The 243,793-nt window shown below is 37.6% G+C and overlaps 1 protein-coding gene across 3 annotated transcripts; it reads right to left on the bottom strand.

Annotated features, from left to right (window-relative positions):
- Positions 1-14,122: 14,122 nt before the first annotated feature.
- On the bottom strand, positions 14,123-184,691 carry LOC145692810 (uncharacterized). 3 transcript variants are annotated; one of them, XM_081768306.1, is made up of 16 exons: positions 142,649-143,564; positions 113,725-113,833; positions 107,774-107,957; positions 105,908-105,968; positions 101,200-101,702; positions 90,336-99,064; positions 84,132-84,238; positions 78,817-80,079; positions 76,225-76,348; positions 72,452-72,582; positions 68,909-69,055; positions 63,440-66,009; positions 30,118-30,253; positions 26,541-26,868; positions 21,694-21,799; positions 14,123-17,502 (listed from the first exon to the last, which is right to left on the bottom strand). In XM_081768306.1, the coding sequence occupies exons 2-16, from the start codon at positions 113,804-113,806 to the stop codon at positions 15,360-15,362; spliced, it is 16,614 nt and encodes a 5,537-aa protein (XP_081624432.1). In that variant the 5' UTR covers positions 113,807-113,833; positions 142,649-143,564; the 3' UTR covers positions 14,123-15,359. The 3 variants fall into 3 exon arrangements, with proteins under 3 accessions (XP_081624432.1, XP_081624431.1, XP_081624430.1); XM_081768305.1 differs by lacking the exon at positions 142,649-143,564 and adding an exon at positions 184,534-184,691 and having other exon boundaries at positions 14,124-17,502; positions 26,532-26,868; XM_081768304.1 differs by having other exon boundaries at positions 14,124-17,502; positions 26,532-26,868; positions 142,649-143,562.
- Positions 184,692-243,793: the final 59,102 nt, after the last annotated feature.

The raw sequence follows: 243,793 nt of genomic DNA, 5'->3' as shown, positions 1-243,793 counted from the left end.
GGCCCGCATACAAATGGTAGCTGAAGTCATCGCTAATGGTAGTGTTACCATTGATCTCAGAACCGCGAAAACTATGGATTTGACACTAATATCGGTCACTTCCTACTACTTTTACATGTCCTGGTAAACGCCCCCCTGAGACCTCCTGGTTCGAATTTTGAGAAAAACGCATCGGCTTGATCTGGAGCCTGGACCAAGGTACCCGTGACCAAATTTTGGTAACTTTCGGTCCACTCGTATGGTTCCCAGGCCATACAAAGACAGACAGACAGACACATAAACTCTTTATTTTATTTACATTAGACTATTATTATTATTATTATTATTATTATTATTATTATTATTATTATTATTATTATTATTATACTATTTCGGGTTTATTCTTTTGTTTTAAGCGTTCCGACTATTGACTCAAGTCTCTTTAAAGCACTGCTCTAGTCCCTGAATTCAGAGGAATATTCAAGAAATTACAGCCAGATAATTATAAAATATATAAAGTACGGTATATTTATCATATATCACATCATGAATTCTCTCTTGCTTTGCGTAGCAAAATATTTAATAAATATATAGCAAAAGACTGTATTGTTTAAATATTGATAGTGTATATTTCAATTTTGGGTCACCACAAATTTATAGAAGCTCATTTGTCCAGTGCTACCCGGACATCTCCCAATCTTCTATTACATAGAAAAATAATAATTTATATTGATTTCGACACTTCGGTAGTATTGGTCGTTTTCAATTAATTTTACATGTCATCTTTCCCCATATATTGTATGTAGAGGTTTGGTTAATTACTCCAGATGTACTGGGCCAGAACACAACCACATACACAAACACACTCCACACACACACAAAACCACACGCTCCCATATTATAGCAGCCACTTTCTGCTCTTTCCTGGCAACACTTGCTTCCTCCCCCAACACCCATCCGGCATTTTGCCGCGTATATGTGAAGAGCTTCATTGCTTGTAATGTCCCGCTTGGCTATACACGGCGATTTGCCGCGCCGGATTCTAGCAGGGAGATCCGGCTGTTTTTGCTCGCCGGATGAATGTCCGGCGATCGCCGCACATATGTGAAGAGCTTCATTGCTTGCAATGTCTTTCTACCTCGTCCGGCAATTCGCCGGATAATGTAAAAGGGACATTAAAAGATAGATCCGTTCTGTTCAAACAACTTGAGTAAACTGGAAAATGACCAGGTGCTCAAACAACAGGCAAGAGGAAGAGCGGAAAATGACCGCTTCTTTTTCTTCTTCTTTTACGCGCCTATTTATATGCTAGGTGTATGGGCCAACTTACGGACCGAAATTTACGACATCATTTTACGCACCGAAATTACGCGCTGAAAATACGCTAGTGTATGTTTGGCTTTACAGTAGGAGAGTAATTATGACAGATTCACAAATAAAAGAATACCTTTACAGTTGAGTGAAGAAGAGAGTGAGGAGATAGAAACAAAGTGATCTAGTGGAGAGGTGCTGAGAGCATAAGAAAGGTCAACAAATAGATGATTAGGATGGGAGCGGATGTGTTGTTGAGCACTTGTCTGCATCGCGCATATCCTCTCCTTTCCACCTAACTCTATACGACCTCTTTCTTTCTCTTTTCTGCATCTCTTACCTGTTTCCTGGTCACAGGTTTCGGGACATTTTGGTCATCAACCCTTTTCTTTCTGCCTGTATTCCCTCCTGTATCATTTGTATCTACATACATGCGCAATTCCCCCATCCCGGACTGTTGCAAAAGAATGTTTACAATATATTCTGGGAATTTGTGTCTTAATACATGTCTGCATATAAACATATTTTATAGAAGTTTAAAAAAGTGACATTTTTTAGTTGAACGTCAAACGTTTACGTCCTTTAGAATAAAGCAGGTGGGTTATTCAGAAAAGTGAATGGTTGTGAAATTAATTTCTGATCTTTCGTATCACGAATGGAAGCCGGGACCGCATGCACTTAAAGCACACGTGTTAGCCACTTTTTAAAATTTTATTTCATTTAATTTTTAATTTCACCCAAGCGGGATAATCGGCACTATTGACATCTGTTAACGTTATGGCGTTACAGGATTATTTGTATTATTTAAAGGAATTTTCTTATTTTTTTAAAATTCCCCTTGTTTTAATTTATCGCATTTATGTTCAGAATGAATTATTGAGTTAATTTGTTGTTATTATTACAATTATTATTAGAACTGCCCTCATAAGTTATATCTGTACGAAAGCTACTATATGCGCGTTCAGACAAGAATTCTGGAAGCAGAATTCTTCGTTATTATTTTTAAAAGAAAAAGATATAAAAAAGTTTGTATACAAAAGTTTCCTGTTGTTAACATAGAGACAGATTTTTAAAGATATGTAATTGGATAATTTAAAATGAAATGAAATCTTTGAGTTTTACGTCCCACGGTTATGCCGGTTAGGCTAAAGGAGACGGTGATTATGAGAAATGAATGAAATGGTGGAATGAAGAAAGTGGGAGGAAGCGGGAGAACCCCGAGAAAACGGTGTTTGTCCACCACAAAGTTCACTTGGCGGGAGCATGGTTTGGATAATTTATTTACATATATACAGTGCAAAATATAGAATAACGTTGTAATTCTCACAACTAATGTTTAAATTTGTGTTATTTGATGTGGAAATGTATAGCAAAATGCAGGAATAACTAAAAGTTATCCTGTCTTCGATCCTCCGGATCGAAATTTCTTCAAAGTGGAAAATACATCTGTTACCTTTTATATATATAGTAACCATATGTTTAGCCAGATAATTACATATATTTTCAAGTATGTCAGTTAAGTTGGTATACTTACGTACCGCGGGTCTCATGCCGTCATGTTGTAGGTGATGTGTGACATGTAAAAATTTGCTCACATAGTTTTGAAGTTATACTGACGAGGAACGGCTGCTTCAACACGTATGGTAATTTTGACACTACGTTTAATGTTTCTAGGAAGAAATGTTAAGTTTGTGCTGGTTTAGTAACATAACTGAAAACAGTATAAAGGAAAGATGATAATAAAACAGATGAAAGTCAAAGTTGTACCATCTTTATTTGTATATTTACAGACCACAATTTACATTACTTCACGCTTGATTTGTCCGAATCTCACACAATAAACCGAATTTACAAAGCACTTCCACATCAACATACATTTGCACAATAAAGCTAGGCAAATACTAACGTGTTTTCCCGTGCGTATTTTACGTCCGTAAATTTCCGACCGAAATGTCTATCCGCATTTTGGCCCTTACACCTAGCGTAAAAATACGTGCGTAAAGAAAAGAAGAAAAATTAGCGGTCGCTTTCCAGTTTCCTCTTTCTAGTTGTTTGAACGGGTAGTTATTTTCCAACGTACTCAAGTTGTTTGAACAGGATAGATCGATCTAAAGCCATGCTTTTAAATACAGGTGCTGTAAACATTATGCTATTAAGAAAACGAAAACACATAAGGAATCGTACATAGAAAGATGTTAATTAAGAGCTAACAATTAAGATAACTTAACCGGTGGTTTTCATTTGATAATCAGACAAAAGTGTCTAGGATAAGCGCAGATTATAATTACACATGAGACTGGATTTCAGACAGGTCTAGTGCCTAGGTGATGTCTGCCACGCAGGAAGTCCCGGGTTCGATTCCCAGTGGGAGAAATTTTAAGTTTAAGCGCATTGTGGTGGTTCGGATCCCATCTCAAACTGTAGGTCCAAGTTATATATAGTCTCGGTGCTGGAAAGAAACGCTAAACACTAATAATTAACTAATTCGATAGATGCTTCAAGGATCAAAGATTTATAGAGGATTTTAGATTGGCGTTCAGCACCCATAGAATTTTTCGCTGGAATTTATTTCGAAATTTATCCACTCTGATGCCGATCGATGCAGGGGAGAACATGATTGTCACTTTAATTGAACTTCATCAATGAATATCACTATTTAATTGCACGAATCACTCTTAAAACGGTAGTTACAATCAATCCAAACCCACTTTCCCTCTACTGTTTGTATCAGGCGCATACGCAGCAATTTCTTTCTAGAGCGGGGATCCAATTTCAATTTGAGGATAAAGAATTTTAAAATTTGTAAAATCGCCCCTAAAATTAGACTAAATTTACAGAATTTTTTTGGGGGGGGGAAGAGGGGAGTCCGGACCACCAGAACTTATCGCTTGTGTATGTCTCTGGTTTGTATTTTATTGGTTAAACTAGCTGAAATGCCCGTCCTTCGAACGGGGAGATCAGGTTTATAAAAATATTTGAACTTCCAACTACCCTAACAATATACATTTCAATAATTGATTACACGGTTCATTCCGACTATACATGTCATCCCCCATGTGACCCCGAAGGGTTGATAGGGGTTTCTTAGCCATATTTGGACGGAAACGCCATCGGAAGTCACCATTCATCTCCACAACCCCGAAAACCATGGATTCGAAACAAATATCGCTAATTTTCGAGTATTTGTACTTCATTCCCCCTGTGACCCCCTTAGGGATGGTAAGGGTATCTGACCTCCACTGGGACTGAAACACTATCGGGACTGTCACCATTCATCTCCGTGACCCCAAAAACTAAGAATTCGACACTAATACCAGTCATTTTCGATTATTTGCATAAGTCATCCCCCTGTGACCCTCTTGTGAATGATAGGGTATCTCACCCCTACAACATTTTTTCCTGGTTATAAGTAATATGTGTACCAAGTTTCGTTAAAATTGCTCCGGGCGTTCCAGAGTTATGCTAGACAATATATAGATACATACAGACACCTACATACATTATTTTTTACATATCATCCTCCTGTGACCCTCCTAGGGATGAAAGGGGTATCTTTCGCCCATAGTGTTTGTTTTGAAGTAATACGTGTACCAAGTTTGGTTGAAATTGCTCCAGGCGTTCGAGAGTTATGCTCGAACATACATACATACACTAATACATACATACATATATCCTATTATATATATATAATAGAAGGTTTGGGTCCCCATTTATCGGGATTCCTATACCCGCTTATTGTTAGTACTGATGATATGCCTAGATTTAACGTTGGCTACACAGTCGAACACAAACAAATTGTAGGCAATATCAATTTTGAAAATGCACTTGGAGAGTTTCTAAGCAAACAAATTATTATATTGAGTGCTTGAACTCACCTTGAATAAATTTAACTGTGGCGTGAACAGCTGATAGCGTAGTAACCCAATAACGTGCTTGGGACAATTCGTATTGTATGCATTCTGTTTATAATATAATAGATTTGATCATTATAATATGCTCATCTGGCAACCCTTAGCTTATAAGTCGATTTTGTATAAGTCTTCACGATTGTGGTATAAGATAAGCTAGAGAGAACAATACCGTGGCAAACAACACGTAATAGCAATTTGAAATTTTACATGGTTTAGGAGATGTGATAATGAATGTTAATGTTGGCAATACTGCTAAAAGTCGTGAAATTAGGAGAATATGTAGTAATCACGACTCCCAAAAACTGTTGGTCAAGTGTCAAAAGTACGAAAACAAACAACGATCGTTTTAAAAATTTCTCGCAACTACGTCATTTTAAGAAGTATTGTCAACTGTAACAAGTATAGTGTAATGTCCAAGAGGTCGGGCACCCGAAAAATATAACTTCACTGCAGAAAGGGGGCAATCATTCCAGCAAATAACAAGAACATTCATTTTTAACAGTTATAAATTCATCAAAATTAACATATAAAAACAAACAAATTATCTCATTGCGTTAGAGCATGTACGATTTATTGAACTTTTACATCATGTCTCTCCGGTCTTCATAAAATAACCAACTTTTTTTTTTAACATATACTAAGTAAACGTTAATGTTATTTTAAATGGTTACCTCGTTCAAATCCTCAAATATCTGAGCGATGATTTGATTACTTTCTATTAATTACTTTTAGTTTGTTGCTTGATATTCATAAATACTTTCTTTCTGTATGCTTTTTACTAGACTATCCAGTTATTTGATGATAATACAAACAGAGTTCGGTGTTTTCCGTTTGGCAGATTTGTCAATTGGCAGATTTGGTCATTGGCAGATTTGGTAATTGGCAGATTTGGTCATTGGCAGATTTGGTAATTGGCAGATTTGTCAATTGGCTGATTTGTCCATTTTCACGATTGGCGCATATGGTCATTTTCGCGTTTGGCAGATTTGGTAATTGGCAGATTTGGTAATTGGCAGATTTGGTAATTGGCGGATTTGTCAATTGGCAGATTTGTCCATTCTCGTCATTGGCGCATTTAGTCATTTTCGCGTTTGGCAGATTTGGTATTGGCAGATTTGGTAATTGGCAGATTTGGTAATTGGCAGATTTGGTAATTGGCAGATTTGGTAATTGGCGGATTTGTCCATTGGCTGATTTGTCCATTTTCACAATTGGCGCATTTGGTCATTTTCGCGTTTGGCGCATTTGGTAATTGGCAGATTTGGTAATTGGCGGATTTGTCCGGGTCCCGTAGAAAGTCGAGACTTGCTCCATCTTCTTTCATTTAATAACTATTTTCAAACGATGCGCTACTTAATCCCTCTTGCTATTTGAAACTTTTTAGTTGGACTACACTTGGGTCCCTGTGGGGGCCTTGGGACGAGACGTTTTAACTTAAATCGTTGTACTTCGAAAATAATGCCACACTTTCTTTCCTGTTTTCACACTTGTCTCACCGTTTCTGATTTGTAGGGGTGACAATGGACTTTTCAATTAAGTTTTAGTTTACATTTTGACCCAGTCGAGACTTGCTCCATTTTCTTTGATTTAAAACAGCTTTCAAACGATGTGCTACTTAACCCCCCTTGCCGTTTGAAAATTTTGAGTTTGACCTCATCTGGGATCCGCGGGGCACCCTGGGGGGAAATTTTTTTATCCCAAAAAGTGTGTCCTTGAAAATGATGGGATACGTGTTCGTCGAGCTTTCCATTTACCTAATCGTTTCCGAACAAATGACCCGGTTCAAACTATTCTGCCAGCTTTGTAGCTTTTACATTACAAAAGCGTGTATGTTGTAACTCACGACATTCCGCCCGGCGGCACGTACAACTTTGGGATTCGTCTAGTTATAATATGTCAAATGCAAACACAATTGTCTCGTTCGGATCTCAGCGGAGCCACTTTGTGACCCTTCCTTGTAACCTGTTTCGGTTTAGTGAACTGATTCGTTATGTGTTGGGTTGCGCTGAATCCAGGAATGACAACCGTTTTGTCCTGGGACGTCTAGGTTTCGAACAAACGGGTGATCATTGTTGAATAAAAATATGAACACAAATATGCGATTTACAGAAACACCATTAACAGCGTGACACAAATTAATGTACAGAAACCCGCACACACGTGAAGACATACCACCCTCAATCAAATTGCTTGTGAAATCGTCTTTTTTAAAAGGTCAAACTTTGGAGCTTGTCCTTTTGTAGGTGGCTGCCGGAAGATCCCTAAACATCCAGCAGTAGTCTGCCATCATCGTAACACTCCAGTTCACCTGATACCGTCGTTCTATGATGGAAACGCTTCCCCTGCTCTTCACTCATTGCTCCCACATTGTCAGGAAAGTAGTCGAGGTGGGAGTTGAGAAAATGGACTTTTAAGCTCATGGAACAACCAAGCTTTCGGAACGCGTGCAACATTTTCCCACCATTTCCTTTTACTGTAGGTTCTTTCGGTTTCTCGAAAACGTTTTGATGGCCACAGTAAAGGCAACCCAAGCCTCTTTTTGAGTTGGAATCATTGAACTGATGAAGTCTTTATCGGATATGAGTTTTCTAATATCAGGGCCAACAAAATCTTGCGTACTCGAGTATTTGAGCAACAGACAATGTAGCCAGAACTACTTACCAACGTTTTACAAATCTAAGATGTAATCTTACTAAATTCATTTTATTAACAATTTATTGTTTTTAGTCTTTCTTTGTAATCTCGTACTCTCATTCATGACACATTACGATATGTGTCAGTGGTCCTTATCCGGACCAAAATACATGTAATCTTCCATGTTCATTTTTATTTTCGTGCGATGCAATTGCAATTTAGCGATTTCCTGTTACCTGTTTGACCACGTTACATTTCGATTGTGAAAAAAGTTGACACCCCAGGAAGAAACAGGGGTCATTTTCGACTTCGGTGCACCCAGAAGCATAAAAATCAGCTAAACGTATGCAAACAGCTTTTCGGTTGCAGACCTGTGTAATTACTATACTTTCCACAAACGAATGCCGTTTCTTTGGCGAACTTTTTATTTTACTATTTTCAGGCGCCTATAATATCTCCATTACGATTTCTTACCACCCTTTCCCTTAGTAACTTCCGATTACATTTGATATCTTCCGAAAGACAATTTCAAGACAAACAATAATCATAAGGAATATAGTTTCGCCACCTGTGAAATGGAAGTCACAATTTCAATAATTAGCGATGAAAATGTCGTATTTGGACAACCTTTTGAAAATAATGGAAGTTTCCCACCAACCATGTTTCGATATACTTTGGATATGTTAATTATGATACTTTTTACAAACACGTGTCGTTGCTTTCATTTGGGTACTAGCAGGAGTAAAAGTAAGGGGGAACGCCGTTACCTCACTTCCAAGACTTTTGTCATAGTAAATATATATGGACTGACCACACTCGTAGGAGGTGTTGTTCATTTAAAAAAATTCTTACTATCATAAAATATATAGAATGGTACCTTTATGTATAGTAAAAAATTCATCTAACATGTCATTTATACCTATACAAATTAGTACATTCAAGCAGGAAGAACTTAGTAGTTATATCCTAATCTTTTAATCCATTTTTTATCATTCCTAAAATTCTTGTTCTTGTGCTCACCTATTTTTCCTTCCGTTGCTGCTTTTCATATATTAAGCATCATTCTTCTTCTTGAGATTTGCACATATTCAATACCTCTTGCCTTTTGTATGTCTATGAATAGTCTTTTTATGTATAATTTCCATTAAAAGTCAGTTATTGTTAGAAAACCCTTCTTCGACTGTTGTATTTCCATGCAAGGAAGGCAGCCCAATTTATACTATTTTCCATAAATGTTTGTATTTTTCAGTGTCAACAAGAAACTTGCTATAAGCAGTGTCAAGTCCTAATTCGTTACAATGCTGGAAGACTTCTTAAAGTTTTGTTGTGTCTGGACTGCAAAAAAGGCATTCCCCCCCCCCTAAAGTTTTCAGAAAGTACATAACCTATAGTATCAGACTTGCGAACTTATCTAGACGAAGAAAGAACCTCTTGATTTACAGGAATGAATCCTGAGTTACCTGAGAATCTAACGAAAACAGATCTTCAACTGCTTTGTACTAGTGACCTCTTTGTTGAAGTTGGCAATCGTGGAACTTAGCATATAGGGGTAGTCGTGTAAAAATTCGTTTTTGTTGTTCCCTAGTCTTCGTTTCTCTTTGTCCGAGACCATGTTTGGCAGCAAATTCAATGTCGACCTTATTGCTCACAACATTTTCTGCTTTTGTCACAACTTAATAACCCTATATCTAGAAATTTCATCAGTAATTTTCATACATCGAATCATGTATCTCCGTAAGTTTCCTAACAGCATCAAAGGCGAATGCCACATTGGTCTTGGTCTAAAAAAATTCGAACAGCTAGAACCTGCTGCACAACCATCGCATCGCCGTCCTTTTTATGACGGAGAACAGTGTAGTGAGAAGCAGTAAGATGTGTTTGTTGGAGACGGAAAATGAGAGGTGTTTACATTCTTCGAAATGAGTGGAATAGTCATCATGGATTAGAATTAAGAGCGACGGGAGGTTTACTGCAATATTTTCCATTATCTTTAAAAAGAAGGAAATTCTCAAGATCGTCCTCACCATACCTTCCATAGATATCACTCTGTGCGATGAGTGTTTTCCTTATCTGGAGGACTCAAGGACTGCTGATGTGCAGGTTTCTGTTTCATAGTAAAGGTGGTGGGACCAACAGGCTGAAATTTAACAGATCGCTCAACTGCACGATCTGCTGAAGACTTTGAGGCTGCAGTGGTAGTAGTAGTAACTTTTCTAGTTCGTTTCGACGTAGTGTACTCTAAAAATTGTTCCCTCAAGGATCATTGAACTGGATCCCTGGGAATTTCTCCAGTAGTGGCGGCTGAGCAGAGTTTACTACTGGCACAACAGGATGATCACCTCAGTGCGAACGAGTCGATTTCCCAAGTGAAAACGTGGAGGCTAAAGCATGTGCCGGTTTGACGCGGCGGAAATCTTTTCAGTAATCGTAAGTTCACGGATTACTATTTCGTTCTTGAATGTCGGACAGTCATGAGACTAAGCTGGATGTAGTTGATTTTAACGTCCCGTTCAGCACCGAGGCTATATGACGTGGACCTACTGATTACGTGGAATCGGAACCACATGAGCTCCTACCGGCGAAGCCGGATGTGCTACGTCAGAACAAATTAAACAAATGGCAAAGGCACTGCATGACGTAGATATGTGGAATGCTGACGTCTAAAACAGCACAAAGTGAGAATATATGGTCTGGGATGCCAAACGTAACGATATATAGGAATCTGCCGTTTATAGTTTGCCACTCTTGCCGCTGAGGGTTCACTTAACGTCTACAACATGCTGCTCAAGCAATTCGTCCTTATCTTTGGCTTTCAACAAGCATCGGGAGGTCAAAACAAGTAATCACGTCGTTGCTCATGTTCAGTTGATGTATCTCATCTTGTTAGGACTGCCAAATGTTGAGCATTTGAACAATAACTTTACCATTAGCAATTGGCATATGAAGAGTTCCATTTCTAAGTCTGCGAATATACCCTGGTCGAAAATTTCCAGTGGCAACACGCTGCAAATGTCTAGGTAGAAAAAAGTTGTGAAAGTTTTCGAACTACCAGCAGTTTCTCTATTTCCATTCATAACCCATATATTATATATTTCTTAGTTTCCTTTCCCTAGTTGAGTATATGTATCTTTGTCGTTTAAGACGGTTTGATGTGAAAATAACGATATCCTCCACTTACCAGTTATCGTTCTGGAGGATCAAGAGGTCAGGCAGTATCACAACCCTTATCAGAAAGCTGAGCGATGATTCCAGGCTCAATGTGCGAGGAGCCAAAGTCACTTCTATCCTCGACTGATAAGATTAAATTTATACTTAAGTATACTGTCAGCAATCTTATTTTATGACACTAGCAAGATAAGTATACAGTATGGTTAATGGATATAGCCCAAATATGATATAGGTGTGATCACCAAATACGATGAATGTACTTGCACAGTCATCTATCGATAGTTGTATCCATTTCAACTAGTAAGCCCGGTAGCCTCAACGTTTGGTACACTCAGTGTCGAATTTGTACGAGCTGTGACAAGTTAGTTGGCTTCCAGAGGCAGAAGAGTTAGGACCTCTTAAGAGTGTCTGTCGCGCATCAACACTAAGTGTTTTGTGCTAAGCTTAAAAAAAAAAAAAAAAAAAAAAAAGTCAAAATCAGTGTATGGAGATGAAGCGATGACATTGAGGACTGTTTACAAAGTGGTATGAGCGATTCAAAAGCGGCAAGGAGTCGGTTGAAAACGAGCAACGATCGAGACGTCTTTTGACATCAAAAACTGATGAAAACGTGCAGGAAAAAAGCAAAAAGTGGCTCAAATGATTTGTTCAAACAGGCGAATGGCTATTCCAGAGCTTTCCGAAGAACTCCGCCCTCAGGCCCCCGCGTTTACTCGACCTACGACCTCGAACCTCTAAAACCTACAATTCTACAAAATTTAAGCTTCTTTTCGTATTTAAACTATCTAAAAGATAAGATTTTGTATCACAAGAAAACACCCATTTAAATAACATGGGAATTACTTCATCGCCCAATAAATACTTTAAAAACTAAAAATATTTACTTTTGACAATTTTCCTGTGGGTTATTCCCGGAAATCTACTATCATGCCAAATTTCATCATTTTAATCCTCCCGGAAGTGCCTAAACATTTTGGGGTGTAGAAGGTGGCCCATATAAATAACATTGGGAAAGACTTTTCAGTTCCCCATAAAACCTTTCTACGGTTGAACTTTTTTAATTTTTGGTGATTTACTTAAGTAATGCTAAAGGAAACGTACAAGCCTACCTAATTTCAAGTTTTTATTACAATTCCAAGTACCTAAAATATGAGATTATAAGTCCATTTAAGTAACGTAGAGAATTTCTTCATCTCCCCCTCAGACCCCCTAGAAATTAAAAATATTAACTTTTAACAATTTTCCTGTGTGTTAGTACTTGAAAGCTAGAATCATGCTAATTTTCAACTTTCACGTCAACCGGAAGTACCCCTTTATTTTATTCAGTTCATGTAGTTTTATAAATAGTAAGGATAGATGTAACGCAATCTTCTGAACATATTCCGTAACTAGGATTGGATTTCAATGTCACTTTGTTGATACATTGTCTTAGTAACGCGTCAAGTTCGACGATGGGTGTCGTGGATGCAAGTGGGGAGCTAACCCCTTTACCATATAGACGTGGCAATAATCATGGAGCTAAAAAATGAAACAAACACCACTCACAAGCTTTTGCAAAACTGAACACAAACAAAAGTGGGCCTAATTGCTTCACCATGCATAGCTTTTGAGATCTAGCATGAAACATATAATCCAAACATTTAAATCTTTCCGGGCTACGACCATCGTCACGCACGTGCTTTCTTAACATTTTTACCATGTCCTCACTTTTTTATCCATGTAATATCAGTCATGATTTTTTTGCAATAGTTTATTCACATACAGAATTACTTTGTGGCATAAGCAGCAATTTTTAGCACTTAGTCCTCCTGGGATATTACGCCCCAAAAATGGCTTCAAAATCACAAATTTTAACTTTCGGACCCCCATAAATCTACGGTCCCAGTAGTATTATAGCTGTGGATATTTCTACAGACTCTTTATATGCAATAGTATTCAGCACGAACTTTATGCCATTCCAAATCACAACCACTTTAAAAGTGTAATTTTCTGGTAATTTCATGTATTGGTTTGCAACCCTGCATATTTATTTAGACGCAAAAATTTATATTCTGAGTGTACCTCAGTATCTCCTGCAAACATTCGTTTTTGTTTGGTGTTTGTCTGATTCGTACGTCCTGAGCAACTGTAATTTTCGTAAACGCTTGCAAATGCAAAAATTGGTACTCCACCGACAACGAAGATGGCCGCCATTCAGGAACACTTGTACATACGACAACGTGAATGATGTTATTGACCTTCTCATACACACGGTTCGTCACTCAAATTTTTATAATTTTCGGAGATGGTCGAGCAACCATTTTTACTATTTTTGGACCACTTCAGATGGATTGACCCTTTTGTAGAGTTTCAAAATAACGTGCTGTAATAGAAAACACCGCCAAGTACTAGGTGCGAGCTGCTACACGTTTCCTTACGGCAAAACAATATTCGGCAGCAGATATTCATAGGGAACTTTGTACTATGTATGGACCAAGTGAGATGAGTGAAAGAGTTTTTCGTGAATGGGTTCGTTCATTTAAAAGTGGACGAACAAACATTCATGAAATGACGAAGAGAGTGGCACGCCATCAATAGTGATGAACTCGTTCAGAAAATTGATGGAAAAATTCGTGAAAATTGACGTTTCACAATCTCGGAGCTTTCCGATCAGTTTCCACAAATTTCCAGGACTGTGATATATGATCTCAGCGCTTTGGTGATTATGAGGAGATGAATGATGTGGTCTCAGGCTGGCTCAAAGCATAGCCGGGAGATTTTTATGCTGATGGAATTTCTAAGTTAGGGTAGAGATATGATAAATGCTTGAATGTTTATGAAAACTGTTAAAAAAATAGAGCAAAGTAGTTGTTTTCAGATGTGTATAATAATTTTTTCTTATTTACTTCAGTGTTCTTTTTTTAACCAATCGGAGGTCGCTTTCCGAACGGCCCTCGTAGATTTCTGAATTCAAACATTTGTAGGAAGTCAAACACTCAAATGTCCTGATATTACAATTCCTTGCAAAACCTCATGAGGATTTCTTGTTGAGATTTTCCGAATATTTCTTACTCATTTGAAACCATGTTGACACGCTCTCACTATGGATAGGGAATTCTTTAAGAGTAAAATAACAACACACAATTTTTCAAAACTGATTTTCATTACAAAAGAGAACTATATATATACAGGTTCACGCTTGAAAAATCATGAAATGACAATGTCGTACAAAAAGAAAAAATGGAATTACTAGTATCTTTTTAATGATGAACTGAGAAGCAACATCCATGCACGCTCAAACACACACTACACAACCAAATACATACAAAACGTTTATACCGGTATACTAGATATGATACGAATACGAGGAGAAAAAGCACAGTCTTTGTATTTTACATCAAGTGTTGGAAAAACTGACAAGATTTATTGTACAATGAAGGAAATTTTACTTTATAATTTTGCTTCTGAATTGGGCAGTATTTTCTCATGTATACACACTCTCTACACAACGTTGAAAGCATATTTACCCACACAAAGTGTAGTTTTGTGTAAATTGTGAAAAACTAATATACAAGTTGCATAGCAACTACTTACATTGATATACTAGTGATGGCGAAAAAAAATGCACGCACACACACAACATAAAGGTATGGGTATTAATGTAGCTAATACATTAACAGTATAGTATGTGTTCTGGTGTATGGCTGTAAATCTATCAAGACAATTTTTCTTTAGATTTTAGTTACATATTTAACTAAAAGGTTATTTTCTTTCCTTCAGTGTTAAAGTTTAAAAACTCATTTGCAAGTAAAGAGAGGGTGTTGATGAATGTACAATTTTTACAGAAGTTTCAATTATGTATGAATTTCAATTTACGAATAAATTTCATGGTATTTATCTAGTATATCGATCGAGATAACACAACTAGCTCGATTTATGAACAAAAATATTTCATTCCTTCATAGAAATACTGCAACAAACAGTACGTATACTCGGTACAAAGATCCGAAACATTCATTTTTAATCTTTGGTACATTACCTTTTCTATTTTATGGTTCACTAGGAAAACAACCCCACTTTTAACAGCTAAGAACAGACACTCATTCGCTCCATTCATACTTAACGTGAAAAATAAAAAGATCGAACACGTAACTTCTTTGTAATATATGCACAGCCATTAAAAAAAATAATAATAATAAACCTTATTTCTTTAACGTTCATGAAGATTCTGTTTCTAACGCTTCATTCACACGCACGTGCAGAAATGGCACAACATACAAGTCTTATTTTAATTCTTCAACATACAATTTTGTCTCCATTTCCACACAGGCAGTATTAATAATCAGGTACATACTTCATTCACTTTGAAAATGTTTTCTACCGAACTGGTTTACTCACTTTTTGTTTCAAGTCCTTGACAACTACAAGGGGACTAAAATTAACCAATTGTTTCATTGTAGACAAACTGACGCGCATCTCCATTCCACCAAAGGACATAAGCGTTGTTATCTTGCACAAATCTACCGGTTCAGGTTTATGACCATAGTAGGAGTATTCTCCTCTGTCACGCTGGCTTAACAGTTCCTCCTGCCACATCGGCGTCGGACGTGCTGATTTTCTGGCCGTTGCATGGACCGTTGAAAACGATAATCTCTGTGGTGTTGTGGATTTTCTCGCCACACACAGCTTCTTCCGTGGAGGCGAATAGTCTTCCTCAACCTCTGGTTGCTTATCGCCTAATCTATTGCTAATATCGTTTGTTGATGGTGATCTAACGTCTGTTTTACCGACTTGCTCTATTAACACTAAAGATAACAGTCTTTTCATTTCAGCCTCGGCTTCTGACACACGGATAACTTTTTCTTCAAGTCCTGGATGTGCGGAAGCGCTATGGGTTCGAACTTTTGAGGGAAATTCCCATGACTTGTTGCAATAGCCACACTGGAATGGTCGAGCGTGCCTCCTCAAGTGATCAAAAATTCCAGGATAACTTTCGGCAATGTAATGGCAATCAGGACAATGGTAACGTTTGCGTACAGGCTCTGGTTCTGGCGGCTTCTTTTCTGTACAATATTTCTCTTCCAGATGAGAATGATACATTGTATGATGAAAACGGATCTTTTCCTCACTTTCACACACTTCCTCACACCACAAACATTTGAATGTGACTGTCGCTTTGGCGCCCGGATGATCAATTCTTGAATGTGACGGTGATGGTGAAGAAGCAGAGTCATTGTTAAGTGTCGACTTTATGGGACTAGCTTTGTTTTGAACTTCATACCGAAACTCAGAATTTGGGTGTTCGTTGTCAAAATGCCGCCTAAGTGTCGGAATTGAAAACACAGAGTACGCGCATTCACCACACTTATATTTGAGCGTTTTCACTCGTATTACCCGAAATGATTTACCCGGATGAGTCAACTGGAGATGATCTTTCAGCTTTGCCAAAGTCCCTTTCTGTTTGCAATACACACACTTAAAACATTGGGTCCTCCCTGACCCACTCTCTCGGCCTTTCAGGAACTCTTCCATTTCCACTTCTTTGTAACGGAACGGAAGGTGTCCACTCTTCGCTACCGCACTACGTTCATGAACAACTTCCCAATGGTCTCGGACAGTCTGTAAGGCAACAGCCCGCAATGGACAATAGTAGCAGCGAAAGAGTTTCGATGATTCATTTGTTATTTCCTCTTCCTCAGCATCCTCTTCCTGGGATGTATCCACTGTCTCCTCAATTATTAACGCCTCTAAATCGTCAGGCTCTGGAAAATCTTCGCCCAGATGATCCTTATCGAATGTATTTATGGAACCATCGTTGGTGTCGATAGTTGAAGTCGAATCGACCGAACCATCTCTTGGCTCTCGCTTCTTCCCTCCGCGCTGTAATGGCCTAATATCTGGCTGACTGGGCATTGGCTTTTGAATGATCTTCACTTTACGTCCAACATGATGTTTCGCTGTGTGTTTCTTAATGTCATACTCCCGAACTGCTTCAAAGTCACAATAACCGCACTTGTAAGGCTTTTGCACCCAATGTCTCATCTCATGGCGTTTCATATCAGCTGCTAAAAAGGTTTTATAATCACAATATGAGCACTGTCTCAAAACTTGCTTATTGTTAGCCAGTTGATAATCAGTATCAGAAAGTTCTAATACACTGTCTTCCGATGCAGATTCTTGATCTGCAAAATTCTGTTTGGTCATTCTCGAAGTTAGACTTTCATCTGCTGAGAATGAATCCTCACTGTAACGTTGCACATTTGAATCAGCAACACTGTCTGGAATTGTGTTCTGAGTGGTTTTTGCTTTCGATGGCTTCTTCACTGGGGATACTGCTCCAATTCGGTCCAATTCTGGCCCCAAACCGTATTCTTTTTCCCAAAATTCATCGTCTAATACTACATGGTCAACACTGGGATTCCGCAAGACAATTTCTTCCTTTCCAGGATGGGCTGCACGGCAGTGGGTACGCATAACGTGTTCCGAGTTTGTGCTTCTGTCACAATGACCACACACCCAACTGAAAGAAACAAACGCACAATAGAACCACATCATGTTAATCGTATTTTATCTTTCTTTTACTTTATAAATAACAGCAATGAAATCATTCTATATAATGTTAATAGGAGTGTTAAATATTGACGAGCCAATCCATTTGACAACACCCCATTTTAGATTAAAAGGTTGCTGCCAATATATATATATATATATATATTTTTTTTAATTTTTGTACACAGAGTTGTACTAGATTTAGAAAACAGAAAATAAGCATTCATTCATTTTGTACATGTTCTTTTTCTTGAGCGGCCATTTTTATAGGTGCATAAGCCTAGCTGGCACTTTACAAAAGGTTTGCAGTAAGCATTGTAGCTCCATTATTTTTGAAGATACTGATTTCAAACAAGAGCCTTTAAAAAGATAATTAAACGTATAACATTTTATATCCAGTGCACATTTAGGCCTACTACACTACAAATACCTGGAAAAACTTGTTGAAAGTTAGTTTGAAAAACGCCAACTGTCAGTTTCGAAATTAAAAATTAAAACGAGTGTTTGATGTGGTGAAATCACAAGAAGTTGTGCAAACATGATAAAAATTGTGTTCTAAATCGACATAATACATTAACATAGGCAGCAGCATGGTGGGCGCAGCTGTACCACATGAACTCTGGTCTTCATTTTTTCTAGTTAATTTAGTTTTGATTTTGTGTGGGGGGTGGGTCGGTGGGGGTCTCATGTTGGTTTCTGTTGAAAAGTCTATTTCTATATACATAAATTTTGAAGAAGTTATTTAAGAATTTAAGGCTATGGACCCTATGGTTCCAATCAACATAAGAATGGCGTTATAAAATGTCTTGTACCTGTTGTGCTTAAAGTAGTTTATATTGTGAAACAGGTATTCTTACACATCTAGATTTTATGAGACATTTCCTTGAATATATTCATGGTTTACAGGTACATGTATCCATGTGTGAAGTTTCTTTAAATATGTGCCTAAATGTATGAGCGTAATTACGTATACGTTATTATTTTTTGTTTTACTGTCCAATCCGCCCCCAACCTACCACGTTACCAAAATTCTACGTCCGTTACTTTACATTAGTAGCACTATTTCAGTATATTTGTTTCGTTTATACAGTTCAAACTTCAAGCAAAAACACAAACAAATGTTAATCCTTCTATTTCTATCTTCCTTCAAAATGAAACCGCTAAAAAACTGATTTCTGTACATAGTGTTTCGCTGATGTTAAAGCTTCGATCTGCAGCAGTTCTGAACTCTATTTCCTTAAGATCTTTTTAATTGGCAACCACATATTGTCAATTTTGAAAAAAGTTCTCGGTCAATGTGAATATAAACTCTTTTGAAAGTGAGTATATGTAACAATCTTAGAAGGATCCTGTCTGTGGAATATGCCTGCAAGAATCGAACTTCCTATGTAATGTCATGCTGTTTGATTGCACTTTTAATGGTACATAAATAAAATGGATGGACAGGTGCGGTCAACGGTAAATGTCTTAGCTTCAATATGAAGGGAGCCGGTTGGAAACAGTTTGGCCGTGTCGTGTTTAAAGAAGGTATTTTTGTTTGCATTCTTCTGTATTTTGTTTAAACAGTAAGCTAAATAGGACTATCCATTAATAAACTAGTCTTAGCCACTATATGAATTTCATTAAGCTAAAAAAACTATATAGAACAAAACAGTCAACAACTAGTTTGTCCCAGTAAAATATTATTACAATAGAACATGTACAATTGAACTGAGCTATGTTTTAATATCCCACATCTAGAATTTAGTTGTAGAATGAACGATGAACTTAGCTGCTAATAAATTTAATTTCGCCACAATATATATATATATATATATATATATATATATATATATATATATATATATATATATATATATATATATATATATATATATATATACATAGGGTGGACCACTTATCTCGATACCCCTTGTAAATTTTCAACTAATAGACAAAAACGCTGAAATTTTGTACATGCAAATATCGACACGGGAACATTGTTTGGCATACTCTGTGATACCGCAAGGCTAGCAGTGTTGCCAATCCAACATAAAGTTGTTCAAAGGGCACTACGTCACGCTATAAATTATTTTAAATTTACATATAAAAGGAAAACATACAATATAACACTTGTTGTGCAGGTTGTAAATTAAGGACGCTACAGTACCAAAAACATTTAAATTTTGGTGGCTTCTTCAGCAGTAATTTTAAACACGTGAGACAGACGGGGCAAGGCACATCCAAGTACTTTATCGACTAACACTACGATCATGATATAATGGATTTCGAATGAATAAGAATGCAGTTACAATGGGATTGAAAGGCATACAGTTATATATATTTTTCGCTTTATTTTGACTTGTAGAAGGTGTTCTGTAGTTCGTGGCCATCATTTTTAAATATTCGATATATATAAAACACAACTCAAAAACTACTCAAACCCCAGCGATCAAATCTTAACCATTTATTATTACGCAAATAGCGACTGCTTAGTGAAAATTTGACCGCAAACCTTTGTAAAGCCCAAAATAGGCTTACGCGTCTATACAAAATGGCCACTTAAAACATCTAAAAATGAACGAATGTTTGTTTTCAGCTGTGTAAATATAGTACAACTTTGTGTACAAAAATTAAAAAATAATACATTTTGTCAGCGACCATCATAGGTTTATTTTGCAAAAGGATTTACCCACATAAATCTTTGAATTTAACCATCAATTTGTATGGGAGGTTTTTTTTTTTCTTTCTTTTAAATTTATGGGTATTTCAGTTCTATTTCTAATCTCGATCGATATTAAGAAAACAAATTATGTAGAAAAGTGACTAAAAACTTCCCGATGAAACAATTTCTAACACGAAAAACTGCAATTTCTGTACTGTGGTATACATTCTCTGCAGACTTCTTATTTCACGACATAATATTATAATTTTAAAATATGTTTAATTATACAAACTAGCTTCTATAGTAAAGAAAAAATACGATGCATACCATTTATTCTACATTTTTACTTAGAATTCTTTCATTCGTTAACTTAAAGCAACGTATGATTTAATACTTTTCTTTCTTTTAAAAATAAAATTACGAGGGAGGATCAGAAACTAAGGTTACAAGGCCGATATTTCTAGAGTTTCGTCTGTTATAGAGGAACGAGGCATGTGCTGTAATTTTAATATATGGAGTTGGTCAGTACGCAGTTTCAGCCACCCGCTACCTACGGAGCTAGTTCCGGGTAAATACAAATGGCGACTCGTTTGGAAAACTTGCCTCGAAAAGTCCACTCAGTTATTAGATTTCTATGGGCGAAACATGTATTCGCAGCTGAAATTCACCGGTTTGCGAAGACTGAAATGTCTCGTTAGCATGTCGCAGAATGGTGTCGAAAGTTTGTGGCTGGTACAGAAAATGTCATCGACGAGAAGCGCAATGGTCGATCCAGCAGGCTGTTGAAGCAGTTTCACTGGGACATCATCGACCATCCTCCCTACACCACGGACCTCGCTGCAAGCGACTTTCACCTGTGTCTGCACTTGAAGGAGCACCTAAAAGGTTGTCGCTTTGCTTCAGACGGAGGTGAAACACTCCGTGACAACGTGGCTGAACACGCTAGGACAGAATTTTTACCACGAGGGAATTTTCAAACTCATCCCACGATGCGACAAGTGTTTCAACTGATATGGAGACTATGTCAAAAAATAACCTAATGCATGTACTATCTGTTGGCTGTATTAGTTGTATGAAATAATATATATACGTTTCACTGCAGACTTTGTAACCTTACTTTCTGATCATCCCTCGTATCTGTCTATGAGACTAGCATCTGACTAGTGTTAAAAACATTCCGAATTCTTAAGCTTACATCAGAAAATGTATTCAACCAGTGTTTTCACAAAATAACTGCTTACTTGCATTCAGCATAAATATCTTCCTTTGATTTGCCAAACACTTTTTTCTTGTATTATCAACATACGTATATAAGTTTAAGCACAAGTGTGTAAATTACTCTAAGATAGAAGTCGAATTATTTCATATCATTCACTTCATTACTATTCATTCTTGCTACATTTTTCAACCACCACCAGGTCTCACTCCTTAATATATATTCTACACATCAGAACACACACACACACACACACACATATACTCACACAGCTGAACAGTAGGTTCCGCTGAAATACTTACTTTCCAAGTTTCAAGTGAAACAATTTGATGTGCATCTTCAAACCACGAACTAAACTAAATCGAGTAGGACAGTGTTTACACGGGAAAGGCAAGTTTTTGGATGAACCTGCAAAAACAAAGGAAAAAAAAAAAAACATAAGCTCAAAATATTGAAAGTATTTCAGTCTTAAAATTAAGACTAACACTCGACGTAAAAACCCAACAAATGGTGGATGTTACACTATATGATAAGTAGAGTTCGGATCAATATTTACTTAACGTCAAAACATGCACAAAAAACTGCGAAAATATGCACTACAGTGGTATATATCCAAGTGCCTTTTATAGCAAGTAAGTACGCATGTTCAAAATGAAATCTTGAGTTTTATGTCCAACGGTTATGCCGGCTAGGCTAAAGGAGACGGTGATGAGAAATGAATGGAATGGTGGAATGAAGAAGTGGGAGGAAACGGGAGAACCTCAAGAAAACCCACGCACACGGTGTTTATCTATCACGAAGTTCACTTGGCGCGAGCTCGGATCGAACCAAGAACCTCATGCACAAAAGGTGAACGTTCTACCCGTAAGCCACCACGGCCCCAAGCATGTTCAATATGAATTACTGTACAAGAAATTAATGTGTACGAGTATCTATAGAATACAAAGGACTGACTTTACTATGTTGATACAACGACCAGACTTCAAACTCATGCATATATTCATTTTTTTTTTTTTTCATTTCAATAAAGAACAACATATTTTTCAATGTTTTCTTGTATTCTTCTCTCCCTCCTGTCGCTTAACACAATTTATCATTAAGTATTCTACCTTTCGGCAGGTTCTGAGACTATTGAGTTTTATATATATATACAGATGGTGATCAGAAAAATGGAAACACCTGTAGTTTGCAACACGTCAGATGTATGGGTTGGCAGTGGTGGTGTGGCGCCCGCAGCGCCGGACCGCTGGTGGTGGTGTGTTAGGTCGGACTCCATACTATGTCAGGCGCAGTGGAACAGCAGTGTCCAGTGGCTGCAGCAGACGGAGGTAGTGTAAAATGGGAGACCTCTCAGAGTTTCAAAGAGGGCAAATTGTTGGTGCGCGGTTATGTGGAGTGAGTGTGACGGCAGTGGCTACTGTGTTAGGTGTCGCGTGGGACAGTGTCGAATGTGATGACGGCCTACGCAACACGAAAACCACATCGGGGAAGCGGAACAGTGGGCGGAAGAAAATCATGAGTGACAGGTTACGCCGGGTATTAAAGCGCATTGTCACGCAGAACCGTCGTGCCACTGCGGAGCAACTGACGGAGGAACTCAATCAGCACCTCCCCCACCCTGTTTCGACAATCACAGTCCGCCGCGAATTACATGACATGAACTTACGGGGTCGTGTTGCACGGGCCAAACCGCTCATCAGGGACCATAACGCTTTCGCACGCCGCAAATGGTGCCGCGACCATGCAACTTGGACCGTTTAGGACTGGAAACGTGTGATATGGTCGGATGAGTCATCCTTCACCCTATTCCCAACCACGGGCCGTGTTTGTGTGGAGAACGCCCAAAGAAGCTTATGATCTGCAGTGTCTCCGCCCAACTGTGAAACATGGCGGCGGCTCGGTGATGCTGTGGGCCGCCATATCATGGTTTTCATTGGGTCCTGTGGTCACTCTTAGCGGACGAATCACTGCCAACGATTATGTCGCAAGTTTAGGAGTCCACTTGCATCCTATGATCCGGATGTTGTTCCCGGACAATGACGCCATCTTCCAGGATGATAATGCATCCATTCACACAGCTGGCGTTGTTGCAGCGTGGTTTGAGGAACATCGGGATGAAGTTCAACACCTTCCCTGGCCGCCCAATCCCCAGATCTCAACATAATTGAACATCTGTTGTCCGTCTTGGAAACACGACTCCGGCGACGATTTCCACCTCCATCCTCTCTCACAGAACTGGCTGATGCTCTGCACCACCCTGCCGAGGAATGGTGTAAAATTCCACTTGCTACTATTCACGACCCTTATGCCTCCATCCCACGTCGCATCAAGGCTGTTTTGAAGGCGAAAGGTGGCCCGACACCATATTAACCTGGTAAGTTGCAATTTCGCTCAGATGTTTCCATTTTTCTGATCACCATCTGTATATATTTAATTTTAATTTTAGATTTGGGCCATGAAATCTTTCTTCCATTTTCTTGTTTGTCGATTTTCAGCTTCCTCATTTAGCTCAAAATATTTTCTTCTATTTTTCAAATCATCGATCAGTTGTGTTCTTCCTATTCCTCGACTTCCTTCCATCTTTCCTTCTATTGCGATATGAAGACGACAATTCCTGCGTAAGATATGTCCAATCCAATTGGCCTTTCTACAAAGATGCTGGCTAGAAGTGTCCTCTTCTTTCCTTTCCGTTTTAAAACATCTTCGTTTGTTGCACTCTGTCCATTTTATCTTCTCCATTTTCCTCTAACATCACATTTCGAAGCTATCTAAATATTTCTTCTCTAACTTCCGTAATGTCCATACGGAAATCTCTGTCCGTAGGGACGGAGGAGAATAAATAACACAGTTTATCCACAGAAAATGTCTTTTGTGCTTTACAAAGTCGTTAAAAAGACAATGATGAAATGTCACATGCTGAGAAGTCGGGAAGTTTTTGGTTCATGTTCCTTGAGGCATTTGATTTACATCTTTATCTTGCATAAATGCTTTCCAACTGGCCCTGGAGGAATCTGCGTTGTTATTGACTGAAACATCCAATGCGATGCAGAGTTCGAAGTCACATTCTTTGATGTTTATTGAAGTCTGCGTCTCTTTAGCACCAAGCTATATAAGATGAGAACCTACAGTTTAAGGTGCAATCCAAACCACTCTAATGCGTTCAAATTTGAACGTTTTTCCACCGAGAATTGAATCTAGGACCTGGAGCATCTGCCACATCTTTCAATTTTATTCGCTAATAGTACGCGGAGCTTTACAGGTAACTGCAACCTTCTGAGAACTTCAGGGGTAAAAGTGAACGTAAAAAGTATCCTCCATGAAATTTTGTAAGTGTACGCTGACTCATGGATACGTACTTCTCTGAAAATGACATTTGACCTTCCAAAAACTAGAGCGGGTGGGTACATTGTAGCCAAAATTTTATGACCTTTGACCGTCAAAAATGTTTGACTTCAGATAGGTGTAAATTCTTGGGTTTGCTGGATGTACTACACAATGCTTCAAGTTCCGGATCACTCCGGTCTTCGTGAACAGTTCTCTACACTAAGAACTATTCTCTACACAAGTTGTTTGTTTTTCCACGTTTACACTGAACACCTGTTCATGACCACCTTGGAACTGCACCATGCCCAACTGCAACAATCATCTGGATTTCGATATCATTATTTTTTCGTATTAAAGTATTTCCTCCTCCACCATGTCGTACTGACAGGAAAAACTAAGATAAAGAACTTCACAAGTTTCCCGTACTGATGTTTTGACTTTCAATTACCTTTCCAATTCTTTATGAGATGACATAACTTGATATTTAAATATTCCGGGTGAACCTCCAGGTCCCCATAATTAAAGACCCTGTACGACAAGCATTACTCTTCATTTAATGCATCTTCTTCACAATGTCATAGATGGTTTCGTAAATTCAGATAGACAGGGGTTGTGAAGATCAACTACAGTCTGGTTATCCAGCAGTGTTTTCCGGAAAAACCAGTCAGAAACTAACCGTAACGGAATTAACAAAACCAGTTACAAACTAACAGTAACGGAATTAACAAACACCTTCCAGGTACACAGGACAACAGTCGAAAGATTGCTGAAAGCGTACCATAAAGATTAATCATTTTGTTCCATATCAGCAGAGCGCAAATCAACTGCCAATACTGTTACCTTGCTTCCTCGGTACCAAAATGACCCCTTCTTGCTACGCATTGTCAGGAGCGATGAAAAGTTGGTTATATACCAAATATAATGAGTCACATATCTGTGCTGCGTTTTTGAACCGCTGACACCTAAACCAGAAATTCATACCAAGGAAATTTTATGTGTATGACGGGATGTTAATAATTCCCTGTGAGGTCCTGAATCCTAATCAAACAATGCCACCTTCGCACCTCGTCAATTGCCACAGTATTGTTCACTATGTCGACGCCAGTCCACGTACTTCTCTCATTACCCATCAAAAAGTAATCGATATTGGTTGCATCTTACCCCTACCCATCGTATTCTCCTGACTTGGCAGCCACAGATCTCCTGTTTAGCGCGTTGCAGAAGTTCTTCATTCAAAATATTTGACGTTGAGATTCTGGAAACTACTTACAACAGTTCTTAAACTGCAAACTACAGAACTTTCATCGGCGTGGATTAACCATCTCGAAAAAAGATGTCACTCGGTCATAAATCGCAATAGCAATTCGAACTATCCCAGGTGAACTATCTGCATACCAAAAACTGGCAGATTTTTCTCACGTATATAACAGTGTTAAGGTATTTAATCTTTTAGCACAGACACTTATGACGTACCTATACATACTGTATCGCAAGCAATCGGATCGGTACTGTATCGTACCTACACATACTTCAGAATCGCAAGCAATTCCACTGGGAATCTTTAACACGGGTCTCCCGCACGAAAGGTAATTATAGAACTCTTGCCTATAAAGGATATCTTTTCATTTGTATTATTCCTTTAATAAAAAAAGAGTATTTTTATATGGCTTACAGAAGAGACCATTATGATAACTTTACACTTAAGGCCGATGATCCAATACAGTAACATTAGGTTTTCTCAAAGTTTGTTCAAGATAATTTTAAAAGAAAGGAAGAAAAAAAATTGTAAATTCTAATTAATGAACTAGAAACTCACCTTTCTTACCCATTGCTAAAACTTCGTCTTCCAATTCAGACGCAGAGCATTTTTTATTTCCCTGAGTTTCTAACACTGAGTTGAAGTTAACACTATCGGAATCTTTTCTGGGCCCAACTTCAGTTTCAACTTTTCCTTCCGCAATTCGAATCTTGGTGGAGTTCTCAAAGGAATCTGTAGCCTTTCTTTTCACAGCACCAGTAGTTTCCTGAGTTGATTTAGGCTTATTAGGAGAAGTAGTAGAGCGTGAAGCATCAGACGAGACAGGTTTTGCTTTAACTGGTGATGGCTCTTGCTTCTGAAGAAGTCTCGCTTGAGATTTAAGAGCGGAGTCAACCTACAAATATACAATACAAAATAATTTAATACAAAACTCGCATTTACCCCTTCTCCCATGAATACAATTTATACAGGGTGATGCAGAAAAATGAGAAAATTTGAATTGATGTTTAATGCACGAATTAACTTGTAACGAATATATTTAATGGTTAAATGCATTTCTTATGATAAGCACTGTTCTTGAAGATAACATCTGGGAAGTGTATTCTATGTTTCCGTACACACTTTTGAACATTCACCGATTACCTGACAAATTGTAGGGAAGCAGGCGACGCACTTTCGTTCTGTTGGAACATGATTTTAATATTCACATATGGGAGGGTCTTGCAACTCGTCAACCAATTCTTCGCACACTACATCCACTCAACTGCAACGAACCTGCTTGTTTTCGAACAGAGTTTAGACAGTTCTCTTCTTGATGACATATTGAACAATCTCCATATCTCTTTTGTGCAGGATATGGGGACAACACCCAAGGAGGCCGGTTACGGATGAACCAGTTCCTTCGACACTAGGGTGAGAAATAACGTTTTAACCGGTAACGATGCCGAAATTCCTGTTGCTCAACAGTCGCACTACTGACATTCTTGTAAAAGAACTACACAGCGTGACTTCGTTCCGCACTACTCCATCCAAAGAGTTTAAATCAATATTGCATCGTTGCCAAATAACCGGTCGAACGTTCGAGTTGCCAGCTCCTAGGTTAAATTTTTTTCATTTCTCTGCGCCACCATGTATATTTATAGATAAGGTAGTAGATATTTGGGGTTTAAAGTCTCTGTTCAGTATCGAGACCATACACACTGAAATCCAAACAATATGAACTACCGGGAATCGACCTCAGGTCTCCTGTACAGAATGAAATTTATATTGTACGTATTTTTTCATAGGCTTAAATATACATTGCAGGTAGTACCAATAATTTTCATAATATTTTGAAACAAAGAGTACGAAGAAAAGGAAACTAATCAATTAATTTAAATGTTTAAAAATTGTTTCTTTCATGAATACTAGTTAGTATTGAACTACAAGTTACAAAATAGTGTAGTGAAAAACTATCAAACGCAAAATTCGACTCATTCGAAATTGGAAACGTGAAACACACACAATTAAACAGGTCTGCTAGTTCTCTTATTTGTAAATATGTGAGTACATAAAGGCTCCTATAATTCTATTTTCAGATAGTTCGAAAAATAGCTCACAAATCTGTCGTTTGCACTGCATATTATATATATATATACGAGGGTAAGTCAAAAATTATCCGCAATGTAGATATAACTGACTTTTATCCTCGTTTATTTTATTCTTATGCTATTGTAGTCATGCTATGAAAGTTTGGTCTAATTCCTCCATTTGTCTTTTCTTTTGTTACAGATAGATCATAGCCGCCCGATTAGAAGTTTGCACCAAAGAGGAACAACGAACAGTGATCCGGATTTTGTGGTCGGAAGGTGTATCAGGGGCCACAATCCATCAAAGACTTTGGGCACAATACGGGAAGAATGTCTTGCCGCAACGAAGTGTCTACAAATGGATTGAAAAATTCAAAAATGGTTGCGCAAAATGTTACGCACGAGGAAGGAGCCGTATGCGTAACACTTGTGCGATCATTTTTTTAATTTTTCATGGATTTCAGAACGGATTGAGGCTCCTGATACGAGTACACCTTCCGACCATAAAAATCGGATCAATGCTCGTTGTTCCTCTTTGGTGAAAACTTCTCATAGAGCGTCCACGATCTATCTGCAACAAAAGGAAGAAAAGTTGTGGAATCAGGATCAAACTTTCATGACATGATAACAGCATAACAATAAAATAAACGAGGACAGAGGTCAGTATGAGCAATATAAGAAAACTTATAGCTACATTGCAAATAATTTGACTTACCCTCGTATACATATAGAAAGAGTGTATACTAAAAGGAAGTTTTGCACGTAAGAGAAAATAGGAGTAGATACAGCTAATATAGATTAACAGTTTCGATTTAACATAGGCTGTAAACACTTTTTCATTATATATTTTGCGTCTAAGAGTTTTACTTTAAATGAAACAAAAGTTCAATGTTAAAACGACATACGTTAACGCAGATATACCGATGAAAGTTTCATGCGCATATTAAAAGTTGGTTTAGCTTTCCTTCAGATCCTGCCAGTAGTTACCAAGAAGTTACTTCCTTCTCCCTAAACCTGTAGTGAAACTCTAAGCTGGAAGCTAATAATCGATGACATGGTTTAGTAACATACCCCATCAGAAACTAAGTATTGTTCACTCGTGGTCACGAAGACAAACATTAGCAGTACTAGATCAGATACATGCATCACCACCTTGCCCCTAAAACTCGCACCGTTTCTCTCTTTGAACTTCACGAAAAAATCACAGCAGTTTTCATGCAAGGCAACAGACTAGCGTATTTGCATGTCAGTTACTTCTATAAGCCAGAATGCTTGTATCATAGCAGAGTACCTATTACATGTTTGTTTTTAAGTTCCAGGCTTTCTCCAGATTTTTCCAGGTCTACTTATTATTTTCCAGGTCTTTCCAGTATTTCTCTGATTTCTAGATTTGCACTGTAGCAAAAAATGTTTTCGATCTGCCACAGGAAAGCGTAAAGAAATAAAAGGAAAAGAAGTAATCTGTCACAAGCAAGTGGAAGCCAAGACAGAACTGTGCTCAAGTATGCCCGTGACTGCCATCAATTCATTAAATATAAGCCTTTAAGAAAAGTGAGGATTTTTCTATTATATGCAATGAAAAGGTAACATTAAGAAAAATCCAGGTTTATTGTTAAATTCCAGGTTTTCTAGGTCAGGAGACACGCTGCATAGGAGAGAGAGAGAGAGAGAGACAGAGAAAATAGGTTATCTTAGAGTCAACATTGCAGAAGATATAGGTAACGTACTGTTATTCTAATAATGTTATTGACCAGTATAGAATAATTTGTATCAAATCACATAATGAACATATATTCGGTATGACCAGAATACACAAGTATTACATCTTTCCAGAAAAGTTAACCACAATGCATCAAAAAGTGCACATACTTTCTAATGCATATACACGTACACTCAATATTCCTTGTACGTTGCCAGTACTTGTGGTAACTTAATAATTCTAGCGTTTTGCGCTTCGATTTTGTTTCGTTCTCGTAAGAACGACGGGCTTATTCTAAAATCAGGACAAAGCACTAGTTGTTTGTTACTGACACAGAGCATCAATTAGTATTATTAACCATTAATTCGTTACTTACCCACTCTTCGATATCCTTATCTGGAGTCAATGGAGCAATTGCCTCAGGTTTTCTATCCTTTTCGTGTACTTTGGAAGAATGTTTCTGTAAGTATTGTTTACTGGTGGACATCAACCCACAATGGGTACACACAAATCTATAATTAAAAGTAAAATTAATTAACAAAATTATATTTACCACAATCAAAAATATGATTATTTACATTAGGCAAGGAACACAAGAGTACAGAAATTTTAATACCAAACTACATTTTGAAATTTCAAACAAACAGAGCCAACTGCCTGGTCCTATAGTCCACGAAGAGCTAAATAGCGCAAGTTCAACTGACCAATGTGTAGTCAACTTATGGAATTTTAACAACATAACTTTTAGCTTTCTATAGCGGAGAGCGAGATTAGATAATTTCAATAGCTTATCAATTGATCACGATTTACATCATCGGAAAGTTATGACATTACTGGGAATCGAACTGAAGGCATGTGCTAACCATTCAGCTACACAGAAACAGAAATTTCGGAGTTTTTATAGAAATTTGTCTATGTCTAGCGCAAAACGGATACAAAATTACCAGTGTCAAGCTACATAATGATTTTTACAAGTACTACATTATTTTATGAAGCAAAAACATTGTAGCAGTCTCTTGTAAATAATATAAAAAACTAGTTGTTATTTCGAAGTTTAGCCTTCAATCCAGTGTTGTTGATTGGAGTTCAGCGTCCCATATTAAGCATCGAGGCCTATATGAGACGTGAGACTATAGGTTAAGGTGGTATCTAAACACCGCATGGCATTCAATTTTTTAAAGCCACGTCCAGCCTGTGCGTTACATCGAAGTTGGTATCCTGCGCACTAGAGACCCTCGCGCACTGGCCACTGGAAAGGCGGGAAGGACAAACGACTTTTACAATTAATGTCACATAAAAAAATCACGACCTCTAACCAAAAATAAATTAACAAAAACACCTATAGAATTCTAAGATTTGTGGAAGGTCCCAGGTAGCGCATGTCGAACTACGATTGGTTGGTTAGTTGTTTGGTTTTGAGTTTAACGTCCCTTACAGCAGCGAGGCTACATAAGACGGAACCTGGCTAACGTGGAATCCGAAAACACGTGAGCTTCTGCCGAGAATCGAACCCAGGTCTCCCACGCCGCGTATGCTAACCGCTTAGCCATGAAGGAGCTCAGTTAGTTGGTAGGGTATTGTTGGAAGCTTGATATAAGATTTTTAGAATATCGGGCAGAATGTGCTTTCGAAAAAATAAACAGCAACCCGAATTGTGAAATGTTACAACAAATGAAGAGTTATTAATTAGTGATTGAAGGATATTGAAATTACACCTTGAAATATAATACTGTATCATTTTAAGAGTATTGACTATATAGATATCACATATATGAAAGAATAAAAGGTATAAGAATTTCCAAAAGAAATATTACTGTTAGCTATTGAAAAATATAGAACAGATATTTTAATATTAGGGATTAAGCCTAACTTAGAACCTATAGTAATCATTAATACGAACTTGCTACACGTTAACAGAAGACTCAGATTACAACTGTAGATATCGATTCTCAAAATATAAATTTTACCCTCCTTGAGCAAGTTGGCTTCCTTATTCAGTTGTCTAAATTTGTTTCATGGACACTAGACCAACGCCAAAATATCCTGTGCACGCACCGAACATTGCAGCCAGGTCTTCACCGCGTACATCTTGAAGAGACTAATTAAGAATTCAGTATATACACATAAATTAAAATTCCGGTATTCATCAATTGCAATTGTAGAAATTTTCTCTCTTGGATTATTCGAACCAACTCGACGTCAACTTTGTTTGGATTTAACTTCGGATATCACTAGACATTGCAAGTTTCGGTGGTGGTTTCAGGAGACTTCGCCCGGGCAATGCATGGGGAGTTGAAATAGTATTATGAACATACTGATAACCCATATTATGCGTGAATGGAGATATGGCTCGAGGAGGGGATCTTTTCTCTGGCCACTCCATGAAATAATCATGGAAGGGTAAAATGCAAGTTGACGTCCTTTATAGGCTATGCCTTTAAATATTAATAATAAATTCTGGTAAAGACAATAATTAGGATCACGCAAAGAAGTTTTAATTATGTCCTGTAGATGTCAACTACTGGACGTTTGATACTATGTAATGGTGCTATATGTAACTTCTAGTACCTCTGTTTCAATAGGATAAAATAGGATATGTATAGCTACCGTCAGAATCACCGTTACCGTTAAGATGTCTTCGCTGCTGTGTAGGTTGCACAGAAGCCAGAGTATGCTATAAACTTTAAACGGGATATAGATAGCCATCGTTAAAGTCACCGTTACTCCGTGAAGATGTTAACTTATTTACTCCATTAACGAACTTGGGCATATACTTGCAGTAATGAAACGATATACCCTTTTACTATAGACAATCAACATATTTTTGCTACAGTGTAGGTTGCATAGAAGCTAGGGTATGTTATAGACTTTAAACGAGATATGGACAGCCACCGCTGAAGTCACTGTTACCCCATGAAGATATTAATAGATTGACTGCAACGAACTCGGCCCAGATAATCACTCTAGCTGTCTATTGCAAAAAAATCGCTTTCGTTCAAGTTAACGCGTGGAGTAACGGACGTACATCCGTACCTAATAACATTTCAATTTTTAATCTGAATAACGTGTCTCCTTTTCCCAATCAGATTTCTTCATGGATAAAATTTTAAAACTTTCAGAAAAGAATTTTATCACGTTATCATATGTTTTCTTAACAAGTTACGTACGCAATAAACGCTTCCCTTTTCGTATAGTAAGATTTATTTTTAAAAAATAAAATTTAACCCAATAGATATTCTTATGAAAATTAAAGGTTTAATAAAATTAAGTCCCATCGACTATATTATTAACTGAATAATCGTTACCCCTTAGGATATGCATTTCAATGAAACTATAATTATAATTAAACACTATACCCCATAGAATATGAACATTAATGTAAGTGACATGATATAAACCCGCCTTGAGGTAGATACTACCGTAATTGTTCCGCACGTTGTTTCAAATGGGTCAGCCGTTTTCCCAATTCTCAAAAATATGGATTCGACACTATGCTCGGTCACTTTCGAACTTTTATTTTTCAGCCCTGTTTAGCTACCATGTCGATGGGGGGCTGAACATCCATTTAAACCGCATCGAAGTATCCGTATTCATCTTCGAGATTCCGAAAACTAGGATTCGACACTAATATAAATAGGTTTCGACTATTTTCTCGTGTCTCTTCCTTCCAACCCTACACTGGGAATGTGTATCACCCACACTGGAGGCCTGAACATGACTGAAGAGCATCGGGAGTGTCAGTCTCCCCGAATTCATATTAGTAACCCCGAAAACTTCGACATTAATATTGTAGCTTTCGATTAATTTTAAATGTCACCCCTTTCTACTCCCTCTTCTAATAGGGCTAGGAGTGTCTTACTCTAAACCATTTTTCCAAGATTGTAAATTATGTGCGTACCAAGTTTGGTTGAAATAACTCCTATGCGTTTCAGAGTTATGATGGAGCGAACAGACTGACAATGCATACATACAACTGAATAGAATAACGAAGAACAACGTCTTCGGCGTTGCCCCTGTAAATTCGCGAGCCGACTCAGTGATCTTAAGACATTTCACCATTTCTCAACCCCACATACCGATGGAGGCTGAATTTGGACTTAATGATATCGGAAGTGCAACTATTCATCACAGCTACACGGAAAACTATGGATCTGACACTAATATCGATACTTTTCGATTATTTTTATGTATCATACTCTTCCTTTAGGAGTGCTGATAGGTACTGAATGTAGACCAAAACGGCATTGAAAATGCCACTATTCATCTTAGCGATCCCGAAAACTATGGTTTAAACACTAATATCCATCACTATTATTTTTACACGTTCCTCCTTCCAACATATCCTTGGAAGGGAAGGGGATCTTACCCCCAACGTGGGCAGAACTTAAGACTTAAACAGCATCGCGACTGTCACCGATTATCTTAGCGACCCCGAAAATAATTATTCAACACTAATATCGGCCGTTTTCAATAGTCAACCTTCCCCCCTCCAGAGCAGGCCCGTAGCCAGCCAAAAAATGCAGGGGGGAAGGGGCGATCCAACCATATGATAATTCATCGCCATATTATAGTTCATTTGCAAGCGTACCGGGGAGCCAGCAAAAATTTTAGGGGGGCCCGACACCCTAGACCCCCCTGGATACGGGCCTGCTCCAGAGTGTTGAAGTATTACGATTCACTTCAGGATCTTTGAAAATTATGGATTCAATATTAATATCGGTACGGTAATTTTCTATTATTTTTATAAATCACCCCTCCAACTCTCCCCTAGGTTGCTAGGGATCTTAATCCCACTAGGAGCTTAACCTGGTTTCAATGGTCACTGGAACTGTCATCAATCAACTTAATGTCGAATCCATGGTTCTCGGAGTCTCTAAACATCCATTGTTTTTATGCTACCATTTCACTCCCCCAGAGATATCAAAGAGGGACTAATTTAAGATTTAAACGACATCGGCAGAGTTATGCTGGAACATACATACATACATATATGTCTACATTTTTACATATATAATTACTGAGCCTTAAGAGCATATTAACACTCAATTGCACATAGTAATTTAGCTATGGTCTACGGTCCATGCTTGGAAACAGGCTGGCAAGAAGGCTTACGTCTACTTAAATTTAGTAAATACAAACTGAATACTTTAGGCTTAGGAGGTTTGTTCACCCACGGATCCCTTACAACGCCACTGGTTGAACTCTTCAATACAGCTCCAGTATTTAAATTTGAAAGACTCATTTTTTTAATATAATTTTCTTTCATAATATTGCCTTCGTGGTTTTGAATTCACTTTTCGTAAGTCTATCATATGCTAAAAACTAAACTCCGCCATTTTGTTGGCATAAAAAAGACCGGTCACATAATTAGCATTGTACCAGGAGCCATATATAAAACGGTGAGCTAAATCAAAAAAAAATTCTACAAATTAAAAACGAAACACTATATATTGCGTAACAAATATCTCCAGAATTTTGGAAGCATCACCGCAACAAGACACGCGATTTGCCGGTCTTCCATTGCATAAAAATGCACACTGCTCTTGTTTCTCTTAGTTCTTTGAGAGTATATAAAAGCTTTTATTTCAAAAGAATAACAAATACCTCTTACAGTAGCTGCAGGATCAAAGTTTTTAAACAAACATCCAAGGAGAAAAAAAAAATAAATAAGGATTTGGTCCCCTTACAAATAAGCACACCCCCAACACACACTCCCACACGCACCGCGCACACATATAAACAACGCAAAGCTTCTGCTCTCGCAGTCGATGACGAAAGGTCTTACGTCACCCCACCCACCAATCACAGCATTAAGTTGTCTGACGTCACATTTCACAGCCTATCACTGCGTGCATAAAACTAAAAACAGCAGGCGATATTACGATGACATTATCTGGACTGCATTTGTGAGATCATGGGGAGCGGATCCCTGATCCCTAATCAACACACTTCTACTGCTTCGGTCAATAACCTGCGTGACTAATAAATGCATCTTCGATATTTTGGGCCTGCGCGTCCTAGATTATCGCCTAGCTTCCGTCAGTTATTCAATCAATACATTTGAGAGTTCTTTACACGACTTGCTTCTTGCTACTCGACAAAAGCAAAATTATTGACAAAGATATAGTGTATGCGTTATACGTAGCGAAAGATATTTCAATTTGTTTTCGTGACAAAACCTTCATAACAACCAGTTCTATCCGTAGAAAATGTGAGCAACGACAAATCTGCACTCCACCCTTATTAAAGTGGAGGTCGAAAGTTTCTGACCGTACCTTCCATAACTCCAACCTAATAATAATAATAAGTCAATCCCGTTACTAGTACATTTGCTCCCTTGCCCCTCCCCTCAATAAATTATTATATCACACATATTGATCATGGAAATCTACAGATGGAGATGAGTGAATTATACCAAAGTTCTAGCCACATCAGATAAAACAATATGGATGCCTGATAACTCATTAAAAGTCCGACGACCTGGGTTCGATTCCTTGTAAAGATGTATCTTCATTGCTCTACAGCATACCTAACTACATATTCCACATAAGTAAATGCAAACACCATATTTATCGTTTCTCTTTCACAAAAGTAAACTACATACTGGCGTTTCCTTCCTGTTCCATGTCTATTATAGAACATATTATTATATTAATAATAATAATAACTTACTATTTCCGTGAAGTCAAATGGTTAATTTAAGTGTTTTTGTGCACGGTCCTGGGTTGGTTTAACGTGTTCTCCCAGTATCCTAAAGCAACTGAGATGTACACCAATTAAGAGGCAGTGAACCCGGTCTAAGATGCCCGAAAAAATTTTTACGTCCCACGCTTATGTCGGCTAGGCTAAAGGAGACGATGATGATGAAATTTAAAAATGGTGGAATGAAGAAAGTGGGAGGAAACGGGAGAACCCGAGAAAACTCACGTCACATGGTGTTTGTCCACAAGGTTTACTTTGTGCGAACTGGGATTAACCAAGTACCCTATGCACCAGAGGTGAATGCTCTACCATTGAGCCATCGCGGCCCCCTAGCAAGCCCGAAGTAATGGCGTTTGAGCCGATGCGCTTACCACGCTTCACTCAGTTAAGCGTGCGCCAGAGCTGAATTTGCTTGGCTGGAGTTTAATATTCCATTTCAGCACTGAGGCAATATGAGACGTGGACCTAGTTTTAGCGTGGAATCCAGTGTTCCGAATCACTCTCAAATTTCAACTGTCCTACTAGGAATCGAACCCGGGACCCTGTGCACCAACAGCGAGCGCGCGAACCACTACACCATCAGGGAAAATTGGAAGTTGAATTTGTATGCTTCATAAACAGCAAACATTTCTACATAATAGCAAATGAGTCAATCCTAGCTGTTTCTAAGCGGTATTTGACGCACTGTAATGTACGCCTATTTGATACTATCCCACTAAGAATCGAATCCAGGATCTCACGCATCCAAGCCACAAACGCTAGCCACTAGTACAACACAGAGCCGCGCGTTTACTGTCAAAGTGAATTTAGTTGTTTTGTTCTATACATAAATGTAAACACGTTGCTATTGGTTCTATGTGACCACTGAACTTGTCTGCTTCTTTGCCACGCGGGATTTTCCCTATCTGTGTGGAGCCTTCGGAGAGACTTCCTCCGGCTGTAAAGGTTGTTCTGCTACGGATTGTGTTGTTCTAGCTCTGTAACAACCTGAACGGACGTGAACTTCCTCAACGTCATTTTTTCCTTCTCGAAAGAAAGGTACGTAAGATCTGTTTTTTAATTCCTTTAGTTGCTGTGTTGGGGTTTCATGTGTTTTCTGTGTAGTCGAAATGGTGCGTGCCTTGTCCCGATTTCAACTCCCTATGAAAAAAAAAAAAAAGTATTACTCAAAACGTTTTGGATGTTACTTAACTGGCGTATTGAGGATCAGGCAAAGCCAATAATATTGTCGTAGGGAGTCGAAGTATTGGCCACGAATTGTCTGGTCGAAGGTGTGTTACATAACCAATCAGAACTGGGTTGAAAAACATCAGTTTATTATATAATACAGGGATAGTAGAGAGCTCATTCGTGGCTCAGCGCTTTAGTGTACGCGCCTTTGGTGTGGGAGACTCGAGTTCGATTTCCGGTGAGAACTCATGTGGCTCGGATTCCACATTAATCAGTAGGTCCACGTCTCATATAGCCTCGCTACTGAACGGGACGTTAAAATCAAGACAACTCAATACAGGGTGATTAAAACCTTTTTAAGGGCTATTTTCATTTAAAAAATTACTGGTAATTTATTTATCTGTTCACTAGCCCGCTTGAGGGAATCACAAAACAATAGTGATCGATACAAACAATATGATACTGACCCCCGCGGGCTTCCTGTAATGACTTGCCGCTCGACCCTTTGAGAGCCCCTCACTTAATTAGCTGTAATCGTTCAGATGAAGTCTACACTTCTAACATCTTATGAGCTTTATACAGGGTGACCCAAAAGTAGGGATACACCCAAGGGCGCCGATTTCTCTGTAAATTGGGGGGGGGGGATTCAGATGCAGAGGGCATATATGAGGATTTTAAGACAGATTACATTCAAATTATGCCAAATATTGCATATTCTTAAATAGAATAAGGGGGACCACATGAGCTAAGGGGGTCCCGGGCCCCTTGGCCCCCCAGGATCGGCGCCCATGGATACACCCCTTCATTATCAAGTATAACACTCTAGCTTATAAGTTTATTTGCTTCGGCTGTTCCGAGCTTAAGATATAAGTAAAAAGACATTAAGAACAAATAAAAAAGAAACTAGGTCTACCTGATGGATAACAATAAGAAATGATATAAAAAGCAGTGAGTTGATCACTACAGGACTATATACCTACTTTTGGGTCACCCTGTATTTATATATTCTTACTTCTATATGAACTTTTCTATTTCTATATACTTGAATTTTATTATTTGCAATGGAGAATAACAAAGCACGTTCGCCGATCCTGAGGGGACAAAGGGGGCCTGTGCTTCCCTCCTAGAATCCCGTTATCTTTGCTCGGATAACGAAACGAAAGGAGCAGGAAACACATATCTGGACTCGCAAATCCCTAAATTTTATTATGATATAGGGGGGGGGGGATAACAGCATGTGCTCCCTTCCTTCTAAATTTGCTTGGGTCCTCAGGATATTGATATCTGCTTGGACAACGAAACGAAAAAAGACAAGAAAATATGTGTCATCGACGCCGCCGAACAGCAGCAGCATATAAGCAGCTGAAGCATACATTTTTTTAAAAAAAGTAAAAACCAACTAGAGTTTCTCGGTAATACAACAATCATAAACGTCTCCCTTGAACACTGATTAAATATTATAGCAACAGAATAATAAGCGCTATATAAATAGTACCTATTGACTGTAGCAAAACCAAAGAAATGTACTGTAATAGACGCACTCTCCAATTTTGATAAATACTGAAGTCTATTGTGCAACACAGATCGAATACTATTACCAATATAATAATAAATGTGTGTAATATAGTGCTGTTTACGAGACGAGACGAGACGAGAAATAAGGTTTCCTTGTCTCACCTCGTAAATTTGGTAAGTCACATCTTGTCTCGCTTTCGAAGAATTTTTTTTTTCTCTAGTTTCGATTATCGAAAAAGATGTCCTCGTCTCGTTTCATTTTGTAAAGTCACATACAAAATTTATGACCTGATTTTTTAGATTTCCAAATTATGCTATGCATAAGTGTCGGAAGTCTTACAGAACGAGTCTGTCTGTCTGTCGTCAGGTATCACAGCCAAAACAATAAGAGATATCGAGATGCGTATTTTGCAATCGATTCAGCGTCCCAGAAACAGTTTTTCTCTTCTTCATTAACCCTCTATTCAAACCAGAAGTAATTAAAATTAATCATTTCGGATTTCAATATTTATCGCCATAGAACAAAAATGGTAATAGACAACGAAAAACATTTTTCTACAATCAATTCATGATCTCAAGAGAGTGTATATCACCTAAACCTGCAACCTGCAACACTCCATCGAAACCGGAAATGGTTCAATTTACAATACTTCTAGTTTCAATACCGATTTTCATAGAGCAAGAACTTGAAAAGATATTGAGAAACACCTTTTTTGCAATCGATTTAGCGTCCCAAGAATAGATTCTATACCCTCCCGTAACCCTCTATTCAAGCTGAAGTGGTTCAAATTAACGATTTTCGGTTTCAACATTTATCGCCATAGAACGAAAACAGTAAGAAATAGCGAGAAACGTTATATATGTATATATATATAACTAACTAACTAACTCTATGGCCTATGGAACCCGGAGGTTCAGTGCCGCGTTCACAAAAGCTCTCCACTGACTTCTATCCTTAGCTAATTGGATCCAGTTTCTACTTTGTATTCCTATCTCTGCGAGATCCATCTTAATATTATCCTCCCATCTGCGCCTAGGTCTTCCTAATGGTCGTTTTCCTATGGGTCTACCAGTCAAGACTTTGAAAGCGTTTCTACTTTCTTCCATTCTAGCTACATGACCTGCCCACCTAAGCCTCCTAGACTTGACGACCCTAACAATGTTGGGTAAACCGTATAAACTATGTAGTTCCTCGTTATGAAGCTTCCGCCATTCCCCATTCTCGTTCCTCTTGGGTCCGAATATTCTTCTCAGGATCCTGTTCTCAAATACTTTCAGTCTATGTTCTTCCCTCAGAGTAAGCGACCATGTTTCGCAACCATACAGAACAACAGGGATGATTATCGTTTTATATATTTTAAGCTTCAAATTCCTCGACAGAATTCGCGACGACAAGAGATTTTGAACCGAATAGTAACACGAATTCCCTGCTTTTAGTCGACATTTAATTTCTTCGTGAATATAATCATCCAGTAGTTGTAGATGTAACCGACTATTTCTAAGTTTGCGTATTGTATTCAGATGGTTTGGAAGTCTTCCATACTTTCAAAATTCACTTGTCTTAATTTCATCTAGAAGTTACCAGAATCCTTCAACGTAACGGAAGTTTCATGAAGGGAATGATATTACGACGTTTAAACCATATTTATCATTGGAGTATATGGTGTAATGACTTGCGTATCTTTACAAAAATGATAAATTGAGAGTTATATCACAAACAGACGGAAGATCGCAAATTACTAGATCGTATGCGCTTCAAGTTTCTTTGTAAGTGAATAAAACGGCGTCGTTTACTGTATCATATGCAATCACGCATTGACAGCATTTCCACTTATTTGATAAGTACGAATTTCCTGATTTTTCCAGGTTACAATTTAAAATTTTCCATATCTATGTATAATGTGAAAAAGCAACTTTATTTTTTTCCGACCAGGTTTCTCATTTATTATGCACACGTATGTATATAGTGTACGTGTATATGTATAGGTAATTTTGCAAAACAAAACTAACTTATTTTATAAAATATCCCCCTACCAAATAGGTAGGGAAAACAAAAAGAGAAATAGGTTCTGAAAAGAAAAATCTGTACTTAAAATTCCCTGATTTTTCCAGGAATTTTTACGAGTTAGCTGAATTCCCCGACTTTTCTCGGCTTTCCAGGTCGGTGGGAACTCTGATGAAAGCAAAGAATTCACACACATTGTCTGAGAAAACAATCACCATATCTAAATTAACATGCGCAGGCATAACTTCAAGATATGGAGTGAGGAAAATCCCTACGCACTTGTGGAACACAAACGCTACAACCCGAAATTAAATGTGTAAAGATTCTGTCACTCGGTATTTTTAAGAGGTTACGAAATGAAATCTTTCCGTTTAACGTACCACGTTTATGCCCTTTAGGCTAAGGGAGACCAATGATTAGGACAAGTAAATGATGGAAGAATCGGCGGAATGAGAATGTGCGAGAAACGGGAGTACCTCAATAAAAACTCACAAACTTACTTGGCCGGGGATCGAACCAAGGACTTCACACACAAGAGGTAAGCGCTCTACCACTGAACTATCATGTCCACCTTAAGAGGTTACGAGTTACAGGAGCAACATACCTGAAAATCTTGGAACATTACGCTGTACGTTGTATATTAAATGGATATATGTTTCAACTAGACGCTAGACGAGGTTCCGCCGTATTGCATCCGTAATATCAGACATTTCCTGAATACCCACTACCAAAACAATTGGATCGGAACGGGAAATCCTATTTAATGGTCTCCGAGGTCGCTCGACTTAAAACCCTGGTCATTTTTTTATGGAGATACGTTAAGACTGTGATGTACCGAGTACTAGTGCAAGGGTTAAAAATATTGCAAAATACCTGACCACCGCCTGGACTTTTGTCGAGCAACCCAACAAGTGCACGTGGAGATAGATCTATGGAGGAGTACCGTGTCGTTTTTGTGCTGGGAATATAGCTCGATTTTCCTCTTCCAGAAAAACAGAGCTGGACGATTTTGTCACATAATTTGCTGTCGAGATATTTTCATTTTTTCTTGTTAGATTTTCAAGTGGATACACTGAATTGCGAAAGAAAGCGGAAGAGGTAAATTGTACTATTATCATTATAGACTGCCAGTTGTAGCAAGATTACATAAATATATTTATAAATCGTGAATAAAAGCTATTTATGTTATCAATAGCCATATTTGCTATTTGATGGTGTTTCTTTAGCTTTGTTTATCTTCCTACCGGAAATGCATTGTTTCTTGATATCGTGGAATGCAGCTCACTTATGAGATATGGAATCTGATACTCCTCACTGGAGGGGTTAAACAAACTGAATACATGAAAAGCTCGGTTAATATTGCTATGAATTCCAAGGGTGTAACAAGATCATATTCAAAGCACTTTTATGTCGATATATGTTAAACCATAGTTTTCAGGCATCAAGCTCATCTTAACGGACAAACAACTTATCTTGTGTGTAGACAACCTAAAGAAAATGCTTACGATATCGTGCAATCAGAAGTGCAATTATGTGTTGTATAGCATGATTACTTTATCAAAGGGCAAAGTAAGTATTAGCTAATATGATTTCTTCTTTTAAAGTAGTTTTTGGCTACGGTATTCATTCGCGCACTTTATTTTTTCAGTTTAATGTTTATGATACTATTGTTTCTATGATCTGTAATTCTCTCTTTCCTCTTTTTGATGTGTTCTGGTTTTCGATACATTGGAAATCACATTTATTAATTACTGCTATTTACAATTCTTAACCTTTTAAAATGACCTTTGATAAATAAATAAATATACGGTGAAAATATTAATTTTTACAATATTAATTGCTATTCTAAGAATTTATTCAGCTATTTTGCAACACCTGCCGGACTTGAACTATCACGTTCTAAAAATACAGGCAGATTTGGTACATGGGTACTCGCTCCCATCTTTAGTGTGTACGGCGCAAAACCAGAGGATACAAGGAAAGGGAGAAAGAGGAGTGCAGAATAATGTTTTACCATAATGAGCAGATATATTTGTAATACGACGTGAAGTGTGGTCTGAAACAACGCAACGACGAGAAGAAAATCTTTGAGTTTTACGTCCCACAGTTATGACGGTTAGGCTAAAGGTCCGACATTCACCTCGTAAGTTTGAGAGGAACATCCTAAAATGTCAGGGTGGAAAGCCAAGCCACTTGACCTCAAATTGATTACAAAGTGAGAACGTCAGTTTTTTTTTCTTTCTTTCTTCAAAATTAAGCAGAAATAAAAGACTACGTTTCTCTGCGTAATTACTAGACTTCGGATTTTAAGGCAAATGCCTATTTTGTTCCCTTTATAGGAAGTAAAAAATACTTCGGATCTTTACGAATCATGAGGAATTAAGCCTATTAAAACACTTTATAAGTGCCCTAAAAATGCCTAAAATGGAGTTTAGCGCCTATTTTGGCCGTTTTGGCCTAAAAATGCCTAAAACTGCAAAAAATACAAAATTCCTGTATTTTTTAAATAAACTTTTTTTTTAGTGTTGAGTGAAATTTAATTGACAAATCTGAAGGCAGAGTGAGTGTGTTTGTCGAGGCTAATTTTAGTCTAACTCGTATGAAGAAGTGAAACGCAGAGGGTGGTTGTATGTAAAAAATTGTTTCTAAAAGTTGAGCTATTTCTGCTCAAGGTCAAGCCCATTTGTGAAAGACAAAGACAAACCATCCCTTTGCATCCTGCAGACACTGTACTGAAAGATCTCTATCTCTTTCTGTCTGTCTCTCTTTCCCCAGGGGCAAAACCAAAGCTATTGCTAAGTGCATATCGCAGTAACCAATATTCCCCTCCCTGCCGTTCTGCATTCTTGGAACTATTCCACCTTTTCTCTTCTGTAGCGGCTCACTTCAGCTCTTCTGTGATCCGTTCAGCTCTCTGGAATTTGGACAATAGTTTACACACACACATTCACAAATCAACACACAGCTCTATTGAAGCAAGAATCTCTTCGGGTCTTCGCTTTCAATATTTGGGAAAAACCAAAGTCCACGAACAGAAACGATTCATGAAGTGACGCGGTTCAGTTGACTGGAGTATCCATCCATGTATCATTTTCGGGTCAGTGCAGTGATTTATCTTAAACACGTAGTTCAAGAACGATACATCGTCTCTACAACGCATGAACAATTGGACTCAACGGCTTACAGCCCAGTCACAGATCTTGAGGATTCTTAAAAAGAAGTTTTGTATCATACGCAACAATGCCAAAGGAGAAGTCTTCAAAAAGTACCTTGATTCGCCAGTGGTTGCAAGAATTTCCAGATCTAACATACGATGGAAGAATAATCTTTTGTCCATTGTGCAGCAAGCAGGTAAGAAAAGCTATTTTTATTTACAGAATTTATAAATTTAATTAAATCAATTGTACACCCCCCCCCCTCCTTGTTTCTGTATAGCTAGCTAAAGTAAAACCTTTATCAATGGGAGGTTAACTATTTTAAGAGACAACGTTACTGAGCTGCTGAACTCGTGAAAATCTAATTTACATGGAATTTAGATCAGTTAAGAAAAAACATAAAAATAATCCTGTAACACAGGAAAATCTTTAAAATGTAAAGACTTCTAGCAGCCTGCTTAAATGAAATATATGAACGATGGTTTTGAAAGTGCTAATGGAAGAAAGTGTCTAGACTTACACATTCAACAGTTTTAGGGATTCTCGGGGATCTTGAGAAAAGCGGACATGGCATTCTCGGTTCTTTCCGAAGGACTCCCCCCCCCCCCCGAAAAAAAGCGGTAAAGGTTAAAAACAATGTAAGTTAAAGTTGACATATTGTGTCAGTAACTCCAAAAGGGGTCCTCTTTTCGGAGAAAAATGTTTAATGCCAGCAATTACTCGACAGTTTCAGGAGCTTAAGAAAACATATTTTTGCTATCTCGTTTTTCAAAAGAAAAAAAAAAAAATACGAAAGAAGTTAAGAAAGGCGGGATTCAATTTTTTTTAAATGCCAACAGTTCCAAAAGTTTGAAAGAAGAAATGTGCAATGCCAATATTGATTATCTTTAAAAAGTTAAGGAAACTGGATATATCCTTTCATCCCGAAAATATCTAAAAACGAGGATTTCAGTTTGAAAGAAAAACTAGAAATGTCAATATCTTGAAAAGCATAAAAGATAGGAAAAATGTTTAAAGGCCATTTTTTTTTTTTTTTTTTTTTTTTTGTTATTTTTCTCGAAAAAGAAAGAAAAGATCTGTTAATAGTTAAATAACGGCGTTTGAGGTTCATAGATTGTCTCAGAACTTGTTTTACGAAGCAGAAACTTGTTTGTCTCTTTGTTTTTTTATTTATCAATTTTGCTCGAGGTGCTACTGTCTATTGTCTTAAGATGCTATTGATTTCCATCCATAGTTACAGACAAATAAATTCCACACAGGGGCAAGAAAAGAACAGTCTGACACTCGTCTAACAAGAATTACAATTGCGGATAATTTTATTTTAGGACAGATCTTAAGAAAGGAAGAATTTGTCTCTGATGTTCTCTCCCCAAAGCCAAAAAAAAAAAAAAAAAAGGAATTCTAATCGATTGCTCTCTCTCTCTCTCTCTCCTGATGAAGAATATCCATACACCTTTTGTCGCAGGGCCGCAAGAGACAACTAATTTCCAAAAAAAAAAAAATTAAAAAACGCCAATTTTATTTATTGTATCATGCTGATGTTCACGCTCAACTAAGGCATTGCTAATACTTTATTTTCGTTCTAACTTTGGTTTCTGTCAGTTGATAGTTGCAAAAATTTTGAATTTTTGAAATTTTAAAACGGCCCTTATTTTAAATTTTTGACAGGTCACTGATTTTCACACTGAAACATTTTAATCATATTTTGGGGAAAATTTGGTTCAAATCAGTTAAAAATTTTGTAAATTACAGTTTTAAAGAAAATTTTAAAGGGACGATATTTTGAAATTTTTCATGCAATTATTTTGGCATCCAAATCTCAAACAAAATATTGCCAAATTATGTTTTAATTTTTGCCAAGTTGGAGTGTGTCAGCATTCGAAATTAAATAAAATATAGTGCTTAAAATTAAATTAGTTACAGTGCTTAAAATTAAATATTATTTCTCAGATATTGATATACAATTTTATTGCTTCTGTCTGTAAATTGGGGATTATTCTGAAGTAAAATGCTCATCGATTAGTCTTTTATTTGATCTGTTCTGATTCGAAATGGGACTGGGGTATATTGGTCTTTAACGAGGTAGACCAACAAGTTTGCCTTTTTGTCAACTTTAAATCAATAATGTAACGTTCACCGATTAAAAAAAAAAAAAAAAAAAGCACATTACGACCAGAAAGGCAAGCAAACAGTGATGGTAGTTGTCGCAATTAGTGCTCTCAATCGGGTCAGTTCGGGTCGACTTTTGGTTGGACACCCTCGAGTAACGGGTCGGGTCAGGTCAGCCTAACTCGGGTCACGGGTCGGGTAGCGTTAGACCAACTCAGTTCACCGGTCGAGTCGGGTCACCCGAGATAGTTTGACCCGACCCGACTGGTGAACTGAGTTGGTCTAACGATACCAGACTCGTGACCCGAGTTAGGCTGACCTGACCCGACCCGTTACTGAGGGTGTCCAACAATAAGCTGACCCGAACTGACCCGTTTGAAAATACTAGTCGCAATGTACACGAAGAAAATTAGAGAATTTGAAACCGAAATTAAAGTTAAAACGCCACCATCTTCACTAGTTTTGTAAGAAGCATTTGAAAATATATTTCTAAGCGTTTTTTTTTTTTTTTTTTTTTAAGGTTTCTCAGGAAAAGAAGTGCCACTTAAAGCAACACATTGATGGTGCTGGACATCTTGCCAAATCTAAAGCGAAGAAACAACAGAAACAGACACAGTTAACTCAGCCTTCTGGATCTGGATCTGAATCTGGAACTGCGAACACATTTAATGCGGATCTTGCTAGAGCCCTTGTCGCTGCCAACATCCCATGGAACACACTTCAAAATGAAACATTCCGACAGTTTTTACAGAAGTGGTGCCAGCAATCGATACCGTGTGAGTCAACACTCAGGAAAACGTGTTTGGATTCTGAATACAACAATACACTTGATACAATCAGAAAGGATATTGGCGATTCCAGCATTTGGGTAGGCGTCGATGAGACTACTGATGCATGCAATAGATACATAGTGAATGTTGTTGTAGGAAAACTTGATGAAGATGGACCTTCAACTCCTCACTTGTTAAGTAGCAAGGAAATTAAGAAAGTGAGTGCCCAGACAATTGCTTACACCGTGAACAAAAGTTTGTAACTTCTGTATCCTAGTGGTGTGGATGATTCTAAAATTCTTCTTCTTTGCACAGATGCAGCTTCTTACATGATTGCTGCGTTTAAGAACCTAAAACCTTTCTACCCCAACCTCATCCATGTTACCTGTGTAGCACATGCTTTTCATAGAATTTCTGAAACAATCAGGAACGAATTTCCTCAAGTCAATGCCCTCATTTCTAACATGAAAAAAACTTTTTGCAAAGCCCCATCGAGAATCGCTGTCTTTAAAGAAAAACTGCCTGGCATTTCTCTTCCTCCACAACCTGTCCTAACGCGCTGGGGAACATGGCTTGAAGCAGCTTTGTATTACGCAGAGAACTTGGACGCTATTGCTGGTGTTGTTGGCGAACTTCCTGGTGTGGAAAACATTGCAAGTGTTTCAGTTTTGAAGGAACTTTTCAAAGATCCCATTCTCAAAAGAGATCTTGTATATATCAAGTCAAATTTTTCATTCTTACCTACGACGATCACTAAGTTGGAAGCTACGGGAAAGCCACTTAGTGAACAGGTGTCAGTAGTTAACGAAGCCGAAAAGAAAATCCAAAGTGCTACGGGGAAAGTTGGGGAAAAAGTGCAGTGTAAGTGGGAAAGTGTAGTGAAGAAGAATGAGGGATTTCTTGTGTTGGCTCGTATAGGGAAAGTTTTGATGGGAGAGGATGAAACCATCCCCGACGAAGTGGAAATGAAAAATGTATCGAAATTTAAGTATGCTCCTGTAACATCTGTCTCAGTGGAAAGATCGTTTTCGGCAGCAAAGATGATCCTTACAGACAAAAGAGAGAGATTGACAGTCGAAAACTTTGAGAAACTGTTGGTAATTTACTGTTTCCAAAATTACGAATGAGCAAGTTGTGTACTGAATGAATCACCTGATTCACTGAAAACAAAAGATGTTAATAAAAAGGGGTATGTAATAATTTATACTATTATTTTTAGAGCCTATTTTTAATTTTTAGCGCCTATTTTCCTATTTTTAGTACCTATTTTAGGCGCCTAAAATTAAACTTTTTGGTGCCTAAAATTCCGAAGTCTAGTAATTACTGAGCACATAGAACATCCTACTTGGCAGAACAGAATGTATAGTTTCCTGATTGTCCAATAATACATCTTCAAACCAAAGAGGTCATAGGGAACAACGAAGATCCAATAAAAATTATGAGTCTACTTTACTCACAAGGGAACATCTTGTATTGATAGTAGCATTACCCAATCAAAAAGGAGTGAAGGAAAGTGAGAAATCCAAAGTTTTACGGACCGATACCCAGAAACACAGGAGATACAGAGGAAACAAAAATCTAGAATCATGTGAAGATAGCAATGCAAAAGATACATTGACACAGAATGAATTTCAAAACGATTGAAGTAATCAAAGACATTTACACAACAGTATAGTAAGGAAACATTGTATCCACAGATATGCTCAATAACATGTAATGCAGTGTTGCCAACTGAGCACAAAATGAAATTTGGCACGGAACACAAATTATAACATGTAAAAAATCAAATTATGAGTAGAACTATACCTGTGAAGTCATGATGTACAGTGTTGTCAACGTTTGAAGATAAGCCTATATGAATCTCAAATGTTGAAGAGTGCATCCAATACACGATTCCAACTAATTGAAACCAAAATATGAGACCACAAAGAATAATAAAATCATTGAAGTACGAAACTAAGTGACGAAGCAGAATGTCGAAGCAGTTTTGGCCAAGTGAAAAATCAGAATAGTATCAAACACAACACACAAAACTGAAATGATGCATGCTCTTTGATTGATAATTGATTAGCAAGCTCACGTTTCTGATGCACCTATTATTGTAGCACCTCACACATTAATGGTAGTCAGTTTGTCAGTGCTGCTGTTGATAAAGCGCTCCGAGCGAGCCTGCGGACCACTTAGTCATTCAAGGGCATGGATAATTTCAGCTTATGTGCTGTTTTGGTACTTTTCTGAATTTTACTTTGGCAACAATGTTTCGATACTGTGCTTCGTCCGTTATTTTTGTACTTTAGTGATTATATTCTTGTTTCAACTAGTTCGAATCGTGTACTGTATGTACTCTTCTACATCCGAGATTCATATACGAATTTATATAGGCCCATCCTCAAGCATTGGTAACACTGTATAGTCATGTCCAACATGATTGTCGCATATTTAGAATTGTCTTCTTGTAGGAATATAATCTGATCATGATTTTGCAAGGTATTTTTAATACTGATACTATGTGTATAATTAGGAAATGTATATTTGTGGTCAATTTCATAGGAAAAGAATTATAAAACACGAAAATTAGAATGAGTAAAACAAAATGTTGCTAAATGGACAAGAAAGTTTTATTTTATTTACTGCTCTTCTGATATGAAATTTGTCACATACATGTCTTTGCCGATTAAACACATTCTAACATTATAAGAAATACCGGGTGAATTCGTTATCAAATTATATTCTTACAAGAAAAAAAAATTATAGACATGCGACAATCATTTTGGACATGCGTGTACATTACGACTTCACAACTATGGTTCTACTCCTAATTAGATTTTCTAAATGTTATAATTTGTGTTCCGTGCCATTTAACAAAATTATTGTGCTCAGTTGGCAACAATGCATTACATATGTTATTCAGCATGTCTGTGGGTACAACGTTTTCTTACTATATGGTTGTGTAAATGTTATTTTGACTGCTTTAATAATTTTGAAATTCTTAATGTGTCAGTGTATCTTTTGCATTGCTATCTTTATATGATTCCAGATCTTTCTTTCCTCTGTATCTTCTGTGTTTCTGGGTGTCGGCCCGTAAAACTTTGGAATTCTCACTTTTCACTCCTCTATCGACTGCGCGTTGTTTGATTGGACAATGCTACTATCAATATAAGATGTTTCCTTGTCAGTAGTACTTACTAGTAAATTACAGAGATATATTATTATAATATTCCTTGATTCCAGCAGTAACTTGAAAAATGTTTTTAAAAAAAAGTAGGGGAAAGAGCTGATAAGCACTTTTAATTCTTAACTAAACAAAGGCTTTCCCCTTTTGATTATGTTTCGTAACACTGCGCCATATTGTGTGTATGGTTGCTAATTTCTAAAATCAAAAAGGAGGACAATCTGCCCATCACTAAAATGTTCCGCGGTTGCCTTATATATATATAGCAGAACTTGAAAGCAGAACGTATATATGGTGGAAATTTGCCTCTCGTGAACGAATTTCATGGTCCCAGTCAAGAAAATAGAATATGCAATGCTAACCTTTTTGCATAATGTGGGATATATCCGACTCGGAAATGGAAAGCAATAATTGAAGGATTCAGTAGAAACTATGTGTATAATACGGAAATACTTTCACAGTAAACTACAATTGAGAAATTTTTCAGTATATTCCAGTACTTTTACAGCTCTCATCTTGTTCGCTTGCTTATGGGTAACTTGGTACAAATCTTTTGATAGGATACGAATAACTGCATCTTGAAAAGTAGTGAAGAGATGCTAGAATGTCCAAACACTATTCCTTTTCGCTTTGTGAATGTTCAGTGCGTTTGCGTAAAAATAACACTCCAAACCAATGTTAAGAGTTTAAAGAAGAATGGAATCATTTAAATTCTTGGGAAATATTCCTATTAGGCCTACTGACTCTACAACACAATCCATTGATATCTTTACATCTTAGCGAACCACTTTGTTCAAGTTTTCAACCGTAAACATCATGGCTAAATTGCATGTCTAACCGTCTCTTAATGATCAAGTTACCGTACTTAAGAGAAAGACAAAGCAATAACACGATTAAGTGCGGGAAAAATGTTAATTGATGATGCGCTTAAACGTAAAGATAAAATAATGGAAATGGTCAACTCAAGCGAAAACCAAAGAAAACCAGCAACGAAAAAAATGACTTAAGTCGTTCATGAACTGTTCACCAATGTAAGATTAAAGAATATGCATATATCTAGATTAATGTTACAAAATGAAGCTCCTAAAAATGTACTGTAATATAGGGTAATGTAGTGCAGTGAAATGCAGTATGAAATTTAGTGTACAAGAACAATAAATGATTACGTAATTGGTAAATGTACTATGGGATTTCACATGTATCAGTGTAGGGATGAAATCGGCGAGAATCATTATTCTACATTTCTGAACACTAGATATGCCTGTTGGTATGTACTTAAAATTAGTACAAAATGCTTCCGATTTATAGTAATATCTGCATGGAATTCTGTATAATGCGGAAACTTGTTCAATTTGGAAACAGTTCAATCCCCTTGCGATTCCACTTTCAACAGGCTTTAAGCTTTACTATACATATGAAAAATTTGTATATATATGTGACTCATAAAAAACGCAGAAGCTCCTCATTCCATTTTTGGATCCAGAAGCACTAGAAGCAATACTCTATTACAATCCATTACCTCTAAGCCACTTTTGAGTTGCTTCATTAGTCTTATCACTTGAAATCTTACCACACACTATAGCATCAAAACATGTGTCAGATTTACTATCCCCATCACCGCTGAGTCTATTACTAGTATCTGTTCACAGATATTTCATTTTTGAAAAAACACATTTTCATGCAGTATTGCAGTTAGATATGAAAAGAATATAATAGGTTATTATTTTCACTTTCTTAATCAAGATTCTCCATTCGAGTTAATTCATGTTAAGATTCTCAATTTTTCACAAGATTTATGTATCATCATCATCTTCTCAACAATAGGTTGGTGGGCAACATGAAAATTTTAAAACTTTCCTCCCTTGGGAGAGCTGTTTTATACTTTAATACGATCTCTTCTTAGTAACTGCATCTAGATATTCTATCCTTGGTCTTCCTCTTCCTGCTTTTCCTTCTGCCCTTCCCTCTATCAACACGGTGATCAAATCAGAGTGCCGAATAAGGTGGTCAAGCATGCTGTTTCTTCTCTTTCCTTTTATCTTCATAAGCTGTCGTCCTTCATTAGCTTCCTTTACTATGTCTTCATTCCTTTTATTTTCTGTCCATGATATGCGCAGCATTCTGCGCCCAGCTTAGAAACAAGAGCATCAATTTTGCTCTTCCAACACCAGGTGATCCGGCTAAAAGCCAGCCATCTGACAATCTAAGTTCTATGTACTTGTTGTCAGTGTTAGCTTTGACATCTGAAGCCTGTAAACTCGTTTTACTATTACTATTTTATTTAATTTCCAGGTTTACAAGTCCAGCAACACTTCGTTGGAGTTTAGGGTAGGGTACCTTTCAGCGCAAAGGCTATATGAGACATGGACCTAGGTGAAATCCAAGCCACCGCAAATTTCAAGGCTTTCAACGTGCGCGCTAGCCATTATACCGGAAGGGAAAGTTCCCAACATTTCGTATTCTACAAGATTATGATAGGATCTAACAAGTTTACAATCGATAGGAACGTGTTAAAATGTAAGAGGACGACGTATCCTTTACAAGCACGAGAGACGTTATGATCATGAAATAGTTATCAAATATTATCGAAAGTGAGATGCATTAAGCAAGTCTTTTTACAATCTGGTACAATATGTGGCCATTGCGAACAACGTAACTTTTAAACCTTCACTAAGCTACACGTGCTCAGGAATTTTCGTTGATTCTAATTACGTTACTTCAAAAAGACTAAAAGTCTTATACTTCAATTACTGTAGGTATGCGTCACCGGAAAGTTACAAAATTAGAATATACATGCACGTAACTTTTTAAAAAATTCAAGTGAAATTGGCGCCACTTGCATTCTTAAAAAAAAAAAAAAAAAAAAAAAAATACATAAAAGGGACTGTTAGGAAATTAAAGAGCCCTACACTATAGTACAGAGTGACACGGAGTTGGGGGAACTTAATTGCAGCAGACAAATTCATTATAATTTTATGGCGGCTAGCAGTATGTTATTATCTGACTACAAGTAAGAATGAGATGATGTGCGACTGTAAGAAAGCTTACGCTTTCCGAGTTTGCCCTCAGCCCATTGTCATCCATTCGAGGAGAGTAGATAAGCAGGATAAGCCTGAAGCGCGGAAGATAAATGTCCTCCTACCAGTTATATCTAATTGGAACGATTTGCAGAGTGATCACTACCCTTTGACACACCTAACATCCTTAAAATGAGGGTTACGATGATATATCATCGTTCGATGGCCGAAGTCAATCGACCAGTTACTTATTGGTTGAGAACTTCTCTGCTAGTACACATCTACCGGCACATCCATTATCAGCACTGGAGCATTAAGACAACACAAGTAATCCCTCCACAGCGGTGTCAGAGGGCGTCCCAACATCACCAGGTACCAAATCTTATGATGTGACAACCCATTTTAAAAGCTTCCTGAGATCAGGAAGGGGATCAAGTCCCGGCCTGTTCCACCTTACTGGACCAAAGGCCACAGGCAATTTGCTTATTTGAAAGTTGGGCGAACCTTTTATCCTCTCAGGGAGGGGTAAAAGTGACCTGAAAAAGGAGGAAGACGTATGACGTTACGCCGTTTCCTGTGCCTATCTTTGCCCATTGTAATTTTTTTTTAGGAAGTGGAGGAACGCCGTAATTTTTTTTGAAGTGGGGGACAACGTTCCCGCGCATTCCCCTTTCACTTTCATCCCTGCTCTCAGGTGTATACATATAACAAGCAATTTTATACATACATACACGGGGTGATTATAAATGATTCATCGGGTTTTAAAGTGAAATATGGTATGTCGAGAACTATTCATACAATACGTTAGGACTAATGATGAAACGAAAGAACACATTTAAAGGTTTAATTTCTCATATTCGTAATTTTGGCTCGTGCCGACAGGTGGCAACATAAGCAGTTTCCAAAAATTGCTTCTATGCAGCAGGAAACATTCGGTTTCGGAATAAGAAATGTTTCTTCGTTACCATACAGCGTGCATTCCGTAGACAGTTTGTAACTGCGCCGCCAGATCATCAAACCATTGTAACATAAGATGATATCGACAATATAAAAATATTGACTGCCTGTGTAAAGGTAAAAGACCATGTATCCAAACCGTTGCTTTGAGCGATGTGCTGAATATGACTTGAACCTTTTCTTATGGCCTACTAGTTATCCTGATCTGAAGCTTGGATGAGCTTCAGGATCGCATTACAGCTACATTTTCAACCATTGATAGGGATATACTAGATCGTGTGGGGGTCGGATTAGACTACCGCATAGATGTGTGTCGTGTAACCAGTGGCGTATTTAGGATCTTGTTTCGGGGAGGGGGGGAAGACCTTAACAACCAGTAAGAATCATTTGTGTTATACGTATAATGCGAAAAAATAATAACGAAATTATTTCGGGGGGGGGGCTTAAGCCCGATAGCCACCCCCTAAATACACCACTGCGTGTAACGAAAGAACCCCACATCAAACATTCGTAACAGTATGTTTGAAACTTGGACAGTTTCTGTATATTTTCATGTATCATTCGTTATTGCATTTGTTATACATTTTAAAAAATATGACCCTTCCAAATCCGATGAATTATTTTATAATCACAGTGCAAAGTAAACCTGTCTGTGTTGGCCAATAAGATATGTGAGACACATATATTATGAAACAGAAACTCTAATATCACTTGTTAGTAAAGTTCTAATGATCAACGGAATAATCCCTTATTTATACAATTAATAGACTAAATAATGACGTATACGTGGATCAACATACTTCCGAGCAATAAATTATTTATACTGAACACAAATACAACTGAAAACTACTTAAAAAATGGAACATTTGCTGTAGATGTTAAAAAAAAGAAAAAGAAATAGTAATGACAATTTCGATGATATTGGTTTATTTCGTACTACTTTTAATTTCACTGTCACACATACACAGTCATGTCCGAATTCATTGTTGCATATCTATAACTGTCTTGTTGTGGGAATATAATTTGATAATGATTTTGCAGGATACTTTTTAATACTGCTACTATGTGTATAATCGGAAAATGCATATTTTTGGTAAATTTCAACGGAAAAGAATTATAAATATGAAAATTAGAATGAGTAAAATAAAATGTTGCTAAACAGCAAGAAAGTTTTTTTCGTTATATTGTTCTTATTTATTCCTCTTTTGATATGAAATTTACCACATGTCTTTGCCGACTGTACTCATACAGTGAAACCTCTACTAAAGGACACCTCTATAAAGCGGATATTCTAGTACGGACACGGACAGTCTTTTCGGTCTTAGGTATTATTTACCTCCGTATTACGGACACTTTCCCTAGAAGTTTAAAAGTATACTAAAAATTAATTTTTAGTAATTCGTATATGTGTCACCAATGAAGCAATGTGACATTTAGCTTTCTCAACTGTCTACTCAGCAACCCAGATGAAGCGTCTCTGTTTAACAACACTCTCATGTCCTTTGCTTGCATCCCACTCCCACCCAAGCTATTTTAGACACAAAAGTGATTGACAGTTACCCGCTGTTTGGTATGATGTGTTATGCTACTGTCCCTTTGAAATCTCTAACCAAGCAGAAGACAAGTTTGGTAAATTTTTGCCCGCGGGTACGCATATTGTCTCAAAAAAGATACTTCTGGACTGCAATAAACCCACAAATTAAAGTGGCATACTGAAAACGTAGTAAGCAGTGATAAGTGTAAAGTGCAGAGAACTATAGCATCGCATTTCAATGTTGTGCCTCGAACATAGAGTATTGGATGGCGGAGGATAATGCAGGTATCGTAATATTTTGGTAATATTCGTAAATACACGATTCATGCAAAAATATTTTCTTTTCTAATTACATATTACCTTGATTACTAATTTACGTAAGAAAATATTGAAACCTCTTTAAGGCGGACACCTCTCTATAGCAAACAATTGTTGATTCCCCACGGCTGTCCGCTTTAGAGAGGTTTTACTGTACTAACATTATAAGAAATACCGGGTGAAATTGTTATCAAATTATATTCCCACAACATATTTATAGACATACGACATTCATTTTCGACATGACTGTACATTCTAATTTCGACCCTAGTTAGCTGTTTTCAAACAGTATTGCAACATTTACATTGATGCAAAACATGTTTTTTTTTTTTTAAGAAAGCGGGAAGAAATTAATAAAAGAGAGTTTTCGATTGACGATCTATTGACATATCGGAAGTCATTAAATGAGACCATTTTTACATTGAAGCAATGTTTTGAAAAAAAAAAAAAAGCGGGAAAGAACTAGTAAAAGAGAGCTTTCGATTGACGATCTACTTACATATCATCGAAAGTCATTAAATGAGGCCATTTTTACATTGAAGCAATGTTTTGAAAAAAAAAAGCGGGAAAGAACTAGTAAAGGAGAGCTTTTGATTGACGATCTACTGACATATCATCGAAAGTCATTAAATGAGGCCATTTTTACATTGAAGCAATGTTTTGAAAAAAAAAAAGCGGGAAAGAACTAGTAAAAGAGAGCTTTTGATTGACGATCCAGTGACATATCATCGAAAGCCATTAAATGAGGCCATGTTTACATTGAAGCAGAACGTTTTGGAAAAAAGCGGGAAGGAACTAGTAAAAGAGAGCTTTTGATTGACGATCTATTGACATATGATCGGAAGCCATTAAATGAGGCCATTTTTACATTGAAGCAATGTTTTGAAAAAAAGCGGGAAGGAACTAGTAAAAGAGAGCTTTTGATTGACGATCTATTGACATACCATCGAAAGTTAAATGACGCCATTATCTTCTTTCTTGAAAGTTATCCAGAATTAGGGAAACTATTCACTGAAAAATAAAAATGCCGTTGTTACATTTGCCCCAAACAAAAATGGAGAATAAGTTTTTTTTTTTTTTTTTTTTTTTTTTTTAAATTTATTTCTGAGAGTGATTCTTCCAACTGATTCCTTCCTTGCACTTTTTACCTGGATTGCATTTTGATGATTGATCTTCCAGGACAGTAGAAGTCTTGTGGAAATGGATAGTTTTGAGTTTCTATTAATAGCTTCAAGCACATGTGCTGCGCACGTACAGTCCGCAGCAAAAAACCTCCAACATGAGTAGAGTATGTATGTTTATTGTGAAACGACGAAGTCTTTTGCTCCAAAATAAGTGTGCAGGAGAGGACGCCGAAGTTTCTCATGCCGTGATTCGTACCACTTAGACGTTATGTTGAATCCCTGCGCTGTTAGGCGTAGTTTCACACTAAACTTACATGCTCATGTTGCAAGTTTTTTGCTGCGGACTGTACCAAACATGAAACCTTAGTTGGTTGAACTGGAATTTAGTATTCCTTTCGGCACAGAGACTGTGTGAGAAATGAGCAGCTTAATGTGGGATCGGAAACACATGAGCTTCCACCGGGACTCGAACTCGAATTTCCCGTGCAAAAAATGTGTACGCTAACCATATAGCCATGACGGAGCTCATGATCGTTAGCATTATGAAACATATGTGTAAGAACAATTTTTTAATTAGTAGATCTAATATAAGCAGGTGATTTTCAGTATTTGAAATGTACTAAGAAACTTGTTATAATACAGGCAAACTAACACAGACAGATGTCCAACTTGGACTAGTAACGTGTCCTACTGCACAAAATCACATACATTAGACGTACATTCTCAGCACATTCACTTCATCAAATAGGAAAAGCAGTAGTAGAGAAAAGTTACAAAAGAAAAATTAAAGCCCAGAGAAAAGTTGAGAAACGTCCTATGGGCACTATGTTGGAGTTTGACTGCATCCTTACATTTATCTTGCCAATACGAAAATGTTTCTTTAACGAAAATTTTTACTCCAAATTCAAAGTTCGAAGTAAGAAAAAATTCAGTTTAAGATTTTTGATTGGAAACAACAGTATTATCAGCCAATTAAAAAAAAAAAAAAAAAAAAAGCGCTCTTAAAAATGTTCACTGGAATCATCATCTCAGAAAATTACTGAAAATGCTCCCTTTAGTTGAAATTTACTGACAAAAACTGAAGCAACCATTCACTTCTGAACAAAACATTACTGAATATTAATCTTCGTTTGGTAGTATGTCACTCAAAATTCTTTTCAAGTTTTTTTTTCTTTCGACATTACTACAATAATTTATTATCGATTAAATCGTATTGTAAAACTAAAATTTAATTATTTCTTTAAACAACATTATTGTTTCTCCTTAAAAAATGTACTAATGTATCTTGTGCATAGTGTTTAACATGTTTGGGGTGAATTTGTACGGTTCATACGTAAAATCTTAGTATTTCTTATAGACTCACTCATTAGACTAAAGGGAACCGACGTTCAATGAAAGTACTCCCCTACTGGAAATACTATTCCAAGTCACATGAATCAAAGGCGCACGCGCTAGTCACTAAACTAGCTTGTAAGATGAGAAAATTGAATGGTTGGTGTCAGGATTGTTAAAATATCCGCAGGAATTTTTATAAGGATAATAAGGATATAAGAATTTTATTATGCTGGAGAGGAAGCTTTATAACTTTTGTGCCCTTTTTCTCCCATCTGCGGTGAAATTAAAGAAAGGTACTACACCTATGTGTGTTCCTTTATTCCTATATAAAACCTAAACAGTTTCTTAGAATTTGGTGTCGATATCTTCATAGTGTCACGACTGGTACTTACGGCATTACATTTTCTGTTGGACATCAAATGAAAGGGTTAGTCACGAGGACTCACATTATATTTAATGGGTATTGTATTACGTATAACCAAATAAATGAACGAATCAGCAGTTTTCAACTTAAATAATATACATTATTACTATTATTATTGTTAATAATTATTCCAAACATTCTCCCGACTCTAATGGAGGATGACGTGTTGATCCGAAGTACAGTATAAGTACCTCATTATTTTGAATGGGAACGATTGATACAAGTACACATTTTTTAGATCTGTTAGTAAACTCCCTTGTGGTTGTATAGCTAGCATACACGTCTTTTGCGCGGGAGATCTAGGTTCGATTCCCGGCGGGAGATCATGTGATTCGGATCCTATGTTACTCTGCACAGTGTCGCTGTTGAAATGTTGAAAAGGATGTTAAACTTGAACCCATCAATCCAACCACAGATCTGCTAATGGGACCATTAAACAGAGTACAGATAAGGATGGCACTGATTCCAATATTCTACGTTGGTTCGCAGGCAGCAGAAACGTTAGAAGCAAGCATAATAAAGTTTAGTTGTGGTAAACTGTACCTTTTTGGCCATTAACGATGTACGATGGCCGATCGTAATTAGCTACAATTCATAGTGGCAGGAGAAATTTAACAATGATTCTGTCCTTCTATTTTTAAGTTTAATGCCCTACGTTATGCACCGAGGCTAAGAAACACTGTGATGATTAGATGGATAATAATGGTGAAATGACAAAAATTTGAGGAAACTGGAAAACCCCGAAAAGAAAGAAAAAAAAAATACATGTTCGTCCATCACAAAGCTCACTTGACGGGAGCCAGCCTTTCTCCTTGCTGGTATGTGTCTACGTTTATATACATCAAAAATTAAGAAGTGCAATATTTCCTGGTCTTGCTATCACAAACCCGTGCCATTTCAACCTCCTTGTCTCACCCAGTTTGTTCCTTCATTTGTTAAAACAAAATTATACATATTTTTAAATTTCATTAGTTGGCAAACTTGCACGCTGGATACTACACTGTTTGCAAACACTACAATGCTTCACGAAAACCACTGTACTAGAGAATATTTTATTACTAAAATGCAGTCTCCCAACTCTGCTTCACATGTTCCTTTACATACTGTAAACGGCAAAGAACTTGAAAGTTCTAGCATCGCATTGAAAGGTTTCACCATCTTCACACGCAACACAGAAAACATATTGTCTTAATAGATTCTTGAGACGATGGATTTGTGTTAAAGAATCACAAACAAACAAAACAAAACAAAACAAACCCTCAATTGTTGCAGTATTAAAACGCAAATGATAATATTAGTGATATATTCGAAATAATTTGTTGCAGTGTCTCATAGCCAGCGTGAGACAAAAAGTTCGGTACTACCCTTTTAATTTGAAAACAGTGTGACGGAGGATGATGATACGCAGGATATAGGTAATAGGAGTGAAGCAGTATCCATCATGGCGGCCATCTTGAATTTAGTACAAAGTTTAAAGTGGTAAGGGAGGCACGTAGCATATCGTTTGAGACGAACTTTTACTCAAGAGTATAAACTTGCAGTTATTTTTCATTTATTGCTATTTTTGTGAAGTTACCGACTGTGGCAGTTCATATGTGGCGTCATGTAATCGGTTGTTCCAGGTGATGTAACCCTTTAAAAATAGATTGACATTGTTGATAAGTAGGGAGCGCAGTACCAGGGTCGTTACAGCGGATTTTAACGTCCGGCATCCAGACAGAGAAGACAATGCATGTATTTTAATCTTGCAGGTGTTTCAAAAGTATAAAAAGAGGGATTCGTGAACGATAGACGTATTTTGGATGGCTGAGGACCTTCTACCGACGAGGACACAGTATCAAAAGTCGTAACATTCTTTACCAAGAGTTCTAGACGCAGTAATCGACGTTTGGCGTCCATGTTGAGAGTAGGTCAGCGATTCACAATCCGAGTGTTGCATACGCATAAGTGGCACCCCTACAAACAGTTCTTAATAGAGGATGATCCAGACGGGCGAGTAAAGCTTGCTGAGCGAGCTTTAGCCCGGTGCAACGAGGATCCCATGATCCCGAATAGTGTTGTTAAGTGATTTTTATAGGGGAGGGGGTCAACGACGACGTAAACAGAATCATCATTATTGGTCAGATACCAACCATCGCCGATACGCCTTGAAATAGATGATGTCACACATGATGTCCATTTTGAATTGTCCATGGTACCTGAATTGTGGGACCTATTTTCATACATAGGAAATTATATGAGACGCATTATTTGAATATGATTCATGAAGAAGCGTTCCTGTCACTACTGAACCCGAACGATTACTTCCCAACCTCTTTTCAACAGGGCAGTGGGCCTCCACACTTTGCTGTGACAGACAGTGGCTGCATTTGTAGTTCCCCGATCACAGGATTGAATGAAAAGGATCCATCGAATACCAACACCATTCCCCGATCTTACCTGACTTGGGTTAGTGGACATTGAAGTGTAATTGAACACTCGCTGTAGAAAACAATGTAAACGCCACCTTGAAATTGTCTCACTTATTTTATTTTTTGAATACGTTTATGCCTTATATAGTTTTTTTTTTTTTTTTTTTTTTTTGCTTGGGCACATATTACTCTCTTTTGTTTTTACTGTTACAGTAACTTTTGTGTTTGGCACTTACATTGTTTTCTATAGCGAGTCTTCAATTGCGTATCTATGTGCATTGCAAAATATTTTGCGTTCTGTGTTTTTCATGCTGGGCAACACATACAGCATATCTTGTAGGATGTCATATGTGAAAGTTCAACAATCAATCAAGATCAACAAACGTCGGTAAGTGAAAATAGCTGCATATTCGTACTCCTGAGTGAAAAATCGTTTCAAATGCCACGCAACGCATATTTTCCTTCGCATTTGAAAGTTGAAAGCTAAAAGTAAGGTGGCTGCTACGATGCATACTACTCCTATCTGATGTGTATCATCCCTCTTACATATATCCCATACATCATTGTCCTTTGTCATTTAATTTTTAAATTAGAAGAGAGGTGCCACACTTCTGTGTCACTGTGCTGTTCGATTTTTTCAAAATTATATAATACCGTTTAACCAAAGTTCGGGAACACTTAAAATGTAGCCAAACGAGCATTACAAAGGAAGTATATCATTCATTTCAAAAAGTACAGTTGTAAGTTCTTTTCTCATTGCAGGTATTTAATATAGTTCGATATATTGTCGCTAGGTGGTCATAATCAAGATAACACTTGCTGGAGCTGAGAAGGCTTTCTGCGTGCTAGAATTTGACAGTGCAACGGATGTCCAACTAGGATGGAAGTAGGGAAAAGTAGCACAAACGAGGAAGACAATCTACAGCTGGTATGTAAAGTTCCTTGAAAGTGGGTATTTGTGACACGGCCAGTGCTGCAGTAGACAGTGAGTACAAATGACACTGAGCGAGTGAGAGAAGCTTTCACAAGGAGACAAAGAAAATCTATAAGCAGAGCTTCACGTGAGTTGGAAATATCAACAAAGACGTGTTTTTCATTGAAACTGTTTTGCTGTGCACTGCAGGTCAAAGATGATGCTTTTGTGAATTCGATATTTTTTCCGGTCTAGGCAACATTTCATACAAATGCGAAAGTAAACAAGCATAAATGTAGAATTCCGGGAACAGAAAACACGCATAACATTGTTGAACACGAGCGAAATTCTCCAAAGGTCAATGTTTTTTGTTCCATGTTTCACAAGAAACTTTATGGGCTTTTCTTCTTTGAAGAACAAACCGTACCTGGACTCCTTTCTTCAGATGACCCAAAACTGTTTGTCACTATTGCACATTGAATCAAGAGAACTTTGTCCTTCAGTTAAGACGTCCCGCTCCAACTTTACACACATTTTCACCATGATGATAGATATCTGAACGCAGAGCTACCCAATCGTTTGATTGGTCGTGGTGAAGCAAGCGAAGGGTTATGTGAGGGACCTTGTGTTATGAAACTCCTTTTTCACGTGATGTGAAACTCAAAAGTAGAATTGAACAGTGAAAGTCCAAGTCTTGGAAGACATGTTCGGCCGAGTGTGACGGCATTTGTCAGTGCTGTTGAGAAAAACTTACCAGTTTACTTTTTAAAATAATGTACTTTGTAATGCTACTCGTTAGACTACAATATTTTTTTTTAAGTGTTCCCGAACTTTTATTTCAACTATATATATCCGTAAGTCTGAAAATTCGACGAACAATTAAATAAATGTGTAAATAAATGCCATATAATTCCAGTTCTTGAAGATAAAAATCCAGGTTTTTCTGGAATCAGGAGAGTTCCGTCAGCTTGAGTTTGTCTTTTTGCTGATTTACTAGTTGCTATATTGACAGAGTATGGAAAAATAAGAGATATTAAAAGATAGAAAATAAAGTAAAATAATTTTACCTCTTGTAGTTCAGTTCCCGGAAAAGATGCTCCTTTATATCGTTGCGATTCTTCGTCCTGTATCGGCTGCACAGTGGACACACATAGAGATTTCCAACAGGCTTCCCATAAGGACCAAATTTTCCTTCTTCCTCTTTGACCTCGGGCTTTGGTAGTGCTGGCACCGAAGACTGATCCTCCTTCCCATCACTAGAATCATCGTCACTAACAATAGTTGTTTCTCCTTCGTCAATCAGAATTCCTCGAATGTGAGGCACTCGATCCATGTCTCGTCTCCAAATGGGTGTTGTATCATACTCATCAGTGTCCCGTACGGTGGTGTACTCAAAAGAAGCAGAGCTCCTTTCCACTTTTTGATAAATGGAGATGATTTCTACACTTGTGCCAGGATGTTTCGTCGAAAAGTGCTCGTCATATTCTGAACGTATAGACGATCGAAATGAACAAAGACCACACTTATATTGGCTTCGAAGATCATGAATCTGCTTTGCGTGTTCTTGTATTTCTTCCTTCTTAGCACATGAGTACTTACAAAGTCCACATTTCCACGGATTTTTCAAGCTTTGAAGTACGTCATTCTTTGTACCTTCCTCACTAGCTTTATCACCCGGAGGTTCTCGAATCACTTGTACGAACTGGCGTTTTTCAGGGTGCTTGTTTGCAAGATGCCTTTCTATCACAACCCTTTGGAAATGGTTAAAAGGGCAATGCAGACATTTATATAAGCGGTTGTCGTGGAGTTTCAAATGAGCACCTAACTTATCCAATGAAATATGAATATCCTCACAGTGTGGACAGCGATAGTTTGTTTCGTCGAAATGGAGAGCTCGTATGTGGTAACGAAGCATTGTCTCATCCACAGTAATATAATTACAAGGTGTGACGGCACACATGTATCTTTGATATTCAGGAACATATTTAGGCAATTTTATATCAGATTCTTCAGCAGATTGATTGGTGTCTGAAGATATGCTATCCGATCTCCTAGGTGCCGCATGGGAGCTACCTGCCCAGTTTGTCATTTTATCAAACATCATCTCATTCTTCTCCAAACAAGGAACTGGATTAATAGGAACTTTCTGTGGGACATCGACATTTTCGCCACTTAAATGAAGCTTCAAATGACGGACAATATTGGTTCTCACTTTTGTGGCAAAGTCACATTTCGCGCACTGAATTTCCCTTAGAAATATAGACTGTTTCGGAAGCTGCTCGATTTCGTCAGGTGCAAACATACTTTTGAAACCCGGAGATTTCCCACCACTTTTATTGGATCCATTTTTATTGGCTTTAGCAGCAGAATTTTCTTTTGGGAACACAACAAACAATGCTGTTTCGGGATCTGTTTTCAGAGGATGCAATGGTGAAACACGGAAATTGCCAACACGATGATGCTGTTTCATATGCCTTCCAACATGACCTGGAATAGGTCCCCGGAAATCACATAAACTGCACGCATACCTCTTTGTTCCATGTACACGAAGATGCTCTAAGAAAGTGGCGACATGTTTAAATTGTTTCATACAATGGACACACCCCAGAGAACTTGATGATCGTGAAAAGTCACACACAAGCAAATGGTCCTTCAACAAATTGGATGTCATTGCAGAGAAAGTACAGTTTGTGTTACCACATCGGTACAAAGATGCCCCAGACAGACCCGTTCCTTCCACTTGTTCTATACTCGTGATACTTTCTTCTTCCGTAGGTTCTGTTGATGTGGGAACTTGATCTGCTGATGAACTTACAGTATCGTTAGCGAGAGCTGTGCTGGAATCAGCAGTCGTCTTAGAAGAGTTGGTTTGTTCGCTTTTTTTAGTACTTTCAGATGATGTTACAGGTTCTGTAGGAGTCGAATTCGTATCTGAAGTGGGCGCCAAGGGATCAACAGCATTGAGTGTGGTGGCAGCTGCATGTGGTCGAAGTTTAAAGGACACTAACGGTTCGGGTAAAATAGGTTTATCAGGTACAAGTCTCAGAATAGGGTTTTCCACTCGATTTGATGAGAGAGGCGTAGAATTTCTCTTATCTTCCAAAACTATAACGTCGTCCTTCTCTTCTAGCACTACAACGTCGCCGTCTTCCCCTGATGACTGACCGCTTTCCTTTGTTTTCTGCTCCGGTACTTTATCGTCGTCATCCGATAAAATGATTTCGGGCTGTCCCGCACCCTCAACAGCGTCTTTGCGCAAAGTCTCGTTCTTGCTCGAACTTACAGCAGCTTTCAACATAGAGGATTTCTGCAAGTTTTCAGCTGGCTTTACAGGACTAGCTTCTTGACTATTCAGACATTCTGAAGGATACTGGCTTGGAGTCTCAAGAGTACTGGCAATTCCAAACGTTCCTGGAGAACTTGCTAATAGTTCTGATAAATTAATAACGTCGTTTTCAACTCTTGGGGCGGATAGAGTAACAACTGGAGTAACGGGAAGGACCGGAACGACTGCTCCGGAGTCACTGTCGTATTCCTCAATGGTTGGCGAGATTATACAACAGTCACGGAACTCTTCCTGTTGGTCCAGATCAACAATATCCAGCGACAAATCTCCCGTTGGCCGGGTCGTCAAAAACTGAAAGTACAATAATAATTTTCTAATATTAATTTTACTAAACTTTTTTGATATAATGTATATAATTTACATAGGAGTGTTAGCACTACTGCTAAGCAGTTTCCTCATGTACATTTAAAACAGTTTAATAAATTGCATCAAATACATCCTGCAAATTCATCTAACATTCAGATATAACTCTCGATAATAATTATGTATGTAATATATATATATCTTGGAATTTATTTATATAAAAATAAAATTTAACACATTCTTTACTTTTTCGTAGCATTAAAATTAGTTTTGATTGCACCTTGTTATGAAGCTAGTAGTTTGCAAATATCATACGGGAATTGTACGATATCCGCGCAGCTAATATTATACAGGGTGTTCCAGGAAGAAACCTAGAAACTTTTGTTGAGTGTTTTCAGCATTAAAACAAGATTCAGTAGAAACGCTTAATAATTAAGTTAAGGGTAAAAACAGTTGCGTCGGCCAAATACATTATCTTCAATTTAGAAGTAAGCTTCAAGTGTAAGATCATTTTCTTCCTACTTTGATATGACGGCATAAACTCTCATAATTTTATGGCAGAGAATTTACGTAAACTCATAATTTATTTCAAACACATTTTAACTCGTCTACAGGAACTGACAATGTTTTGAATAGGAAAAATAATGTCCATTGGTGTTTTGATAATGCAGAATTGTTAAGATAATTGCTTAATGATTTGATACGATACATATTAAATATTACCTGAAGGTTTACTTAACAAAACGTTCACATATTACCGTACACGTTCCTACAGTTATTGCCTTCTCAGCATGGATTCTTTCAGAAAAGACGAACTACGCGTACATCCTAACCTTACTATATACAATAACTTATGCACTTCCAGTAATAATGTTTTAGATAAAATTATTCTTATACCCCCTTTGTAACTCCTATGTCCTGTGAACGAAACCCATATCCTCTAAAGCTGGCGATTAATACCCAAAGCAATATTTGTTTGAATCTCACTTGTTTCATCCGTGTTTCATTTTTATTTGTAGCTCGCCTAAGAACGTTAGTTTTCTAAAAGGATTAGGACTTCGGAATTACATTTCTGGGCTTTCGGCATCTATGGTCAGGTTAGCCCACCACGTATAAAGGATGACCTTCCTTTGCGATCAGACTATCTGAGGAAAGGGAAGGAAGAAAGCGGCCTGGAACCTATATGTTGGGTGCCATCCTGGAATTTGCCTGGTGTGAATGAGGAGAACCCTGGAAAGCCTGACTTCGGGTGGTTGGCCTGAAAAAGCTTTTCCCACTTTTTCGATCGAGTGTCCCCAATAGGAATCGAACTCGGGATAGTTTTCTCAAAAGATTTGTCCCAAAGAATATAACTCGCTTTTAAGATATTCCCTCATTGATTTGCTTTCTTGTAGTTTAATGGGAACGTCAGCAGCGAGCTACTAGCTGTGTTAGAAAAGTAATGCGACATTTTACTTTTGTAATGTACCTAGCTCTAAAGTCGACTTCAGAGGACGCTACCAAAATTACGTGCTAAGTTTACCGATCACCTTGAAGCTAGAAAATTCAAACAGAATTTCATATATTAGTCGAACGCTTGAAAAATATATATTAGCAGAAGATAGAAGCTGGAGAAAAGCAAAGTCACGGACCATTCGCACTGAGCGTCTTCACTATTAGTGTGATCTTAATTGAAACACCCACGTGGTCGGTTGGTACTTGTTTGGCCATAGCAACCGAAATGCAATATTGAGGGGACACATCCACAGTAGTAGTCCCAATTTTAGAATCTATAATAAACCACTAAATACATTTTTCATTTATTCCTGAATATGAAGATCCAAACACAACAACAGTAAAAAGTATTAGCTTCCTATATTATTGAAAAAGGCATGTTAACGAGAAATCTCAACGAGTCAAATATTACATCATTATGAAGTATCGTAACCAACTACTGGTCTTTCATTTTAGTTCAGTTGTTGGATCAGTATCATGGTGAACAATAAATTTAGCGGGAATGATGGAGAGATTAAATTGCACTTTGTTTACTTCATATTACTCTAACAGTGAATACGTTACGTATACAGATTACATCTACCAATGAGCACTACTGTCCAAGGAAAGAGTAGGTATGTACGTGGGTGATTCAGAAGCTAATGTCTCCAAACCCACTACTTGACCAATAGTACTGCAAACATTCTGAACTGTTTATCATCAATGCACTGATGTTTAAGCTATGGAATATGTCTTGTTCTACCTTCCTATCTTTTCTCGTTCCAGAGTAGTGGAGCAATCCATGGCCTAGTGGTGACGTCCGGTTGAAACAGAGGGCTGCCATTGAATTTCTGACTGCTGAAGTTTGTGCAGCCAGGAACATTCAACGCTGGCGACGAATCGTGGATACACCATAACGACCCAGAAACGAAGCGTCAGCCGGTGGAGTACCGCCACACACGTCCTCTCCAATGCCAAAACTCAAAGTTGTCCCATCTGCTGGCAAAATGTCGACATTGTCTCATCCTGCCTATAGTCCGAATCTTGCGCCCTGCAACTTTTGGCTCTTTCCCAAACTTAAGGATCACCTTAAGGACCAACGCTACAGTTGTGATGAGGCGGCAGAAGCAGCAGTTCGGCAACAGTGTCACCAGCAGCCACTACAATTCTTCGCTGACGGCATCATGAAAAACCTTGTTTCGCGATGGCGCAATTGTGTTGCCCGGAATGGGGACTATGTTAAAGTGATGCCACCATTTGTAGCTGACATTGCAAGTTTTCTACTGATACCTGTATCGGAGCTATCTGTCAAACACAATAAAAGGTATCACCTTGGAGGCATTATTTTCTGAATCGCCCTCGTATTTCAAGGACATTAGTGCTAAAATAATAAAATATATATTATTATACTTACCGTTGATTCTGCTGGTCCTCTTACAGCAACGTTAGCAGCTTGACTTGAATGATAGTTGCATAAATGATGATGCATCTCCTCTTTCGTGTCCGTTCCGTGTTTACAGTATACACATTGGTATCTATTACACGAATGTAATTTGTAATGCTAGAGGAAAAAGAAAACGAAACAAAGATTAAGTACGAATAGGAAAATATGAATACCTACACTGGTATTCATAATTGTTTTAGTATGCGTATTTCTATTGATTTTTACCACTAGAATACTCACATTTAAAATATATACTTAAAAATTTATATATTGACTCTTGATAGTGTCTATTGAAAGCAATACGATTAAAAATTATAAAATATATCTACAAATTTTCTTAAGAAAAAAATTCAAATTAGTTCTGTAAACGTTCCTTAGAGAAGAACGAATATATATCTTGATTCGTAATGACAGAAAAGATCGCTTTGCTGAATTGTTGAATACAGGGATGTATATATTTTGTATTTGTTTCTATGCCCCCCTGTATTCAACAGTTCAGCAAAACAATCTTTTCCGTAGTTACAAATCAACGATACATTTTCGTTCTTTTTTAAGGAACGTTTACAATACTTCTACAGGGTGTCTACTAGAATTCCAAAATGAAATTTCGTGACTTTTTCATGACTTTTTCTTTACTAAACCATAACATTTCATACCACTCTCAAGAGCGAATTTGGGTGCGAATTAGGCCGAATTTTCATGCATGAGATAAAAGCATGCTTTGCTTGCAATTTGGTAGCGTCTAAAGCCGATTATAGACATTTTTGGTGATGAATTTTGACGTTTTATAGAATAAAATTTGCTAGTCTGTACTTACATTTGTACAGATAAAAAAAATTCGTGACCCAAAAGCTAAATTTCTTGACTTTCATGACCGTTTTCTGATTTCGTGACTTTTTCATGACTTTCGTGACTTATCTTCTTTGTATCAGAACTTTCGAAAGTGATAGTTCGAAAAACACAAATTATGAAGATGTGATCGATACCTTCGACTAACATATACGGCGAAGGAAACCTTCTGCTTTCATACTAATAAGTCATTTTGTTCGGCTCAATTATATCTGTCAACTTGTACATGTCTCGTTCTTGGATTTTTCTTTCCTTGAACACTAATAACATTGTAGAATGATATATTGCAGGAATTGTACACATATTAGTAATATAAGGTTCCTACTGATCTGGAGAAATCTATTTCCCTGACTTACCAATTCTCTGATAGATGTCGGATGACGTTGACACATAAATAAGAAATAAATAACGGTGAATATTTATACGAGAACATTTATTCTATAGAGACAAATAGTGATTAATTGCTCATATATATCCACTTACCACCCATAAATATCTTAGCAACGTTCCATACCGTGGTTGGCTAAGCTGAAATTGGTGTACAATTAAAGTTAGAAAAAATATATTTTATAAAAATTTCCTGACTTTTAGATATTTCCAGTCTTTTTTCCCTGAATTTCCCTGACCTGCACCATTTTCCCTGACCAGTAGGAACCCTGTAATAACTATTTGCTTTGATCACACTTTTAAAAATTAATTTCTTACGGGTACATGGATTCTTATTGCTAGGATATTTACAAAGATTCATACCCACATCCAAAATTGAGAGATTTCCAGAATTAGAATATGGAGGAGGAGAAGAAGAAAAAAAAATCCTTCGAGAAAATATTCCACCTCAGGCTATAGGCTATGGGTATATACGACCCTGCATTTGACAAGCATTCAATTTCAGTTTGGTCTTCATAAATAATAATAATAATAATAATAATAATAATAATAATAATAATAATAATAATAATAATAATAAAAATAAAATAAATAAAAAGTCCTTTTCTTACTGGTGTTAAGGTACTTGTTTACTGATTTTAGGTCTATAATTGGATTCCAAATACAAATGGAGTCCCCACGACTGGGCAACCTAAGTCAATTTTTTAACAAAAGAAGACAAACGAAAATCGAAAATCTCTTAAAACTGCTATATATTTCTCCTAAGCACGAAGTATCATCGTGTTATTTTTTTAAAAAAAGCCACCCATTTCTTTTCAAAAGTTTTGTATTTTAATCCACAGATGAAATTAAATCAAACAAACGAGACTATTTTTTACTTACTTATTGTTAAAGAAATTATTTATAATGTAATTTAGGGCAAATACTACCCACCTTGGTTCAAACAAACCTGGATAAATAGGATCACAAGGAATGACCAATCTGATGCCACTTACAGAGGGTATCTCACGTAAGCAAATTGAAATAGTCAATGTATCACATATAGAAATAATGTTGACAAGACAAGACTCTCAGCAATAGAGGATTCTCTCAGTTATCCACGTCCCACTTAACACGATTTGGCTGCTTTAGGACAAGTATTCAATATAGTTTATCTACGAGGTATGATCAAAAAATATGGTGAATAATTTTATTAGAAACAAAGTAATAAGCCTACATGGAATTTGATTTAATCTCCTTCAAAATGCTATCTTTGGCTAGTAATGCACTTATCCCAATGTTGAGTCCATGACTGGAAGCATTTCTGTAAGATTTCTTTTGGAAGGGCGTTCAGCTCCTCTGTCGTGGCCCTCTCAAATGTCTGGAATGGTGTCAAAACTTTTTTCCTTTAAGGACGGTTTTAATTTGGGGAAGAGCCACAAGTCGCATAGTCTTATATTTATAGAGCAAAATGAATGTGGACTGACAGTAATATTTTTTCGGCCAAAAAGTGCGGATCAAAAGCAAGGTGTGGCACCGCCGCGTTTTCGTGGTGAAGGAGGAAACCATTTGCCCATTTAATCAACGGTTAAAATCCTTTTCACGGACCCATACGAGATGTTCAGTTCTTCAGAAAGCTCTCGAATAGTCATTCGCTTGTTTCTACAAATAATTTATGCCATTTTTTCGCACATTGTTATCTGTTTAAGACGTCGAAGGATGCCTCAATCGTTGCTAGTTTTCAACCCAATCTTTGCCGCTTTTGAATCGCTCATACCTTTTGTAAACCACCTTCAATGCCACCGCTTCATCGCCATACACTAATTTTTGATATTTCGTGAGCTTCTTTGCCTTTTTTTTCCCCTCCTGCTTAGAAGAAAACTTAATGTTGGTGCGCGACAGACACTTTTAACGTTTTCATTGCTTCTGGAAGCCAGCTAACATGTCACAACTAGTTCAAACTCGACACTGACTGTACCAAAGGTTTAGGCTACCGGTCTTACTAGTAGGAATGAATATAACATTGATAGATGGCAGTGCAACTATATTCACCGTGTTTTTTTGTAATTACACCTTATATTCTCACCTTTTCTTCTATTTTGTATATGGAATAATGCGTTTCCAAAATTTCTACAGGCTTTCTTTCCTCCTTGAAACCACCCCGAGTCAGAAGTCATTATTATGATCGTACGAGCTTATAAAACTGAGAGGAGTAAACAGGGATATTTCCAAAATGAAGAATAGGACCTTTGTCAGAACAATACAAATATATCATTAACTACGAAACTATTTACTTACCCCTATCAGTTGAGAAGGTTTGAAATATTGTGCGTCACATTGATCACAGAAGAATATATCATTCTGGCCATGTTCCTTATCCAAATGATGAAGGAAGAAATTGGGATCCAGCACAGATACACCACAGTTTCCTGTAACAAAAGATACAAACGAAATACAGCTACAAAGATTTAATATCTTTCCTATGACTACCAGTACAAAACCTCATAATTTCAGTGCTACTTCATAATAAGTTGTTAAGCATTTATTGTGTACTGTAAATATTTGAATTCCATGGTACTGTATGTTCAAAAAGTATCATCATAATCTAAGTTTAACGTAGATTAATGTTAAAGATGAAATTAAATTAAATCTTTCAGTTTAGCGTCCCACGGTTACAGCCGTTAGGCTAATGGAGACTATGATTAAAGCAATTGAATGACAGAAAAATTGGTGCAAAAAGAAAGTGGAAGTACCCCAAGCACCTTCATAAAGTACGTGAGAGAATTTACTAATTAGCACAAAATTTCAGAGAAAGTCTTTCAGAAGAAAATTTACATTATCACATCAAAATTTACTAGAAAAGTAGTGTGCTTCCATGGGTCGACTTCTTTCTCCTTTTTGATTTAAGAGAGTCTGCACCCTGTTCCTTTCTCCAGTATCCATCGGTATTCCCTGCTGCCACCTATCGGAATCCATGATAGAAACTTCCAACATATTGCAGAAGGGGTGGTTGATGTGGTGGCGTTGCCTACCACAAAAAGGGTTATCAGTAATACAATGAAACCTGTCTATGTTGGCCACCATCGGTTCCACTGAAAAGTGGCCAACTTACAGAAAATAAGTGTGATTGATGTATTTTTAGAATAGGATTTCTAGTACTTTTAGAACAGAATAGGTTTATTCTAGATGTATTTCTTTTACTCTTTGGCACATACGCACATCCTAATTTTGTAATTCCTGTATAGTACCGTCTACCTCTTGTTAATGAGCTACAGGTGTTTCCCTCGGAGCAGAAGATGTCTTGAGAAAATTTTAAGGGAATTCATATCTCAAAACCTCCTTTCGACAAGTTGTCAGGTGCCAATAGTTGACAATTAAGACGGTTAGCTTTAAACCTTGAGAATTTCTGGAATTACTAAAGCTCTCCACTGATGAAACGAACCGATATAGCTAATGGTTTTAACAAAACGGAATGGTAAACAAACATTTACAACCATTTCCTGAATTTCTGTACGTGCTTTTTCTTATTTATGAGGATAGTGTTCTAACCAGAGATCTTATTAAATGCTTGCAGGGACATGGGTTTAGAAGTAAATGCAGAGAAAACTAAATACATGGAAATGCGTCGGGACCGTAATACGGCAAATTGTGGAGGCGTTAAAATATTAAATAATACTTTTGATAAAGTGGATACTTTCAAATATTTAGGATCAATATTAACAGACGAAAATCATATTCACGAAGAAATTAAATGTCGACTAAAAGCAGGGAATTCGTGTTACTATTCGGTTGAAAATCTCTTGTTGTCGCGAATTCTGTCGAAGAATTTGAAGCTTAAAATATATAAAACGATAATCATGCCTGTTGTTCTGTATGGTTGCGAAACATGGTCACTTACTCTGAGGGAAGAACATAGACTGAAAGTATTAATATTTGAGAACAGGATCCTGAGAAGAATATTCGGACCCAAGAGGAACGAGAATGGGGAATGGCGGAAACTTCATAACGAGGAACTACATAGTTTATACGGTTTACCCAACATTGTTAGGGTCGTCAAGTCTAGGAGGCTTAGGTGGGCGGGTCATGTAGCTAGAATGGATCAAAGTAGAAACGCTTTCAAAGTCTTGACTGGAAGACCCATAGGAAAACGACCATTAGGAAGACCTAGGCGCAGATGGGAGGATAATATTAAGATGGATCTCGCAGAGATAGGAATACAAAGTAGAAAATGGATGCAATTAGCTAAGGATAGAAGTCAGTGGAGAGCTTTTGTGAACGCGGCACTGAACCTGCGGGTTCCATAGGCCATAGAGTTAGTTAGTTAGTTAGTGTTCTAACCATTGACTTCCAAGGACTAATCGTGGGAACCCATGCTTCTTTGTCTCCAGCCACAAAAACAGTACATCTGCCTCTCATATGGGAATATGAAAGAGTTAAGAAAAATAACAAAACGGTATTCTGCGTGGTCAAAATACGCAGATAAATTTATCATTATCATCATAGAATAAACATTGCTTCAATGCGGCCAACTTTCAAGATACACAGATAGTCAACTTACGAAGTGACGAATGTCTTATGGGAAAATGCAGGTTGAAGACGAACCAGGCCAAGATGAGCAGGTAGCCAACTTGACAGGTTTTACTGTGTAAAGGGGAAAAAACACGAAATATAAATAACATTCTTGTGTGAAGAAAAAGTTATCAGTAGAAGAAAAGTTTAAAGGAAAAGCCAAGAAATATAACAACATTCTACGGTGTAAAGGTTATCAATAAAGAATAGGTTTACAGGTAATATACAGGGGGAAAAAGCTAAGAATATACATAATACACTATGGTGGAGGAAAGGGCTTCAGTAGTGTAGTGCTTCAAGCAACGATAATTTTATTAGGATTCGCACTGACGAAAGCGGAAAATCACCGCTGAAACGTCTGCGTTAAATAATGCATTTTTGGCAGTGAATTTTCCTTTATACAGAGTTAAGTGAGTATCCCATCACTTCAGTAAGTAGTAACCAGGAAAAAAAAATGAAAGGTGAAACTAACTGGCTCAGTTCACGACTCGTCAATAGAAGGCACTGTTTCTGCGATACCCAACTACATCCGACCTCTTAGTAAAAAAGTAGTGTTGTTATTTATCCTTGGTCACTTAATGAGTCTAGAAACACCTCTCAGATGTCTTTTTAAAACGTAGATTCGAGGTGACGTCACTGATAATACACTGAAAACCGTCGGATACTTCGAAGGTACTGACTGCGAACCCAAAGATTATTTGTCGCTCTTTTTGTTCTTAATTGGTTTGTATGTAGCTTCTATATGAGCAGCCAGAGTATCTAGGGCGAGATCTACATACAATCTAATGGAATCTCATTCGATACTCTTTCATCGGAAATCGAACTCAGGACATTTTACACTAAAGGCATGCATGTTAACCACTAGACTAACGATGAGAGCTCTTTGTTCTTCAAATACAGGACATTGCAAACACCATGACGAACTAAAACTAATGCAAAAGAAGCTTTTACCTTACAAAACTGCCAAAAAATTAAAAACAGGTTGAAAAAAAAAAAAGCGCCAGACACTATATAAAGGTGGTGACCCAATTACATTGAGAAATGGACGAAATAATAGATTTTATATTACATCAATTCATCTTTAGGTGCGCACTCAATGATACACAGAGAAAAAAATGCACGACTGGACCGAGATTCAAAGCTGGGTTCCTAGCTTACCGTGCTGATGTGTTAACCACTATGCTTGTCACTCCGTTCCCTAACACTCATACATCCTAATATTCTTGAGTACTACAACTATTGCTGTGCATGAATTCAGTGTGCCCATTACAGCACCAAAAGTGATGAGAATGTATAGTTATTCAGGGAGTGGACTAGCAAACTATGTGGTTAAAGCATCGGCATGGTGAACGGGGAATCTGATTAGAATCTCGGTTTAGTAGCGGAATTGTTAATTGCGAACTAGTCCAATTCGCCTAGTGGAACTTACAAACAAAAAGATAAATCTTATGCCCGCCCGCCTGCCGCACTTCAAATTCATTACAGATATTATAACCACTTACCTTGCTTACAAACAAAGGGAACAACGACTGTGTTCTTCTGTTTTGTCTGGTCCACATGAGGCGGCAATCCAGCTACCTTCTGACACTTCAATACTTGGACTCTCTGAGAAATATGACTTGTGTTCTGGAAATCAAGAATAGTTTTGAAACAAATTGAACTTCACAGATTTATTACAAACAAAGTATAAAAAATTGAACTGAACTTCAATCATCATATAGAAAATGCAATAGTTTATTATGAATAAATTTGTACAGATACTATGCGTACGATTTAAATCACGATAAAAATTTGCATTTCTACACATATATTTTTTTTTACTAAAAAATACAATATTAAAATCTAACCCTAACGAAAAGCATAATAATTAATTAATGCATAAGAAAAAGTTAAGTACTGCATGATAGCAAGCATGTAAGTGATGGTTTCTTGATACTGTATGACGCTCTTCTATTTTCTTCTCTTTAATGTTACACTTCAGTTGAGCATTTAAATCGTTCAATAACAATGAGCTAACCCCCCTCCCCTCCACACACACATTGTCATTACAGCCAATTATGGATGCCACGCAATTTGAAAGTTTTTCCCACAAAATGTTTTCTACATTTGCAATATTTTTTTTTTTTTAAACCGTATTAATGCACTGTTAATTACTGAAAATACTAATTGGTTTCTTCAACGGGTTTTGTACATATATAATTGTTTTTGCTGTTATTTACTTAGATGTACTTAAAAATGTCATTTAGTTAGCTGCACCTAAAAATATTAATTTTGTATATTAATAAGCTAGCTTGTCGGTTACTATCGTACTTGTGTGACTACTCTTCAATTTTCTTTACATGTTACGAGATTTTATTTCTTTTTTCTCATGTTTTATTAGTTTTTTCTCTCAAGTTTGTATTACAAGTAATACACGATCTGAGATTTGTATTATTGTTGGTCTGTGGGAAAACTTCAAGAAAATCCTGATTACGAAGATAGCGAAGGTACCAATATTTGTACACCAAGGTCAATCCATATGAAGTGATCCAATAAAAAATTTTTGATCGCTTGACCATTTTTAATGTTTTATTTTTTTAAATGCACTATTACCATATACATTTGAGCATACCATACAACACAGCACAAAATTGTTTTTTAAAAATTTTAATCTCAGCTCGTTTGTGAGTGGTGGCCAATTTTGTTGAGCAGCGCGTGCCAATTAGTGACTTCACAAACGTTAACGTAAGAGTAAGTTTAGTAATTACTAAGTTTAGAAACGACAGGGTAAACGAATACGTATAACCATTTCCTCAATTCCTGTATGCTTCTTTGTCTCCAGTCACAACCAGAACATCTGCCTCTCATATGAGAATATGAAAGAATTAAGAAAAATAAAAAAACGGCATTTTGCGTGGCCAAGATACGCAGATAAATTTATCATAATCATCATAGGGTAAACACTGATTCAATGCGACCAACTTACAGAGCAATAAGTAACGAATCTCTTATGAGAAAATACAGGTTCAAGACGAATCAGGCCAAGATGAACAGGTGGCCAAATTGACAGGTTTTAGTGTACTTCATAATTTCAAATTTCTTCTGCTGCTGCAATATTTATGTATTTATGTATATATGTTCTATGATTCACATTGGTAAAGTAACTAGTTCAAAAACAAATGGTTGAGAACAATGTTAACATGCGTTTCCAGTGCAGTTTTTAAAATTTATAATTTAGTTTAAAGTCAAATATCGAAGCTGAAATTTTTAGTATAATTTTCACTTATATCGTTGTATATTCTTAAACAAAAATCCATGTCCCATCAAAGATGTTTACACTTTGGAAACATTAAGAATTTCAAATTTTTTTTAAAAAAAAATCAGAAAATTTGTAGGAATCATTTATCAATGTTGTTACTCCAGCTGTGGTGAGTATAGTACCACACCACTTCATTTTATAAACTTCAGCTATATAAAGTGGAATTTGTAAAATTTTGATACTAAACTTATTGAGTAATTTTTACTTATTAAGAAGAAAAAAAAGTGAAAGTGCTGTAGAAAACTGCATTTTTTTGCAATGTTTTCGAATAATCCAGTCCTACGTCCAGCATATGCACTGTCATTAACTGCCATGCGCTGTCAACAAAAATGGCCGACATTCTAAACCGCCCGAGATAAAAGTTTTCAAAAAACAGTTCTGTACTGGCAATGAATATGGTCAGTAAAAAATTAAAAGTGGTCAAGCAACCCATATTGATCACTTTATATGGGTTGACCCACCAAGAAGAATAATAGTTCATACGTTAATTTCAAAATAAGTTTGGGAATGCTCAGTTAATAGGAAGTGAAAAATGTGATTTGTAAAATACCTACGTTAAAAATCGCGAGATAGTTAATTACATTTACATAAAACATGTATAATACAAGCAGATATAAGTACATCTTTGCATTAAATTTTACCATTAACCTTACTTCAAAATTTAGAAAAGATTTTCTGCTCACGCTCAGCAAAGTACAATTCTACTTGTAGAAAATACTTCAGTTGGCCCACACCCTCAATATGCATAATATAGTACAAAATTATAAATAACAAGTATATATGGATAAAATCTTACCTGATGCAATACCACGTAGGATGGAACGTAAGCTCTGTAGAAACAGTACGCACACTGATATAAACAATGTCCATGTTCAGTTTGAATATGAGCCAGTACTTCTTCTGCTGTACCTAACATTGCACAACAATAAGCACACTGTTGCCAATCCCACTTCTTGGCAGGTACTTTTCGTTTCGGACCTGTCCCAAATTCTGCAGCAGCATGCTTTTCATAGTGTTTTGCGAATCGTGCTGGAATATTTGTTGTGAAGCTACACTCACGTCCCATACATTTAAAAAGATGCACAAGTTTGGTTTGTTGCAACATTGTAGAGTAAACAGCTGATGTTTTGGACGCTTTAGCATAAGATGGCGCCACGGCAGACTTATAAGCCTGTTTTTGTGCCAGCTTTCCTTTAGGCAAAGCGTAAGTACCGGCGGATTTCACAGTTTGAGGTTTACCTGCTGTGACAGATGGATTAGTGGACGGTACAGTCTCTGTTGGCGGGTTACTAATAATACCTGGATTTACATTCGTTGCCATATTTGTAGTAGCTGTGCTAGACGTGTACGTGGCAAGCACTGGTGTTGCTGCTGAACTAAACGCCAAAGGTATATTCTTCTTCGACCCTGGGTAAAGAGTAATTCTTGGTGTAGGAGCACTTGCAAGATTAGCACCTTCTTTTATCGCTTGCTGATTCTGACTTCCAGATGGATCAGTCAGAGAGACTGTCGTCAACTGAGGAGATCGTTTTCCAGATAATAAAGATGATAAACTTGGAATTGTTTTCTTTAAAGTAGGCCTTGCTTGTGTAATAGAAACGTTAGGGAGTCCTTTATGGAGACCACCACCGGTTGGCAACATTGGCCTTCTTTGCAGCAAAACCTGCTGTGGCCCAGCAGCTCCTTGAATTGTGTATCTTCCTGGAGGTAGCGACTGCGATGATGGATGCTTTGGTGAAAGTGATACGACTGAAGCGTAATTAGTACCTCTCTCATTGGTCATATCACTGATTTTATACAATACTCCTTTTACTGGTGAACGGTTCGCACTCAATGAACTAGTTAATATTGGACTTCCAGTAACAACACCAACGGTGGTTATGGCAGAAATCGGAATCTGTGACAAAACAGATGGAGCAGCTACAGACTTCGAAGGCGATGAAGAAGTGGATGCACTGGCCACTTCAGCAAGGTTTCCAGTGCTACTACTTATCAACCCATCAGACGACTTTTCAGTTGCTCCCGTATCATCTGTAGAATCGTTCCATAAATCTGCAGCCTGTAAAATAAATATTTACTTCTGTCAGACTATATACAAGTATTAATTATATGAATATTTTATGACAACGATCTAATCTAAAGAAATATTTACAGATTTCGAAAACACTCTAGAAAACAGAAAATAATTTTAAAAGCGCTAAAAAGGATTTTTTTTTTTAAAAAAAGCTAAAATGTTACTATTTCATTTAAAAAATTACTGTGTCAAGCCAAACAAATTACTGCCTCATAAAATGGTAATTTTACTAAACCATAATTATTTGGCTTGGCAAAGACTTCAAAAATTCACTTATTAATAATAACGCATTCTCGATTCGTAATTTTCTCTTTAAATTCGCTTTATTTTGCCATTTTCGTCACCCCAGTAGTTTAGGTACGTACCTAACCAAAGGTATAATTTAGGTTTATATACGAGGCGCGTCCGAGAAGTATCGAACATTATTTTTTTTTTCCCGCGTAAATCAATGAATCCGCCCGCGGGAGATTTTCTTCAGTATAGATGTAGAGGGGACACACGTGCGCAGTTGAGATTTTTTTTTTTTTCGCCCGCAGAAAGCGTTGCGTCAGTCACTGGCAGTTGGCCAACGAGTGAAGACGTGTAGTGAGTGGTCGTCAAATTTCAGGGTGTTTTTTTTTTTTTTTTGGGGGGGGGGGTAAAATGACAGAAAAACTTGAGTAGCGATACTGCATCAAATTTTATACCAAAAACTTGGCGATATCCAAGCGCAAACCACTCAATCGGATCAGTACATTCAATTTTGAACGAGAATTCGGTTATGAGGAGTGTGTCCGCGAAATTTGATTCAGGCTTCCATCGACTAACACAACATTCTTGTATCATCAGGCTCCCTACTCATTCGACATGGCTCCGTGTGATTGGTTATTTCCCAAGCTGAAAATGCCACTAAAAGGGACCCGATTTGAGTCAAAAGAAGACATCATGCGGAATGAGACGGCACGGTTGATTATCATTCCAAACACTGCGTTCCAGAAGTGTTTCCAATAATGGCGGGAATGATGGGAGAAGTGTGTGCATAACCAAGGAGACTACTCTGAAAGGGATTAGTGTTTCGGATTTCCAAATCAATAAATGTATTTTTGCCAACCAAAGGTCCGATAGTTTTTGAACACACCTCGTAAAATGGGTCGGCCTATGAAACATTATCTCAACAAATATTTTTCTTCAAATCGGTCTATACACTGTCGATCTCTCACACATACACAGTCATCCATTGAGACGTTTCATGCTTTAGCTCCAAAGATTAATACGAGATACTAATTAAATTTACAAGGATAAACAAAATCGATGCGTCTATTTCAAAGTTATGCGCGAACACGCCCACAACATACATGCATATTATATAAACTGGTCGAAACAGCATACATAATAACCGGGTCGAATTAACACAACCACTTTCTTTTTTCATTTTTTTTTTTTTTTACATCATTAAAAAGAAAAGACTTGCAATATAATTAAATAATAAAAGAATGTCTTGTTCGTTCCCAGAAAATAAAACAAAATTTCCATTCCAAATAAGGAAGTAAATATCTGACTAATGAGAATAAATAAATAAATAGCACTGCTTCTGTAGGGGAATATACAAAAATAAATTATTATGGTTATACACTTCATTTTGAAGGTTTATCAAATAATTTTGCAAACCGTGAAAAAAACATTCTTGGATATCGAAAAAAAAAAATGTGTTCTTTCACCAAAAATTTTTTTGAGGGTCGTCTCCTTCTGTACATAGATATCAAACAGTATCGACAATAAATTTACACAAAACGCGATATGATGTTTTATTATTTATTTATTTAACGATTAAGTTACAAAGATAAGCCGGAATTTTAAACTTTTTGCCACATTTTAAATTGTGTTCACTTTAAATACTACATATAGATACATATTATTCCTTTCTGCATTTCGGTTTGATGTGATAGTGTTAGAATTTCCAGTTAAAATTTTGAAAGCGTTTCTACCTTCTTTCATTCTGGCTACATGGCCTCCCTGTCTGAGATTTCTAGATTTAAAGACCCAAACAATGTTAGGAAAACTGTATAAATTATGCAGTTCTTCGTTATGAAGTTTCCGCCATTCCTCACTCCCATCCCTCTTGAGTTCGAAACGGAAAAAGACCATAGAAATGTCTAGGTGAACATGGGAAGACGATATAACGAGACTCTCGCGGAAATAATAATACAACATAGGAACTGAATCCAGTTGGCTAAGCATAGAAGCCAATGGAACTTTTGTGACTGGCAATGAAGCTTCGGATTCTATTGGCCATTTAGTGCTAGGATTACAAATTCTTATTTCGGGTACCTCAGGATTTCGGTATCTCAGAGGTTCCTCGCTAGGATTTTATTTTATTTTATTTTATTTTTAATTATAAAGCTAAAAATACGCGAACCATAGGTTTATGAAGTACTTTCAACTAAGTAAGTCTGTTTTATAGAAACTTTTTTTAAGTATAATTTGCATTACTGTTTTAGACGTCAAATAGCAGACGGGATTCGGGGAGGACAGACGCTGGGCGCTGCGCCCAGACTGAATATTATATTTGTTCCTCACAAGCCTTCGGCTCGTCTCCAAATTGCCTGCACACTAGAGATATATGTTGGTGTCAGGTAGGAGGCAAAGCAGCTAATGACAACTAGAAGCCTGACTATTAAGAGCGTGATTTGATAAACTGAAACGTTTTGACTTTTTAATTAGAATGTATATGCATAATAAAGGAATTCAAAAATTAAGCAGAACAAAAGGTCATATTTGAAGTTCCTTTTACATTTTTTAACATTTGAAGTAGACAAAAACGGACAACAGTGACCGTGGAGATCAAAAATCACGTGCTCCAGAGAAGGGGAATACCTCAGAAGTTCATCGCTTAATAATGACTTCCGCTATCACGAAATATAATTATTTTTTCTAAATATTTCGCAATATAAATCTAACCTTAAGTCTAAGATGACAAGAATATACAGAACACTCCCTGATTCTTCCACGTTTTCCTGACTGTAAGCACCATGAAATTAGTAGAGACTAGTTTTGGTAGATCTGAACTGTCTCTAAATAGCGAGAAGGAGATAGGGAAGAATCATATTTATACTTCTCTGAAAGATGAACGAGTTTTCATATATCAAAAATTCACCTCTTCTCACATGAACTGTTTATGCAGTCCATTGCACAAACAACATACAGCCACGAGAAATTAGGAAAGAAATGTACTATGACCTTAAGAGTATTAAGAATTACTCTTGGCATTATATAATCTTGTTTTCATGCAAGAACGGATAGTAAATATTTCCAGCCTATTATCTGCATCACTTCATATTGTGCATTGTTGAGGATGCAGCCCTGAAGAAAGGAATTCAGTTTTCCTAACGGTTGAACTTTAGAACTGCATGTTTATTAGGAATCTGCAAGAAGAAACTTAAGTTTTATAATTTTGTTTCACAGTTTAATATTTCATGAAAGAGTTCTCATGCATGCTCAAGTATGTGCAATGAAAATATTTGAGAAAACTGAATGTTTATGTTTAATTATCTGCCTCAAGTGTTTCAAAGTAGAAGTAATATTGGTAAGAACTTTCAGATTTTGGAAAAGAACTACTTCCTAATGTCTCTCTTTCAGTTTCACTTTTGATTGTTATTCAAACCTACAGTAAAATTCCTACTTCTCAAAATACACATATTTAGGAATTAACAAGTTCTGAGCTGTCGACTAATATGGCCATGTTATGGCCCGTCATGTATGAAGGATGACGTTTCTCGGCGATCACCCTATCCGGAAAGTTGCGGAGAATGACAGGAACGGGAAAAGAAGGAAACGCGACCTGGGACCATTATGTGTTGTGGATGAGGAAATCCGCACTCAGGATGGCTGTTCTGAAAATTCTTTTATACTTTTTCAACCCAGTGTCCTCACCGAAAATCGAACCCGGAACCGCTTGCAGAAAAGGCGAAAGCGTTAGCGACTACGCTACGCAAGACCACAATATATACACATATTTAGCGTATCTAATCCAGGTTTTGTATCTCAAAATTCACACTTACCATATTTTGGCCATCTTCAACACTGAAGACATTGACTATCTTCAAGAAAGAATCACTATTATCTTGACATACTTCTGGAGAGGTACTACTGATATCTGCTTGTTGAGCTGGAAAAAAGGAACAAGGAACAGATACAGTACCTTTTTTGAAGGAAAAGACGCAGTAAATTTCATTACAACACACGACATGGAATTCTATTGTATTAAATGAAAGCTACTACAAGGAGATTCTAAACCAAAATGCTAGCCACGATATTTAAATAAGAAAAGTTCATTATGAAGGACACTATTAAGTTACTCTCACATACAGTTATATTATATACATATATGGTTTCTCAGTGAAGACATACCACCTCTGAGTTTCCAGTGATCAAGACACTGGAAAGTGGATGATAATATACCTCTAATAAATCTATTTTTATACGCAGTAATTAACGAATAGCTCTGTATGTAAATATGCTTTATTTCTTATGTAGAATAATTTCTAAATTGGCATCACCGACATTTTTTTATTTTTTCTTCTACTTTTGTTTTTAAAATGAGGTGTCTACAAAGACGTTCAACTAATTTATATTGTGTTGTGATACATCAATTGTTTTTCCTATGTATATGTGCCTCCTTGCCTTAATACATATAAATGCAGTTTTGAACACTGGCGAATTTAAAGGTTATCTGGTGTGCGGGAAGGACATTTTGGGGAGTCTAAATAGCGAGAATTCGCCAATGTCCTCCCCGCACACCAGATAACCTTTAAATTCGCCAATGTTCAAAACTGCATTTGTATGTATTAAGGCAAGGAGGCACACATTCCCAGCTCCTTAGTCGAGTGGGGGATCCAGGAGCTCTCTCACGCGAAATTCTTTAAAAATTGTTAATATAAAAACTGTTTTTGAGCATTTTCGTGTACAGTTCTCTATAATACAACATAAGAGGATATTTTTTTATTTTTTTCAGAGCATCTCCATACCCCCACCGTAGTTAATCAGGGGCTCTCCCATGGTTTTGAAAAAATGAAATCTTTAAGTTTTACGTCCCATGGTTATGCCGGTTAGGCTAAAGGAGACGGTGATGAGAGATGAAGTCAAATGGTGGAATGAAGAAAGTGGGAGAAAACGGGAGAACCCAGAGAAAACCCACGAGCACAGTGTTTGTTCACCACGAAGTCCACACGGCACGAGCTGGGATCGAACCAGGGACCCTAAGCACCGGAGGTGAACGCTCTACCACTGATCCACAGCCCCCCCCCCATCCCAATGGTTTTGAGTGCTTATGTAAATAGAAATGCAATCTTTTATTTATCTACCCTCAATGTATTTCAACGTTTAAATAGCCGCTACGTCGAGTCAAAGAGCACTATTCCACAAGTCAAAATACAGCGAAAAATGTATATAATTGTATACCTTTCGGGTCTTCGTCTGGATACGCGAATTGCTCTATGTGGCAACGTGGCAGATAAAGAACTACGAAAAAAATCTAAGAATGTATAAAATAGTCACATTGTTTCTTTCCAGATGGAAGTTAAAGTCGATAGACGTTCACACTAGCATCACTCATTAGTGTTACAATCAATGTAACTGCTTGATGGAATCGTAGAGCTACGTTAATGGTTCCAAGTTAATCTGTAATATTGGTACATGATGAAATTTTGATTCACTACAGCGGCTGAAGGAGGCGCTGGATGGCATGACATTATATAGGATTTTCGCTTTATTTTTACCTGAAAAATAGCGCTCTGTTATTCATGGGCGCCACTTTTAGAACATCTGATATATATATATATAATTTTTATTTACCAACAAGCTGGATAAATTATATAAAATGTATCGTATTTGTCAACATATAACACGTACCCTATTTTTCGTATTCAGCTTTGAGGAAAAATTATTTTCAGTATTATATATATATATATATATATATATATATATATATATATATATATATATATATATATATATATATATATAGGAGTTACCAATGCTTAACTAGACGTAGAGTCGCATGAGCATCTGGGAATGTCTATAACACATGTGCATCAAAAGCAATAAAATGTTAAATACGATTTATCTTAACTGAATTTATACTGAACTGTACGTAATTGGAATGCTGCTGCAAATCGCAAGGAAAACAACTCAAAATTGGCAAAACTAATTGAACCTCAAATAACCAAAATCTCCCTGCGTCTAACACGCTGACAAACACGGTACTTTTTATCCTGTGCTTCAAGTGACAAAATACTTACGCTATTCGATAAAACTGAACCATCTGAATACAATTTTCTTTACAATTACGCGAATTATACACAATTAGCCCATTAGCTTCGAAGTTATAGGCAAAAAGAACGTGTATGAGGTTGTTATAATCTTAACTTTATAATACAACTATTCACGGTGAGATACATGTAATTTTTTATATGCGTAATAATGTTTCATGTTTCAAGTATCTAGAAACCACTTGTACAGGGTGGCGCTGAGGCGACTGACACATTTCAAACTTGAATATTGCGCAGGCGTAATAACTTATATTGGTTGGCGGGGTGAGAACCGGAAGTGGAAAGAACACCACGTTATATGGTCAGTCGCAAAGAACATCGTGTTACTTCCGTTCGCACAGGGTGGCGCGGAGCCTACGGATAAATTTCAAAGTTGAATATTGCGCAGGCGCGAGAGTTTGGAGTACGTTACAGGTGGGGGATTGGAAGGGTATAGGAATACCATACCAGTTAGTAAGGACATCGTTGGAGCACTGAACAATGTATTTTCTGTTCGTACTTATTACGAAACGAAGTCAGTCACTAAAGTGTAATAATTGTTCAAACAGGTTGTCTACTAAAATTCCAAAATGAAATTTCGTGACCTTTTATTTACCAAATCACAATATTTCCTAACATTTTCAAGGGCGGATATGGGTGCAAATTAGGCCGAATTTTCATCCATGCGATAGAAACCTACTTTTGCTTGCGATTTTGTAGCGTCCAAAGCAGACCATAGACATTTTTGGTGGTGAATTTTGACGTTTTATAGAACAAAATTTTCCAATCTGTACTTTCATTTGTACAGTTTAAAAAAAAAAAAATTGTGACCCAAAAGCTAAATTTCGTGACTTTCATGACCGTTTTCTGATTTCATGACCTGTCGAACATTTCATTGTTACCTGACAGCCGCAACTCACTCCAAACTATCGCGCCTGCGCAATATTCAACTTTGAAATGTGTCAGTCGGCTCGGCGCAACCTGTACAGAGTTAGCAGTAATGAATACTGAACTGAATATATCCATCTATTCGCATCTTACGAGTTCGCTTTCATACAGGAGGTATTGTTACGTACCGTACACTGAGGTTACTTGGAAAATCTAACGCTTTTTAGGAAACTGATATCTTTTTGTTTCATAGTATAATAATGAAAGAACCAAGGATGTTATAAATAGAGGATCTGCCCATATGTATCTTCATCCTATTAAATCGATGAAGCCAAAAAAACAACCGAGCATCGGCACGTCTGATTGGCTGCTCTCGTTTCTGCCATCGTCTCATTGGATACTTTCGTTTCCGCAATGATTGTTGGCTCAAAACATTGCGATCCTATTGGGCGGAGTGGGCAGAGTAGGGCTGGCGAAACTGTGACGTATGGCTTCAAGATTTTGTTGTAAGGGCAGATCCTCTATTTTATAAGATCCTTGGAAAGAACTGTGACAGATATGACGTTTTCTTCCAGACCAATGAGAAGTAATATGGATGGTCATAAGTGCCGTGTCTTATTTATAGACTGGTATAAAAATTCTCACAGTAATTGATACTTGTTTTGTGTTGTTTCAATTTTCTGTAAATCGTCCCTGTTTCCGTAATGAAAAGTGATTTTAACCTGGTTGCGCTAAATATCATTGACTTCAGAAGTTTCCTAATGAGACGAATTTGTTTTACATTTCTACTTCTTTCTGGGACAATCTGTGGTCATTTTTTCTACTAAAAATGACGATATTGATCAGGGGATAGACAACGATGACATTATTGAAGTTTTGCCTAAACTTACCTACAACCGCAAAGAACAAGTTGTTTTTCCATATGACATTGCAGCAATTTATATTATATATATATATATATATATATATATATATATATATATAACTAGAAGGGCCTAGCTTGGCCTAGAATTATTTTTTGTTCTTATCGTACTGTGTTACATTATTATTATTATAACAGTACGATATGGTATTTTTGCAAAGAGTTAACGTAAAGGTACACTTGTAAAAATGATACCAGGCAATTTTGTAAACCGATGTAAGGCAATTACTGATATGATACATACATAAAGTTCATAAGATTACAGGCTTTCCAATGTTAATGAATATATATATATTTATATATATACAGGGGCGGATCCAGGATATGATCAAGGGAGGGGCTAAACCATATTTTGCCGTTTTATCCAGTGTAAAGCAGGATTGAACCCCATTTTATCCAGTGTATACCTGAGCGTCAAGGGGGGGGGGCTATAGCCCCTATAGCCCTCCCCTTGGATCCGCCACTGTATATATATATATATATATATATAGGAAATTACGACGAAAAAATATAGGAGGTTTCGTGGAGCTGTGAAAAAGAACATTTCAATTATTTCCTGGAACATTTAGAAGGAACATTTGTGCATCTGGAACATTTTGAACGAACAAGGAACAAAGAAACTCATATAACAATATTTCTACCTATTGGAAGAAACATTTCCGTTATCTAATAGGTAGAAATAAAAAAAAATGCACAGAAATTACATATGATCCTTATAAAGTCAACCCTGTACGCTCAATAGATGTCACTGAAACAGAAAATTGGATATCAGAGTAGGAATGACAGAACAGAAAACGCAGAAATGGCAATGGAATACTGAAACGCTACGGGGAAGACGCAGAAATACCGTTGCCGTCTTCCTGGAACAACTATCTGAAATGCAAAATAAAATAAAAATGTAAGCATTCTGCTGCTGGTGCTTTTAAGTTAAGATTTGACTATGTATAACATATTCTACAATTATTTGCCTACAGTTAGTGCAAAAAGTATTGATACAAATAAATAAATTATTTATAAATCTTTAAAATCATTACTCCATAGAACTTTTTAATGAATATGACGAAACTAGTTTATTTTTTGTTCCATTTTGTAGCTGTATGAATACTTTTTGCGCTAACTGTACATTGTTTGGTGTAATTATCTTCAGACAATAAGCAGGAAAGGACGAAACACAGAATAATCTCTATTCAACCACCCTACTGTAGAGACAAAAGGCCTTCCAACCACCCATGCCTTATTTCCTTATGTTATTTCCTCAAGTGGAAGTAGAAATGCCATAAAAATATAAGTGGTTTCGTTAAAGTGTAGGAAATATATGAGTTTATAGGAATGGACGCAAATATATACGAAAAATAGGAAATATAGGAGCACTGGAAAGCCTGATATTACGTAGGACAGTTTTAATATCTTAAAGAAATCTCAAAAGCTTATGCGTGTATTGGTGTTTGCCAGAATTTCCCTTGCATGGTTTAAAAAATTGCCGTTTATAAAAGCATATTGCAAAGAAAAATGTTTATTGGTTCTGTAGGCCTTCAGGAAGACAAGCTTACCACAGTAGTTGGCTTAGATTGGTTCAACAATTTATTGCGTTTAACTAAAAGGTTGTGCATTTTTTTTTATTATTATTATTATTATTTAAAACAGCCTAGGACCACACTACTATGAAAGAAACATAGGCATGTTGCATATCAATCTTCTTAAGAAAGTGTGATCTTTTAAATGGTTCTTTCCAAATAGCCCCAAACGCGGGGCTACTTGGAAATAGCACATTCTGACTGCTGGGAGGCTTCAGCCTCAGCAAAATTTGTTATGACTGCAGGAAAAGGTAAGATGAATTAAACTCTAGAAACATCACAAGACGAAGAAAAATCAATGGCAATAAATAACAAGGGATAGTTTGAAAAAGAAATAACTTTCAAGTAACCGCAGTTTATGGTATCTAAAGAATTATTTTTGCTACTTCTAAATGAATGTTATACAATAAGATTCGAGGCAGTAAGGTTTAATTCTATCTCACGTTGCTACTGCGACCTAGTTTGATATCTACATATATTACAGAGCAGTGTTTTTTACACAAGAGAAAACAGTTTATTATTATGGATGAAGCACCCAAATATGACTAATTACTATACAAAACAAATACTTACCAGGAGCTTTCACTGGACTCGACGTAAGACTGGTAAGTTTAGGCATCTCTTTTCGTGGTGACTGACCAAGCATTGCTGTTCTTGGTTCCCCATTTGCTTCCAAAATTGGTGGTTCGTTATCTCCACGCGGAAGTGGTTCACTGGTACTGTCGTTTTTAACAGCAGTATCTTCAGATTTTGGCACTGACAATCGATCCCCACTTAATCTTCGCACCTGAATCAAAGGCTTAACTGGCTTTGCTGGTTCCTCGGGTGGTTTCGTCTGAGATTTTGCACCTTCTTCAGGAGTTATTGGAGCTTGTCCCGAAGATACATTCACCGAAGTGACACTAGGAGGTTCAGGTGTTGGTGTAGTGGTATCACTTCCAGCTTCATTACTGGACTTTTCTTGTAAATGGCATAGTTTTAGATGTTCTATGATATCTTTTACATCAACGAAAGGATTCCCGCACTTGTCACATGGGTAAGAAATTCGTCCCATGTCTTTAACATGACATCGTTCCACGTGAGTAACATACAATGTCTCACATATAGATGAAAATGAACAGTTTGGTGCGCAGCATTGGAATAAGATACCGCTTGTAAACCGTTTCGCTCCTATTGGCCCTATTTTCATTTCAGTTAAGTCCTTAATGGAAAGAGGTGGTGGAGGTCTACCATGTTTCAAGGTTACGGACTCATTTTCTGGTAGTTTATCAACGTCATTTTCAGTCTTAATTTTAATGGTTTCATTTTCAAGTACTTCCTTTTCAATTTTGATTTCCGGTGGTTCAATTCTCTCCACGAATTCCTTAAATTTATCTTTGCCTTCTACTTGGACGTTCAAATGCTCTGCTAGGCGACAGATAGTTCTAGCTATAAGCCCAGTGCTTTCATTAACAGGGACTTCTGACATATCTACAGGATCTATTATGACACAATCACTCTCCGAGTCAGATGATGAATTCTCATCATCAGCAGACTCAGACGATGCAACAGGGGTACCAACTACATCAATCTGCTCATCAGCGCTAGCTTCACCTTCACTATCATCATTTTCTTTTCTAGTTTCAACATTCTCTTTGTTTTCATCCTTGTCCTCCTTATCAGTGGATAACTTGTCCTCTGTTTGTGCTAGATGTTTCTCCGATACATTTCCAAAAACACCACTTATGACAGGTAAACCAGAGGTATCACTGTTGTCACAGACACTTTCAGCTGTATTATTATCCTGGGTTTCAGTCACGGAAGTTTTCTCTGTGGCACTTTCATTCACGGGTACATTTGCTGCAACGCTATTTTCAGTACTTTCTTCAGCCTCCTCTGAAACTGTATTCTTATTTTGATACACTTTGTCGGCTATTTTCTCAATGACTGAAAGACGTTCGGAAATATTCACAATATACGGATCTTTCATCCAAGCAGATTCCAACTGTTCAATCGTTTTCACTTTTATTTCCCACATCTTTTTCTCTATGCGGTTATTATACTCCTCAGCATCAATGATCTCAATTGGACACTCCACAATCGTGATATTTTTCTTGGTGTCTTCTTCGCCACTAAGATCACAGTCCATCGTAGAATCACCTAACGTTTGATTATCAAAATCGGAGTCTTCACCACCGATCTCTTCATTAGGTGTTCCCTTTCCGTTAGATTCAATCAAATTGTTATCAAGAGTCGCTGGAGTTTCGGCCACAGCTGACAAATTAGAGTTCTCTTCCCCTTCTCGCTTCACTGTTATTTGGTAAGTACTAGTTGAAGGAATACTTTGTGAATCATCATCATCATCCAAGTCATTTGGCCTACACATATTAATTTTAATAGTAGTGGCATTATTTTCATGTTTATTCTCAATATGCTTTTCCACTCGTTCTTTTGACATTTGAAGATAGTAGCATTCTGAGCAGACGTAACCACATAGAGTAGAACTGGTCAGACCAACTAGTAAGATTATATTGAGGCCTTCCCTGCCTTTAAGATTTTGGTGTGCATGATAAAAGTGACTTTTAACTGTGTCTTTACGAGGTGCTTTGTAAGAGCAATACTCGCATTGGTATCTGTACTCTCCGGTATGTGTGGAAACATGATCATAGAAATCGTTAACTGAACCGACAACTGCTTTACACAGCCTACACGCATACATTTGTGTGCCTATATTAGTTCTTTCATCAATCATATGATCCCCTTCAATCACTTCGTAATCTAGATGAGTCTCTTCGGCCTCTTTTATTGCTTTTTCTGCTTCTTCCTTTGTCAAGCGTGAGCACGCAACTTCTGAGTCCGGATGCTTTGTCAAGTAATGAGTCACTATTAATTTGCCTCCGTAGCCACACAGTACACAACTGTCAACGGTACCGTACTTAGAATATTTCTTGCCAGGTGATTTCGTCTCGCATATTTTAATATCATTATTTTCTGTTGTGATACCGTTCTCAAGAGTTCCTTTTCGACCTGGTGAAATGCTGGTCTTCGCTTTCCCTTTGAATTTCTTTATTACACCATTTGACCAATTCTGACGCTTTCTGCCTCTTTTCACGCCCCTCTTCTTCGGTATCACAATCGGTTCCTCTGGTAGACTTTGTAAATCTACGATAGGCGGATTCTTTTCAGTTTCACTGACAGCTACAACACTCTCTGTCAACTGTGCTGATTTCTCTTTTTCCATGGTAATGTCTTTCTTTTCTATTTTCTTTTCTTCCGGTGTTGCTTTCTCAACTCTTTCTTGGCTAACTTCCTTTTCACTTATTTTTGGTGCTTCTGGTACAGCTGCATTTTCGTCTTTCTCTGATACTTTTTGCTCAACTTCATTTTCATTTCTTTCTAACACGCTTCCACCAGTTTCATCTCTTTCTACCACTTTTCGACCAACTTCATTTTCATCTCTTTCTATCATTTCTTGACCAGCTTCACTTTCTCCTTTTTTCGATACTTGTTGACCAGATTCGCTCTCGACTCTTCCTGATACTTTTTGACAGATTTGATTTTCAGGTTTTTCTGACACTTTTTTACCAGCTTCATTTTCAAGTTTTTCTGACACTTTTTCACCAGGTTCGCTTTCAACTCTTTCTGACACTTTTTGACGAACTTCGCTTTCAACTTTTCCTGATAATTCTTGGCCAGATTCATTTCCGGTTCTTTCTGATACTTGTTTCGGCTTCTCTACAGTTTCTTCTCTCACTCTGTTGTCTGTCTTTAGCAAATCTTTTTCTACGGCTTTCTCTACATCCTGCATTTCTACTTGTCCTTCTTCTACTTTCTCTTCAACTGTTGCACTCGCTTCTTCCTTTGTACTCAAATCCTTTTCTAATTCTGCAGTAGTATTGGTGGTAGCAGTTTTGTTGTTCTTTTCCGGTTGCTTTGGCTCTGTAATAGAAGTATCAACTACTTTATCCTTAGTAATTTTTCCATCTGTCTCTATGGCACCTGTGTTTCCAGTCTCTAAACCTATATTTTCCGCAGAGTTACTTTTCTCTGTAGAATCATTCTCAGCTTTCGCCTTACCAGTAGTAGACTTTTTCTCCTTCAACATTTCTTTCACTTTACTTAAAGAAACACACTCTTCATCATCTTGTTCACTGTCTGCCTTTTCTTTCTCGGAGCAACTTCTCTTCGCATCTTCCTGAATTTTAACCTCGCCCTGCTTTATATGTTCTTCACAGACTTTATCCTTACTAATTTCCTGCTTGTCTTCTTTGGTAGCAGCCGTTTCACTTTCAGAATCACTCTCAATGATAGCTCGGGACACGACTCTTTTGCCTCCACGTCTCTGTCGTCTGCGGCCGCCCCTGCCGCGTTGACTCACTTTTTGCTTAAAGCTACCAACTGAAGAGTCATCAGAGACCGAGGTTCCTACATCATCCGAATCCATATGCTCATTTCCTTCATTACCCTCCAAGTTTTCATTATTAACCTTCTTCTGAGCTTCACACAGAACTTTCTTCCTCAAACTCACGGACTTCTTCTGTGACAAAGATTCAGATGATTCATCAGACATTGTGGTTGCTGCATCATCTGCAGACTGCCAATTTTTCTCCGTAATTTTTCGACTTCCAACAAAGTGACGCTTGAAAGGTTTTCCCCGTCGTGCCACAGCTCTTGAGGGTGGTCCCTTAGCTCTCACAGATGATGATGAATAATCGGAAACAGTAGATTTCGCTCCTTCATCGCAGCTGTCCTCAGTCGAACTATTTTGCGCTGAATTCAAACTTAAAAATTTACTTACGTCGGCTTTATCCAACATCACTCTCGGGATTAGATTAGTTTGTACCTCACGAGAAATATCTTTTCCTTGAGATGTAGGGCGTCTCCATCGACCTCTTTTAGCTGAATTTCTCCTTCCTCTCTTTGGTTTTACATTAATGAATTCATCATCATCTTCCTCCTGAGCCTCCTCGTATTCCATATCATCAGAATCATCGTCGTCGTCCATTGTGTCGGTCTTAACTTTCGTATCAGCTTCTGGTTTCATCTTCTTTGGTTCAGTGTTTCTTTTCCCTTTCTTCCCGCTACTAGGTCGTTCACGAGGTGATACTAGTTCATCCTTAATTGACTGAATGGTTCGTTCACTTTCAGAAACATCCGAGTCACTTGATTCTTTTTCTTCTTTTGTTTTCTTACCCTTTTTCTCTACAGCTTTTGGTTTCTCTGTCGGCGTAGGAGTAACCGATTGTAGTTCTTTCTGCATTCGGCACATCCTATAACCAGTCGCTGTTACCACACCTTCACTAATGAACATTTCTCGGATGTCTTCTTGTAACAATTCTAATGATGAGCGTCTTTTATTAGGTTTCTTTCGTTTTATATCCTCCATTTCATCATCCTGAATATCGTCATCCTGAATAATTTGCTCCTCTTTCACTTCTTCCTCCTTAACAACATCTTTCTGTTTCTTTGCTCCCTTGCGCTTTGGTTTCTCTTCCTTCACTGGTTCTTCTAGAGTGCATTTTACTTCCTCTTTTTTCATCTCAGCATCTACTTTCTCTTCGGTTACCTTCTTGCGTCGAGATCTTCTTCTGCCCTTTCTTTGTTCCTTTTCAGAAGTTTCTTCTTGTTTCATACTTTCGGATCCCGATTCCACGGCTGAGACAGGAGCCATTTCCTCATCCCCTTCTAGGATGTCTGGTTCTGGTTCCGGTTCCTCCTGTTCCTCAATAATTTGTGTATCGGCTATTCCAGCTGGTGCTCGTGCTCTCGATTTCCTTTTCCGTGATCGTCGTCTTCTTTTGGGTTGTCTGGGTGACGTACCCATCGGTGTTGTTGTTTCTTCTTCAGGCGGATTCTCGTCTTTTGGCACTTCGGCTGAGGAATCGTTGTCTTCTGACTTTGCTTTCTCGTCACCTGACTCATCACCAGATTCAATAATCCTCTTTGATTTATGTTTAACTTTGTTCTTGCTTTTCACATTGGCCACGTTATCATCACTATCGTTATCACCTTCTTCGCCCTTCTCATCAACGTCACTTTCGGAATCCGATTCTAAAATCTTGCGAATTTTCTTGAACTTTGACGCTTGCAATTTTTCTTGTAGTTTTTCAAGAATATTTAGTTTTGAGTGTTTAAATACATTTGCTTCAATACTCTCTATTGACTTCTTAATTATTGTCTCAATTAGTTCAGGGGTTACCTCTTCCTTAGACTTCTCCTCGGACGTTGATTCTTTACCTTCTTGGGATGATTCATCTTGTTTCACTTCTGGTTTCTCTTGTTCCGTTTCCTCAACAGGCTCAATTTCCTCCATTGGTTCTTCCTCAGGTGGTGGGGGTGGAGGAGGTGGTTCGGGAGAAGGAGGTTTTGGTGGCGGTGTTTCTGGTCGTTTTTTCTTAGGAATACGGAATTTTTGGAAGCCATATCCTCTGCCTGTTTGCTGAGGAAACGATGACAGATTACTGTACAACTGGTCTAATGGGGAAATAACATCAGTCGTGTCACGTTTTTCACCATCTTTCTTGCTGGAATCCGAGGATCCACTTCGGTATCTCTCTCGATCTCTACTCTTATCTCGTTCCCTTTCCCGGCCTCGATCATCTCGTGACCTGCTCCAATCTCGATCTCGATCTCTGTCTCTATCTCTATCTCGATCACTCCTTTCTCTGCTCCAGTCACTATCTCTACGATCTCTATAACGATCTCCATATCTTTCATACCGATCTTGATTATACGATCGTCCTCTGTCTCTTGAATCAATCGGTTTCGATCTCGGATCATCATAACTTGATCTGTGGCTACTTCCCATGTGAGGTGGAATTCTTTCCATACTACGGCCGGGTATTCCTTTTTTCGGATCACTATAAGTACTGAAATTTCTTACATCTCTATCTTGTGCAGAATGATACTGTCTCAAATCAACATCATGTCCGTACGTAACTGGCGTACCAATTGCGTTTACATTATGACCATAGGCTCCCATGGATGATGTTCGTACAGTCTGAGAGTGTGGAGTTACAAGTGAAGCATGTGGAACAGCTGGATGTGCATGGACACCATTTACAGAAGCATGTGCTATTGGCCGTGTATTTACCACATGATTCTGTGGTAGATAACCGGAATTATACATTGGTGGTACTTGACCAGCTGTTGTAGCTGTAGTCATAACGGGCCACTGCGGAACATTCATTGGAATATGAGATATTGGGCTTGAAAGACCACTAAGAGAACATGGAGTTGAAGAGATATTGGGTGACATCTGTGGTGAAGGAAGACTGGGGGATGGTTGCTGAAACCCAGATGGATAATTTGGCTTGACATTCACAGCATTTGGGCCAGTTAAAGGAATGTTTACATCACTATGAGAATATGTTCCTGGCCAGCGAGGCGTTGGAGACACTTGTGCTGCATTAAAAAGTGTTTGCGACGGAGGCGATACAGGAGAAGGTAAACTAGCTTTGTGCTGGGAAACTAATCTTGGATCGCTAGGCACTGAATGGTTTATAATTGTAGAAATAGGCTGAATATTTGAAACTGGATGCCCTACGTTCGTATTCTTCGTTGAGCTACCAAGAGGTATTAAATTCGAATGGTCAACAGTGGATCCTTGGTTCCAGTCCTGCTTAGTATGCTGTGTTGTTTGCTGCACTGTTCGTAGAATTTCTTTGGTATCGGGAGGTGGAGATGGCAAATTGCGGAGATTCTCTTGCACAAGCTTTTGTAATTCTTCATGACTTAGATTAGATAATGTCATACTTGATGGCGCTGCTGAGACTTGACTTGTTGAGTCAGTGCTACTGGTGCTTTCTCTCGAAGTACGTCTACCACTTACAATACCAGCTGCAACATATGCACTGCTTTGTCGTAAGCGAGGATCAGACAGGGGAACAGGTAATTTCTTTTCTTTGGTTGAACTGGTTTGATGGAAACTATCACTCACTGCAGGAGGAGAAAGAAATGGAATTTGCTTCTCACTTGGAGGAAGTACGGGAGGTGACGGTGGTCTCTCTCGGCTTGGAGGAAGCGGTGGGGGTGATGGAGGCCTATCTCGATTTAATTTTCGTGGATCACTCAACTTCCGATCCTTTACTTCTTTGCTTACTTCAGAAGATGGTTTAGGCATCTGATCTTTAGCTTTGTCTCTCCCTAGTTCTTTTTCTACTGTTCGTCCACTTTCCTTGCCTTTTGCATCAGTTACAGAGTCAGGTTTTAATTTCGTTGGTGAAATCTGCTGCTTGTCAATGGAACTCATACTTGCAGCAGGTAAAACTTCTGGTTCGGGCATTGACGGTACCTTCCCAGCTAAAGCTCTTAATGCCCCACCTGTACTTATGCCCACGCGATGAACCTTGTTAATTTCTTGTTCTAATTTCGCTCTGATACTTCTCGCTGTATCTCGTCGTTCAGACTCTCCTTTGATTTTATCAGCCACCTTTGACGCAGGATCATCAAGTTTGCTTATGGAACGTGAGAACAATGGCACTGAAAGACGAGGTCCATTCGCAGAGCTCCCAAAGCGAGGTGACTGGGGAGGGGGAGGAGGTGGTGGTGGGGATGATGATGATGGGAAATTATCACAAGCTTCATCATCATCATCATCAATGTCCATATCGACTACATTTCTCTTCGAAGTTTTCCGCGGCGAAACTGAGGTACTACATTCGGCTGGCAGTTTGCTCGATTTATCGGACAGGATTTTCGCACTGTCATCAAACTGAGTCTTCTTCGAAACGTATTCACCCCATAACACATAATGATCACCTTTTGGTTTGGGTTTTTCACTAGGTTTTTCGTCCGATTTCAATTTCGGCTTTGCTTCGTACTTGTCTGCACTCTCTAGCACCTTACCAAAATTATGAGAGGTAGAAACACTTGTTTTACGCGGATCGGATGCACTTGATTGTGACACAATTGGTTTACGATCCCTAGGATCGGTCCTCGGATCCTGAGCACAACTGACAGATTCACTCTCTTTTTTCCTATCCCAAAACAACTTATCTTTTTCCACTGATCCATCTTTTCCTAACCAACTTAAGGATTTCACCGGATCACTTTCTTTCAGCGACGGTTTTTCCACTGGTCCCATTAATCTATTGAGTTTCTCTCGACTTGCCTGTAAACTGTCCCGAGACGCTGGAAGTTTTGAAGAGTCTTTTCGAGGAATATTCTCAACACGAGAATGTAAATCACGTTCTGCTTTCTTGATCTCTCCCCAGGGCAGTGACACAGGACTTGGACTACGAGGAGGGATATCATCATCCGAACTGATTACGATTATAGAATCTCCATGTTTTGGACGACTCTTTCGTCCATCTCTGGAGGCCCTGAAATGTAAAGTTATTTTAAAAATACAGTCTTTAGAATATATATATATATATATATATATATATAGCTATAGCTATGACAACATTGCGAAAAACATGCAATTTGGGAAGCATTAATACATCGAACTAAAAATTAAATTTACATCTACAATCATTTACGGGGGGAGAGGTTGAAAAGGATATGTTTCTCCTCGTTGTGTCTACAGTGAAGAATGAAAACTGTATTCTTTACTTACTTACTCTATAAAACCTTATCGTAACATTATGAAACATACATTGTTAATGTGTAATGGAGCAGGCACGGTATCAACATAGCATATACTGAAGTTGCCAGATAAAAAATTCCGCATGCACAGATGTCTAATTGTATTTTAGAATTGTCAATTAAAATTAAGTACTGATCCTTTGTTTACTTCCAAATATTATTTTTAACACTTTTGGAATCCCTGAAGTGTTCCATAGATAACTGAACATTTATGGTCCGCTTTTAGAGACGGGAATCCAGCGCAATTTTCCGTCTCATCCTTTCTCATGCAACTGAGTGGTGCACACTGCTACCATTCACGACCTTCATGACCATTTCATGTCGCATCAGAGCTGTTCTGGGAGCGAAAGTTGGTCTAACGCCAAGTTAATCTGGTAAGGTGTTTCTATTATTTTTATAAACGTGTGCTTACATATTCTAACTATTTCTGGTGATCATACACCAAAATTCCTAGTGATATATTTATAACCAACGTACCCATTTTTCTTTCCTAATTTTCGCGTGGGACATCTGGGTTCGATTTCCGGCGAGAGCTCATGTGGTTTAGATTCCACGTTACTCAGTAGGTCCACGTTTCATAGCTTCGCTGCTGAACGGGACCTTAACTCAAATTCAACTCAATTCAACCTTTTCCTAAATCTCTGCTATATTTACTTCTCCATCAATATAGAGGTTGATAATAATGCTAATAATTAAATATTCTGAAATACTTGATTTACTATCACAAGCGATAATACTGTACACTGAAAAGAGATTCCATTACAAAATTAAGAATATTACCAGAAAGAAAGAAATTAAAAAAATGAAGTTTTTCAGTTTTACATCCGGCAGTTGTGACTTTTAGGTTAAAGGAGACATAATTAATGAAAGTGAATAGCTATGAAAGAGCTGGTGGGATAGGAATGTTGGAGAACCCGTGGACACACACTACAAACACAATGACCTAGGGTCGAACTCAGAGGTGAACGCTTTGGTGTTACTAGAACTCGTGCTGGAAAATATACTTCAATTAAGTTCCTGTACAAAGCTCAACAAACAAATGAAATTAAGTCTTTGTGTTTTACGTTCCACGTTTATGCCGGCTAGGCTAAAGGAGACGGTGATTATGAGAAATTAATGAAATGGTGGAATGAAGAAAGTGGGAGGAAACCGGAGAACCCCGAGGAAACAAACGCACACCATGTTTGTCCACCACAAAGTTCACTTGGCGCGAGCTGGGATCAAACCTGGGACCCCACACACACCAGAGTTGAACGCTGTACCACTGAGCCACCGCGAAGCTCTACAAACAATAAAGTTGGTGTACCAAAAATTAATCAGCCGAATGGTATGCTTTCTGTGTAAGTTCAATTCACTTTTAGGGGCACAAGTACTGAAACAGTTAAGACTAGAGTAAAACTAATCTATGTACGGAATTTTGGAGATTCGGGAGTCCATTAATATAGTAATTTACGATGCTGCAAATTGAATACTGGATAAGGGTTTCCTCAATTTTTGAGTTAATTTAGTTCAGTTTTAGCATTATGAAAGGACTTCGGTAATCCTAAGCTTATTGTACTTGATTTATTGCGAGTTAATGTCTCTTTTCAGTACTGAGGTTATATATGAGACTCCCTTACCCTACCGAGTCCGAGAATCGAAACCGGAACCATGCTTACGTCTAAGTATGTTGGTACTACGAGCGCCCCACGTCCCACAAAGCTTGCACTCCTCCTAACAAAAATTTCTGTGCCCGCCTGGTACTAATCATAGTTTTGGATTGGATAGGCATAGAATAAGAGTCACATTGACGGACTTTTGTCCCTGTGCCTTCGAGTTTTTTTTTTTTTTAACTACCAAGTTGGTTACAATAAGAAAATTATACACTTACCCTTCCCCATCTGATGTTCTTTCCGGTTTGACGAAGTCGGACACTTTTTCCTGCTTGATATTGACAGTCTTTTCATTTGAGCTGAAAACAGGCTCACTTTTAACTTTAACAGGTTCACACTTTACTCTACAATCACTCTTTAAATCTTTTTCAGTCTTGGTTACACTTAAATCAGACTTTTCATCTCGCTTCTTCACTGAATCTGGAATCTCTTTCTTCGTCAGTCGATCCTCTTCCTGTCTTTTCGACCTTCCTAGCCCACTGGACCCAGGCCGGTCCGTGTCATCATCATCCTGTCTTCTCGATCTTCCCGACTCACTGGACCCAGGACGATTCGTCTCATCTTCTTGACTTCTGGACCTCCCTAGTCCACTGGGCCCAGGTCGATTCATGTCATCTTCTTCCTGTCTTCTCGATCTTCCTAACCCACTGGGCCCAGGCCGGTTTATATCATCATGTTCCTTCTCGTTTTTCGCTTTCGGTTTGCCACACATTTTACTACCCTGGAATTCAAACAATAAAATCAATAAACGCACATATGAGAACTAGTATCACTAGTAGAAAAATGCTGATTGACAACGTCCCGTCCCACCCACAAGATTTTTTTTTCTCTTTAAATCAAGTTTTTGCCTCCCAACGTTGCAGCTCTTATCCAGCAGGAGTGACTGCTTGAATGAAGAAAAAATCAAACTTACTCAAAAAAAATGACAAAAGAGGAAGATCTTCAGGGCTTCAGGAAAGACTACACGATCTTTGAGAGCGTTTATTACATCGACAGTGCTTAGGAAGATATTTAAGCAAACTACGTTAGTGAAGTCTTGAAGAAAATAATGGCCATGAAAACAACGTTGAGTGGATTAATGTGACGCCAATGATAAAGATTTTGAATACCTTACTGATGAAGAAATCGTTGGTGGAGTATTGGGTATGGTTAGGAGAAACGTAAGAAAGAAGACGCAGCTCAATTACATTGACAGACTCTTTCAATATGTGGTGAACAAGACTATGTATCATTGACAAAACGTTGTTAAAGACGACTTCAATCACAAATACCGAATAAGTGTTTTAAAATGAAAAAACGAAGAGCTGACTGTTTTCTGTATATATAAACCAACAAACTTGTAGGTACAGGGAACTACTATTTAAGTCGTAACTATATGTATAACACCCCTTCCCCCTACTGTAACTAAAAAATTGTTCAAAAGCATTTTTGTCTTGATCTGTAACTCTCTGCGGCCTTTTGTGGATAATTCGCTTTTCCACGACTGCCGTGTCACAAACTTCGCGAATAATTGGAAGTTTACTGTGTAGTTTTGCAGGGACAATATTATTCAGTTAAGGGAGGTTTCACTATGACTCAATATAGATGGCTATCGCTCAACCAGACTTGAATCTCTAGCAGACTGTTTCTTTTCTACACTACGTTGACGATCTGTTTAAGGCTTGAAAGCTAAGTGTAATTTTACTAGATCACATTAAATACTACGTCTATTACCTACTGAGCAATCACCACATGTAACTTTGCATTCTTGGGCGCAAAGTGTCTATTGCCTATTTTCCATTATCAAACAAGTTTTTCTAGCATCATATTGTATACATTTGTAGAATATATAAACAATGCTTCACGATTATATCTACAGCATCGATCTCTGTAATACCTTTTTGGTTAATAAGTACAGCTTATAACATTTCTATATCAGAAATCCTGAATTGTTACGGAATGTAATCAAATTAATCATAAGTAATTTATACAAATAAATCAAGGGGATTTAGGATTTAGATTTCTGAGCTTTCAGCATCTAAGGCCATTTAGCCCTTCACGATTTGAGGGATGACGTCCCTCGGCGAGCACACCATCCAGGGAAAGGGAAGGAAGAAAGGATTGGGGAAGGAGGGAAGCGGCCTGGGACCTATAAGTTAGGTACCATCCCGGAAAAGTTTATAGATATAAACTCTCATGGCTATTTCGGTTATTATTCTAATCACATCACAATAAATCTTCAATTTCGGATGGTTGATATCACGGATTTTCTGAAAATTCAAACCCCGAAGAGGAAGAATGAAAAATGATTTCAGTACGATGACAAGTCATCACTTGAAGCAAGGTTTCATATCTCGTATTATTACAAAATTCCACTTGTAAGAAAAGTTGAAAGGGGAATTTTATTCTTTTTCTTCTTCTTCTGAATGATGTATGAACTTTGGTATACGAATGGTTTACGGTGAACAGAATACAAAGTATCACATCCACTTCATGATTTCTGCAAATTCCACCAGAGCCGAGAAATTTTTACAAACATTTCTCTTAAACAGTTGCATAACACCATACAACTGATTATATAGCGAGCTTTCTGTTTCATAGAAGATATATCATTTAGACAATGTAAAACCACGGTCACGAATCGTTTTATTTAGATCTCTGTAATTCCCGACTATTCTAAACTTCCAAGCTTTTGACTCTCCCCTGGAGTCATGGTCACGGAAGTTAAAAACAGGAAGAAGAAGAATAAAAACATTAAGGAATAAAATGGAAAGAATTTACCAAGGGAAGACGTGTATTGGACAGAATCACGTTGTTAAGTACGTCGGTAATCTTCAAATGGTTAGATTAAACTTTTACCATTTGAAGACTACCGTGGTACTTGACAACGTGTTTCTGTCCAACACAACTCCTCCTTTGGTAAGTCCGTTCCATGTTATTCCTTGATATTTTTATTCTTCTTCCTGTTTTTAACCTCCGTGACCATGACTCCTGGGGAGAGTCGAAAGCTTGGAAGTTTAGAATAGGGATTACAGAGATCTGTAAGTAAAATGATACATGTAATTTACTTGCACTAATATTAGAAAGGCGTTGTGAAGGAGATAGGAATGATGCAACAGATGCTCAACATACCTCAAGTTACCTTACTTGTATTGAAAACTTAAGGTAGTATTACAGGGTGTCTATTAAAATTCCAAAATGAAATTTCGTGACTTTTTCGTGACCTTTTCTTTACCAAATCATAAAATTTCCTACCATTTTCAAGAGCGAATTTGCGTGTGAATTAGGCCGAATTTTCATCCATGCGATAGAAACGTACTTTCTTGCGATTTGGTAGCGTCTAAAGCCGACCATAGACATTTTTGGTGGTGAATTTTGACGTTTTATACAACAAAATTTTCCAATCTGTACTTACATTTGTACAGTTTAAAAAAAAAAAAAATCGTGACCCAAAAGCTAAATTTCGTGACTTTCATGACCGTTTTCTGATTTCGTGACATTCATGACTTTCGTGACCGATAGACACACTGTATTAAGGCTCGACTATCGCCAATAATGGCAGCATGTGTATTTTGTAGGAAGCAACAATATTCACAATAATTAAGTTAACTTCAAGTGATGAAAACTATTTTACAAAAAGTGTTTAGTAAAACAAATTTATTAATTATAAAATGTAAACATTTGTATGTTTTACATGTTTACGAAATCATCAAGATCTTTAAACGTTTCTACCGGGACGTTTAAAATGTTTAAAAGGTTTGGTTTCCGAGTCCTAATCCTCTACAACCCTCATGAACTAAACTAACTAACTAAATAACTCTATGGCCTATGGAGCCCGTAGGTTCAATGCCACGTTCACAAAAGCTTTCCACTGACTTTTATCCTTAGCCAATTCGATCCAGTTTCTACTTTGTATTCCTATTTCTGCGAGATCCATCTTAATATTGTCCTCCCATCTGCGCCTAGGTCTTCCTAATAGTCGTTTTCCGATTGGTCTTCCAGTCAAGACTTTGAAAGCGTTTCTACTTTCTTCCATTCTAGCTACATGACCCTAACAATGTTTCGTAAACCGTATAAATTATGTAGTTCCTCGTTATGAAGTTTCCGCCATTCCCCATTCTCGTTCCTCTTGGGTCCGAATATTCGTCTCAGGATCTTGTTCTCGAATACTTTCAGTCTATGTTCTTCCCTCAGAATAAGCGACCACGTTTCGCAACCATACAGAACAACAGACATGATTATCGTTTTATATATTTTAAGCTTCAAATTCCTTGACAGAATTCGCGACGACAAGAGATTTTGAACCGAATAGTAACACGAATTCCCTGCTTTTAGTGGGCACTTAATTTCTTCGTGAATATGATTTTCATCTGTTAATATTGATCCTAGATATTTGAAAATATCCACTTTATCAAAAGTATTATTCAATATTTTAACGCATCCATAACTTGCCGTATTACGGTCCCGACGCACTTCCATGTATTTAGTTTTCTCTTTATTTACTTCCGAACTCATGTCCCTGCAAGCGTTTAGTAAGATTCTATTGTTCCAAACCCATGTCCCTGCATTTCTTTCTATTGTACTCCTATCACCCCCTATTAAATTTACATCAGCATATGCCGTAACCTGGTGAATACCGTTCAACTCTAGGCCCTGGTTGCTATCTTTGATTTTCCTTATAGCGTGTTCCAGCACAAAGTTAAATAATAATGGCGACAACGCATCTCCTTGTTTTAGGCCATTTTCAACGTAAAAGCTCGTGGACAAAAATTTTCCTACCAGGACTTTACTTTGGGATTCATTTAAACATATCTTAATTAATCTAATTAGCTTTCTCGGTATTCCAAGTTCTACAACCCTCATGACAAAATAATAATAGTAATAAATAAAAATTAAAATAGAACTTACAATTACGGGTAATTCGAAGAAAAAATTACCAAAACTTACCATTTTCTCATACAGGTTTTTAAGCACATCCTCACAACGTTTAAGCGTATCAAGTTTCAGCCTAAAATGAGAAAATACCAACATTAATTAGAAACTATTAACCTTCATCCCAATCTTAAATATTAATTTTACAGGAAGTGTTTGAAATCAAATATCCTTTGGTTTTCACATTCCCACGCATCCCAGCCTTCTGAAAAATTATTACCTGATTAGATATATTAGGTTATAAAGCATTACTGTTGAGGTTAATGTGTATAAAAAATCACGTGAGTATTTGCCTCAACTACCTGGCTACCGGCATGTCAGCAAGTTTTATTGTCAGTTTTCCCGTGACAAAGAGTATTCATATCTGTGACAGAAGTAACCCCGCATTTAAGTTCTGTCCGTGACTCAATTTCATACATTATCTTAATATTGACGAAATCAAAGTAAAGTGGCTAAATATTACACCTAATGCAAAAAGTAAACCTGAAAAAGCTACAGATGATTATGACTTTTTCTGGGACTATTTGGTAGATTCTGTAGAACAATCACAACGGAGAAGAACAGTGAAATTCTCACAAAACTAAGGCTTAGTATTCAGAGCTGATGACATAGAATTGATCTTTTCCAATATCTACACACCCACGCATTGATGCAGTTTCGATGGAACTTCAAACATTCTTCTTACATTTGACCCCGCACTTAATGACTAACTAATAAGGATGAAACATTTCTAGTGGCTAATCCATGCATTTTTTGGTGAATTCTACATCAAAGACCTGAAGAGGAAATAGCATGTCGTATGACCGAAGAATGTTATGTGGTAGAGGTCTGCACGGGTCGGAAGTTTTACCCCGAGCCCGGCCCGGCCCGTGAATTTACAATGTGGGGCCCGACCCGAATCCGAAATATGTTTTAACATTTAGGCCCGAGCTCGTGTGATAATCAAATGAGCCCAAATTACAGAAACTTAATAATTAAAGGAAAATCGTATTTTTATTTACAGCAATTAGAGGTTTAATTTTGCAGTTGTGCTTTAAAAGTTCTCCAGAAACAATGGCGCAATATATATCGTTGTACAGTATATTTACAAAGTTAGGCCCGAAAAGGCTCAAGAAATATGGTTGTATATTTAATAATTTACGGCCCGAGCCCGAAGTTGTGTATGCTTTGTAGGCCCGAGCCCGTGCAGACCTCTACCATGTGGTGGTCGTACCTTGGCTGATCATCCGACAACCTGCATGAAATTTCTGGAACCAACGAATTGCTGTGCTGTGGTTCACTGCACCTTCCCCTTTCGTATGACAAATGTTTTGGGGTGGTGCCGGAGCGTTATGCTCGAGTTCGAACCCAGACAGTAACTTCTTCACGTATCAGACATTGTTGAGCACACATTGTCACTGCCAGTAAACAGTGATTGAAGATACTCACAAAGTTGCGGCCTTCGTGTTGATCTCTTGGACCAATTTGACCTTGTATTTACGTTCCATCACGAAGTGTGTATACGCTTGTTGTTTAGGTTGCGGAAATACCGACAGACTTATACCTCACCCTAGTAGAACAAGAAAGGTCCTCATCAACTGTTAAGTGTTATTTAATTGTAAGATTGATCAAAATATACATTATAGTGAAATCAAAATACATACATTATAGTGAAATAAAACACTTCGAGGGTTAAAATATACGAATATTTGGTAATAACGTAACTATTAGGGAATTTAGTGTTGTAGGGTTAAAACGAATGTTTATTTAGTTTATATTATTAAGACAGTTTTCTTAATAACTAAACGAACTAAACTTAAAATATTTTCATATTTAAAAAAAAAATGTTTACAAAATATTACAGTTCTGAGGTTTTAATTTTAGTATACTACAAGTACTTACTTTCGGTCCGTGTTACGTAAAACATTAAGTATGGTTTCCATTTTCTCAAGCTGAGCTGCACGGGCACCTGTCCTATCTTTTTTAAAATGAGCAATCACTTTTTCCAGAAATGGGACATACTTCTGCATTTCCTGTAATTTCCTTGCATATTCCCGTCTTTCTCGTTCCTCATCTTGGTTATCTCCTGGAAAACAGAAATACGTTACAGTAAATTTCGATTCTTCTAGTTTATATTCTTTGTAAGATTTTTACATCCGTCTGAAATCATGTTACTAGATTAAAACTCAACTGCTAAGAGGTGGTTGTAGTAGAGTTGTAGATAATTTGGCCTCAGAACTATGTAGTAATAAAATGAAAATTACCTTAAACCTATACATATATTAAAGACGTCACACTGAATGGTAAAACATTGTATGATCAATACTAAAAAATCGTTACTGATTTCATCTTTTATTTTTATATTTTACGCAACTTATACTAGTATAAAATAAAACCTTGTAGAGAAAATATTTTTAAAAATCCCTTAAATACACGTTTAATTGTTTCAAATAAGACGTCTTAATACCAAATTTCGTGTCTGTAACTTTAAGAGATCCCGATATATGGACAGTATAATAATTGTAATTCCCATCCCTTTTTCCTTCTCACCCTCTTTTCTTCCTTTCTAGGTCAAATAACAAAACGCTGAAAGACGAGTCTAATTATTTTAAATGAGAAGTACAAATACCAAATATCATGTCTCTAACACCCAGATTCTGACATATGAACACTTTACAATAATAACTATTACCCCCTCTTTCCCTAGTTTCCCCGTTGGATTTTCAAAAATCCTTCCTTAGCGGGACATCACAAATCCCATCCCTTGTCCACATTTCAAGTTTCTAGTTTAAGCGATTTGGCCTGAGCGTTATTCAATCAATCAATCAGAACTACTTACTATATTTTATATATATAAACTGCATATTTAAATTAGTCTATGCATTATGGAATTGTACGTGAACATACATACAGTATTAACACCATCGGCTGCTGAGGATTTTATGGCCACCAGCTCCGAAGTCCACCATTAGACTCTAATGAAATTTAATGAAACTACCACGAAAGCATACTCTTTTTAAACAAAAAGTAACTAAACAAAATTCGTGTACCTATATTAAATTTGCACGCGAACATAGGCACATTCTTATATATATATATATACAACTTAGGGGAGAGGGGAAGGTATTTAAAATGATCGAAAAAGACCGATATTAGTGTCGAATCCATAGTTTTCGGGCTTGAGACAAATAGTGACACTTCCGATGCCGTATAATCGAAATTCACCCCTTTATGTCCAAAATAAAACGTATTCTCCCCGTGCGAAGTACGGGTACTCTGACAGCGGCAAATAATTCAAAATGAGCACAATGGTGATAATATATTGTATCAAGGTGCTGTGTACAGTTAGTGCAACGAATAGATGAAACGTCAGTGACATGGAGGTGACAATGTTGCAAACGTGAATAACATATTGTAGAAAAGAAAATCACTCCGTCAGGTTATTCCATGTTTAGTGTCCTATGATACTGCTGAACAAAATATGGGAAGACAATAGTTCTTTGTTGCTTACTATCAGGAATAAAGACGACATCACGGCTTTACACTTTAGCATCAGTTTCGAAACATGTCGTCCTGATCGGTTTCAACATTAAATATTGGGCTTGAGAAAGCACCACCAACAGATAACAAACGAGAAATAAACAGTTTCAACGTAAGGGCAAAATACATGTATTAACTGTTCCTTCCTAGCTATAGATCATTAATATAGGTGTATTCCAGCTTGAGGTTCCAATTGCGTAGCTTTGTGACTGTTCACAGTTTTTTTTTTATTTATTTACCGAAATTTGTTTATAATTCTAGATTTAATTAACTAATATTGAAAACAGCAAGGCATATAAAATGTAACTAATTAAAATTAAATGCAAACTTACTCCCTGAGAACTTTTTTTTTTTTTTTAATCATAAATACGATGTAATCCTTCCTTCCTTCCTGTTCGTGAAAATGTTTTTCATAATGTATTCAGGAAGTTTCACCACAACACAGTATATTTTAGTTACAGAAGATAAATTACCGCAAAAAGTAACAAGATAACATTAAAGAGCAAAACAGGAAGTTTATCAGTTTTATTAGTTAACTGATATTATTATCATTATATCCAGAACGACGGTTTGTCATGGTAGCATTTTTCATAGTCTCTAACACTAGTGTTGAAAGCAAAATTGTCAAAGGCTGTATCTTCACGAAATCAGACCTTAGGAATGCATGTTACTCAGTTTGCTAGACAAGCCTGTGTGAGCACTGACGCTGCAAAAACATGCATTTTGGGGTTACGTTTAGAGTCTTTCGACAATGCAAATGCGTTCAGTGAAATGCAGAGGAAAGGTTGAGTGATTCCGATAAAGAAATTAATAATGTATTAAAATACAATAAAACTAAACTAACACTGCAGAAGAAGCTGATCTTACGAAAAGACGTAAAAGCAACAACTGTCTTAAAGCGCTGATTTGCTATGAGAAAAGTGAAGAATTTAATCAACCTGCTTTATTCATCAACGCAGAAGACAACTAAAAATCGTGTGAAAGTATATAAAACTAAATAACGAATTAAATAAAAACACATGAAAGGGCGCATTGTGTCATCCAACACAATTTGAGTATGAAGTTCGCCTCAGTCAGTTTATTGCTTACCTGGAAAGCAAGAAGTTTGTCGTGACACTTGATAAGGCCTAGGTCTTTGGGACTAGAACAAAACTACAGCGATTTACTATCGCTGGCCAGTTACAACTACAGTGAGAAAGATTCCGTTCAGAGCGTAGTACGTAATACCAAAATCCAACTTCGGGACAACATTTCAGAACATTTTCACAGGACTGATATTTGTAGAGTAAAGATGGCAGCAAGATTGTTATCTACTACGACAAAAAATGCAAGTCATATCGCCCAATTCTACTGCCACGTACAAAGAACATACGGATCACGAGACTCGTATTGAGTTTATCCTGTATTTCCACATATCGATAAAAGCATCTGATACATCAATGATGGATTTCTGAGGCTTCTGGTTGCTGATACGTTCTCAGAAACAGACGATAGGGATCAACTGATGTACGAAGTAGGAAAGAATAGATCGCAGCAGTATTATAAAATGGAAACTGCGATGCAGATCCACCTAAAAATAAAAATCCAGAGAGAACGCGAACGGTAGTGGCCCCAAGGCTTGTCTTAAGGTCCTACCCCGCCTTGTTCGCTACTATAACTACGAATCCATCTTCTGTATATAACAAACTGAATTATATAGATATATATATATATATATATATATATATATATATATATAACCAAACAACTAACACGTACCGAGAAGGCTACAGCAATAGTAACTATTGCATTTCATTCCAGATTGAAACACGGAAGCAATGGAAAGCAGTTAGGAATTTCATGATCGCGCCGCTATTACACAGCTTAAAAGCGTACAAACAGTGACGATTTCAGATTTTTCCCGCGGGGATTTTGAATAAACGGGGTTGAAAGTAGTACTGGTAACGCAGGTAGAGCACGATCGAGAAATCTCTCATAAGAAATTCGTCTGGTATTGCACGAACTGGAATCCACATACAACTAGTTTCATTATGTTGTTCGACGACCTTCAAACTACTAGCAGAATGTTCTATAGGATTGGAGGTATTTGGACCTTCAAATTGAGATCAGCATGCCCTCTACAGACATATTGGTGGTAAAACTCGAACCGTGCGTATGGTATTTTTTTCAGTTTCTACAAAACTGAGGTGAAATGAAATTTGTGTCAATGGTGTGTAGTCTAAAATAAAGTAGCTGATGGTACTGCGTTGTAAATTTTGAGATCTCAGCGAGATAGTATTTTAACACATAAGAAAGCACACCTCTTTAGCATACTTTTTATAATTTGGATTTTTACTGTCATCAAAATTCTCGCTCTATAGACATATATAAAGGGACGTTGTCTAACAATCACTTGAGTTCTAGGTCTTTTTAAAGTCAATCTACTTTCTTGGTTATTTTATGAATTCTTATGTCATAAATCTATAGTCGTCGTAAAGGAAATAATACTGTAATTTTAGTGTATTAATTTCCATTGCGGCTTATTTATTGTCAAGCTCCCTACACTTTGTTATGAAAGTCTACAATATATATGTTAATCCCAGGAAGAGATGAAACAAAAGAAGTTACTTGGATGAAGATATACTATTCCAATATTGGCTGGCACGAAGAATTTAAATGAATGTCATCACAGTCAAAGGAAGGACTCGGGTTTTGTACAGTCAACAATGAAAGTACATATCTACCAAAACATATTCTTGTTATTGGGAAAAAAAACCTTGGAAAAGAAGTAAATCAATTGTTGTAGTGTCTAATTCATCTGTATATTTCTAACTCATTGATATCTGAATTGATTAATTACTACCAAAGATATTCATAAAAGCCATAGGGTCATTTCATAACAATGCACAATAATGTGTTTACTTACATGTTTATTGTAAATGGAATATCTCTCGAGGTCTCCCAAGTAGATTCCCTCTCCCAAATGACCCGAGTCCCAACGTCCGAGAAGCTTCAGATTCCATCCAAGACGCTATTTTTATTCAGCTATCGAATAGTTCGCGTAAGGGCAGCAGAAAGCTCTTCTAGAGATGTAAAATGACGTCCATGTATAGGTTGTTCCAAGTTATAGAATAGGTCGAAGTCTGTTGGACTCATGTCCGGATTGAAGGGAGCATAGAGTAACACCACGTTGCTTTCAGCACGACATTCCCCAAGTTCCCTCAAGCGTTGTCGGGAAAAGTAAATGGCTCAGTCTCGAGTCTTGTGCATTTTTCGGTCAGCTTTTGTAAGAAGTCACAGAGATAATATACTGCTGTGGAATAGGGACGCTAAACTGAAAATCAAATCAAATCAACTTCTTCCACACATGAAACTCTTTGTCTATTATGATGATTCCTTGGTTGGGCTCGTCGACATTTTATTGGTGTTGTGGAAGATAAGCTTTCCACTCCGACTGGGATTTCAACTCCTGGTCTATGTCTCTGACTCATGTTTCATCAACAGACATATACACTCCAGACCTCACCAGCCAGGCCCTGCTGTCTCATGAACTGAACTTGAGATGATATAAAGTTTACTGCGATGTTATCATCTACCAGACAATGTTGTCAACCTGTACATTACTTTGAAATGATTCTCGTATATTCTGAGTGGACAAGATTTAAGCGTGTTACTAACAATCAAATACTCTTGACATGGTTGGTATTCTTATTCTTGGTAATTTATTTATTTATTTTTTCAATTGCAAGAACATATGCATAAAGTTAGTGACGGTATCTTGCTTACACTATCGATAATGGCAGAACTTCAATAGAAAATAAAATATGAGTCTTGTGAAATAATTAATATTGGGGCAACACAATGACACACATCCTCGCGCTTTAAGAAATAGTGGCCTTCTTTAGCTACCACTTTCATGAAAGAGAAATTTCGAAGTCACTACATTCATCGCAATACTTTTGTCACTTGTTTCCTTATGATGGACATCTAGAATTGCTGTTCTTAGTATACCACACAATTCGTTGTGGGTTATTACCAAGGAAGAAGCACTTAGGCGTCGCTACGTTCCACGTTGCGGAGAGCGTGCTTTGTGTATTGAACACGATGGTGCACAGAATGGCCCATGAAGACCAATACCTGAGCAAACGCCTTTAGTAGGGACTGTATGATCAACTCAAAGCTAATCACCTAATGTTATTAAACTCTGATAAACATTACTAATGCAGTTCAGTATACTTATTTTATTACCTTGGTAACAACACACTACACTTTCACTTAGTTCCTAAAATGTAAAAAAAAAAAATTTAAAACATCATGTGATGAGTTTTACTTACCGGAACCACCGCCGGAGCCAGAGCTTGGTGCTCCCGTACTGGACTGTCCTGGATTTTGTCCCATTTTGAGCTTTTCAATCATTTGCTTTTAATAATCCTCTTCCCTCATCTGGAAATAAAAAAGATTTTACATTAATACATCAATCTCGCTATCATCAAGGACGTTAATTATATTGCATTTAACATTGTATTGCACACACGTTTTATGAAACTTGTAATAACTTAGAATTGTGAATTTAGTTGTACGTATTCCATTGTATTCTGGATGCATATTGATTCGTCGCCACCTGTTAAGTATTAAATAATAAGAAACAATTCCCTTGCCCACTGTAAAACTTCAGTAATTTCTGAATAATAATAATAATAATAATAATAATAATAATAATAATAATAAGAAGAAGAAGAAGAAGAAGAAGAAGAAACAGTAGTTTTTGTTTATACTACATTCCACAAGATCATCGAGAATCAACCTCAGACCATACTGCGAATACAACCAACATTTAGTTTTCTCAAAATACGGCTACAACTACGTATTTCAGCATTTGCAGAACTTAGAAATACACACAAAATAATGACCAATTTGGTTCGAATTCCTTTTATGCAGTAGGTAAAATTTCACATAGACTTTTTCATGTTTCGAACTTTATTTACGTTCCACGATCGCCCTTCAGGCTAACGAAGACAACACATGGCATCCATGCTGTGAGCGAGATTCGAAACTGCAACCAACTGGTCTTGCGACCGCTAGTTTTTAAGACTTATTATACCGATAACATCAATTTGAACTAAAACTGAACTTCCTGGGGCTACAGTCATTGTCAAAAGTCTGAGTGCATTAATGATTTTTCAGTTTAAGACACGTATCCATACAAAACCCAGTTTGTTGGACTTGGTCTGTAAAATGACATCACTGCTCACATAAATAAATTAAAACAATGATCTTGTTTCCACTGAGACAAATCTGGGTACGTTTGCGTTCAATGAAATGTCTACGCTTCGCCTTGATAAGACCTTTACAAATTCTAGGCATTAATTTGATTAAGCGATCCAACTTTTGCACATCTATGCGACTGTAGTAGCTCTAAAGAGCCTTCCAAAAACCTTTAGTATTCGTTGGCATCTATTTATGGAATATCCTGTCACAGTCCGGTGGTCACCGGGTTAACAAATCCGGTGACTGTGCCGCCTATTCAATTTGTTGGTGATGTAAGAGTCTTCTTTGCATTGCAAATAATTACTGCATAGCTTAGAAGAATGTTTGGGACGCCCCAAATCCGCGTTCCTAATGGAATACCATGCCTCACTGAAACGTTGTGAGACACATTTCTGTCCATTATTTCATTAATTCGAACTAAATTATCAACTAGGTAGTCTGTAAAACATTCTGTGCCCTGCTGTATTACACGGTCAGGATGAAAGTGCTCTTCGTGACAACGACCAACAAGCTTCTAACATTGGAAGTGTAAAGCTGTTCGAAATTCCAGTCGTTATTTATTTATTTATTTATTTATTATTATTTTGTCCAGTTTTAATTTTCCTACTTGACAGAGTTGAAAGTAGTACAAATCACATGTAGAGCTTACACAAGAACAAAATAAAAGAGAATAAATGGGGCCTGACTATTAAGTTCTATGACCCGTATTTAAACAGTATATTAGACAAGTAGACAAAAATGTAGATTGAAGTATGGTATGGAGAAAAAAAAATGCTCACGCAAGATAATTTCGGGGACAAGTCATTGAAAATGGCGGCGAAACCGAATTTGTACCTTTGCCCTACAAAATAAATCCAGGCCTTCTGGGCCTCGAGTGGTTTTCCACTTTAAAGGCATTCTTTAAATTTTGATGAAGTACAAATATTATAGGGAAAAAAGAACAGCGAACTTCTAATTCCATAATCAACATTCAGTATGTGTGCTAGAGAATTATTTAACATTTTCAGTACTTATTCCGCACAAAGAATTCAAGTTCTTAAGAAGTGGAAAATAATTGATGTTGATAACAGTGCTCAAACTATTTCTTCAAAATTAATTTCTCAATTGAGTATTTAAAAATCATTTGGTTATATACCTATTAATACATATAATAATTAACAACGTAATTTGAAATGGATACAAAAAAAACAAAATAATGCTAAAAACTTCAGTACTAATATTTATTTAACTTGTAAAATAGGGACATCATGACAATTTCATGATGCATTGAAATTCAAGTATTTGTTTGATTTCGGTTGTTTGTAAAGCAAATGAGAATTCATTTGATCGTTCCCTTTCAGCACCAAGATTTAGGTTTACTGTTTAACGTTGAATCTGAATCATACGTACTTTTATCGGGAATCGAACCCTATCCCATGTGAAAGACTTACTCGCTAACTCTATATACACTAGAAAGCTTCAAAATATTCCATGCGTGTCATTATTACTGGCGGATCGCGGTGGCTTAGTGCTAGAACGTTCACTTCTGATACATGGGGTCCTTCGTTCGATCCCAGCTCGCGCCAAGTGAACTTTGTAGTGGACAAATACGTGCGTGGTGGTTTTCCTGGGTTCTCCTGTTTCCTCCCACTTTCTTCGTTCCACCATTTCATTCATTTCTCTTTATCATCGTCACCTTTAACCTAGCCGGCAAAACTGTGGACGCAAAAAAAAAAAAAAATAATAATAATAATAATTCTTCATTTTCACTATTACTGGGCCAACACTTTTGACTAACCCTGTATACAGATCTACATATATGGCCTTACAACAAAATTAAGCACATGCTTTCCACAAAATATTTGTCATACTAATAAGTATTTTTATCTTTCATGCAGGGGGACCTAAATTATTTACGAGTTCACAGAATAGCTGTTCTACAGAGTTTTCATGGATGAAATTTATGTAACATTTCCAAAACGTAGTTTTGTCTTTTGAGTTTTCGTACGAAATTTTAAACAAGCAATATATTAAATATTACGAGAATTATACGATGCAAAATTATAATTTCCAATTCATACCGAAATAAGGTTTTGAGGAATTGCAGTATTTCCTATTACCATCCTCTGTGTTCATCCTTTGTAGGTTGGATATATTGCTGAAAGTGCAAAGCGTGGTATCATACACGATGTGTCTGAGCAAAACGAAGGAAAAATGTTTATTTGTGGACGTTGAAATTTCTCAAATACAGCTGGAACTCAATTTACTGAATCACCTCCTCACGTGTTCTCTGTCTTGAACCTCCCTACACGAGTTGACAGTGACTTGCCATGCTTGATTTCACAATAAAATTTCGGAGGTAAATCACTTCAAAATGTAATTCAAGAATATATTCATTTGTTTTCTAAATACTTGCAATCACACGTGTTATTGAATTCTGAAGTCTTAAAGTGCATAAGTGCATTAACAAAGTATTTTATTTCTCTTCATAATTTATATCAGTGTAGTACCGAAAACAATCCTTCACCAAAACCTATTTGGAAGCTACGCCTGCCTTAAAATCACGAGTTATCCTTTCTCCCGCGACCACCAGATATTTCTTTCCTCCTACGCCCCTTCATCGTGTAGACTGTGGAACGCGCAAAACCAGCACAGAGCTCAATGTCAAAATCCGATCTCTTCTCTTGCCCGCTGGCTGCAAGGAGGAAGATAGAAAGCTGTCTTTCTTCGTCACATTGAAAATGTAATTAGCCTGTGCATAAAGGCAAGTGTTTTAGAGGGCTGTTTTCTGAGGCAGGCTAACGCGAGAAACAGCCAAGCTAGAATGCATGAACAGAGGATAACATCAGGCACTGTGCCTTACGCCATATTGCCAAATCTTTCATATATATCGAAATCCGAGTTGCAGGCTCCATATTAAAAGAACTCTTCAAAAAAAAAAAAAAATGTCGCTCCTCATTTCTATACAGGAATAAACGTCCATAGTTATTTTTTAAAGTACATAAATAAGAAGAAAGTCTGTTCTAAATCTGAAAAGGAAGAACGTAGTTGCTATCAAACAATAACAAAAAAATGAGCTTGGTAAAAATGATAATGAAACTTGGAGACGTCCGAAGATGAGTAGCAGAAAAAAAAAGAGCAAAAATCAGACGAGTCACGTAGCAGTGAGTGTGGAAACATAAGAACGTTATTAGGTGAAAATGAATTAAAGAAAAATTTAATCCAAACACTATCGAATAGTTAAGAAATCAGTGAAAGAGTACAAAAAGTACTGAAGACGGAAACATAATACTTAAAGGAGACCGAAAACAGAAGATGAAAATGGAAGACTTAAAAAAAAAAAAACGGATGTATCTGTAACAAAAGGAAATAGGAGGAGACATAACGAGTACCAGAAGAAAAAAACTAACAATACAGTGCCAAAAATTACGTTAGGAAAAAATAATGATATTCACGCGTTTCGTTTGCTATACAAGTTATTTAAGCGTGTGGTGTGCATAGTACAAGTGAAGTTCTGATTCAGTTTTACTTTAATCCTTTGAAATCCAAAGTTAACTCTTTGATGCACAGAGTTAAGATCAACATTTCGATGTTAGTGCATTTGAAATTTTATGTTCATTTATTTACTTGTTATAGTACAATCCCGCTTAACCTTTATTTAAAAACAATAATGAGTACTTGTTTTGATCTAACATTTATTAAGGAGTGAGTTCATTGTTACAATGGATTGGTTGTACTAACTCACCTGCGAGTTGAGATTGGTATACAAATATCTAGTACTGTATATTTTTTAAAAATCTTGATTCCAGTTTAACCGAAGCATTATCGGTCCCATCAAATTCGGTTCAACGGAACTAGTATACATTAGTTTCTATCTTAATAATTTGATTCCCTTGTTTACCCCAAATATTTAAACTGAGAAAAACGTTATCGCGTAGTTTTTTTTTTTCTTTTCTTTCGACAACACCAGCAAACTGTAACGAACTACGGAAGGTTGTTCGCTTTATATCCGACCATTTTTGACGGATACTCACTTTAAAAGATATCAAGCCGCCCCCACCCATCATGTTCCATTGGACCACCAGCATTGTGCACTATCGCACAGCATCGCAATTTCCATTGCAGCAAGCTCCGACGCATTACAGGCATGGAAATTCTGTCCCACTCTTCCCTGGAATTTTTCCATAGACCGGCGAGGGTGAACAAATGGCGATGTTAAAAACGTAATCTCAACAGTTCAAGTGCGCAAAATCCATTAGACTGACATCTGGGCTTTTCACAGGAATGTCTTCAAACGGAATGGCAAGAATTCCTAACTCCTCTGCCATTTCCTGATAAAAGCGTAGTGATATGGTGACGGTATGACTCGAAGTCTTGTCCATATGGATCATCACCCGGTTCGCGTCCATTCCATACAATTGTGGAATGTCTCTCCGATAGGTGTCAGAATGGATTCTTAGAAGTATCTTGCATTCATATGCACGTTTTTGTCCACCTTGCGCATCATCGACTTATCCTCATATCCGAATCCCCTACCAACCATAAAGCCATGAGGGAAAACTTTCCCTGCACCGACGAACAAAGTTGCTGCGCCCCTTGCCGTCAATGTCATGGAATGTGATCGCCCGAGTGTGACCACCAGCAGTGAGATGGACATATGATTCATCTAATGTGGCAACTTCCTTCTATTTGGAACCCGCCAGGTATTTTTCATAGTTTCCTACAGTTCGTCTTACGTTCGGCAATGTAACAGTAGGTGGTGTACATGAGCCTTCCGCACACACTTCAACCTGATGCGCTTGCGAATTGTTTTGTTCACAGTTAACGGTGCGAGGTGAAATCTGTAGCCCATATCACGCTGCGTCGGCACGCCAATTGACGGATCCCGTTTAGCACTGCGGGTGTCACTTTGCTTGCAGCCCTTCCGGTGGTTTCCGTAGGTGAATGTTTCGTAAAGGAGCTTGTTGTGTGTAACGGGCCACAATAGTTTTCGCAGTAGTCACCCCAAATGTTAACCCATTATCTGACAGTTTCACAATGCGTACGTACGAAACATCATAAAAAAAAAGGGCCATTATGTAACCATCCCAATACCGGTTGATTTTCGGCGCAATTTGAGAACACTCACTACCTACAAGGTCACACAACAATGCTCTCGCCAGCAAACACACAGTTCCAGCATGATACATCAGGTGGCAACACCGAATCGAAAATGATCGGATATACAGCGAACAGTGTTCTCTAAAAGTTTGCAATCATTTCTGTATACTCATGGAGTTAAAAACGATGTTCTCCATCCGAAACCTCTAATTTCCTATTAACTATGTGTCTGCCTACTATAGTTCAGAAGCTCTATAGGAGCCAAATTAATTGACGATAAATCAATTAGCCCTGATATTTTTTTTAAAGTTCCACAGTATGTTCTTCAGGCTAAAGGAGACGGATTAACCAGTGAACGGTTCAAATTAAATTTTTGTTCTCCCACCGGGAATGGAACCCAGGACCATATGCACCAAAAGTACACGCATTAGCCATTACACCAGCAGGGAGGACAATTATACCTCATGTTCAAGAATAAAATTAATGTGTGTACCCAATTATCTTCTTTTGACCGAAGGAGGAAGAAAGATGCAAATTAGTGAATATTAAAATATAGTTAAACGGATTAGAGGAAACGAAAGAATTCTGGGAAAATCTACGAATAGAATATTTTCCACCATAAGTTCATATAACATGGGATGGAATCCAGGACTTTTTTAAACCACAAATGAGAGCTGTATTACTGAGCCACAGTATTCCTATTCCCTTCTCATATATAAATATGCTAATGTTAAATGTACAAATTTCTTTGACGTTAACATTTCTTCCCTTTTGTAACTACAGGGTGCCCCACGAAAAAGCAGGAAATTTATTGTAGTTTCTGTAATATGAGGTGGACACACACATTTTCATTTATATTTTACTGACACTGTCACTTGAATGTTCATAATCAATGCAAGCTCCCCTGGCCAGCTCCTGAAATCACTGATTGCCGGGATGGAAATCACACATCGCTTGTCAGGTGCAAGAGTTTCTCCGCAGAACATTTGGTGTGAATCAGATCATTAGCTGATTATTACCAAATTTTTAGTCTCTCAGCAATGATATGAACCCTTGTGATTTCTGCTCATGGGGTTATTTGAAGAATAAAGCTTAACGAAAAAAAAAATACATGTCAATCTGAACAGAGATGCCGGCAATATTTTTTCCAAGGGAGGCAAAAGACGATTCCAGGGAGTCAAAAGACACAAACGCAGTCACGAATACATATACACATTCTAATAAAACTTGAACATAATACATCATATTAAATTTATTTACGCACATATCTTTACTAACTATAGTATGTAATATAAATGTATTAAGTACTATAGTATGTGAGTAAGCAAAATAGCGTGACTACTTGCATGAACTGAACATGCTTCGAAAATCTAGGGGCTTGGAACTGCTCCTCCTGCAGGCCGCCATGGATCTGAGGGAAAACATTCCAAAGAATATCGAGACTACCCATGGAGTTGTTCACATGAGCTCTTAAGTGGTTTTGCACTGTCAACTGTCCTCAACAGAGATGGGCAATACTTCGAGCATTCTTGTTAAGTCTGTTCAGAGTCATTCAGTATCTATCTTTCCAATGTTCTTAACACTGTAGTAATTTATTGTTATGTCTAATTGATCACACATTCTCTCTTTCAGTTTATTAAATAGCGGAATTTTAACCGCCCTGTTTATTCCAATTTAGTTTATATACTTCGAATGTCAAAGCTTCTTTCACTAATTTTGGCCCAACACATAATATTCTTCTGTAAGTGGATTTCTAGATCGAGGTACGAAGAAAACTTACTGCCACCTAATGAACTTACAACAAATCCAATATTCGCCACCATGTTCTTCATTAACACATCCTCCAAATCAGCTTCTACTGACATTACCATTGTATGTAATCCAAGAGATCACAAACATGACTTCCTGGTTACGAGGCAAGTAACAATTTGACGTGCAACATGTGGCTCAACTCAACAGATGCGAACTTGCCTCGCAACCAGGAGGTCCCGCATTCACAGACAGACTCGATGACAGATGAAACAAGCAATGTGTAACACTCACATCTTTTCAGTTATTTTTCTTCTACAGTCTTCATCATTACATATCCACTTGACACAGCAATGCATTTTTAAAAGGTTGTTAAGAGGAAATGGAACTTCTGTTGGTAGTCACAGTTTTTCAAGATATAAGGAATTAAATACGTTGATATCAAACACTCACTATTATTCATATACGTAATTCTTCTTAGTTGCATTATATTGTATATTTTTGTACAGGGGTATTTTTTAGAATACTCCTGTAACACCGACACACACTTTTAAAACTTTGTAGCACTTCGTGAGAGGTCGTATATATATATATATATATATATATATATATATATATATATATATATATATATATATATATATATATATATATATATATATATATATCCAGCACTTGAAACAAAATGTCCTACACTCTACACAAAATGTAAGAGAAAAGACACGTAATATATCGCTGCCTGTTGCTATCTTTACTTCAAACCAAAATACTGAAATGTCCAACACATGGCTATGAGAGTTATAGCTTTTACGAGAATGTATGAAATGGATGTCATGCTATAGCCTGAGCACTATTCGGGAGTGCTACGATGTGATAGTAATCTACGTAATTTCATACTTTTTTTTTATTGAAACAAATGAAGGAAAGTGAGGATAAGTGAACAGGTAGCTTTAGAGCAAATCTGCGTATTACAGAACAAAAATGGATCACATCAGTTTTAAAAATTTAGAAACTAAAACACAAAACACAAAAAATAAATAAATAAATTGAAGTTAATGAAAAAAAGTAAAACTCGCGGATTTCATTTGGGTCTAGAATTTCTAACTAAAGTCCAATTTTCATGCAGTTTGTGGCAAAAGATCAGGGAAGGATGGGAGATTTATAGGACTATGATTACTGGTTTAAATTCGTCCAGGGTAATATCGACCAAGGGTCAGGAAAAAAGCAAATATTTGGTAGTGTACCTTACAATTGGATTTTTGAAGCGAAATTGCAGAGTACAAATTAAATGTTAGTGCTAACACCCACAAATAAGTTAAATAGCTATAGCCCGTTTCTTCAGACACAACGGAAAGATTTCTTGGGCGACCTAAGTACTCGATAAGTGACATCTTTCACAATATCCGCCTGCGGGGCTCGATGCTTTCCTGTCTCATTCAGAAGCGATCCTGTTTCTTTCCATTTATTCACTACCGACCATAATGTGTTCATGTCTAGGGCAGAACATGAGGCAATTTGCTTCTAAATGCCCTTTGCGTAGCAACAACAGATTGCGTTCTCGAAAAACTTTTTAACAATAAACTCACGTTGCTCCAAAGAGTACATTATTCCCACTGTGTCCTCATCACACACACACAGGAGCGGATCCAGGACCGACTTCTGGGGGGGGGGTTGTCATACTGCTACTTTTAGGGGCTCCAAACTTTGGGATGGGTTTTATTTATATATATAAAATAAGAAAGTTTTCTCTTCTGGGGGGGCGATCGCCCCCCATGGATCCCCCCCTGCACACACACAACAGCAGCAGCACAGAACTATACTGCACAATTCCCAATACAACAGTCCAATTTTCTGTTTCTTATTGCCTTTTAGTAAAGTTGGCATCTAACGCAGAAAACTGAAATCTCTATACCGTACCGCACTTAATTTCAATTGTAAGGTACACTGGCGATTGCTGATTTTCTTAGAAGCGTGGCCGATATTACCCCGGATGAATTTAACCAGTAATCATAGTTCCATAAATCTCCCATTCTTCCTTGATCATTTGCCACAAACCGCATGAAAATTGGACTTCTCCGTGAGTTTTAAAAGAACCACCCTGTACAATGTGCCAGCTCTTAAGGACATACTGCGGGAAATGCCTAACTCAGTTCCGTACCCCCCTGACCTGAACCGGATTATTTGCGAACCACATTTCAACGACATTTTTACAAGCTGGTTCGCGTTATGATCTAATTCCAATACATTGGTCTAATGCAGTGGTTCTCAACATTTTTTGACTGACGACACATTTTACTGAACGTCCAGGACTTGTTTGACATTTTTATTATAAATATTAATAATGAAACTTACGGTATTAATTTTTATAGCGACTCTATATAGCACTGAGCATTATTGCTACCATTGGAGTTGTTGACTGTTAGTTTGTCTCGATTTTAACTATTTATTAAATTCATGATTTTTAAATTCTAAAATTTCGCGACACATCGGTTGGGAACCACTGATCTAATGGAATAAGATACTGTCCACATATTCTGAAGCAACTTTTATTGTATGAGATTTTGTCACTGATAATGCTTGGTAACGCAGACGCGTAAATTGCCACTAACTGAATTTCACTTTTAGAAGTACTTCTCGTTTCCCCTCAAGTAAAAATGTACCCTATATCGGTTGCTCAGTAACAATGGATACTTTAAAAACACATTGCCTTTGTTCCCTCAAGTACATGTCTCCATTAAACTGTAACAATCTAATGATCACCTAATATACTTACACATTAACATATTCAAGACAAATAGCTTATACATTTTACATTTCTCGCAATTAGGCAATGCAATTTATTACAGTACCCATTATGAGATTTTGGGTAACCAATCACATGATTTAAACTTACTTTCGACTAGTCAAAATCTGTTACAAAGTGTAACTTGTTAAACAAGATATAACTAGTATAAAGTCAACGATAGATTAAATACTACAAAATCTCTTTCACTATAATTATTTTAAAATATTTAACCAGGATGTTTACTCAAATTTCAAAATGAAATTTCATGACTTTTTCGTAACCTTTTCTTTCCCAAACCATAAAATTTAGTAACATTCTGAAGAGCGAATTTGGGTGCAAATTGGGCCAAATTTTCATGCATACGATAGAAACGTGCTTTGCTTCCGATTTGGTAGAGTCTAAAGCCGAAAATAGACATTTTTGTGGTGAATTTTGACGTTTTCTAGAACAAAATTTTCCAGCCTATACCACATTTCTCCAGATAAAAATCGTGACCTAAAAGCTAAATTTCTTGAATTTCATGACCGTTTTCTGATTTCGCGACTTTTTCATGATTTTCGTGACCGATAGACATCCTGTCAACCTTACACACTAACTGTTAACTAATGTGTAAGTGACTACTAGCAGAATGTCACGAACATTCTCATTTACAGTATCATGTGACAATCAGTAAACAGATTACGTACAAATTCTAGTACAAATTGCCTATGACTTTTTACCTTACAAAAAATAATTCTAGCATTAATAGTAAAGAAATTAAAAACGAATACACAATAATTCCTACGAATTCTATCTTACATACAGCAAGACTGCTTGTAACATGTCTACTACACCCATAATTCCCTGTTCACATGATCAGGTTGCGTCATATCTTGTAAAGCACCTAAAGCCTGCGCGCACAATGTTCGAGAAATCACGTGATGAGGTTTGAAGTGTATAGTTGGTTTGAAGCTAATATAAAGTTTCATGATTGTCTTTTCAAGATAAGATTTTTTAAAAAGTAATACAATTTTGAGGGCGCTGAGTCACAGAACAACAAATTACTATAAATAATGATACAATTCTCTTGAGATATCTACAGCTGAGACACGTCACCAGCACAATATTAGGTCATAGTATGTTAATGTATATCTCCCAGTTATAAGCACGTAAAGCTTTTATAGTCATTTGCAGAGAATAAATGTTCATAAAACGAAAATTAGTTACTAACGTCATACTACACATTACAAAAACCGATCTTTAAAGGAAATATTGCAAACTGAAATACTAATTTTCATTATGCTGACGAAAACTGGCATGTACTGGGGCAGTTTTACTCAATTTTCACTTTGCTCGGCTGCCTTTAACTACATATCCACTAAAAACATGATTCGGCTGCTAAATAATGTGGATAGGTTTTCCTTTTACAAGTTTTGCCTGGAAGATCAAATTTTGTGAGGACTGCATTAGAACACCATTTACTAGAGGACGTGCCCTGCACAACAGTGACATACATCACAATTTAATTTGACTTAGTTCTGGGGGTAGATCCAAACTTCGGAGGGGGATGTCCTGGAAGTCTGCCTGGAGGCATGTACTTATATGTACTAACCATGTTAAATGTTTTATAATGTAAAACATTGGATATTTTGCGCTATTTGACCAGCATATTTTTAATGATTCTTTTCATCCACGATTGTGCACAGTGGTTAATGCTAACCACGAGACTAGATTTTGGGTTCTCTCTCTCGTGGACAATACTAACCGGCGCTAAGAAGACGGTTAAGATGATAATGAACGAAATAGTGCAATCAAGTGAAAAAAACTGAGAAAACCACCTATACGGTTTCTGTCCATTACAAACCCCACTTGGTGTATGCTGGGATCGAACCAGGGAACCAATGAACCAGTCGAATCGCAAAAGTAACAACGAAGGATTAATACGCAATCTAAATGGCGTCTGGAAACAACCAAACTAACCAAAAGTTAAAGTCTTTGTCTCACTTTCAGTACTATACAAGCAGATTCAGACTAATCATTACAGAACTGTAACAGACGTATTCACCAATAAAAATTTAGCGAAGTCCTATACCTTGCTTAGAAGAGGGTTTTCAATCGCGGATATGAGTGTAGTGCTTTCTATTTCACCAGGTCCCCAATGTCTGTCTTGCTAGTTCGAGAATATCAGAAGGTTGAAAATGACTGGCTTAAAAGATTGGCTATGAACAACAAGCATATGCCCCTGCAAATTTCTCAGCGAAGTTAGTGATCGGTACAATTAAGCACCACGATCGAAGTGAAGCGAAATCCCATGAACTTACATACACATATGCTGTACGTTACGTTCAAGTTACCCCTACGAATAAGTTAAAATTCTCATACATTTCTGGACATACGAAAATGTATTAATAACTCTTCTACAATACTAAAAATCTGAGAGAGTTTTCCAGTTATTCCTACACTGAAGGAGACAATTGAAGGTTGCAGTGCCATAGTAACGTATGTGCCATATTAATACTTTCGAGCAAATTAGACCTAAAGGTCAACTTTTCCATAAGTTTTAACAGCATAACAGGAAGTTACCGCTCCCAGCACTGAATGAGCCATGTTTTCCCGATATGCTAATATCTCCTTAGATAAAGGATGCCACCTAGGGACGGTATGTGGACCTAACTGAAAAATCTCTATTTTTGTGCTTACGTGACTGTGCCACTCAATCGCAATTTATAGGTAGACAATTCGCTCTTACAGACAGATGACACATCAAATAATTGTGTTTCATCATGCACATACTTTTTTCCTCGGCAGGGTTATTATCCCCGAAAGGATTGTTTTTAACTTTGCGGTTCTTTCATATTTCCCGAGCTAGTTTTAACATTATTTTTTTTTCAAACTACATTTGATATAAGTATATACGATTTATTTTTCAGTATTATACAAAAAAATACATAATCATTCTAAGACATCAAAAAATAAACGTATTATTCTACAGGATGTAAAGCATTTATTTAACTACTGTTTTCTTGTACGAGATTATTCATTATGCTACATATCTTTTGAAGCAAATACCACCAGCCGTCCAGGGTTACGTGCACGTTTTAGAATAATTAACTCCTCCTTGCTCTCCAGTTTCTTCCTGCCACTGCACACAACAGTGTTTCTCTCCAGCTTCATACGAAAGTGCAACTTATCGTTCAGCCTTCCCTCTTGATCCATAAATGATAGGAGGCTTACGTTCTGTCTCAAGGTTAGCAGACCATAAAAAGGAAACGAAGTATGGACAGAAAGAAATGTGTAATGTAATATATACAAGGATAAGTGACAAATCAATAGGTACACAGTTATTCAAAATGTCGTCCCTGTGCCTGGACACAGGTTCATAAGCAACGTGGCCAATCATCAACGGCAGCACGCAACACAATCATATCTGTCAGCCACTAACTTCACTATTGGAGACTGAACGGTCCAGTCATGTGAGGTTGAGTACACTTTCTCCTCTAAATACGATCAGTCTTGTAATCAAGAGGATTTAAGTCTGGACTGGACGACGGCCATTCTACGTTGATCACGAGCGCAACTTTGTTGCGACGGAACTACTCCTGCGCAGTCTTCGCCTTGTGAGCTGGTGCTGAGTACTCTTGAAACACTCAAGGCTTATTTTTTTAAACAGCGGTGCCAAGGGGTTTCATCACCTTGTCGAGAATGTTTTGGTACACTTTGGATCCTGTTTTCACACCTATTCGGGAAAAATTGACATCAACTGGATCCAGGTACGACACACCCAGACAAATTACCACTGATGTAGGGTGATGGCCTCGATGGACTCAGGGAATTTGTTCACATACTGCAACACTGGTATCATTCTTTCTGTTGAGGTATGCTTCAACTGTGAAAATTTTCTCATCAGTGAACAAAATTTGTCAATGTCTGTTATCCGCATACTGAAGCAGAAGCAACTTTGATCTGTCACGTTGAATTCTCATCAAGCCCTAATGTAACCGCTGGCCTGTCGTTCTGTGATAGGCATACAGTCCTAGGTCTTAATTGATCACCCTTCTCATGGACTATTGCGACGTGTTTATTTGCAGAACCGGATTTCGAGTAATTCTTGCCTTCACTGCCTTAAGGACACTTGGTATCTAAACAGCAAGATCCACCAGTGCGAGACTTATCCTCGCAGACGATGATTCATTATATGGCTGTAGGGTGCGATAAACGAATTTCTGCGTAATATTCAGTTTCCGCACTAACTTAAAGATAACTGTCGGAGGGTGTCCGCATTCGTGTAGAGCCAAAATTGCATTATCTTTTTCCCCCCCACTCTATCTTCACTCTGCAAGAAACTGACAATAATGGTGCTTTCTTGAAATATAACTTATCTAGCAATCTTGATTGAAGTACTCCTCAACGTTATTCTTGGGATTTAGACTCATATTCAAAACTATATATATATATATATATATATATATATATATATATATATATAGAGAGAGAGAGAGAGAGAGAGAGAGAGAGAGAGACTTTAGTTCGTTTATAAGCAGATGTCTTGCCGATCTCTCCATATAGTTTCAATTTCATTACTTTTTTTTTTTTTTTAAATACCTATTTGTCTCCTGAACAATCTCCAACAAAAGCTCATTCATGAGCAACAAGTTTGAAATAATCCAAATTCATGCCTTGGTTTCCTAAGTAGATCATCACTCGATTCCTCATTCATCCCAACCCACCTCATAACACTTTCACCAAAATAATAATAAACTCTCATATGTTCAACATTGATTATCTTCTTACGTTCAGCCATGATTCTAAAACAAGCAGCATTAACATATTCTAAGCTAAAACCTACTGCATACATTAATGGCATTTATTTGAAAACAAGTTGAAAGATCATACTTGATAGATCGCTGAAATTACAACAATCAGATCTTTTCATACGACTAATATATAAGCCTAAATTAACATTTTTAGGACGAACGGCTCAAGGGTTGAGCCAGCAGTTTAAACCTCCATAGCTCGGCTCCTAATTAACCTAAAGAGATTATTTTGGTGTCTATCTCTTCAGGAAGGATTAAACTTTCCCATGGTGTGCATTTCATTCACATCGGGGGTCCCATAGAGAAAGGATAGGGGAAACATCTGGATTTTTAGTTCCCCCTTCCCTCAGCATTTGGGAGGGGAAAAACTTGTCCCTAATTGTCACAGATATGTCAAACTTCGTTGGAAAGCTTATGGAACACAGAATCCAACGAGGTAACTTTGTGCCTCCCGTGCGCAATCACTAAAAGAAGAAGTAAAAAGTGTCGAGAAAAACTTTTTCAAAGTTTGTGCGGCTATGGCGACACTTATTTTCCGTACGCAAGGAAGGCACAAAAGTTATCTTGTTGGTATTTGTGTCCCTTGTGCTTTGCAATGAGGTATGATTCATATCTCTAACAATTAGGGGCATCGCAAGGGCTGCCAAGATCGGGGTAGACGACAGTCCACTGAAAAATATACTGATGGTTCACGTAGGTATGATGTTCCGATTTTTTGCCCTGTTATACGCCCTTCATTCTTTTGTGCAATGGCCACCAATGTTTGGTGTATATGTGAGAACTATTTCTTGCGTCCGACAAATAAGTGTTGCCGCAGTCCTACAAAACTCAAAAAAAAGTCTTTTTTCATTTTTCTTTCTTTACGAGTTGGACACGGTTTGAGTACGGGGGGCACAAGTTACCTCGTTGGAATCTGTGACCCACAAAATTTCCAACGGGGTATGGCTCATATCTGTGTTAGGGCCGTCGCTAGGATTGACAACGTCAAAGTAGACCTAAATATATTTCGAAAAAATTGTAGAGGGTGATTCTCGTAGCAAATACGTTCGCAACTTGGTATTGAACTTTCACCCTTCATCTTTTTACATGATTGTACCCAATGTCTGATGTACTCGCAAAAATATTTTTTCCTGCGCATAAGTAACAGTGTTGCCAGCCTCTAACAAATTTCCAAAAAACAAAAAATATTTTATAAAAAAAAAAAAACTTTCTTTTACGAGTTTGGCAAGGGGGAGGGGCACAAAAGTTAGCTCGTTAGAATCTGGGTTCCATAAGCTTTACAACGAGGTATTGTTCTTGCCCGTGTGACAATTAGAAGGAGTACTAGGGCCGCCAAGCCAACGTAAAGGTCTACGATTTTCTTGAAATTCCTACCCGTCCTGAAAAGGTTAAACATAATCATGAGAATACATTCACTTCACGAACGCGTCAAATAAGCAATGTCGAATGTCTACCTTACGAAAAATATTGAATTCATTAGTGCAATTGTTACATTTATATGTTACGAGGGGTATACCTTGTCCGTCGACGAAGACACTATAAAAGCGACAGTTACTAATGTTGCCCATGAGACGAGAAATTAGTTGATTTAAACGTCCCTTTCAACAGCGAGGTTATATGAGACGGGACCTACTGATTAACGTGGAATCCGAACCACATGAGCTCCCGCCGGGAATCGAACCCTGGTCTCCCACGCCAAAGGCACGTACGCTAACCGCTTAGCTAGGAAGGAGTTCCGACGAGAAATGAGGTTTTCTCGTCTCGAGACTATGTTTTTCTTGTCTATAATCTGGGAAAGCTTTTTCATCTTGTTTTGTAAATTCATATGCAAATTTACTCCCTTTTTTCTTAATTGCATCTAGAAGTTACCAGGATCCTTCCACGTCATAAGGGGTTCACGAAGAGTATAACATTTGAACTATACCTATTACTGGAGTACATTGTGTAATTACTAGCATATATTAAAATGTTGATGAATGCTTTCGATTAGGTTCGTAATATTACTGATCAACTTATAGTTTTTATATTATGAATCATGTAACATTTGGCCGAATAAGACCTATACTTTGGCCTGCATGATCGCTCGATAGAAACCTTGAGGTTCCAGGCTGCGGGAACTTAAGAGAAAGGTGTATGCATAGAACTCTGGACGACCTGAAAGATAAAGTAAGTGATGTGATTCTGAATATTAAGGAACGCTATTAGTGGTTTCAGAGAAGGCTAGTGTGTTTGGATGCAAATCATAAACAATTAAAAGTTTGGTGATAACTTTAACAAGCAGAAGATAATAAAACCTCAGACTTTACACTAAGTACTGCCAAACCCCTGTGTAGGGATTCTTAATTTTCTGCAAGACTTAACGAATTCTCTATATATGAGTGTTTAATCACCATTTCAGAATGGCATACTGTACCTATAAAACTACGCGTTAAATAATTAGCGAAGGGTTTTCGGCTGTAATAATACACAAGTGATCTACATAACAGCTTCGTCGTTCAGCTATGAAAACGACGCGAATAATTTTGTTCCTCAATAACTAAAGGCGATCACAAGTAAATAGATAGTACGTTAGTATTTAGCCAATAATGACCAGCTTTTGTACAACCCTTGTTATTTAAATGTGCTCATCCATGCTGTGATATTACTAAATCTGAAGATTTCCACTTAAAGATACGTTCATATTGTATGTAAAATTGAAGTCCTTCCTTGATAGGCAATGATTTAGGCAGATCTTCCTTATTTTCTTCTAAACGAGCTTTCTTTACAACTATAAAATGCTATGAAATGGCGGCATTTGCATAAGCATTACTTCCATTTACATATAAGAATGGAAAATCACTACATACTAAATTATCCTACGCAACATACCTGTTACAGACGGCGAAGTGAGCCTTCAGATAGAAGTTCCCATGATGAAATTTCACATGGTCATAGCCAACAAGCAACGAGTTCTTCCTTGCTTGTTGGTTATGATTCCAACACTGCTCCTGGCACATGCACGTTGAATATATCTTCTACTTAACCACTAACACATATAAACACTAAATTAAGGAACTACAGAATGTGAAATAACTTCCAACGATAAATGCACACTACTGATGGAACTTCAGGATTATAGTACAAAACTTCTACACAGATAGCATGCTCTAGATGTTCACTAATTATTTTTATGTATATATAGTTTATACCAAACTTACTACACATTATGATAATCAAAATACTTCAATTAGCTCAGATTAACAGAGAAATTTGCGCTCTTAAGGAGAGGGATTGGTCATTTCTAGAATACATAAGTTTGTCTTTCTTTACTGAAAAAGTGCAAAATGGACTGTTTAAGGTGTCAGTTTCTCTCGTAAGACTGAGCTTCTTAGCTACATTATAATCAGTAGCGGCTCATGAGGAATCATAGATAATATTACAATTTTATCCGTACAAGGGAAGAAAGATTACCTAAGACCTCACTGGTGTGACATTAGGTGAAGGATTTTAGTTTGTAAACAATAAAATTGTAATTTTTACCGATGTGACTTGCCTCAGCCGCCATTGATTATACTTAAAACGTCGTGTTTTCAGTATTCTTGCCAAAAGAAATATGCTTTAAACCCAATTACCAAGTGAAATTTATTAAACTTTTACAGGAAAACTCATGCTGATAGGAAGCACTACCTACGAATATGGCATTTGCCAACAACAACAAAAGTTTTTCAGAATTTGCCACCAAATGTGAGCGCTTTAGCACAGAGACTTTACTCCCACCCTCACTCCATATTTATCATAATGTAACATATCCGCCACAAGACATCAAAAGGATTTAACTAACAAACTTCTGATGATGAAAAATGTCTCTAAGCACCCCTCCTCAATCAAAAAGCAAAATGGACCCTCCAGTCTTCCCTCGTTTATGAGAACACGTAAAATTATGTTGCAAGAGAATACATTCTTTTGACTTAGGATGCTCCATCTAGCCAGTCACTATTTGCTCATATTATACAGAGCGTTACTAAAGTTCCCGAACTCTGACTTCATAAATTCATTGTTGCGCAACAATGCAATACTTTTAGAAACTATTGCTTGTGATCGCTTGTTGGTATTATTGGAACATGCAAATCAACACTAGACGACAATGAACAAAAATGTATGCACAATAAGCAGCATGAATAAAAGCTAGCTGTCCACTTAAAACTTGCATGAATTCAGTTTACCGTAAGTCTTACACACAATGCATAATTTCAAGAGTTGTTGGTTCAATTTTTTTTCAACACGACTGTTGATTCAGAAGTGTACAGTGAAATCATCAATCAATTTGCAGCTCTGCTTGACGAAGAGTAACGTTGGTCCCAACAGGATCAGGCAACAAGCCATACATCAAACGAGAAATGAAAACGCTCAAACAATTCTTTGGGAATCAATTGATATCGCAAACCTTCTGGCCATTCCGCTCGCCAGATTTAACACCTCCAGACTTATTGGTTGTGAGCCTATCGTAAGAACATAAGAGTACAAATGCAATCCAAGGACAATCCAGGAAGTGCAGAATATAACCAGAGCAATGAGTGACATCTCGCTCACGAACATTTTCAACATCTCTAAATGTTAAGCTTTGCGTTCATCCTTATGTATAAAAAAAAAATGTAGTCACATGTAAATATTTTCTTGTTATAATAATTGAAATGTGAAGAATCTAGAATTGTTTATAAATCTCTTAAATTGGAGTTCGGCAAATTTAGAAACGCACTATACAAAAATTACACATTAGTATTATTATTATGGTCAGATTAATTCTGTTTTCATTGTTAACAAGAAAGTAAAATTTAATTCAATCTCAGCTGAAAATTATTGAATATTGTAAAATCTTTTCTGTTAATTGTCAGTCTATATCACCGTTTCCCAAACGGTGTGCCGTGAATGGGCCGCTGGTGTGCCGCGAGGAAATCGAAACAAATTATTAATTCTATAGCAATCAAATCGCAAGACAAAGGAAAAATGTATATTTATATTACACATTATTATGAACCTCTGCTATGAATTTACAACTTTCAAGTTTCATACCGTGTTACTTTTCTGTACATTTTTAATGTTGAAAAAAGTATCTGTTATCATTGTTACGACTAGTATTGCTTCTTTATTGCTGCAGACTATTTCGTAACTTGAAATTTTAAAATATCATTCAATCCCTTCGACAAAGCAAACATGCATACAGATTACCTACATTTGTTTTAAAACTAAAAGAGATTTGTTTGTTCGTTAGTTATTTAGTGATCTTTCTTCTTAGTGAAAGGTTGTATACAGTTTTCGAAAAAGAAAGCTTAGTTGTAAAAACCTGAGTCCAATATTTCATTGCAATTGTTTTCTATTTTTAAATTAGAATGAAAAATAAGCATAGTGATTTACCACGGGGAAGAACCAGTAATTGAGCTTTCTTCTCTGTGAGGAGGAAATCAGTAATCACAGAAAAAATACCACGGTGTTATATATATATATACAAATAATATCTGAGTGTGCCGAGAGAATTCAAGTTATACCCACAGTGTGCCGCAAGTTGAAAAAGGTTGGGAAACGCTGGTCTATATATTCTGTTTGCGGTAAATTAAATAACTTTTTGGGCACTAATCTGAAAATATTAGAAGACTACACAATAATAGAGAAAAAAAAAGCGTGAAATGTAAAATCTGAAAAGTAGACCTTAATATCATAAAACAAATCGAAACTTAATGAGCTACCTCTTGCCGTGACCCCCACCCCACCCCGCGGCCTCGGCATTGCACGCCCGTTATTTCTGCCAATGCTTTCAACCTATCAAGTTATGTACATTAAAATTATTACTATGATGTCACCTCTCTTAAAAAAAAAAATGTATCGACACCAATGTATCGACAGTGTGCAGCCTTAATGAAGTTACGATGGAGGATAACGCGACAAGCTAATATTAGGCCTACTTTGTAATTTGGTTCCTTATTTTCAAGCTTAAACAGTAGGCCTAAGTCTACTGAAAATGATTTCCTTTGAAATAAAATCATTTGCCAGAATTTTTCAGAAAAGAGCTTTCAATAACAAATATTTGCTTCAAGAACTAATATTTCTAAGTGAAAATGCTGCTTACGTTCTCGTAATTATATATATACACAGCACCATGACGCTCTAGTTTCAAAGGATTGGTGATTAGAACCAATTATGACGGGTTCATTGTTTTAGTCACTAGCAGTGACGTCCCTTAAGCGAAGTCCTTGTAGAAAATAATCGTTCATTGCTTCAAACGAAAGGAACAGAGCTGTAATGTATTAATCCTTATATACAAAAATTAGGTAAGGTACTATCAGAAAAGTTTCATCCCTTATTTTAAACCAATGTTTCCTTTTTTATTTCAGATGTGGCTTCCTGTGAGAGCCGCCACTGGTTACATATAATTAGATGCAGATATTTATCAATTTCATTGCAACACCTCAAGTTGAAAAAAGCGAATGTCTCGGTTGGCAATGTTCAGACGGCGACCGCAATGCCGTGGTGGTAGTGGCTGGACAAATTCCTTACTACGTGAGGAGCAGTAGAACAGTAGAGTGTTGTGAACTGAGCACAAGGCGATAGTGTAAAATGAGCAATATATCTTATTTCCACGCATGGTAAACTGTTGGCACTTGGTTATGTAGTGCGAAAGTAACAAAAGTGGTAAATGTATTGTGTGTGCCGCGAGGGACCATATTCAAAGTGATGACGGCTTATAAAACTCATGGCAAAACCACAGGGCGAAGAGAAACAGTGGTTAAAAGCCATCTCTCAGTGACAAGCCCCGCCAAGCACTAAAGCAATTTGTCACCCAGAACTGTAGTACGACTGCTGCGCAAGTGACGAAGGAACTCAAGCAGCAACTCCCACAGCCTCTATCCACAAGCACCGCGACTCTCAGATTTATACATACAGGATCGGGTTCCATATTGGCAAAATCGCTATAAGGTATCATAATGCTTTAGCACGAAGTCATGCCGCGAACGCGCATATCACTTATGACTGGAAACGTGTTACAGGGTCGGTTCTCATCAATCACCTATTTCAATTAATGGTTGTGTGGGGTACGCCCGAAGATGTGTATAATAGTAGCGTGCGTCTCCGCCAAACCGTAAACATGGCGGCGGCAATGTGTTGCACGCCGCCATAACCTGGTTTTCAGTGGTTCCATGCTTGCGTTTACCAGTCGCGTCACTGCCCGTGATTATGTTACCAGTTTAAGAGAATGAGCATCCTATGGTCCAATGTTTCACGCAATGTTGTCCGTTTTGGAGACACGAAACCGACACATATTCCGCCTCCATCCTCACTCATGGAACTTAATGATACACTGCACTAGAAAAGGTGTGATTTTCCACTTGTTATCATTCACGACCTCTATGACTCCATTCCATGACGCATCAGAGCTGTTCACGGGTGAATAATTGTCCAACGCCATATTATTCCGGTAAGCTTTTTAAAACATATTTCTGATAAAGTATATATTTTATTTTTTTCTTTCTTCGATTTTTGAGATGCTATGTGGGACTGGTTAAGTTCATTTTGTTTTTTTCAACACTAGATGCAGATCTACAGCTTACCGTGGATCTGAATCACGTAAACCCTTGGTCTCCGCGTGTGCTAATCATATATAGCCAGGAGAAACCTCATATATTATGTGAGAGACTTCCATACCCAGATAATATTCACCGAAGTGAGATTATCATCAACTACCTTCAATTAGAAAGGCGTCGCAAGAACAGGATGTATTCAAACAACCAACAGCGACGGTCCGATTCAAAGTCACTTGGTTCGAGTATATGAAGAGACATTTTATCACATTTCTATAGAAAAAGGAAAGAACCATACAAGAATTCAATCAGTAGTTCCACGAAAACCAAGCTCAAAGATGCTTCTAACTTTCACACGTTCAATTGTGCAAGTCACCGAATGCTTGAAACTAGAAGTCAGGCCATACAAATTACTCTGAACACAAGAAGTGCGAATAAAACTAGACACCACCATAAGTATAACTATCTAAGCCCGGATAACGGAATTACTCCACGTGGTAAAGAATCTGTAAAATTTCGCTGGCCTTGCGCAGGTATTTTAATTCAGGCACGTATAACAGTTGTCCATAAAGTTGGTTGCATATGTCATTCAGTGGCGTTTGCACAATATATATTGTATTTGTGCAATATATATTCAGTACGATTCCTATATATACATACTGGTATTTAAACCAGAGCATCAAGGGAGTACCTGAAACAGTCGGATATTCCTGTAGTGTCACCTGTGCCTTACAGGAATCCTAATAGAAATCCCGGCCAGAAAATATACCAAACAGAAAAGCGTAGTGAGTCAATCAATTTATGTGCGTCATCTCCGACAACGTACGACGGAAAATCAAGATGCATTTGAGTAAGTTTTCCACAGCAGTGTATTCGTAAACTGAAATATACCCTTCAAACAGGAGATATTCCTTTACTTTTGTACATAGCAGCTACTGATAATGGGGTATGCTCGTATGTGCCAATGTGGCACCGAATTTCCGTATGAGAGAATTTATTTGGCTGAGCGCTAACCCACTGACGCACTGCTGAAGAAGCAACGGCCGGAATGGTGTTCCCTTACTAGTCCGCAAACGTGGGAATGACGGCGTCAGGTCTGGAATTTATAATAGATGCACCAAAATTTTCCAATTCGAAGCCGAAAGACTTATGCAATACTTGAAGCAGCGTGAGAACGTACATTATCGTGCACAATGAAGACTTACTCCGAAGATTTCGTGGAACGAATAAGCAAGAATCACACCTTGGCTGTCCTAGAAGACAGTTCCTCTCTCTTGTACCAGTTACACACGTTTGTGAATGGCATGCATTTGTTACTATACCTTGCACACAACTTACAAGAATTTCCTGTGGTTCTGCCCTCTTGACCATAGAAACCTGATCACATTCCGCAGCTCCACCGACTTAAACATCTTGAGCTGATGTGTCATTTTGAAACAACTGTCGTTCTGCGTGACCAACGTGCATACTCACACCTTCCATCTCGTGGAGAGGTCAATAAAAAAAACAAATATACTCCTTAAAATGTATTCTCTGCATTTGTGAATAGATTTGTTCTGCTGAGAGAAACTTACGTAATTACTTTTTTGATTCTCCTCGTAAATTCATAACCTTACTAAAAAAAAAAAAAAAAAAAATCCTGTTACCTCCTAGCGAATACATTCCACGTCATTAGAGGCATTGTCACCTTGATTAATCTTTGCTGACACAACAGACCAATGGTTTTGTGCTGTCTGGACAAACGGACATAGCAATTGGTCGACAAGTAGATAACGTGATTCGTCAGACTAGATAACACGGTACCAGATCCCCAATATTGCTCTTCTCTGGCCAGAATGAGACTCGTACAAGAATCTGGGAATGTTAGCATTAGCACCCGTGTGTGTCTATAGTTATGAGACTTCCAAAAGAATATAATATGTCTTGGTAGATGGATTCAGCAAGAATCGCGTTTAATTCTGTTATCTGTCTTAAATTCGCCTTCACTACGCAGTTGCATTCAGTACCACGCTGATGGCTGTCTCCAAGTATTCTTGGTGTATCATTCTAATTGTTATCCTACAGCACTGGTCATTCGCTTTTCCGTTCATTTGCCCATGGTGAAATGATAATTAATCACTCCCATGGTACATTGCTGGACTATTATCACTCAGACACAGATAAAAAGTTGTTTTTAATTAACACTTTACTACATGAGTAGATGCTATCAACAGTCTCTGTGCTGCTGTCTCTAATTCTTTGGCACCTGAGTTCAGATTCTCGATGCCAATGGGTTACAAGCTGATGATAAAGATTACTGCATCCAATTTTTCTATGTTCAAGCAAAATATCATAGAGCATGGAGGTTATGAAAGACTTGGTACTGCAACTCACTGGAACTCCTATACCACTTTAAGTGGAACGTTAGGGTTCATTATTCAAATATCATACCTGCCACTTATGCTGAATGCTTCCAAACATACCATAGTGACGACTTACATTATCTCATCACAACTCAGCAAGGCATGAAAATTCTACTACATATATTTGGCCAGGCAGATGATTTTACACAGCATCCGGTAATTGTTATTACCCATTACACTAATTATTTCGAACGACGTGTGAATCACATATACACATTTTTGTAAAAACCTTTCGTTTGGCTCAGAATCTGAGCAACTGGACACTTGCTGATGAAGTCCTTACTGACAGCCACACACCTCTCATCCAAGTTCCTGGTGCTGCTATTGAAAAGATTACAAACGATACGTGTTCTTGAATGAATAATTCTGGGTTGGAGGATATTTTGCCACCATGTGTGACATTACATATTTCAATCGGGGGCAACATCAATATATAAATATATGTGTAATACGTGAAAAAAAAAAAAAAAAAAATGAACAAGACCTCGTCAAAACAACAGCAAATGAAATTTGGGACCTGACCAAACAGCAACATCGCTTCCATTTCAGGCAAATAGCAAAATTTCTTATCAAGACGGTGCCATTTTCTCATGTTACACGTGTTGAAATTACTATAGCCTCACCTATGAGGTTTGAAGGGTTCTATGTAGCAATTCAATTACCAAGAGAAAATTGAATTTATTAAGATGCAACCATATATACGTCTCCTCCACTTGACAATATCTTTCTATTCGTCACGATATACTTTTTCCACAATTCGAAAAGCTTTTCCATTACAGAAAAAAAAAAAAAATGAAAAGTGTAATGAGTCCAACACGCACACACGCATTATACTCAAATCAACTGCCCGTCTCGAAGCTTTCTACTTAATGATACACTTCCTTCACTCAAGCAATGCTGAATCATTCTTCTTACTAGGTAAACCGTACGATGTGTTTCACGTGATTTCTGACTCCTTTAGAAATGAAATAAAATTTCTTCTTCTCTTGAAATACAGAAATATATGCGGTAGGAGAAGCGACTACACAGGGAAGGTGCAAAAGGGCAGTGACTACGTATGTAAAACAGCATTATATGTAATATTGCAGTTTATTGATGTACCCTCGTAGAATCGCTATTCGTTTGACTAGTCTGTTCTTTCACAGTACCAACCAGACATTCGTATGATGAAAGAGAACGACAGAATGAGGAACGGCAACACAATGAAAACAACTGGCAAGTGACAGGCAAATCATGTATATATGACATGATTTGACTCTAACATTGGAAACTTGTGCTAATAGGACGAACCGAGCCTAATAGTTATATATACGTAATTCCCCGCCTAATTTAGCCAATGCATAAATTTGTTCTTTTAAAAAAGTAAACCAAGAACAAGAAAAATTAGAATCTCCATCAATAAAAAATATTGAAAACACCTCAATCTTAAAATCTATCTCAAGATACGTAATTTGATCACAGAAATTAAAACTACATAGGCCTATCTCCCGTGATAGTGGTAAATTTTGTAGCAACCTAAAGACGCATCCGGTAATTTTTCCTTGCACAAAAATAAAATATTAATGTTAGCTTCCTGAAAACTTCGTAAAATTAATGTAGGCTAGATCCAGGACAAAATTTCGATGGCATTTAGAATGCCCCCCCCCCCCCCCAACTCATTTCATGACTCCAGAACCGAATATCTTGTTTTTGTCTAAACTGTGATAAAGCTATAAATCAACGAGTCCAGGTAGAAAAAGTAGAAAACAACGAGCGGAGTTTCTAACCCCCTTCGCTCGCTCAGCTATATTTTGTCAAGTAACACTGAAGATCTCATATGCTATGTGCATGATTGGAAAGAAACTTAAAGACACACCAAAATTTGGCTTAAATAATAAAGAATCCTCATTAATAATTCACAAAAATATAATAAAAAAACGTATCAACCTGCAGGATAATTGTGCCTGTTCAAAGAGATTTAGGGCCTAACGCTTAGCAAGGGGACCGGGGCCTAGCTCATCTCAATCTTTATGAAGGCTCTTATTTGTTATTCAAATTATTTCACAATCTCCTTCCGACTGTAAGGCACAATTGTGAGATCGCCCAACACTGCATAGCAGAGGATATAAACAAAACAAATAAATAATTACAGTGGGCTTCTAGGTGTATGTACGCGTGAGCAACTTGAAACTATAGGCCTACCTATTGCAGGTATACAGATCTTACGACAAATATAAATAAGATATACCCAAGTAATAAATCCATCATCACTAACACGAGATAGAGATGCCAATACAATTCATCAACTCTACTTTAAAAAAAAAAAAAAAAAAAAAAAAAATCTAATTTACAACCACTACAAAACCTAGGAACTGAATATACTTCCCTTGCACGTAAGAAGAAAGGAACTTCTTTTCAAAATATCCTATAAGTTAAAAAGTACAGAATAAGAACAGCACAGCATACATGTTAAGATTACAAAATTGGGCTCTATTCGCAAAACTGATATATTAACGACTGAAAATTTACTGTTTCCATTTTGCTAGTTATGCTTGCCCGATAGCGAAGGACTTACATATGAGCACCGAACACAGTTAGGGCGACGAAGAGACAGAGGCAAACGCTATTTGATGTCACGGAAAATTAAAAAATTACAAATGTATATTGCGAGTCAGTGCTTGCCTTATGGAGAGCCCTATTTCAGTCACACTAGTTATTTTATTCATACAAGCACAATCTTCCGCTGAAGTGATAAATTACTCGTAAAATCTTCATATTTACGTTGGACTATTCTCAATCTTCACAGGATAAAATGTACATTTGTACTTGTGACAGGTGTACCATTAAATGACTTATAATTTAAAAACTAGTGGGCCCATCATACAACACATTTACATGCTATTAGTTCCTTTCCAACAATATAATATTTTTTAAAAAAGAGAAATGCACGGTTACTTATTTACTGCAATGTCAAATTCTACTGTACACTGTTAAAGTAATCTAAAGTGTCACTACCATTGGCAAGAAAAAATGTATTCATCCCATTAACTCCAGCCAGCTTCGATTAAATCAGGTTAGGTTTGGTTTCATTCCCTTCGTACATTGGTTTGGCGTGGAGGGGCTTATCGGAACTTAGCCCAGAGAAAAAGTATCACCCTTACTAAGGCAAAACTGAAAAGCTTCCAATGTAAGCGTCATAACACTGAACCTAGTATATTTCAATTATGCAGCCTTCTGAACATTAGATTGTGTGAGTATACGACTGATACAAGTAACTAAAATGTCTGCCATTTGTGCTTAAACGCACAATACTGGTCTCAAGTGTAAAAGATATGTTCAATGTCTCCTTTACGTCAATATTCATTTGCTGCAGTTCCGATGTTCAACTACATTATTGGTGAATGATGTTTTTAATATATAAATGGTACTGTTCGTATATACAAAGTTAGGAAGAGCTCAGTAATTCGTCGAATCCTATCTCCACGTCCCTACATACTTATACAATTGAATGACAAACACATGAAATAAAAGGAACATGGAATTCTATTAATATTCCTACTTTATAAATCATAATTCAACTTCAATACAAAATGTGTATACACATACAAATAAAGACACAAGTAATTCCCGTTGTTATAATATGATTCACATACCAGCTGATCTTTCATTCACGATGTACTGTAATTCAGGTTACGATTCCTTTCTTCTTCCTCATGGTCTCTTTGTTCACCACCACGTTTCACGGAATACAAGCACCATTTATAAAGGCATTAACGAATAAAAATACACAAATAATAAAGCAATTCACTATGCACATCACTTGAGCACTATACAATAATTTCCATGCGCACAAACGGACACATCAATACTCAAGTTTCAATGTTCGAAAACAATTTTCACCCATCACTCTTTTCGCTCACCTACTATATCAAAGGCGCGGGAAAAAAGTATTTTCAATGATACGATTTGATCATTGTAAAGCGTGTATTTAATGCTTCTCAGTAAAACAACATACGCATTAAACTTTTCTAAGATTTATAAAATACATTAGGTCACTAGAAACATGTATATATATTTAAAAAAAAAAAAAAGGAACAATAATATCTTTTGTAATGTAACTTAAAAGCAGTTCATTGTCCCCACCAGCTTTTGCTGTGGATTTGCCAGGCTGCAGAGCAGACGCTAGCTCACTCGCGCTTTTCACTTGTTATCTACATCCGCTCCCTCTCGCAGCAAGTGGTTTCAGCTCTACCACCGCATTCGTGTATCGGGCAATATTGAAGTAAGGTATAATCACACGTTCAACCTTCTAGGTCTGTGACGGGAACAAAAGTCTTAAAGAAACAAGAGATCCATTCATCCAACTTATATTTCAGGATTCATGCCAACTCAGAATGATTCTTATACGGAACAAGCTGCTGTCATACGAAGATTACAGCACATATAAACAAGAGTTTTAATCGCTGGATTGTTTTGAAAATACTATGAGGAATAAACTTCTTACAAAACTGGTTTTTCAAAGTTATTTTTTCTTAAATTCACAGTGCTTCTTATTGGATTGGATGAAGGAATAATATATCATTCGAGGGCAGTGAAAGCCATGAACATGAAATAGAAGATACACTTCATAACGCATGAAGCTGAACATCACGGTATGATATTTTACTCGCAACGAACAGGCTGAAAGTTCAAGCCAACGCTCAGTATACGCCAATTCCTTATAAACGGAATGTCGAGAGAGTACTTGAACCAAGCCGTTGGTGACTCCTTTTCAATTAGTGGGTATTATTGAGCGGATAGCGTTCTTGCTTCGTTATTAATAGGGGCTACAGACCAAAAACCATCGTCCGACCGACCAGTTTAGTAGTTTTTCCCCGTTCTAACGACATGAATGCTGGGATGGTTCTGAACATACAAGGCCCTGACTTCATATTTTTCATTGCTAAAGCTATATAAAAAATGGCTCTTAAATGATAGGAAACGGTAAATAAAAGAAAGTATAGGCCAGTGGCGGATTAGCTCGGGGTTGGGGCAAGTTTTTCGAGTGACAAAAATAATTTAAGCTATTGTTTATATATTTTTGAAAGTTTATAGAAAACTCATGATGTACCTATGATAGTCAGCGCGCCGGAACATGGAATCTCAACAGATTGCCTCTGCTGGTCTAGTGGTTGGCGTGTCTGCCTGTGGTGCAGGTGGTCCCGGGTTCAATTCAATTCCCGATAGCAGCACTAAAAAATAATTTCACTATAATTCGCTTTCGCTAATCATCCGCCCCCTTTAGCCTACAGGGCATAAAGGTGGGACGTTAAACAAAAAGAAAAAATCTCCCATATTGTAATTGAGGGGACTACGTTCCCCTCCTATTGTTTCAATGTCATTTGTATGTTTCTTTTTCTTCAAAACATTTTTTTCTAAGTATTAAAAAGTGTTTAGTCAGCTGCATTCTCAGTTTGAAAACAGTACTTTTCTGTTATCTATTGTAAGTTATGAATTGTGAATTAATTTTCACAAACAGCTGTTTTCTTTCTTCCAGAATTTTTATTGATGGACACACATTCTTCCAGCTTCAATGGTATACTGGTTAACATTATTTTCGGTTTATTAGTGCCTACGTTAAAATGCTCCCACGTTTTTTCGTTCCGAGAGTTTCAGTTCTCAGTAAAAAGATGAAATTTTATGTCCCACGGTTATGCCGGCTAGGCTCAAGGAGACGGTGGAATGAAGAAAGTGAGAACCCACGTGCACGGTATTTGCCCACCACAAAGCTCACTTGGCGCGAGCTGGGATCGAACCAAGGACCTCATGCACCAGAGGTGAACGCTCCACCACTGAGCCACCGCGGTCTCCAAAGTAGTTCTCAGTGGAATTGACAGAAGAATCTTATTCTATAATACCAACCAACCCTACATCTAAGAAACCTCCCCGCTAGTCTACTGTGTAAATAGCGCATCTGGTAAATGTGGTACTGGTTCGATTCCTCATAGGAAACCATTGAAATTTGAACTATTACAGTGGTTCGAATTTACACGTTAAATCTTTTTCCTAGTTAGCTGGGCTCCGCTTTCCGTATCGCTGTCTTCTACCAGCTTCTATCCTCTGTCATATCCATTGCAATGAACCATATCGTTTTTAACGCCAATTCCCGTTTCTTCTTTGGTCCGCCTCGCGCTCGTTTTCCAATCAGTTCTATAGTATCCACTTGGTGAACTGCGCATTCCAAAAGTCGTCTTCGATGCCCAAACTATCGACATTTACATAATGTCTAGTGGTCTTTCTTCTACTAACCTCACTTTTACTGTTCCTCAAATCACTTCACTATTAATTCTGTCATTCCACACATCCACCGCGGCATCTTTATCTCCGTAACATGTAGCTTCTGTTCCTCTCTCCTCATCATCCAACATCCCGCTCACTATATGTCAGGTCTCACCACTGTTTCCTTAACTTTTCTCTGAAGTCTTCATCCCGGCGAAATTAAAATACCGCTAATTTTACAGTAATTATGTGATATCTTCAAATAGATAAAAGATAATCGAAATGTGGAACAAGAGCGCCCTAGACAATAATATTTTACATGAGAAACCGTTATCACGACTCAGTTATCTGCTTTCGATTTCGAGCCATTTTGAAAATCGGCATTTATTTTCGCGTTCCTAAACAGCTGGAAACGGAAAGCCACTAGGTGACTTGTGATAACGGTACCTGACGCAAAATAATATTGTCTAGGGCGCTCTTGTTCCATATTTCAATTATCTTTTATCTATTTGAAGACATCACATACTTACTGTAAAATTAGCGGTATTTTAATTTCGCCGGGATGAAGACTCTTAAGGCGTATTGGTACCCTACGGTCACACACTACTTATGGTACTTTTGTCCATTTTGTCCAACCACTATGCTAATTCTGTTATTTACATCTTTTATTCCTGCATTTTCCTTTAGTATAGATCTCAAGTACTTGAATTTCTTCGTCCATTCGAGGCATTTTCGATTAAATTTCTGCTGAATTAGTAATGTAGATATTCTGGCTTGGTTTTATTAATTTTAAGGCTCTCCAATGCTCATCTCCGGGTATTAATTTTTCCTCGCAGCGCTGCCTTGGTCTTACTCACCAGCACCATGTCGTCCGCAAATAGCCTATTCCAAGGTGCTAACTCTTGAACTTCCCTTTGTAACGTCGTCTATCACAACTCGAATATATATATATATATATATATATATATATATATATATATATATATATATATATATATATATATATATATATATATATATATATATATATATATATGGACTAAGACTAGATCCCTGATGATGTCCCACTTTCACTGTGCTCTTCTGTTATTCCTCACATACTCCTCACTTGCCCTATATTCAGATTAGTAGTAATTTTCGTCAACGTAGAAAACCAGTTCTTTTACCAGTTAGATGTACACAACTATTTTTTTTAAAAACTAAAACACAAAAGCAGGAACAAGTTAAAGGAGAACGCATAATAAAATTTCTTCAAACTTGCAACTGAAGCGATTTCTAAACTTTCACAGTAAAACTTCCCGGGCAAAAATCTCGCGGGATGAAATCTCACCTAGGACAAAACCCTGTCCAAAATTTCCCCGTAGCGAATTCTTCACTGTGTTCAAAATATTGTTGGAGCTCCTTCATGACCCGGGTTCGATTTCCGACGGGAGCTCATGTGGTTTGGATCCCACATTAATCAGTAAGTGTACGTCTTATATAGCCTCGCTGCTGAAAGGGACGATAAACTCAAAATTATCAAATCAAAATACTGTTGTACGTATGTCAGGGTTGTGAAAACTCAGTTGAAAAAATATAACAGCCCAGTGAGTTTTATTGACTAAATTAATATTATTGGGCAAAATTGGGTTTTATTTAATTTTGTAAGTATATTTAAAGCCATATTCGTACTTAAAGTACAATTTAAGCATTCATGTTCTATTACATATAAAACTATGGAAGTCTCTTGTGAGGCCACGGTGGTACACCTCTGACACAGGTTCATGGTTCGATCCCATCTCCCACCAAGTGGGCTTTGAGGTAGACAAACACTGCATGCATTGTTTTTCTCGGTGTCCTACCGTTTCCCTCCAAGGACGTTTCTGGCAGGGGGTCGAGGGGGACGGGTCCCCCCCAATATTTTGAAGTACAAAATATTCAATATTATAATTTAATTTATTTACAAAGACAGAATAACATATAAATAATAATTATTACATTTATTTGTAATATATTTAGGCGGTGAAACAATTATAACAGTTCTTAATATACCTCAGGGGATCCGTGAAGGTAAGCAGAAAGGTAATAAATGAAATGGAAGATAATGAAAAAAGGTGGTACCATTTAAATCTCTTTATTTGACGCCTCCCTCAAATGCCAGACACGCCATTTTACATGCCAGAGACGCCATTTTACATGCCAGAGACGCCAGTGTTTCTACTTTCGTCACGCTACAATTTTCACCCATCTGATGATCATAGTTTCCCTTAGTCACGATGAGTAATCAAGAGACATTGACCCGAACATAACAAAAAATACAAAGTAAATAAAACGCACAAGAGAATCCGTGAAGCACCATAGTGTGCGTTTCGTGGGACAAACTTTGTACCATTGATACTCCTTTATATTTCGATTTCTAGAAAGAAAAAAGTAGACAATTTTCTAAGTAACAAAAAGGTGGGTAGTTCTATATAATATCCACGTCATCATAGGTATTCTGCCATTATGGCAGGTCACTTGTCACTTTTTTTGATTTCATGCTCCACGGTCTTTCGCTAACCTCTGCGTCTTCACGTACAATTTCTCTGTTTGGATATCGTCCAATAATTGTAGTCTCCTTCGCCCCCTCCCTCTCTTTCCTGCCACCATACCTTTTAGCGTGGCCTTCATTATACAGTTTCTTGTTAGCCAATGTTCCAACCAGTTTCTCTTCCTCTTCTTGATGATTGTTCTTTTTTCACCTAGCATTTCTAACACCCTCTCATTCGATTTCCACTCGATCCAACTAATTCTTCTTCATTCTTCTCCACACCCACATTTCAAAACCTTCCAGTCGTTTTTCATGTTTACGTAATGTCCAGCTTTCTCACCAATGTAGCACAATACTCCACCGAATCATTTTATAGGAATAAAATCACCTATTACACTCAAATTGAAATCCCTGAGCCAGTCGTCCTGACTGATGATTTCTTTAATTTCACACCAGGTTAATACTGGATTGAGGTGATTTTGAGTTTAATGTCTCGTTCAGCAGCGAGGCTATATGAGACGTGGACCTACTGATTAACGTGGAATCCGAACCACATTACCTCCCACCGGGAATAGAACCCGGGCCTCCCACGCCAAAGGCGCGTACGCTAACCGCTTAGCCACGGAGGAGCTCAGGTTAATACTGGGATAGCACATCAAGTTCATGTGCCAGAGATAAACAAACGGCTTTATTGAACGAATGTTTAAAAAGAATTGAATTGAAATGTTAGATTTTTTAAAAAAATTCTCATTTCCAGTTGCCAACTTGCTTTCTTACAATAGATTGTACGATTAAAGGACCTTTGTAACATACGATAGTTGTACTGTATTTCACACTGGCGTCTCTGGTATGTAAAATTTGGGGGAGGCATCCTAACCTTTACAAGACGGAGCTCGCAGGGCTTGAAATTATCCGTGGCGGAGCCCTTTAAGCAATGTTTTTCTTTTTTTTTAAAAAAATAGTTGTAACTTCTTTGCTAACAGGGATATTTACCGAGCGAAGTAGCTGAAGTCGTAGATCGTGGGTTCGATTCCCTGTGCCGACCATCCTGATTGGGGTTTTCCTCAGTCCTACCAGGCAAATGCCGGGATGGTACCTACTAAACAGGCCCTGGCCGATACCTTCCCAAAATACTTTCCATTGTTGTCGTTAGATATCCAGTGTAAAATTGCCTCTGAGCTGTATCTGGTGATTGTTAAATAAAATAAAATAAATCAAACAAGTTGCACTGCGTAAACAATAAAATATACTCTGATTCGCCAAAACTGATGAACACCTATGAGTAATACGTTACTTACTAGTCTTGTAAAGGAGTACTACCTAGCCCACCTGTTTATTATCTTCGATTCCATTTCTTACCTTTCTGTTTATCTTTACGGGCCCCCTGAGGTATATCAAGAACTCTGTTATAATCGTTTCACAGCCTGAAAATTATATTCCAAATAAATATAATAATTATTATTATTTATATGTTATTCTGTCGTTAATAAATAAATTAAATTAGAATAAAATATTTAATATGCTGTATTTCAAAATATTAGGGGGACGCGTCCCCCTCAACCCCCCGCCAGAGACGCCCATGGTATTTCATATACTTCACATATAAATGAAAGTGTAATAAAAAATCTCCATAAGATATTCTAGAATTATACAGATGTGTGTGTTCGGAACACATTTTATCAGTTCTCACAAAATAAAATCCCGTGGCACGCTATCATACGCTTTCTCTAGGTTAATGTAAATCATTTGAAGTCCCTCTGTACATTTCCATGAGCATTCGAAGTGCAAATAGTGCATCTGTTCTCGATCGTTCCGGAATGAAAGCAAATTGGTTCTCTGTTATTTTGATCATTGCATATATTAAACTGTAGGCCGGCGTCTCATATAGCATCGGTGCTATAAAGGATAGTAACAAATAAACAAGGGTACATCTACACACTCTCTTATTTCAATTTGCAGTAACTAACTTCTCTAGAGTTGCCTAGTTGAAGGTGTCTTGCCCCGAAATTGTGCCGTAAAAGGGATGTCTCGTCTCGGAAAGTGCCTCTGCTTCTACTGGAAGAGCTACGCCTCGTCTCGTATTTCGTCACGAAGATACTGCCTCGTTTCGTTTCATGAACATCCCCCGAGCTTCTTCTTCCCCCCTCGAGCCCCAATGTTTTCTTAGCATCAGCGCATATGAAAGAAGAGATGTTTGGCCAAGGTTATTGCTCAAAGCCAGGTATTACACAACAATTAGTAAAATACCCTTTTACTTCATTGTCGTTGTGTAATCTCACGTTGCTACGCCTTCAAACACCTTTGTTTAAAATTAAAGATCTTATACAAGAGAGAGAGAGAGAGAGAGAGAGAGAGAGAGAGAGAGAGAACGAATGCAGAAAATTTTTTGTCAGGCAGCAGGTCTCAGCTATATCTCTGACATTTAATGGAAAACTATAGGAAAAATTTGACTAAATTACACGATGGCTTTTGATTTATGTCGCAATTAGGACCTCCTAAATGAACGACATCACTTAAGGGTTTTCGTAGGTACTATATGCCTTGAATAAAGAGTTGAGAAAAGGACTCATAAAATGCTTCGTGTGGAGTATTGTACTGTATGGTTCAGAAACATGACACTACGGAAAAATGATCAGAAACGACTGGAAGCTTTCAAAATCTGGATGTGGAGAAGAATGGAGCAAATTAGTTGGGTCGAGCAGAAAACGAATGAGAGAGTGTTAGAAATGATCGGGGAGAAAAGAACAATTTTAGATATTATTAAGAAGAGAAAAACTAGTTGGGACGTTAGCTACGAAGGAACTTATTATTGTATCATGAGTGACGTGTTAGAGGGTATGGTGGCAGGAAAGAGAGGGAAGGGGGCGAAGGAGACTACAATTAATGGATGATAACAAAGCAGAAAAATCATACGTGAAGACGAAGAGGTTAGTAGGAAGACCGTAGAGTATAGAAGGCTTCTCAGTTGCAACCTGCCAATAATGGTAGAATACCTATGATGATGATGATATGCTCTACACCAAACTGATTCTATAGGAAAGCATAATAAATATAATCTTTTGCCTTATTTTGTACACTTGGAAACGAAGGCACTCCTACCATATTGCAGTTTTCCTTTTCCTCTTAAACTTCAAAATTACCGAAACAATAAGTTGCTCAGTTATAACAATAGTACTTCACGTGATGGCAACTTACTGTTACGAAAACTGTTTTCCTGCTTTTCCTATACATTTAAAGATAGAACAATAGTATTGCAAAACTACTAGTTTTATTGATCATTGACTTTTTACGTTAGGTTAGACGTTCGATAAACATTGTGACACCTACTCAGTATGGAAACAGAAATGTAGTCGTAAAAAGAGAAAAGTGAAGAAGCGGATCGGAATCGGAAGGAGTTTTGTTAATGAAATGTGTGTATGTGAGAAGATTGCTGCTGACAAATTTTCACTTCGCGATCTGTATTCCAGTACGTTGATTGGCTAATGAAAATGCATGTGAAAGGCTGTACACGGGTAATTCTTTAGAATGTTCAGATGTTCGATACCTGTCCCGTGCCACTCAGGATCACAGCAGGAACTTGAAGGATGACGGAATATCCACGAGCACAGCGATTATTGCAACAGAGTGCTGATTCTAAAGAATATCTGAAAATGAAATCTAAGTTTTACGTCCCACGATTATGCCGGTTAGGCTAAAGGAGACGGTGATGATCAGAAATGAATGAAATAGTGGAATGAAGAAAGTGGGAGGAAACAGGAGAACCCCGAGATAACCCACGAGCACGGTGTTTGTCCACCACAAAGTCCACACGGCCACGGTGCGAAATCCCGGGATGGACGGGGGGATTTCCCCACCACCAAAAATTTTATGCTTGCATTTCCCCCTCACCAAAATCTGTAGGGAAGGACACTAATATTAGACTAGAGGGGAAGGTGGGAAGCAAATGCCTACGAATATCCACCAAAGCTAAAGAAGACGGTCATGATGAGATGGATGATAATAGTAGATTAAGAAAGTGAAACGAAACGGGAGGACCCCGAGAAAACCTCAACACACAGTGTTTGTACACCACAAGTAGAATTTGGCGCGAGCTGGATCCAGCCAGGAATCCCACCCACTTGAAGTGAGCGCTCTACCACTGACGCAGCGCGGCTTTTCGTTGTGCTTTCAAGTATTTGCATTGAAATCATATCTGTTATTTATAATAACATATTCTTCCTAATAATACAATACAGATACAAAAATGAGCTGATATCTGAGCGACCAAACTGAAACACTAAAAACTTAGCGAAGAAACGGGAATTTCACAAATATAATAATAATAATAAAAAAAACTATACTCTGACTCTACAGTTCGTGGGGATCTATGGTTGGCCAATTGGAACATTTCAACTTAGTAGATCTAATGCTTGGTTAGGACATCAGTTCTCAGGTGCTATTATTTCTGACTTCTAGATCTTATACCGCTATTTTCGTGAATGCAGTCTTCAATATGATGGTAAACACAACGGAACTATGATCCCACGGGAGTCTAACCCTGGACCATACGCACCGAAGTATATATTAAATGCAGTAGATAAGTGTACCAATTTAGGTTAAATGAATAAATAAAATACCATTATTAAGACCATTTTAAATTACAATGACCACTAGTTTGGACATTTATTATTAGTAGTATTACTATCAATATACGGTGCTAATAATAATAATAATAATAATAATAATAATAATAATAATAATAATAATAATAATAATAATAATAATAATAATCATCATCATCATCATCATCATCATCATCATCCATGAGTACTTCAACTTTTTGGAGCAGCCACTTCATGTGTGAAGCACAGCCAGGCATTAATGTGGATCACTGAACTTCTCCCCCCCCACCATTTTCAAACGATTTCGCACCTTGCACACGGCGAGAGCTGGGATCGAACCACCCCAAGCACCGGGGGGTGAACGCTCTACCACTCAGTCACCGTGCCCCTAGTGTGCTGATTGTGATTCGCAGTCACTACTGTCGCATTCGTTCTATGATCCTTGGTTACAATTTTGTCATCGTTAACCGTTCCCTCGAAAGTAACTTAAGGTGCAATTGCTTTTTTTTTTTTTTTTTTTTTTTAGCTTAACGTCCCACGATATGATTCGAGACTATGGCAGGCATTAATGATGGGATAGGTAATAATGACAGAATGAAGAAAATAGGAGAAAATTGGGGAACCGTGAGAAAATCCACGCACATGGTGTTTATCCACCACAAAGCCCAGACAGCGCGAGCTGGGATGACTCCACCTACCACAAGTAAGTAATCTACCACTGAAACAACGAGGCCAGAGGAAAATGATGTGGATGAAAATTCAATATCCAGAATGAATGAACAAACATTTTGCGCGAACTATTTTTCATGTCAATGATGACACTCCACTGAGCGCATCAGCGACATTAACAGTGTTGTAAAAATGTCTTACAAAATTATGATTCATCGCCTACAAATATTTTGAAATATGAGAGTACATTAGAAATGGTAAATTTCTTACTTTTCCTGAAGGACCTAACTTTATACTCCTATGGAGTGATATATCCACATAACGGCCCTATCTCTTTCGTCCACTATTATTTTTCGCTGATGCTTCGCCATGATTTTTATATGCCATCATCCTGTATACAATGGTACCCCCACAATCTGGCATCTTTTGAACTCAGATGGTCTCCCATTTGCATCACCACTGTTTGTCAGCTTCAATACATGCCTATTTTACCCCTCCTGACGTACTACAGGTTATATATGCGTTACGACCTTACACTTTTACTAGGTATGCTCCCAGAACATTTGTTTTATCCCTCTGAGAAGCTTGAAAACCAGTGGTGGATAAACACCGTGCTCGTGGGTTTTCTCCGGATTCTCTCGTTTCCTCCCACTTTCTTCAATCCACCATTTCACTCATTTCTCATTATCACCGTCTCCTTTAGCCTAATCGGCATAACTGTGGGACGTTAAAGATTTCATTTCATTTCATTTCCAAATGAGCACAAGTGATAGTTAGCGCGATTTACGTTTAGGGTAATGAGCCCGAGTCCAGTTAAAGGAAATGAGCAAAATTGCGAGCGCGTGCCTGAGTGAGTGTGAACAAATTAATTAGAGCAATCCAGAGTGCTCCCAAGCCCCACTAAAAGTAACGAGCCCAAGCTGAACGAAATTATTGCGCGTGAGCCCAAATGAATTCGAGCCCCATTGAGTCAAAGTACTGCGAGCTTCGTTGAGGGTAGTCAGCCCGCGCTCAGTTTAGGGAAGTGAGCCAAAGCACGATCTCATTTGACGTTAGCGAGCCCGAGAACAAACTAAATTAGTGAAGGCAGTGAGTCCGTGTGAGCGCTTGCCACACTGAGGATTGTAAGCCCGAGCATAAATGAGCACGTGCAGCACATTTCGGTTCCTAATACTATACAATATCACTTCCGAGGTTATTATTTTTATCCCCCCCCCCCCTTATCAACACTTCATTCACTTCCAAGGTTTGTTTACTTCTATCGCATTACTGTATTTGCTAATATCCGCACTTCAAACATTTCTAAAAAATATCTGTCTTCCGAATTTGAAGTTAATGCTAGCAGCCTTAGGCGCATTCTGGCATTTCCTTCAGCCTCATCAGTTTCACCTCTGTTTTTCGAACTTTTCACATCGGAGGAACTGAAAAAATCGGGCCCCGCGCTAGTGCTGTCTACTCTACTGTCCAGTCTCCAGTCAAATCTACTCTTCAGTGTTGTTTCAACAGCATATTAAGTCCTAGAGCAAACAAGTATGTTGTGGTCCCTATTGCTAAATTTTGCTCCTAATACATGCCATTCTGTTCGCGGGGCCTCCAATGCTTGTGAGCCTCCAACCAAACAACTATGGTACCGTTAGGATGGCTCTGGTACTCTCGGTTGTCAAGTACACACAACCAGTGTTCGAAGTGGAAAAAAAAATCAGAGGCGATATGTTTTATTACGATTTTGATTCGACATACCGACTATCTAAATGTTGAAATACAGTGAGGGTATGTTGCCTAAAAGAGTGCATTTCTATTTACATAATGACTGAAAACCATTGCAGAGGTTCTCTGTAGTAACGGGGGAGGGGGATATGGAGAGACTTTGATCCTCCGCCAACAATTTTCTAAAATATATATATATATATATATATATATATATATATATATATATATATATATATAAATGTCCTCTTACGTTGTATTATAGAAAATTATGCAGGAAAATGCTGAAAAACCGAATGAGGATATTAACAAATTCCCGACGAAGAACTCTCGATCCTCCCACTCGACTGTACGGTATTGCAAACCCCGGAAGGTCCTCCCTACAGCAGACAACCTCTAAATCCGCCCATGCTCAAAACATGGCATTTATACTTATATGCATTACGACAAGAAGACACACATACATACATACACATAAAAAAGAAATGATTTAATATGGCACATCAAAATATAAACTTGGTGAACTACTTTGAAGACACGTGATTTTAAAAACAAAAGGTAGGAAAAAGATAAGGTCTGTGTTGTAAACTTAGAAATTATTTCTAGATAAGAAAAAAAAAAACCTTTTATGTGCGAAGCTATTCGTCAATTACTGTGTATAAAAATGGATTTATTAAAGGTATTTAGCATCTAATTTCCAGTGATGGTATGTTTCAATAATTGAAAAACCAGAGACGGTATGCCTTCATCACTGAAAAACCAGAGGCGGTATGGCATACCACCGCATACCGTCTCACTTCGACCACTACACACAACAACATATTGCAATACAGGTACAGCCATGGACTCCACAAGGGAGGGTTGGCACTCCCTAACAAGTAAATGAATAGTTTGTAACTTCTTTCCCTAACAAGTAAATGAATAGTTTATATCAAGTTTCCGAGCATAAGGAAATATTTTCTGAATTTAATGCTGCAGCAGTTTCTTTATATTTTTACATTTACAACTTCTGTTGTAAAAATGATATGTCCAGGGAGTATTCTGCCCACCCCAACACCCCTAACACTCGCCCAAATTTCCTTACACACCCCTGGGCGTAAAAATATTGTCTTCTTTGACTTTGTGTAGAAAAAATCATTATTCTGGTTGCATACCCTCTTTTATTTTGAATACTCCACTAACTTCCTGGCATTCTTACTGATAATGTCATGTGATACTACCGTGAAAACCGAGATGTTATCAAATAAATCAGCCTAAGTGCGACTTCCATGCATATTCTTTCCTTATTATGGCTATATTAAAAATACAAAACCAGAGGACAAACGTTGCCTTCTGCGAAAATACCCGTATTTTTTTTTAATGAAGTCAGTAAAACGGAATATATATACTAGTGCGTACTGAATAGTGTAACGTATATTGGAACCACCATTTAAAATGTACTGATTTATTTATATTATACATGTATTTTACGTTACATTCCAGCCCACAGTCCGTGTAATTCTTAAAATATATAAAAACGATCAAATCACATTAAAGCAGGCACGACAACTTATATCACTATTACCTTTATTCTCCAAACTCCATTAATTATACTTTTCTTTTTCGGTTGTCATGGCAACGTTTTAAACAAGCAACTATCTGATGTTAAGGTAATTAAATGTAACGATTATACACATAAAATCAACATAAATCTTCAGTTACTAAGATTAAATGTTATTTTTTTCTATTTAGAATCAACAACACAGATATTTTCTTCTTTTACACGACAGATTGTGTATTTTTATGCACCATTGCCCAAAACCAAGATATTACAAACTAGATATACAATATCGTTGTATATATGGCTCCTGCCGAGAACTTCTTAAAATGGTTACAATTTAAGAAAGAATCTTTTGACAGTTACGTAATTTTACATATAAGGTTACCTTTTCGAATAGCCCTCGTATATATAAATTACAATACATATATATTAATTTCATTTTATCTCATTCTTATATTCATTTAAAAATTAATTCCATTTTAATTGCATAAAATTATCGACGAAGAGGACTATTCAAAAAATATGATGAATTTATTAATTATTTAGGTCCAAAAATAGATTCTTTAAATCAACATTACGGGAGCTCATTGACGAATGAACTCGGTATATGTTAACATATTATATAACCTATTTCTTCTATTTGGGCATAATTAACATAGCTTTGATAAACAATATGTGTATCAATGCATAGATGTAAATAGCATAGAACTCAGAAGTACGAATTACAAAGAAATTATAACAATACACAAAATGAAATAAATAATCAATATAACAAGAAATAATACAAATAAAGAAAATATATTAAGAATCAATCTGAAAATTCAATGTTATCTATGTTAATCTTAAATAAAAACTTCTGAAGGAACTAATGCCTTAACTAACTGTATCCATTTATTTTTAGTGTTTTCACGGATGCTATATTTTCAATTCGTCAATATTACGTAAACCCCAAAGTACCATTTTCACATCCATTAATTCAAAAACATTAATAGAGTTAATTTTTTTGATACACAAATAAGGTCCTACATATAAAACACAAAACATAAATCCTTTTAATGACGCATCACTTTGAGGAAGTAATCTCACAAAAACTAGATCATTTGTTTGAATTCTAGATTTACCTGACTGTTGTTCTATCTTGTGATTTCGTAGAAATTTTTTCCTACGAAGACGTACCATATTTACAAGATGTGAATTGTCCGTTTCGTCATTTTCGCTAAGTTTAATGCCAAAATGTTCTATTGGCTTTATGAAGTATGTTCCATTATGAATATTCGCCGGAGCGACACCCAATGTAGCCGAAACTAAATAATTTAAAAAGTAAGTAATTTCTGTTACACTTAATCCAATCGTTGTGTTTGTTACAACAACAGTGTTTAAATAACATGCCAAGATTTCGATGTACATTTTCAACAACTACTTGGATGGTGTGGAGTAACAAAATGCACCTTAATGTTAGCATTATTCATCGCACGAATAAATACATTACTGCGAAACTATGCACCATTGTCACAAAGTGGACCACAATTGCCCAAGTCGCCCTGCGCAAAAGATATGCCACTAAATATCTAGTAAAGATATTCATAACTGTAAATAGATGTTTCGCCTGTAGCTGCTCTAGGAAGAGGTCCATATGTCTACAGAAATAATAGTGAGGTTTTTCAGGTAGTATTGACAGCATAGGTTTTCATATAGACTGATAGTTATGCTTAATTCTCATACACTCCTCGCAATCATTGATATAACTTTTGATTTGCGTCCTGAGTGATTTCCAATAAAAGGATTTACTAATCACTGAATTTACTTTCAAATATCCAAAATGACCAAAATCGTCACAATATGCTTTTAATATACGTGGCACCAATGTTGGGAGAATGCAAATCTTTTTTCGATTTTTAAATTTAAAATATTTAATCAAAAGTACACCATTAGATATTTGGTACAGAGAATTCCAATTATGAGGACAATCACAATCCTGAAGGCAAGAAGTTAAATGATACATAATCATGGGATAACCTTCATAATTCTTTTGGCGTTCTTTCAAGTCCTCAATAGATATTTTGGCTATCTCATCCTGTAAAATGTTGAAGGCATTTATTGATAATTTCGATGATTATCATCTGGAAACAGTCTCGATAATGTATCCACTGGACCATTGTCAACTCCTTTGATGTGTTGTACATCAAAATCAGGATTGAAGTTCTAAGGATCATCTTAATAATCGGCTATCATATCCTTGTACCGTTCTGAATGACGTAACGAAATATGATCCGTTATAACTGTAAAATGGCATCCACTGATGTATGGAGCAAATTTTTGAAGTGCGAAGCGTAGAGCAAGTAATTCGATTTCTGTAGTTGTATATCCCTTCTCTGCGTTCTTCAATGTTCGACTAACACAGAGAATAACAGCTGGCTCATCTGCTGTAGGGTTAGGTTATCATAATATGCCAGAAATTCCGGATAATGAACCATCATACCATCATAAAAGTTTACCATTTTTCACATCCATTAATTCAAAAACTTTAGGGTTAATTTGCTTGATACACAAATAAGGTCCCCGGTTCGATCCTGGGCGGAACCACCATTTAAAATGTACTGATTTATTTATATTATACATGAATATTTGATTTAATTATTATACAAACATTGGTTAAACATCTATGAGTAGGTATTCATGATTTTTTAAGTAGATATTTTCTTCTTTTTAGCATCATTATATCCCTTAATATTTGATTTGTCTCAAACATATTTTCCCAAAAAAAAAAAAAAAAAAAGTTTTGCTAGGTAGCCAATTTTAAAACATTAATATACATCGAAATAACAATGAAAAATAATTAGTGTACAACAATATGGACACATTACTCTTGTTTTTAAAGTAAGAAAATCTCCTCCAGTGCTTTACCAGGAGGTATGGTTCCTAGTATTGAAGCTACATTACCTCTCTGCACCGCCATGCTTATTCTTTGAATTAGGAAGCTGGTTGCCCTTTCATCACCGGATAACTGTGTGATGCGTTTTCCTACTTCCTTTATAAAGTTTAGGCCTTCCCTTCCCCACGAGCCACCGGATTCAACTGCAACTGGTACGAATTGATATTTTTCCATAAGGTTGTTGTATTTTCGTCTTTTCTCTATCTCTTTCCGACCTGCTGCATTGCCCGCCTGGATTGAAGAGAAAGGAAGGTTGGAAGGTGCAAAAGTGTCTGTGCATGTGAAGTCCCAAATTAAGGCTTTACCTTTCTTCCAAGGAATTAAGGACATCCCATCTGGTCTTTTTCCATCTGTTCTACTACAGCCATTTGGCTCTCTTATTGCCGGTACACCTGCGGAGATGAGTGCTCTCACAATGATGTCGTTGCAGCTCGAGTGTCGAGGATGTCTACCTGTGCTTTTTATGCAGGAGAGACCATGTAGTCCTTTTTTGTCAACAGGATTTTTGCACGCTTGGCATTTATGGGGTTCGCAAATATCTGCTCCCAGTCTTAACGCAATTGCTATTCTAAAAGATTCATCATTCAGGTGAAGGCCTAGAGGACGTGAGGGCAAAGCTTTGAGCCAAGCACCTGCCTCAATGGACGATGCAGCGATCAGTCTGGCCTTGTCCTCTGGGTTGTCGGAAGACTGTAGTAAAAATGAAAAATTTGATTGTATGATAGGTTCTTCCCATGTGGATTGTTTAGCCCTGAAACTGAGGTCGGGTAAATCGGAGCCCACCAACAATGACCATGTAGACGAACAATCATGAACTTCAGAATCCCAGTGGAGATTGTTGTTCTGTTGGAGAAGTGATTTTATTAGACATTGAGAGCCGTAGAATGATGCCAAGAAGGCGGGAATAGCCAAATCTAAGGCTCTTCGAATGCCTAATCCACCAAGATTAACTGGGAGAGATGCCTGAAGCCATGTGCTATCCTCAAGGACACAATTTAGGATAGACTCCAAACCAGATTTTATACTGTTGTCATATCTTTCTAGTAAATCCTCTTCTTTCCATGAAGGTGAACATCGCAGGAAATATAATAATCTTGGGATGGAAAATGATGTTCTTAGTAAGTAAAAGGCAGAATGAGCAGATATTGATGATAGACGTGAGAAATACATGTCCAACTGGTTAATCTTCTCAGTTAATAGAGTTCTTCTTGATTCAGCTGAGAGAGCAGCTCCAAGGAGGAAAGCGTTTGATGGCGACATTAATTGGATACCTGGAGCTACTTGGTTGTATGACGAAAACAGTGTGTGCTTTTGTTCATTTGTAGTTTCAAGAAAGCTGATTTCACATTTCGAGAAATTTAGTTGCAGACCAATTGTAGCTGCCTGTGTGTTGATCATTTTCAATGTATTTAATACAATATCTGGATCTCCAGCTATTGCACCATCATCGAGGTACCAGATATTTAAGTCTGTCTTGATATTATTGACTATAGGCTGCAATGTTACGGCAAATAATGCTGGACCTAAAGGATCACCTTGTTGGACTCCTCTTTCTGATAAGATTATATCTTTGCCATAATATAAATTACTGGCTTCAGCATAGCTTTGGTGTACATAGGGATATATCGAAGGAAAATTTTGTTTGACGATAGATAGCATTGTATATCTGTCTATTTCATTGAATGCGTTCCTAAAATCTATTTTTAAGAAAGCTTTGGGCTTCTGATGATGGTATGAGTAATAGATACGTGCTGTATGTGCTGCCGCTTCCGCACCATGTTGAACGCCTACTCCAAGTTGGTGTGGAGCAAGGAATTGGAGTAGTGGTTGTTTAATCCTCCCACAGATAATCTTGGATGCAAGTCTCCTCCAAACATTCCCAATGGCAATGGGTCTGATACCGCCATTTTTCTTTGTCAAGGCTATTAAGGATGCCCCAAAGAAAATGGGTCTTACTTCTTTAGGAACATTACCTGATATAATCTTTGAAAGAAACTCACAAATGTTCTTAATTAGGCGATCTTTAGAATCTTGATTATTATATAGTATCAAATCCTTGATAATTGAAGGGCGCATGCTATCTAAACCACCAGCCGATCCTGAAGGAAAGGATTTCAGTGCTTTAAGAAATTCATTAGATGTGACGTTGTTAAGATCAGTGCTAAAATCATTTATATCAGGAGCTGTAAATGCATATGCATGTGTAGGATGTTTGGCTTTTAGGGCTTTCAATATGGTTGCATCTGTTGGAGCTAAAGTATCTTCGGAAATAAGAAGTCTGACTGCTCCATGTACATCTCCATCTGCGAGTTTATTTTCAATTATCTTGATAAATATGCTATTAGATGATTTGTCAGTTCTACGTTTCTGTTTATTTTTTTTCAAAGATGTTTGGTTTGTTATATTGTCACTGGAGCTGCTTGACCAATTTTGGATTCTTTGTTTTACCCACGTAGTTAGGTTATTGGTTTTTACAGTATGTGGAGGCATACAAAGTATTACGTAGGGGAAGAGTAACAGATTCATCCAGGATTCCAAATTATCAGAGTTCACTATCTGTTCAAGCACTTCACATAACAAATCTGCCATAACATGTCTTGCTCCTCGCGGAACTCTTCGTAAAATATTTACTGATGATTTTAATTTTCGTAAAATATCACTATATTTAGAAATTAATGCATTTTCATCTATCACATTGGCATTTGTATTCGAAACTTGCGCACTAGGTTGTTTCGCGGTGGCATCGATTACTTTCTTATCCTTATTAATGTCATTGTGGCACTTGCTGTTATGTATGGTTAGTCCTCTTGAGTTGAGAAAACTCTTATTACATATAGAACATTGAGAATTATTGGAACTACTAGAAGGGATGCTGGGTATATTTGCAGTTTGTGTATTAATCATTGTTTTCATTCTAACACATTTTGGAGTTTGAAGTATTGTTACTGAATGATTCAAATATTTAAATGTTAACGAATAATAACCGAAATAAATTATTCGGTATAATTGATAATAAATTAATACGAAAGGAATCACTTATGAGAAAAATTAATAAACTATCCCATTCTAGTTTTGTTCAATTCACTGAGGATACAAATCACAGTAATCTCACACTTAACACGATATCATTAGATGAGTGAGGGAAAGGCAGCAGGCTTGTCCTTTGGTTTCAAGTATTAGCGTTCTCGTTTATATCTTGTGATCCCCTGGATCGATTTAAAAACGGTTTTCACTCGAATTGTTCTTAAGTCATCATGAACGTTTTCATATTACTTAGCAAAGTCAAAACGAAACAACACTTTCACTTATAGGAAATTTTATATTATACATATATATTACGTGACATTCCAGCCCACAGTCCGAGTAATACTAAAATATATAAAAACGATCAAATCACATTAAATCAGGCACGACAACTTATATCACTATCACCTTTATTCTCCAAACTTTATTAATTATACTTTTCTTTTTCGGTTGTCATGGCAACGTTTTAAACAAGCAACTATCTGATGTTAAGGTAATTAAATGTAACGATTATACACATAAAATCAACATATATCTTCAGTTACTAAGATTAAATGTTTTTTTTCTAATTAGAATCAACAAAATATATTTTCTTCTTCCTTTACAAGACAGATTGTGTATTTTATGCACCATTGCCCAAAACCAAGATATAAAAATAGAAGAAATTACAAACTAGATATACAATATCGTTGTATATATGGCTCCTGACGAGAACTTTTTAAAATGGTTACAATTTAAGAAAGAATCTTTTGACAGTTACGTAATTTTACATATAAGGTTACCTTTTCGAATAGCCCTCGTATATATAAATTACAATACATATATATTAATTTCATTTTATCTCGTTCTTGTATTCATTTAACAATTAATTCAATTTTAATTGCATAAAATTATCGACGAAGAGGACTATTCAAAAAAAATATGATCAATTTATTAATTATTTAGGTCCAAAAATAATTCTTTAAATCAACATTACGGGAGCTCATTGACGAATGAACTCGGTATATGTTAACATATTATATAACCTATTTCTTCTATTTGGACATAATTAACATAGCTTTGATTAACAATATTTGTATTAATACATAGATGTAAATAGCATAGAATTCAGAAGTATGAATTACAAAGAAATTATAACAATACACAAAATGAAATAAATAATCAATATCATAACAAGAAATAATACAAGTAAATAAAATATATTAAGAATCAATCTGAAAATTCAATGTTAACTATGATAATCTTAGATAAAACTTCTAAAGGAACTAATGTCTTGACTGTATCCATTTATTTTTAATATGTTTTGACGGACGCCATATTTTCAATTCGTCAATATTACGTATACCCAAAAGTTTACCATTTCTCACCTTATATAAACTTTTATATAAGTTGCATCCATTAATTCAACTTATATAAAACATTGTTGACATACTATATAACCTATTTTTTTCTATTTGGGCATAATTAACATAGTTTTGATAAACAATATTTGTATCAATGCATAGATGTAAATAGCATAGAATTCAGTAGTACGAATTACAAAGGAATTATAACAGTACACAAAATGAAATAAATAATCAATATCATAATAATACAAGAAAATATTCTATTTGGAATCAACAACATATATTCTTTTCTTCTTCTTTTACTCGACAGATTGTGTATTTTTATGCACCGTTGCCAAAACCAAGATATAAAAAATAGAAGAAATTACAAAATATATATACAATATCGTTGTAATAGGTGGTTGCTTATGAAAGTTTGCCTTTAACTCAAATAGTGAAATGGAAAATATGTCATCCATCTTCCATCAGTTTCTTAAGGTTTGTGATCGTCTCATCGCCATTTTCATTTTATCTGTAGTCGATAACGATTTTATTCTGATTATACCTTTCGTAAGTAGCTCTCTACAATGTTTTCACTAACGTACACAGGTTTAGGTTTTCCTTACTAGAAATCGTTTCAAAAACATACAGCTGTTAAGAAATCTTTCAACCAACAAATTCATATCAATCTGCATTTCATTATCTCTTACAACTATAAACTAATGGAAACAGACTTCACCATTGTATTTCTCGTAAAATTCTAGCCCAACTTGATATACTATATGACCCTCTTCCTAATTAAAAAAAAGTCGAGCAAGATACAAGATAGGCAACTTCAAGATGGCAGCCATGTAAGCATGCCTTCAAATAGATGTCTACTTCCTCCCGGTGTCGGTTAATGTGCTTTTGTTTTTCATCCCTATACCTGTTTTACAAATAAAATGAAATTTTCAGGCATGAAACACATTGTTATGGCTTATTTTGGTCAAGTAGGTTTTTGGTCACTGCTGCCGTCTTTATAGACGGAAGTACTTTAAATTTTGCTTACGGTCGTTTCTTGATATTCCACACTTCTATGCCAAGTTTTATCAAGAAACTATTTCGAGAAAATAAAATGAAATCTTTACGCTTTACGTCCCACGGTTATGCCGGTTAGGCTAAAGGAGACGGTGATGATGAGAGATGAGTGAAATAGTGGAATGAAGGAAGTGGGAGGAAACGGGAGAACCCCGAGAAAACCCACGAGCACGGTGTTTGTCCACCACGAAGTCCACACGGCGCGAGCTGGGATCGAACCAGGGACCCCAAGCACCGGAGGTGAACGCTCTACAACTGAGACACCGCGCCCCCAAATTAGATTTCGACATCGATAGGTTTACTTGTAAAAGAAGAAAACTATGAAATATTGGTAGAGAACCTTGAAAAATTGCGGGGCACAGGGGGGAAATATGTATTTTAAAATTCATTCAATGTGTGCATTTCCATATGAGTTATTTCTCTGAAAAATTAGCCGCTATAAGCAATGAACAGACTGAGCTTTTTCACCAGAACATTTTGCAGATGGTAAAATGTTATAAAGGGAAACGGATATAACCACTAGACCAGCAATGAGTTATATATATATATATATATATATATATATATATATATGTGTGTGTGTGTGTGTGTGTGTGTGTGTGTGTGTGTGTTTGTGTGTGTGTTTCCTTAGCCCTTGGTGCAAGTTAGTTGTGGACCTGGGGCCCCGCACTTCCTAAGGCCGGCCCTGGTATCACGGTTCACACTATCAACTGACGGTGACAATGCTAGAGGGGGCCAGGAAGCGCAGCCCTCGCCCCGTATTGTACTATAGGTCAAGTAATATAAAACTTATTTTCGATATACAAAAAGGAAAAACGCTGCCCTCTAAAAAAAAATGTCTACCCATTCGTTACCATCCTCCCAAGAACTGTCATCGTCACCGCTTACTGGGCAGGAATGAAGACATCACTAGTTTACCCTTACTAAGAACTGTACAAGGTATCCGAAAAAGATTGTACCCTTTATTTTATTTCTAGATCCCCAGTGTGTGGACAGAAGAGTCAGTGACAAGGGTTGTTAATAGATACTCCGTTTTAATTGAAATACTGGCCGGTCCCAAAATCACAGTTTGTTCAAGATGGCACCTACACAACAACAAAAGCATTTTGTGATGTAGAATACGTAGAGACACATCCGTTATCATAGTTCAACGCAACTTTCAGCGACAGTTTGGGTTCGATCCAACCAATAAAATCAGAACATCCTTGGTGAATCATTAAGCATGTCAGAGATTCTCCAAAATTGAAAGTGCCATGTGCAGAACGAAGCTTTACGGGCCATTTTTCTTTGTGGAAAGAACTGTAACGGGACGCTCGTATCTTTACATGCTCCAAATGTGGTTGATACCATAACTTCAAAAGGACTTTCGAGATTTCATTTTCCAACAGGGTGAAACTTCACTTCAATAATGACGTGAAAAGATACCTGAATGAATATTTCCCACAACGCTGGATAGATTGCACTGGTCCTAAGGATGAAATGTTGAGATGGCCCCCGAGACCTCCAGAAGTCAACATGCTACTTCTTTTTGCGCGGCTTTGTCAAAGTCTTTATCCCACCATTGCCTCAAGATCGGACAGAGCTGCGAGAGCGGATGGCAGAAATCTCTGCTGCCGTTTCAAGAGGTATGATATTTTGCGGTTCTAGATAACTACGCAGAGAAACTTGGGATGGTTTTGAAGACACACACACACACACAAAAAAAAGCGAGTGTCGTTTGACAGTTCAGTGATGTAAGGCTAGGATTTTTGATAGATATACGTGCGGTCGTTTTCAAAAATGTAGCGTATCTCCGTATACGTTTGTTCTTCCGTAAATTCAAGTTCAGTGTACGCTGGACTATAAAAATACATCCCTGTGTGAAACTACGGTAGACTTCTAAACTTAACGAGAATTAAATACTGAAACTAGAAGTAGCATACCTATGACTTGTGATTGCAACAAACTGATAACGTGAAAGACAGGACTTTTTTCCTCGGGTGCTGAAATCATATGTCACAGTTGTTTATCTCTTCCTGTTATTTCTTTATAAGATAAATGTTTAAACCGCGAATGGTAGCTGATGTTCATCACTTACAGCTGCAATAAGTAAAATCATACTCCTGTGGTACTGAATACATATCAATCAACTGCTTGTCGCCATCTATTTCCTTTTTTCAATATATGGTGATCAGTGTTGAAACCAGAAATTCACGATTTGCACCATTTTCGGTTTCAATAGAGAGAAAAATCGTTTCTTGCTATCTCTTACAAATCAACACCGAAACCGGAAATTGTAAATTTCTACCACTTCCGGTTTTGGTAGAAGTATATGGATAGAAACCGTTCTTAATATGCAAAATCAATTTCAAAGACTTCTTCTCGAAATCTATCACCGTCTATGTTTTTTTTTAAAAAAACCCTAACCCTGGACATGGTTGATTTCTACCAGTTCCAGTCTGAATCCAGGGTAATTGAGGTTGACAGACCGAATCGATTAACACAATGCTTATAGCTACTTCTTCCCGTTTTTACTGTACGGAGATCAACATTGAAACCGGGAGTAGGGTAGTAGTAAACTTCTCCCACTTCCGTTTCCATTAGATACGCAGGGAAAGATGTAACTTGTCTTCAGATAGTGAATAGATTTAAAAAAAAAAAAAAAACAGAAAGAAAGAAAAACCATGCCGCTACCAACTACCACAACAGTCCTTTGGTAATCAACGTTGAAACCAAAAATTGTCTTTTCCTATCACTTTCGGTTTGAATAGAAGGTTAACGGAGTAAATGGACCTATCATTGGGACACTGAATGGATTGAAAAAAAAAAAAAAGCATATCACTATCTCTTACCGTTTTTACTAGGGACGGCCACAAAGTTCTGACTCCGGCGGGACCGGTTCTTAGAGATCTGGTTTACAGAACCGGGTTCAGACCTGGAACCGAAAACCCGGTTCCAGAACCGGATCTTAGGAACTGTTTCCAGATCTGGATCCAAAAGCCCTCAAAGACCCGTAATGGAGGCAGAAAGTTCACCTTCAGAACACTGTAAAGAGGACCACGCGCTTGTGCCCTCCACTCCCAGGCCCGCCTTGCCCCTAAAAATTTTTTGGGGTCCACCAGTGGGTGTGTAGCCAAATGAGTACCAGTTTGCCACCGCCTACCAGTCGCTTCTACCAGCTCGGGATTAGTGTACGTATGCCCACAGTTCCGGTGGCGGCGTAACCGGTTCTTTGAGATCCGGTTTTCAGAACCAGTTCGGGAACTAGTTTGACCTGGATCCAAAAAACCCGGTTCGGGTACCGGTTACAGATCTGGATCCGAAAACCCGGTTCGGATCCGTTCAGAGCCTAAAAGCAGTTCCACCAGGAACCGGTGCCGGTCATCCGTAGTTTTTACTCTATTGGGACCAATATTTATAATGGAAGCAGTAGTAAGTTTGTACCAATTCCGGTATTAGTAGACAGCTGTGCATGATGATGTTGGTATCTTTTCTTCACATACTGAATGTAATCCAAAACAAAACCACCTGTCGCTATTTAGTGCCTTTTTTGTTCTACAGAGTTCAACGTTGAACTGAAAATAGTTAATATCCGCTTCAGATTTGAATAGGGGATTAACAGATGACATGAAACCCGTTCTTGGGACGCTGAATCCATTCCAAGGAACAGTTTCTCGACATCTAAATTACCGTTTATCACCACTTCCGATTTGAATAGGGAATTAATGAATGAACTGAATTATGTTCTTCGGACTCTGAATCGATCCTAAGGAACCGTTTCCCGAAATATCTTACTGTTCATCACCACTTCCGGTTTGAATAGGGGATTAACGGATGAAATTAAACCTATCCTTGAGACACTGAATCGATTCTAAGGAATCGTTCCTTGATATCTATTTTCCGTTTTTGTTCTGATACCTGTCATGAAATGGTCACACAGCCGTTCTGTAAGACTTATGAAACTTTTACGTAGAATAATTTCGGCATTTATTCCGAAGTTGGACGTCCGTTTTCGCAATGTTCTTTCGCTGTCATCTCCTTTCCACATTTTCTGCAATTTGTTATGAGGTTCATTAATCCGTGCTCTTCACAAACTTTTAAAAGATTTTGCTCGTTATCAACGTATTGCTTCACAAATGTTAAAACTGTTAGTTCACAGCCCTTGTACATCCGCCATGTTGATAAATTCTCGTTACTTTCCAACAATGCAACTGTTCGGTTACCTTGCGCCAAGTAGTTCCCTCCGCTCGCCGTATAGTCCCATGTTTATAACCGCTTATATAAAACAAACAAACAGATTTTTCGAGACCCTTATATATTATCAAACACACAAACGATCAAATTATCCGTATCTTCCCTATAAATTTTCAAAATTTTGCTGGAAACGGACGTCCAACTTTGGAACTTAACCCACAATTTCGAACTGTAAAATCAGATTGAACCTTAATCTTTCTTTACGTAGTCTTTTAACATTTGTGGTACGGTATTATGTATCGACAAAATGTACAAAAGAACTTTACCATTTTGCACAGCTTCCATTTATACCTACAATCAACAGATTTTACGTGTAATTTTGCAAAATAGTCAACTGCTTACACTAAATATAATTTACTATTTCTGTAAATTTTCAAAAACCTAAACAAAGCTGTTAATGCTTCGAATAAACACAACTGAAATATAATTGAAAACACAACTGAAAAGTTTGCTGAAACAAAAATATATGGGCACCTCTTACAACCAGTTACAATACTGAGATAGAAATTCCATCTGAATATAGCTCAAGTAATATTTACGAACTACAGTAAAAACAAAGCTGTAATTCAAGCAAGTCGAAAAGAGCATAGTTATAATCGTGAAATTCTTACTTACAATGATTACCATTTATTTATATCCTAAAATTCACCATCCATCTTTTATATCCTGTAGAAACCTTGGTTTTGAAATTATAACTGTACAGTCATTACTTTACTTATTTATTTACATTTCATCCGTAAGTATGGTAGAAAATAAAGAAGAAACACACAAAACGAATATTCCTTCTATTTGCGCCAATATGAAACGAGGGTAACTAAATGTATATCTTCAACACATACCGTATCGCAATAGTTAACTCGAGGTCGCCATAAATTAACATATCTTAAGACGGAAAGGTTCTCATTTCAGAAAGATAAATAAGAAATACATATATACCATAGACGAGGAAAAGAAATAGTCGTGTATACAAGGAGAAATGAAAGAGAATTTAGCGTACAGATAAAGAATACAGAGGAACTCTCATCTTTCTTCGAGGAAATAAGTCTTCTATATTCGTTCTTGTTGGTGAAATCCGATACCTCACTTGGTACAGGTAAAGTTTAGGGTGTCAATAGAAATGACTAGTCAAAAACAACAATGCTTCCACTAATTATCTGGCAATGCCTTCACGACTCTTTTTATTTTCCCGAACACACCAATTTTGACAACTATTGATAACATTCCCTTAAATATGCCTACACATTTAAGTACCAGACGTGATATAACTATAAACTTACATGCCCGAGAAAAAAGCACGTACCAGCCTGTGCTAAATGGTCACTATAAACTACCACTATCTATTTGCATCTATTCTGAATCGTGGTATGGTGAAGTCGGAAGGAGCAGGCGCGTCAGCGAGTGAACTCAAACATTTTTTAGAACGAAACGAATACCTGTATCATGAACAACCAACAACATACGCGATACAAAGACACACGAAGGAAATTATACAAGAACAAAGTTAGGTTACTAGTAACAAGTGAACAATAAACAAAGAGCAAAGAATATACTGCTATCTAAAATAAAGAATGTACTAAAATAGTATAACTATCACCACATTAAAAGCAACCCAATCTCGTCTACTACTCGCCTGGCTTTATCTCTTTCAGGTCCTGCACTCACCACTGAGACACTTCATCTTTGCGAAAATATACATCATAGGAAAAGTACAAAGCATTAGCGAGTAGAATAACTTACTTAAAATAAGCAATATCGATTTCCATACATGGAAACGTCAAGCAAAACGAAGTCGAAGTACGAAATAATTATAACATTTTATTAAGTCTAAAGAATTGAAGAAAAGTTTTGAGAAAGTGTGACTAACATCAGTTGACAAAAAAATGTGATAAATACACTGTTCGCCACTAAAAATTAATATCGACCAGACGAGAAGATCGGGGGAACGCGAAGGCCAAAGAAGCAGAAGAACATTATGTTCACCCAGGATGTACAGGACAGTACATCCCACATAAGGCTGCGCATTATCCTGCTGGAATGTAGTCCTCAGTGCAACATACAACACAATAGGGATCAACACCTCGTGAACGCAAAGTGTCTATTCCTACGTCCGAAAATGCTTAGGAGGTACGAACAATCACAGTATCCAAAGGCACCCTACACCATAACACCCCTGTGCTGAACCGACGTGGCGATGCAAAACGCAGCCATCGCACAGCCTAGTCCCGCGGTAGCGTAAGAAAATGACGCAGCCATCATCATGCTGCACACAAACCGATGTTCCTCAAAAAAGTGGAAGTCCTGCAATTCATCTCTCCATGCGCAATACTACTGTAATCTCCATACTTCTACTGTGCAGACAGCTCAAGCCAAGCAATAGGTGTCGTGCAAATATACCCCGCTCTACCAGATGACGTAAAACTATTCGTGGAAATACGTGGGCACTGCCCAACAGCCTTTAGTTTTTTGCGCCAGTGTGAATCATGTGTGTCTGATCAACCAGAGCCATACTTACAAGCCGTCTGTCCTCGTAGCCCATAGCATTGCGCTGTCGTTAAATTCGGCATGTCCTCACGTAGTGCCATTGTGGACTCATGGATTCCACATGTGCTGCACTGTGGCCGCATCCTGTCCAATACATGTACCGATGTCGCGGAAGGATCAACCACACTCGCGGTACGTCACTATTCGTCAATGACCAAAGGCTCAAGCCTGCTTGAAGGGCTGCCGCATTCGAAGACGAGATATCTTTCAGCTCACCGTATACACGCACTTACAACACACCAATCTTCGTCTACCACTAAACTACAGTTCTCTGGCCGGCTCCCGCATGTCGTCAGCAATTAACGCCTCTACCGCTTCATTCCACTATCGTGCTCATCATATTTTACTTTCCCATGCTCAACACATCCTGCAAAATTTAACTTCCTACGACGTCTACTTCTTAGTCTTGTACTTTTAATGGCGAACATTGTATAATCATGCAGCCTAAATTTTTACTCAAGTGACACTGAAAGAAGCTTATTTCAAGATTTATAATAAAGAAGGTCGTTTCAGGTTAATGATAAGAATTTGGCACACTTGAAAGCTTAAGATATACCACGACGATACCAGTGGTTCTAAGCCTTGCCTCTTAGATATCGCCCTGCACCTCTAAGATTCCACTAAAACAAGCTATGATGAAGCGGGCTTTGAATAAGTCTATTCCATTCTTCTTGACGTATTTTTCAAGGACAGTCGAATGAGTGTGGGTGTCGACGGCGGCCCAACACTAGTTTCAACAGACTGGAACCAACGAAAATCCATGGGGAATGCATAAGTGGATTTGAAAGGAATGTTTGCATATAGGGTAGATGAAATCCATAAGTTACGCGCCATCTGCTTTACGTACGTCCCTTGACTTCTCATTGGTATGACATGTCCAGGTGAATGATAATGTGAGATACGTCGCTAGCTCGTTGCTATACACAGATGCAATAAAACAGAGGTATACTGGCTCCAAAATGTCCGTTCGGTAATAAGCTGTACTGATTTGTCTTTTTGTCCACCGTGCATAAGTTCACACTATAGCACAAACCACCAGAAATCATACAGCCACGCAGAATTTTTTTCAGATATTCACGTAGACCAAAGAAGGCATATTTCGAAAGAGACACCCATGCCTCGTCCCAAGTCACTGTAAATTTTCATCTGTCCCCTGTAACATGATGTCCGTACAGGTTTCAACTGTGTCTTCCTATCCATAGTATTGAGGAACGGAGTACATCGCACGCTCAGAACAAGTCTATCATAACACAAAATCAGTTTTAAATTACCAATTTTTAATGCAATTTCTATGTACTTAGAAATGTTCCCCTGCCATAACTAATACAATTCGATACTCGAGCCTTATACTTCTTTGCCATACGTATGTAAATATTGTCCAATTATGGAGTTTACGGTGGCAGCAGTATAGGCCTATTACATAGCCCTTGCTTTTGTTCTCCAAGATGGTGGGTATGCCCAGGACTCAAATACCTATGATGCCCCATATCTGAGAGACCAACGACAACAGGTGTCCTCATTTTATTCCGATTCAAGAGTGTTGATCCTTTCTTCGACACCTGGAAACCTTTTGTTACACACTGTTTTCTTATTTGGCTGTAATCAATGTCGGAAAAGGCATAAACGCAGTCCTCTAATAAGGCCTTAATTTTCGGAGCCATATGACCACTCACACTAACAATAGGCATCGATTCACCAAGTTAGCACACAGTACTTTCGAACTACTAACAATAACTTCCTGAGCGTGTCCACGTGGATCGAATTAATTACCATAAACCTGTATTCTTATATAAATGTACTAGATATCTTTGGAAAAATCCACGAAAGTGTATTTACTATTACACCGGGACCGATGACACAACAGTTCTCTTGACGGCAAGGTAGCGCAATGGGAAAAGATCGATACGGTGAAGGTTGATGTTGTGTCATGATGTGTACAGACGCCAAATAACCTGGGTCTACCATTCTTCATAGCATCATTCTTCGTCACCTTAATGTTGCATAAGGATGAAAAATACAAACAATTTAAAAACGATTACGCAACAATGTTTACGTGGTGCGCAATATATTCTAAGACATTTCTGGTCCCGGCTCAATGACAGAAGACTGAAAACAGTGCGGCGCTAGTACAACGTTCAACAGACACCATCAGATAGTCAATGCAGTGCAATAAACCCACACCGGAAAGACGTACTGAATTTCCAAAGCGTGGTTCACTTCGTGTTCTTAACTGCGTACTGATATATAATGTTTATCGACTGCACTCACGCATCAGTGTCGTAATGGAATGCGCTCTGGACGCATCTATTTTACGACACGAGAAACCGTCATCCCCGCGGTCGACCACATACATGACTTGGTTAGAACATAGTCGTTAGATATAAATCGCGCCACTTGCCACCAACGAGGCACAGTAACCCTTGGCTCTACACATTACTTGTTCGCTTGTCCAATCCCCATTTCTCGAGTACTGCCTAAACTGATACAACTCCAGATACGAACCGAAAGTGGTGATGCTCAGTGCAAACGGAATCCTTCCCAAATTGTAATCTTCGGCATGTCATACCCTGATCAGGTCCGTTGACAAGACACCAAAACAGGAGGGCTGGAATCATTTCAGGGGGGCTAACTTGAGTTCACCTATATAATAATACATATTTACGAATATCCGAAAGTTTCAGGGGGCTGAAAGTGGTCGCAGGGGCTCGAATCCCTTGGCCACCCCCAGCTACGGGCCTCATGTACAAATCCTGAGCTTGGACGCTTCCCGATATTCCTTCATCGTGCTGAAATTTTTACAGGCAGCAGTGTATATATTATTCGGTTCACTCTTTTACTCTTATATCACGTTCGTATTATTAATTCTATCTCTGGTATTGTTTATATATTTACAAAAGACCTGCAATATTACTATACACACAAGTGTTCAAAATAAGAGTACGATAAAGTTAACAACACTCCAGACATTTCCTTTGAGCTGGGGTCAATTTTACACCGATTCAGCTCCTTTTGTCAACAAGATACTTCATGAACTTTGTAATACATAACAGATTGAGACATTTCGCTCTTTTTGTGGTTGTAGCGAGCTTGGAACTTAGGATTAGACAATACTTATTGTCATGGGCGCCCGAAAGAGGGGGTGTTCCGCGGATCACGAAAATGCATACGTAATATGTGTGCATACGTAACAACATTTATTAAATACCAGAAATACCAGACGCAATAGATCAATCATGGAGATGGGCCTCAGAAAATTTTCTTCGAACGCCCCTGGTCATTGCTCTTCCACATTCTCGGCCAAGTCTTTGGGACACCTTTCACGTACAGATGGTGATCAGAAAAATGGAAACACCTGAACAAAATTGCAACTTATTAGATTAATATGATATCGGGCCACCTTTCGCCTTCCGAACACCCTTGATGCGACGTGGGATGGAGGCATAGAGGTCGTGAATGGGAGCAAGTGGAATTTTACACAATTCCTCGTGCAGAGCATCGGCCAGTTCTGTGAGAGAGGATGGAGGTGGAAATCGTCGCCGGAGTCGTGTTTCCAAGACGGGCCACAGATGTTCAATTATGTTGAGATCTGGGGATTGGGCGGGCCAGGGGAGGTGTTGAACTTCATCCCGATGTTCCTCAAACCACGCTGCAACAACGTCAGCTGTATGAATGGGTGCATTATCATCCTGGAAGATGCCGTCATTGTCCGAGAACAACATCCGGACCATAGGATGCAAGTGGTCTCCTAAAATTGCGACATAATCGTTGGCAGTGATTCGTCCGCTAAGTGTGACCACAGGACCCAATGAAAACTATAATATGGCGGCCCACGCATCACCGAGCCGCCGCCATGTTTCACAGTTGGGCGGAGACACTGCAGATCATAAGCTTCTTTGGGTGTTCTCCACACATAAACACGACCCGTGGTTGGGAATAGGGTGAAGGATGACTCATCCGACCATATCACACGTTTCCAGTCCTCAACGGTCCAAGTTGCAAGGTCGCGGCACCATTTGCGGCGTGCGAAAGCGTTGTGGTTCCTGATGAGCGGTTTGGCCCGTGCAACACGACCCAGTAAGTTCATGTCATGTAATTCACGGCGGACTGTGATCGTCGAAACAGGGTGGGGGAGGTGCTGATTGAGTTCCTCCGTCACTTGCGCCGCAGTGGCACGACGGTTCTGCATGACAATCTGCTTTAATACCCGACGTGACCTGTCACTCATGATTTTCTTCCGCCCACTGTTCCGCTTCCCCAATGTGGTTTTCCCGTGTGTTGTGTAGGCCGTCATAACGTTCGACACTCCCACGCGACACACTTAATACAGTAGCCACTGCCGTCACACTCACTCCACATAACAGCGCACCAACAATTTGCCCTCTTTGAAAATCTCAGAGGTCTCCCATTTTACACTACCTCCGTCTGCTGCAGCCACTGGACACTGCTGTTCCACTGCGCCTGACGTAGTATGGAGACCGACCTAACACACCACTACCAGCGGTTCGGCGCTGCGGGCGCCACGACACCACTGCCAACCCATACATCTGACGTGTTGCCAACTACAGGTGTTTCCATTTTTCTGATCACCATCTGTATGTTCTAATTGATTTCAATACTGTGACAGAGCACATTCATGACTACTAACACTTCTATCGGTTTGGCCTGCCCCATTCAGGCACTAGTTCATTAAAGAAAAAAAAAGTCTAAATTCCGTGACAACGTTAAGCGATCACAAAACACTTTCGCATTTGAATTTGTTTTGCAAATAATAATAATAATAATAATAATAATAATAATAATAATAATAATAATAATAATAATAATAATAATATATAAAACGTTAACTTTTCACTGTCCATATGTATGTATGTACGACCCAACTTTTTACTTCTGTTGTTACCCAGTTACATTCTTTCAGACATTGTATATTTTGCAAAATAGGCATACAAAAAATTGTCCCGCCCGTTCCAGATGGGCTCATATTCGGTGAAAACAAAACTCTTTATCCAAAATTAAGAACATGTTGACAATAAAGAATTGTCGAAAAGTATACGGTAATTTTGCCACATATCTCCTTCACTAAACCTACATTTCGGCGCACGTATACATACTGGTGTCACATTTTTTCTATGTTCCAGATGGATTGACTGGAGTTAATAATGCTCCGTTTCAGCACTGACGCTATATCACAATGAGAAATAAAATGAAATCAGTTTTACTTCCCACGTAAATGCGGCTAGGCTAAAGGAGACGGTGATGATGATAAATGAATAAAGTGGTAGGAAATGGAAGAACCACGAGAAAACCCACATACACGGTGTTTGTCCAGCACAAAGTCTACTTGGCGCGAGCTGAGATCGAACTAGGGACCTCACGCGCCACAGGTGAATGCTCTACCACTGAGCCACCGCGGCCCCTCACTAATGCTTAAAGAGAGATTCAAACTACTACTTGGATTTGTTTCTGAGGCAAGTTCCTAACCCAGGACAACGCGCATCATCCACTTACCTACCAATGGGCACTTCAACATTTAAACCACAGAAACAATGACATTATTTAACACTTCCCTCTAACTCCAGCATAGCGATAGTCTTCGTTAATTACCAAATTAATAACAGAAACAATCATAGTAAGTGTTTACATAGGGTTGTTTAGACTAATATTCAGGTATTTTTTTTTTAAAGACGAAATAATAAAAGAACTTCTGAATAACTCATATTTATATTGCAAATATGTTCAACATTATATATACTTTCAGCAACTTTCCTAGAATTATCCTTAGATTTAGAAGATTCGCCATAGTGATTTTCCTCTCCTGAAGATAACATAGATACAAAATCTTCACACCATATAGTGATTTCAGTATTTCCCAAATGACGAAATCCTTAAAGCTGAGATCATAGGACCATGGTGACTTTTCAAGAAGCTCTGACCCCATATTCAGCATATGGGAAACATTAGCTAAAGCAATATAACCATCGGTTTCCACTCTATATAGCCAAACTGTACCATATAGAACCAAATAATGTTCTCCAATAAAGGTTTGAAGTAGATATCTTCAAGGAGTACTGAAATCTTGAACTGTTACGCCTCGTAGCTTCATTTCCTCATACCATGAATCAATCACCAATTTGTATCTTCAATTTAAGATTTGATTATCCATCCTTTATTCCCGTATACTTCGCTTCTAAAACCATCTTCTCTATATTATGAAATAATCATTAGATAATATGGTAAGAGAAAAATAAGAATTTGTCATTACAAAAGACGCAAACATGTAGATAGCCTCTCTAGAGTCTAAGACTGTCAAAAAAAAAAAAAAACGGAAGAAATCTGATTCAGTCCCGTACTTTCTTTCCTCACTAAAAGCACTCATTGAAGCATAGGAATGTTCTCAAAGTTATAAGCACGGATTCGGAAAGGCACGAAAATAGTTAACATTCCACGACTATGTCCAGCGGTTACCATTCCCCAAGTGCTTGGAGACAACGTTATTAAATTTAGCGATCCTAAAATCATCATCATGGTATTATTAAAGCTCGCAGTGAAAAATTGTAGCCCTCTCTCAAAAAATCATGGACGCAACCAGCACCGTGAAACCTGGCCCGTATCCTGTGGGGTCTAGAGGGCCGCCCCCCTTAAATTTTCACGGTAGGCTTGGAAATGAACTGTGATATGGAATGAACTAATATTTTTGGATCGGGCCCCCCTATATTTTCGGGCTGACTACGGGCCTGCCTGAAACCCAACTGTGGCTCCCTTGGTAACGCCCTTTAAGTTCATGGAGGCAGATGATTAACAAGTAAGTGACAGAATTGATGGAATGAAAATGTGGGATGAAATGGACAATCCTGAGAAAACCAGACACGATTTCAATAGATTGTCTGTAAATTTGGAAGAAGTATATCCCATATATAAACACCTAAAGTAAAAGGGACTGTGTCGGCAGTTTAAAGAATGCCAATTTCGGAAGAGTCCCTGTGGGGAAAGTCACAGGCTGAATGTAGCACTGCGAAAATACTGGTGATTCACATTGAACATTGGCCCCCGAGCCGCCTCTGAAATTATCACTGAGTTCAAATATGAAAGAACACCCTGAGAAAGAACAAAGTGGCACCCTTTTAGAAACTATCACAATAGGAAAAGAATATATATATAATTTTTACTCCAGTAAGTGAATTGTATGTTTACCGAATGACTAATAGAGGCACATTATGTACAGGAAAGACTCTTCATGCGTTAATATACACTACATTTTACAAAGAATTGAACATGAAAAAAGTAATAACGTGCTGAACATCTCTGAGGGTTAACTCCACCAGAAAAGAAAAATAATGAGAATATACATTATTTTTATATTAATTTAAAAGAACAGCGTACAGAAAAAATAAATATGTATTTACTTCTTTTTAAAAATACAGTATTAATGAACTAAATAACTTTGAAAAGATCTGTAAGCTTCTCGCACTGAAAACAATCCCGCGCCATGTTTCTACGGAAATGACGTAAGTGCTGCCCAAAACTCATCCGAAAATCTAAGGAGTGATCTGAGTATCGATCAAAGAAGAAGTGTGATCTCTTTTTATTATTATTATTTGAGGACATACTGTAAAATTCCAAGTATAATAACTTGCTTTCCACTATTTACGTTAAAGCAAAGTCGTAAAAATGTTATAGCACCCACTAAATTCGGTGAGTTTGAGTACATTCTGTTCTAATTTTGCGATTACAGAGATAGGCTAAAAATCTGTTATATACTAGTGATTGAACTGCTTCACTGTACGCAATAATTATTCCAGATACAAACTGTAAAGCTGGCGAACCAAATTAATTACGAACGATTTATTAACAAATCATCTTTCCACTACCATAGGCAATTTATATTAGCTTCTACTTTAAGCTTTCATTTCATGAAATGTAACAAATCATAAAGACCAAAGTATTATTAGTATACATCAGATTATACAATGCATAGTGTACAGGACATTTTCACACGTACATATTTTAAGTTTGAAATATGTATGTAGATTTCAATTCGTAACTTCTCATGAAATCAAACTTATTCATGAACGAAAGAAAACTGATATGTTCTTAAATGTCTATTACTAGATTCGAGATTCGAAAACATTAAATCTTTTGGTTCTACGCAGGGCCGGATCTAGGGGGGGTGTAAATTCGGGGCACTTTCCCCGGGGCGCAGCTGGTTGAAAGTATGTACAGGGCGCCATTTCGATGCAAAATTGGAAGCAAGGAGGGCAGATATACGTCTTTGGCCCGGGCGCAATATCTTATAGATCCGGCCCTGGTTCTACGCCCCACGGTTATACAATGCAACCTAGATATAATAACAAATCCAATGCTGGAATGAAGTGGAAGAAAACGAAAAAAAAACGCACATCCTGCTCGTCCATCACAAAACTTACTTGCTGCAAGACGGGGCCGAAATAGGGACCCCACGCATCAGAGGTGAGCCAACGTGGCCCCCTACAAATTCCACATAAATAAAACCGGTAATCAAATAATAAAGTAATAATATATTTGAGTTTGGCTTTAAACAAATTCTTCGTCTACGTAGCTAGTTCATTCACGCCTTCGTAGAAAACGAAATCAGTTTAAGTCCCATGGATATGTCCTTTAGGCTAAAGAAGACGGATTACTGAAAGTGAACAATGATATTGCTCTGCCATCTGCAATCAAACCTGCGATAACATGTACCAAAAGTGCACGCACTAACTACTAGACAGTTTTCATCCTTCGTTCGTTTATTTCCTGTCATTGTGAGTTCTTGGTACAGATGAGGAACCAAATACACCTGGCTTAGTCTTTGTATTTTCGCCTTAATCGACAATGCGATGTATTAGTTCTCAGGAATTCTTCTTCTGTAAGTCATTTGTTCTCTGCATTATAAAGGCACTTTCGCATATTATGCAGGGCAAAGCAGACATCGACTACATGGACACCTATGACGTAAACCAATAAAATTCAGTTGTTTTTCCTTGTTTCTTTTCCTCAAGAAGAGTGTCAGACGGTGTCTCTTTCCTTATTTCCAAATATTGGAAAGTGTTTGAACAAATATATCAAGGGACATTTTATACAATATGCACAATTTTTACATTTGTATCAATATTTTACATTTTGAATAAGTTTAAATCCGTATCTTAGTGGAAATCCTCATTCAAAAGCCAGATTTAACGAACATTCATGGAAAAACAAAAATTTTGAGGCATATTTTGCGGTTATGAATGCGTGTCACAGTGTCTCATCAGATCCTTCACTCCCAAAGAAATTCAGTTTGTAAGAATGACAAATTCTTGCTAATAGTTATGTGAAATGCACAAGGTTATCATCTCGCTGCGGGCAGCTGCATTAATACGTTCTTATCTCAATTACAAAATCACGTGCTGCAGTGACGAAGCACCCTGAACACTGAAGCGAAATGAGCTCACTTCTCACGACAATACTTTCAACTACTGATCTTGCGTTGTGGTTATTAGTGAAGACTGAATGGATCATCTGGCTTATTTCTCTGATCTGAACTCCAATTACGTCAAACTCTTCACAGTGGAAAGTTATCAGACAGTGACGCTACATATATCATGAACAACTGGGTTGCAGAAGATAACATTTGCTGAATATTGGCCTAGCGCTGCAGTTCATGAATCTGACTATAACAACTTGCACTTATTGCACACTGTTCTTGTGTTCAAATGCAAACTTTATCAAGCAAACTGATATAGAACAAAAGCCAACTAGCTCTTCGAATTCATGACACCGTTTACAATATTTAGGACTTTCGACAATCAACGTGACTGGTCTGATTAGACGTGCGAAAACTAGTATCTTTAATCTGCAAGGCGCGGCCGACATACTCGCAGAAGCTACTGCAGACAACTGTTGGACAAATGATTCTAGATGGACGGTACCATTCGCTGTGTATCTTGTAGGCTAGAAGCATCGGGCAAAGTAAGTGTTGCACAATTCGAAATTCTTTCATATCGTCCAAGATATATTTGCAGAGTGTGCTCCAACCATGGACTATGAACCATATTATGACCATATTTAAGTTCGTGAACCTGCAAGAAAAACTAGAGTTCAACTAACAACAGAACAAAGCACTTCCACACAAAGTAGTGACTAGATAGACTAAGTGCAGATAAACATTATAATGTCATGTCATTATAGTGAGGATCTATGTCAACCATTAAGAACAACTATGAAGAAATCCAAAGCTACAGACCAATAATTCTTTAATCTACAACTGCGTGATTACTGATGCAATGACGCTACAATAAGAACATAAGTTCACTTACCTCGTTATGTAATCTATGCAACAAAACGGTCTTTCCAATTCATGTTCAACACAACCTCCCGGTTCATGGCTCATTTTCTACAGGTTTTGTTTTGATAATGTATTGGTAAAAGCAGTACCAAACCAAAACCTCTTAAGCAATTACAATCATTTCTCAGTCAATACAAGCATCACAAATTCAAATGTTGGCAATTTTGTTTGCAAATACACTTCGTCCGAAACATATACGTATAAGAATCTATCAAACAAGCAGTAAGCTTCATAACACGTTATACAACTTAATTTTCTGTTGATTAACTTCCTCAAAACTTCTGAACCACGTAAAATACAAGACGCAGACGACTTAACAACCACAGAAGCCCCAATACTGCGTAAATTATACATGTAACTTCTAGATGTAAGCATTGAATTCAAATTTGTCTCGCGATACACCATAACTTTCCTAAGAGGTTACACATACGTGTTACTACAATGAACACGTACATCTATAAAATTCTGTAAGATCTCTATTGCTCAGTGTACGGGGAAAATAAGGTCATAAAATCTCAGCATAATGTATTACTATTGGTGGTTTATTGCGTTCTCAGTGTGAAATTGCGGTACAGAAATTGACGACGGTCACTAAAAAAAGACTGCACAGCGACGTAAAGGTATCATCGCACAAGGTAACTTCTGTTCCTCCAGTATAGTTAATGCTGGAGTTATTAACTATATTTCTCTCAGCGTCGGATAACTGCAGATTGTCACTACGTCCTCTAATATCTGGCAATAGTTAAGTATCATCAATTTGCATGTTCACATGTTGAACTGTGATCAAGTAGTAACCTCGACACCCTCCATACTCTCCTTACTTACTTCCAACATTGATATTTTGTTCCTTTATGAAGCATAGAAAATTCATAAGTAGCACAATGAATGCCGGGCTGTCCGCCAGCATTTCAGGAAACTGGTCTGCTTCATCAAGCAATTTCATCAGTGCTGATTCAGGAAATATTTCAACAAGGCAGGTAATTTTACCAATACAGCACATATCGGTCTAATCATTTAATCGCTTACTACCTAATTTTTAATTACTGTAGTAATTGTAATTATCCTGCCATACTACTATGTGAAATAGGAAGGAAATTTTAGCAATAATATCTATTTGCTTTAAACTAACAAAAAAAAAAAAATGGTTTTACATATAAGCTGGAACGAACGAGCATTCCGTCCATAATTATACATCACTTTTAATTGAATCGGTGAGTAGAAAAAGAAGAACATTCCAAAAATAAAGGATAACATTCCACGATAACAATTTCTCTATAACTAAATATCCAATCAGATTACGTGTTTGCAATTTTGGGAAATGAAAGGTCCTAACATACGCTACAAGTCTCCCATACAGATATTTTTACGTAAGCAATGGTATTTCCGGTAAACAGTTTTACTTTTCGTTTTTCAAAAGTAACGTGTTGGGGAATATTCTCCTTTTTCTACGCACCGATTCAATTCATCTGTATTGAAACATATATCATCTCGCATTCCACCGAAGAAAAACTATATTCTTTAAAACGTTGAAAAAATCGTTAAAACTCAGTATACCTTGTATTTCGCCTTCTCAACTTAAAAAAAAAATAAAAAAGTCAACTGAAAATATTGATCTCGCTTACCAAAAGCTAAAGAACAGTAAATTGCATCCGTAGTTATTTAAAGAACTTTTAAAATATATCGATTACCGAATTATCCGTACGGAAGATATTGAATACCCTTCGTATACCACCAAATGAATAAAATAATGTTTAACTACGAAAATACGAGGAATTTCATCAATAAAGCCAAATTCAAACTAACTATTAGCATGTGCCCACTCTCCTTCCCCTTTTGATCAACATTTCCCCTTTAGCAATAACAATGTAGCAAACGAAAAATAAGCTATAATAGCCGGGCCTTTCAAATCTCCGTACAAATAATCCAAATATTTGATCAACCCTCGGATTTTAGTAATGTCAATATTTGATTGTCCCTCATATATGAATCTTTTAAATATTCGTATGTCTTTCGGTTTCACGTCTGAAATGAGGACACTATATTACAAATGAATCTACCTCATATATATTAATCTTTTAAATATTCGTATGTTTTTGGGTTTCACGTCTGAAATGAGGGCACTATATTACAAATGAATCTAACTGAAATAGCAGTCCGACAATACAAATTACCACAATATTGTTCGAAAGCCTACATAGTGAAAAAAAGCTCACGATCAATGCAAAGTATTTAAAAATTTTCTTCTAAAACCCTAATGAACTATCACATATCTTTCCACTTTCCATAATTCCTAATCAAATCAAACGAACAAGTTAATGAACATTGCCTTCAATGTTCTTCAAACACACATCACATCACCTTCCATTTCATAAGCAAGTCAGTTCTAATTGCATCCTGATGAGCTCTCATGAAACAAGCACATCATACCGTACCTTTCAGTACTTCATAGTACTTCAGAAGCTAAACGTAGCTACCAACTCTAGAGTACAAATGTACGTATATAAAAGCAGTTTTATCTATGCGGTACTGTAAATTTTAACTGTCATTGTTGTCACGTAACACCGAGTTTTAAAGAGCACGTTCAATGAAACCTTCCAATATTATTAAAAGAAAACCGAAATATGAATCTTAGCCTACAGAAGTAACATTCAATATGGCTGACACTAAATTCAAATATTTTCTGTACAAGTGTGTTCAATCTTCTGTTAAGAAGTCTATATTTCAAGTAGGGCATCAATTATAAATGGCGTGCATTAGCAAAAGAAATATAATATTCTACTTACTTGCTATATTTTTATTTTTAAAAAAACTAAACCACTTTAAACTCGTAACACTTCTTTCTTATGCGTACAACTACAACCATTTTACTGAAAGCGGATTGCCCAATCCGCAAAAATTTCATAACAGTTGGTGTAGGATTACACCACAAATGAGCAACGACGCTTCAGCCATGCCTTTAAATTTAGAGACTGAATTCTAAAATTGTAGTGCGTAACTGCATCGTTTATCTTCTTGTAATATTATATATGCTTACTGTTGTTAATTTAATAAATAGGCCTATTCATATCTCATATGCTTAATTATTATACCTGAGTTTATGAGAAAAACTTACGGTATGTATGGCGCGGAGTAATACAGTGCATTGTGTCGACAACTTATGAAGTGCGCCATTACCAGTTCGATGTGGAAAGCAAGGAAAGAGCTGTGTTTGGTGGAGCAAGTAAATATACTTTAGAAAATGTTAAAAACATTCAGATGAAGTTCTAAGAAGATAGCTGTCGTGTCAATTGAGTTTCTACATCGCAGCTGAGATTCAAAAACTAACGTGCAAAAGCATCTTATTGTAAAAAGCGAAAAGACGAAGAACTGGGTGGAGTTTGCTGTGTTGGTGGCGTGACATCCGCTAGTTCCTGCCAACGAGGCAGTGAGTGAGCAGCGACGGAGTGAATTGAAGGTGCTTTCTCTGCTGTTTACGAATAAAGAAAGTGAGAAAATTAAACATGTTCGTTCGGATGAACAATGTTTAACAATAACAAGAAAACTGTGTGGGAAAGAAAACTTCCTTTTCGTATTAGGCATTTTTTTAAATATAAGATATTAAAAATAAATATTTTTTGGTAAGTATATATTTAAATTAACCATAAGAGTGCAGACTGCCCCTTCACTTCGTGGGTAAATGGCTTTATGGAACAGTGCAAATTGTAACATGCCTTATATTACGAAATTAATGTATACATTATGTACAGTCTTGCATATCAGCTAACAGAAAATACCAAAACTATTTGTGTAGTCTCTCACGATGAGAATTAATTGTAACGAGAAATAAGAGTTCTGTGTGTACATGTTCTTATCGAAAGGAGCAAGGAACTTAATGTAGACATTTTCGTGGTTACTGAAATAAAAGGTGGAAGCAGACATATAACGTATGTGATAATTGTGTAGACGGATGTGCTGACAAGAGAAGTTTCTTAGCGCTTTGTATTTCTACATTTTTTTTTTTTTTTTGTAGGTTTCGAAGCTCGTAGACTTTTTTTTTTCAGTTTTATTAAAATTAATATTCTTTAATTGTAACGCAACAAATCCTGTTTGTGAAGCACCACTACTTTTTTGTTGTTGTAGAACAGTGTGCTCTTTCGTCGTAAGGATTACAATGCAATTAACTGAACTCGAGGATCTCATATTGTGTGTCCAAGATGAGTAATTTCCATGACTAACCCTAACCTTTTCTTTGCCCCACCCAGATATTGCGTAAATTTATTCTTAGTTATTCCCGGTGCAATATCGTCTGCATCATTTATTGATTTAATTCGTAATTTGCGTTCAATCGAATAATATGGGCACGTTTCATTATTCTTACTCATATAAGTTATTTCTTCACAAAAAGACTTCAGCAACGTACGGTACCTGCAACTAAATTACAGAGTAAAGATTAATAATATGAGGCCCATGTACTCGTCTGTAGGAGAAACGTATGTAGTGCAGAAGTTCCAACATGTATTTTCCCGTCATACTTCAGTGCTTTGACAGCAAATAGCTGCCTTGAGTTAATATGCTATTAGCCCACCTTCGTCTCATCCCTCTGTCTTCTGCGCTTCTTGGTGGGTTAAAAAAGCAATTTTTTCATGCATGTATAACTAAAAAAAAGTTAAGATGTTATTGGAACACGTTAGTCTCAGTAAGTCGTTGTACTGTGGTACCCACATGCTTTATTTGTGCCACTATGGTAGGAGTAGTACGAGTACTGTATATTCATTCTTTGCTAATCCCTATGTCCCATTGGTTTACTCATTTGCTCTTGTGTTCACTTTGCGGAGAAAGTAAATTGAGAAACTCAGGCCTGTAACACCGGAGCTTTTAATCATCCGTATACTTACTGCGTTTAATGGTCTTCTGTACCCTTAATTGGTGCCACAGCATTGTTTTTGTCCTCCCATCGGGAATCGAACCCAGGACCATATGCTCAGAACACGCACACGCTAGCCACTTGTCCAGCGGAAAAGGCTTTACTATACGCCAGTGACTGCTTTAATGTCTGAAGTTTCATTCGCTACTATGAATTGGACAGTCCAATACGTGCACTAATGTATGGAGATGGTACCTTGCATGAAGGCAAGGTTCTAGATTACTGGTCCCCCTTCCCTTTGAGCAGTAATAATGACAGAAAGCAACGTCCCTTGCGGGGCTCTAACCTGCCTTCACTCACTAACGCTCGCTCGGCAGTACTAAAGTTAAAGGCATAACTTTAGTACAGAAAGAAACCTACCAGCTACTAATCTACATCGGGGACCCGTAATCCAGAACCTTCCCTTGCATGAAGTCTTTAAACCTCAGTAATAGGTAGTGATTTGGATTACATTACTTTCTGCAGGTTTCCGTGTAGTGAATTTTGTTTCACTGCCTGTGATAATTTCATACTGCAGCACGTATCTCTGGTTGGGTTAAAGTGCGTACGTACACATTTTAAATGCATTTCAGTGCCTCACATTGCAGCAATGAACTATTAGTATAGCTACTAGGATTGCACGAAGGATAGATCTTCATGTTTCATTCAGTCATTACTATAAGGAGAAGCAATGTTTTTTTTTTTTTTTTTTTTTTTTTGTGAGAAGTGAAGGATGCTTTGTTGTGGAAGGAAAAAGAGGGAGGAGTAGTGTGATACCTTGTGTTTAGGAAACCGTCAATATGGGTCGCTGGTTTGATCCCAAACCAAATGAGTTTGTGGTGGATATCTATGAGTTTTCTCGTTTCCTCCCACATTCCCATTCCACCAATTATTTTATAATCGTTCACTTAGTTATACGTCCCACAGTTATGCCGGTTAGACTAAAGGAGACTGTGATTATGAGAAATGAATGTAAAGAAAGTGGGAGAACCCCGAGAAAACCCACGCACACGATGTTTGTCCACCACAAAGTTCACTTGGCGGGGGCAGGGTTTGAATCCGGGACCCCATGCACCAGTGGTGAATGCTCTACCACTGACGAATCCAGGGCAAATGCCCGGGTACACGAATCTTGCAACATCAGTCCTCAATGCAGACAGTTCCCCACCATACTCTTTCGCCTCCAGGCGTTGGTTTACACTGCCATGCTAACGGCCTATGCTATGACTTACCTCTTTATAATGTTTGTCGAGAAAGGATGCCTCCATTAACAATATCGTATATAGTATTCTGTAGTGATCTACTTTTTTAAGGCGTCGCTCTTTGTAATGGCCCTCACTGACGTTCGTTCGTATTTCTCAAGCTAGGAAAGGCCGAGAAGTATATTATTTCTTGATTGGATAATAATTTTGTCCCACGGCTTTGGCTTACGGTGTGATTCATTAATGCGCTTGTTTTTGCCTATTTCTTCAGTTTTTCTGCCTATCGCCTTGTTATTTATGTACTTTCTTCTGTAATGTTTAATTCTGTCTTCAAATTACGCAGCAGAATTCTGCTAATTAAGATATTGCTTTCATATTAATAATGAATGCAAAAGCATCATACAGACTTTGCTCCCCCCCCCCCAAACACCGTGTGCGTGGTTTTTCTCGGTGTTCTCCCGTTTCCTCCCACTTTCTTCATTCCACCATTTCATTCATTTCTCATAATCACCGTCTCCTTTAGCCTAACCGGCATAAGCGTGGGACGTAAAACTTAAAGATATTTCATTTTGCTCCCCCCCCCCCCGCCATTATTTCACCGTTAATTTTGGAGAGACAAATTGCCATTAGAAATCACGTTTGTGCAGACCAATTCATTCAGCAAATTGTGGTGGGCAACATTGGGAGATTTTTTTCTTAGAGAACATCCGTTTCCTCCCCATTATCATTCCACCAATTATCATTCACTTGCCTTAATCATCCGTTTCCCTTAGCGTAAGGAACATAATTGTGGTACGTTAAACTGAAGTATTTAATTTCATTTCCGTTGAGCAAATTGTGATGCATAGCAGTCCCCCTAACTCCCCTGCTCTCCCAGCAAATTTTTCCGGAAAGGAAGACTGGCGTAGTGGTAGAGCTTCGGTTTCTAGTACTAGGGATATATGATTCGCAACACCCTGTGTATGGATTTCATTCTAGTTACTGTCATGTTTCGAATAAGATCTGATTGACTTTGCTTGAGGCTTTTGTCTTTACCATAGAGGGTCTAAAGGCAAAGCAATTTGGAATAAATGGAAATGCTGTTTTCAGTATCGAACAAAAGGAAATTAAAATATTATAGTCATGAGAGCCCTGCTTTTCAAATATACCAAACGAAAATTTGAGTTAGCCATAAACATCGTAATATTTCCTATCCCGGCGCTATTATTTTTTTTTTTTCTTTGGCTGTATATGCAAGACTGTTCTTTCGGTAATATTTTTTCTTGTATTTTAAATGGGGTCGCATAAATCCCACATGATTACTTTTTTTTTTTCCTGGTAGGTACCCCACTTGTAGGTTTTGCCAGAGCCGGCTCGTCAGAGAGGTCATAGTACTAAAAGTTAGTTGTTTTTTTTTTTTTTTTTTTCGTTTGAAACTAAGAGAATGGAGACTATCTAATGCAATGGTTCTCAAACGTTGTTACCGCGATCCACATTAAATATTAAAATGTACTTTGTGGCCCACCTACTTTTATTCAAGTACACATAATTTGTCATAAACTAATTGAATTTTGTAAATCATATTTCTAATTTTTCCATAGAAAGGTAACATTATTCTCAATGCAATACCCTACCCCATGACAGATTTTGACTCACCCATTCTCTTTCCATCCCAATCCAGCATCTCTACTGATAGTACTTTCTTTACGACATGTGTTTCTCCATCAAAATACAATTTTTCACAATTCAAAGGAAAAGCTTCTCGCGACCCACCAAAGAAACTGCTCCCGACACACCATTGGGTCGCGACCCACATTTTGAGAAACTCTGATCTAATGTATTAATTGTTGTATACAAAATTAGTATAATAAAAAATATTCCTTCTTAGTTTCAAGCGGAAAAAAACTCTTTTTTTTTCGATGACTTCCCTCACGAGCCACTTCTGGTTTTCTTTTGGGATCTTATAGGAGAATTTTAAGAACTGCAATGAACTTTGATCTCATAAAAGTAAGTCGTTGAGTATAGAGAAGGAATTTAATGTAGAAGAAAACAGGTTATTGTGGTGAGAAGCCAGAACATAGTATGAACTATTGCTTTTTTTCATAGTGATTTCTACTGATGAAAATACATAATTCATATTGTGATGGAATATATATATATATATATATATATATATATATATATATATATATATATATAAGTGAAATCATATTGTGATCCTTCTCAAATTTATAGCAGAAAGAATTTCATACGCATAGGATAATCTTCGTTCATTTGTGTGCATTAAAAAAAAATTCGAAAAAAGTGTGAAATAATTTTTCCCTTTGTGTCTGTGTGTGTGTGTGTGTGTATAAAATGTTGGTATCCGCAGTGTAGTTCCGTTGTGTAATGTAGCAGTCTTTACAGGTAGGTAGATACTAACTCTTAAAATGTGTACTATTAACTTAGTTTATTCCACGGAGAGGTATTGCGTAGTATATTATGCGCTTAGATACGGAAAGGTAATTTGAATCAGAATATCGTTAATTACATGATCATAATGACTGGTTCATTTAGAGTCAACTTTTAAACTCGCTGATACAACAGAGCAGGTAATCGATGATGCTGTGTAACGCTTACGAGTAACAGTATTTTTGTGTTTAATATTGTTCTGTTCCCGTAGTGTGATTACGAATAGTGCAAGTGTTGATAAAAGATGTACATAATATTTTTGTTAACTTTCTAAATAAAGTACATGAGTGTGTTCATAGTATATAATCTTTTTCTTTTTTGCCTTATTGTATCATAGTAGAGTATCAGTGGCGTATCATGTGTCAACCAAAGGTTATGCTTTTAGTAAATCAACTTTATGCTTAATTGTGATCCTACGCATGTTATATAATAACTTAATTGGTGGTTGCATTGTTCGAAATAACGTAAATTATTGGCGACTCACGGCGCCCCCCTTCCTATCAATTATTTCGGTAAAATTGAATTAAGTATTTGAAAGTTCGCCCCAGGTGAGGTTTTGATTGAATTGCCCTGGTTTCAACGAGTCTGTTTCGCCTCTGATCCATTCAATTTTATGCAGTGAATTTACTTGTGCGTTGTGGTTTATGGAATTTTTATATAGATATATCGCCTGTTTGTTTCAATAGTGACATAACTCAAAATTCCTAACTTTTCAGTAGAAGCGTGTGGAAGTTTCGAAACGCGGTTTTGAAACAACTTGGCGCAAGAACGGTACAAGTGCTCTGAAATATCTACCAGAGATAAACATCGAGGTTAGCTTTCATTTTCTGCTTATAACTCAATAAGTTCGGTTTTTGAGTTATGTCACTTGAAATCAACAGACGATAGGCCTATATTCTTTGCACTTTATTTTGCGGAATCTCATTTGTTGCTATTGTTTTAAGCGTACGTATGTCATGTGACTGCTTTAGAAGTTAATGTTTGAAGATTGCTGATTCTACGACATGTGCAAGAAAGAAAAGCTTCGAAGATGTTTGTTAAAAGTTCCTGTAGTTTTACTTGTCTCTGTCCAGGCGCTGATGAAGTGTGTGTAGCTCTTGTCATGGTATGATCCTTTTCATGTGTGGGGTACCGAAGATTAAAACATGTAAATACTAACTTATACAGCCACTAGTGCAATGAAGTACTGGATCATATCGTGACAAGAACTTACAACCAATCTCCAAGTTGTTCTCACTAGGATTGAAATATTTTATTACGATTACCAACCATGAACTTACTGTTATTGGGTTCGAGATCAGCTCACTGGGATTCAGGTAAGTGAACCTCTTACTATTATATGTTTGTGTGATTTGTTTCGTTGGTGTGTGTGTCCTTTCCAGTAACGAGGTCATGTGACCCAGTGAGGATTTCGGGGAGTGATTCCCCTGTGGGATTATGCCCACCCTGGGTTATTAGTATTTTTATACTACTACTTTCATCACCCCTCATTGTTCATTGAAGATTCCTCTTCTGTGGAGTTCTTAAGTCCACTGCTTGTGCCTACAATTGAACGGTGGAAGAGCATTGAAAATTCAACGCATTACACTGATTTGAAATCCATCTTAAATTGTAGAGCACGTATCATAGCCTTGGTACTGGCTTGCTAAGCCGAACCACACAGGAAATCGAACCCTGTTCTTCCCACACCAAAAGGAGCTACAATCACCTACATCCACTCGTTACCAAATGTTTTTATTAGTTTTGTATTGAATTCTTGGGAAGAGTGAGATAATATTTCTGCATATTTGTACTGATTACGAATGGATTTTTTTTTTTTTAAAAAAAAAAAAAGTAATCAAGTTCATAAATATCATTCTGGGTGCTGCTATAAAATTCAATTTCCATGCACAATTAGGTACGCAATATATGATTTGATGTAGCTGTGAAGGCATATGTATATGTTTCCAAGTGTTAGAATTATTGCTGGTGAGTAGCAAACAGTTTGCTTGTCTGTGAATTGTCAAAATTACGTGAAAAGAAAAAAATGAAGTCTACCAGTACCCATGGCATCACTGATCTCGAACATCCTTGAATCTGGCCAATGTTTCTTTGGGTGATGATCGTTGAAAAGTAACTGATGATGACAATGCGGCGTTCACCTAACGTTGTGATGATAGCTGGAGATCGATGCCAGTGAATGAGTAGACATGGTAGTTCCCTAATCTGGCCACGAGTCAGGGTGTGGCTGTGATAACGTGCATTAGGGAAACAAGCAGTGCCGCGTGCTGACCACATCAAGTTAATCTTGTCTACTGGTTGTCATTTCGAATTTTCGAGTACACTCCCAAAAGCAGGTAGGCGAACGGCAGACGTTCTTCCTTCGTAACAGTGTGCACGGTGGCTCAGTGATAGATCGCCACCTCTGGTGAGTGGGGATCCCAGGTTCGACCCCGACCAAGTAAAATTCTATTAAACAACATCCTGTCCGTGGGTTTTCTCGGGGTAACTCCCATTTCGTCCTACATTGTCATTCCATCATTCTGATACCCAAACGGGCATAATCATGAGACATTAAATTCGAAATTTTCTTCGTGACAACGGTGTCGAGGATCCTCATTGCGCATGTGATTGCCAAAAGCATTAGTTTCGAGAACAGCGTACCAAGTTACTATATATACAGGGTGTTCCAGGAGGAAGCGGAATACTTCGGAAAATGATAGTATGAGTGACTTGTTTGTCAACGGTTTGAGAGCTACAGATTGTGAACCATTTTTGAATTCATGTTGCTTATTGCTTACCCTGTATTTATTCTACAGAGGTAAGACAGCGGATTTGAAAGGTAATGGAATGGCCTTTCCAATGGTATGCAACATGTGGTAGTTGTCTTAAGAAGAGAAGTGATTGAGGGATAATTGGAAATCAGTGTTGCCATCTAATTCCTTTAAAACCTTAACTTTCCCTCAATGGCTTGCCTTCTAAAGAGATCACTGCTGCATACCGTTGGAAAAGCCATTCCATTACCTTTTAAATTCTCTATTCCTCATCTCTGTAGAATAACTACAGAGTGAGCAATACGCAACAGTCAAAAGTGGTTCACAACCTGTAGCTCTCAAACTGTTGAGTTTAGGACCCATGTTCATATGAACTTTTTTGCTTAGAATCTTCCATACTACCATTTCCCAAAATATTGCCCCTTCCTCCTGGGACACCCTATATATAGAATGAAATGTTATGTCCTTTAATGATTTAGGCAAGTAAATGAAAATTGAATAATTGGTGGAATAAGAATGTGGAAGTAGATGGAAGTACCAGACAAAACCCATCGAGACGATGTTATCCACCACCAACTTAATTGGACGAGGATCGAAGTAGGGACTCCACGCACCGGTGGTAAACAGTCTACCACTGAGCCATCGTCCTCCCATATATATATATAGGGTGTCCCAGAGTAAGTAGAAGTAAGGGAGTGATTCCTCGAAGCCGATAGAGCAAATATCTTCCTGAGAAGTGTGATTCTGCCAGATAGCTCTGAAAATGTCGCACTATCAACAATGAGAAGAAGAAAAGCACAGGAACAGTGTTGGTATCCATCAGAGTAGTGTTGATGTTTGGCCTAGATGCATACACAATGGACATGGAGTCTCGTACACGGGCCAAAATGCCCAACATGTGTTGGATGTGTGTGAACGCTCTTGGATGCATTCATGTAAGGTACGCAAGTCAGATGTTGACAATGAATTTTGTGTCTCTCCACATCTGTTAGTTGTGGACATTGATGTAAGGTGAGTGAATAGACGCAAATGGGCCAGAACGTCTAGTTTACCTGTTGCAGAAATTCACATCGAGAATGGCACGTGCATCTAGAGAAATTGGCAGGAGTCCTGTCAAGCATATACACGGCCCTCCTTGTCTTTAATGGGATATTGTCTAGTGTCGTAGGGAGAACGTCGTTCAAAAAGTGGCTTTATATTGGTCCAGGTAACCACGTTGGTGACCGCTGTTGATGATGAGTTACCTGCGTTGCATTAGACTTTAGCTCTGACCATACGTGTTTGAAAATTTATGCCATCACTGATAGCGTAATGCATTCTGTAAATAACACTTGTGGTGCAACAGCTGGATCCACACGCGACTAGGGGGACTTATGCAGAAAACCAACCGTAGTAGATAATGTGGCATGGATATAGGTGTGCATCTACCACGCACCATGCAGACATCTGACTGCACCGTAACTGTTTGCTGACAAGTCACGTACTGGTCCATGGATTGTTACTATGGCAATGACGTTCTCCACCTCCAGGAATGCGCTCATTTTGCCCACAGATAACCACGGTCATGGTTTGCATTTGCGAAACAAGCGTGCCAGCATATGTGCTGATGTAGGTATCCAAATGTCTTCCTGTTGCTGAACTGTTCATGGAACAACTACTGGGTCCATTACGCTTAGGTAATCCATTTATTAAATGGATGCCTGCATATTAGTCGTTCGTTTTAATACAATTTTCGCACATTCGGCGCACACAGACGACTAGTAGCACAGTTAATCGCAGAAGACGCCTGCACGCGTCGAATATTCATTGCACTATGTCGAAGGTGAAGATCATTATAATGCAATAGATTCCAGCAAGTTTTCGATCCATTGTAACATGTCCCTGCTCTTTTAAACTCTGCTCAGCCGAACAGATACTCTTTCAAACTTTTAGTCACCTTGCGTAATCTTGATAGAATACTTTATTAGTCATTGGACAACATAGTTGATATTTTGTCAGTAAGCGATGGCCGCTGCTTGCCTCAACGATGGTAGTCTTCAACATTTTCTCTCTCCCTTCAAGAAATGTTTTTGCCACTCAGAGACTTGTACTCTGTGCTAACTGTTCCTGGGTCAGTATTCGTAATGTTTCAGTTGGCAGTTTTTAAACTTTGTGCTATTGCTAAGTTTTTATCCTAATACTGCTCTACTAGCCATTTTCCGACACATCGTTGTTATACGTACATGTTTACAAAATAACTTCTCCCTTGAAACTGCTTAGGTCGAACGAATCCGAACTTACCCGTACAAAGGGAAGAGATTATTCTTTGCCTCAAGACTAACCAGTTTACTGGAACGACTTGCGTTCATGAAATAAAAGTTCACTTTTTAATCGTTATTATTGGAAATATGACTTTCCTAAGAGTTGAGTCATTGGTGAAAATGATGATAAATCAATCGCCAGTTAACGAGTTCTGTTACATGTGTAAATATTTTTCTCCATATATTGTAGTCTAAATATTGCTTTGGGATATAAGAAAGCAAGTACGCGGGAAAGGAGTTTACATTTGGCATGAACGAATAAGCTTGCGATGTGTTGACAAGGTACTTGTCCCACCAAGAATATACACCATGTTGGCTAAATCTGACTCCTACATCACATATTTGACTACAAAACGCTGTAAACAGATTGGTAAACGTAAAGAACAGTGTTCAGGTCGAACGTCGTTTTGGCTGCCGGGCGCAGTAGTATATTATTGAGAATTTTATTTTCTGCTGCTGTCCACTTCATTTTTAAGTTCCCTTGCTGCTTTAGGTATCGTTTCGATACAGAGAAATGAAAGCACTGAAAATCCAGATCACAGATCAGGCTCGGAGTACGAAGCATTACCTGTTAATAAACATTAATAAACGTATGTTCCAATTCTTCGGCTACTCGCACTGTAAATTAAAGAAAACCTGTCTTGAAAGTTCTTCTTCCAACATTTTGATTTCACTTTGATCTTTGCATAGTTCCAAAGGTACGAGCGTCTAGATAACGTTATCGAATTGTGCTTGAGGAATTTACAAATATGTTGAAATGTATTGGTTCATGACAAGCTGTGGATGAATGACCACTGATAAACACACTTATCTGTTTGGCAATGATTCATTTCGTATAGTTATCTTTGTACTTTGGTACTTGCTCAAAAAAATTGAAATTAAGTCTTAAGCAGAATCGTTTTGACGTATGATTAGCGTCATATTAAAGGTCTGACTATTGCAGGAAACATGTTAGTCGAACTTGTTTGCCACTAATCACACGTCAAAACGACTCTGTATAAGGCCCTAAGAGTCCAAGCAAGTAACACAGAGTTGTGATGCTGCTTTCCTCCAAAAATAATTTGTTCGAAACTCCAACATTACAACAGAATCATTCTTTAAGAATCCGACTTGCAATGAAGTGTTAAGGCATGCTTTTCCCACTTCCAATAGTTTGGCTTCTGTTTTCAGGGGGGGGGGGGGAATGTGATATTGGCAAATAGAGATGATTATTTTGAGCTTCTTTTGGCGTAACATCTTATGGAAGTTGTTTCTTTGTCTTGCAACATACTGCAGGCAGTTGGCATCTCCACATCTACCTGGGCGTTCTAATGTTGAATGACACTCCCTGCTACAATCATTCGGGATGCCAGAGCGATTGCACGAATGACATCGAAGGGGGACATTGTGGACGAAGGATGCTTACATACTATCCAACGTTTGCCCGTCCGAGTGTTGTCCGTTTTGAAGACAGTTCGCAAATTTCAAAACTGAAAAGGATTTTTAAAAAAAATGTTACCATAAAATGTAGTAATCGTTAAGACATATGTATTAGAGTGTTAATACATTAAGTCCACGTTTTCAATTCAATATTTTAGTTAAATAGCTTGGAATTCCGAATAATTGTTTTTAATTCGAAAGAATCATTCCATTTTGTTGCTTTATATCATCAAAATGTTAAATGTACAAACGTGTCTGTGTTTATTGAAAACACGTTACTACGTATGATTAGCGTCATATAATAGGATAGGCTAATGCTTGAATATAACGATACTCTTTAGTATGGCGCTAATCGCAAAAATAACGTCCGTGTAGTTCAAATTAGAACTGGACAGATACGCTTTTTACAAAAAACCGGAAATTGTATTCCAGTCTTGAAGTAATGCGCAATGCCCCCCAAGAGTTTAAGGAATGCATATACTTTAATTGATTGTCTGCTAATATACTAGCACAAAACGTGAAAGCTTATGGCTGTGGTACTCTTGCCCCCCTCAAACAAAGTCTGAAATGACGCCCCTGGCGTTAACTGTAACGGTAACACGTTACAAATTTTTAAGTAACGTATCTAGTTTATGTTAATGTTTCTGCGTTACATTTTGGATGAGATATATATATATATAGATAGATAGATAGATAGATATATTCAGAAACTAAAGTTTAAGTAAATTTCTCAGAATAGAGCATGTATTGTCAGTGATTGAAATCAGTCACCACATACAGAGAAACAGATAAGATCGTAGACCGAAACAGCATACTAACATTTGGAATAACCTATTGTCTAAATGTTAACTTGTTTACGCTTATTAATATTATATGGATGTTTTCTTCAATACAAGAACTAAGATATATCTGTCAGGACAATTAAGACAGGGATTGAGATTTGCTTGCATCTAACTTTAGGGGTACTATCCTGGCATTCGCCTGGTAAAAGTGAAGGGAAAAGCAAGAAAATTTCAAGTCGCACGGTCAACTCCGTGATACGAACGAGACCTCTCGAATACAAACAACTCTTTCATTGCACCACCTCGTTTGGTATTTTTGTTACTTGTGACGTATAAGAAGGTTATATATATATATATATATATATATATATATATATATATATATATATATATATATATATATATATGCAATTCTGTTTATGCTTATAAAACATTAGAAGTTGTAATTCTTGAGGGGGGTTCAATTGCAACAAAGAAAAAAGCTCATTTTCTCAAAAGTTAAGGATTTTAGTATAAATGACCGGGTTCAAACTGAAGACAGTTTTGTTCAAAATACGTATTCAAGTGATATTTTCTTTTCCGACAAAGGGATAATATATTTAGGGTAAACGGGTCCTTAGTCCTTCCCTTGACTACAGCCTGTTTATTAGTGATTACTGGCTTTGTGTGTGCTATTTAGATACGTGTAAAGAACGCAATTCTTTTGATTCGGATCTAAAAGTAACGAGTTACTTTTCGAAGTAGGGTGACAGTTGCTTTTCTGGGGTAAGTAACGTATTACATTTTAAGGGAAAGTAAAGTAACTTGTAACGCGTAATATTTTTACAAGTAACTTACCCAACACTATTGTATTCTAGAGAAACAGACATTAAGGTTCTCACCAAAACTTGTGAGAGTTGGTTTTGCATTATGGTCTTTACATTCGCCAACTGCACAGAAGTCAAGCCTAGGTTGTGATTGAGGCGCTACGTTAGTTGGTCCTGTTCTTTAGAACCTAGTTGTTGCATGAGAGCAAAACTTCAAAACTCTCTCAGAAGAAGTATAGGATTTATCATTGTTCTACGTCAAGGCACCAAGAACTTAGTTACTGGCTTTTTCAATATTCTTACTTTTTTTTTTCTTTTTTAATCAAAGGATATCCAAGCTTCCAAATAGTCGCACCATAAATTTCTTGCAGTGTATTTGAAAAAAAAAAAAAGGCATATAGAAACAAAACTTAGTACACTGAATCATTACAACTCATCTGAAATGAATTTCGTTATTTTTATTTTTAATAGATGTAAGGAACTAAACGATCTTAATTTAGCATTCCACAATTATGCCCTTGGATGAATGGCAAGGGATGATTAAGAAGTCAGTTGTTATAAAGAAATTGGTGTAATCAATGTGTGGAAGGAAGCGAAACAAAATAAGCGTATTTGACTGTATCATTGAAACGTCCTACTTATAATACACTAACAACACAAATTTTATCATAAAGAGTGTACAGTTAGCGATAAAAGTACTTATACCCCTGGTTGCTCTAGCTCCATTAGGTCAGGTCCAGTAGTTTTACTGGTTATCACGAACGCTTGGACAAATGCAATCCAACTTACACGTAACTTTTCCATTAGTTGCTACGCATGTGGAACACAAACAAACATTTGCTGTGCAATTGATGCAAAAGACAAGTTTTCCACTTTGATTCAACTCTATTGTTTGCAACTTGTTGTCCAATCAGTAACTATATCAGACATAACTCGTGTATAATGTATTATTTCACTGTATACTGCATACGAGGTGCGATCAAGAAATACGGTGGATAATTTTATTAGAAACAAAGTAATAAGCTTACATGGAATTTGATTTAATCTCCTTCAAAGTACTGTTCTTGGCTAGCAATGCACTTATTCCAGCGTTAAATTCATGACTGGAAGCATTTCTGGATGGCTTCTTTTGAAAGGACATTCAGCTTCTCTGTTGTGGCTCTCTCAATGACAAGAATAGTATCAAAACTTTCAATTAAGCAGAGTTTTAATCTTTGGGAAGATCCAGAAGTCGCAATATTTGGCGAGCACAGCGAACGTCCACAGACAGGAATGTTTTTTCGTCCAAGAACTCGCGGATCCAAAGCAATAAGGTGTGGTACGTCGCGCTTTAGTGATGAACAAGGAAACCATTTGCCTTTTATTCGGCTGTTAAATGTTTTCCATACGAAATGTTCAGTTCTTCGGAAAGCTCTCGAATAGTCATTCGACTCTTTGAACACATCATTTGTGCCACTTTTTGCACGCTTTCAACTGTTTTTGACGTGGAAGGACGTCTCGATCATTGCTCGTTTTCAACAAACTTCTTCCCGTTTGTGAATTGCTTATACCACTTGTAAACAGTGTTCATTCAATTTCACCGCTTCGTCACATACACTGATTTTGACCTTTCGTGAACTTCTTTGGCTTTTTTTTTTTTTTTTTTTTTTTTTTTTTTTTTTTTTTTTTTTTTTTAAAGCTTAGGACAAAACAGACACTTAACACATCCTCTTCTGCCTCTGGAAACAAACTAACATGTCACAACTCGTTCAAACTCGACACTGACTATACCAAAGGTTTAGGCTACTGGGCTTATTAGTTGGAATGAATACGTCGATAGATGGCACTGTGCAACTATATTCAGCGTGCTTTTTGATCACATCTTGTATGCAGAGAAAGAAAAATTGCACTGGTGATGAATAATGAATTAAAAGATTGTTGAATAAACTGAAATATCAAATATAGAACATTTAAAAAAATACTTTTTAAATCTGTCTTTGTTTCCCCGTCATTTTAACAACTCTTTCTCTACAGATCTTGCTTACCAGATGGAGTATGGATTGAACCATGATAAAAAAAAAAGTTCGGAACCGAATCTTCTAGATACAAATCCAATGCGTTGACTCACCAAGTTTACACGAAAAGTGTTAAGTAATTAAAAATCCTTTCATGTAAGTCGACAAGCCACTATGGCCCTACGAAGAAATTATAATTATTTGAGCTAATTAATTTTCACCAAAGTTTAATCTTTATGTAATTGTTAATAAACCAATAATAAAACTGAGATAACAATCATTGCAACCCCTATCATTTTACAGATTTAACCTCTTTTACATCAGTTATTGTGACAGAGGATAACGTAACTTGTGCAAAAATACGTTTATATATTACCTAGGTACAAATGATGTCATTTCCAATCACTTGCCGTAAAGTAAGTGGTATCTGTCAATTGTCTTATGTGGAATAGAAAACCACTTTATACTAAACAAACAAAAGAGAGTAGGAAATAGTCAAGCTGTTTGATTGAATAGCTAATCATCATAGTTAATCTTGCTGAAAAGTGAATCCACGACCAATCAAACACAGTCCTGAAGGAATAGCATGCCTACTTAAAATGGAATGGTAACCATATTTGTCAAGATTTCCTAGTATCCTGTGAAGCGACCCAACCCCAAAACTTGCGAACCCCCCCCCCCAAACTGCCACATAACCTCCTCCATGTTTAATAGTCCGGGTTACACAGAAAGGATGCATCTTCTCTGTAACAGATCTAATATAAACTCGACGACGTTGTCCAAAAAGTTGAAATTTTGATTCATCTGTCCAAAATATACGTTTCCACTGCTCTATTGTTTAATTTTTGTGTTTGAAAGCCCATCGTAGCCTCCTTTGCTTGTTTCCACGCCGCAGCAAAGGTTTCTTCACAGCAACTGTTCCCCAGAGTCCAGCTACCCTCAAATGTCGTTTCACAGTACTAACTGATTTTTTTTGTAGAATGACCGATTAAATTCTGGTTGGAGTTCCGGTGCAGTAAGCTTTCTATTTCTTTTGCTAGACACTAAAATAGTACGATCTTCCGCACGTGACGTAACACGAGGCCTTCCAGTTCGATTTTTGTCCACGTTCTTTCCTGTTTGCTGAAAACGTTTGATGGAATCACCAACAGTAGATGGGGCCAATTTCAGTTTGGAAGCTATTTCACGAATAGAAAAGCCCGCATTATGAAGCACAATGACTCCAGCGCATGTCTCCATACTTAAAGTCTTACCTCTGCCCATGATTTATAACAACCACAGCAACAAATATTCACAGAAGACAAACAATCCACACAAACACTGTTCAACACATCAGCACACACTATCCTACAATCAGGAGCGGATCCAGGACCGACTTCTGGGGGGAGCGGTGAGTTGTCATACTGCTAGTTTTAAGGGCTCCAAACTTTGGGATGGATTTTATTAATATATATATAATAAGAAAGCTTCCTCTTCTGGGGGGGCGATTGCCCCGATCGCCCCCCCTCAGATCCGCCCCTGCCTACAATACTCTTTACTAATACTGTAAGCTCGTGACTTTATGAATGTCTAATAAGGCACATCTATCACAATTATATTCCAGTGATTACTATAAAAATAATTAATTGCTAACATTTAACATACTTCGATCAGACAAAGTTATTTCGTGATGATGTTCATCTTATTTTTATTTAAAATAATCGCCGTATTACAACAACTCAACAATCTTTTTTTTTTTTCTACTGGGTGTAAATATGAGATTCAAAAGCAAGAATCATCTATTATCCTCCTGAGACATTACAGAGACTTACGAAAACATAACATTTAGAATTGGTAGATTTCTACATCGAAAATAATTTAATTAGTTCATTGAAATATACACTCACGTCCAAAATTATTGTCGCATGTCTTTAAATATGTTGTTGTAAGAACATAATTGGACAATGAATTCGCAAGGTATTTCTTATAATGTTAGTATGTGTATAATCGGCAAAGATATGTATCTGGCAAATTTCATGTCAAAAGAGCAGTAAATAAGAACAATAAAACGAAAATAAAACTTTCTTGTCCATTTAGCAAAATTTTGATTTACTTATTCTAATTTTCGTATTTATAGTTCTTTTCCTATGGAATTTATCACAAATATACATTTCCCGATTATGCACATAGTATCGGTATTAAAGTACCCTGCAAAATCATTACCAAATTATATTCTTACAAGAAGACAGTTATAGATATGCGACAATCATTTTGGACATGAGTGTACGTTCAAGCACCTGTTCGGAAACTTTTGACCGACAGTGTATATATATATATATATATATATATATATATATATATATATATATATATATATATATATATTTTGCTGGAAAGGAACATTAAATCCCAGCTAATTAATTAATCAACAGGAAACAAATATGGTATAATGAAAACGTAGAAAAATTAATAATATCCAGTACACATGTTAGGACATGGTAATATCAGGTTCTCTAAGAAGTATTTAGCATTTGGAGGATAAACAAATGATAGTCTAACGATGCCAGGTCCGAGGTATACGGTGGATTCATTAAAACCTCCTAGCCAAGTTGTAGCAATTTCAGACAAGTGAAAAATATATGTGTTCTGGCGTTGTCAGCGTAGTATACGACACTGTTTTTGTTTATTAATTCCGACTGTTTCTTTCGAATTATTAGGTGTATTCACGCCAGTTATGGACAGCAGAAGTTTGAGTTTATGGTTCTGCCCGGTGGCTGCAGTTTGTGATGCATGATGACCTTCCAAACCCACCAGACGGTACGGTATAAATAACCTTCCTGAACGTCAGTATGAATTTTGTCAGACTGTGGCGCTCCTCATTTTGATACCAATCTTTCTCATACATTGTTGTAGGTTATCTACTTTTCATCACTCGTGAGTAACTGCTTCAAAAGTGGCTCAAATTAGTTACGTTTTCCTTTCTGCCCGCATCGTCTAACTACCAGATTTATCAGCTATGACAACATTACTTCCGTGACTGTTACATCAGCGTCGTTAAACTGTGTACAATACTATATACACATTCTATTAGCTGTATTAGGAAAGGACTGTCCCCTAGGCCTACTTTTGGTTTCGTGAGAAACTAAGCTTGTTACTCAGCAAAGGAAGTAGCCGATGCTTCACGATCTCTGTGTTCTGCTGCTTGCGCTTTTAAAAAGTTTGTGCGTATTTTTAGGACTTTACCAAATTCGTACTGCTTCACACCTTGGTTGATATCAAAGTCGTTGATAGCTATGCCTATGCCAACATTAGAAATATATATACTTCTTCGTTTTATACTGAACTAGCATATATTACCCGCCTCGCTGGGTTGAAATGAAAATTTAAAGGCGAACATACTGATGCAAAATGACGTCCCGATACACTTGATCTGTTACAGTTCCTCTGTCAAAGACATGCATGGGTGTACGTGAACCAATCATAATCCCACCCCACACCATTAAACCACTACCTCCATACAGGTTCCTTTCAAGGGCATTATGGGGTTGGTATTTGGTTCCTGGTTCACGCCAGATGATAACCTTGAGAGAATCACTGTTCAGACTATACCTGGACTCGTCCGTGAACATAACCTGGGACCACTGTTCCATTGACCATGTACTGTGTTCTCGACACCGGCTTTACAGGCTCTCCTGGGAACAGGGGTCAGTGGAATGCACCTTGCAGGTCTCCGGGCGAATAAACCATGTCTGTTCAGTCGTCTGTAGACTGTGTCGGGAGACAACTGTTCCAGTGGCTGTGGCAAGGTCCCGAGCAAGGCTACCTGCTGTACTCCGTGGCCGTCTGCGGGCACTGATGGTGAGATATCGGTCTTCTTGTGGTATTGTATACTGTGGACATCCCGTACTGTAGCGCCTGGACACGTTTCCTGTCTGCTGGAATCGTTGCCATAATCTTGAGATCACACTTTGTGGTACACGGAGGGCCCGTGCTGCGACCTGCTGTGTATGACCAGCCTCCAGTCGCCCTATTATTCTACCCCTCATAACGTCATCAATATGTGTTCTTTGAGTCATTTTCAACACACAGTCACCATTAGCACGTTTGACAACATCTGCACACTTACACGCTGCACCGTACTCTGACATGCACCATCACACCTCTGCGTATTTGGACTACTGCCAGCGCCACCGTGCGACGACTGCACCGCACCGAATGGTCAAATACACCGCATGGTCATACCCCGAGGTGATTTCCAACCGAAAACCGCCCACCAGAGCGTTGATTCACCATGTATCCGCATTATCCTTAATTTATGAGCACGAGTGTATATAATACGCCCCTCCCCCATGTTGCGGGCCATGGCATCGGAGTGTCACCGTTCATCTCAGGCACCCACAAAAATGTGAATTGAGCACTAATATCGGTCATTTTCGATTATTTTTAAATCTCTCTTCCCGCCTCCCCCAAGTTGCGGGCCATGGCATCGGAGTGTCACCGTTCATCTCAGGCACCCACAAAAATGTGAATTGAGCACTAATATCGGTCATTTTCGATTATTTTTAAATCTCTCTTCCCGCCTCCCCCAAGTTGCGGGATTGAATTTGAATTTAAACGGGATTGAAAGTATCACTGTTCATCTAAGCGACCCAGAAAACTATAAATTCGACATTGATAGTCGACATTTTCGATCATTATTATTTTCAAGATATATAAAAAAATCTCTTTCTCCCCTCCCCAAGTGGCAGGGCTGATTTAGGATATAAACCGGATCAGAAATGTCACTGTTCATCTGAATGATCCCGCAAACTATGGATTAGACACTAATATTGGCCATTTTCGATCATTATTATATATAGCTTCCTTTCCTCCATGCTGCGGTACACGGCATCATAATTGCCATTGTTAATCTCAGCTACTCGTAAAACTATGGATTCGACACTAATATTAGTCATTTTCGATCATTTTTAAATGTTTATCCCCTTCCCAACTATCAGGGCTGAACTTGGATAGAAATAGCATCAGAAGTGTCACTGTTTCTCTCATCGACTCAGAAAACTATGGATTCAATCCTAATATCGGTCATTCTTGATCATTTTAAAATTTCTCTCCCCCTTTTCCTCCCCTACGTTATATCGTCAAAGTGAATAACCTAAAGTGATCCCTTCCCCTAAACTCATGTATATTGAAAATTTGATCCAGATCGGTCGAGTGGTTCAAGAGTGATAAAGACACAAAGGCAGTCATTTTTATTTTTTTGTGTGTGTTTTACATATAACACACCCTCCCCTTCTACATTGGCTCGTCAAAGTGAAACGATAAAGAAACACCCAAGACCCGACCTTCATGTATGTTGAAAATTTGATCGAGATTGGTTGGGTAGTTCAAAAGTATTAGTTTTATTAGTTTTTATTTATACGTCCCCCTCCCCGAGGATCTGCCGTTAAAATGAAATTATAAAAATGTTTCCAGATCCGAACCTCATGTATCTTGAAAATTTGATTGAGATCGGTTGGATAGTTCAAGAGTTACTAAGTTACAAAAATAGTCACTTTCACTCTTATATAAATTGATTTTTATATATCTCCCCCTCCTTCTCCTCCCCTACGTCGCTCCGTCAAATTTAAGTCATAAAAACGATCACAGCCCTGTACCTCATCTATGTTGAAAATTTGATCAAGATCGGTCAAGTGGTTCAGGAGTTATTAAGTTTTAGTTATATTTTTAATACCCCCGCTCCAAAGTTCTACCATCAAAGTGAATAGCCTAAAACCAGCCCAGCCTCGAACCGCATCCATGGTACAAATTTGATCGAGATCGGTCGGGCGGTACAGAAGAATAAGAGTCACAAACATAATGATTCTCAAATATATATATATATATATATATATATATATATATATATATATATATATATATATATATATATATATATATATATATATATACAGAGTGGTAGGAAACTCCACCGACAAAATTCGGGAGGTGATTCCCGACACCGAAACAAGAAAAAAAAAAGTCCTTTTGCACTTTTCTCTAGGTCACATAGTTTCGGTGCTACATAATGCCGAAAACGGGGCAAAATACACTCTAGAGCGCTATATCTTCTCTATTTCGAAGGCAAGGCGGTATGGTCACCTCAAAGGAACGAAACCTGCTCTATTCAAAGTTGGGTATGTCGCAATCGTGAAATCAGTGCACAAGGAATTCCCCAAATGAGCGTAGGGACTCCCGGATAAACTGTCAGGTAAAGATACGTCAAAATAGGCGTGAATGGATAGGTTTCCCACCTGGTAACCATAATTAGTTGTAACCATGTCGAGATCTCAAACAAAGACGAAATGGTGGACACGTCATATTAGGTATGTGTGGTTGCATAACTACCAGGTACTGATGGTGGCTAACAATTAAGTTGTGGATATGAAATGTGGGTGAATACACTTCGGAAGGTGACTCCACAACTGGAAACAAGTCATGAACGGAAGTCGAAAGAGGCGGCGTGTTCCAGCAGGAACCGAGCTAAAGATCGCCCACACACCGTGGGTAAATTAGAATATCTCCTGAACGAATTGAGATAGCGAAGTCGGTCCACAAAATGAGAAAGAAACTCATACTCAAGGGAACTGATGGTGCAAACTGAATGGAGCAGATGGAACTGCACAATGGGAGTCAATACAGGAAGAAGGAGATTCCGCAAAGCAAACATGGTAGGAGCAGTGAAAAGTCAAACAGACGTATGTACTATGACGTGTTACGTATGGCTTACGTACGAACTGTGGGGTGAGAGCTGGAAAAGTGGTGATTGCAGCGTCGGGGACCAATTCACAAGGGAACACCGTCGGACATGGGTGTTGGTGCAGCGGTTCCGCAACAAGCAGAGTACGCAGACATTGCAGGGCCGCGAATCGCTGTAGGCCCTACCGAGTACGCAACTGAGGCATGGAAGACATGGACAAAAGTAAGCATGCGCACAGGCAAAAATGAACTGTATTTTCAAGGATGATACACTACAGCTCGTACTGGTGTCCGTGATGAATAAGTATCACAAAGAATGACACTAAAGAAGATGCTCAAAATGGCGTCCACCACTCTGATCACAGGCATTCAGACGTCGTCGCACAGACCGGCGCACACGTCGAAACGTGTCTGGTTCTTCCCGCAAAGTGTTACAAGCGCCTCGGACGCGTTGTTCCAACGATTAGATATTAGGTACCGGAGTAGCATAAACAACAGTTTTGAGATGTCCCCATAAATAGAAATCCAGAGGATTTAAATCCGGCGACCGAACATGCCATGACATAGGACCACCACGGCCGATCCACTTGCCCGGGAAAACAGTGTTCAAATAATCATGCAAGGGCGATAGAAATGCGCTGGGCCACCATCGTGCATATACCACATACGTTGTCGTAAGACCAATGGCACATACTCCAGAAGTGTAGGAAGTATCTCGCGCAAGAAATTCAAATAAATAGGCCCAGTGAGTCGTTGTGGAAGAACAACTGGTCCAATGAGATGGTCACCCAGAATCCCTGCCCAAACATTGATACGAAACTGGTGCTGGTGGCGGGCCTGTACCATTCCATGTGGATTATCCACAGACCACAGATGACTATTATGAAAATTCTGGATACCATCCCTTCAAAATTGGGCTTCATCTGTGAACAAAGTGGAGGAGAGAAAACCGACAGTTGTTGCCACCAAATGGAGAACCTGATTACAAAAGTCCAGCCTGGGAGGAAAATCCCCTGGCGATAGACCCTGTACTCGTTGCAAATGATAGGAGTAAAAATTGTTGGCATGAAGGATCGACAACACCCTCTCATGACTGACATTATGCTGACGGGCAAGATTCCTGGAACTTACACTCGGGTAATCGAGCACATGTCGTAAAATACGTTCTTCGGCATGCACAGTGCGTTCCTCACGTGGTCTTCCCGTGTCATACATGGCAGGGTGAAATGTTCCGGTCTCACACAAACAACGAAACAGCGTTGTAAATGTTTTATGATGCGGTTGGCGTCCTTTGGGATATCGATCGTTGTATAATCGGGCTGCCTGCCTACCATTTCCATGTGCTTCTCCATACGCAAAAATCATCTCGGCCTGTTCTTGATTGGTGTAATGGGCCATTGTCACAACACACAACGTAGCAGTTGCCCACTTCAACTTCACGGATGACTTTGACAGAAAGGCAGGTCTGCTCAATGGTGTTGTATTGTTTGTTGGCCTTTCACTCAGAGTTTCTTCAGTGTTAACTCCTTGTGCATCGGAATGACCTGGACTGGCAACTTGGGGGTTCTCTCGAGACAAATCAACGAAGTACGTATGTAGTGCGGTTTAGCCGTATGGTAGCTATGGCCCTCTGTTTGTGACCGTGCAATGTTCTCGAAAATAGTCAATGTTTTGCTGTCAGCAGTGTTCGAATAAACGAGGGGGTGAAAGGGAAATCACCCTCACGTAAAAGCTTATCCCCGGTTTATATCATGAAAATAATATAGTATCCCGTATAGTATGCAGGAATAATTAATACCACTGCATTGTTGGTTACCATCAGTACCTGGTGGTTATGGATCTTCACTACAGCGAATTGAAACTACCGCTAATTTTAAGTTATTTTTTTAAATAATATTTTGAAAACGAATAACATTATTGGAAAAACAAAAACATAGTGCACTAGATAATATTCTGCATGTGATACCGTTATCACAACTCACCTATCTTCTTTAGGTGTGCCGCTGTTTACACAACCCGCAAAAAATACTAAATCTTTCGGCAGTTGCAAATGGAAAGCAAATAAGTGAGTTGTGATGACGGTATCACATACAGAATCATAATATCTAGTACACTATGTTTTTGCTTTCCCAATTTGTATTTATTTTGAACATATTACATTGTCACAACACACTACACTATGGACGTGATTCACAACACAGAACATAGCAGTTGCCCACTTCAACTTCAGGGATGACTTTGACAGAAAGGCAGGTCTGCTCAATGGTGTTGTATTGTTTGTTGGTCTTTCACTCAGAGTTTCAATTTTCGCTGTGGTTCAATTTTCGCTGTGGTGAAGACCCTTATGCAACCACACATAGCGAATATGACGTGTCCACCATTTCGTCTTTGTTTGAGATCTCGGCATGGTACAACTAATTATATTTACCAGGTGGGAAACCTATCCATTCACGCCTATTTTGACGTATCTTTACCTGACAGTTTATCCGGGAGTCCCTACGCTCATTTGGGGAATCCCTTGTGCACCGATTTCACGATTGCGACATACCCATCTTTGAATAGAGCAGGTTTCGTTCCTTTAAGGTGACCATGCCACCTTGCCTCTATCTTTCAAAATAGAGGAGATATGGCGCTATAAAGGGTATTTTGTCCCGTTTTCGGCATCATGTATCTCCGAAACTGTGTGTCCTAGAGAAAAGTGCAAAAGGACTTTTTTCTTGTTTCGGTGTCGGGAATCACCTCCCGAATTTTGTCGGTGGAGTTTCCTACCACCCTATATATATATTAGGGTGGTCCTTATTTATATGGGGAAAAATAAATTTAGGAATTTCCTTGGACTCACCCCCTAAAATGGTTCGATATGTGACAAAATTAAGCCAGGAGAAAAATTAGATCCATTGAATAATTTTAAATGGTGCCCCAAACGACCTAAAATCTATATATATAAAAGAGAACGTACAAAATTTTGTCCGCTCATCACGCTAATACGGCTGAACCAATTTCTTTCATTTTTGGGGGGTTATTAGGATTTGGACCCTAGATGGTTTTTATCATATCACTTTAATTTTTAATTACCAGTGTCTTGAGATAATTGACCATTCAAGTGTCCATAACGTACAAATCCTTTGTTATTAGTTCATCATAGGTAAAAATAAACGTATTTATATGCAACCCGCATGACCGTGTCACTCGGCGGGTTAACATAAATGACAGGCGATATACAGCGGAAAATAGCTTGAATCTTCTGTTTAAAATTTTTTAATTGATTTGCTTATTTTTACAGACACTTTTACAATATGCCAGCACCGGGATGACCGCAGCGAAGCGGGGCGGGTTAACATAAATGACAGGCGATATAATGTTAAGATTTACTGCAATCTTCTATGGTTTTTATCATATCACTTGAAAGCGAAAAAGTAAAAATTATCTAAGTAACAAAGTTTATTGCGTTCCGGGGTGACCGCAGCGAAGCGGGGTGAACGCTGCTAGTTTTGAATACGTTTACAATACATAGTATATGGGGAAAAGCTGGAATAAACTCTTGTAATTTACAAACGGCTTAAGGAAATGGAAAGATATCTTGCATAATGGAACTAGAGTAAATGAACAACCTAATTTTGTACAGCATTATTATGGCGGCCATCTTGAAGTCCGCCATCTTGAATTCGGGTCAAAATTTTCAAATAAAAAGAGGGTCATGTTACATATCATTTTGAGGTGGCGTTTTCCCAGAAGCACAAATCTCGTATTATTTTCAAGCTACCTATAATTTTGTAAGAGTTATTACGTGTGAAAAACGAAATACTTCGATATAATGTTATTTTATTGTAGTTATGGACCACAGATTTGTAAGAATTTGGAAGTATTTTACATAAACTGGAAACAAACTGCTAGAGAAAGTTAAATCTTGAACTACCAATAAATTTTTCCATCCAGATGATTCATAGACCATTATGAGGAAAAAGAAAAAAATAACGTGGAAGAAATTGAAATATCCCTTATTTATGTAGTACTGTAGCTTTGGGGTAAGTTTTCAATAGGTTTTCAATCTTATATACTACACAGTTCACTTTTGTCACATCTAGGAAAAGATTATCTATGAGAATTCACTATGTGCAAAAGAAACTTTCTGATACTCATTTTTCGTAAAAACGATGTTGTAATCTTCTGTTAGTTTCACTCCCCTTTCTGCTGCATCGTTTATTACGGAGATGAATTTAACTATTGTCTTTCCTTGAAGATAGTCATTGTTATCTGACCATGAAATCAGATCACACTCAAGAAACCCTTTGGGTATTTTAAATCTCACGAGAAAAAATTGTTTGTTGTATCAAAATCACTGATTTCTCTTTTTGCAAGAATTTTTATGGTATTATCCTTGCGTCAAGCCTCTTTGCTGCTTCACGGTTTCTCCTTACAGTTTTAATTCTTTCAACCAATTTTTGTTTTTCCACTATGTTAACTTCATCATCAAAAAACTCCAATGCTACGTATTCCTCCTTCAAGTACCAGAGATGCCGAGAAAATTTAGAAAAAGCCACTTCAGAAAATTCATTATCTATTTGCCTATAACTGTGCAAAGCTTTCAAAAATTGCAGGTCTTGTAATGATGAATGGGGTACTTGATCACATTTAAATCAAGCTTGGACATAAAGTCGTATCAAAAAAAAAAAAAAAAAAAAAAATCATGCTCTCCGAAGACCCGTTTCTATTTGCTTCGTTAAACGAAAATGTTGGCGAAAGAGAAATATTTTTAAACAGTATATTGCTTTTCCCATCTACATTGCATGGTGGATTGCTCCAGGCAAACGAAAGAAAACTCTTCGAGGAGGTATGCCATCCAAGAATGTCAGTTCTAAAAATTTACTGTAATCTTCTCTGCGGTGTCCTGCTTCTACAAGTTTGATAGCAAAATTCAGTACTTCATTTCTTACATCTGAAATGTTGTTCCTTACGTCATTATCATCATCAATTCTGGAATAAAGTTAGTACAATCTATTTTAGACCAATCGTACTGAAAATGCTTAAATAGGGGAACGTCCTGTCCAGATGCAAACGAAACACAACACTTGTCAAATACACATTTTAAAACCAATTCATATATGTAGTGTCTACAAGGAAGGTATAGAAGATCATTTTGAAGCATCTGCTCTAGCAGAATGAAAGCACCGTTCACATGACACATATTGCAGGGAATAGTGTGACAACAAACTGCCTGCTCGAACTTTACCAAGTTCCTTCAAGCTAATGAACTGTAGTAGAAATAATATGTTCGTTCTCCTCTTCATGATGACAAACTGAGAACACCAATTAGCCTCTCATGAGCATCTCCTGTAATAAATATTGATAACCCGTCGATAGTCTCTCTACCAGTCAAATTCGGCAGTAGTTTTCCGTCTCATTGCACAACTAACGCACTTGATGCACTCCGAAATTGTTTTTGTGGTTTTATGCAACTTCGCTACGGATTTTCTCTCAGCATCGATGCATATTTATTACTAGTTCCTTTACATTATGGCCTAATGTTTCTGCCGTCGCTGTCAGAATATGTATTCTCGTTCTATCAGTGGACTTGTATCGATCAAGAGCAGCAATCTGTCTTGGAGTTTTAAAATTAGTGTTTCCCCTTTTACATCTCTTTCAGGGTCCGGGCGCACACAGGCACATATTTACATTTTATCTTACATACTAAACTGGGTTTTCCTCTTCATTTCTTGAAATGCTTACCTCGGTGTATTTTGGAGTAAAATTCATACAAATCATTTTCAGCAGTCCATTTTTCTTTTGTGTTCCTCTTTCTAATGAAGCCGCGCATATCCCTCTTGTTCTTTACGAGTCAAACTCATGCCTTTACATTGTGTAAGAGTTATTACTTGTGAAAAAGAGAAATATTTTCACGGGTAATAATTCTTAGACGACTAAGGCTATCTTTAAAATAGTGCCAGATTTGTGTTTCTGGTGAAACGCCACCTCAAAAAGATTTCACATGACCCGCTTCGTATTTGAAAATTTTGATCTGAATCCAAGATGGCGGACTTCAAGATGGCCGCTGTGACAATACTATACAACATTAGATGTGTTTCTTCCTCTAGTTCCATTATCCAGGGTATTTTTGCGTTCCCTTAAGCCGTTTCTAAATTACAAGATTTTATTCCAGATTCGTGCGCAGTGTATCCATAAGCAAGGCAGCTCTGTTGACAGCATTACGGCTGAGATAATATGCCAAGGTGGATTATAATTGAAGACATACCTGGAATTTGTTCGTGTTCTGGTGGACAATAAAAAACACATTATGTTGTTACAGCGGTTGTGAGAGTTGCGTTTTACATTCAACAAACGAACAAGATTATACACAAACAATGCACTGAATAATGCGTAAATAATTGCGGCTTGTCCCATCAAAGACGGGAAGAACGCCGGGATTAAAAAAAAAATCTTATTTCGTGCTGCGCACTGATACGTGTATCAAGATTGAAATTTCAGGTTTCCTCAGTTATATTTTATTTTATAAGTGTACTGATATTCATGATCTATCAATTTATTTTAGCACCAAATGAACTCTTGTAGGTTTATTAAGTGTTTTGGAGTGGCAGAAACGGGATTAAGAATGCGTGGGCATTTTTAAAATTACAATTTACAGATAAAAGGTGTTAATTCAGAACAAAAGACAAATGTTTAGGGAATTTATTTATGAAGGCGGAGAATATGTAAGTCATCTGTTGCTTTCAAACTAATGTACAAGGGACTTGAAATAAAACTATCTCGCTGCCTGAACCCACCCGAACCTAACCCGAACTATTGCTACTCTGCTACTACTAGTATACTATTATTACTACTACTACTCAGCTACTACCATTACTGCCTTACTATACTACTACTACTACTGCTACTAGCCTATTATTATACCGGTACTATCATTGCTACTACCAGGACCGAAACCAGCTACAAAGGTTTGGGAGGGCTGTGAATATGTTACGGGGCGCCAACTCATTAAAATTAACTTATAAATATCTAAATTGTGTTTTTTGTATTAATAATAAAATTTTGTATTGAAGTCTGGAGGGACCACAAAAGTTTAGGGGGACCTGCCCCCCTCTGGTTGCGGGCTTCGCTACTACTAAACCACTACCCTACTACTACTGCCTTACTACTACTATACTACCATTACTACTATTACTACTACTAAGTGTGCACCCATAATTTTTTTTAAAAAAATGTAATTTTTGAACAATTATCTCTCGTAGCGCCCCTGAATTTTACCTGTTCCTGGTTGATCACTGGCATGTGCCAACACATGTACAGTCTAGAAGGCGTGATGACACTATTTTCATCAAGAAATGTGAGTTTCAAAGTAATATGAATTTGTCCACGTATTTGAAACGTCGCTTATACTTGCCCCCCTTAGAAACCACAACATGGGCGCCCTTGCTTATAAACTGCACACTAAGAAAAATCCGTTCTCCGGACAGCGGTATATTGTACAAGTATACGAAATCCTCTTGCTTACTACAGAAATCAGTATGGAGCATATGCTACATACTCATTCTGCAGCTATATTCTATTCTACTATGGACATTCTGCGTCGATTTGTATGTGAGATCCTGACCGCCTATATTGTTTCATAGGAAAGTACGTATAGATGGAACACTTATACGGAAAGTATTATAAAACATGCGTTTTCAGTTATACGTCTGCTGTACGTTAAGTCCAAAAAGTACAGGAATTACGCATATAACCTACCGTTTTAAGTACGCTACCTACAATTTTTTCCCTCGGTATATGCTTTGAAAACTAGTCATATGCCGGATTACAGAGAGAAAGCATTTTTTGTTTAAAATCATTGCTGTTTTCTTAAATGTTTTTGAAGTTAATCTACCTAAAGCCAAACATACCACTAACTAAAGAGTTTCAGACAGTATTGCTGAGCATGAGTAGTCGCTAATGCTCTTGCCTTTGGTCCTGGGCTCGGTTTCCGGCAGAGTCAGTCGGTCGAAAAGGTGTAACAGCTTTTTCAGGCTAGCTATCCTAAATGAGTTTTTTCCTGTGATTTCCTCATTCACACCAGGTAAATGCCGGGATGGTATCTAATTTACAGGCCTCAGGCCGCTTCTTTCCTTATCCGTTTCTTATATCCCTCCCCCGTACCGTGATTTTGCACTCGCCGAGGATGTCATCCTCCAACGTGACGTGCTTAAGGCCATAGATGCCGGTAATGGCCATGACTTGTATCAATAAATAAATATTGACGAGCGAGCGCTAGCAAGCGAAGTCGGGTTAGAACGCCGAAATGCACGTTGTATTCGTCCATTCTAATTAATAGCAAATAGTAATTGCAAAATTTTCCATTCCGCACACGGCATTTCCAGTCTACTCAGTTCACAAACTACTCACATATCAATATCAATTATCTTTCCGGAACTAGAACTCATTCCACCTATAAACATTGTGTTTTTACGTAGTTTTGGTTCCCCGTAATCCTACAGAACCCGAAAAATATATTACATACTTCTTTCGTAAATTTTGCAAATTCAAACTCATAAAATAGGACAGCATTATCGTTTTCTACATGCAGTAAACGTTATATAATTTTTAAAAATTAGTAGTACAGTCCTCTTTCAGACGCAGTCATTCATTTTAATCATAAATTGCTGTTTTTATGTTTATGCATTCTATACCTGCATCCATTTACCCAGCGCCGTAACTTAGTTTTATTTTTTTCTTGGGAGGGGAGGAGCACGCGTATTTGGTGCTCCTAGAAAAAAGTTGTTTCTCTAATTCTTGGTCTCCCTCTTTCCATCTTTCTCTTACTCTTTATGGGCCCGGGTCGTTAGTTTGGGCCCGTTCCATACATGACAAATGAATTAAGGGGACGATATTGACAAATATCAAAGCCATACGAATAAACATTGTTTCTAGGGCCCCTAATAGAAAACTTTTTTATTGAAATGGGCCCACGACTCATTTTTTGTTTTATTTACCTTTTGTGTGTTGTTTTGTTTATGTAATATAGTGGATATATTCGATGCTTCATTTATAATTACATGTTCGTATCGTATACAGAGTAAGAAAATTTTGTCTTAAAATGGGTCCCCTCGAACGGCGGGAAGCTTCCTTGGGGAAGCATTTGCCTCCTCCCTCCTCAAGTTACGGTCCTGTCACTTATCACATACTAGGCTGGTAGCCAGCCCAAAAATCTAGGCAAAGCCCGGTAGAAGTTTGGGAGGGGGTCCCGATCCAAACGTATTATAGTTAATCATCATATTATAGCTCAGCACACAAATTTTCCTGTCGCCAAGTCGTCATTGGCGACTAGAAATTTAGAGCTGGCGACCAGTGTTTAGTAGGAATGGTTTCTGCCTGAACTCACAGGGCAGCGCATTTTCTGTTTCATAAGAAATTAATTGTCACTGAGTGAGAGAAAACACGGAATGTGAAGTCTTTCTTTGTCAAACCAAAGGCCGTTTGGGGGAGGGACATCTCAATTTGTACGTGAGAGATACTGGCGACCATTATTTTTGGATTGGCGAGTGCGTGTGACTGAAATTTTGCACCCTGTTATAGTTCATTTGCAAGCCTACTGTGAAAACTTTTTAAGGGACCAGTAAAAATTGAGAGGGGGCCCGCCCCCCTAGACCCCATGGATACGGGCGTGTCACATACTAATATGATGTAGACCTATTATTAATTTTTATGTCAATTATATATTGTAGATCTCTAAATTTTTTGTGGCAACAAACTTTTCGCGGAGCACATCATCAAATTTCGCGTGTGGAGATGCTATGTTTTCATACAAATATACAAATATCTCTTTAAGTACATTACTTCATTAACAGAGTCATTTTTAAAGATATTTTTAAACATATTTTCTTTACCGGTCTGTTACTCTAGTATAAAATTAATAAGTTGACACCAAATCAGTTGCAAACACTGCTCAACTTACTATCATATTTAGTGACGTCATATTGTGTGGTGGTCTGGTTTTGTCAACCTAAGATCTCCCCATAGATTACTGTTCCACGTGGTACGTAGTCGGTAGAGCTGCCAACTCATAATAGCTGAAAACTCCTGGTGGGCGAAATTAGACTACTAGGCGAAATTTGGTGACTTTCCTCTCTATATATATTTTGTAAGAAAGATTAGCAAGATTAACTTTGGTTTCGAAATTGGCAAGACTGTTTCTAGTGGACCTGAAATGCTGAAATCTACATTAAAAATTGCTGAACAAAGAGTGTAACTCTAAATACCACACCAAATTTTTGTTTATCATGACGCGCTTAAGATGCTTACAGACTCGTAAGAGCAATAGGTCTGTGTCTCGTGACTGTTACTGCTTTCTCTGATTCTGGACAATTACGTTCCATCAGATGCTATTATACAGCTGTAATGTTGGCCAATCGAAACGATTTAAGTTTTAAAATATGGAAGATAAGTTGGATTAGTAAGAAAGCAAACCTTCATTTATAGCAGGAAAATGACTGTCACAGAAATGAATGCTCGAGGATTCCGGTAAATGCATATGAGATAAAGGCTTTAGCATGAGCAATATAGGAACAATGGATGAGGGAAGAAATCTGGCATCGTAACTGTTTGCAACCGGGAGTTATATTAACATATCGAGAATTAAAGACGTCGAATGCACTGATGGCTATGTCACCAGCAGTGCGACGATTAAGGCTTCTTATCACAGCTGCAGACATTTTATTTCTTTATTTTTTAAGTTGAACGCCCCATGATTGGGCCAACTCTGCATATACGAGGGTACTAGAGCAGAGACAGGACAACCAACCCTGGCAGAGGGAAGTGCGGAGAGACACCTCTGAGTGTATTGACAGTGGGTGTGACTCAACCACAACGTTGGAGAAACCTTCATCTAGGAAGTGATAGAATTAATGTGGTAAGAGGCCTTATTGCAGAAATAATGCTCACAGTGTTACATTGCAGCTGGCATTATGCGTCGAGACTAAGGGACATGGCGATAATGATAATACTGATGGAATAACGAAAATGGGAAGAAATGACAAAATTCCGAGAAAACGCCACACATGGTGTTTGTCCATCATTTGGCGGGAGCTGGATTCGAACCACGGACTCAACTTCCCAGAAGTGAGATCTCTCCTAAGAGTCCCTTGTAGATTGTGTAGTGAAAGGTAAAATAGTAGACTGGGTAGGTTGTAAATGCAAACAGACAATTGCCGATCAATGCCGATCAGTCCTGAAACCTTTAATGTTCTGTTGAAGAAGCGCCACACTGGAAGGGTTAAATGGGGTCTCAGTGGTAGAGCGCTTACCTCTAGTGTGTGGGGTCGCAGGTTCGATCCTCGGCGAATTAAGTTTCTGGTGGACAACATTGTGTCCATGGTTTTTCTCAAGATATTCTCGCTTCCTCCCCACATGATCATTCCACTAATTCCTCCATCATCATTCCATTGTCTTAATCATTCATCTTTCTTAGCCGGAAGGGCATAAGCGTGGGACGTTAAACTAAAAGATTTCGTTTCATTTCCGAAAGATCAACTCTTAAGAGTCTTCATCCCGGCGAAATTAAAATACCGCTAATTTTACAGTAATTATGTGATATCTTCAAATAGATAAAAGATAATCGAAATGTGGAACAAGAGCGCCCTAGACAATATCATTTTACATGAGAAACCGTTATCACGACTTACTTATCTGCTTTCAATTTCGAGCCATTTTGAAAATCGGCATTTATTTTCGCGTTTCTAAACAGCTGAAAACATAAAGCCACTAGTTGACTTGTGATAACGGTACCTCACGCAAGATAATATTGTCTTGGGCGCTCTTGTTCCATATTTCAATTATCTTTTATCTATTTGAAGATATCACATAATTACTGTAAAATTAGCGGTATTTTAATTTCGCCGGGATGAAGGCTCTTAAGGCGGACTATGCCAGGTGAGATAATTACCGCCATAAACTCCGCCACTCTCCATAAACTCTATCAGGGACAGATCCAAGGCGGACTTCTGGAAGGGAGCGGTAGAGACCTGCACGGGCCGAATTTTTCGGCCCGAGCCCAATCCAGCCCGAACGTACCTAGGCCCGGCCCAGCCCGGGCCCGAAAAGTTTTGGAGATTTTCGGCCCAAGCCCGGCCCGGCCCGATAAGTTTTTAAAATTCTTGGCCCAAGCCCGGCCCGGGCCCGATAAATTTTATAAGTTTTCGGCCCGACCCCGGCCCGATAATTTTTTTAAAAAATTAGCTCGAGCCCCAATCTTTCTCAAAATTTAGTACTAAATTTGACCTAACCCTCAGAAACCTTTTCTAAACTCTGGTTCATAACCTGACGCTTGCCTCCCGAATGGTACTATTGCCTCCTACAACTTTGCCTGTCATCGAGAGAACAAAAACTCCATTCCCTGCAACAAAAATCTAACTTAATTGATTTTTAGCATAAAGTGAAGATGGCAAGATTGTTTAGCGATAGGGAAAACATTCCCACCCCTTCTTGTTATATTTTGAGAATACGCGACAAAACGTACTAGCGACAAAACGTACCATCGACAAAACGTTCCACTTACCCTGAGGGATGCTTGTGAAGGGTTTTCTAAAAACACTTTAAATAATGACAAGCGACAAAACGTACCACTTGCCTGGAGGGCTACTTGCGAAGAGTCTTCCAATCAGCCATCAAATAATGTCAGGCGACAAAACGTACCACTTGATAGGTGCTGAGAAAAGTACCGATGCAAGACCAAGACTAAGACTAAGGCTAAGACCATGCCTACAAGATTCTCACCAGACCAAGACCAGCAAGAATCTTGCATATGCAATATTTGAATATTTGCTTATTTCCATCACACTTTATCGAGGCTTTGGACCAGAGACGGATAGGTATTATTAGAGGGGCGCGGGCGCTTTCTCCCACAAGGGCCACCAGCATCTCAATGTCACAAATCAAGTTGCACAGTTTTCTTTCTACAGTAAGTCAATAGTATTAACAATTGACAATTAAAACATGATATTCTTTCATCAGTATATTATTCTGAATTGTTCAAAATATTATATGAAGTTCAAGGAGAACGTATACTATATTACAAAATTAGCAGATGTTTTAGTGTACTAGTTTTTTGATGCTACTGTATCTATCACTTTTGCATTCGAAATATTTTTTAATAAATCTTTTTCAATAGACATCATCATAAATGTTTTCAAATGTTCCTGAGACATAGTACTCGTTAGCCTATTTTTAATGTATTTCAGTTTATTTCGGTTTTGAAAAATTTCTTTCACATGTTACCTGAGTTACGGGCAAAGTCAATAAAAATTTGTATGCTGGAAACCTGGATAAATATTACTGCAAAATTTACAATTCTGCAAAATTAAAAAGCAGCACATTGGACAATTTTGCAAGATGTTTTGCATTTGCTTTCCTTGTAAACAAATGTATTTTCTCCTAATTCTGAATCACTTGCAACATCAGCACAGTCATTTTTTCTCGGTTGTGCTCGTCATCAAGACCAACTTTCAAGGATATCCACGTCCTTCAAAAGTCCAAGAGAATACATTTATAGTATCCTTGGAAACTTCTTTACTGAAGTTTTTCAGAAAATATGTAAGTTTATCAAAAGGCACGTCTGGAAGTTCTGTTACTTGGTTGAAATGTCTAGGGTCCAAATAATCCATAAAGTACATTGCTTCTTGAATCTTGAAGAAATACTCGAAACTACCATGTCCAATATTGTGTTTAATGCTTCGATGCAGTACCTGGTCATTGGATAGAAGAAGCTTCATCTTCATATTCACAGGAAAAATCTTTGTCCATCTCTGAAGGCGAATTGTCGATAGGTCAATAGAAAAAAAAGAAACCACGTTCTAAGTCTTCAAATTTGTTATTGGCCCATTCTGCAAAGCTTAATGCTGCATTCTTAACAGATTCAAAATCATCTCTCTACTCTTTCAATTGGAACAGAGTAGTATGCACCATCCGATAGGACTACACTAGCAGCACCCTCTATTTGGAGATAGTTTGACAGAGAGGTCGTCACTTGAAATATCTTAAGGAACATTTGTGCTGTCCGAGTTGTTTTGAACTTGAAAAGATCTTTTATATATCCTTTCGCTTTACACATAGCTTTTGGTTTGATATTTTCTGTAGAAGCAATTTTCTTAATTATTGTGATCAACTCTGTATACAAAGCACTTTCTGGGTTCGAAAATGACCAAACTTTTTCTGAAAAACAGTGTTTTCTACCATCTTGTTTCCGCAATAACTGTAAGACGCCTTTGTTAACATTTGATCTTCCAAATGACCATTCGCTGATAAGACTCACGCATAAATATCGTAGTCATTCAGCAGAACAATGACACAGAATCAATGCAATTTTTTGTCAGATCACATATGACATGGTTGAGTATATGAGCGTAACACCACAAGTGTAACTGAGTTCCTTAGTGGTTAAGCGGTTAGCGTATGCGCCTTTGTCGTGGGAGACCTGGGTTCGATTCCTGGCGGGAGCTCATGTGCTTCGGATTTCCCGTAAATCAATATGTCCCGTTTCATATAGCCTCGCTGCTAAAAGGGCCGTTAAACTCAAAATCAACTGAATCACACGTGTAACTAACTGATCATAGGTGAATTGAAAAAATCCGAATATTGTCCTTGCATGTTACTTGAGCCATCGGTTGAATTCCCAATACACTTCTCAATATCAAGGTTCAACTTCTGCAGAATTTCCAGCAGTAAACCGCAAGGACACTGGCCTGTGGTAGATATGCATTTTACAATGACAACAATACTTTGTTTAACAACCATTTTAACAACATACCGTAAAACAACAGAGCACTGGCCTGAAACTACTATATCTTGAGTAGTGTCTAATAGAACACAAAATATTGAAGCTTGAGAGACTTCTTTCGAAATATCTTCTCTGATAAGTGTGCTGATAGCATTCAAAACATAATTCACCGTGTTTATTAAAAGTTATGCGACCACTATCCTGCTTACTTCCTCGTATATGACTCTTCTCGGTGACCTTATCTAAATTACTTTTAAGCGGAAGATCAAATTTGCTTAAGAAAGGAATAATATCCAAAAAGTTTCCATGATCTATAGCTGTGTCTTTCAGTTTATAGGCTGCTACATTTCCTCTGTAAATGAGCCCTCTTTTACCAATGAGTTTCTGCACTTTGACAACTCAATACATTATCTGTCTGTTCTCAACCTTATACTGCCGTTGTTTTACCTGTTCATGAGGAAGTAGTTTCTTAACATTATGTTCTCTTTTGTTAGATATGTAAGCACACACAGTGATTTAATGTATTTTGGAAGACTCGTGTTCTCTTACTCGCTGATAAACGTGTTTAATGTTACGTTTGTCACGTACGGAACCTTTAAGAGAAGTTTGTTCGATCTGGAGAATAATCTGTGAACACGCTACAAAAAGAAAATGCTTGAAGTGGTACGTTTTGTCGCGGATTAAATATCCGAAATGTTTTAATTAGTCCAAGACAGGTTGTAATTTATATAAGTGGTACGTTTTGTCGTGGAATAAATGTCAGAAATGCTTTAATTAATCCATGACAGGTTGTCATTTATGACAGGTCATCAAAAGTGGTACGTTTTGTCGCGAAAATTCAAGTGGTACGTTTTGTCGGGACACCATATTTTGAGTTCAGTGAAGGTCAAGGTCAGAGCTTAATTTACCGCATAATGCCTGCATAGTGAAAGTGGAGCCGCTAAGCAACACAAACTGCAAATAGCTATTGCATTCTTTGTAACATTTTTCACGGACACACTACTTCAACGTTTGGCTTTATTCCAATTATCGTTTAACGAAAGTCAATAATTATTAAAGAATTGCAATTGATCGGCCCCAGCCCGGCCCGACCTGAAGAGTCGGCCAGCCCAAGCCCGGCCCGGCCCAAAGAAATAACAGTGTCGGCCCGCCCAAGCCCGGCCCGTGCAGGTCTCTAGGGAGCGGTGGGTTGTAATACTGCTAGAGCTACTTTTAAGAGCTCCAAACTCTGGGATGAGTTATATATATGAGTTATATATATATATATATATATATATATATATATATATATATATACTCTTTTGTGGTATTTTCAATTTCATTTAACGTTTAATGCATTTTCCCATTGAAACTCGCACTTTTTCCTGTAAAAACTTGGATGTTGACAACGCTGCGTTTCTCGTCCTCGTTGCGTTGTAGGGTTACCAGATTTTCTTTTTGCAAAAGAAAAAATAATATAACTAAACTGTTTTTATTAGTTAGTACTAAAACTATCTAGTAGACGGCAAAATTAGTGATAGATTTATCCAAACTTTCAACGTTTTAATTATTAAATTGTTAATTAAATTGATTGAGTACCTGGAATGATTTATATTTTCTGAATTTATATCTGAAGCGTTTGAAATAAGCTATCCTTGCATTAAAAGGGCCCGCAGTAACGATGTTTACAAAGCGTGGTGCACGGTATGTAAGAAGGAGTTCTCTATAAAAAATAAAGGGAAATATGATATAGAACAACATATAAAATCTAAGTGGCACACTGAATGTTCATCAACTTCCGAAGCAGGCAAGTTTTTTCACCACAAAATCTTCAGAAGTGCTAGATTTAATTCGACTAGAACTTGTGTGGTCATACCATAATGTTAAACATAACCACTCTTTTAGAATCATGAACTGCACTAGCAAACTTTGGAAATCAACAGTGAATAAAAAATTTGCATGTGCGAGAACGAAAACGGAGGCTTTGTTAACAAATGTGGTGGGAGTGTGGTCAGAAAATATTTTAAATAATAGTGTTAAAAAAGCTCCTTTCGTCGTTGTTGCTTGTGATGCTTCCAATCGTAAAGCAACCAAACTCATGCCTGTTTTAGTGCGGTACTGTGAAGTAGATACTGATATCAATGTAAAAACATGTCTTCTAAAAATTCATAGCATATCAAATGAAACCTCGGAAACTATGTCGAACGTATTAATGGGGACATTACGTGAGTTTTGTTTGGAAAATAAGGTCATCGGATTTGTAGCTGATAATATACCAGTAAATTTTGGAAGCATAAAAAATAAAACAACAGGAAACGTGCATAGCGAACTAGAGTGCAGGTTGAAGAAAACTGTTTTGCCTATCGGGTGTGGGGCTCATATCCTTCACAATGGAATTTCTGTGGCGTGTTCGAGAGTAATACCAATCGATGTTGAGAAGTTGGTTTTTAAAATATACAACCATTTCAGCATTTTTACTGTAAGGACAGAAAATTTGAAAAACTTTTGAGAGTTAATTGGCTGTCATTATGAGGGTCTTTTGTATCACTCAAAGACGAGATTCTTGTCTCTGCTTCCGTGTGTAGAAAAAATTATACATCAGTATGAACCACTTAAGGGGTACTTTTTGAGTGACGAAAATGCTCCAATAGCTATAGTCAATTTCTTTCGAGACGAAACAAGTGAGTTGTGACTGTATTTCCTGCATGCTCAGCTAATCTTGTTTACTGAAACAATTACAAAAACTGAGAGGGAGGATATAAAAGCGACTGAAGTTTCTGTTGAATATTTTGAACTTCTGAGGAAATACAAAGATAGGATTGAACAAAACTTTTTTCCGTTTTCTGCTAGAAATTTACTTACGAAACTTATAAAAGAACGGAATATGAAAGAGGAATATGCCTACTTAGTGTCAAGAAGGTTTTACTTTGAAGTGATAACATACTTAGAGATGTGGTCACAACGTTTTTTCGGAGAAGTGAACAAGATGAAACATTTACTACTTGGCACATCAGTTACTTTATGAAGAAATTCAGGTGTCGTTTGCATATTTCTATGAGCAGGTAAAACATGTAGACAGTTCGTTGGAATTCAGTGATAATGATATTTTTGACACTTACTGTGCAATATCCAGATGTGTTAAAGAACACCTTGAACAATGGGGAGAGAAAAGAGAGACAATGATGGGCAATTAGAAAATAGTGTACAAAGATTTAGTGTGGGCTGGGTCAAATTTAAAAGTGATTGTGCCACTCGTGCAATTCTTGTTTACTTTACCGGGCACTAAGTTGATTGGAGAGGCTCTTCAGTGCTATTAACACTTACTGGAGCGAGGAAAAAAGTCAACTCACAGTGTCGACACTGGAACAAGTGATGAAAGTGAAGTTCAATGTAATGACCTATGAAGAGTTCAGACTGGCAATAAAGGATGACATTAACTTACTCAAGAAAGCAAGATCGTCGCAGAAGTATGAATGATAGTGAGTAAAACTGTTTTAAGTATTTAACTCATTTGCATGCGCATTGGATAAAATACTGTAATTCATCTTGTCTTCATACTTACTGTCAATTCTTTTTTTTTTTTTTTTATATACTCTTTTGGATTTAAAAAAAATCTGGTCACCCTATATATATATATATATAAAGAAAGTTTCCTCTTCTGGAGGGGTCAATCGTCCTGATCGCCCGCCCTGGAACCGCCCCTGAACCTCTGTATATCCATTCTGAATAAACTAAACTTTCTATGTTACAGTCTACAAAGGACTACAGTCATCTAGATGGATATTTCTTTTTTATTTCAATTGGGTGTTGTGAAATCAGGAAACCGGCTGCCATCACAGTTTTTCCTGGTTTTCTAGAAAGCGTTTGTAACCTCTCAATTGAAATAGTTCCAAAATTACCTCAGGATGTATTAAAACATAAAATTCAGTGATTCCATGGAGTATAGAACCCGGAACCACAAGTACGCACAGTAATAATTCGGATTAAAATTTCATCTGTATAGTGTGTTAGTAACTAAATCCTAATTAGATGTGTGGGGTTGTAATCCATCCCATTGTGTCTTTCATATTGTATTGCAAATGGAAAAAAAAAAAATCAGTTTCTTAGATCTTCCCAGATCTTCGTTCTACGCATGACAATAAATCGTTAAAAATACTATGTGTTTTGAACAGTGGTGCGCAAATATTTGTTAGGAGGGGACAAAAGAAAAAAACAAACTTCAAACGGGACATTGAAATTTATTAAAAACAAGAATAGTACAAGTTGGATCAGTTATCTGTATCTTCCCCGTCCCCGAAAAGGACATTTCCCCATTTTCCTAAAAATCTCTTAATTCTCCTAAAAATTTTTAGGGCCCAGATAAACGGACGTCTCAGTCTTTGCACTCATCCGATTAGGAATCATGTCGCGGGCCAAATAGAACCTTTCAGGAGGCAGTTAAAATCTCGAACCCCCTTGGGTACACCAGTGGGATACTTTCCAAGAGAGATGGAGTTTGTCAATGGGTCTGGGACAACAGAACGTGACCCATTTGATCCACCACGCACCATGACCCATCGACTATTATGACCCATTCTGACTCACTACGACCCATCAACGTACTCTACTCAGTAGACATCATCTTCTGAATACTGCTGAGTTTGTCTGCGTTTTACTTCAAGGCCTCAATTTTTCTTCCTTTATCATTTGTTTCTCTTTATTACCTGAGATATCTAAGTAAAAAAAAAAAAAAAAAGAAAAAGAAAGAAAAAAAAACTTTAAACATTTTTGGATATCGATATTTGTAATTGTACCAATAGCAATAGGCCTTAGGCTACTACTTGGCTTTCGAGACACAGTTGAATTTTACACTTTTCTCTTTGACTTTGGCCTACTTTATTTTGGTTTGAGACTTTCAAATTTCATCCTATTTTCCACTGAAAAGTATTTGTAATTCAATCACGAAATAATTATATATGATAATTAATTTGAAATTCTTTGTAATATGACCCGCGACAAACACTTTACCATTTTATATTGTAAAGATCAGATCCATCAGCAGGGCCTGCCCTAGCCAATGCTCCGCCTCCATGCAATGTCATCATTTGATATCCCCTTTCTCCAGAAAGAACAAATCTTAAATGCCAACATTTTAAGTATGCTACTCCATCATGAACAACGAAAAGGAGAAAAATGCACTCGCACTCAGAAAGGCACAGACACTACAAATACAATCTCGTTGTGTCTGTGTTTTTTCTTTAAATAATAATCTATTATATTAGTGAAAGATAAAGCGAATACACCTGCTTAGGAAAGATGGTAATCCTTTTTATAGAATTCAATAACGAGCTTCAAGCTCAATATATCAGTTTGCAATTCCAGTGCAATTAGTTCTTTTATCTTTATTCTTGATTTTCCTTCTACATCTGTTATTTAAAAAAAAAAAAGTACTTGTTTCCACCTTCAGTGATAAGGAACTTGTTTGTGACAAGACAAGACTAGTTTTCATATCAAAACTGTGATAACTAACTAAATGGAACAGGTGCTTGCTACTGTTCGAGAATTGAGTTCTTGTATTTGATAACAATCAAGCAATTCATGCTGGGATTTGTTTGACCATTTGCTTTAGCACTGTCCATGTGACCTTAAACTAATGCAACCCAAACATGATTTCTGAATGTAGTATTCAAATAGAAGGTCAGCTTACTTACGTTGTTAGTAAATTTAACTAATTTACAATAATCTTGAAGTCTGTTTCCAACAAGAAACATTTATTTTAAATAATATAGTTATGACAGATTTTGTCGCCCCGTGCAAATGCACATGTTGCCATAAGGTAGAGCCGTCCCTGGAAACTAGTATTGTAACAGAACGGTGTTTGAGCGATTGACCGTAGAAATTCAAACTAGTGATAATTTCAAAATTAGTGATAATTTCACAGCCTTGTTCTGTTACAAGTGTAAACTCTTTATTCAGTCAACAGGAGGGCGTGGATCATGGGTCGATGACCATGGGTTTTGGTGGGTGGTGGGCCAGTAGGTCACGGATCAAGTTTTCATTAACCCACACCATCTCTGCTTCCAGGGAGGGCAAGGCGGGGCAAGGCTTTTACTTTTTTTTTTTTTAACTGAAAGTAAGGTTAGCCAAATGTTATTTCTAGGGATTTGATTGTTCATCTAATAGTGCAAGGTTAACCGAACCTGGAAGAAAATGCTTAAAGACTATTTGAATCATCGTACCTTAATTGGATTTCACGGGAGACTCGTTTCATATCCCCGATTGTAATACATAAATTTCCAGATCTTCACAATCGGGGATACTCTGTTACAGGCCCGTATCCAGGGGGGTCTAGGGGGCCGTCCCCCTAAATTTCTACTGGCCCCTCCTAAAATTTTCTCGGTAGGCTTACAAGTGAACTATATAATATGGCAATGTACTATAATGTGGCTGGATCAGCCCCCCCAAACTTCGACCAGGCTCCCCCTAAATTTTTGGGCTGGCTACGGGCTTGTCTGTTACACACTGCCTCAAAGGATCTTTTAAGTGTGTAAGGCAAGAGTAAAAGTCCGAATACTTTGTGAGTTTTATGTAAAGAAGGAAAAGGAACAGTCAAACTGATTCAATCAAGTGAAATGGGCGATTATTAGGGAGATTGAATACCGGTATTCTATATTTGGAATCTCATGTAGGTGAGACATGTTAATGTAGAGAAAGACAGCTTTAGTAAACATGTGTTTTGCGAAACACAATAGGAAGGGGATAATAATAATAATAGTATACTTCTGACATATCCCCTCCAATTTAATATTTCTCGCTACTCCAGGCGCGGTTCGTCCATATAGATGAACTGGGCACTAGTGCTTTCAAACGGGTCGGGTCGGGTTGTCGGGTCAGGCTACTCGGGTCGGGTCAGTCGGGTCAGTTCACTTTAGTCAACTGAGTTTAGGTTGAGCTTAAACTTGGCTGGAGTCAAAAGCTGCTGTTTTTCACTAGCTGTCTAATTAAAAATAACAATTTTCAATTGATTTTATAGAAACCATAAATCTATTTTGAACACTTGCAGCTAGTGTTTTTATGGTAAATGCTTATTTTTGTGTTTGTGTGTACTTTAATTTTTAAGTGTGGAAGATTGATTTTACCAATCGACTGTAATATTAATATCTACGCCAATATGGAGTCTGGATTTAGAACAAAACTAGAAGTTGTTTAAGTAAGGCCAAAAGAAAGATTGGATATGGACGACCAAGCACAAGCAGGGCCGCGGTGGCTCAGTGGTAGATAATCTATCTCTGGTACATGGTGTCCATGGTTCGATCCCAGCTTGTGCTAAGTGGGCTTTGTGGTGGAGAAACGCCGTGTAGTGGGTTTTCTCGAGGCTCTCCTGTTTCCTCCCACTTTCTTCATTCCACCATTGCATTCATTTCTCATGCTCAGCATATCCCTTAGCCTCGGTGAAGAATCGAGGGACCTTAAACTGAATATTTCATCTTATTTCATGAAAGCCCAAGAACATCGATACAACAATAAGATAAAGATTGGATATGCAAGACGAAGTGCATAGTAATCTTGCTCTTGGCCTTGTTTTGGTGATCAAGTAGCGATGAGCATATTTTCTTGTTTTCCGTATAGTATGAAAGACCATAATCAAAATCACTCTTGGTCTTCATTTGTACCGATGAGGCGAGCATTCTTGGCTCTTGTATAGCATGAAAGACCACCAAGACTCCGACTACGAAATGCAGGACCAAGACTTGACTGTGCAAGACAAAGAATAAGACGCAGTATTGATGACCAAGACCCAGGGAGCGAATTGTTTGAATTTCATTTGTTGGGCTGAAAGTGATGAAATAAAATTAGTACTTTATAATTGAAATAAAATTAGTACTTTATAATTAATTATCAAACTGTATTTTTAAATTTTAAATTACAAAATTCATATTATGTATCTTCTTACTTGCAACTATATATACTGTAAAATACGTTTTAATTACCGAGAAAGGAAAATCAAATTGGCACGGGTCACGGAATCATAGGAACCTATTTTGGAATGAATGTTGAAGGGTTGGAAAAAATCCCAGTTGTTCTCCTGTTTCCTCAACCCTTAACATTGTAGTTATACGATTTCCTTTTGTCTCCGCCAAGAGACTCTTGCTACTGCCTTCGGAGAAGACCCCTGCCGTCCAAGCAGGTGAGAAGACTGACCTTGAATAAAAATTTCGTCACATAGAACTAAAGCAAGAAAAAAAATTCTCCCACGTCGGACATTGGTATCAGTTATAAAAAGAAATAATAACCAAACCTCAAAAGTGCCAAATATTCATTAAGATGCATATACAAATCCCCCGTTTGATCTAGCTAGTAGTAACGTGTAAGACTTTGGTACACGTGGTCCGGGTTTAATTCCCAATGGGAGTGCATTTTGGCGTTCACCCAGTGTCGTGACCATAGTGCTCTCAAACGGGCCGGGTCGTCGGGTCATTCTACTCGGGTCGGGTCAGCTCGGGTCGGGTTAGTCGGGTCGGGTCAATCGGGTCAGCTCGGGTCGGGTTGTCGGGTCAGATCAATCGAATCGGATCACGGGTCGGGTCGAGTCGGGTCGGTCTTCAACCCGACCCGTTGAGAGCACTACTGGGCACCCATCTAGGGCGGCAAATTTTAAGGGTGGTACAGTTTTTTATTTTAATTTGCTTTGCAGAGTTCGTAGGAATAATAGAGCAAACAACTATTGCAACAAGCTATATAAAACCATTAAAGCAAGCTACCTACCACACACAATAGTAAGCTTCACTGCATACTTGATCCAAAATTGACATGACATTACGCCTAACTTATATTCAGGTCAAGAGGATATTTGTTGTAAAGGCCCTTTATCTAAACAAACAAACAAAAAAGGAGTAATATAATTAAACCAGGGAGCGCTGAAATTTTTCCTCGCCTAATGTCAAAATATTTAGTGTCGTCCCTGGCTACGCCTATGTGTATAAGCAATATACAGACACGTAATACCTAATTTTGCTTTGTGTTTTGGACCACTGAGGCTTATGAGACATGATTTACTATTTGAAATGTTATCCCGAACCACGTAGACTTCACTGGGAATCGAACCACTCGGGTACACAGAGGTACTTAGCTTCATGGTGTTTGTTCTTTGTGACAGAATGAACCCAGAACATACGTTATCATAAATACTTAACAATGTGGTTTCTATGCAGATTTCGAGCAAACAATACTTTCTTCCATGTATCTTCATTTCATACGCAAACACACAATAATGATTTATTGTGAAATTTGGATTAATTCTTCAAGGTTACTTATGAAAAACGCGAGTTACAGAACCAGTGGCAACGCTAGGGTCTTAATAGTAGGGGGGGACGAGGAGAGGCAAAAAATTGGGGAGGAGAGAAACCACACTTGTTTTATTATTATTATTATTATTATTATTATTATTATTATTATTATTATTATTATTATTATTATTATTATTATTATTATTATTATTATTTAATTCTGAGCTTCTGCCAATCCAATTTATTTCTGACTGCACAGCTTTATGCTTGTGGGTAGCAAATCAACATCGGCACGTTTCTGGACACACTTTAATTTAAGCACAACACAGGAACATAAAATTGCAACAAACATTGAAAGAAGCATTTGTAAATGTTAGAAGCACATATGCCTACAGCCTACATGCTATAAAAATACACGTAGGCCTATTTGAAACTAGAAGTAACATATATGAATATTACAAAGGCATGTAACAGTGTTATGAAAGCAATTACATATAAAGAAACATTAATGCAAACTACTGTCTGAGTTTTTTTCAGTTTTTAATTAGGGGCCAGAACCAGTAAAGAATGAATTAATGAAGAAAGGTAGGTTCTATATCTGTAAACGTGTCAATGAATATGTCATATAGATTCCAATGGCAAATTCTATAGCAGCAGCTCTTGATCATGAGTTCACCGGTTGTACGTAGAAAATGGAGGGAGGTGAATAAGGAGCGAGAAAAAATATTGGGGTGTCAGTCTCCCTCCTCGCCCCCTTGTAGCACCGCCAATGAGCAAAATACATTTTTGTATGTCCTGTAACCTCTTTATCCTTGAAGTCAGGACAACTCAGCTACTAGCGAACCGAGAAAGTAGTAATGGAGATATGCTTATTCACCCAGCAGATCAGACTCTGATCTCAGTTCCTAACATGAAAAACCAGCTGCTAGAAAGGTCTGAAGACATGTTTTGATAATCGGTTTATACCTGCTCCTTCCTGTTCTGCCACACTGAAATCTTGAGTGAAACACCTTCGAAAGAAAGAGAGAGAAGGCTACATGCTCAGGCTCTAGCCCTATATTCACCAGGGTTGAAAAAAAACATGTTTTTTTTAAAAAAATCATAAAAAACGTTTTTTATGTTTAAAACATGTTTTTTTTGTTTAAAACGTTTTTAACGTTTAAAACAAAGTACTTTGTTTTAAACAAGAAAAAACATGTTTAAAACGTTTATTTTGTTTAAAACAATAATCTACATAAGCATATATATTACATTTTTACACTCTTAGGTACTGCTTGCCATCTATATTCAACCGCTAGATCAAATTTCGGGAAGCTCCAGCCAAGTGAACTTTGTGGTGGACAAACACCGTGTGCGTGGGTTTTCTCGGGGTTCTCCCGTTTCCTCCCACTTTCTTCATTCCACCATTTCATTCATCTCTCATCATCACCGTCTCCTTTAGCCTAACCGGCATAACCGTGGGACGTAAAACTCAGAAATTTCATTTCATTTCATTTTCAAATTTCGGGAACTTCCCTAATCTCGACCCGCCCAAATGTTCAATTCCGGAGAAAAAAATCGGGATTTTCCCGATCTCCGTTCACAGAATATGTAGTTTAGTTTCTTTGTGGTACGTTCTACTGGTCGTCTGCATTCTTCATCTTTAAACTCCCATTGACGCAACTGCTGTGTCAGGGCTTTAAACCTCAATGGCTCAGTCTTAAACCTCAAATTAAGGCTGGAAGATGGTTTTGGTACTAATTTATTCCTCAAAGATGCAACTTTCCTGGTGTGCATTTTATGTATGTGGGAGGAGGGTAAATATCGTGTTTTCTGTTTTGTTTTCAACAGTTTTTTGGGGGGCCGTTCCCCTCTTGGGGGATAGATTCATAAAAATTGTTACATGAAGCAATGAAGTAGGTTACTACATGGTAATATCGTGTATTTGTACCAGGGTTGGCTGGTTTAAACCAAAAAACGAAAAATGTTCCTAAAAGTGTAAGTGTTTGTAAAATCTTGATGAACACACGTTTGTGGGTTATCACGTTTCACTCCCGTATATTATTCGTATTATATTCAGACCTAAATTCCCCATATATATAAAAGTTTATAAATGTTTGTTTTGTGATTTTTTTGTAGTTGTTATTGTTGTTTTTATTTAATTGCAATCAAAGAAAAATTCTAAATATTGTTTCGTTTCAATGTTTACTATTGATAAAATACATCGAAATGCCGCACTTTTTGTGTGTAGGGGAGGGGGGGTCAGACCCCACGAGAGACATTTAGTGAAATGAGAAGTCTCTTTGGTATTTATTTATGTATAAATGAGTCTGGGCCAAAGTGGACTCAAATAATTCGTATCTTTATTCACTTTTCTTACTAATATGCAAATTAAGTCGTTGTATTTCTTTAATTTGAACCAATAAAAGTTGCTGTTAACTAACTCGAACTAAATTAGTTCTTCTGTACTCCGTAGTACTTTGAAATTGTTCATATGTAATTCTGTATAATGGTTTCACTTGTGCAACTGTTTATCTTTTTGTCCTTCTGAAATGACTCTTGACAGTTATATTAAGAAGCATGTAAAGATCAGTACAACGTATTTTTATCAGGATTCCTTCGTGAGTGAGTCGGCAGACGTATCGCATTTGTGGCCAATTGGTCCTGGTTCCGAGTTCAAATGGAGGACAATTTCTCTCGGATGTAACTCGAGAAACGATTTTTATTCCGCTCTAAGCTTATGTGATCCCTTCCAGCATAACCCGGTAGTTGCATAATAACATCAAGGCGAAACAAACTTATTTCTGTCCATATATGATATGAATATATAGAGCAAATTATTTAAACCAAAAGAACCTGGTTTAAACAAAAAAAAAAAAAAAAACGTTTTTTTGTTTTTTCAATAAAAACCATGGTTTTTGCCAACCCTGATTTGTACTTCTGGCTTATTATGGGGAGCAGGGAGGGGACAAAGTTAGCCAATTTTTGGAGTTTCAGTTTTTTGACGTAAATTACATTTATTTTTACAACAAACATCAATAGCTCAGTCCTTAATTAAGCTAGAAAGGTGATTTGGTACCAAAGTATTTTTGAGAGATAAAGCTTTCCGTCACTTGCATTTTATGTATATACGGGGTACGTATGTACGGCCGAGAGAGGGAGGATGAAGTTTTTTTCATCAGGTTTTGGCGGGTATTCCTCCCCTCTGTGTGGTACATCCATAAAAATTGGTATGTGAAGCAATGAAGTAGTCCCCTACATGATAGTAACCTGTATGTGTACTTGTTGTTTATAGAGGAAGAGGGGGTCAAATTTGGTTAATTTACATTTATTTTCGAGACGGTCCCGTATAACACAAGATATATTTCACTGAAGTGGTCTAGAAGCATAATTCTTGTTCGTATATATGATGTGTGCAGCAAAAATGATTTGCATATGGACGTGGTACTATAGTTGGGGAGGGGAGAGAATGTCTAATTCAATGAATGTTTTTCTGCGCATATTTTTTTAAAAAATATTTCCTACATAAAACGAATTCATTACGCAATGGCTACCATTTCTTATATTATTGTTACAAGTATGTGGCCTACACATTAGCATCATTTTGTCAGCGCAGGTAACTGCAAGGGTTGCAAGGGCCCCGCAAAGTCAATATTTTCATATTTTTAATGATTTTTTATGTCTGTTCTTTCTCTACGAATACGGCGGGAATTTCACGCATATTATCTCGTTGGAATTTGTGGTCTATAAGCTTTTCAATGGTGTATATCTCATGAAATGTTCTAATACTTCACTTGAACTTCTGTTGGTTTAGTTATAAGCACACTGATGTGCAGAATTTCGTTCAGTAATTGCTGTTATAATAAGAATATAACTCTGCTTGTAATTTACTCGATGCACAAACCGTGCGAAAGATGGGTTGTTTGTTAGAAAATTAAATTAGCTTCTTCAATCTGATATTTTAGTTGTTTTAAACATGTCCAACCACCATCGAAAAAAAACACGTTTAAAACAATTTGTTTAAAACGTTTAAAACAAACTGAATAAAACAACAGCCCTCGTTTTAAACATGTTTTAAACACTTGTTTTAAACATTTTGTTTTAAACATATCAACCCTGATATTCACATGCTATTATGATTCTTCATTTAAAACAGCGGAGAGAACAGAGAAGTCTCCTTCATAAGCTGCATTGCACAGAACCAGCTGCTTCTCCTCTTCCTTTCTTCTCAAGGCCAGGTTCTCCTGTCTTCAGCTTTTGTTGTTGCTCACGAATCACAGGCAGGTATTTGCATTGTCTCCTGCATTCATCAAACCGTTAAGGATATAACCTTTGTAGCCCTACCCGCTGCTTTACCTGGTAGTGGAGTGGAGCCGAGTAGTTTTGAGCGTTCGGCTTGGGATGCCGAGACGAATTCCATCATGGGTTCGAGTCACATTGAAGAGCATATGCGTCAGGGGCGCACCTACAGGGGGTGTCCACCGGGTCCGGAACCACCCAAAGAACTGCCAAAACCCAACATACATTTGTACACTTGCTCAATAAAAAAATAAATAAATAAAAAACTAGTTTAACAGGGAAATGACTAATGTAGCATGAAAATTTGATCTTATAAAAATAATCTCTTTCTCTTATAAAAACAATCTAGTTCTATCATTTTTTTTTCCCCGATAGGTGGAAGTGTTTTACAATTAGTTCGTCTTTTCGGGGGCAGAATAATATCCGTTGAATACTACATAGGCGTAGTGACTTCTAGTATTGGACCATTCCGAACAAAAATTTCTGGGTGCGTGCCTGAAAGGCGTTGTCTATGTCCCTGTCATAGACAACTAAGTAGGACATTGAATGAGATTAATAAGAAAACCATGATAAAACATGATAATAGGTTGGAGCTATTAAAATAAAAGTGGTTAGCGCGCTCGTCTTTTTAGCGTGCACGTGGTTCTGGGTTCAGCAGATTCCATCTTCAACTGTAGGTCCAAAAAATGGAAAGAAATTTTTAAGTTTTACGGTTCTGGCTAGGCTAACGTGATGATGAGAAATGAAATAAAGGAAGTGAGAGAACCCCGAGAAAACTCACACATACAGTGTTTGTCCACCACAAAGCTCACTTGGAGTGAGCTGGGCTCGAACCTAGGACCTCGTGCACCAGAAGTGAACGCTCTACCACTGAGCCATCGCGGCCCACTGTAGGTCCAAGTTTCACATAACCTAGCTGTTGAAAGGGAAGCTAAATTTTCAATCCAACCGAATCCAATGAAAAATCATGTAGTAGGCCATAGCCCTTTGTGGTCTGTAGAAATGGGGAACTTACGTGGATTGTGCTTTACGTTTTTGTATAATATTGGGGTCATGAAAAGCCGAACCTGGTGCTGTTCACTGGGGTCCCGATCCAGGTGTTGTGGGCACGGTGGCTCACTTGTAGAGCACTTACCTCTGGTGCGTAGGTTCCCTGGTTCGATCTTCGGCCTGGTCGACAACACCACGTCTGTGGGTTTTCTTGGGTTACTCCCGTTTCCTCCCACTTTCTCATTCCACCAATTTTTCCATCATCATTTACTTCCCTTAATCATCGTCTCCCTTAACCTAAAAGAGCATAACCTGGGATGTTAAACTGAAATATTTTATTTCCAATCCAGTGTGCAGACAGACAATAGCAGAGATTTCTCCTGTGACAAAAAATTGTCCCCTCCAGAGAAGGAGATTTTCATCCCTAGCATGGACAACTTTTCCTTTGTTATTTTATTTATTTTTTTTTTATTTAATTTTTTTTTTTATGGTCATCAAGGTAGATAAAGGATACAACTTTTATTTTGTGAGGACAAACTAGAAAAACACTTTTATTTGACAGTCTTTAAGTTAACTGTTTTAGTCTTTTTACCTCACTACATAGAAACATATCAAAGCCCAGCAACAGCCTATAACTCACATCTCGTTTCTGAACAACCTTTTTGTAATCGTTAGGACCATACATACCATATTTGAGAACAGGATCCTGAGAAGAATATTCGGACCCAAGAGGAACGAGAATGGGGAATGGCGGAAGCTTCATAACGAGGAACTACATAGTTTATACGGTTTACCCAACATTGTTAGGGTCGTGAAGTCTAGGAGGCTTAGGTGGGCAGGTCATGTAGCTAGAATGGAAGAAAGTAGAAACGCTTTCAAAGTCTTGACTGGTAGACCCATAGGAAAACGACCATTAGGAAGACCTAGACGCAGATGGGAGGATAATATTAAGATGGATCTCGCAGAGATAGGAATACAAAGTAGAAACTGGATCCAATTAGCTAAGGATAGAAGTCAGTGGAGAGCTTTTGTGAACGCGGCACTGAACCTCCGGGTTCCATAGGCCATAGAGTTAGTTAGTTAGTTAGTTAGGACCATACACTTTTGTTCCTAAAAATATTTATCTATTCATGCGAAGAAAGACATTCTTTTGCCAGGAGCAAGCTAAAGAAGTTTGAAGGGTGGAAAAATTATCACATATTTTGGTCAGCAATTCCTGGAAAAGCATCTGTGTCATTCTCACAACATTCACTCAAACAGGGGGTGATCTAGTTTCACCTAGAAGTATATATACATCTGTATTATTATTATTATTATTATTATTATTATTAATATTAATAATAATAATAATAATATACCGTATTTCTTCGAATATAAGGCGCCATTGAATCTAAGGTGCACCTGAAATTTCACCTCATTTAAACTCATTTTTTAAAAAAGCTTCGAATCTAAGGCGCAGAAATAATATAAAAATGGGAGTAATTTCGATAATAATTTTATCAGTAAAACGAAATGTTCATTGTTGGTAAGCGATTATATCTTTGTGCAAAAATGAAATCTGAGTTTTACGTCCCACGGTTATACCGGTTAGGCTAAAGGAGACGGTGATTATGAGAAATGAGTGAAACGGTGGAATGAAGAAAGTGGGAGGAAACGGGAGAACCCCGAGAAAACCCACTTGTAATACAACCAATTTTAAGCAAATTAGTTGCAACTACCACTATTAAAGATTGCAGTAGATTCTATGTTGTAACCTACGTGCAATGAATAAATATGTATATTGCAGTATAGACCTATAATCGAATCCAAGACGCCATCGAATCCAAGGCGCCCCTGAATTTTGGACGTCTAAAAGCTGACAAAAAGGTGCGCCTTATATTGGAAGAAATACAGTAGTAATATTCAGGGGCGGATCCAGGATCCAAGCGATGGGCTAAACCATATTTTGCTGTTTTATCCAGTGTAAAGCACGATTGAAGCCCATTTTATCCAGTGTATACCTGAGCGTCAAGGGGGGGCTATATCCCCTATAGCCCCCCTTGGATCCGCCACTGGTAATATTTAATATTGCTATATACGATAGGGTGATTGAGTGTGAGGGCTGAGTGCGTATATGGGTGAAATGCATTCCCTCTGGAAAAAAAAAAATGATCTATTCGCACACTGACCCGATGGCATTGCATTCTGATAGTGCTTGACTTGCGTCCATATTCGTATATACACAAAGAGAGCCTATTACTCACAAGGTTATGGAAGAATATTTTAAACGTCTGTTCCCTGCACGAAAAGAATAAATATAAAAAAGTTTTAAAACATATTTTTGAACTCTCATTTCCCCCTTTTGGTTTTCATTTGGATCAAAGTAAAATCAAGAGTCTCGGCTCGATTGAAGTGCTTAGTGTGTTTAAAAATGCATTTCTGATGGCGCAGTCCTTATTCTTTGCGAAAAATTAAACAACGTTTTTCCTTCTTAGGATATGCAGCACTGCGTATCCACCGTTATAACATTGTTTCTATAGATAATTTACATCGTTTACCAAACATTGTTAAGGTCATCAAGTCTAGGAGGCTCAGGTGGGCAGGTCAAGTAGCGAGAATGGAAGAAAGTAGGAGCGCTTTCAAAGTCTAGACTGGAAGACCAATCGGAAAACGACCATTAGGAAGACCTAGGCACAGATAAGAGGATAATATTAAGATGGATCTAGCAGAAATAGGAATACAAAGGTAGACACTGGATTTAGTTGGCTAAAGACAGAAGCCAGTGGAGAGCTTTCGTGAACTCGGCATTGAATCTCCAGGTTCCATAGGTCATAGGGTTACCATAATATTTTGATCCAAAATACGGACAAGCCTTAAAATGACAACCCGTCAAAGATACAGTGGCCAAACACAGAATAAATATTTTCAAATTTCTTACCTAAAAATCACCTTTTCAGGTTATCACACAACTATTTACTGTAATATTTAAAACTATTGAAAACTAACATGTTTTATAGGTTTTTTTTTTTTATTAACACAAATATAATAATAAATCATGGCATTAGATTACGTAATTAAATCTAACCAAAAGAGACCTGGAATGGAAAAATGTGACCTACTTTATTAATAGTAACTAAAATATAAGTTGAATGGTGAAAATACCGGTATTTGCCTTTATCACACCAGTAGTGCCAAAATTTAAATTAAAAAACTAAAAAGTAACAAACCTTGTATCAAAAATGAGGAAGAAAACTTATTAAATGGTTATATTGAAACTGTAGTATGGTTTTTCGAAATAATTTCTTATTATTGCATATGATATAAATATACCACATTGACTTGACACCTAGTCTTCCGTTTCAGGCGCTGCTATCGGCTGAAGGAATTCCATTCTCTTTCGCTAAGGCTCTGTCGCTTAGCAGCTGCTGAACCCTTATTGGCTCAACGCGTGGGTGTGTCGGGGTGTGAGCTTTAGCTAGCATTTTTGCCACGGCTCAAGACATTTTGGCAGCACAATAGTATTGTTTATGTGCGTGAAGAACATTCACTACTTTTAGCGCTGGTACGGCGCTACGTCGGTTCTGATCTGTCGTGGTAACGGTGTTACCACTAACGTCAATAATAATAAAAACTAAATTTCGCCCGAGATTTTTAGCGATTGCCGGCTCAAGAAGTTTCGGGCAGCTCCACGATACGGACACGGACCCAAAAATACAAATAGTCCGTACAAAATACGGACGTATGGCAACCCTAGTCATAGAGTTAGTCAGAATATGTTCACCAATCAAAGTGAAATGATTTTAAAAAAAAAAGACAAGTCGACCCAAGTCCTAACTACGCGTATGTCCAAAAAAAAATTAAAATGAACATGTTTTTTTTTAGTTTAACGTCCCACGATTATGCCCAGCTAAAAGAGACGACGATAAAGCAAATGAATGACGATGGAAGAATGGTGGAATAATAATGTGGGATGAAGCGGGAGTACCCCGAGAAAACTCACGGACACTATGTTATCCATCACAAACTTACTTGGCCGGGGATCGAACCAGGGTTCCCATGCAGTAGAGGTAATCGCTCTACCACTGAGTTACAATGCTCTCTCTTTAAAAAATAAATAAATGAATGAAACAGTTGAAACGTTTCCTCCTTTTGACCATTTTATGAGTAGAAAAGGAGATATTAAGGTATTATAGAATTTACTCCTCTTTCTCCCCTAAATCAACATTTTCAAAAACGTTGCACCACGTGATTACTTATTTTTAATGAGGAGTTTCTATACAAAGTTTCATGTCCGCAAAGCAGGGTTAAAAATGAGGAGGAACGCGGGGGAACACTGTCCCCCACCTCGAAAAAAATATGAATTGTGTCCCCTCAGTTCCTAAAAATTTATTGTGTATTCCATCAATACGTGTGCAGTTTGTATATAAAGGATGCACCTTCTACGTGTGGAGGCTAGTGCCATAAATAAGTCATCGTCCGCGGGAACTTGTGGAAAACTCCCCGATAACTAAATGGTCAACCAGAACCCTCATTTCCAGCATTTGACAGCCGCTTGTCAAGTCCACGTGGACACTTAGTTGCCACAGTTCCAAACGCTGTCCTTTCAGTCAGTGATTAGAAGATTGTTGTTCAACATATATAGTTTTCTTACACATATATATTATACTCGATTATAGCAAAATGTGGAGGCCTGACATCTGTTTCACTTTAGCGAGACACGAAACACAGTGGGTGCTGCGACATTGCAACCCCACAAATGCGATCAAAAGAGGGATAGGGGGAGGAAGAGATACTGTTGTAAAATCCAGCAGGGGAAGTTCAAGGAATACACTATACAATGGGCAAAGATAGCAGGAGGACGATGTGACGTCATACCGCTAACCTACCGTTCCCCTAACTTTTCAGATCCACTTTTACTTCTGTCGCATCGCAAGGTGAGAGAAGTTCATGAGATACTCTATTTTCGGTGTATATTTTTGATCTTCTTTCCCTTTAGGATCCGTAGTTTGATGAAAGCAGCATTATAAAAACACGGCTCGAGCCAAGTCCTAACTACATTCAAAAATGCATTTCAAATAGTTTAGCTACTCTCCATGATGAGACGACAGACAATCTCAATGTCATTTTTATATACTGATTAACCGTTGGAAATGTTCAACCGTTGGAGCTTGTTTCCTTCAGACAGGACATGAGGAACTCACTTGCACAGATCAACATACCCTAACGGTTAGCTCACTTGGTTAGCTTCCACGTCATCCCAAGATTATGAAGATGTGATGGAATGATTTCGTCAGATACTCCAAACATGTCTGCAAGCCCCTAGCAGTTTAATGAGAATTCTGCTTGATTTTCTCCTCCAGCTGGACTTCGTCAAGGGTGGATAGACGACCAACAGGAGGTTTGTGTTCAAGACTCTCGTCTCCAGGAGAAAAGGCTCTCCGCTTTTGAGCAGTTTCACTCACTGATCTCTCCAAACGCGGAACACATTCTTCTAGTGCAGTTTTGTTCCCTAATTTGTACTGGTAAAGCAAAATAGGCCAAAATAGGCCTCAAAATCTCACCCTCCAATGGCATGTTCTTTTGAAGATTACGCTTTCTACAAAACCAATAGCGAAACGTGTTATGGACTGAACTCTCTACTGAATAAAACTTGAAAGGAATGTAAACATATGACGTCATCAGAATCAATTTGACCACACTAACGTGACAAAAGTGAAAAAAAAACTGTGTCCATGCTGGCGCTGCTGTCGATATGTGATTTCCCTTACCTCCCTCGAAAGAGGAGGGATAAGTTGCTCCGACCGACATCTTTCAATTGTTAGATGCGGAAGCGTTGCCACAATGAATTATTTCACGGGCTTCGCTGTGATCTGTCTTATTAGCCACTGAAAGTAGCCTATGATCTTCACTCGTCAAGATCAAGCGACTGAATGACAACTTGGCAACACAGCTGAGGTCATTCACTTCTTTTCCCTAAGCAAAGAGAGGGTTTCCTCCATCAGAGGGCGGCGGGGGTTGGGCCGAAGTGTGTAGTTCGCATAGTTTCCGAGGGCACAGGTGGAATAGACAGGCTCTAACCGTCTTCAAAAACCGCACAAATTTTCTTGGTTACCTGATACGCTAAGAAACAGACTTGAGAAAACTCGCTCAGTAAATAAGTGAAATACATGCAAAACTCACGAAAATTGAAAACCTTAGTAACACTGTTATTAAATTGGAGTGATGTGTAACTTTTATGGCTACCAAATTTGATGAATTTCAGGAAGAAATCACATGTTTGAAAAATACTGCAGTGGACTGACTTAAAAAATCAGAACAACTTGAAATCGAAAATCACAACCTAAAATAAACTGTTGAAAAACTAGAAGGAAGATTAGGCGATCTAGAACAGATACAGTTACAGGAAAATTTAGAAATTGCCTGAGATTAAAGAAGAAAACAGAGCATATCGTGGTGGAAGTGATGAAAGCGTGTGGAGTAGAAATACAATCTCGAGAAATTCCAAAAATTATTTAGGATTTCAACTTCAAAAAGAGACAAAATAAGACCAATTACTGTGACATTGGCATCAAAGACAATTAGAAATACTTGGCTACAGAAACGGTAGCGTGTTGTTTGCCACGGTGTTGTTTACCACGTCTCGATTTTTGTGTTGTTTGCCACGATTTTGCTACAATTTTTACATTCTGATCTTATTAGATCTGATTATCGTGAAGATACACACACTTGGAGTGAAAGGAAGGGTTGCCAGGCACTTTCGTTTTTGATTCCCTGAGACAAGTGGTAAGAATTCTTGCCTTTGGAACGGGAGAGGTTTCATTAGACTCGCTGGTAAAAGAGAACATTAAGCTCCATACAAATGAACACAAAACATCATTAATATCACAATAGCTTAGTAAACTGATAGTCCTATAATTGCATTATCTCTTTTAACGGATTTCTTAATATCATATCCTGTTACATAATATTTTGTTTTTCGTTATGCTACGCGACTAAAGAACTGGTTGTTATATCCTTAAAAAAATGAAATGAAATATTTTCGTTTTACGTCCCACGATTATGCCGTGTAAGCTAAAGGATATGATGATGAGAATGAATAAAAAATAGTTATTGAAGAAAGTGAGAGGAAACAGTAGAACTCCGAGAAAACTCACGCACACGGTGTTTGCCCACCACAAAGCCACTTCGCGTAAGGTGAAATCTGACCAGAGATCCTGATAGTATGAAACAACAGCAAACAAATATATGTAGAAAACCTCAATAAAAACAAATGTAAACGGAAGATCACACTTCAAACTGATGAAATAGAGATATTTCCTGCCATGACTATAAACGCGTAACAGTATCCTTCTGATTTTTTTTTCAAACTATGCTTAAATATCAGAGCAGTGCTGGGAGGGGGGCGAGCGGGGCGACGGCCCCGGGCGCCGAAGTAAGGGGGCGAAAAAATCGGGAGAAAAAAGGAAAAAAGATAGGAAAAATGCTTGGAATATATGTATGGGGGCGCCGTCGTA

The sequence above is a fragment of the Thermobia domestica genome, chromosome 8 (assembly GCF_964235325.1).
Source record: "Thermobia domestica chromosome 8, izTheDome1.hap1.1, whole genome shotgun sequence".
NCBI lineage: Eukaryota > Metazoa > Arthropoda > Insecta > Zygentoma > Lepismatidae > Thermobia > Thermobia domestica.
This window is presented reverse-complemented; position numbering and strand designations above follow the sequence as displayed.

Excerpts from the sequence above, each read along its gene's own strand:
- LOC145692810 (XM_081768305.1), bottom strand. The coding sequence starts at position 113,806 with ATGATTGAAAAGCTCAAAATGGGACAAAATCCAGGACAGTCCAGTACG. Across the intron at positions 66,010-68,908 it reads GAGGACCAGCAGAATCAACG|TTTTTGACGACCCGGCCAAC; the intron begins GTAAGTATAATA and ends TTGTACTTTCAG. Across the intron at positions 26,869-30,117 it reads ATAAGGATATCGAAGAGTGG|GTTGACTCCGCTCTTAAATC; the intron begins GTAAGTAACGAA and ends GTATATTTGTAG.